At 48.8% G+C, this 283072-nt stretch overlaps 7 protein-coding genes across 13 annotated transcripts; 5 read left to right on the top strand and 2 right to left on the bottom strand.

Annotated features, from left to right (window-relative positions):
• Positions 1–296: 296 nt before the first annotated feature.
• Positions 297–10160, bottom strand: CA4 (carbonic anhydrase 4). Its single transcript, XM_030922581.1, has 8 exons — positions 9911–10160; positions 4427–4480; positions 3103–3258; positions 2258–2403; positions 2042–2140; positions 1706–1772; positions 1388–1551; positions 297–613 (listed from the first exon to the last, which is right to left on the bottom strand). Exons 1-8 carry the CDS (start codon positions 9966–9968, stop codon positions 419–421), a joined length of 939 nt encoding a protein of 312 aa, XP_030778441.1. The 5' UTR covers positions 9969–10160; the 3' UTR covers positions 297–418.
• Positions 10161–70487: 60327 nt separating this feature from the next.
• On the top strand, positions 70488–79713 carry ZNHIT3 (zinc finger HIT-type containing 3). Its single transcript, XM_010376882.2, has 5 exons — positions 70488–70659; positions 70801–70832; positions 76713–76799; positions 77828–77905; positions 79115–79713. Exons 1-5 carry the CDS (start codon positions 70574–70576, stop codon positions 79294–79296), a joined length of 465 nt encoding a protein of 154 aa, XP_010375184.1. The 5' UTR covers positions 70488–70573; the 3' UTR covers positions 79297–79713.
• MYO19 (myosin XIX) lies at positions 79527–122223 on the bottom strand. Its single transcript, XM_030923064.1, is given in 27 exon segments — positions 79527–80163; positions 80166–80285; positions 82447–82743; positions 83256–83341; positions 85134–85263; positions 85373–85539; positions 87386–87489; positions 88233–88303; positions 89550–89657; positions 90709–90861; positions 91217–91393; positions 91653–91766; positions 92057–92178; positions 93304–93377; positions 94979–95150; positions 95597–95687; positions 97630–97706; positions 97846–97942; positions 99029–99131; positions 99695–99764; positions 100438–100570; positions 111210–111323; positions 113524–113672; positions 114038–114176; positions 119473–119627; positions 121206–121352; positions 122126–122223. Coding segments are annotated over 25 exon segments (3036 nt in total). The 5' UTR covers positions 119485–119627; positions 121206–121352; positions 122126–122223; the 3' UTR covers positions 79527–80007.
• PIGW (phosphatidylinositol glycan anchor biosynthesis class W) lies at positions 122112–125860 on the top strand. 4 transcript variants are annotated; one of them, XM_010376885.2, is made up of 2 exons: positions 122112–122249; positions 124240–125860. In XM_010376885.2, exon 2 carries the CDS (start codon positions 124248–124250, stop codon positions 125778–125780), a length of 1533 nt encoding a protein of 510 aa, XP_010375187.1. In that variant the 5' UTR covers positions 122112–122249; positions 124240–124247; the 3' UTR covers positions 125781–125860. The 4 variants fall into 4 exon arrangements, with proteins under 4 accessions (XP_010375187.1, XP_030778927.1, XP_030778926.1 ...); XM_030923067.1 differs by lacking the exon at positions 122112–122249 and adding an exon at positions 122577–122710; XM_030923066.1 differs by lacking the exon at positions 122112–122249 and adding an exon at positions 122583–122706.
• A 7415-nt stretch (positions 125861–133275) lies between these two features.
• On the top strand, positions 133276–185198 carry GGNBP2 (gametogenetin binding protein 2). Of its 3 annotated transcripts, none has more exons than XM_010376881.2 (14): positions 133276–133480; positions 134004–134205; positions 145023–145103; positions 147265–147518; positions 151564–151662; positions 159338–159451; positions 170989–171192; positions 172242–172416; positions 174781–174975; positions 179035–179185; positions 179894–180019; positions 180104–180252; positions 181063–181311; positions 184554–185198. In XM_010376881.2, the coding sequence occupies exons 2-14, from the start codon at positions 134113–134115 to the stop codon at positions 184755–184757; spliced, it is 2094 nt and encodes a 697-aa protein (XP_010375183.1). In that variant the 5' UTR covers positions 133276–133480; positions 134004–134112; the 3' UTR covers positions 184758–185198. The 3 variants fall into 3 exon arrangements, with proteins under 3 accessions (XP_010375183.1, XP_010375182.1, XP_030779221.1); XM_010376880.2 differs by having other exon boundaries at positions 170989–171198; XM_030923361.1 differs by lacking the exon at positions 134004–134205 and having other exon boundaries at positions 133324–133480; positions 170989–171198.
• A 2302-nt stretch (positions 185199–187500) lies between these two features.
• On the top strand, positions 187501–196564 carry DHRS11 (dehydrogenase/reductase 11). Of its 2 annotated transcripts, XM_010376876.2 has the most exons (7): positions 187501–187860; positions 190675–190884; positions 193923–194017; positions 194682–194811; positions 195431–195523; positions 195732–195797; positions 195922–196564. In XM_010376876.2, exons 1-7 carry the CDS (start codon positions 187531–187533, stop codon positions 195961–195963), a joined length of 966 nt encoding a protein of 321 aa, XP_010375178.2. In that variant the 5' UTR covers positions 187501–187530; the 3' UTR covers positions 195964–196564. The 2 variants fall into 2 exon arrangements, with proteins under 2 accessions (XP_010375178.2, XP_010375179.2); XM_010376877.2 differs by lacking the exon at positions 195431–195523.
• Positions 196565–197334: 770 nt separating this feature from the next.
• MRM1 (mitochondrial rRNA methyltransferase 1) lies at positions 197335–204694 on the top strand. The gene is given in 6 exon segments (XM_010376875.2): positions 197335–198118; positions 198319–198412; positions 203404–203536; positions 203633–203752; positions 203980–204085; positions 204087–204694. Coding segments are annotated over 6 exon segments (1059 nt in total). The 5' UTR covers positions 197335–197576; the 3' UTR covers positions 204151–204694.
• Positions 204695–283072: the final 78378 nt, after the last annotated feature.

Genomic DNA, 283072 nt, shown 5'->3' with positions numbered 1-283072 from the left:
TCTTCTTTCTCAGCCTCAGTTTCTCCCTCTATATGATGAAGAGATTAGATTGGAACTCCTCTAGCTTCCACTGTGATGAAACTCCAGGATGTCTTCAGCATCTCTCCAAGGTCCAGATCCCGGTAGAAGGGAGTGGGGTGTGGACACAGAATTCACAGAGAATGAGAGTGGGGACACCTGGTGGTACCTGCTCGGGAGAAATCTTATGGCCTTAAAGCCCCCGCCCTGGAACAGGGGTGGGTGGAGGGGGACAGGGTGGGGTAGTTGTGGGAAGCTAAAAACACACTTGAGAAAGGTTTCTCCAAAAATATGTCCATATTTTAATCATGCCTAAAGTCCCACCTGGGAAGCCTAAGGACTGGAAGCCCAGGACTTGGAGAGCTGAGGCATGGAAGAGGCTGTGTGCAGAAGTGAGCCATCATCGCAGGAAGCTGGCCAGCAGGCGGGCCAGCGTGGGGCCCAGCAGGGCAGGCAGGACCCGGGGCAGCAGCTGACCTGGGGCCCCAGACCTGAGCACCACGCGCTGCCCCAGCCGCTGCAGGGGCCTGACATTGTTCGTCATGTTCAGTTTCTGGTCCTTGTCGTAGTACAGCTTCTGAGAGAATGCCAGGATCTGCGAAAGCGACGGGCTCAGCGGATGGGGGCAGGGAGAGCTGCACTCCCTGCCGTGTGACCTCAGGCAGGCACCTCGTCCTGACCTGGGAGCCCTCATTAGGAAAGAGGGGCTCTGAACCTCTTGCTCTCAAGGTGGTCGTGACGATGATAAGAATAGGGGATGTAAATGAGGTGCGTGGCATAGGTGAGGGCTAAGCGCCCATTGGCTTCCTTTCACTCACACCCCAGGGGGCCAGCAATGCCTGTTTCTCTTGTCACTCTTACTACAGGACAGTGGCTCTCAAACTTGAGCATGCGTTAGCATCAGCTGGAAGGCGGGCTTGTTGGGCCCCAGAGGCCTGGGCTCCACCCCCAGAGCTCCTAATTCAGTAGCTCTGAGGATTAGCATTTCTAACAATTCCCCCGGTGATGATGTTGACTTCACTGGTCCAGGGGCCACACTTTGAGAACGACTGTTTTGGAATGGAAGTAGTGCAAGGGCAGACATTTGGGTCCTCTGGACTCACTGCTGTCTCCCCAGAGCCTCCTTCATTGTAGAAACCCCAGCACCATTTTCTGAATGATTCCACCTTCCCCTGCCTCCCGTCTAGCCCCCCCGTCTGGTGATGGAACGGCTCAGGCCTTTCTTGCCTGTCTTCAGTGAATGTCCATGATTAACAATGGACTTCAGTTCCCTGGGCTCCCCACCCGTATCCTTCTCAGGGCAGACAGAGGGATAATTTCTGGGGAACCAGGCAGTGGGAGTCTGTGCCCTACCCCGGGCCCTGTGCACCTGTTCTCTGTGAAGCTGAATAGGCTCCTGAAACACGGTCCAGACGACCTTCTCGTCGCAGGTCGGTGTGGTGAGAGAGCCCAGGTAGCGGAAGTAGTGCCTCAGTTTCTCCTCCTTGGGGAGGAAGTCCAGCAGGCTGCTCTCTGCCATCGTGGTGTTCATCTCTGGGGTGGGGGCAAAGGACACCGTCAGTGAGGGTGGGAGAAGGAGCCCCACTTCCCCTGCACTCTGAGAGCCCAGCTCCCCGCACACCCACTCCTTCCTTTGTGGAAGGAATCCCCTCCTCACCCCACGCTGTTCTCCCCAGTCCTGACTCACCAGGTTTGGGGATATTAGACAGTGCCTCCACCAGCGGCCGGAAGCCCTTGTTCTCCTGGGGTCCAGCCTGGAAAGGGAGGGAAGGGTCTTGAGAATCTGCAGGGAGCCAGTGGTGGTGGCCAGTTCATTCTCCTGATCTGGGGATGGAAGGCCAGGCAGCTTCTGGGATTGAGGCTCTGGGCTCCCCACCTGGCCCAGGAACATGCAACCCTAGAAACAGAGGCGGAAGTTGGAGTCTCCCCACCCCCTCCTGCTTCGCTGGAGTCCCAGGTCTCTGGATCCTGGAAGAAGCTCTCAGCCCCAGGTTCCCTGGGAGGTGAGGAATGGGAGTCCCACCTCCACCAGAAAGGCCAGCACCGCGATCTCGTCTTCAGGGTCCTGGGCCTCTTTCACGTTCCTCAATGTCCCCTTCTCTTTCTCATGTACTATGTGCACCTGGTGGGGGTGGAGGGGTGAAGAGGCAACCTATGAAGGACCTGGACTACCCTGCTTGCCCAAGGCAGGTGCACACCCAGAGCCCAGACAAGGTCCCAGTCCAGAAGGGGCCCTCACCTCCATGGCAAAGTGTTCCCCATCCAGGCTGTGCTCAGAGCCCTTATCTAGAAAGTTGGACCAGTGCAGATGCAACTGTGTGGCCTGGTACCGGGCGGGCAGTCCTCCTCCAGAAATGCTGGCCTTGTTCCCCAGCAACATCATCACTGGGGGCACAGAAGGGGCAGAGCCCTCGAACCGGCCTCCCTCAGCCTCTTCCAGGCCCTCATCCCAGCTTCACCCAGATGGGACATTCTCTCCTGCCTCCCACCCTTCATGGGCTCTGGTCCTGGCCTGCAGGGGTGGGGCGGGGTGGGACAGCCCTGGACCTTTCCCTGGCCTCCTCCTTGGCCTCCCTGCCTGTCTCCCCCCCTCCTGCACCCTCCACTGCCCCAAACTGCAGCTCTGGCCTGGTGCCTCCTCTGCGTCCACCTCCTCTGTGGTGCCCTGGCGTCCTCGGGGTAATGTCCAAACTCCTCAGGCCTGGGTGACCTGCCCCTGGGTCCCAGCCCAGCTGCCCCTGGGCCTTGCTTGGGCTCCGCCTGGGTTCACTCTCTGTTCTTCATCCACACAGAGCTCCTGGCAGTTCTCCGAACGTGCTGAGCTGTTTCATGCCTCCGCAGCTTTGCCCATGTCCTTCTTCCTGGAACGCTTCCTTCCCCCATCCCAGACTGGTCTGACGAAAGTACCGAAAACATACTAGAGTGTTCTCTCCTCTCGAAAGCTGTCCTCCCCCATAGGATTGTCAGCCCCCTCGCAGCACAGATGGGCCTGAGCCTGGCATGCCCTCCTGGGAGAAGCCCTGTCCTCTCAGTCCTCGGGGAGCTAGGGTGCCCAGGCCTGCCCAGGGCCTCCGTCCAGCCCACCTGAGTGCCCGTTATTTTGGACCGTCCACGTTTGCTTCTTATCATAGCCGGAGAAGGAGAAGCGCCCCAGGTTTTTGTCCACCTTTGCCTTTCTGGTGACGATGTTGATGGGGGACTGGCGGTCCTTCTGGCAGTTTCCACCCCACTTGCCTGGTACTGAGCAGGGAGATGGGGTGGATTGTGAGTGTGCCAGGGGTGCCTGGCACCAAAGTGTAGCCCCCACCGCCCTACTGACGTCAGGCCCACCCACTCAGTTCCCACACGGCAACGCTTTGAGGTGGCCTGAAGGCTGTGCTTCAGGGATGCTCAGCTCAGAACTCCGCCCTCACCCTTCCTGAGCCTTCCTCCTCCTCCTCCACAGACACACACATGCAAGGTTGGGGAGTCTAGCCCTGGTGTGGGACAAGGTGGGAACAGGGCTGCCAACTGTTGGCTGTGAGCCCCAGGGTAGGGACAACTTCATGAGGTGGTGCACATCACCTCTCCAAGCCCTGGGTTTCCCAAATGTAAAATGGGAACTGCGGAGATAATCTGCTTCCCTGGGATGCCAGAGAGTTTAAAGGAGATGGATGGAGAGGGCTTTGGAAGCAATGGAGTGGGACTCCCTGAGGGGTTTCTGATGAAGGGCGCTGAGTATCATCTGAGGAATGGGAGGGAGAGGAGTAGCCCTGGAAGAGCTGGTTCCCCGAACCCTGGTGACCCCAACACCAGGAGGGCTAGGGTCAGGAGCGGGCGCACTGCTCAATCACCAAAACACAGCAGACTGCAGGGTTTGCATTCGAATTGATCAGCATTCGAATAAAAGCATAAAGGACCATCGCTCAGGCCCCCTGCAAGGGGTGTCACTGGGATAGAACCAACTCCCGGTTTTGTTATGGGAAACAGCAAAATGCCTTTCCTCCTTTAATGCTGCTGCCAATTCATTCCACAAGGAATATGCCCTCTCGGTGGCAGCAGGTGCCAGTGAAGACTCAGGCTACTCTACACTCCCTGGTCCCTGAGCACCAGGACAGGAGAGAGTGAGTGTGTGTTTGTGTGTGTGAGTGTGAGAGTGTGGGTTTGTGTGTGTGTGAGTGTGTGCACGTGTGTGAGTGTGTGCTTGTGTGTGTGTGAGTGTGTGTTTGTATATCTCTGTGTGTGTGTGTGAGAGAGAGAGAGAGAGAGTGTGTGTGTGTGTGTGTGTGTGTGTGTGTGTGCTGGGAACTGATATCTGCCTGGGAGGCCACCATCACCCCTCACCTTCCCACCCTTCTGGGGTCTCCATTTCGGCCTGTGTGGTGCCCACCATGCAAAAACAGCAGTTCCCCGGACTGGCTGTACTCACCCAAGCAGGTGTCGTTGGAGGAATTGGCTTGACTTTCGTAGCACCAGTGTGACTCTGGAGCAGAGAGGAAAGGTGTGAAGTGTGCATGTGTGTGTCCTATTGCTCCCACACACAGGAGGATTAGAGGCTGGGCCTACCCCTGGGGTTGAAGCCCTCCCTTGGGCTGGGATGGAGTGTTCCTGGCAGTAGCATTGAGGACCTAGGGAAACTCAATCGAAAACTAAGCAGGGCTGATCAACAGGTCAGCTGGTGTAGGGCTCTGTTCCCCAGGTGGGGCCAGGCCAAGCAGCCACCGGCCCTCCAGGAAACCCCCGTGAGGCCACTCAGCTCTAACGTGGGGCTGGCCTGGATATTTCATTCCTTGGTCACCAGCCGCCTCCTCCCTGCTTACCTCTCCCACCCCAAACCTGGAAGGGAGACTCTGGTGAGAGGGGAAGAGGAGGACTCAGCCCAGCCTCCGCTCCTGGGACAATAGATTCAGGTTCAGCCGGGCAGCCTTCCCAGATCCTAGATGAGGGAGGAGATTAGGCGGTCCCTCCCCAGAATGCCTCCCCGCCTCCCCCCCACCCTACCCCACTGTGTGTTACTAAGATCCCTTCTTGGCTAGCGTCTCACAGCTCCCGCTGGGAGGAAAGCAGCCAGGCTTTCTCCCCTGCCCCCCAACCCCACAGTCCTGGTCTTTGGGGCCAGGCTGAGGGCTCTGCCTCAGAGCAATAGAACCCAGCATCTCTGAAAAAAAGGCTGCACCTCAAATGTCCTACATGGATGCAAGATGCTAATAAGAGGGGAAAGTGCATGCAGGGCAGAAGGGCCTATGGGAACCCTCTGTACTTCCTGCTGATTTTTTATGTGAGCCTAAAATTGCTTTAAAAATAAAGTCTATTAATTTTTTTTTAAGGTTGCACCAGCAGGGCGAACAGAACATCTCATCCAGAGCTTGGAATTCTGGCTGAGCCGCTCAGGGGCCTTAGATGGGTTTGGGGGCAAGCCCCTTAAGCTCTCTGAGCCTCAGTTGTATCATCTGTAATATGAGACAAACATACCCACCTCATAGGGCCGTGGGGAGGATTAAATGAGGTTTCAGGCAGCTTGGCACTTGGTAAAATCCCATCGACAACTCCTTCCTTCCCCCTCACCCCCACCCCCGTGCCTCCTTTTGGGAGCAGATGGCCAAAGCCAAGGAGGGGCAGAGAGAGGAGAGAAATGAAATGACTTGGAAAGAACTCAGGATGAGGAAATTCCTAAGAAAAGCACGGTTCCCACTCAGTCAAAGCTGAGGCCTCTGAGCTCATCCGCCCTCTCCCTTCTTGCCTGGGCTGCCTCCACAATCCCATCTCCTTGTAGTCTAAGCCAGGGCGGAGTCCCTGGAATGGGGACAGGATGGGGAAGGAGCCATGAGGGAGCATCCCCGGGAAAACTGGCCATGAAGAGCCGCTTTGGGCTTTGGAGTTTCCCAGCCCTGATCACTGCCTCTCCTGCTCTGCTGGCATCGCCTTTTTCAGAGTTGCAGTGTTTTCCCCTTGAAGGTCCATCCCCAGCCCCACTCGCCACCCAAGCCCCAGCAGCAGTGGGGCAGAGCTCTGAAACCTCCAGCTCCCGCTCTGCCTTTGCTCAGTCTCCACAGGAGAGTTATCGGACATTCCAAGCCCCACAATCTTCCCCTGACAGAAGGCGTGTTACAGGAAAGGGGTCCCCACCCAGATCCCGAGAGGGTTCTTGGATCTCACACAAGAAAGAATTCAGGGCGAGTCTGCGGTGCAAAGGAAAAGAAAGTTTATTAAGAAAGTACAGTGGTGACTGTCGCCTTCACACAGGTGAACTCGGAAGACAAAGGCGCTTTGGCTAAGCTGGCGGAAGCTATCAGGACCAATTACAATGACAGATACGATGAGATCTGCTGTCACTGGGGCGGCAATGTCCTGGGTCCCAAGTCTGTGGCTCATATCGCCAAGCTCCAAAAGGCAAAGGCTAAAGAACTTGCCACTAAACTGAGTTAAATGTACACTGTTGAGTTTTCGGTACATAAAAATAATTAAAATACAAATTTCCTTAAAAAAAAAAGAAAAAGTACAGTGGTGAAAGGACAGCTACTCCATAGACAGAGTAGGACATTCCCAAAAGTCACAGAAGGAACACGTCCGATGCGTTGTATACATGGGGACATGTGCTCTGCTACAGGGGTTTGTGATAAAGGATTAATTTTCTTAATTACTATATTATGCAAGAATCGATATTGTTATTATTGAGATGGAGTCTCGCTCTGTTGCCCAGCCTGGAGGGCAGTGGCGTGATCTTGGCTCACTGCAACCTCCGACTCCCAGTTTCAAGCAATTCTCCTGCCTCAGTCTCCTGAGTAGCTGGGATTACAGGCATGCACCACCACGCCCAGTTAATTTTTGTATTTTTAGTAGAGACAGGGTTTCACCATGTTGGCCAGGCTGGTCTCGAACTCCTGACCTCAAATGATCCACCCTCCTCAGCCTCCCAAAGTGCTGGGATTACAGGTGTGAGCCACCGTGCCCGGCCGATATTACTATTTTTAAAGCAAAATTAGGAATGCCTTTGGTTTCCATATATCGGGGTATCTGGACCTTCCCAAGTCTGGGTCTGTGTCGTAAACATTATTAATTTGTTCCGTTAACCATAAACATCTAGAGGCTAGAAATGTCTGACTTTCTGAGAAAGCAGCCCAGCAAATTCCGGCCTCATTTTCCTAGCCCTCACCCAAAATGGAGTCACTCTGGTTCAAACGCCTCTGACAGGCACAGCCACCAAATTCCCAGTGCTGGTGACTGAGGAGATAATACATCAGAGGGCATTTGCACCACGACAGTTCCTTGCCATAATCCTCCCATGTCCCCACCCGAAGAGGTCTTGAAGGCAGAAGGGGTTTTGAAAGCTGGGCTGGCCTCTCCTCTGACTGGAGGCCACAGGGGCAGCCGTTCCAGGAGAAGCCTTCCTCGAGCCAGTGTCCCCAAGAGCCAGCTGTGAAGGGTGGAGCCCCCTGTAACTTGCCTCACAGCCTCCCTGGGGCACATCTGGTCCAGGCTTAGCTTTTCTTAGGAATTTGGTCTTCCCTTGTTCTGGCCGCAGCTCCTAGGTTTGTAGTGGTGACCGCTGATCCACTGTCTTAATCATGGAGACTTTTGACCTGCTTGGCTGAACGTGCTTTTAACTACCTTCTTCAGGAAGCAGAAGCCAGGAAAACATAATGGTGGTGAAGTCAAGGCCAGGGGTCCGGCCCATGTCCGTGGAGTGAGGGTGGGGTGCTGGTGGCAGGAGCATCCACCACTCAGGTTCTTGTCCTCATTGAATGAGAGGGCCACCCTTGCAGATAAGTACCAGCCCACTGACTGAGGTCACTCTGAAGAGGGCCTGGGAAGGAGAGGGACTACCTACCCATAGGTCTCAGTGTCCAGTGCCACATCCTACCTAGTCCATCCACCCTGACCACAGGTTAGAGACTGAGAGCCCGTCGCCTGTCACCCAGCTACTGCCCCCCACCCTGACTGACCTGCCACCCCTCCCCCTTGTTTCAAGATGGCTGAGGAAGCGTCTCTAATGGACCTTGCTCACCCCACCTCCCCCTCTGAGGGACAGGGGATAATCCTGAAAAACAGCTCAGCACAACCCAAGTGTGTCCTGGGCAAAGTCTCAGCAGCTCCCGGCCAGGGGTCTGGGGCTCTGAAGGGGACCAAATATCCTCTCCCGTCCTCCTGTCTCAATGGACAGAGATGCTCTGGGGGTCTCCATATGCAACCTGGTCCCTTCTCAGCTTGAGTCCCCCATGGGATGAATGGAAGGCAGGTCCCGGTCAGAAAGCCTTGGCACTAAAGGAGATCACAGCTTGTGTGAGGGATGAGCTGAGACACATTCCTGACACTGTCCCCAGGCTTGGGGGAGAGCTCCATAAACGTGGTATATGGAGCACCGACCACGTGCGGCACAGGCACTGCACTAAGCACTTAAATCCATTATTTTATTCGAACCCTTAAAACCCCTGAAGTCAGAATGACTACACTTGTTTTGCAAATGGGAACGGAAGTGACTTACCCAAGGCCACACAGCTACAAAGCGCCCGAACTGCAAAGCATTTCTCTTTCTACTGTCTAGCTGCTTAGTAGGTTTCCAGTGTCTAACCCTACAAATAAAAGTTTTCACATTCTGCTTTTTCTCTTTCTTCCCCCAGGGGCCCGGAGGAGAGGCTGCAAGATGCCACTGGATCCTCTACAACAGCTCAGCCAGTCCCTGCTGCAAAGGGCACACGCTGGCTCCTCTGTGCAGAGGACACCTTCACCCCTCACTCCGCGGCTTCGAGGGTGGAGCACCTAACTTAGGAGAGGAGGTTTCAGCCTGCGTGGACCCCAAGAACCATCCGAGGGGTGGCTGGGCTGAAAACTGGCAGATGGGGTCTTCTGGTGATGGGGTCTGGGGTTGCAAAGAAGGTGCCTCCAGGATCGGATCTCTGTGCCCAGCCGCTTGAAGCGCCTTTAGCGCCTTATCAAACATTAACATGCCTTTCCTGCCACCTCCCACCTAGAGGAATAATTAAGAGCTCGACTTCACCATTAATCTTTAAACGAAAATCACCCTGTCCGGAAAGACCGGCTCCGCAGAGGCCTCGGGGCTCCGGGACCCCCGCCCCGCCCCACCAGGCTCCCAATTCAGCGCTGGGGGCTAGGGAGGCCAGGGGAGCTTGCGACCCTCAGGGGCAAGGAACCTAGGTGGGAAGGGCGACTCCCAGGACCCTGCCACACCGCCCTTGCTCTGGCCCCGGGGCAGTCGCCCAACGCTGAGTCCCAGCAGGACCGACGGAAACCCACGGACAGACGGAGGACGCTGGGTGAGAAAACAAGGCTTGCGTTGAGGCCGGTCTGAGAAGCATCCTTTTCTTCTTCTTCTTCTTCTTCTTTTTTTTAGACGGCGCAGCAGGCTGGAGTGCAGTGGCGTGATCTGATTGCAACTTTCAGCTCCTAGGTTCAAGCAATTCTCCTGTCTCAGCCTCCCGAGTTGCTGGGATTACAGGCGTGTGCCAGCACGCCTGGCTAATGTTTGTATTTTTGGTAGAGATGGGGTTTCATCATATTGGCCAGGCTGGTCTCGAACTCCTGAGCTCAGGTGATCCACCCGCCTCTGCCTCCCAAAGTGCTTGGATTACAGGTGGGAACACCCGCGCCCAGCCTGGGAAGCATCCTTATCAGGGACTCCCAACTCGTCTTGCTCCGGGACGCCGGCCACGCGCACACCCTCACCGCGTACACGCGTGCACACGCTCCCCCGGCCGCCGCGGACACGCGTGTGCACACACAAGCTCGCGCGCTGCTCGGTCCTCCCGCACCCTCGCGGCCCCCGGCGCACACGCAACCCGGGACCCACGCGCCGCCAACGCGCACAGGCAGCCCGCGGGGAGACTCTGCGGGGCGGGAGCTGGGGGCACGGAGGGGGCCGCCGAGGGGCACCTGGGGCCGGAGCCCGGGAGCTCACCTGCAGGGGCCGATGGCCGCGCCGCGGACAGGGCCAGGAGCACCAGCAGCATCCGCATGTTGCGCGACAGCAAAGAGGCCTCCGGGCCGGGGGTCGCGCACCGAGAAGGCCGCCGCGGGTGCAGCGATCCTGCCGGCCTGCGTTTTATAGCGGAGCAGCAACGGGAGGGAGCCCCGACAGCTGGACGCGGGAGGCGGCTCCTCCCACTGGCAGGGCCTGCCCTCCCCTCCCCACCTTCCCCCTGTCCCTCATCTGAAATCCTCCGCTCTCCCTGTCCCCCGCCCCGACCTGCCACCTCTTGCCCTGTGCACGAGGCCCCCTCACCCACTCCGCGTCCTCTCCACTCAGAAGCGGCGCCCTGCCCCTCCCCCATCTGACTCCTGGTCCCTGGTTTGGGAACAGGGACGCGACACCACAAAGTGCTTGACCCACACAAAGATGAGTGCCCCGATGATGACTTCAATCATTTTGGCGCCACCCCTGCGCAGTGGTCTTGAATGGGAATGGCCTTGGGATGGGGTGGCTGTGGAGATAGCCTCGAAGAGATGAGAGGCTGAGGGGCGTGTGATGCCGTTTGTTGAATCAGTGGCCGCAGAGAGCCTCTCTTTTCTCTCCCAGGCAGTGGTCATTGATTCTCTCTCTGGGTCTCATCTCTTCCATTTCCTCCCAGGCTGCTCCAAACTTAATTTCTAAGTAGACCAAAGACCTTTCTTCAAACACAGAGCAAAGCTGTCCCTAAACTGCCCTTGCTGGTGTTTATGTGATGAGCAGGGAGGGTTGAGGGGGCAGAATTAAGAAATGGATTGTAAGAGGACTCGGTGAAGGAGAAACTGATGGGGTCAAAGGGGAGGAGCTAGGTTCTTTGACCCCCCCAGGTGGAGAGATGAGATGGGAAGAGAAGAGACTGGGATCTGAATGTACCCCTAGTTCTCCCATTTGCCTAGATCTCCAGAGGAGTCCAGGGAAAGTTCCCTTAAGGGCGGCTCCAACATTTGGGGAAATGGGGTATCCCCGCAGCGCCCCCAAGCTGCCTCTTGTCTCCTCTCTTCGCTGTGCCCCCTGCTACTGCAGGTCCTCTGTGTCCCACAGAGGGTGGGGGCTTCTGTGAGAGTTTGGGAAGCTCAGGCTGGGGTGCGGGAGAGGAACAGGGAACCCGGAAGTGGACCAGGACTCTTCTGGTTTAGCCACTTCCCCACCCGCTGCCAACCTGTCAGTCTCTACCGACCTTCTAACCTGGGCTAGGGACCTCTGAAGGGGGATTGCCTCACCCAGAAGGATTCCGGCAAAAAACGCTTCCTCCTTGCTTTGAGTGGAGGCTGACTCCCCGCTCCTGGCCCAGGATCACACAACCTCAGGGAGCAGCTTTGATCCTACAGAGAGGCAGGAGGGAGGGGAGGGGGTGTCCATGCCAGGCTTAGGGCTCTATTATCAACACCACTGTATAATGTAATCACCAGCCCTGCGACCATGACAGCGGCGGGAGGATTCCACACCCAGAGCCTATTCTGGGGAGTGCATTTGTGTTCACAGGGCTATAAAAACGTCTCTTTCAGGACAGAGGAAGCCTGTTCCTGGGAATAAAGACCACCCCAAGGAGTCCCTGTGGCCTCTGGCCAGCTCCCTGATGAGCAGGGGAGAGGTTTGGGAACCTTTGGTGGAGTTAAGGGACTGTTGATCAATGACTCACTTTAAAGTTCATTGCTTTGGGCTCCCCCAGGAGAGAGGGGGACCCTGGGTGCATCTTGAGCCCATAAAGATGGGTGAGGAGAACCAGTCTCTGGTGAGGCACGCCCGCTGAAGAATGCGGGGAGGGGTATAGCTGTGCACTCTCTCACGGATGCATCTTAATTATGAGCACCACAGAGCCTGCATATTGGAATGGGGTGGTGGAGTGGCTTCTGCTCCATCTGCCATCTCTAACTTCAAGGTTACACAGGGTGAGGGCCCTCCCTTCCTGTTCCTGGTCTTAACATTCTCAGCCTTATCTCCCAGCCCTGACCCCAGTCCTGGCCTACCATAAACCAGTCACCTGTCACTATTTAGGCTACCTGGGGCCCAGCTTACCTGCAGGGTGCAAGGCCTGATTTAGGGTTATTACAGCTGGAATGGGTGCTGACGTGTCCCAGTGACTTAAGGGCCCATAAAGCTGCCAGCCCAGGCCACCTGAGTGGGAGAGCCCAGCCCAGCAGCCCCAGCCTCCTTCCTCTTATTCTGCAGAGGCTCCCGGTGTTCTGAGTTCAAGTCTTTGCTCTTCCTCTGACTCATGGATGACCTTGGGCAACTTTCCTGCACCCAGCTGATTGAAACTTCCTCATCTATAAACTGGAGATGGTAATCCCTGCCCTGCTGACCTCCACCAATAAACAGTTATTCAGAGTCTGCTGTGAACCAGGGCCTGCCCAGTCCAGACTTTCACAACTGGCCTCTCAGTGCCTGGGTGTAGCCGCTGGCCCATGGTGGATGCAAAGATGAATCACACTCTTGTCCTTTGGGGATGTTTGCACGCATGGCCCTGTCAGGAACAGAACGGAAGCCGTGGGAAAGCTAAGGGGCTTTGAGACACACAACCCTGGAGTCACTTCTGGCTCCGCCCACTTGTTCTATGATGGCAGCTGAGCCTCAGTTTTCCTCATCTGTGAAATGGAAATCATCCCCCAATCTCTCTCAAAGATTGCCGTGAGGCCTCAGTGAGCTAAAGTCTGAGGAGGTTGGGCCCATGGCTTGGCACATTGGCACATGTGGCCATGACCTCTATGCGGAGCCCCCTTAGCTGGATTAAACTGACCCTAGGCGAGTGTGGAGGCAGCATTGGGTGGGATGGGACATTGAGTTAGCACTGGAGAGGGGCCCTGGCACATTCAGGTTCTTCCTGGACTACCAGGGGCAAGGAAGGGAGCCCCAGCTGTAGACCTGGGAACATGAGGTTCAGGTGCAGCCCCCTCTGGGACTGTGAGAGGCATGGGGTGGAGGCACAAAGGGAGCTGAGACCCTGCACACCTGGGTTCACAGGTCAGGGGAAGGTCAAATACATTGCCCTAAATAGAAACCTACCATACCTTATGCTCAGCGTAGCAGGCGGGCAGAGAGAGTATAAGGCAGAGGATCAGAATAGGAGTAGGAGCCACACTGCCCGGGGTCTACATCCCAACCCCGACACTCAGCTTTTACCCCCGTCAGGCTCAGTGTCCTCATCAGGAAAATCACCAGCCTTCGACCATGATCAAAAAAAAAAAAAAAAAACAGCAGAAATAAAAACAGCAGCTGCCTGGCACAGTGGCTCATGCCTGTAATCCCAACACTTTGGGAGGCCAAGATGGGCAGGTCACTTGAGGTCAGGAGTTCGACACCAGCCTGGCCAACATGGAGAAACCCTGGCTCTACTAAAAATACAAAAATTAGCCAGGCATAGTGGCGGGTGCCTGTAATCCCAGCTACATGGGAGGCTGAGGCAGGAGAATCACTTGAACCCGGGAGGCAGAGGTTGCAGTGAGCTGAGATCACGTCACTGCACTCCAGCCTGGGCAACAGAGCGATAATGCTGGGTGAAGGGCCTGTCTGGACACTTACTGAGTGCTCAGTAAACCTCAGCTGTAATTCTTAGTTGTTAAGGCCACAGTGGCCTTATGCCCAGAACAGCACAGGAGCCCAGAGGAGCAGCACCTAACCCAGCCTGTGGGAAAGAGACTGGGGAAGCCTCCCTCAAGAGATCAGACCCGCGCTGAGTCTTCAAAGAAAAGTAGACCTTAACTTAAAAAGAGAAGGGAGATGCAGGTAAAGGAAACAGAATGAGAAAAGGCATGGAGGTGAGGCTGGAGGAGGGTTTGGGACCAGACAGGGCTTGTCTGTTAGGATTGGAAGGTTGGGCTGATCTTTCCTTTGTTGGGGGATAGATATCAAGATCCTAATTTTATAGACCAGGAAACATTCTCAGAGAGGGTCACTGGAGCCCAGAAGCAGGCAGGGATCTTCCGTGACTTCACTGAGTTACAGAAGAGGAAGCTGAGGCTCAGAGAGGCAGTGGCTGGCCCAAATTCACAGCAAGGAGAGAGGAGTAGAGGTAGGATTAGAACTTTGGTCTCCTGCCCCACTTCCCAGTGCTCTTTCTGTGCCTTCTCACCTCCTCCCAACACCACATTCTTCCCTCCCACTGGGAGCCCCAGCCTCCATCTGCCCTCGCTTTCCTCACCTACAGATTCTCCGCTGACTCGCAGATTATTCAGGGAAAGATTTGCAGGAATTCCAGCTTTTGTGTTCCTGGAGAGTGAGATTAAATCCACACAAAAGAAGGGTTAGTCAATAGCCCGGGCTCCACCTCTCCCCAGCCTGGATCTCTGCTGTATTCCAGCAAAGACGAAAAAACTCCTTTCCTGCCAGCACCTGTGGAGGCTGTGCGCCCTCTTCCCATTCTCTACGCCTGCCCTATTTCTCTGGACTGTGCAGAGAATCTGGGAGAGGGGAGAGGGGAGCCAGCAGAGAGAGCTAGAGACTGTTACTGGGGAAGGACAGGGGCCTTTTTGGTAGAGGAGTTGGCAGAAATTTCTGGTCCTGAACATTTTGAAATAACAATAGCAGTAATATGTGTGGAAAAAACCAGGGATAGAGGTGACATATGTTCTGTTCCTCCCTGCAGAAAACTCAGGAATACTCCCCCATGGTCGTCCCCTCCCCTCTCAGCATCTTGGCCACAAGAGCCCAAGCTCACACCAGCAGGAAGCTGGGATCAGAGGAGGTCGGACTTTCCAAGTGTGCTCATTTACATTCTGGTTTTGTGGTGGAGGGATCCCCTAAAGAGGGTGATGAGGAGGAGTGGGTGGGGAGAAGAAGAAGAGTCATACAAGCGACTTTGGTGGGGAAGGGAAGGTGTCTTCCTTAATTAACATGGTGACAACATTAAGAAAACAGGCTCGCGAGTGGCTTGGAGGTGACTTGCACCTGTAATCCCAGCACTTTGAGAGGCCAAGCCTGGCAGGTTTCTTGAGCCCAGAAGTTTGAGACCAGCCTGGGAAAGATGGTGAAATTGGTCTCTACAAAAAATACAAAAATGAGCTGGGCGTGGTGGCACATGCCTGTAGTCCCAGCCACTTGGGGGGTTGAGGTTGGAGAATCACTTGAGCTCAGGAGGTGGAGGCTGCAGTGAGCCAAGATCACACCACTGCACTCCAGCCTGGGTGATAGAGTGAGACCCTGCCTCAAAAAAAAAAAAGAAAAAAGAAAAAAGAAAAGAAAAGAGAGAGAGAGCGAGCAAGAGAAAGAAGAAAAAGGAAAGGAAAGAAAGAAGAGGCTTAACCAGGCGCAGTGGCTCACAACTTTAATCCCAGCCCTTTGAGAGGCTGAGGCAGGAGGGTCACTTGAGCCCAGGTGTTTGAAAACAGCCTGAGCAGCATAGCAAGACTCCTTCTCTACAAAAAATAAAAAATTAGGGGAGTATGGTGGTGTACATCTATAGTTCCAGCTACTCAAGAGGCTGAGGTAGGAGAATCCCCGGAGCCTGAGAGATCGAGATGGAGGCTGCAGTGGGCTATGAGCACGCCACTATACTCCAGCCTGGGCAACAGTGCAACAGTGTGAGACAGAAAGAAAAGAAAAGAAAAGAAAGACTAGCAGGGGTGGAGGCTCACACCTGTAATCCCAGCACTTTGGGAAGTGGAGGCAGGTGTCATCTGAGGTCAGAAGTTTGAGACTAGCCTGACCAACATGATGAAACCCTATCTCTACTAAAAATACTAAAATTAGCCAGATGTTGTGGTGGTGCGTGCTTGTAATCCCAGTTACTCAGGAGGCTGAGTCAGGAGAATTGCTTGAACCCGGAAGGGAGAAGTTGCAGTGAGTCAAGATCATGCCACTGCATTCTGGCCTGGGTGACAGAGCAAGACTCCATCTGAAAAAGAAAAGAAAAAAAAGAAAAAAAGGAAAAAAGGAAGGAAGGAAGCCAAGCAGAAAGGAAGGAAAAGAGCAAGCTCTTTCAGGGGTGTGTGTGTGTGAACTTCTTTTTCCTGATTACCCAAATAACACTTCCTCATTGTAGAATATTTGAAAAGGAGAAAAAGAAACATTATCCATAACCTTATCTCCCAGAGGCAATCATTTTACAATTTCGACGTATTTTTAAGAAAAACATGCCACCTCAATCCGCATTTAATTTTTCTGTGTCCCCTGCAGTCTTTATCTATATGCAAGCACACTACTGACATAGTGAACAATAAAGAGTCCTGCTTTTTTTTTTTTTTTTTTTTTTTTTGAGACGGAGTCTCGCTCTGCCACCCAGGCTAGAGTGCAGTGGCCGGATCTCAGCTCACTGCAAGCTCCGCCTCCCGGGTTTACGCCATTCTCCTGCCTCAGCCTCCCGAGTAGCTGGGACTACAGGCGCCCGCCTCGTCGCCCGGCTAGTTTTTTTTGTATTTTTAAGTAGAGACAGGGTTTCACCGTATTAGCCAGGATGGTCTCGATCTCCTGACCTCGTGATCCGCCCGTCTCGGCCTCCCAAAGTGCTGGGATTACAGGCTTGAGCCACCGCGCCCGGCCGAGTCCTGCTTTTTAACGTCCACATTTCAGTGTAAACATGAGTCCATGTTACAGGACAGCCTTCGCAACTTTAATTTTGTGGCACCACAATACACCCAGGCGTGTCATCAACTCACTCCCCATTATAAAGAACATTGCGGCAAACGCCTTCCTGCTCCATGGACAGGGCCACTGGATGGACAGGGAAACTGGGAGTCTCAGCTCCTCTCCCCAGCTCCCCACTGAGGGGAACTGCCCTAAGTTCATGAAAATAGTTGAGGGGTGCGGTGAGGGCTAGTGAAGGTCCCTTGGCGGCCAGTCAGAGTATCAGAGCCTGGAGTCCTAACTCTGACCTCTGATGTGCCTGTGAGATGGGGAATATGTGTAAGGTTGGGGGTGAGGTGGTTCTGAATAGATTTGTAGAGTGTGAGAAAAAAACGCGCTTGTGGGTGCCTCCTCCCTGAGTGCCTTTGCACAACATTGGCGCCCTCTGCTGTCCCTGCTCGTCTAACACTTTGGAAGTCCTTCTTTCTGTCTGACTGTAGATCAGTCTGTCCTTCCTGTCTCTTTTCCTTTTAGGGGGAGAGTATCATTTAACAGCAATGAAGCAGCATTCAGGGAATTGAAGAACAACTCTTTAGGTCCACCCTAAACCCAGTACCCAGAACTTTAGCCTCCTTTAGGAGACTTCCCTATTGGAACTACTCTCTCTCTCTTAGATATTGAGTTGGGGGTGGGGGTTGGGGACTGAGACAAGCAGCTGAGAATAAGGCAACAGGTTCCCTGAAGACCCTGTCCTAGCCACTCCCTTCTCCAGATGTGGCCCTGGGGAGGGATGGCTGTATTACAGCCGCAGAGAGAAACTGAGTGTTTCTCACCTCCAGCATCTGATAAGGGTGACACATGGGTATACGTGAGTACACGTGGGGTGGTTAGATGGGTCTTCCCTGCCTCTCCGTTAATTATGCAAATGGAGAAGTGGGGAATGGCTTTTTCCTAGTAAGTAACTCCGAGATTTCCGAAGTGTAAAGTTTAATAAGCCTTGTGCGGTGGAGGATTAGGGGCAGGGCTGGCTGCTTGCGGCTTGCCCAGTTGCAGAGGGGCTGCACTTATAAGAGCTCCACATTTTCTTTTCTTTTCTTTTCTCTTTTTTTTCTTTCTTTCTTTTTTTTTTTTTTTTTTTCTTTTTTGAGACAGAGCCTCAATCTGTTGCCCAGGGTGGAATGCAGTGACATGATTTTGGCTCACTGCAACCTCCACCTCCCGGGCTCAAGTGCTCCTCCTACCTCAGCCTCTTGAGTAGCTGGGATTACAGGCAGAGCCACCACGCCCAGCTAATTTTTGTATTTTTTTTTTTTTTTTTTTTTTTTTTGAGACTGAGTCTTGCTCTGTCGCCCAGAGCTGGAGCGACAGCTGTCTCGGCTCACCACAAGCTCTGCCTCCCAGGTTCACGCCATTCTCCTGCCTCAGTCTCCCGAGTAGCTGGCACTACAGGCGCCCGCCACAACGCCCAGCTAAATTTTTGTATTTTTGGTAGAGACAGGGTTTCACCATGTTAACCAGGATGGTCTCGATCTCCTGACCTCGTGATCCACCCGCCTTGACCTCCCAAAGTGCTGGGATTACAGGCGTGAGCCACCGCGCCCGGCCTAATTTTTGTATTTTTAGTAGAGACGGAGTTTCACCATGTTGGCCAAGCTGATCTCTAACTCCTGACCTCAGGTGATCCACTCGCCTCGGCCTCCCAAAGAGCTGGGATTAGAGGCATGAGCCACCTTACCTGGACCATATTTTTATTTTGTAGCTTATACTGGAGGCTGGCGTTTGGGGGAGTGGTGTCTGTCTTCTGGCTGCATCTCCATCCTCCCAGGGCGAGCGGCAAGGGGTGTGAGATTCTAAAAGCCCTGAGGGAAAGCTTCCCAGGGTCCAGACTCCCCTTACAATTCATGGGACAAGTCTGGAGTGAGCGAGGACTATGTCCATAAAAGGAAAGAAAAGACAAGACAATATTGCCCAATGAGTCAAACGTGATCGTAGCACAAAGAAGCAGGGCACCAGTTCAGAGAAAAGGTCGGGAGCAGCTGGGCGATAGAGAACAGTCCTCTTACCAGCAGCCCTTGCAGGGCCCTCGGCTGGCGCAGGTTCAGCTTTCTCACGGGAAACGCTCCCCTATAGATGCTCGCTCACAGCCCATCGCGCCGCGCCGCTGTGGCCTCTGTGCCACGGAAGGCCTCTCTAGCAGCCTGGCAGTGCTGGAGGTGAGGGCCCCGTTTCGGCCTCCCGAGCCTGCCTACTCCTTGCGGCGCTGTCTGACAGCTAGGTCAGCGGCGCGACGTCCATGGGGGTGCTGCGCGCTGAGCGCTATGTCTAGCCCAGGCGCGGTCCCTACGCGGGCCAGCCTCGGCCTGGGGCACTGTCTGAACTGGGCGCTGGCTGCACACTCAGGAGGCCTGGAACGCCCTGGACGGCACCTGCCTGCCTGACTTCTGCCTCTACCATCTGGCCTGGCATTTCGCCCCCGGGCTGATGATAAGAAGGTGCCAGGAGGCCCTGGGACACCGCGCAGGAGCACGGCGGGAGCCATATGGGGCATAGCCCTGGACCGCCTCTCTGAACTGGTCCCTGCTCTGGGGAACAGTGTGCTGCTTCTTTGTGCTACGATCACGCTTGACTCATTGGACAATATTGTCTTGTCTTTCCTTTCTCTTTCTTTTTATGAATATAGTAGTCTTCACTCACTCCAAACCTGTCCTTTGAATTGTATGGGGAGGCTGGGCCCTGGGAAGCTTTCCCTCGGCTTTTAGAATCTCAACCCCCTTGTGGTCATCCAAGCTTTCCAAAAAGGAAATACATTTCTTTTTCTTTTCTTTTTTACTTTTTTGTTTTTTCTTTCTTCTTCTTCTTCTTTTTTTTCTTTTTTTTTTTTTCTTTTTTTTTGACATGGTCTTGCTCTGTTGCCCAGACTGGAGTGCAGTGGTGTGATCACAGCTCACTGAAACCTCCTGGGCTCAGGTGATCCTCCCACCTCAGCCTCCCAAGTAGCTGGGACGATAGGTGCAGCGCCATCACTCCCAACTAATTTTTATGTTTTCTTTCTTTCTTCTTTTTTTTTTTTTTTTTGTAGAGACGGGGTTTCACTACGTTGCCCAGGCTGGTCTCCAGCTCCTCAGCTCAAGCGATCCGCCCGCCCCCGCCTTCCAAAGTGCTGGGATTACAGGCGTGAGCCACTGCGCCTGCCCAAGCATGTGATTTTTACACGCTCAGGAGCAAAAATCTGGTCCCGAAGTTGCTGTACCCAGTGTCAAAGAAGGGCGTATTCACCTTGTGAAAGATGTGCGGGAGGAATTCCAGGGGTTTTTCTCTCCTGCTTCGCAGGTAGCAGTGTTGACACAGCTCGGATGGCCACACCCGGGTTGAGATTCTAAAAACAGAGGGAAACCTTCCCGGGGCCCATATAGGACAGGTCTGGAGTGAGCGCAGACTATCTCCATAATAAGTGAATTCCTGCCAGTGCCGGGACAGAGCATGGGGTTCCAGCTTCGCCCACCTCTCCCGCACTGCCTGGAACTGGACAAGGCAAAGACCTTCCCCTAGCCTTCTCAGGCAAACTCCGACCTCCTCGGTGCTTCCGGGTGAAACCCGCGGTGGTTTGAACAGTAGAGGCAGGCGATGATCCATGAGGGCTGTTGGACCAGTATGGACGCGTCCTGGAGTTCGGGTCGAATCTTGAGTGGAGGCTGCAGCGCGGACGCGGCTTCCCTTAGATGGCGGAGAGGAGTGGGGCGCTTCAGCACCACGGGGTGGACAGCACCCTGGAAGCAGCCGAGTAAGCCTGCAGCCGAGTAAGCCTGCAGCCGAGTAAGCCTGCAGCCGAGGTCGCAGCCATGCTCCCCAGACCCCCGCCTGTTCCGCGGTCTTTACCCTGGAAATAGAGGAGAAGGGACAGCCCTACTGGGGCCGAGCTTCGGGACCCGGACGTCACGGCCCACAGGCTGTGCGGAGCTTGGGCCTGCGCTTGGGGATCTTGCCGAGCTTGGGGTCAGGGATGAGGAGGAAAGAGCCGCGGGGGAAGGCTGGAGATCCATCCAGCAGCGCGCAGCCGGAGGCAGAAGATAGAACCTTGGTCGCGCCCCTGGAGCCCTCCTTCGGTTGGCTTGGAATTCCAGTGTAGACACCGTCGCGGATGCTTGTTGCAACACACCCTCAGGCCCCCGCCGGCCCAGACTTGCAGCCTCATCTGCAACCTCCCGCCCCAGGTTAAAAGGCACAATAACGGCACCTGGAGGGGCAATGAAGCGAGGACGGGCTGTTCGAGGGTAGCGGGGCAGAGCGGTCCCGCTGCGCAGCGCTATGACAGGGACGGAAGCCGCGGGCCGTTTCTAGGAAGCAGATAAATGGAATTAAGTAGAATTAAGATTCCAAGGCGTTTTACAAGCGGTCCCTTCTGAGCCTCTCAGCAGCCCAGGAAGGTAGGCCCAAGCATCAGCTGTCATCCAGGAAGGCTCTCAGAGGACGGCCGACGCCTTCACGTCACACGGCCGAGGGGCTCTGAAGCCGGGACTCGAATCCAGGGTTCTGCACACCAGATCTGCTGCTAATCCTTGGCACCTGCTGCCTCGCGGGAGCCCAGTCGCCTGTAGGACAGGGTGTCCCTGCAGCTGCGCCGTTCGCTGTGTCTCCGGGATCAGTCGTGGGAGCCCCAGTCCAAGCGCGGCCTCGGAACTGAACGGGCAAAGACGGGGGCTGGAGATGCTTAGGGATGGCAGCGGCAATTACGGCCCTGGGAGGGGGAGCGCACCTGGCACGGGGACCGTGGGCAGGCGGGGCCCCCTGATCCAGTCGGAATGAGGCGCGGGGCTCCCGGTTAGCAACTTGTGTATACACAACGCCCCATCTCCTGAGCTCGCTTTCAAGGCCCATCTACAGTTCCACTCATTCAGGGCCGGTCCATTCCACAGGCAGTTCCCCCCAGCCGGCCAGCTTCCACCTCCTGGCTCTTTCAGCTTCCTGAATTCATGATCTCACCTACCCATAACAACCTTCTGGACTAGCCTGATGGGACAAAGGAGAGTCTATGGTACTTAGGAATGTCCACTAGTCAGGGTCTGCACAGTTGCTGCAGTCAGCCAAACACCTTGTTGGGGAGGAAGGAGAGGGATCTCTGGTGACTGCGGAGAGCCCAGGTCCAACTTTTTGGGGCTAGGGAGCTACACTGTGTAGGGAGCCACACCCTGTCCAATGGGTGACCAGTGAGGACTATAGTCACTGTGCACCAACAATGACAGGTATTTCTTTCCTGGACTCCCAGGAAGTTCTCCTCAGACCAGAACTTAGTCCACACCTCCCAGCAGCTGCTCAAAATATATAGTCTTTTGGCCAGGTGCGGTGGCTTATGTCTGTAATACCAGCATTTTGGGAGGCCAGGAGTTCAAGATGACTTGAGCCCAGGAGTTCCAGACCAGCCTGAGCAAGATGGTGAGACCTTATCGCTACAGAAAAAAAAAAAAAAAGCCAGGCCTGATGGTGCGTGCCTGTAGTCCCAGCTACCCAAGGAGACTCTGAGGTAGGAGGATCACTTGAGCCCAGGAGTTTGCAGTTGTAGTGAGCTATGTTCATGCCACTGTACTCCAGCCTAGGTGACAGAGGAAGACCCTGTCTCTATAAAAAAATTATATATAATATTGTATATTACATATAATCTCAGCAGGAGGGATGGCTGAAAGCAGGCCTGGGTAGGTTTTGTAAAGCATGAGTTCACTGGATTCCCCTGCAAAACTCTACCTGTGGAACCCAGAGCCAAGGCCTTGCCATTTCCTCCCCACTGGGTAAGGCACAAGTGGCAAGTGGGCCAAGGATAAGTGCTAGGGGGACACGAGGGTGTCCAGCCTATTAAAATGGTCACTGCAGATATCATGCTGGCCTGGGAGCAGCAGGGCTTGGAAAACATCTGCTGCTGCCTGCCTGCCCTGATGGTCCCAGAGATAGGGTGAGGAGTAAATGATTCAGGGCAGGACCCGAGAGCTGATGGCTTGGTTGGGCACAGCAGATTCAACTTTTTCCTTTTTTTTTTTTTTTTTTTTTTTTATACAGAGTCTTGCTCTGTTGCTCAGGATAGACTGCAGGGGTGTGATCTCAGTTCACTGCAACCTCCACCTCCCAGGTTCAAGTAATTCTCTGCCTCAGCCTCCTGAGTAGCTGGGACTACAGGCTCACACCACACGCCTGGCTAATTTTTTGTATTTTTAGTACAGACGGGGTTTCGCCATGTTGGCCAGGCTGGTCTTGAACTCCTGGCTTCAAGTGATCTGCCTCCCTCGGCCTCCCAAAGTGCTAGGATTACAGGTGTGAGCCACCATGCCTGGCCTAGCAGATTCAGTTTTTAACAATCTTCCTTCTCTGTCCCACCTTGGAGTCCTCCTGATTTTGTCTGTTTATCTGGCAGGCACCTGGCCTTGCCGCTGCATGGGCGCTGGTGCGTGCGAGTCGCGCTGGAAGAAACCCAAACACGTCGTGGGGCTGCCATGTGCCGCAGAGAGCACTGGAGGCAGGTAGGGGCTAAGGCTCCCCGCAGCCTTCCGCGTGTTGTCGAGTACGCAGTTGAAATAGTTCTCCAACCTGGCCCGTCCTCCGAGACCCTTCCCAGGCGCCCAGATTCTGTCAACAGAGTCCATTGCTAAAACTCCTCGTTATTATTTACCACCCCTCCAGTCTCTGTTTTGAAGCAGTGGTTTTCAACCACTGCACGTTTTCAAAAGAAATCATCTCAAGCGGCCCTGTGCTGCTAAAAGCAGGGCCGGGAGGTCTCGGTGCCGGACTCCACCCTGCAGCCCTTCCCTTTCGCCATCGCCCTGTGCTGTCCCTCCTTGGGGAAACCTTAGGGTGGAGCGATGAGTCGCCCTTGACTAACTCTTCGGGGTCAACCTCTCCTTCCACGCCAAGGAAAGGATTCCAGGGCGATGTTTCTGGAAATGGAAATCTGACCAAGCCACTGCCCTGGTGAAAATTCAGCGGGTCCCTAGCACCTAGTGCAGCGGCTCCTAGCCTGAGTATTGCCCTCTTTCGGTGGGGAGGGGTTGGGTTTTTTTGTAGCATCTGTTGATCTGATCTCCAACATCCTCCACGTCAGTTCCCACTCCACCCACATCCCTTACCCTATACATAAGTTTTCCAGTCACGGTGCTGGCTTGAGTGGGGGTGCGTGCAGTGCTGACACCAAAATGGAGGTCCCGTATTTCTGAGAGTGTCTTTCAGAGAAATGCAAACCTGAAACGCCTCCTGCCAAGAGACAGTTTCTGGAAAAATTAAGGCCTTTGAGAAACAAAGCTGAGGTGAGTAACTTAATTTAAAAAAAACAAACAAACAGAGAGGAGTTTCAAGAACACTAAGTGGGAAGAAAAGGAAGGAGTCTGGGGTGGGGCAGGGATTGCAGCACCAGCTTCCTTATCGCTGAGCATGGGGGCGGGGGAGGGGGGCATGTATTGTCACCGGAGGCACTGATAGAGCAACCTCCTTCAGGGAAAGAAAAATGGAGGTAGGAAGCAGAGTGAGGAAAGACCACGGTAGAGTCTGGGGGCTGCGGGGTGGACTTCTGGCAGGAGCCTTCTCCAGCCATGGCTTTGAGGCTGATATGGTTAGGCACTCTGTGTCCCCACCCAAGTCTCATCTTAAATTGTAATCCCCATAATCCCCACGTGTGAAGGGAGAGACCTGGTGGAGGTAATTGAATCATACAGGTGGTTTCCCCCATGCCGTTCTCATGGTAGTGAGTGAGTTCTCAGGAAATCGGATGGTTTTATAAGGGGCTCTTCCCCCATCACTCCACATTTCTTTCTGCTGCCTTCTGAAGGAGGTGCCTTGCTTCCCCTTCTGCCATGATTGTAAGTTTCCTGAGACCTTCCTAGCCATGCAGACTTGTGAGTCAATTAAACCTCTTTCCTTTCTAAATTACTCAGTCTTGGGCAGTTTTTTCGTTTTTTGTTTTGTTTTGAGATGGAATCTCACTCTGTCACCTAGGCTGGAGTGCAGTGGCATGATATCGGCTCACTGCAACCCCCACCTCCCAGGTTCAAGCGATTCTCCTGACTCAGCCTCCTGTGTAGCTGGGATTACAGGCACACATCACCATGCCCAGCCAAGTTTTGTATTTTTAGTAGAGACGGAGTTTCACCATGTTGGCCAGGCTGGTCTCGAACTCCTGACCTCAAGTGATCTGCCCACCTCGGCCTCCCAAAGTGCTGGGATTACAGATGTGAGCCACCGTGCCCGGCCTTTTTGTTTGTTTTTGAGGCAGAGTCTCACTGTGTCACCCAGGCTGGAGTGCAGTGATGTGATCTGGCTTACTGTAACCCCCACCTCCTGGGTTCATTCAAGTGATTCTCCTGCCTCAGGCACCCACCACCACGCCCGGCCATGGGCAGCTCTTTATGGCAGTATGAAAACAGATGAATACTGGGTCCCTCTCGGTTGTCCTGTCTGGGGCTGTCAGTTCACCTGAGCTAGACTCAGGAAGGGGGCTTCCTTTGGCTTTGCTCACCTTGCTGCTGCGGGTCCACTTCAAAAAGATGACAATGAAGCAGAGCTCACCTGAGGACATGCAAGAGCCCTCGTTTATGGAGCTTGCAGACTTCACAAGACTCCTAAGAATTGTTGAACCATCCCTTGTTGCAGCTTCTTGAGATGGATTACTTACTTGTTGAAGCACCTGCTTGCTTGACTCTTGCTGCCTGAATTCCTCTTTTTCCCAGGAGACCAGCTAGGGTGGGGACAGCCTTGCTGGAGCCCTAAGCAAGGAAGGCTGATTTCCAGGGGTGTAGACTGGCTGACACAGGTGTCACTTTGTTATGGATTAAGATATTCCACATAAACAGTATGGCAAAGTTTTTTGTTTGTTTGTTTTTTGAGACGGAGTTTCACTCTTGTTGCCCAGTCAGGAGTGCAGTGGCACAATCTGGGCTTACTGCAACCTCTGCCTCCCAGGTTCAAGCAATTCGCCTGCCTCAGCCTCCCGAGTAGCTGGGATTACAGGCATGCGCCACTATGCCTGGCTAATTTTGTATTTTTAGTAGAGGCAGGGTTTCTCCATGTTGGTCAGGCTGGACTTGAACTCCCGACCTCAGGTGATCCGCCTGCCTCGGCCTCTCAAAGTGCTGAGATTACAGGCGTGAGCCACCGCGCCCAGCCTATATGGCAAAGTTTTAACACCATTTTTACTAAGATAAATATCATAAAGGACTTTGTAAAGAATATGTTACAACCGATTAGGCCAGTGGCTTTTTGTTTGTTTGTTTGTTTGTTTAGCGGGATTTGGTTGAACCTCATCATGCTATAGATCTTCCATTCAGGGATGATGATGTGGGCATAGTTCAGTGGAGGCTGCCTGCAATGAAATTGGGCAGAGGCAAGAATAGAGAGGTCAGCCTTAGCCCAGCTTCCAGGAGCACCAGAGCCTAAGAAGGATATCTCCCAGAGGGAAAGCCAGAGACCAGGCAAGGGAACGTATATGAACACCCAGCCTGTGCTCTGGTGTGAGGTTGCAACAGGAGTAGGATTGGTTCAATCAGCATATTTTCTTTCATGTACTAGGTTGAAAGTATTAGCCCATGTCATAGATGAAGAAACAGAGGCTCAGAGAGATGACATGACTTAGCCAAGTCCACCAAGTGAGTAGACAGAGATGACCTGAACTCTGGAGTTCTGCCTCTAACATACCCTAGTTCTTTCTTGATTGTCCATAATATACAAACACAGTGGCCTAAGAATATTTACTCCCCTGGTCACTGTTTCCTCAGCTGGAAAGGGAAACAAATTAATAATATTTGAAAAAACAAAAACCCAACAACTAAAAAAGCATTACTAAATGCAATGCCGTTTGAGAGCACAAACTGTCAACAAAAATAATACTTAATTCTCTGGAAGGGAAATCAATTAAAAATTCAGAGGAGATACCAGAACACTAGCTGGTAGGCTTAAATAAGTGAAGGACTAGCTGGGGCAACATAGCAAGACTTCATCTCCTCAAAAACAAAAAAAGAAAAGAAAATTAGGCATGGTGGCATGCACCTGTAGTCACACCTACTTGGGAGGCTGAGTGGGAGGATCACTGGAGCCTGGGAGGCCAAGGATACAGGGAGCCATGATTGTGCCACTGTACTCCAGCCAGGACAATAGAGTAAGACACTGTTTCAAAAAAAAAAAGGAATGTGGGAAATTCCTCTCACTGTATCAATGCAAATAATTCACACCTACAGCTATGGTGAAGTGCAGGCCTCTGCTTTACCTGGCAGGGTTAGGGATACCTGTCATCCCAGCTTCCATCCTGTGCCCTCTGTGGACAACTAGACTATGTTGCCTGCCCTCTGCTATGGGATAACTGTGGCCTGGAGCTGTGCTGGGGCAGGACAGCCACCCCATGACATACGACCACCCTGAGGCAGTGCTCTTATGGAGATGACCACAGCTCCATTGTGGTGTTCCTTCTGGACAGTGTCATCACTGAGGCTGCCTGAGGAATGTTGGCAGCAGGCCTGGAGCACCAGGGGCTCTGCAAGCCCCTCATTTCATAGGCACCTTGGCCAGGACCAGTCCCAGGGACCAGAGGCAGGTCACTGCCCCCAGGAGCCAAGTCTGTACTGGGTGCAGCGGGAAGGAGCTCAGGGAACCCTGGGAGCAGAGATATTTCCTCCATACCCTTCTAGTTCTTTGAGCTTAAAAAGCAAACATTCTTTGTAACTAGCTTTCTCTGGTGCTTTTAACAGACACTGGGTGGGAACCAAAACTTTGTTTTAATACATTTTGTCAGTACCTGTCTGCAAGCAGCTAGAGTCCTCTATCTGGGCGGCTCTGTGTGGCAGCCCTGGCCCTGCTTTGCCAGGGTCACTTTTTTATCCCGACTTTTATCCGAGAGGAACACCTGGTCACTGAGGTTCAGTGACTTGCCAGAAACCACCCAGCTATCGGGGCAGAGCCGGCATTCCTCCTTGGGTCTGTCTGGTGCCAAGTCTCTCCAGTGCTCTCCCAGCCTCACTCTCTCTCCACTGTGTGTGCTGTGTGTCCTTGGTGATGGCTGCAGCCTCTGGGTATGTTTCCAAGTTCACCACCAACAATGGCTAATAGTTTCCTCCTGAAACTGAACAAGGAGAAAAAAGTGCCATTAGAGCTATCAGCCACCATTAGAGCTATAAGCAATGCCAGCTTTGCTTCAGTTTGAAATGTATTTTTCTTTTCTATGAAGACTATGTTATGCTTCTTCATAAAGTTCAGTTCTACACTCAGCACAAGCAGCGATTATTTCAAAAAGTACCTCACACTGCCCTCAAGGCTGGAAAAATGCCTCCATTTGTAAGAGGCATGTAGGAGCTGAGACTGCTGAGGGCTCGGCAGGGTGTCAACTTCCATCACAGGTTCAGTCCAGGACACATGCCCAGGAAAGGGAAAGAGTGAACTGCCTACAGCTTTTGAAATGATTTCTATTTCTCTTTTATGCTTTTGTTTGCAAATCCTCAGTGGAGTTTGTCCATGATATGAAATGCTAATAAAAATGATGACCTGTGGATGGTGGGCAGCTCACATGAGGATTTTTTAAAAACAGCTTCATTCAGGTATAATTCCGGTATACAACAAACCGCACCTTTAAAATGTATGGTTTGATGCCCTTTATATATTTATTTTTTTGTTTTGTTTTGGTTTTTTTTGAGACAGAGTCTTGCTCTGTCACCCAGGCTGGAGTACAGTGGCCGGATCTTAGCTCACTGCAAGCTCCGCCTCCCGGGTTCACGCCATTCTCCTGCCTCAGCCTCCGGAGTAGCTGGGACTACAGGCGCCCGCCACCTCGCCCGGCTAGTTTTTTGTATTTTTTAATAGAGACAGGGTTTCACCGTGTTAGCCAGGATGGTCTCGATCTCCTGACCTCGTGATCCACCCGTCTCGGCCTCCCAAAGTGCTGGGATTACAGGCTTGAGCCACCGAGCCCGGCCTATTTTTTTTTTTTGAGACAGGATCTCTCTCTGTCACCCAGACTGAAGTGCAGTGGCACGATTTTGGCTCACTGCAACCTCCAGCTCCTGGGTTCAAGAGATTCTCGTGCCTCAGCCTCCCAAGTAGTTGGGACTACAGGTGCGCACCACTGCACTCGGTTTATTTTTTTGTTGTGTTTTGCTTTGTTTTGGTAGAGATGGGGTTTTGCCATGTTGGCCAGGCTGATCTTGAACTCCTTGCCTCAAGTGATCCACCCACCTCGGCCTCCCAAAGTGCTGGTATTAACAGGCGTGAGCCACTGTGTCTGTCCTTTTTTTCTTTTTTTTTTTTTGATAAATAGAGACATGGCCTCACTCTGTCACCCAGGCTGGGGTGCAGTGGTATGATCATAGCTCACTGCAGCCTCACATTCCTGGGCTCAGGCAATCCTCCCACCTCACCCTCTGAGTAGCTGGGACTACAGGCCAGTGCCACCACTCCTGGCTAATTAAAACAAATTGTTTTTTGTAGAGATGGGGTCTCACTTTTGCCAGTGCTGGTCTTCAGTTCCTAACCTCAAATGATCCTTCTGCCTTGGCCTTTGAAAATGCTGGGGTTGCAAATGTGAGCGGCCAAACCTCACCAGGAGTTTTGACGTATGTGTACATTCTCGAAACCATCTCCATCATTATGATGACAGCATGTGTATAGCCATCACCCCACACTTTCCTTGTGGCCCTTTGTAATTGCCCTAGGTCCCTCTTCCCACTCTGCATTCCCAAGGGACCAATGATATGCTTCTGTCATTGTTGATTAGTTTGCATTTTCTAGAGTTTTATATAGATGGCATCACAAAGCACTCACCACCAAACCCCTTATAATCCTGTGGGTTTTCGTGTTTTTGTTTTTGTTTTTGTTTGAGACGGAGTCTTGCTCTGTAGCCCAGGCAGGAGTACAGTGGCACCATCTCGGCTCACTGCAAGCTCTGCCTCCCGGGTTCACGCCATTCTCCTGCCTTAGCCTCCCTGAGTAACTGGGACTACAGGCACCCGCCACCACGCCTGGCTTGTTTTTTGTATTTTTAGTAGAGATGGGGTTTCACTATGTTAGTCAGGATGGTCTCGATCTCCTGATTTCGTGATCCGCCTGCCTTGGCCTCCCAAAGTGCTGGGATTACAGGCATGAGCCACCATGCCCGGCCAATCCTGTGCGTTTTCCTGTGTCAAAGTCCCTCAGCCAGAGACTACCAGGGTCACTTGCAGTTGGGCAGGTTGGGTTTACTACTCATTGCAGGGAGGGAGAACATGCACCATGGGAAAATATTTTCGTAAATGATGTTGAAAAGAACCTGTTATAGGATTTGGGTGATTTGAAAGAGCAATTTAGGGAAGTGAGGGTTCACTCTAGAATTGAAGCTGTCAGAAAGCAGGGGCAATTCTATAATTGGATACTGTCTTAGTCTGTTTGTATTGCTATAAAGCAATAACTGAAGCTGGGTGATTTATAAAGAAAAAGGGTGTCTTTGGCTTACAGTTCTGTAGGCTGTACAAGAAGCACGGTGCCAGCATCTGTTTCTGGTGAGGCCTCAGAAAGTTTCCACTCATGACGGAAGGTGAAGGGAGCCAATGTGTGCAGAGATGAGATGGTGGGAGAGGAAGCAAGAGACAGGGAAGTGCTGGGCTCTTCTGTAACAATCAGCTATCATGGGAACCAATAAAGGAAGAACTCACCTTCCCCTCACAGTGCATTAGTCTACTCATGAGAGATCCACCCCCATGACCAAAACACCTTGCACTATGCCCCCACCTCCAACCTTGGGATCAAATTTCAACATGAGGTTTGCTGGGGCAAACATCCACACTGTAGCACATACCTTAACAAATCTTATCTATAGAGAGGGCAGACTAGAGTAAGGGTAAAGCTGTATTGGGGGAGAAAAAGGAGCTGTCACCTTGGATTAGGCAATGGTTTCTCAGACACAATTCCTGAAGCACAAGCAACAAAAAATAGATAAACTGGATATAATTAAAATGTTAAAACTTCCATGCTTCAAAGGAGGACATCAAGAAAGAGAAAAGAGGTCTGGTGCGGTGGCTCATGCCTTTAATCCCGGCACTTTGGGAGGCTGAAGCAGGAGGATCTCTTCAGTCCAGGAGTTAGAGACCAGTCTGAGCAACATAGTGAAACACTTTCTCTAAAAAAAATTTTTAAAAAAGTTAGCCAGGTGTGGTGGCACATACCTGTAGTTCCAGTTATTTGGGGGCCCAAGGTGAGAGGATTGCTTAAGCCTGGAGGTCGAGGCTGCTATGAGCCAGGATCACACTACTGCACTGTAGCATGGGTAACCAAGCAAAACTCTGTCCCAAAAAAGAAAAGAAAGGGAAGTGAAAAGACAACCCATAGAATGGGGGAACATTTTTGCAAATTATGTATCTGATAAAAGACTTGTATTGGCCGAGTGCAGTGGCTCACACCTCTAATCCCAGCACTTTGGGAGGCCGAGGTGGGTGGATCACGAGGTCAGAAGATTGAGACCACTCTGGCTAATATGGTGAAACCCCATCTTAAAAAAAAAAAAAAAATTAGCTGGGCATGGTGGCAGGTGCCTGTAGACCTAGCTACTCGGGAGGCTGAGGCAGGAGAATAGTGTGAACCCGGGAGGCAGAGCTTGCAGTGAGCCGAGATCATGCCACTGCATTCCAGCCTGGAGGACACAGCGAGACTCTATCTCAAAAAAACAAAAACAAAAACAAAAAAACTTGTATCTACAATATATAAAGAATTATTACAACTAATAACAAAAAAAAAACCCAATTTTAAAATGAGCAAAGGATCTGAATAGACACTTCTTTTTTTGTTGTTTTATTTTATTTTTTATTTTTTGAGATGGAGTCTTACTCTGTCACTCAGGCTGGAGTGCAGTGGTGCGATCTCAGCTCACTGCAACCTCTGCTTCCCAGGTTCAAGTGATTCTCTTGCCTCAGCCACCTGTGTAGCTGGGATTACAGGCACTCGCCACCTCACCCAGCTAATATTTTTATTTTTAGTAGAGACAGGGTTTCACCATGTTGGTCAGGCTCATCACTGGTCTCAAACTCCTGACCTCAAGTGATCCACCCCCTTCGGCCTCCCAAAGTGCTGGGTTTAGAGGAGTGAGCCACTGTGCCTGGCCTGAATAGATCCTTCTTTAGAGAAGATAAACAAGGGGCTAATAAACGCATGAAAAAGTGTTCAGCATCACTAATCATTAGGGAAATGTGAATCAAAACCACAGTGAGATACTACTTCACACCCATTAGGATGTCTATTAAGAACAAGAAAGAAAAGAGGGAAAATAATAAGTGTGGTGAGATTGTGGAGACATTGGAAGCCTCATACACTGCTGTTGAGAATGTGAAATGGTGTTGCCACTGTGGAAAACAGCCTGGCAGTTTCTCAGCATGGAACTACCATGTAACCCAGCAATTCCACGTCTAGGTATACACCCAAGAGAAACAAAAACATGACCGGGTGCAGTGGCTCATGCCTGTAATCCCAATACTTTGGGAGGCCGAGGCAGGTGGATCACTTGAGGTCAGGAGTTTGAGACCAGCCTGGCCAACATGGTGAAACCCTGTCTCTACTAAAAAATATATCTAAATTAACCAGGTATGTTGGTGGGCTCCTGTAACCCCAGCTACTCTGGAGGCTGAGGCAGGAGAATTGCTTGAACTCAGGAGGCAGAGGTTGCAGTGAGCTGAGATTGCGCCACTGCCATCCAGCGTGGGCAACAGAGACCCTCTCTTTAAAAAAAAAAAAGTGCAAAAGAACATACAAAAAGGCTGAACATCATTAATCATCAGATAACTGCAAATCAGAACTATAATGAGATGTCGTCTCACCCCAGTTAAAATGTTTTCTGTCCAAAAGACAGGCAATAACACATGCTGGCAAGGTTGTGGAGAAAAAGGAACCCTCATACACCAAGGATGGAATGTAAATTAATACAGTCACTATGGAGAACAGTTTGGAAGTTCTTCAAAAGACTGAAAATAGAGTTACCATATGACCAAGCTATCCCACCGCTACGTATGTACCCAAAAGAAAGGAAATCAGTATGTCTAAGAGATACCTGCACTCCTGTGTTTATTGCAGCACTATTCACAATAGCCCAGATTTAGAAACAACCTAAGTGTCCATCAACAAATGAATGGGTAGAGAAAATGTGGTACTTACACAATGGAGTACTATTTAGCCGTAAAAAAGAATGAGATCCTGTCACTTGAAACAACATAGATGGAAATGGAGGTCATTATGTCAAGTGAAATAAGCCAGAAAGACAAACATCGCTTGTTCTCACTTATCTTTGGGAGGTAAAAATTAAAGCAATTCAACTCATGGACATAAAGAGTAGAAGGATGATTATCAAAGGCTGGGAAAGGTAGTGGCAGGGCAGGGATGGGGAGAGGGGATGATTAATGGGTACAAAAAAGATTAGAAAGAACAAATAAGACCTAGTATTTGCTAGCACAACAGAGTGGCTGTAGTAAAAAATAATTTAACTTCATTTAAAATTAACTAAAAGAATATAATTGGATTATTTGAAACACAAAGGATAAATGCATGAGGTAATAGATACCCTTTTGACCCTGATATGATTATTATGCATTGTAAGCCTGTATCAAAACATCTCATATACCCCATAAATAAATACACCTACTATGTACCCACAAAAATTAAAAATTAAATAAATATAACATGATGATGGTTGCATGCTTCCGTGAATACAATTTTTTCAATGCTTTTAGCTTTTATTTTAGGTTCGGGGTGCATGTGCATGTTTGTTATATAGATAAATTGTGTGTTATGGGGGTTTGGTGTATAGATTATTTCGTCACTCCAGTAAAAAGCATAGTATCTGGTAGGTAGATTTTCTTTTTTTTTTTTTTTTTTTTTGTGAGACGCAGTCTTGTTCTGTCGCCCAGGCTGGAGTGCAGCAGCATGATCACGGCTCACTGCAACCTCTGCCTCCTGGGTTCAAGTGATTCTCCTGCCTCAGACTCCCAAGTAGCTGGGATTTACAAGTGCATGCCACAACGCCTGGCTAATTTTTGTATTTTTAGTAGAGACAGGGTTTCATGTTGGCCAGGCTGGTCTCGAATTCCTGACCTCAAGTGATTCATCCACTTCGGCTTCCCAAAGTGCTGGGATTACAGGTGTGAGTGTGCCTGGCCAGTTTTTCTATCTTCACTCTCCTTCCTCCCTCCACCCTCAATTAGGCCCTAGTCCCTGTTACTCACTTCTTTGTGTCTATGTGTACTCAATGTTTAGCTCCCACTTATAAGTGAGAACACGTGGTATTTTGTTTTTTGTTCCTTCGTTAGTTCACTTACGATCATGGCCTCCAGCTCCACCTACGTTGCCACAAAGGACAAGATCTCATTTTTTTAATGGCTGCATAATATTCCATGGTGTATACATACCACATTTTCTTTATCCAGTCTACCATTGGTGAGCATTTAGCTTGATTCCATATCTTGCTATTGTGAATAGCACTGGGATGAACATACATGCGCACGTGTCTTTATGGTACAAAAACATAATTCTGTGAATATAGTTAAAGCCATTGAATTATATACTTTTTTTGAGACAACATCTTGCTCTGTTGCCCAGGGTAGAGTACAGTGGGACAATCATAGCTCACTGCAGCCTCGACCTCCCACCTCAGCCTCCCAAATAGCTAGGACTATAGTTGTGCACAATCATGCTCAGCTAATTTTTTTTTTTTTTTTTTTTTTTTTTTTTTTTTGAGATGGTGTCTCACTCTGTAGCTGAGGCTGGAGTACAGTGGCGCAATCTCGGCTCACTACAATCTCTGCTTCCTGGGTTCAAGCACTTCTTCTGCCTCAGCCTCCCAAGTAGCTGGGACTAGAGGGGCATGCTGCCACGCCTGGCTAATTTTTTGTATTTTAGTAGAGATGGAGTTTCACCATGTTGTCCAGGCTGGTCTTGAACTCCCAATGCTCAGCTAATTTTTAAAATTTATTATATTATTTTGTAGAGACAGGGTCTCGCTATGTTGCCCAGGCTGCTCTCAAACTCCTGGGCTCAAGCAATTCTCCCACCTTGGCCTCCCAAAGTGCTGGGATTACAGGCGTGAGCCACTGAATTGTACACTTTGAATGGATGAATTAAATGGTATGTGAATTAGATCTTTATAAATCTGTTCAAAGAATAGCAGTCACTCATTTTAGCCGGGAGAATTTATTTGGTATTTTATGGGTGACAGCATAGTGACCTTGTTTTTGTCAGTGCTTAGATAAAATTATGACATGGCCTTGCCTTGCCTTATTTTATCATGGTCTCAGAGTAACCTTATTGGAATTCTGTGAGTCTGTTTATGTTCCCCATGAGAGTCAGATGAGTTTGTGACAACATTGAGGTCTAACCATGAATGTCAAATCAGCTCCGGATGTCAGGAACTGCTTTTTTTCTTTCTAAGCTAATATTGGGAAGCTCATCAGGGCCTTGGGGGCCCACAGGAATGTGAATAAACACACTTGGAAAGTCCGCAGAATCTCCGGTCCCAGCCTCCTGCTGGTGTGAACCTGGGCTTCTGTGCCTGGGACCCTGGGAGGCTGAGGGACACCAGGCCAGAGGAAATAATGTACCATCTGGGATTTTTTGTGCTTTCTTATGTCTGTTGCTATTTCAAAATATTTAAAGGCAGAAAGTTTACCACCTGCTCTGTCAAGGAGGCCCCGTCATACCCCAATGACTGCCTCCAGCTCTCATCCCTCTCTGTTGACCCCCTAAGAATCCCTCGACAGTTCAGGGAGGACTTGTACAGTGGGGTGAAGGGCAGGGACAGGAGCTACAGCCTTTTCTGGCCCAGGCAAGAAGGAAACCTCCTGTCTTTCCATTGCAGATTTGGGATTAAACCTTATTTTGCATTGGGTTTAATCTCAACAGACACCGAGGGGCACCTGGAGTCCTTGCAAAACCTTGTCTGGTATCAGCTACCTATCAGAGGATGCAGAGGACAAGGTCAGGTAGAGGCTGTGTTTCCAGTGAGAGGAAGGCATGCGAGGGCAGGGAAGGAGCACTGGGAATGGGGTGGAAAGACTAAGGTTCGAATCCCAGCCCCGCTCCCTCCATGCAGGGCTACTTGGGTGAGTCTCTGCCGTGTCTGGGCTCCCTCCCTCACTTCCTTCCTTCCTTCCTTCCTTCCTTCCTTCCTTCCTTCCTTCCTTCCTTCCTTCCTTCCTTCCTTCCTTCTTTCCTTCCTTCTTTTTTCCTCCCTCCCTCCCTTCCTCCCCTCCTTCTTGCTTCCCTCTCTCTCTTGCCCAGGCTGGAGTGCAGTAGCATGACCTCAGCTCACTGGAGCCTCGACCTCCTGGACTCAAGCCATCCTTCCACCTCAGCCTCCTGAGTATCTGGAGCCATAGGCATGTGCCACTACACCCGGCTAACTTTTGTATTTTTTGTAGAGATGGGATTTCACCATCTTGTCCAAGCTGATCTTGAACTCCTGGGCTCAAGTGATCTGCCCACCTCGGCCTCCCAAAGTGCTGGGATTACAGGCTTGAGCCACCGTGCCTGGCCTGTGCCTCAGCATTCTATCCTGTGACTCAGAGAGATAGCTGAGCTCCATCTTCCAAAATCAAGTGACCATCACTGAGACTGTCTCCTCCCCTATAAAATCAGGATTGTGTTACTAATTGTAGTAAAACCAGTAACCCCAACAAACAAGTTCACCCCCCTGGTTCCACAGACCTCCCCAGTCTCATCTCTTAAGACTCCTGCCCTTCACAAGATGCTCTGGCGCACCCCAGCCCTGTGCCTCCTCTATTTGGTTCCCTCTGCTTAGATTGCCCTTCTCACCTTTTGTTGGTGTCTACGCACCTTCTAAGACTCAGCCCAGTCCTCATCTCCTCCAGGAAGCCTTCCCCAATCTCCCTTCCTCTGGCTGGGTTAGGTACTGTCTCTTGGGCTCCTATCACGTCTGGGTCATTGCTGTCCTAATAATATTGATGATAATTCATAGCTAGTCATTATAGTTGTAATTTACTGAGCCCTTACTCACAGCCTGCCCCTGAACCAGACCCTTTATACAGCATCATCTCATTGAATCTGACAAAGTAAAACTCAGCTCCAAGTTCAAAGTGAACATCTGCCCTGCAGGTGATCCTGCTGAGATAACAGGAATAAAGCCAGCTGCGAAGTTAACATGAAACAGTAGTTCTCCCAAGCATAAGGTACAGCTAGAAAGTGCCATAACCACCCCCTTCTTTGGGTTACTAGTGCTTTCTTTCTGATTGATATTTTTTTTCCTTAAAATCACAGAGTATCAGAAATGTTACTGTTCAGAAGTACATCAGGATGAATGACGTATCCCACTCTTGTCTGGAGGACAGAAATCACTTTGACACAGAGTCGGTTGAGCAGCCTTGATTCCCAATCAGGTGTGGAGCTTCAGATAAGGTTTTCTAGGCCAGGCACAGTGGCTTGTGCCTGTAATCCCAGCAAGAGATGGGTGGATCACTTGAGGTCAGGAGTTCGAGACCAGCCTGGCCAACATGGTGAAATCCCGTCTCTACTAAAAATACAAAAATTAGCAGGGCATGGTGTCACGCATCTGTAATCCCAGCTACTCAGGAGGCTGAGGCAGGCGAATCACTTGGACTTGGGAGGAGGAGGTTGCAGTGAACTGAGGTTGTACCACGACACTCCAGCCTGGGCAACAGACTGAGATTCCATCTCAAAAAAAAAAAAAAAAAAAAAATTTCTGGGCACCACATTGTTGCAGGAAGTCAGGGACCCCGAATGGAGGGACTGGCTGAAGCCGTGGTGGAAGAACATAAATTGTGAAGATTTCATGGACATTTATTAATTCCCCAAATTAATACTTTTATAATTTCTTACGCCTGTCTTTACTGCAATTTCTGAACATAAATTGTGAAGATTTCATGGATGCTTATCACTTCCCCTATCAATACCCTTGTGATTTCCTATGCCTGTCTTTAATCTCTTAATCCCGTCATCTTTATAAGATGAAGAGGATGAATGTCACCTCAGGACCCTGTGATGATTGTGTTAACTGCACAAATTGTTTGTAGAGCATGTGTGTTTGAACAATATGAAATATGGGCAACTTGAAAAAAGAACAGGATAACAGCAATCTTCAGGGAACAAGGGAGATAAGACTTGGAGCCTGACTGCCAGTGAGCTAGGCAGAACAGAGCCATATTTCTTTTCTTTCAAAAGCAAATAGGACAACTATCACTGAATTCTTTTTCTCAGCAAGGAATATCCCTGAGAAAGAGAATGTGTCCTGAGAGTAGGTCTAAAGATGGCCCCCTTAAGGTTGACCGCCATTTATGGTCGAAGCCGAAGGGATGAAATAAGCCCGGGTCTCCTGTAGCGCTCCCAGGCTTATTAGGACAAGGAAATTCCCACCTAATAAATTTTGGTCAGACAGGTTGTCGGCTCTCAAACCCTGTCTCCTGATAAGATGTTATCAATGACAATGCACCGAAACTTCATTAGCAATTTTAATTTTGCCCCATCCAGTGGTCCTGTCACCTCACCCTGCCTCCATTTGCTTGGTGACATTTTTACCTTGTGGAGTATGTGAGCTCTGGGACCCACACCCTATTCATTCACTCCCTCCCCTTTTGAAAATCGCTAATAAAAACTTGCTGGTTTTATGGCTCGGGGAGCATCACGGAACCTGCCGACAAGTGATGTCTCCTCCGGACGCCCAGCTTTAAATTTCTCTCTCTTGTACTCTTTCCCTTTATTTCTCAAACCAGCTGAGACGCTTAGGGAAATAGAAAAGAACCCACGATAAATATCGGGGGTGGGTTTTTTTCAACTGATACCACATTTCATGTTTGTGTAGTTTTCAAGGAAAACAGAACACTGCGTGCCCTTCACAGTCCAGGCCTTGGCATTCATCCCTATTTTGCTTTGAGTCTATAAAAAATAGTGCATTAGCCAAGTACTGTGGCTCCCTACTGTAAGAAGTCCCAGCTATCCCGGAAGCTGAGGTGGGAGGATTACTTGAGCCCAAGGGTTTGAGTCCATCCTGGACAATACAATAAGATCCTGTCTCTTTTTTTAAAAAAGTTTATTTATTTATTTATTTAAAAGTAGAAATGAGGTCTTGCTGTATTGCCCATGCAGTCTAGAACTCTGCCTTCAAGTGATCTTCTTGCCTCGGCCTCTAAAATTGCTGGGATTACAGGTGCAAGCTACTGCACCCAGCCAAAAAGCTTTATTTAAATTCCATCTACACTCTACCTTTTCCCCCGATACTACAGTATAATAACTATATTTTCCTTTGTTTGGTGAGGCAATCCCCGGGTCATCCTGTGTGTGGTCTCCTCTATTACTAAGAGAGTCAATAATCTTTACTTAGTCGAAGTACAGGTCTGTCTCTTGTGGTCTGAGGCCAATTGACCCAAGACAGTCCTAACCACAACCCTGAAGGAGGGGCTGTCTTGACCCCCTTTTTCTAGCTGGGGTCACCGAGGCTGAGGAAGGTGAAGGGATTCATTCCTGTGTTGTACTTGACATGTGAGCTCAGGACAGTGTTGGTTGCTCCAAAGCCCACTGCAATCTTCTGCCTGGTCCTCTTCTTCCCAGTGCCCCTGGCCTTAAGCCGTGGTGGATTTCTGTTTGAGGCATGCGTCAGACCCTTCCTTGGGCTACAGACATCGGAGTACAGGGCCCCGGCTCCCTCGTTTCTGCTCCACATCCAGAATAGGTCCGGTAGCACTGAACCCAAATCTGGCATTATCTGGTCTACAAATACTCTCCCTCTCACTGCCCTGCCACCCCAGGCCTTGGAGGTACCAGAATACCCTGTCATCTACCAGAGATCCCATGTGACTGGACTCATGATGTAGACTACACAAACCCAACCAAAGACCCCTTTCCGGCCATGCTGGGTCCCTGCCCACAAGGGGCACGTTTCTGACTTGAGGTTGCAGGTCATCAGCCACAGTCGGCACAGGGCATGAGGCATGAGCATGGAGCCTGGTGCCCCTACCTCAGACCCCAAGCCTCAGCTCCCTCTCTATAAAATGGCCTCCGAGTGGATTAAAAAGTACACATATAAAGCACTTGGTGCCAAGCATGGCAGATGCTCAGGGCACCTCAGAAGTTAACTGGGCTACTTATGGAAAAGGGTTTGTTGGAGCAGCCTGCTTGCCACTTACTGGCACCCCTCTCATATCTGTTCCCATGGAGGCAGGGACAGTGCTGAGGACTGGCTGGGGGAGGACAGAGGCTCCCGGCGTGGTGTGGGCCTCTGGTGGCAGCACCATGGCTGCTGCAGGAGCATGCAGTGTGTGCCAAGTGGCAGTGGCACAGCTGCTCAGAGGGGACTGCCTGCCTGGGCCTCACTCATGCCCTGGCACTTCACTCTCATCATGACCTCGTTAGTGCCCATGAACTCGATCTGCCATCATCCATGCATGAGTTGAACTCCCTTCTTGTGTCAGCCCCGGGCAAGGCACCAGAGGTAGGAGGGTGGGGCAGGGCGATGACCAGTGCATCTTCCAGGCTTTCTGAAGCTCTCAGACCTCCCGCTCCTGTTTGGGCTGGCTGCTTCGTGTTCCTGCTATGACATTGTCATGCATGAGTGTTTCTGCCCCTTCATTTGTGGGGTCCCCAGGCACTCCACTCCCACCCTATGACATCCCATTTTTCTGAGTCCCACAACTTCTTCATTTTAGTTCACTTCTTTATGTTTGTGAAGCACATTCTCTGGAAGTTTCCTGGTAGAGGTACATGGAAGGTAAAGTTTCCAGACCCTGAACATCTAATGATATCTTTTCTCTACTCTTGCATTTGATCAATATTTTGACTAGATATGTACTTCTATATGGAGATAATTTTCCCTCCAACGTTGGAAGTTTACTTCTGTATTCTTCCAGTGTTGCTATGACAATTTCTAGTCCCTAGGGGGTGGACTTCTTTTTTTTTCCCCCAGAAGTTTTAGGATCTTCTGTTTATCCCATAGGCATTTTTCAGAATTGCCAGTGCTGTGCCTTGTATGGTATTTTTTCATGCATTATGTGGATCTGTGGTATCAGTTCCTTCAGCCAGTAAGCATACGCTCTTCCATTCTGGGGATTTACAAAAGTTAGTTCTAATATTTTCCTCCCTATTGTTTTCTCTTCCTAGAACTTCTACTAATATGAAGTTAATCAACTAACTCTTTTTGTCTCTCTCCCTTCCTTCTTTCCTTCCTTCCTTCCTTCTTTCCTTCCTTCCTTCCTTCTTTCCTTCCTTCCTTCCTTCCTTCCTTCCTTCCTTCCTTCCTTCCTTCCTTTTCTTTTACTCCAGTTCTCCTTCCCCCACTCCCCACTAACTTCCTGGGAGATTTTTATGAACCTTATCCTCCAATCTTATTGAATTTTTATTCAACAGCGTAAATTCTTTATAACATTTTTCTTAAGAGATGGGGTCTCACTTGTTGCCCAGGCTGGTCTCAAGAGATCCTCGTACCTCAGCCTTCAGAAGCTCTGGGATTATAGGTGTGAGCCACCACACCTGGCTAAACAGTTTAAATTCTAAAAGCTCTTTCTTTTTCTTAGAATAGTTCTTTCTGGCCAGGCGCAGTGGCTCACGCCTGTAATCCCAGCACTTTGAGAGGCCAAGGTGGGCAGATCACCTGAGGTCAGGAGTTCAAGATCAGCTTCAACATGGAGAAACCCCGTCTCTACTAAAAATACAAAATTAGCCAGGCGTCATGGTGTATGCCTGTAATCCCGCTACTTGGGAGGCTGAGGCAGGAGAATTGCTTGAACCTGGGAGGCGGAAGTTACGGTGAGCCAAGATCGTGCCATTGCACTCTAGCCTGGGCAACAAGAGCGAAACTCCGTCTAGAAAAAAAAAAAAAAGAATAGTTATTTCTTTACATCACATTGGTTTTGTTTTTGTTTTTGTTTTTTTGAGACAGTCTTGCTGTGTTGCCCAGGCTGAAGTGCAGTGGTACGATCTCAGTTCATTGCAATTTCTGCCTCCTGGGTTCAAGTGATACTTGTGCCTCAGCCTCTTGAGTAGCCAGGATTACAGGCTGTGCCACCATGCCTGGCTAATATTTTTATTTTTGGTAGAGATGGGGTTTCACTATGTTGGCCAGTCTGGTCTCGAACTCTTGGCCTCAAGTGATCCTCCAGCCTTGGCCTCCCAAAGTACTGGGATTATAGGCGTGAGCCACCACACCTAGCCTCAAAAAGATTAGCAATCTTTGACTGTCTCTTCCTGTTTGGGAATGAGGCATTAAAAAACTTCTCAGAAGTTCCAGCAGAAGGGGCTACTCCTAAGAGACACAGGACCAGAAAATACAGACTCAAAAGTAAGCCTTGGTGCCCTGGGGCTTCCCCTCGTCCTCCAATGGGCCTTTGCATCTGTTCTAGGCTCACAGAGAGAGCAGAAGGGGAAATGGGGACCACTCTGGGTGGTGTACGGAGGATTGCATTCACTCTGTGCACTGCCCAGTATGATGTTCCTCAGCCTTACTGCAGGTCGTCCAGATGGTAGAATTCTTCTGGTTTATACAGATGCCAAATTATTCTATTTGGCAGGAGCCTTGCACCCTGGACTTCAGGGAGACCCTCTCCCAGGGCCCCCTGGGTTTTTCCCATTCTACCAGGCTTGCTGAATGAGTTTGGATTCACATTCTTCCCCAACAATTACTATCACAGCTGTAGATTGGCTACTGCTATGAGAAGTTGAAGCAGCACTTTATTGCTCACTGCCTGAGGGCCCAACAGGTGTGACCAGCAACCAAATCCCAACATCTGCACTTCCTCCTGGCTCCTGCCCCTCCCCAGTGTGTGCCCAGCAGCCTGCTTTCCTCGTTGGATGCTGTTCATGTCCTTGCCATGGCTGCCAAGCCAAGGGGTAACATGTTGGTCTTCAGGCCACAAAAGCCCTCTTCTGTCTCTCCAGGAGGATTACTTTGTTAAGATCCTGGAGTGGCTGTTTGTTAACTACTATAATAACCACAGCAGTCTGGCTCTGAACAAGGGAGCCCCATTAGCATCAGCTCCTTGATGGATGAGGTGGAGGGCAGGAGACAGGGAAGAGGATGTTGCTGAGAAGTTTGAAGAAGTTAGTCATTAGGAGCCTTGGTGACTGTCCCGTGCCCTCTCTGCCCCTCTGTCTCCTCTAATGTGTTCACTAAGACTCACCTTGTCTGTTTCTTGGGGTCACTGTGATGTCCATGGTGACACTTGTTATTATCTATTGCCATGGGTCCCACAATGTGAGGACCATGAGGGAGGGGAGTTAGGTCTTCCTGCCCCATGGTTGACAGTCCACCCAACTCCCACACAGGAATGTTCCCTCAAGGGGCCGAGCAGCACCATCTGTCTCAGACATCATCCAGGGTGTACCAGCAGGCACCCGAGATAAAGAAGGGGACTGGCTACAAGAGTCAAAAGCAACATGATTCAGTACGCAGCACAATCATTTTAAGAATCCTGATTCTGGGCGGGAGCGGTGGCTCATGCCTATAATCCCAGCACTTTGGGAGGCTGAGGCGGGTGGATCACCTGATGTTAGGAGTTGGAGACCAGCTTGGCTAACATGGCAAAACCCCATCTCTACTAAAAATATAAAAATTAGCTGGGCATGGTGGTGGGCACCTGTAATCCCAGTTGCTTGGGAAACTGAGGCAGGAGAATCACTTGAACTCTTAGGGTGGAGGTTGCAGTGAGCCAAGATCATGCCACTGCACTCCAGTCTGGGCGACAGAGCGAGACTCCATCTCAAAAAAAAGAAAGAAAGAAAAAAAGAATCCTGATTCTGGGACATCTCAACAGCCCTGAGGCCACCACCTGCTCTTTGCCATAGTGTGAACTCATCCCTGACACAGAGCCTGGTCCCTTGGGGCCCTGCTCACAGGCTTTAGCCAGAATGCTCTCCACAGCTCGAATTGGAGCCGCCTAGTAGTTGGAGGGGCCAGACCTGAGTCCTTGAACACATCTACTGAGACCGGAGACCAGGACGTGACATTTGTATCTACCAAATGAGTGCTGGCCACTTGCTTTGCTCCCCTGGAACATCCTCTGAAAACCATTTTGCCTTGACTATTACCTCATCTCTCTCCTGGCCTGCACTGATCCTTGGCCGACTCTAAGGAGTCACCCATGGGGGCCTGGGGCGAGCCAGGTCATGGTTCTGGGCACCAGCATTGTCATCTGGCTGCTCCTTCTGGGTCCTTCCGGCCTCCTTGCTGGACTAGTGCCTGGCCCAATATCACTGCCATCATGATCACGCTCAACTCGAAGGATATCATTTACTCCTTAAAGGGCAAGATTCTAGACCCCTCACTGCAGAGGCCTTCACTGGGGACACCCGGTCTTCCTTGCCTGCTTGGACATTGAGGGTGGAGGGAGGAAGGGGTTGTGGGCATCCATGGAAGCTGTGTGGGGGGGGGGCATCCAGAAAGAAGCGAGAGAGGCATCTTCACTGCTGGCCCTGTGCGGGACCAATTCCAGGGATTGTCTCCCTGCTTGCGCCCCTGCCCCCCATAGGTAGCAGAGTCTGCTGGGCTTGGATGCCAATGGGAAGAATGCGTTCTTGGAGAGTGAGTGGACCCTCCCCTGGGCTCACTGGAGGAGACGGGTCTGGATCAGGCAGTGGAGCTCACTGGAGGGGACAGGTCTGGAGCAGGCAGTGGAGCTCACTGGTGGGGACGGGTCTGGAGTAGGCAGAGTGAGCAGGTGCCTGAGGAATCCGGGATGGAGCGCAGGAATGGAGTTCCACACTCTCCCACTTGCCTGGCCCGGGACAAGCATTGGCCCTCTGTGGGCCTCCTCAGGAATTTCGAACCTCCGAGGCTTAAACTGGCTTAAGCAGACGTGCATTCGGGAGGATGATTAGCCGGTGTGGGTGCGGCCTGGAGTCGGCCGGCTCGGGAGTGACGGCTGCACGCGGTGACGGCTGTGTTCAATGAGTCAGGGCCCGGAGCGCTTCAGCACCGCGGCCTGGACAGCGTCCCGGGGCAGGCGGTGGGAGCCCACCCTGCAGGGACAAATGCCCCCAGGGCCGGCATTTCTCACCTAGAGAACGGGACTAGATTACACGGGCTAGATTACACGGGGCTAGATTAGCCTGGGGTTGGGGGCGGGTTGGGAGAGGACGAAGTGGGGGCGGCCTTTGGAGACGACTGCAATTTACCGCCTTAGGCGGGCAAGAGCACGAGGCCCAGGAACCCTGAACAGGTTGGAGTGCCCCTTGGGGTCAGGATGAGGCCCGGGCTTGCGATAAAGTGTGGCGGCGTCTAGACATAACCTCCCATCTCCTGAACCCGTCAAGGCCGGTGGCACCCAGCCTGGGGGACTCATCTCGGACCAGTCCACACCCAAGGCCCCAGGACCCAAAACCTCCTGGGCTGGGTCTACCTGGCTAGGGCCCCTCATCCCGGGTTCTACTCTTTTGGCGCAGAGGTCACGTGGCAGTCCCCTGGTCTGCACCCTGCTCAGCCTCCCCTCCCCACCCCGAAAAGTGGAGGGCCCCACCGCTTCCCCAGAAAAACAGTCTGCTCCCTGCGGCCCAGCGCAGCTCCATTTACTATCGGTCAGGAGACGAGCTTCGCCTTCTTTTTTTTTTTTTTTTTTTTTTTTTTTTTTTTTTTGAGACGGAGTCTCGCTCTGTCGCCTGGGCGGGAGTACAGTGGCTGGATCTCAGCTCACTGCAAGCTCTGCCTCCCGGGTTTACGCCATTCTCCTGCCTCAGCCTCCCGAGTAGCTGGGACTACAGGCGCCCACCACCTCGCCCGGCTAGATTTTTGTATTTTTTAGTAGAGACGGGGTTTCACTGTGTTAGCCAGGATGGTCTCGATCTCCTGACCTCGTGATCCACCCGTCTCGGCCTCCCAAAGTGCTGGGATTACAGGCTTGAGCCACCGCGCCCGGCCGAGCTTCGCCTTTTTTCCGCAGCGAGGATGGCCCGGGCTCCCGCGCGAAGCGAGGCTCAGTTACCCGGAGGTGGCGCGGATCTAGGTTAGCCAGGGCCGCTCCGGGATCTGCGGAGCCGCGTGATGCAAACGGGAAGACAGGAGCAATCCAGCTCTGTCCCAGTGCTGCCTGGCTGCTGCATAAGCTGCCCTTTCTTCCCTGACAAACACTGTCCAGATGGGCAACAGGTCCGTGTCTCCTTTGGCAGCCACTGTCTCTAGAGAGGGCAGTTAAGGTGGTCAGAGCCCTCAGGTAAATCCTCCCTCTCCAGGACTCAGCCTTTCGAGCTGTGGGGAGGACAGTTAGTGGGATATGGGACCTTTGCAGGGCTGGGAGGTGTCATCTACTTTTACCCTTACATAGGAAGAGTGGGGGGGCTGGGCCTGGCGGTCCTCTTAGGTCCTTACTGTGCAACTTGGGATTCTAGGTTGGAAGGAGTCCCCCTATTGCTCAGTCAGCTCTGTTTGTCACATACCCAAGAAGACTCATGGGAATGGAGGCTGCAAGACACTCTAGGGCACAGTGACAAGGAGGGATTGATTCCAAGACTCCTTGGAAGAACCAGACCCCTGAACTGCTCAATAAAACCGGGGGCCACCTCTGGCCTTTGTCCCTCCAAAGGGGAAGGCAGGAAAATGGTTAGAGGCAGTTTGGCAGGAGGGGCCTATGGAGCGTGCAGGGGACCAGAGCCAGTTCCTAGAAGTTGAGCAAGGGGATGTGGGCGCCAATGCACATGACTGTGCACTAGGGGCCTCCATCTCCTATCCCCTGGTCCCAAGGATGTCATGATGGTTCGACTTCTTTTCTAGGACATTCTCTAACTAAGGCAGCAGCCACGCCTGTTGACCTGGTGAAACCACTCCAGCCCTGGTACCCTGTGACATGACCCAGGAGGTGGTGAGTATATGTGGTAAGTGAGTCCGGAAGCAGAGTAGAGGATGAAAAGGACCACTGCAGGTGCCAAACCAGCACTCTCAGCACAGTGGACCGGGCTCACAGAAGCAAGGGGCTGTGGTCCTCAGTGATGCTTCTCGGCTCCCAGCTAGAGTGGCAGGAAGTTGTGGACAAATTCAACCCAGGACTCTGAAACTCAGGTGAAATAAATAAAGAGAGAGAGAGACAGAGAGAGAGGAAGGGAGGAAGACAGAGAGAGGCAGAGACAGAAAGAAAGAATTTCAAAAGATGCAGGCAAATCAGCTCTCCTTCTGCCCATGAGCCTGTGTCCTGGACTGAGTCTGAGATGGGAAGTGAGACCCTGCTGGACCTCCTGCCAATCTTAGTTTCTGTAGGTATTTCTCCAAAGTATGGCTTGTTTGAGAGTTGGTTTAAAACATAGTTTCTGGCTGGGCATGGTGGCTCAGGCCTGTAATCCCAGCGTTTTGGGAGCCTGAGGCAGGCAGATCACTTGAGCCCAGGAGTTGGAGGCCAGCTTGGGCAACATGGTGAAATCCCATCTCTACAAAAATTATAAAAAATTAGCCAGGCGTGGTGGTGCACGCCTGTAGTCCCAGCTACTCAGGAGGCTGAGGTGGGAGGATCGCTTGAGCCCAGAGGGTGGAGGCTGCAGTGAGCCTAGTCTGGGTGACACAGTGAGACTCTGTTTCAAAAAAACAACAAAACAAAAAACTCACAAGGTAGTTTCTGACTTTCATGCTGACTGTAGAACTTAACTTTTATGAAAAAACATATTTCAAAACTTTATAGCAACTCTGGCAGCACTGCAGAGTCAGGTCATTCTTCCTGGACTTCCGTCCACTTCCATTATGGTATTTCTCCACTGAGCTTTGCCTACATCATCTCTGAATTTGAGGCCTAAAGTGTGACCAGATTTAATCAAATCCTGCTTGGAAAATATAGGACCATTCAATGGTGATCCATTCTAGCTAAAGACTTTTTATGGGGACATTTCAATTAGAATGTATTTATTTTTTGTTTGTTTGTTTGTTTTTGAAACAGGGTTTCATTCTGTCACCCAGGCTGGAGTGTAGTGGCACAATCACGGCTCACTGCACATGATCCTCCTCTGCCTCCCAGGCTCAAGCGATCCTCCCACCTCAGCCTCCCAAGTAACTGGGACTACAGGTGCACACCACCACACCCAGCTAATTTTTATATATTTTTTGTAAAGATGGGCTTTTGCCATGTTGCCCAGGCCAGTCTCCAACTCCTGGGCTCAAGTGATCCTCCTGCTTCGGCCTCCCAAAGTTCTAGGATTACAGGTATGAGCCACTGCATCAAGACTAGAATCTCTTTGACTGTTTAAATGAATTACAAGATAATTGGCATTTTTAGTACATGGGACTAGCATTCCATCATTTATATACTCTTTAAAGTTTTTCAAATTTGTGTATAATTTCCCCCACAAAGTTTTCGGATAGCAATCTTACAGATTCCCCTGGAGAACTTTGGAAGACAATGGTGGTACTACCCAGGCAAAGCCAGAATAAAATAAGGTTTACAATTCTGGCTGAGGAAGGAAGTAGGATTAGGCATGTAGTTACTTTTAAAAGGGAACCAAATGTTCATATTTAATAAATAAAAGTTTGCCAAATGATGTAATCTTTGATTATGTCTACCTTAACTATTCGAAAAACCAAAACAACCATTTGACAGTTGATGAGTGTCAAGTTTTCTTTCCACAAGGAGTTTGACACTTGGACTATTCCATGTGTCTGAAACATTATCTACACAGATAAAGGTGAAGGCCTGAATTGCCTGTGTTAGCCTGTCTACACTCCTGGAAATCAATCTTCCTTTCTTAGGGCTTCAGCAAGCCTCTCCCCACCCAAGCCTGAGTCTCCTGGGAAAAAGAGGAATTCAGGCAAGAGGAGGCAAGCAGGTGACTTAACATGCAGCAAAGAGAGGTGCAATGGCAAAGAAAAAAGGCAGTGGAGAGGCAGTGCCAGGCCTGGCATTGGTGAAGGAGAGGTGCCTTGCAGAAAGAGAGGCTGGAGCCACACTGTGAAGGGCCTTTACTGCCATACTGAGCCATGGGTGACACAATCAGACCTATGTTTTAAAAATATATATCTACAACGTCATGTGAAGGTGGAGATTGACTAGACTGACAATACCCAGGTTAGGAACCTCTGCATGAGGTGCTAGGGAACCCTGGAGAAATCCACCAGGGGAGTGAACTTGTCAGATCCACATGTTCAGAAACATCGCTACTGGCAGCAATAGGGTGGCAAAAACGACTTTCTCAACACCCTAAGGGATCCTGGTGGAGCTTCGCAGGGCTCCCGTGAATGACGGGTCCAGGGAGGTGTTTGGGACTCCATATCCCATCCCTGATGGAATGGGAGCTGCAAAGTGGACAGGGGAGTGTGTAGGTGATCTTCCCCTGAAGTCTGACCATCTCCAGCTGATTCTTCTCCAAAGTTAGGCTGTCAAACTGTCCCTCTGAAGTCAAGCCATTTCTCTCTGACATTCAGCCATAGTGCCTGATGTCCAGCTCCTTCTCCTTTCTGACAGCTGAGTCTGGGGTCTTTATAGGGACAGGATGGGGTGGAGCAGTACCATGTGTAGTTTAGGAAAAGGCAACATTTGAGCAGGAAAGCATCAATAGAAGTTCTCACTTTGGGTCTCAGGCTTTTTGGCTTGAGTCAGGAGGGCTTCACCAGGAACCCTCCCCCACCGTGTCAGCCTAGAATTTCTCGGCCTTCTGTAACTATCATTTCCCCGCTCTGAGGCACATCTAACTGCTGTTAGGAAACAGACAATGACCAATCTAAGCTGCTTCCTACTGACAGGGTGCATTGTTTTGGGGAGAACGGTAGTCAGATTCTTCCCAGAGGTCTACCTAAGGGTTCCCAGCAAAAGGGAGCCGTCATCCAGCGCTCTGCTTGCCTTGACCATTTGGAGTTTGATGGTCTCTAGGTGAGAAGAAACAAGTTCTACAAGTTTAAGTATGCATGAATCAAATATGTGTATTATACAAAAAGGGGTTAAAAGGAAATAATCTAGTAGCAAAGATTACAGAAATAAGAAGTAAAATATACAAATTATTCTGAAAACAACATTATATCCTGTGGTATAGAGCAGAACGAAGGTAAGAACAGAAAGCGTAGCCAAGACTTTCATGGAAGATATCCATGGAAGGTTAATTATTAACACTTATCTTTTGTGATTTTTAGCTTGAGGTCCCTGATCTCTTCACATTGGTACTTTGAGTGCTCTTCTGGGTTAATGGAGGTAACTCCATTAGCTTCCTAGGCCTTTACTCGGGTATAATGAATCTAAGAATCTATTCCAGTGACCTTCACTGCCATAGGAGTAGAAAGAAGTACACTGTAAGGTCCCTCCCAATCTGGGCTTAGAGAGGGAGAAAGGGAAGGAAGTACCTTTACTGGTACTAGGTCCCCAGGGCTAAATAGAGGTGGTCCCGGTTCATGGGATTGGGCCTTTCTGAAGTTGTTTCAGGTCCTGGTGGAAATGGGCCAAAGAAGTGATATGTTTAACCAAATCAAAGGTTTATTGGTTTAGCAAGAAATCATTGATGAGAAAAGGTCATCCATACATCATTTCAAAGGGATTCAAACCTAGCCTTGAAGGGATGTTTCTAATACATAGTAGAGATATGGGCAGAAGGGTAGTCCAGGGGAGGTGAGTCTCCTGAGGTGTCTTTTGATAACATCATTTGTCTTTTCTACCTTTCCTAAGGATTGTGGTCTCCAAGCACAATGAAGAACCATCTTCACTGTACTGTATGCCTAATGCCTTTGAGATCCCCTGGGTGACAGCCGCATTGAACAAGGGGCCATTATCACTCTGGAGGTACTTAGGGAGTCCAAAGGGAGGAATTATCTCATTAATTAATAAATCTTATATCCTCTGTTAGCCAGAAAATTAAGAAGAGTCTTACTGCCCTCCTGAGAGATTTTTTTAGTTGGAGTACAGAGGAGAATGTCATCTACATATTGTAAAACTTTAACCTGAGGATAAAGGAACTTGGAGAGGTCTCTTGATAACGCCTGCCCAAAACAATGGGGGCTGTTTCAGAATGCCTGAGGTAACACCACCCAGATTAACTGGCTGGTCTGGTTAGAGGGAACCTCGAATGCAGATAAATACTGGGGGTTGGTATAATGGTATGCAGAAGAAGGCACACCATTGTATCTTTAGGTCCAGGACTGTGAACCATTTAGTTCCCACAGGTATGTGAGCTAGCAGGGTATAGGGATTGGGAGTCACTGGGTGAGTTGGAACCACAGCCTCATTAATCAGATGAAGGTCCTGAACTAGTCTCCATTCCCCCTTGGGTTTTTGTACCCCCAATATTGGGGTATTACAAGGGCTGTTGCAGAGTTTGAGGAGGTACTGCAACCTTAAGTTATCAATGATGGCTTCTGGTCCTTTCTTAACTTCTGGTTTCAGGGGATATTGTGTCTGGTTAGGAAAGGCAGTGGGATCCTTAAGGTGGGTCCAGACTGGTATGGCACTTGTGGCTCGGCCCATTTTCCCTTGAATTACCCAAACTTCTGGGTTAATATCAGTCTCCACTAGGGGAGACAAAGAGTTTGTCCTGGGGCCATCAGGATGGTGGTCCCCACAAGGGCCAGAATACCTCTACCCAACAGAGCAGTTGGCCTTTCAGGCATAATTAGAAAGGCACAGATGAACAAGAGGTCTCCCCAACTACAACTAAGGGGTTGGAAAAAATACTGGGTTTAAGGCCTTCCTGGGATGCCCCTCACAGTCATGCTAAGAGAGGAGAGGGGGCTTGGATTGGAGATGAAAACCGACAGACCAGCCTTGGTGTCCAGAAGGAGGTCCACTTTCCTCCCTTGGATAACCAGAATTGTAAATTCTGGGGCTCCTGGATGGTAATGGTGATCTGGACCACCACAGTCAGGGAGAGGAGCCCCCAGGACTTGTCAGTCTTGCTGGATCATTTGGGAGATTGACTCTGGGCCTGGTGACTAGTGCCCCTGGGGACAGTCCACCTTCTAATGGTCCCCACTGCACTTTGGACAGGGCCAGGGTGGCTTCCTCATGTTGCCTGGGCAATCCTTCCTAAAATGCCCTGGCTTACCACATCTGTAGCAGTTAACAGGTGTAGCTTTGGGATTCTGGGGTTTGTGGGCTTGCACGGTGGCCCTTAAAGCCTCTGCCTCTTGCCTGTGTCTCCTCTTTGTCTCTTCTGGCCCTCCCTACCTTGTTATAAAAGACTGAGGTGGCCACTTTCAGGAGATTCTCAAAGGTACTATCTGGTCCCAGGGCCTGTTTTTGCAGCTTTCTCCTGATACCAGGGGCTGCCTGAGTAATAAATGTATCCTTTAGAACTAGTTGTCCCTTGATGGAATCAGGAGCTAGAGAGGTGTGCTTTACCAAGGACTCTCTTAGCCTCTCCAGGAAGGAAGAGGGATGTTCATCAAATCCCTGGTCTATCCTTAGTATAGTTGAGAGGCTTAGTTCTAGTCCTACGTAAGCCCCCTATTATGCACACCTGAAACTGTCTCCTCTTCCATTGTCCCCTCTTGTCAATGGGATCCCATTTAGGGTCATTCATTGGTACTGCTTCTCCTCCAGTTGGATAAAGTTTGACCCCTTCCCTGACACTATATGTAATACAAACCTCATCCCCAGATCTCTCTGTCACTTGCAGAGCAGGCTGCTTCTCAGTGTTAGTCAGGCTTTGATTCAAAAGTAACATAATGTCTTTCCAGGAGAGTTCAAATACTTGGGTTAAATTCTGGAAAGACTTTATATATCTGTCAGGGTCCTCTGAAAACTTGCCAAGATCCCCCTTAATTTGCCTTAAGTCCTGTAGAGAGAAGGGGACCTGGACCAGGGGGCCAAATTCACCAAGCATCTGTTGGAGGGCAAGAGTGAGACTGGGGCTTGTCTAGGGTGGGGATTTCTGAGAGGGGCCAAGCTAGAGAAAGAAACTGGGTAGGGAGGATGGGGTGGACCCAGAGGAGCAGGGCCAGAGGGAGCTGGTTTCCTTGCTGGAGGTGCCTCTGGGGTTCGTTTCTTTAGTTCTCTGGGATTGTTCTCTGAGATGGCAAACAGGAGGGCTGGAGCAATTCTACACTGTCAGCAAAGGTTTGGATTGTTCTGCAAGGTAAAGAAGGCCTGCACCTATGGGGCCTCAGACCATGTGCCCTCCCGTTTACAGAAAAGGTCCACCTGCATGATCATTATCGAAATGAATGGTTCCTTCCTGAGGCCAAGCCAGTCCTTCCTACAGATCATAATTTGGCCAAACCTTTGTGCAAAGGGCTATGAGGCATTTTCCCTCTAGAGTCTGAGGGTCAAAGCAGTCCCAGTGATTCAGGTTACACTTCAGAGGAGTATAGACTGAGGATGGTGAAGGTAGTTGGTGCCCATTCTGAAAGAGAGGGAAATAGGCATGTCTCATTTTCTTTCCCTCTTTCCCCAGGAGAAAACAGGGATCCTTCTTTTCTCTTCTATATGTTTATCCCCGAGTCCTGGTGACCTTAGATGGACACCACCCATAGGTGCCATTACGGACTGCACCCGTGAAGCAGGGAGGGCCTAAAGAATAGGAATTATCGGCCGGGCGCGGTGGCTCAAGCCTGTAATCCCAGCACTTTGGGAGGCCGAGACGGGCGGATCACGAGGTCAGGAGATCGAGACCATCCTGACTAACACAGTGAAACCCCGTCTCTACTAAAAATACAAAAAAAAAACTAGCCGGGCGAGGTGGCGGGCGCCTGTAGTCCCAGCTACTCGGGAGGCTGAGGCGGGAGAATGGCGCAAACCCGGGAGGCGGAGCTTGCAGTGAGCTGAGATCCGGCCACTGCACTCCAGTCCGGGCGACAGAGCGAGACTTCGCCTCAAAAAAAAAAAAAAAAAAAAAAAAAGAATAGGAATTATCTGCACTCACCTATGCCTCCATGCCCCCTACTGTCGGCAACCTTTGGGTTCCTTGGGCCTTATCTATGCCATGGAGTGTGGCCTCCTTCCATGAAGCAGGGGCTTAATTGGCAGGAACTCGTCCTCCCCATTTATACTGTGCCTGCTGCTTGGCTTCCAATCCCTCAGATCTGATTTTCCTTTCTAGGGCTTCAACCTGAAGTTTAGAATTGGGTTTGGGATTGGGCCAGGCACAGTGGCTCACGCCTGTAATCCCAACACTTTGGGAGGCCAAGGAGAGCGGATCATGAGGTCAGAAGTTCAAGACCAGCCTGGCCAACATAGTGAAACCCCATCTCTACTAAAAATGCGAAAATTGGCCGGGCGCGGTGGCTCACGCCTGTAATCCCAGCACTTTGGGAGGCCGAGGCGGGCGGATCACGAGGTCAGGAAATTGAGACCATCCTGGAGAACACGGTGAAACCCCATCTCTACTAAAAATACAAAAAAATTAGCAGGGCATGGTGGCGGGCACCTGTAGTCCCACCTTCTCGGGAAGCTGAGGCAGGAGAATGGTGTGGACCCAGGAGGCGACAGAGCTTGCAGTGAGCAGAGATCGCGCCACTGCACTCCAGCCTGGGCGACAGAGCGAGACTCCGTCTCAAAAAAAAAAAAATTAGCTGGGCGTGGTGGCGGGTGCCTGTGGTCCTAGCTACTTGGGAGGCTGAGGCAGGAGAATCGCTTGAACCAGGAGGCGGAAGTTGCAATGAGTGGAGATAGCCCACTGCACTCCAGGCTGGGAAACAGAACAAGACTCCATCTCAAAAAAAAAAAAAAAGAAAAAAAAAGAAAAATTGAGTTTGGGACGAAAAGGTGTCTCAGGGGGTGCATGGATTCATTTAGATTAAGTCCCAGGTGGGCCTTGCCAAATTTGCAGTTATTAGCCAGTGGGCTTACCCCTCCACTGCTTTTCTATCATAAGCAGAGTGCTGAGGTAGGAAAAGAATCCCCTCTTTAGAGGAAAGAGGGAAAAAAAAGGAAATGGGGAAAAAAAAACAGCTTAAGAGGGGGAAGAACCTCTTGCTGTATGTAAATGGGCTCCTTTAATCACTGTATCCTTCCTCAGATTTGGACAGAGTTGGACCCCTCTGCTGGCTGGGGGAGGAAAGACTCTGTGGACATGTGGCAGGAGGCGACAGTGAGTGTGAAATGCTGGGCTACTGGCTGCGTGAGGCCCCTGGCCCCCAAGACTGCCCTGGGGCCTGGGCAGCAGCCACAGTTCTGTCCCACCCCGCCGTTGGGCACTTCATGTGCATGCTCCGGACACACTCAGGCGCCCAAGCTGGGAGGGGAGGGTGAGGAGGGGAACTGCCATGTGCTGCGCACACCTGTGGCTGTTGGGGTTGGGGTTGGGGGTTGCACCTCTAAGAACAAATGGAAGTCACATTGTTCTGAATTGAGTATCTGGTGACTGGGCCAAATGTTCATTCTACCTAGTAACATTTCTGCAGTTTGCAGCAAAACCCTTATCATTATAAGGAGAGAGAGGAGCCATTTTTAATCGTGAAAGAAGGGAAAGATACCATAGAAAAGTCTGGGGGTCTTGGTCAATGCCTTAAGGTGGCTTCGGGGATGGGGTCCAGTTTAGGGGCCTTCTGGCAACACCAAGGAGTGGCCTCCTCCAGATGCCTTCAGTTGCCCCAGGACTTTATTCCGGTCCCACATGATGGCTAGACCTCTTTGAAGGGAAACAGAGCTAACATTCCTTTCACCTGAAAGAAAGAGAGAGGTGGCAGGGTTGCATCCTGTCCTCTGCAAATGGCATAGCTCAGAGGGAAAGTCTGAGGACAAGAAGTCTTAGGAAAAAAAGTGAAGAGACAGATCTACTTGCCCTTCTGAGGAATCCTGGATAGGTCCCCCAATGAAGCAGGATATTTCCCTGACCCCTTCGAGGGACTTGCAACAAGGGTGCCTCATTTACTCAGCCTGCAGCTCTCAACTCCTCACAGGCGGGAGTATGTGAGTGAATGAGACAGGAACTGGAGTGCATGAGTGCTAGAACCAGCTGGCCACCTTGGCACTGGCAGGAGTGAACTCCACTCACCGGCTGTGTTGCACCACTCACAGGAGGTAGCGTGCAGGTGAGCAGGTGCAGGAGCCAGGACAAGCACTTTTGGGCACTGGCAGATCCCATGGCAGCATCTAGGATGGAGGTGTCTGGGACCCCTGAGGCCCCAGAGCACATGTTACATTGCTCCTTTAGCTCTGCCATCCGTGGACAGCTTAAGTGTTAACAGCTCAGTGGGCCCTCTGCCTTTTCATGTGAGGTGGCTGCCTTCCACCAGTGATGGCAAAGGGCCAGTGTGACAGCCTTTTGTATTCATACTTGTGGCCCCCAAGCTCTTGTCCAGCATCCAGGAAAAATAAGATTGCACAAATGAATTGAAGGATGGTGAATGTGGGGGATTCTATTGCTGATAAAAGTGGCTGTCAGAGGGAAGGGGAGTTGAAAAGGGGCCAGGGGACGTAGATAATCTTCCCTTGAGGTCCAGCAGTCTCTGGTCGGATTCTTCTTTGAAGTTACACGGTCAGGCTGTCCCTCTGAAGTCAAGCCGGTTCTCTCTGACTTCGGCCATAGTCCCCAACATGCAGCTGCCTCTCCTCTCTACCGACTGAGTCTGGGGTCTTTATAGGCACAGGATGGGGCAGGGCCGGACCATGGTGGTTTAGGAACAGGCAACATTCAAGCAGGAAAACAGGGATATAAGTTCTCACTTTGGGCTGTGGTCTCAGGCTTTTTGGTTTGAGGGTGGGGCTTCACCAGGGACCCACCCCTGTCTGCCTAGAAGTTCTCTGCCTCTTGTCACTATCACTAGGACTGGAGCTATGGACCTGAGAGGCATCATAAAAAGATAAAAGCCATGCAGCCTTGGATAATCATTAAATTAAAAAGGAATTTGCTTAGGGGACCAAGGGAAGGGAACACTACAGAGAGTCCATCCCCTGCATCCCCACCCTTACCCCAGGTATCATTGCCCTTAACTTTCACAACTACACTCAACTTCAGTCAAATTTTTTTTTTTTTTTTTTTTTGGTAATTGTCTTTATCTGCCATGTTCAACTGTAATCTGCAAAAGAATAGAAACAATTGTCTTTGGCTGGTAAGTGACTAGTTTAAAACTTTGATTTGAAGGTGTCATCAGATATCACCTTTGTTTCTGTCTCAAGGCAGGAAAGTTTTGCTTCCATTCAATGCAAACATAGCTGCCTGGATCTGGCTAGTGTTAACTCATCAGATGCTTTATGTGAGGGACCCCTAAGTTCTTTATTTTAGGCAGTGAAAGGGCCAAGGGGTTATCATTGTTGAGCTGTATTTAAGGCATCAGTTGACCTTTATCCAGCCTTGAAGTCATGATATAGAAATTTTCCAGCATCCTGAAAAATTTCCTCATACCACTTGGCCATCAACTCCCCCATCCGCCTTGGCCTCTGTCACCATCCTTTTGCCTTTGCTACACTTTTTTTTTTTTTTTTTTTTGAGATGGAGTCTCACTCTGTTGCCAGGCTGGAGTGCAGTGGCACGATCTTGGCTCACTGCAACCTCTGCTTCCCAGGTTCAAGTATTCTCCTGCCTCAGCCTCCTGAGCATCTAGGACTATAGGCACCCGCCACCATGCTCAGCTAATTTTTGTATTTTTAGTAGAGACGGGATTTCACCATGTTGACCAGGATGATCTCGATCTCTTGATTTCATGATCCGCCTGCCTTGGCCTCCCAAAGTGCTGGGATTACAGGCATGAGCCACTGTGCCCGGCTGCTATACCTTCATATAAATATTAGACAGTATGTAGTCTTTTGTGTCTAGCTTCTTTCACTTAACATAATGCTTTGGATTAAACCACAATTTTGCTTATATCAGTGGTTTGTTTCTTTAGGTTGCTAAGAGGTATTCTGTTCTATAAATCTGCCATAAATTGTTTTTCCACTTATTGGTTGACAGACAAATGGGTTATTTCTATTTTTTTGCTTTTATGAATAAAGCTGATATAATCTTTTGCAGAGAAGACTTCGTGTGAACATACATTTTCATTCCTCTTAGCTAAAAATCTAGGACTGTGTTTGCTGGGCTGGATGATAAGTATATGTTTAACTTTATTTTAAAAAAAACCAGCCAAGATCTTTTCCAAAGTGATTGAATCATTTTGCATTCCCAGTAGCAATATATGAGATATCCAGTTGCTCTGCCTCTTTGTCAGCACTTACTATTGTCAGTCTTTTTAATTTTTGTCATTCTAGTAGATGTGTGGTGGTGCTGTATTGTGAGTTTAACTTGCTTTTCCTTAATGGCTGTTTATGCTGAGTATCTACTGATGTGTTGATTTGCCATCTGTATTTATTCTTTGCTGGTAAAAGATAAAAGTTATTTAAGATGTCTTTTGCAAATATTTTTTCTTGTCTGTGGTTTGTTTTTTTCCTGTTCTTAACAGTGTCTTTGGAGAACAGAAGTTTGGGGTTTGGGGTTTTTTTTAAATGAAGTTCAACGTATTAGTTTTTTTGTGATTTGTGGGTTTTATGTCTAACCTAAGAAATATTTGCCTGACCCAAGGTCACAAAGATGTTCCCTCATTTTTTCTAGAAGTTTTAGTTTCAGTTTTAGTTTTAGTTTTTATATTTAGGTCTATGAGCCATTTCAAGTTATTATTATTTGCATATGGAAGTTCTTTTTTTTGTGGGAGGGACTTGGTCTTGCTCTGTTGCCCAAGTTGGAGTGCCATGGTGTGATTATAGGTCATCATAAACTTAAACTCCTGGGATCAAGCAATCCTCCTGCCTCAGCCTCCCAAGTATCTGGGACTACAGATGTGCACCACCATGCCTGGCTATGAAGTCTAATTTTTCAGTCATTTTTTTGTTGAAGTAAGTATTGGATCACCTTGGCTTCCTTGTTGAAAACAATTGACCATACTGGTGTGGCTCTACTTCTGGACTTCACTCTGTCCCTTTATGTTATGTCTATTCACACATCAATACCATGCTGTCCATGCCTGTAGTCTAGCTACTCCGGAGACTGAGGCCTGAGGAAAACTTGATCCCAGGAGTTCAAATCTAGTCTGGGCAACATAGTGAGACCCTCTCTCTTATTATTTTTATTTTTTTATTTTTTATTATTATACTTTAAGTTCTAGGGTACATGTGCATAACGTGCAGGTTTGTTACATATGTATATTTGTGCCATGTTGGTGTGCGGCACCCATCAACTTGTCAGCATCCATCAATTCGTCATTTATATCAGGTATAACTCCCAATGCAATCCCTCCCCCCTCCCCCCTCCCCATGATAGGCCCCGGTTTGTGATGTTCCCCTTCCCGAGTCCAAGTGATCTCATTGTTCAGTTCCCACCTATGAGTGAGAACATGCGGTGTTTGGTTTTCTGTTCTTGTGATAGTTTGCTAAGAATAATGGTTTCCAGCTGCATCCATGTCCCTACAAAGGATGCAAACTCATCTTTTTTTATGGCTGCATAGTATTCCATGGTGTATATGTGCCACATTTTCTTAATCCAGTCTGTCACTGATGGACATTTGGGTTGATTCCAAGTCTTTGCTATTGTGAATAGTGCCACAATAAACATACGTGTGCATGTGTCTTTATAGCAGCATGATTTATAATCCTTTGGGTATATACCCAGTAGTGGCTGGGTCATATGGTACATCTAGTTCTAGATCCTTGAGGAATTGCCATACTGTTTTCCATAATGGTTGAACTAGTTTACAATCCCACCAACAGTGTAAAAGTGTTCCTATTTCTCCACATCCTCTCCAGCACCTGTTGTTTCCTGACTTTTTAATGATTGCCATTCTAACTGGTGTGAGATGGTATCTCATTGTGGTTTTTTTTTTTTTTTTTTTTTTTTTGAGACGGAGTCTTGCTCTGTCACCCAGGCTGGAGTGCAGTGGCCGGATCTCAGCTCACTGCAAGCTCCGCCTCCTGGGTTTACACCATTCTCCTGCCTCAGCCTCCCGAGTAGCTGGGACTACAGGCGCCCACCACCTCGCCTGGCTAGTTTTTTGTATTTTTTAGTAGAGACGGGGTTTCACGGTGTTAGCCAGGATGGTCTCGATCTCCTGACCTCGTGATCCGCCCGTCTCGGCCTCCCAAAGTGCTGGGATTACAGGCTTGAGCCACCGCGCCTGGCCCTCATTGTGGTTTTGATTTGCATTTCTCTGATGGCGAGTGATGATGAGCATTTTTTCATGTGTCTGTTGGCTGTATGAATGTCTTCTTTTGAGAAATGTCTGTTCATATCCTTTGCCCACTTTTTGATGGGGTTGTTTGTTTTTTTCTTGTAAATTTGTTTGAGTTCTTTGTAGGTTCTGGATATCAGCCCTTTGTCAGATGAGTAGGTTGCAAAAATTTTCTCCCATTCTGTAGGTTGCCTGTTCACTCTGATGGTAGTTTCTTTTGCTGTGCAGAAGCTCTTTAGTTTAATGAGATCCCATTTGTCAATTTTGGCTTTTGTTGCTGTTGCTTTTGGTGTTTTAGACATGAAGTCCTTGCCCATGCCTATGTCCTGAATGGTACTACCTAGGTTTTCTTCTAGGGTTTTTATGGTATTAGGTCTAACATTTAAGTCTCTAATCCATCTTGAATTAATTTTCGTATAAGGAGTAAGGAAAGGATCCAGTTTCAGCTTTCTACTTATGGCTAGCCAATTTTCCCAGCACCATTTATTAAATAGGGAATCCTTTCCCCATTTCTTGTTTCTCTCAGGTTTGTCAAAGATCAGATGGCTGTAGATGTGTGGTATTATTTCTGAGGACTCTGTTCTGTTCCATTGGTCTATATCTCTGTTTTGGTACCAGTACCATGCTGTTTTGGTTACTGTAGCCTTGTAGTATAGGTTGAAGTCAGGTAGCGTGATGCCTCCAGCTTTGTTCTTTTGACTTAGGATTGTCTTGGCAATGCAGGCTCTTTTTTGGTTCCATATGAACTTTAAAGCAGTTTTTTCCAATTCAGTGAAGAAACTCATTGGTAGCTTGATGGGGATGGCATTGAATCTATAAATAACCTTGGGCAGTATGGCCATTTTCACGATATTGATTCTTCCTATCCATGAGCATGGTATGTTCTTCCATTTGTTTGTGTCCTCTTTTATTTCACTGAGCAGTGGTTTGTAGTTCTCCTTGAAGAGGTCCTTTACATCCCTTGTAAGTTGGATTCCTAGGTATTTTATTCTCTTTGAAGCAATTGTGAATGGAAGTTCATTCCTGATTTGGCTCTCTGTTTGTCTGTTACTGGTGTATAAGAATGCTTGTGATTTTTGCACATTAATTTTGTATCCTGAGACTTTGCTGAAGTTGCTTATCAGCTTAAGGAGATTTTGGGCTGAGACAATGCGGTTTTCTAAATATACAATCATGTCATCTGCAAACAGGGACAATTTGACTTCTTCTTTTCCTAACTGAATACCCTTTACTTCTTTCTCTTGCCTGATTGCCCTAGCCAGAACTTCCAACACTATGTTGAATAGGAGTGGTGAGAGAGGGCATCCCTGTCTTGTGCCAGTTTTCAAAGGGAATTTTTCCAGTTTTTGCCCATTCAGTATGATATTGGCTGTGGGTTTGTCATAAATAGCTCTTATTATTTTGAGGTACGTTCCATCAATACCGAATTTATTGAGCGTTTTTAGCATGAAGGGCTGTTGAATTTTGTCAAAAGCCTTTTCTGCATCTATTGAGATAATCATGTGGTTCTTGTCTTTGGTTCTGTTTATATGCTGGATTACGTTTATTGATTTGCGAAGGTTGAACCAGCCTTGCATCCCAGGGATGAAGCCCACTTGATCATGGTGGATAAGCTTTTTGATGTGCTGCTGAATCCGTTTTGCCAGTATTTTATTGAGGATTTTTGCATCGATGTTCATCAGGGATATTGGTCTAAAATTCTCTTTTTTTTGTTGTGTCTCTGCCAGGCTTTGGTATCAGGATGATGTTGGCCTCATAAAAAGAGTTAGGGAGGATTCCCTCTTTTTCTATTGATTGAAATAGTTTCAGAAGGAATGGTACCAGCTCCTCCTTGAACCTCTGGTAGAATTCAGCTGTGAATCCATCTGGTCCTGGACTTTTTTTGGTTGGTAGGCTATTAATTATTGCCTCAATTTCAGAGCCTGCTATTGGTCTATTTAGGGATTCAACTTCTTCCTGGCTTAGTCTTGGAAGAGTGTAAGTGTCCAGGAAATTATCCATTTCTTCTAGATTTTCTAGTTTATTTGCGTAGAGGTGTTTATAGTATTCTCTGATGGTAGTTTGTATTTCTGTGGGGTCGGTGGTGATATCCCCTTTATCATTTTTTATTGCGTCTATTTGATTCTTCTCTCTTTTCTTCATTAGTCTTGCTAGCGGTCTGTCAATTTTGTTGATCTTTTCAAAAAACCAACTCCTGGATTCATTGATTTTTTGGAGGGTTTTTTGTGTCTCTCTCTCCTTCAGTTCGGCTCTGATCTTAGTTATTTCTTGCCTTCTGCTAGCTTTTGAATGTGTTTGCTCTTGCCTCTCTAGTTCTTTTAATTGTGATGTTAGAGTGTCAATTTTAGATCTTTCCAGCTTTCTCTTGTGGGCATTTAGTGCTATAAACTTCCCTCTACACACTGCTTTAAATGTGTCCCAGAGATTCTGGTATGTTGTATCTTTGTTCTCACTGGTTTCAAAGAACATCTTTATTTCTGCCTTCATTTCGTTATGTACCCAGTAGTCATTCAGGAGCAGGTTGTTCAGTTTCCATGTAGTTGAGCGGTTTTGATTGAGTTTCTTAGTCCTGAGTTCTAGTTTGATTGCACTGTGGTCTGAGAGACAGTTTGTTATAATTTCTGTTCTTTTACATTTGCTGAGGAGTGCTTTACTTCCAATTATGTGGTCAATTTTGGAATAAGTGCGATGTGGTGCTGAGAAGAATGTATATTCTGTTGATTTGGGGTGGAGAGTTCTATAGATGTCTATTAGGTCCGCTTGGTGCAGAGATGAGTTCAATTCCTGGATATCCTTGTTAAGTTTCTGTCTCGTTGATCTGTCTAATGTTGACAGTGGAGTGTTGAAGTCTCCCATTATTATTGTATGGGAGTCTAAGTCTCTTTGTAAGTCTCTAAGGACTTGCTTTATGAATCTGGGTGCTCCTGTATTGGGTGCATATATATTTAGGAGAGTTAGCTCTTCCTGTTGAATTGATCCCTTTACCATTATGTAATGGCCTTCTTTGTCTCTTTTGATCTTTGATGGTTTAAAGTCTGTTTTATCAGAGACTAGGATTGCAACCCCTGCTTTTTTTTGTTCTCCATTTGCTTGGTAGATCTTCCTCTATCCCTTTATTTTGAGCCTATGTATGTCTCTGCATGTGAGATGGGTCTCCTGAATACAGCAGACTGATGGGTCTTGACTCTTTATCCAGTTTGCCAGTCTGTGTCTTTTAATTGGACCATTTAGTCCATTTACATTTAACGTTAATATTGTTATGTGTGAACTTGATCCTGCCATTATGATATTAACTGGTTATTTTGCTCGTTATTTGATGCAGTTTCTTCCTAGCCTCGATGGTCTTTACATTTTGGCATGTCTTTGCAATGGCTGGTACCGGTTGTTCCTTTCCATGTTTAGGGCTTCCTTCAGGGTCTCTTGTAAGGCAGGCCTGGTGGTGACGAAATCTCTAAGCATTTGCTTATCTGTAAAGGATTTTATTTCTCCTTCACTTATGAAACTTAGTTTGGCTGGATATGAAATTCTGGGTTTAAAATTCTTTTCTTTAAGAATGTTGAATATTGGCCCCCACTCTCTTCTGGCTTGTAGAGTTTCTGCCGAGAGATCTGCTGTTAGTCTGATGGGCTTCCCTTTGTGGGTAACCCGACCTTTCTCTCTGTCTGCCCTTAAGATTTTTTCCTTCATTTCAACTTTGGTGAATCTGGCAATTATGTGTCTTGGAGTTGCTCTTCTCGAGGAGTATCTTTGTGGCGTTCTCTGTATTTCCTGAATTTGAATGTTGGCCTGCCCTACTAGGTTGGGGAAGTTCTCCTGGATGATATCCTGAAGAGTGTTTTCCAACTTGGTTCCATTTTCCCCCTCACTTTCAGGCACCCCAATCAGACGTAGATTTGGTCTTTTTACATAATCCCATACTTCTTGCAGGCTTTGTTCATTTCTTTTTCTTCTTTTTTCTTTTGGTTTCTCTTCTCGCTTCATTTCATTCATTTGATCCTCAATCACTGATACTCTTTCTTCCAGTTGATCGAGTCGGTTACTGAAGCTTGTGCATTTGTCACGTATTTCTCGTGTCATGGTTTTTATCTCTGTCATTTCGTTTATGACCTTCTCTGCATTAATTATTTTAGCTGTCAATTCTTCCACTTTTTTTCAAGATTTTTAGTTTCTTTGCGCTGGGTACGTAATTCCTCCTTTAGCTCTGAGAAATTTGATGGACTGAAGCCTTCTTCTCTCATCTCGTCAAAGTCATTCTCTGACCAGCTTCGATCCGTTGCTGGCGATGAGCTGCGCCCCTTTGCAGGGGGAGATGCGCTCTTATTTTTTGAATTTCCAGCTTTTCTGCCCTGCTTTTTCCCCATCTTTGTGGTTTTATCTGCCTCTGGTCTTTGATGATGGTGACGTACTGATGGGGTTTTGGTATAGGTGTCCTTCCTGTTTGATAGTTTTCCTTCTATCAGTCAGGACCCTCAGCTGCAGGTCTGTTGGAGATTGCTTGAGGTCCACTCCAGACCCTGTTTGCCTGGGTATCAGCAGCAGAGGTTGCAGAAGATAGAATATTGCTGAACAGCAAGTGTACCTGTCTGATTCTTACTTTGGAAGCTTCCTCTCAGGGGTGTACTCCACCCTGTGAGGTGTGGGGTGTCAGACTGCCCCTAGTGGGGGATGTCTCCCATTTAGGCTACTCAGGGGTCAGGGACCCACTTGAGCAGGCAGTCTGTCCCTTCTCAGATCTCAGCCTCCGTGTGGGGAGATCCACTGCTCTCTTCAAAGCTGTCAGACAGAGTCGTTTGCATCTGTAGAGGTTCTTGCTGCTTTTTTTGTTGTTGTTGTTTAGCTGTGCCCTGTCCCCAGAGGTGGAGTCTACAGAGACAGGCAGGTTTCCTTGAGCTGCTGTGAGCTCCACCCAGTTCGAGCTTCCCAGCGGCTTTGTTTACCTACTTAAGCCTCAGCAATGGCAGGCGCCCCTCCCCCAGCCTCGCTGCTGCCTTGCGGTTAGATCGCAGACTGCTGTGCTAGCAATGAGGGAGGCTCCGTGGGCGTGGGACCCTCCTGGCCAAGTGTGGGATACAATCTCCTGGTGTGCCCGTTTGCTCAAAGCGCAGTATTGGGGTGGGAGTCACCCGATTTTCTGGGTGTTGTGTGTCTCAGTTCCCCTGGCTAGGAAAAGGGACTCCCTTCCCCCTTGCGCTTCCCAGGTGAGGCGATGCCTCGCCCTGCTTCAGCTCTCGCTGGTCGGGCTGCAGCAGCTGACTAGCACCGATTGTCCGGCACTCCCTAGTGAGATGACCCCAGTACCTCAGTTGAAAATGCAGAAATCACCGGTGTTCTGTGTCGCTTGCGCTGGGAGTTGGAGACTGGAGCTGTTCCTATTCGGCCATCTTGCTCCGCCCCACCCCCTCTCTTATTATTATTATTATTATTAGTTTTTTAGATGGAGTCTCATGTTGTCACCCAGGCTGGAGTTAATGCGTGATCTTGGCTCACTGCAACCTCTGCCTCCTGGATTCAAGTGATTCTCCCGCCTCAATCTCTAGAGTAGCTGGGATTACAGATACCCACCATCATGCCTGGCTAATTTTTGTATTTTTGTAGAGATGGGGTTTCACCATGTTGGATAGCCTGGTCTTGAACTCCTGACCTCAGGTGATTCCCCCGCCTCAGCCTCCCAAACTGCTGGGATTATAGACGTGAGCCACTGCACCTGGCTGAGACCCTCTCTCTTAGAACAACAACAACAATTAAAAACAAACAAACAAACAACAAATCATGATGCTGTCTTCTTCACTGTATTCTTTTCAGAGTGTTGAAATCAGGTAATATGCATTCTCAAACTTTTTCTTTCATTTACAAAAAAGATTTGGCTAATCTATATCATTTGCATTTCCTTTAATTTTTTTTATTGAGACAGACTCTCACTTTGTCGCTCAGGCTGGAATGCAGTGGTGCAATCTTGCTCACTGCAACCTGTGCCTCCCGGGTTCAGGCGATTCTTCTGTCTCAGCTTCCTGAGTAGCTGGGATTATAGGCGCCTGTCACCACACCCAGTTTTGTTTTTGTATTTTTGGTAGAGACGGGGTTTATACCCTGTTAGCTGGGATGGTCTTAATCTCCTGATCTCGTGATCAGCCCGCCTTGGCCTCCCAAAGTGCTGGGATTACAGGCGTGAGCCACTGCGCCCGGCCTTCCTTTAAATTTTACAGTCATCTTGCCAGTTTCAACAGAAAAGTCTTCTAGGATTTTGATAAGGATTGCATTGTTCTACAGATCAATTTAGGGAGAACTGACCTCTCTCTTAGATACTAGAGGGGAAACGGAGGCAAGCAGGTGAGAACGTGGCAGCAGTCTCTAAAGAGCCCATCATAGTCACTTCTGGTGCTGGCCCTGACTCACCCGTGCCCTGGGGGAGGAATGCAAGTGTCAGAGCTGCGGAAAGGAGCTGAGATCTAGCAGGGCTCGCCCTTATCAACCTCCGCCTCTAACAAGGGCCACACAGCACGTGGGGGAGATTAGGCCGATCTGCCCGCCCCATCACAGGAGGCCAGGAGGGTGGAAGGCAGTGGATCGCGACCTAGCGAGCAACCCACACGCTCTGGAAGTGCGGTTCAACTTTAATTAGGCTACTGCGGGCGGCCAGCTGTCAGCGGGCACTCCGCCCCCCGGGGCTGTCCGCAAGCGCTGGGCGGTGGACACCGAGGGGAACCGCCCCCGGACAGCCAGTAGCACGCGGAGCCCTCGGTGAGCGCAGGCCCTGCTTTCCCGTAGGAACACTCGTGGGCATCGGGTCGCCCGCTTCGCCCCCGCGCTCTCGACGCACTATCCTGCCGCCTGGCGATGTCCGAGGTATGTATCAGAGGCTGGACTTGCTCTTTCCGGCGCTGCCAGACCGCTAAGCCTCCCGTAAGGGGTGGGGCGCAGGCAGGGCGCGAGCTGCGCGGAAATCCGGGCGATCGCGCTCCACCCGGGCAGTGCGGGCCTAGGGCGCCCTCTGGCGGGACCGGGCGCGGCGTTGCGCGTCTCCAGCCTGTGATTGGCCCGGACTCGCCTCGAACGCGCCGGACAGCGCTGCCAGGAGGCAGAGCTCTGAAAACCTCGACAGCGACGCCTCTCTCTCCAGTCCCCGCACTGCGCCCCAGGCTGACGCCCAGGAGGCCTGAGACAGCCCTGGGCGGCCATTAAGATGGGTCTGGAGGGGACATCAGTGTGGACATCTAGTTGCTGGGCCTGGGGTCACACAGCCCTTTCTTGTCTGAACTGGCCACTGCCCGGAAGAGATGCACTATTCGTCTTAGTGTGCCATCACCTAACCGCCATCGCGGCTGAGCCCACCTCCTTTCCTGGACATTAGAGGACTAGGGGTGCGAAGGTCGGGGAAAGCTGGGGGCATCCAGATGTCCAGAGTGGAGGAGGGGCCTCTTCCCTGCGTGGATGTGCATGGGAGGGATTTCAGAAATTTTCTTTTCTTTTCTTTTCTTTCTTTTTTTTTATTTTTTGAGGCAGAGTCTCGCTCTGTCGCCCGGACTGGAGTGCAGTGGCCGGATCTCAGCTCACTGCAAGCTCCGCCTTCCGGGTTTACGCCATTCTCCTGCCTCAGCCTCCCGAGGAGCTGGGACTACAGGCGCCCGCCACCTCGCCCGGCTAGATTTTTGTATTTTTTTTTTTAGTAGAGACGGGGTTTCACCGTGTTAGCCAGGATGGTTTCGATCTCCTGACCTCGTGATCCGCCCGTCTCGGCCTCCCAAAGTGCTGGGATTACAGGCTTGAGCCACCGCGCCCGGTCTTCTTTTCTTTTTGAGATGGAATCTTGCTCTGTCACCAGGCTGGAATGCAGTGGCACGATCTGGGATCACTGCAACCTCCGCCTCCTGGGTTCAGGCGATTCCCCTGTCTCAGTCTCCTGAGTAGCTGGGACTGCAGGCGCCCCCCACCACGCCTGGCTAATTTTTTGTACTTTAGTAGAGACGGGGTTCACCATGTTGGCCAGGATGGTCTCGATCTCCTGACCTGGTGATCTGTCCGCCTTGGCCTCCCAAAGTGCTGGGATTACAGGCCTGAGCCATCCCGCCCGGCCGAATTTTCTTTTCTTTTCTTTTCTTTTTTTTTTTTTTTTTTCTGGAGTCATCTCTCCACTCCCAGGTCAGTGTGGTTTGGATGCGGGTGGGAGGGATTGAGCCCCTGAAAATGGTTAGGATTGTCTCTGGCCTCAGCCTCGGTATACACATCACAGGACAAATCAAGCAGCAGTGGTGATGTCCTCTACAGTGGGCAAACTTCTACCCATGTTAGACAGTGCACAGGATCTTTTTTTTTTTCTCTCTCTCTCTCTTCCTTTTGAGACAAGATCCTGCTCTGTTGCCCAGGCTGGAGTGCATTGGCATGATCTCCACTCACTGCAACCTCTGCCTCCTGGGCTCAAGCGATTCTCCCACCTCAGCCTCCCCAGTAGCTGGGATTACAGACTCATGCCACTGCCCCCCGCTAATTTTTGTATCTTTTTGGGTAGAGACAGGTTTTCGCCATGTTGCCCAGGCTGGTCCTGAACTTCTGGGCTCAGGCCATGTGCCTGCCTCGGCCTCCCAAAGTGCTAGGATTGCTGGCATGAGCCACCTTACCTGGCTAGGCACAGGATTTTAAGTTTAATTTAATTAAATAAAAAAAATTTTTTTTGAGACACAGTCTTGCTCTCTCGCCCAGGCTGGAGTGCAGTGGCATGATCTCCACTCACTGCAACCTCTGCCTCCTGGGCTCAAGCGATTCTCCCACCTCAGCCTCCCCAGTAGCTGGGATTACAGACTCATGCCACTGCCCCCCACTAATTTTTGTATCTTTTTGGGTAGAGACAGGTTTTCACCATGTTGCCCAGGCTGGTCTTGAACTCCTGGGCTCAAGTCATGTGCCCACCTTCACCTCCCAAAGTGCTAGGATTACTGGCATGAGCCACCTTACTTGGCTGGGCACAGGATTTTAAATTAAATTAAATTAAAAAAAAAAATTTAGAGACAGAGTCTTGCTGTCTTGCTCTGTCACCCAGGCTGGAGTGCAGTGGCGTGATCTTGGCTCACTACAATCTCTGCCTCTCAAGTTCCGGCGATCCTTGTGCCTCAGCCTTCCTCGTAGTTGGGATTACAGGCATGCACCACCACACCCAGTTAATTTTTTCTATTTTTAGTAGAGACAGAGTTTTGCTATGTTGGCCACGCTGGTCTTGAACTCCTGGCCTCAAGTGATCTGCCTGCCTTGACCACCCAAAGTGCTGGGATCACAGGTGTGAGCCACTGCGCCTGGCATAAATTTTTCTTCTTTAAGACAGGGTCTCTTTCTCTGTCACCCAGGCTGGAACGCAGTGGCACAATCATAGCTTACTGCAGTCTTGAACTCCTGCCTCAACCTTCCAAGTAGCTGGGACTACAGGCTGGTGCGACCATGCCCGGCTTGGCACAGGATTTACATATGGCCCTGGACAAGTCACTGGCCTTCTCTGGCCTTCCCAGGACTTCTCTGGACTTTCTGGGATGCTTCAAGTTCAAATCATCAGTGGTACAACTGTTGAACAATATGAGAGTGCTGCGAGTTACTAGGTCTGTGTGGACCGGTTTTGGATTCTAGGCTGGGTCCCAGGCAGAGGTTGCAGGCTGGGGGAGCTGCAAGTAGGACATGCAGGTGGATAGAGGGCCCAACAGCTTCAGCACTGAGGACTGGACTGGGTTGCCACACCCAAAGGAAGGATCATTACTCACTTCCCACTCAAGAAGCAGTTGGCAGAACTGTTTTGGAGGGGCGTGGCTTGGGGCCTGAGACCTTCGTTCATGCGTTCATGCGGTCCAGATGGAGATCCATGAGAGTTAAGACTCTTTCTAGATATCATGTAGCACTTCAGATTACAAAACTTTTTGCACATGGTCTCCTCTCTGCTTTACAACAGCTCAGGAAAGTAGGCCCAAACATCCACTTTAATAGATAAGGGAGCTCAGAGCAGGTAACCAACCATGCCAGGTCACACAGCCAGGGAGGGGGTTGAGCCAAGGTTCAAACCACTGCCTTGGATTTTGCAGATACATCCCTGCAGACAACTTTATTGAAGAGGGACCCTGAAGGCTGAACAGCCAACACAGAAGAGGAGGCACTTGGGGATGAGGGCAATTTATGGCCCTGAGAGAGCCCAGTGCAGGTAGGATGGGAGCCAAGGTAAGGCTGGGCCATGCCTAGCTGCAAGCAAATTTCCTTAAAAAAAAAAAAAAAAAAATGACTTTGTCTAAACCTAAAGTTTGTGGTGGCATTCAAGTCCCATCATAGCCCATCTGTCCAGACTCATCTGTCTGGGGTCCCCGTCTTGGGGCCAGTGGTCACTGGCCTGCTTCCTGGTCAATTAGCTTCCGGGACTAGGGGGAGGTGTGAGGAGCCTAGAGTGCAAAATTTAAGAAGCACTCACTCTCAGGGGCGTGCAGGTGCAGGGTAGCGAGGGCAGGACTCTAAGAGTGAGTCTCTTTCCTCCCCGTTTACCTGTCCTACTTTCGCTCTAAGCATTAAGTTCCCAGAGGACAGAGACTACTTCTTCATTAGAAGATCCCGGGGGGTCCCCAGCACTGAAGGGCTCACAGTTGGAGCTCAAACATTTGCCAGTGGTCAGGCTCATCTTTCTTTCCCTAGTGAAAAATGGCCTAGGTTGGGAAGGGCAGGTTCCTGTCTACTGCGTGATCCAACCGATTCTGGTTCGCCCAGTGTCTGGACTTGTCCTTTGCCAAGAATAAGCAGGTGAGATGGGCGGACGAACTCCAATGTCCCTGCAAGATTCAGGAAGTCCAAGCCAGAAAGTAAAGGACCTTTAGTTCCACGCATTGTTTTCTTTTTTACATGCGGGGCAACACACCTGGACAGTGTCGATGACTTGGTCCAAGCCACACGGCCGCACAGGGACAGCGACAGGGCTACACAACAAGTTCTTCCATGCTATGATCTATCTAATCAAGGAAAACCTGGGAAGCAGCTACTTGATGCACATCGAGTATATCGACGCTCTACTTACGAGGACTGGAACAGTGAGCAGGATCAGTCCATTGCTTTTGTCTGTCTGCTGAGTGCTGATTGGTCCCCGTTTAGGAAACGGAAAAAGGGGCGTGCACGCGGGCGCGGCTGCGTGAGAGACGCGCGCGGCGGCGCGGGAAGCAGTCTCCTTCCCCACGACCATGGCGTCGCTCAGATGTAGCACCGTCGTCTGCGTGATCTGCTTGGAGAAGCCGAAATACCGCTGTCCGGCCTGCCGCGTGCCCTAGTGAGCGAGGAGGTCGCGGGGTCTGGGGGTGCGGGTGTCCGGCCACGGCGGGAGGGCGGGAGGCCGGGCGGCAGCCGGCGGGCTGCTGGAGGGGCCGCGGGCCCTCGGGGCTGACGCGGCCTGTGGCCTCTGTTGTTACAGCTGCTCTGTAGCCTGCTTCCGGAAGCACAAAGGTGAGTGCCCGTCCCCGCCAGCCCTCGGCCCCCTCCTCGCGCGGGGTAGCCCCCACGTCCAGCCTCCGTCTTGGGGGCGTGGACCCTTGGGCTGCGCTTCTTTCTCCGCCTCGGGTCTCCGTGGGTTCTGCAGGAACCTCGCTTTCTCTTACTTGGTCCTTGGTGTCATAGGCCTCTCCCTGTGTGTCGGACAGTTCCCTCTGTTGTCCCTCTCTTTAATCGCTCTCACGGTTTTGAACAGTCAGTAGCCTTTCTTCTACCCCGCCCCTCCTTCTGCGTACTACTCTTCTTACTTAGAAATAGTTACCGATTGCTTTTCCCACCGAGGTCTACCCTAGCAGTTTCTTTCTCAGTATTCTGGTGTAGCCCCTTACCATTTTGGCTGAAACTGCACAAGTTTAACAATATTTTCACTCGTGTAAATAATGTCTTGTTAGAAACAAAGAGGTAAGTCCATGTACAACACAAGGAGAAGTCCTTGACTTGTTAAGAGAAAAAAGAACCAAGTAAGTTCTGTGTATGTGAACACACTTTTGTACCGTTAAAAAGAAGTGACCTGGCTGGGCGCGGTGGCTCACGCCTGTGATCCCAGCACTTTGAGAGGCCAAGGCGGGTGGATCACCTGAGCCCAGGAGTTCGAGACCAGCCTGGCCAACATGGTGAAACCCCGTCTCTACCAAAAATACAAAAATTAGCCGGCGTGGTGGCGCGCGCCAGCTACTCAGGAGGCTGAGGCAGGAGAATCGCTTGAACCTGGGAGGTGGAGGTTGCAGTGAGCCGAGATTGCACCACTGCACTCCAGCCTGGGCAACAGAGCGAGACTCAGTCTGAAAAAAAAAAAAAAAAATGTTTGATGTAGGCGGGGCGCGGTGGGTCATGCGCGGTGGGTCATCCCAGCACTTTGGGAGGCTGAGGTGTGCGGATCACTTGAACTCAGGAGTTTGAGACCAGCCTGGGCAACATGGTGAAACCCTGTCTGTATAAACAAAAAAAGCCAGGCGTGGCGGTCTGCGCCAGTGGTCCTAGCTACTCAGGAGGCAGAGGTGGGAAGATCGCTTGAGCCGGCAAGGAGGAGGTTGCAGTGAGCCAAGATCGCACCACTGCATTCCAGACTGGGAGACAGCAAGACTCTGTCTCAAAAAAAAAAAAAAAAAAGTTTGACGTAGATTCTTTCAGCTTATTTCCACTCTTGTACCAATATATCGAACTTTTTTTTTAGCTTTTAGAATCTCAGCAGTGAGACTGTACTCAACATCCTCATTTGATTTTATATGTTGTGCACTTTTCAAAACATAGTGCATACAGGCCAGGCGCAATGGCTCACGCCTGTAATCCCAGCACTTTGGGAGGCCAAGGTGGGTGGATCACCTGAGGTCAGGAGTTTGACACCAGCCTGGCCAACATGATGAAACCACATCTCTACTAAAAATACAAAAATGAACTGGGTGTGGAGGCGCGCGCCTGTGATCCCAGCTACTCAAGAGACTGAGGCAGGAGAATTGCTTAAACCATGGAGGCGAAGGTTGCAGTGAGCCGAGACTGCACCACTGCACTCCATCCTGGGCAACAGAGTGAGACTGTGTCTCAAAAAAAGTAAAAATTAAAAAAGTTAAAAATAACTAGTGCATACAAGTTCTTGCTCACTGATTTAAAGGACTGTATGTTATTTCATTATATAGTTGATACGACCATTATTTATATAAAGCTTCCTATTGGTGGATTTTTCTTTTTAATATTTGTTTTTAATTGACACGTAATTGCACACAATTTGAGTTACAGTGTGATATTTCAATACCTGTATACAATGTGTAAGGATCAAATAGGGTAGTTAGCATGTTCATCACCCCAAATAATCATTATTTCTTCATGTTGGGAACATTCACAATCCTCTCTTCCAGCTATTTGAAAGTATAAATTGCTGCCAACATGGTCACACTAAGGTGCTGTGTAACACTAGAACTTACTCCTCCTATCTGGCTGTAATTTTGTATCAATTAGCCAACTTCTCCCTAGCCCCCTACCCTCTACTCTTTCCAGCCTCTAGTTACCACTTTCTACTCTCTACTTCTGTGAAATCAACTTGCTTAGCATCCACATGTTAACAAGAACATCTTTCTGTGCCTGGCTTATTTCACTTAACACGATGTCATCTGGTCTTATCCACGTTGCTGCAAGTGACAGGATTTCGTGGTTTTTTATGGCTAATATCCAGTGTGTATATGTACCACATTTCTTTATCCCTGTTGGTGGATCCTTAGGTTGATTCCATATCTTGACTGTTGGGACTAGCAGTAAACGCGGGAGTGCAGGTATCTCTTTGGCAGACTGATTTAATTTCCTTTGGATATATACGCAGTAGTGGGATTTCTGGATCATATGGTAGTTCTATTCGTAGTTTTTTTAGGAACCTCCATGCTGTTTTCCATAATGACTCTACCAATTTACATTCCCAATAACAGTGCAGTGTATAAGAGTTCCCTTTTCTCCACATCTTTGCCAACATGTTATTTATTTTCTTTTTGATAATAGCCATTCTTACTTTGGTGAGATGATATCTCATTGTGGTCTTGACTTGCATGTCCCTAATGATTAGTGACGTTGAACATTTTTTCATGTACTTGTTGGCCATTTGTATGTCGTCTTTTGAGAAGTGTCTGTTCGGGCCATTTGTCCATTTTTATTTTTTTTGAGACGGAGTCTCGCTCTTGTCGCCCAGGCTGGAGTACAGTGGCACAATTTCTGCTTACTGCAACCTCCGCTTCCGGGGTTCAGGTGATTCTCCTGTCTCAGCCCCCAGAGTAGCTGGGATTACAGGTGCCTGCCACTATTCCTGGCTGATTTTTTTGTTTTTAGTAGAGACGAGGTTTCACCATGTTGGCCAGGCTGGTCTTGAACGCTTGACCTCAGGTGATCGACCTGCCTTGGCCTCCCAAAGGGCTGGAATTACAGCTGTGAGCCACCACGCCCAGCCCATTTGTCCACTTAAATTTTTTTTTTTTTTTTTTTTTTTTTTTTGGCTGTTGAGCTCCTTTTGTATTCTAGATATTAACCTTTTGTCAAGTGAATATTTTGCAAATATTTTCTCCCATCTTATAGTCTCTTCACTCTGTTGTTTCCTTTGTTGTACAGAAGCTTTTTTGTGTAATAGAATTCCATTTGCCTAGTTTTGCTTTTGTTGCCTTTTGAGATTTTATTCATAAAATCTTTGACTAGACCAAAGTCCTGAAGCATTTCCCCTGTGTTTTCTTGTAGTAGTTTCATAGTTTCAGGTCTTATATTTAGGTCTTTAATCCATTTTGATGTTTATATATGGTGACAGATAAGGATCTAGTTTCATTCTTCTGCATATGATTATCCTTACAGTTATCCTATTTTTCCAGTACCATTTATTGAAGAATGCTTTTTTCCCAGTATATGCTGTTGGTGCCTTTGTGAAAAGTCAGTTGGCTGTAAATGTGTGAATTTATATCTGGGTTCTCTATTCTGTTCCATTGATCTATGTGTCTATTTTTATGCTAGTACCATGCTGTTTTAGATATTATAGCTTTGTAGTATATTTCGAGGCCAAGTAGTGGTGATGCCTCCAGCCTTGTTCTATTTGCTCAGGATTGCTTTGGCTGTTGAGGATCTTCTGTGGTTCCATATTAATTTTAGAATTTTTTTTTTTTAATTTCTGTGAACAGTGTCATTGGTATTTTGATAGGGATTGTATTGACTCTGTAGATTACTTTGGGTAGTATGGTCATTTTAATATTTATTTTTCTTATTGGTGGATATTTACATTAATTTTGCCTTTGTTGCTGCTATAGGCAGTGTTAAAGTAGTATTTAATAAAGAATAATTTTTTATCAGAAATTTCTAATAGCCACATCTGTTGTACACTTTTCATTTGTCTTTTTATTTTTATTTTTTTGCAACAGTCTTGCTGTGTCACCCAGGCTGGAGTGCAGTGGTACTCACTATAGCTGTGACTTCCTGGGCACAGGCAATCCTCCTACCTCCGCCTCCCAAGTAGTTGGGACTACAGGCATGCGCCACCATGCCTGGCCTATTTATTTTTAATTTTAATTTTTGTGGGATGAAGTCTCACTGTATTGCCTGGGCTGGTCTTGAATTCCTGGGCTCAAGTGATCCTTCCACCTTGGCCTCCCAAAGCGTTGGGATTACAGACGTGAGCTACCCATGTCTAGCCTGTCATCTTTCTTGATTCCTATGAATATCTGCTGTGTTTGGCTTTTTCTTTCTTGATACTCTCCTTTGGAGGCTGGGAAGATACTGCTCTGTGGTATTCTTTCCTCCCTTTCTCCCTTTGAAGTCCTAACCAGGCCTGACCCTGTTCTAGCCTCTGAGGTCAGATGAGATAGGGTGCATTCAGGGTGGCATAGCTGTAGGTTCTCCTTGTTTCTTCTTTTTGAGACAGAGTCTTGCTCTTTTGCCCAGGATGGAGTGCAGTGGCGTGATCACAGCTCATTGCACCCTTGGCCTCTTGGGCCCAAGTGGCCTTCCCACCTTAGCCTCCTGAGTAACGGAGACAAACTTTATCTATTTTTCTTAGAGACAGGATCTCACTGTGTTGCCCAGGCTGGTCTTTGACTCCTGGGCTTAAGCAGTCCTCCTGTCTCGACCTCCCAAATTGCTGGGATTACAGGCAGGAACCACTGTGCCCAGTCCTCCCTTTTGCTAGATCTCTCCCTTGAAATTTGGTCCTTGACTTTTATTCCTAGGTAGGTGGTCTCTCTTTTACTTTAAACTTTTTTTTTTTTTTTTTTCTTGCTGACATCCAGATCTTTAGCTCCAGCCTCTTTTTGAGCCCCTTAGACACAAATGTATTTTGGGGTCAGGTACAACTCAGAAAATTCACCTCTTCTCCAGTCCCTCCTGCTGTGTTCCTTACACGTATAGCACAGCTGTAAAGTTAGATCTGGATTCTAAAATCTGCCTCTGCTACTTACTAGCTGTGGACACCAATGGACAAGTTTATTACAAGAAAAATTAATCCTTTCGTCTGTAAGTGGAATTAATAGTGTCCATGTCATGGGGGCTTTCTAAAGGTTCATTGAGCCACTATGTATCTCACTGTGTACCTGGCACAGTGCTTGGCACTCAGTCACTGGAAGCTGTTGTAACTGCCACCTATCTGACCAGAACCTTTCCGTAGCATATTGTCAAATCTACATTTTAAGTCTCTACAATCTGGTCCTGCCTTTATGTCCTCAGAATCCTTTCCTGTGACTTCATGCTCTGTTGATTCTCTGTCACCCAGGCTGGAGTGCAGTGGCACAATCATAGCTCACTGCAGCCTTGACATACTGGGCTTAAGTGATCTTCCTGCCTCAGCCTCCCAGGTAGCTGAGACCACATGCATGCACTACCATGCCTGGATGATTTTTTTTATTTTTTGTAGAGGCATAGTCTTGCTAGGTTGCCCAGGCTGGTTTCAAACTCCTGGGCTCAAGTGATCCTCCCACCTTGGCCTCCAAGTGTTAGGATTACAGACGTGAGCCAGCACAGCTGGCCTTCTGTTGACTTTGTAAGTTCTTTGGTTGTTTTTTCTCTAGTTTTATCCCATCTGGTATCTGGTTTACAGCAGCTATTTCAAACACCCCAGTTAATTGTGGTGAGAATCTTGTAAGATTCAGCAGGGTGGGGAGGATGGGGACAGGTTCTTGGGGTGCATGAATGAGCCCTGCTTTCTCAGCCTGCTGGCGGTTTTCCTTAACCTCCCTCTTGCTTTGATCTCTCACTTCCACATTCCTGGGCACCCACCCACATCCCTTACCTCAGACACTTGCTTCCTACCTAGATGCTAGCTTGGTGGGGAGGTGCAGCCTTGTTGCTGAAATGGAGGTAATGTGGGCCTGGGATTTGTGTCTTTTTCAGAACAGTGCAACCCTGAAGCTCGTCCTGCTGAGAAAAAAATAAGATCAGCTCTTCCTACCAAAACCATAAAGCCTGTGGAAAACAAAGGTGGGTTGGTTGACTTCAAACAAATCTACAAGGGACTTCACATAGAATAAGTTGAAAGGAAGGAAAAGGGGAGACTGGGGCTGGTCAGGGAATCCAGAACAAGAGCTTCATTGGGAAACAACAGCTTTCTTAGCCCTGAGCATCAGGAGTGGGGCCATGTCATCATGAGTGATGTTGAAGCAACAGCCTGAAAGCAGTATTCAGAAGAAAAATGGGCAGAAGACAGAGATGAGAAAGGCCATGGCTGTGGTTTGGGGCTCTGTGGTGGGCCCTGCTGGCAGGAGCCTTCTCTAGCCCACAGCTGCTGGTCTCCCTCCATGAATCTGGCTGGGGCTGTCAGTTCACCTGAGCTCAGCCCAGGCAGGAGGCTTTCTTTGTCCTAGATCATCTTGCTGCTGCTGGGGGTTCAGAGCTCATAGCAGTAGTGGGCTGTCGACCCATCCGTCCAGCCATCTGAATGTTCTTTAATACCTCCTGGGTGTCATGCACCATGCCAGGCTCTGAAAGCAGCCCCTCTGGTGCCACCAAAGAGGTATTGAACATTCACTCCAAAGGCATGGCCCATTTTTGCCCTTTGAGAAATTTCCAGGTTGGGTTCAGGCAATGCCAGCAGTTTCTGCCCATGCTGAAAGCACAGGAGATTCTGCTTGACTCTTTTTTACAGAGCATCCAGTTAATTGGCCCATCACAGGGTTGGAGCCATGTAGAGGTGGGGATGGGTAATAAGTTATTAGACAGCCAGGGTCTAAGCCTAAAGACCAGAGGACCACATACACAAGTAAGGATGTGAACACTAGGGTGCATTTGTTAAAATCACCAATTCTTTCACTTAGCCTCCCTCTTCTAAAAAAGGAGTGTTAGTATAGTCACAAACTCCAGAGAAGAGGATTTTTGTCTGTACCTGCTTGAATACCCCTATCACTATTACATGTGTGTGCATACATTTTTATCCTGTTGAAGTAGTTTTAAAATCTGGTGCCCAGGCCTCCTTTTTAGTCATGAGCCGTTGACTGTTTTGTATTCCTTAGATGATGACTCTATAGCTGATTTTCTCAATAGTGATGAGGAAGAAGACAGAGTTTCTTTGCAGAATTTAAAGAATTTAGGTAAGTCTGTGCTGTGCTTGTTTATTTGTCAGTGGTTGAGATACATTTACTGTGTTGTAAGGATTGTGATTTTTTTTAAAGTTATTAAATCCTTGAATAAGTATGGCATGCAGGGCCCTTACTATCTAGCAACATAATTCTGTAAACATAAGGGTGTCACACCTCCCAGCCTGCCCACACCATTCCTTCTGCCTGGAATCCTGCTGGTCTTGCAGGTTGGCAAAATTTTGCTCCTCCTTCAAGGCTTGGTAGAAGTTTGCTTTGCTCAGCTAAGCTTTTCTTGACTTTTTGTGTCTCTTTCAGGATTAGGCACTTTTTTGGTTTCCCTTAGCAACTTGGACTTACTAGTAATAAATCACTGTTACATTTTATGGTAATTTATCTCTCACATACCGATTTGTACAGCAGGGACCTGTATTCCCAGATCCCCAGTGCTCAGTTCACAGTCCAGCCTTTAACGCAAACGGGTTATCACATGATTTGGTTTAAGGGGAAACAGGTGTTGCCATTTTTGTAGCACTGCTTATTCAGTCCTTAAAACATTGTTACATGTGTATAGTGTGTTAATTTCATTCTTCTCATGTCACAGAATCATGTTAAAAGGTTATGCTTTGCACTTAGTCTCATGGTTATGATTAGACTGAGTTTGGAGCTGAGCTGGTAATAGGTGTGAAAAATTTTATAGACTGTAAAGTACCATGCAGGTATTATTGTTGGTTCCCTGCTACTGGTCCTGCTGCACGCCAAATCACATGCTCAGACATCAGAGTATTTCATATAGCTGTCTTCACCACTGGCAACTTGTATGGCTAGAAGGAAATCATGCGAGCAGCTTAATGCTATTATTAGCTTTTTGATTGTGCTGATAAAGCATTTTTTTCTTAGCTGAAGTGGCACGAAGTTACAATATTTACAAAGATACCAAGAACTAGTATCTGTTACTGCATTTAATGTGGAAATAGTTTGATATGCTGATCTCACCTTTCATTTTATAGAGGTGGTATCTCGCCACGTTGCCCAGGCTGGTCTTGAACTTCTGAGTTCAAGCGATCTTGCCCACCTTGACCTCCCTAATTGCTGGTATTACAGACAGGAGCCACCACGCCTGGCTGATAGTTTTATTACACTTGAAATATTTCTTCACTTTTCAGCCATCTCCATGTTTTCCCACTTGAACTCAGATTGGCTTTTTTTCTTGTTAATTTTTAGGGGAATCTGCAACATTAAGAAGCTTATTGCTCAATCCACACCTCAGGCAGTTGATGGTCAACCTCGATCAGGGGGAAGACAAAGCAAAGCTCATGAGAGCCTACATGCAAGAGCCCTTGTTTGTGGAGTTTGCAGACTGTTGTTTAGGAATTGTGGAGCCATCCCAGAATGAGGATTCTTAAGATGGATTATTGTGCTGCTTGCTCAAACGTGTGCTTGACTCCCAGAACCTGCCTGCTCCCTCTCCCAGGAGACCAGCTAGTGTGGGGGGGCCCCAGACAGAAGAGGTTTCCAGGATGCAGACTAGGTTATACAGGCCTTTACCGGCATTGATGTGGCTCATGTTTCAGGCAGACGTGGGGCCCTTAAGGTGGCAAGTCCTTTGTGGAGAAAAAACTTGACATTCAGATGGTTGTTTTTAAATGTTTTACTTTTGGTACAGTTGATAGACATCATAAATGATATCAAGCTTTACACTTCATATGGAGTTAAACTTGGTCAGTGTTACTAAATAAAATCAGGATGTGATTCTACTGTACATTGCATTATTCATAATTGTTTGAAATTACATTAAATAAATCAACTTATTAAATACTAAAGTTTTGTTCCTTTTTAAAGGAAATAACCACAAAATTTTCCCCAGCCCAAATTTTAGGCCAACTTTGGTTGTTTTCTTCCAAAAGTGCTTATGTGGAATTGGGTCCCCACTGTAGTGACAGTCAGTCATGACTGCTGCTGAGTTTGATCTGTGAAGGTAGTGAAATGTGGCCCTGATGTTTCTTAACCCTGGTTTGCTAACTACCAGCCCTGACACCATCAGTGCTTGATGTAGCCTGGAGCCCCAGGCCCACTGATGCACTGGGCATGGGGCCCTGGCTTGAAGGCTGGAGCCGTTACTGTTGTTCATGTGCATTTGGAGCACTGTGGGAATCGTCTGGCAGCTGTGTGCTGATTAAATGTCTTTGGCAAGGCAGCTGGCAGGAAAAGGCCTTGTGGAAACAAAGGCACCAAGGATCACCCAGCCCAGTAAAGGCAGAAGCGGTCACATGTGGATCAGCCTGTGTCTTTCCAGCAGAATCTGATTAAAGCCTGTAATGCTGTAGGGCGAAGGTTCAGGGCAGATGTCAGCATAGCGCAGTGGAGACTTTCTGCAGTGAAACTTGATCGATCCCTAGAGGGGAGAGAGAGCTGCAGCTTTAGCCCCAGTTCCTGGGGCGAACAGAGCGTAACAGAACCCCACACAGCAGATGCTAGAAATGCAAGGAGGTATGGACAAGTACTAGTACTGGGGGCCACAGCAGGATTAAAATAGCGTTACATCCACTCAGTGTGAGACAGATGAGGAAACCCTAGGAGGAGGCGCTCCCTAAGAGGAATGTCTGTCACACTCCTATGACTGCTTAAAGCCGGAAGAACAAAACATTTACCCTTCTGTTTAGCAGGCCTGTGTGTTTTCATGGGAGATTTCATTCAGATTAAGGCCTACAGTAATTCCTCTGAATGGAAATTCAGCGTTTCCTTCTGCCTTGTCATTTCACTTACTCCTTGCTGTGACTCCATGCAGTAGGTTGAGTATTAGCCCATTTTCTAGACAGACTCCGAGAAAATGTGTCTTAGCCAAGATCATCCAGTGAATGGGGCAGAACCAGGACCCAGACCCTGGAGTTCTACCTCCCAGTGCAACACACTTTCACCTTTCCTCGGCCACTTTATTTCTATGAGGCCTGGCTTACTGGGGTGACTCACAAAGCCCTGAGTGACACTGACTTCCCGAGTGTGCTGGCTGACTTTTCCCTGGATGCAAACAGCTGGGCACGGTGGCTCACACCTGCAATTCCAGCACTTTGGGAGGGCAAGGCAGGTGGACCGCTTGAAGTCAGGAGTTCGAGACCAGCCTGGCCAATATGGCGAAACCCTGTCTCTATTAAAAATACAAACAAAATGCAGCCAGGTGTGGTGGCACATGCCCTGTAGTCCCAGCTATTCGGGAGGCTGAGGCAGGAGAATCACTTAAACCCACTGCACTCCATCCTGGGCAACAGAGTGAGACACCATCTCAAAAAATTAACATGAAAAAAGACCCACAGAGAACTTGGACCACGGACCCTGCTTGTCATTTCCTCAGCTAGAAAAGGAGAAAAACCCAGAAATACAGTTAGAGGAAAACATGGTGCCAAATCCAGTGCCTTTTGAGGTAACCAACTGATCACAACCGAAGTTGTGATGTGGGACTAACTAGATTATTTGCTCTCAAGTCTTGGGTAGTTTCTTTTTTGCTACGTCTCATGAATTTTTCCTCTTTTCTGTAACTGACCTATTATTACCCTAAGCCAAACTTTTTTTTTTTTTTTTTTTTTTTTTTTTACACGGACTCTTGTCCGACAGGCCTGGGTTGCAGTGGCACAATCTTGGCTCACTGCAATCTCCACCTGCCAGGTTCAAGCAATTCTCATGCCTCAGCTTCCCGAATAGCTGGGACTACAGGCACCTGCCACTACACCCAACTAATTTTCGTATTTTTAGTAGAGACAGGGTTTCGCCATGTTGGCCAGGCTGGTCTTGAACTCCTGACCTCAGGTGATCCACCTGCCTCGGCTTCCCAAAATGCTGGGATTACAGGTGTGAGCCACCACTCCAGGCCCTAAGCCGAACTTTAACCACCTCCTGCTCCTGACTCATCTAGAGCCTTGGTTCTCACAGTGTGGTTCATGGAGCATCAGCATCAGCTGGGAGCTTGCTAGAAACACAGCATTGCATTTGGAAATGGGACTAAAAGAAGATTTAGAGATGCTGAAATAATTAGAAGCACTTTTTAGAAAGATAAAGGGCCCTGGAAGATTCCCAGTTATAACAAAGTAAATAATCCAAACCTGCAGTTGGTTGGGACGTGCAGGCCTCTGGTTTACCCAGTAGGGTTAGGGAGGGATCTTTTTTTTTTTTTGAGACGGAGTCTCGCTCTGTCGCCCAGGCTGGAGTGCAGTGGCTGGATCTCAGCTCACTGTAAGCTCCACCTCCTGGGTTTACGCCATTCTCCTTCCTCAGCTTCCCAAGTAGCTGGGACTACAGGCGCCCGCCACCTCGCCCAGCTAGGTTTTTTGTATTTTTTAGTAGAGACGGGGTTTCACCGTATTAGCCAGGATGGTCTCAATCTCCTGACCTTGTGATCCACCCGTCTCGGCCTCCCAAAGTGCTGGGATCACAGGCGTGAGCCACCGCGCCCGGCCAGGGACGGATCTTGTCCCAGCCTCAGTCCCACTCCCACTGTGAACTTGTAGGCTTTGCTCCTGCTGTTCTCAGGATCAAAGCTGTCATGGCCATCACATACAACGTACCTGAGGCAGTGCTCGGATGGATGTGACACCAGCCTGGTCTTGTTGTGCTGTCTGGACAGTGTAGCTCCTGGGGCTGCTCCTGGGGAGCTGGAGGCAGGCCCAGACCACTAATTTCCTCTGAAAGCTGCCTACACCCATTGCTGTATTGGCCAGGACCAGTCCCAGGGGCCAGAGGCGGATTATTGCCTCCAGGAACCTGGTCTGCAGCGGCGAGGTGCTCAAGGAACAGGGAGCTTGAGAAAAGTGTTTTTCTTCCACACCATCCAGTTCTTTAGCAGCAAGGTAGGCCATTCTGATCTTAAAAAGCAAACATCCTTTTATAGCTTTAGATTTATCTAGACCTCTTCGCAGAAAATGGAAATCAAAACTATCTTTAACAAATCATGTTAACAAGGTGAACTGAAGGCACCTGGTTGTGAACAGCTGGCTGCCCTGAACCGAACTGGTTCCATATGGCACAAGTCTATACACCCCAGGCAACTGTGCTTAGGCCTTACATATGCTACTTGAAAACAAAAAAACAGCCCATTGAGATATAACTGATACGCCATAAAACCCAGTCTTCTAAAGTGTACATCTCAGAGTTTGGTATATTCCCAGAGTTGCTTACACCACTCTTTACCTTCATAACCACCCTGCAGGGTAGGTGTTACTGTGCCCACCGCATACACGAGGAATATGAGGCTCACATGTGAACAACCTGCCCAAGGCCACCTGCATTACAGTGGCAGAGCCAGCATTCCCACTCAGGTCCATCTGATCCCCAAAACTGATCCACTGCCCACCCCGACTTCTTGGGTCTTACTTACTCTCCACTTCTGCCACGCATGCTTGATGACTGTGGCAGCTGCATGGAGCCTCTGGATGTGTTTCCGAGTTAACCAGGAACGAATGGCTAAGAGGTTCGCCCAGAAACAGGAGAGATAATAAAGGAGCCGTTAGAGCTGTCAGTGACCTGGCTGCAGCAGCACCACAGTTGCTGTCAAACTTTCAAATATGTATTTTTTTTTCAATAAATAAATGACTACCTTGTGCTACAGATAACATTCTGAAGTCAATACATAAGGCAAAATTGGCTTTTAAATATTCCTTACACTGCCCACACACTTGGATACACCTACACAATACAGTGAAGGGGCACTGGGGAGCCTGGACTGGCTGAGGGCCCAGCAGTCACTTCTCGTCTCAGACTCGGTCCAGGTCAGCACCCAGGGAATGGGAGTAGTCTGGACTGTCTATGCCTTTAAAAATTGGCTTTTTTTTTTTAACTCCTCAGTTGAATTTGGTTGCTTTATGCATCCCTGATCTCACATCACCATATACCCAAACACTGATACAATTAATAGATGGTGGTAATTTTTATTCTCTTCTCTACAATTTCAGCATATTCTTTTTGTTTTTTCTTTTTTTTTTTTTTTTTTGAGACAGGGTCTTGCCCAGGCTGGAGTGCAGTGGCATGAACAGCTTGTTGTAGCCTCAGTAAGGCCGTAGCTTCAATCTTCCAGGCTCAAGCGATCCTCTTGCCTCAGCCTCTGGAGTAATTGGGACCAGGGCACGTGCTACCAGGCACGGTTAATTGTTATTTTATTTTTTTTGAGACAGAGTCTTGCTCTGTCACCCAGGCTGGAGTGCAATGGTGCAATCTCAGCTCACTGCAACCTCTGCCTCCTGGGGTGAGGTGATTCTCCTGCTTCAGCCTCCTGAGTAGCTAGGATTACAGGTGCGTACTACCACACTTGGCTAATTTTTGTGTTTTTAGTAGATACAGAGTTTTGCCATGTTGGCCAGGCTGGTCTCGAACTCCTGACCTCAAATGATCTGCCTGCCTTGGCCTGCCAAAGTGCTGGGATTACAGGTGTGAGCCTCCACATCCAGCCATTTTTTTTTTTTTTTTTGTAGCGATGAGGCCTCCCCATGTTGCCCAGGCTGGTCTCAAATTCCTGGGCTCAAGTGATACTCCCACCTCAGCCTCCCAAAGTGCTGGGATTATAAGAGCAAACTATTGTGCCCAGCTTCCTTATACAACTTTTTAATGCCTACACGCACAGAAACACACCTTACAAGGATGGCATCACCCTAAATATGTAGTTTGGCATCTAGGTATGAATATCATTTTGGAAGTGGTTCTCCATTAAATTTATAATAGTCTTCAAAAACACTTAGCTGCATCATAGGGACAGTCTGGTCCCTCATTTGGCTATGACGTCACCACTGTTAGATATTTGGATTCTTTCTAACACTTTTCCTTTTCAAAATAAGACCACTATGAACATGGTGGTTAATACATCTTTTCATTTGATGAACTCCTTTTGGTTTTTACCTTCTCCTTAAATTCATTCCAGCCCCAGAGCCCAGCAGGTAATGGTTTGAGTTGTCATAAAGGAAAAAAAAAGTTGGCCTAAACAGCTGTCAGGGTCTGAGAAAGAGGAATTAAAGACAACGTTTAGCCTCCACTTCTTACAGAGTACCTTTGTTTATGGAGTGACTTGGTTTCCACTGAACTGGAGAGACATTATGGGTGAGAGGGATAGGGAATCTGAATCCCAGCACACCACAGGGACGAGGCATCCATCTCTTCAGGCTGGGACACAGCTTCAGGAGATGGGGACTCGACGAGCCATGTTTCAAAGGAAACCAACATCCTGTGGAGTCTGTGTGCAGTGCTGACAGGTGACCTGCCCACCTACCTGCCTGGATGAGCATGGCGGCCCGCCGCTGCCGCTCCTGCTCTCGGTGCCGGTGTCGCCTCCAGCCACCCTGGATGCAGCGGGCACACTGCTCCAGCACCTGGGTACGCCCGCATTCCAGAAGCTCCAGCTGGGAGAAAAGGCATCCACTGAGGGCAGCCTCTTCTCCCCCTGCCCCATCCTGCTGAGGAGAGCACACAGCTGGCCTCTGTAACCTCCTCATGCCCAAACCAGCTCACCATGGAATCAGTAATGAACACCTTGGTCCTGCCACAGTGCATGGGGGCTGGCATGGCCTCAGCCGAGTCACCAGGTGTGGCTGCTGCCTGAGTTAGGACCGGCAGAGTGTGGAGAATGTCCTGGATGAGAGGTTCAAGCGTGGCTTCCTCACTGTGTGGACACCATTCTGGGGGAGGGAGATGGCCCTATCAGTGCCTGGTCGTCTCTGCACGCCTCTGTGGCCTGAAGAAACTGGCTTTGGCCTCCCTAGCACTCTACAGGTCTCTTTCCTGCTGTTCTTGGCTCTAGCCATTTTTTCCTTGTTCTTTTGGAGGAAGCCACCAACAGTCCCTCTATTGTCCCTCAGGGCACTGGCTGTTCCGTGGAGCCTTGGAATACCCACTTGTGCCTGTGTGTCCTGGGGTGTCCTACAACCTCTACTGCCGTGAGTCCCTTTGGGCAGGCTGGCAAAGGGTACCTGACACCTGGAAGGGTGACTCCTTCCAAGCTTGGATTCCCAGGCTGCTCAGCCAGCATTTGTTTCCAAGGCCACAAATGCACATCCTGAGGGCCAAACAGGGCAGCTAGGCCACTCCCTCAGCCCCAACCCCTCACTCCCCACCATGTATGGGAAAAGGGAGATGCAGTCCCAGCCCTTAGTTTGGGAATCTTCTATTGCAAATAAAAAGAATAAATTAAAAAATAAAAATAAAAAAAAATCCCAGCCCTGCAAAGGTCCCGCGTCCCACTGCCTGCCCTCCCGCAGCTCGCAGGGCTTACTCCTGGAGAGGGAGGATTTACCTGAAGACTCTGACCACCTTAGCTGCCCAGTGCCTCTCTGGAGACAGAGGCTGCCAAAGGAGACACCACAGATGAGAAACAGCAGCAAAATCAACCAGGGGCCAGAAGGGCTTTGGGCAAGAGACATGGAACAGGACAGCATGGAGAGGGAGAAGAAAGGAGAAAGGGTGAAAGGAAAGTGAAAACTGCCCAGGAGGGGAGGAAACAAAGCAGGATTGCCCTAGTGGCTGTGAGGGGCCCAGGGTAAGGCTGGGTGGGAGGGGCAGTGGTGCTGGGCTGGGGTCCTGCCGAGGTGGGACCCCCCCCCGCCCCGGCAGCCTGTCCTTGGCCTGTTCTCCCTCTGCCTGTGTCTGGGTCCCGTGGCTCCCACAGCCTCAGTTTTATCTGCATGCTAACAACCCCCACATGAGGGCCTCCAGATCTTTCCCTCGAGACTAAAGCCTGCCCAAGTGCCTTGCAGACTTCTGCACTGGACAAGTCACCCACCCCCAGGTTCTTGAGCCTCCCTGAACCTCTCTTCCTCTTGCTTTTCCCTACTGCCCAGGCTAATTTACTCTTTTCCTCTCCCTCTACATCTAGTCAAGCCCCTACCAAGACTGACCAGTTTCTTCCAACAAACATTTCCCGACTGTGCCCGCATTTCTTGTTTCTCTCTACTGGGGCAACTTTGCAGCCTCACTCCCACGGCCCTCCATGGCATCCCCAGAGTGGGCTCCAGAAAGTGTGAGGCCGAGAGAGTCATTTGCTCCCTCCCCTGCAGTGCCTGCTCATGTGCCCAGAGAATAAAGTCCAGATTCCTTGATGGAGCCCTACCTGCCACTCCAGCCTCACCTGCCCCAGTTCTCTGCCTCAATGAACCAGCAACACAGATCGGGCGGAATTCCTCATACCCACACCGCTGCCTCAAGCCTCCGGGCTTTTGTTCAGATTACATCTGTCATATGGACCACCCATCACCTGGCTAATCCAATTTATTCTCAGATACTACCTCCTCCAGGAAGCCTTCCCCAATTCACAACTCCCCAGCACCACCCAAAGCATCCTGCTCATAGCTCTGCCTTTCCACTTTCCATACTATGTGTCTTTTTTGAATCTGTTTCCCCCACTGAACCAAAACCAGTGCTGTGTTTTATTCACCAGTAAGCCCCAGCCCCTAGCCCTGAGACAGGGCACAGGGTAGATGCTCAGTAAACTGTGGTTGCACAAATGACTAACACATGGGTCCCACTCACCAGGGAGCCCTTTGGCAGGATATGGGCTGTGGGGGCCAGAGGATGTGTGAGGACGAAGCCTTCTCAGCAACTTGTATCGTTCTAGAAAGTTTTGGTGAGAGATCCTGGAAGCCAAAGCAGGCAGGAGAGAATTACTTCATCTGTGAGCCAGGTACATGGCTCAGGGCTAAACGGAAGGTATTCTATTTAATCCGTTCAACAACACAGCACGGTGCTGCCCTCCCTGAGTATCCCCGCTGAATGTGAATGTGGTTTTGGAGCAATTTCTAGGATCACTTGGTCGGAAGCCCATAAAGACCATTTAAAATGGGTCTGTTCTCCCTGCTGCCTTGGTCTACCAACACAAAGCATCTCTTGTGTTAGTAGGGGATCTGTGGGCTGCCTCCCTCCAAAGGGGCTGACAGGCCTCTCCCCAAACAACTGGACCACTGCTATGATGCAGACATGCTTGGCCACATCTCCCCTCTGACCTCTCCGACCCCACAGTCTCCTCTGCTTCCCCCAGATCTCCCTGCTCCCCATCAAGGCAACACTTCTCAAACAGCTGATGGCACCTGATATCTGCACTTCCTCCCAATTGCTTGTCAACCCTCCTGAGTCTGGCTTCTGTCCCCAACATTGTACCAATGTGGCTTTCGTCAGTCATCAGCGGGTACAAAATAGTGCACAATAAGTGAATGGATAAACGAATGGATGCTGCTCCCTAGTTCCCAGTTGACTTCTACAGACCAGCCTCTTTCTCTTCATCTCCACATCTCACTTTGGGTTGTGCAGGCTCTTGCCCCATGAGAGTCCCGAGCGCCACTCTGCACTGGCCCTGCACTGTGCCGAGATCGAGCCCACTCACCGGATGGGGAAGCCAGCAGCACTGATATGGATGGTCTCCACGAGGCCACAGGCCTCCAGCTGGCTCAGGACCTGCAAGGGTGGGGAGACAGGGTAGGCACCTGCAGCACGGGGCCAGCAGGCCAGAAATGCCATTCCTCTTAGCCCTTCTTAGGCCCTGGCCAGTGCCGAGCTGTAGGCTCTCGCAAGGCTTGGCTAATTGAGGGACCTTGAAAACAAATCTCCTGCAAGAAAGGGTCCCGGTGGTCCCAAGTCCCCCTCATCCAATGTGTGGCTTCTGATACAACTGAGGCAAGTGCTGTCCTGGCTCTGTCTCACTCACCCTGCCCTCAGTGTAGTCTCACTACCACACAGCCCCGCCCAGGCAAATTTCCAGTTTGGATTGTTTTCATTGTTTGCAGGCATTAGAGGGTGGTTCACAGCTGAGAGGCAGGGAAGATTATACTATAAAGATTCTTCTGTGACCTGAACCCAGGTCTTTACCACAGAACTAAGTTGTCCTGGCTACAAACCCAAAGGCCACATCTACCAGGCCACACCTTCAGCAGTGTCCAGCATTCACCCCTTATCCACATCCCTCAGAACCTGGAACCCCAAGAAAAGGGCAGTTGCTGGCTAGAATGCTTTTGTTAGATTAGAAAAAAATGATACTGGCTGAGTGCAGTGGCTCATGCCTGTAATCCTAGCACTCTGGGAGGCTGAGGCGGGCAGATGACCTGAGGTCAGGAGTTCGAGACCAGCCTGGCTAACATGGCGAAACCCCATCTCTACTAAAAAGACAAAATTTAGCTGGGTGTGGTGGTGTGCACCTGTAATCCCAGCTATTTGGGAGACTGAGGCAGGAGAATCACTTGAACTCGGGAGGTGGAAGTTGCAGTGAGCTGAGATTGTACCACTGCACTCCAGCCTGGGTGACAGAGTGAGGCTCCGTCTCAAAAAAAAAAAAAAAAAAAAAAAAAACAATACCTCCAGTGAGAAACAGCTGCACTGTAAGGGGACTGCATGGTGATGCAGACTTTCAGCTTATCACAAGAGACACCCATTCCTCTGCGCAGCTTCAGTCTCTCATCAGGGTACAAGGCTCAAAGAACAAGATGCACTGGAACTTACCTCCTGGCTAGGCTACCATGCACAGACTACACAACCATACATGCTTGCCCTGCCACAGCAAGGGAGATGGGTCCTCTCTCATGTCAGGCCTGGCTGGAGAGACCACCTTTGTTCACTCCATTTGGAGCAGATGTCCTGCCCTTCATCTCTCCAGGGCCTTGGCCAGATGGGGCTTGGTGCAAAGCAGCTTTGGTCCGGTGTTAATTACCTCCTCTTGGAGGAAGGTCTGTGCCTGACCCTGGCTGTTGGGCTTGATGCAGCGAATGTAGTGGGGCGTGGTGCTGTGTAGGACCTGCAGAAGCTGCTCCAGTGAGGCCTGCAGATGAGAGACCATGGGGTTAGGCAAGGAGAGGGGCTGCCCAGGGCCATCAGCTGGGCTCTGGTTAGTAACTACATCAAATGCCTCCAGCGGGCCTGGAACTTCCAGGATCCTGAGACCAGGAATCTCCTGTGCAGGGATGACTGTTGCAGGCTCTCAATGAGCCGGCTCAGAGCACATTCCTCTCCCGACTTCCCATGCTCCTCACCTCTGTCTTCAGGGACCCTTCTAAACCTGTGACCCTCCCTGACTGGTCTCCCTGAATCCAATCTCCTCCTCCTTCCCTGCCCCGCTTCTCCCCAGAGCAATCTTCTTAGGAAAGAATGATCTCAAAACTCCCTGCCATTCATTCAGCAACAACTGTTATCATTCAGCTCATCCTGTGTGCTGCAGGCTGTGCCACAGGCTGCCTGCTGCCATGTCAGAGCTCAGTCCAATGGGCCACACATGTTGGATGAACACCCTTGGGGGTGTGTCTGAGGCTGGGTAGGAAGGTGCTAATCAAACCTGGTTTTCTGTGTGCCTCCTCAAGGAGGTGGTGATAGAGCTAAAGTCTGAAGGATGAGAAGGACTAAACTAGGAAAAGGAGCATGGAGGATGGGAGTGAGGTGGAGCTGATGGGGCAGTGGTCAAGAGTATCCCAGGAAGGTGGGGTGGTACATGCAAGGGCTGAGGAGCGGTAGAAAGTAGACAATGTGAGAGAAGTGAGCGAGGGTAGGGTTAGAGCAGGAAGCTAGATAGCTGGGGATGAGCCAGGTCAAAGAAGTTCATGTAGCTGATCCTCTGCCCATGAGCACCCCACTGGCAGTGGGTGAGAGGCTGCATAGTGCCCCCATAGGCCCCTAGGCTTCCCATCATATACCTGATAGCCTATTTGTCTACTGTTTCTGTTTTCCACACTGAAGTATAAACTCCAGGGGACTGGGACCACATCTACTTGACTTGCCACTGCTCCCCAGCAAACAGTACCGATCCTGGCAGGTGCTCAATAAATATTCGTGAGACTGCAGAGTGAAGCAAGCACCTCCCATCAGCACATTAGACCCACCTTGAACTTGGATACCACGGTCAACACAGGGGCCCTGCTCTGGCCAGAGGGTTCCTCCTGGGTCTTCTCTTTGGGGTTAGTAGGAAATAGCCCCATGAGCAGGGAGTCCTGGGATTGCTGCAGGAGACTGGTCAGCTCAGGTGGGACAGGGTCCTGTTGAGAAATGGCAAGAGCAGCAGGTGAGGACAGGTGGAGCTTCTGCCCAGAACCATCCACTGCCCACCCAAGCCGCAGATGACAGGGCTTCCAGGTAAGACAGGGCCCAAGTCCAAGAGAAGGTCCCCGGGACGACCAGAGACCTGGAGACCCAGTCTAACAAGGGTGATCTCCAGGCAGGTCATGCTTGATTAGTGGAGACCTCAGGCAGGTGGGCCCAAGATGGTGATTCTGGATTCTGGGAGGAGGTTCAGGAGAGAAAGGACTCATGACGGGAAACTACTACGTCTGCATAGCAAAGACCCAGCATCTCGTTTCTCGCAGGCCCCACAGGGCACGGCCCAGCCCGTACCTTGTTTTTCTCCACCAGGCCTGCTGTGTGGTACCGCACAGGCCCCGCGTAATGCACCACAATGAAGCTGGGCTCCCGGCTGAGCTTATTGTGGCCCAGGCAGGGGCTACCTGCCAGGGCAGTCTCAATGCGTGTCTGGAGCTGGGCTGCGCTGCTTGGTCGATTGAGGCGGCATTCCTGTGGGATGGGAACAGGGGGTCAGCCACCAAAACGACAGTGTCTCACCACAACCCTCAGTCCCCACCCTGTGGCCCCCATGACAGCAGACATCACACAGGCATCATAGTGTCCCTAACAGGGAGGAAATATAGCAGTTAGCAAATCTATTTGGCAAACTGGGAGGAGAGAGGCACAGAGAGGAAACAGGATAATCACGAAGGCTTCAGAAAACCCAAAGGCCAACTCTGGTGCTTGGCTCATTAGCTGACCTCCCCACCTCATTTATGAGGGAGCAGATGCTGATGGGGCTCCCCTCAATGAGATCCAAACAGGCCTGGTTGTCCTGGTAGTTGACGAATGACCACTCCAGGCCCTCAACTGCATATTCCTCCTAAAGAACAAGGTGGGATGGGGTGGGAGAAGGCAGCTGTGGTCTGATGTCCTGACGAGCCACCCACGGCTGGCCTCGGTACCACAGCATATTCCAGAACAGCATCAAATAAACAAAAGTATATCAAAACATTACATTGTACTCCATATGTGCAATTATTATTTATCAGTTAAAAATAAAATAAGGAGGAACAAAAGGCTTCTAATCAGAACCTGGACTGGGACTGGAAGGTCAGGAAGGGATTGAGGATCCAAAATAAGGACCTGCCCCCTGCTCACCCCATCCCTCACCTGCTGGGCCCTTAGATAGTGAGCCACAAAGTGCTGCTGCAGCTTCTCATTGGCGTAGTTGATGCACAGCTGTTCTAGACTGTTGTCAGGAAATGACTCAAATCCATACACATCCAGCAGGCCTGGGAGGATGGCAGAGAACCCATGGGGCTACTGCAAGGAGCAGATGGGGGATAGGGGACCAAGGAATCCAGGGTGCCTGGGTCCCTGCCAATGCCTTATACTTGGCAGCCTGGGCATGAGGCTGAGTGAGCATGACACCCGTGGTGGGCAGAACATACCTTCCCCACGCTCTACCCAAGGTGGCTCCCATCTCCACCCCATTCCCCTGTAGAACTCAGAGCAGGCAGGAAACCCAAATGAAGTGTGAAGACAGCCCAGAGCATTGGGCCCATTTTTGAGTATGAATTCTCTGGTTCTGATAGGCACCTCCTGTGAGGAAACCAGGTTCCAGGCAACATTTTGTGTTAAATCTAGTTTGGAAGGCATTGATCTCACCAGCCAATTTGGTGCCTAGAATTCCACCATTCCATGAGCAAACTGCACTGGTACCTTTAAGCTTTATTTCCTCCTATAACTGACTGTCCCACCTAGAGTTATAACCGTGTTGACCTCCCTCAGTCATGTCCTCCAAGTCCCTTCTTTTTTTTTCCCCCTGAGATAGGGTCTTGCTCTGTTGCCCAGGCTGGAGTGTAGTGGTGTCATCATAGCTCACAGAAGCCTTAAACTCTTAGGCTAAAGTGATCCTCCCACCTCGGTCTCCCGAGTAGCTGGGACTACAGGCATGTAGCACCATGCCTGGCTAACTTTTCTGAGATGGGGTCTTGCTATATTGCCCAGGCTGGTCTCCCTTCTGGCCTCCAGTGATCCTCCTATTTTAGCCTCCCAAAATGTTGGGATTACAGATATGAGCCACTGTGCCAGCCTCCAAAGTCCCTCTAATTCAGCTCTTTCCTCCATCCCCCACTACTCTCCTGCAATTAGAACTGGGTCTCTGGGGAGAAAAAGGGCTCTTTCAGACAAGGCACTGTTGAGCCTGTCTGGAGAGTTATGAACTGCTCAGATGCAGGTGCAGGAGAGCAGAGATCTTGCCCTATGCTGGCAGGCAGATGCAAGAGGAGACACGGGTACAAAAAAGGGAAAGGAGCTGCCCAGAGTCACACAGTGGATCCAGCGCTCCTGCCTCTCCATCCAGAGCTTTATTGCTCTTTTTCTGGAGTGCTCCCAGCACAGTGAGCCCTTGCTACCTATGAAAGTGGTCCATGAGTCGGTGTCTGCACAGATGCTGCTGTTGATCACTGATACCAGCCAGTCAAACAGCCTGTTGGGGGAAGAGAGTGGACTCTGGTGAGAGAGGGTCTGGCTGAGTCAAAGGGGTGGTAAAATTGCTCCCCCAGTCAGGGTGCTACAACCTGGAGGGCCCTTGTATTCTGAGCCTGATAGGTCAGAGGCCAAATCTTCTCCTCTTGCTTCCAGCCCATCACGTCTTGACCTACTACAGATGAAGGCTATGGGCATGCATGTTCCCAGGTACACACAAACCTGGCATGTCCTTCCGGGAAGATTGAGCACAGGACAAGCTCAACTCCTAGGCTGGGCAGGGAATGGGTCTACGTCAGTCACATGGTTCGAGACCCAGTTAGTGTCTTGGGAAGGGGCAGATGGGCCTGGGTGTGGTTTGTAAATAACTGAGTTCATTGAACACCCCTGCAAAACTCTACCTGTGGAGCCCAGAGCTCAAGGCCCCGCCATAGCCCCCAACGCAGTTCTGCACAAGTGGGCCCCCAGTCCTGAGGTCAACAATGGCATCCTCCACTCTAGAACCGGCCCCAGCCCAGAGAAGACGAGGCTACCACACAAGATACTCACACGTACAACACTATACAGGGGTTTCTTCCTCACAATTTTACTTAAAGTAATTGCTCTGCAACTTTTTTCACTTCAGTAAATAAAATGGCTCTTTTTGCAACAGGGGCTGTGCAAACGTCCTGTGGTCAGAAGCTCACTCTGTGTTCATCACACTTTATCTGCTCATCTTGTAGTGACTTGTAGGCAAAGGCTTTAAAAGTCTTTGACCTCAAATTGTGACGTGAAATTGGCTTTCAGGCAGTGGTAACTAGTCTCTTGCTGAAATGGATTTAATCTGGCCCCAGGTGCCCTGGGCCATTTTCAACTCAGACGATCTTGTTCCCCCAGCAGAGCTTCTCAGGCTCTTGGCTCTTTGTGGCATTTATGAAAGCAGGGGACCCTCTCCTCAGAAAGGTGCCCAAGGTCTCATGTGTATATGCACACACATATACCCATTTTGGCTCATCTCAGAGGATTATAGGCCCCTGAAGCCCTTAGAAGGCCTGCTGAAGAATCTCAGAACTCAAAGTGAGAAATCATCCTTAACCACATGGACAGAGGGTGGAGGTACCCATGTAACCTACCAGAAAAGGACAGGACCCCACCTCCACCACTGTGCTACATGCTGTGGGATGAGCTTCTGGCTTTACCACAATCTATCAAACTCCTAGGTGATGTACAAGGGCACAGGGAGAGACAGAGAGGCCCATTCATCCAAGGATCTGAAGCTGGAACTGCGAAAGTTCTAAATCACCTTTGGGGCCTGCTTTGCCAGCAGAGAGCTGAGGCTTTCTTCACCTTGCTGAGGCTAAAGCAGGCTCCTGAACTTTAATAATGAGCTGAATCCTGGTCAGGAATGTAGCAACTTCCCCACTCAGAAAGAGGCCACAGGTGCTGCTTGGGGAATACCTGGGAGCCGTGCCCTGCTGTGTCCAGGGGTTTGAGGAGCAGGGAGAGGAACCAGTCTGTCTTATCCCCTACCCTGGGCCTGTGCCTATTGCCTGATGTTGTCTGGCCCAACTCCGGACAGGAAAAGCACCTGTTGGGAGGGCAGGGGCCAGAGTAACTGCTCACCGTGAGTAGATCAGTTTGGCCAGGCAGTCTCTGCGGGTGTCACACTCGGTTTGGGGGCAGGGCTTCCGGAACACCTGCTGCTGCCTTCCTGCCCTGATGGTTCTAATCTGCACCGTCTCCAGCAGCACGTCCTCTGGGAGCCCCAGCAGCAATGCTGCCGTCCTGACAGAGCCTGGAAGGGGCGAATCCTCTTTAGGCAAATCACTCTCCATCCAGTCCTCTTCATGAGGCACTGTGAAGTCATCACAGCGGGATCATGACTTGCCCAACTGGACAGAAGAAACCTAAGTTCTGATCAGTGAAGTGACTCACCAAAGGACTCCATAAGCGGCAGTCAGAACTCAAACCCAGCACTTCCATGTACCAGTCATGCTGCCGCGTACGGGACAAATCACTTTACAAACCTCTGACCCATTTTCTTATCTTTAAGATGGGGACGATACTGTCTGCCTCACCAGACAGGGTGAGGAATAAATGATTCAGGGCCAGGCCCTACAGTGGGTGGCTTAAGCAAGGGCATCAGATTCCAATTTTTACCATCCGGCCTTGCACCCAACCCCAGCAATGCTGGCGACCTTCCAGAAAGGGCCTGCCCTATCCCACACCCCTGCCCCTCACACTTGGCATCATCCATTGGCTGGCAGGGCTGGGCTTCATCCTCGGAGGCAGCAAACTGGATATTGCCAAGGTGCAGCAGTCCAGCTAGGACCTAGGGGGAAGAAAAGGATGGATGGGAGCAGGAGAGGGCGTGAGCTGGGCCTACTCTGGGAAGAGCCATTCTGCTGAGTACAATCACAGCAGAAGGGCAGCACCCGATCATGGCCCGTGTGCCCATCTCTGCCAGGCACAATTGTATGCAAGTTACATGCATTGCCTCATTGCATCTTTTCAACAACCTGTAAGGTATGTGCTATGCCACTGCCTGTGATAGAGATGAGACTGAGGACACATGCTTCCTGAGGGGAAAGGCGGGATGAGAATCCAGGCTGACTTCAGATGTCTCCTGGGGCAGCCCGTGGGCCCCCATGCCTGCCCACCCTCTACCTCTCTGCCCCCTGCTTTCTAGGAATAGACTGGTGGCTGGGGGCAGGGCTGCTTCTGTGTGCCTGCTGGAGGCTTGTTTCTGCTTCCTTGAGCCCTTTCCCACTGCCAGGCTTCTGAGAGCCCAGCCTGCTGGAATAATTGTGACCTCAGTCTGTGTGTGATGGGTGCCCCTTTGCCTTTGCACTCAGCGTTCCAGACAGACAAGACCCCAGGGGCTATAGACAGAAGCTCCCCTCACCCCGCCAATGCCCAGCAACTTCAAAACCCTCAGACCCAGCTGGGCATTGTGGCTCATGCTTGTAATCCCAGCACTTTGGGAGGCTGAAGCAGGTGGATCACTTGAAGTCAGAAGTTTAAGACCAGCCTGGCCAATATGGTGAACCCCCATCTCTACTAAAAATACACACACACACACACACACAAGATTAGCTGGGTGTGGTGGCACATGCCTGTAATCCCAGCTACTTTGGAGGCTGAGGTAGGAGAATCACTCGAACCTGGGAGGAGGAGGTTGCAATGAGCTGAGATTGTGCCACTGCACTCCAGCCTGGGCAACAAGAGCGAAACTCCATCTCAAAACAACAACAACAAAAAACCAACCTCAGACCTGACACAGGGACCCTACCCACCATTCCTGTATGGTCCCAGGCAGGTCTCCTCCGTGTGCTACTGGTCTTCCAGCCACAACTTGCTCCAGAAGACTGCCATGTCCACCAGGCAGAAGGGCTATAGCAGAGGGTCATGCCACCCCCAAAGCACTCCTGCTCCGACTGCCAGTGTTGTCCACTTATCCTGGGCTTGTCCCCAGGTGCTGTCCTTCTGTGAAGCTCTTACCTTGCAGTGTCTGAGCAGCCCCCATCTGCAGGTAAGGGTCACTTTCCACTGCATTGCTACCTCCCTGCAGTAGCATCCCTGTCTCGACTGCCAGCCCATGCTATCTATTCCCTCCTGCTGCTCTAGAGGGTGAGGAAGATCAGAGGAAGCAGTCAGCTCTGTCAGCAAAGACAGAAGGGAGGCCCCCTTAGTGCGGCTGAGAGGAGCCCAGCTCACCTGGGTCAGTCTCATGTACCAGAGGACGATGGGGCACAGGTAGGGGGAAGACAGAGAGAGTGGGAATTTGGAATTACTATGTCTGGTACTCTGTATCACCACTTAGTGGTATCTGACCTTGGGCACATCACTTTACCTCTCTGGTTTTCTCAGGCATAAAGGGAAATAAACACACACAGAGGACTGTTGAAAAAACTAAGTGAGCAGAGAGGTGTGAACATGACTTGTAAGTTTTAATGTACTAGACAAGTGAGCGGTAGCACTAGTTCTCTCTTCTGATGATCCAGGACCTTGCTCTCTGCCCCCATGGATCACTTACTGCATTCTGTACTCTTAGCACTGTGTACGCATCACTGTTCCTTATTACCCGGCCACCCGACCACCTGGTCTCCAGCCTCAGCAGAACAGAGAGGTGGCTGATTCCTTGGAGGTAGCACAGAGGGGCCCAAAGTCCTAGATGCTCAGGGAAAGACCAACTCCAAGTCCAGGGAACGGCTCTATGAAAGGGGCTGCCCATCATCTCTCCCAAACATAAATGGCACGGCTTTTCTTCTGACCTTAAAGATGTTGTTCTGGGTAGGGGTGTCAATGCCCAAATGGAGCATAGCCTCTCTGGTCACCTCAAAACAATCCTCTGAAAAAGAATCCAAGTCACAGCCCACTGTCAGGGCCAGAGGTCAGCAGCAGCAGCAAGATGTGAGGGAGGCAGGCTCTGTAGAGAGTGGGTGGGTGATGCTGGGCCAGCGCAAGGTGCTGGATGGGGCTCCTCTTACCTTCTAAGCTCCTCTCTGGGTTGGGCAGCCAGGAGAAGGCAGCTCCCTCAGGGAGGTGCCACTGGAGTCTCTCGTCCTCACTGGCTCCTTTGCAAATCTGTGGAGAAGGGTAGGTGGGAGGCTGGGTAGAGGGTCTGAGAAAAGCCCAGACCTGCATAAGCATGGGATTGGGATGAGAGGAGTGAGAGATGGTAGCAACATCACAAGGCTCAGAGGTCCCTGCAGAGAGCCCAGGGCAGGTACGGGGGCAAAAGATGCTGTCAACATAGTCCTAGATGTCTCCAACCTGATGCAAAAAAACCCTGCTCTGGGGAAACCTGCAGTCTGATGAAGAAAGGACACTTCCTGCCCAGGGAGCCCCTTGTCTTGACTCGGGAGGCATACTTATCACCTAAGCATGCTCCGATTCTGAGAGTAAGGGAGACATCTTATCCATGCCTTGCAGGACTCCCAGTCTGATGGAAAAGGCACAACTCTAGGGAAGCCCTTATTCTGTTAGAGACAGATGCCATTGTAGGAGAGCCCTTAGAATGATAAGGGTGACACAGCTTCCACCCTAGAGATGCAGTCCCGGCCTCAAGGACCTTCTGGTCTGATGGAGAGGTAAAACATGCCCCCAGGCCACAACTGTGCTGGGAGTCAAGGCACAGTGTGAGGCAGAAATGTTGCACATAAAGTCTGCAGAAGAAAGTGGTGGCTCCAGGCCGGGCGCGGTGGCTCAAGCCTGTAATCCCAGCACGTTGGGAGGCCGAGACAGGCGGATCATGAGGTCAGGAGATCGAGACCATCCTGGCTAACACGGTGAAACCCCGTCTCTACTAAAAAAAAATACAAAAAAAAAAAAAAAAACTAGCCGGGCGAGGTGGCGGACGCCTGTAGTCCCAGCTACTTGGGAGGCTGAGGCAGGAGAATGGCGTAAACCCGGGAGGCGGAGCTTGCAGTGAGCTGAGATCCGGCCACTGCACTCCAGCCTGGGCGACAGAGCGAGACTCCGTCTCAACAACAACAACAACAACAACAACAAAAAAAAAAAAAAAAAAAAAAAAAAAAAAGAAAGTGGTGGCTCCATCAAAAGCTAGGTGAAGGAGCTAGGCATGGAGAACTCTGGGGGGTGGGGGGTTGAAAGACACAGACCCATCCCTGCCCTGCATCTGGGGGGCTGTGGGCTCCACTTTGCACAAACCTGATAGAAGATGTGGAAGTTCCTCTCACTGGAAGCCTGGCAGGCCACTCGAGTTTTCTCTAGGAGGTAGGTCTGGACTGCAGCTCCAGTCATCTGCTGAGCCCTGGGGCACACACAGGCCAGAGCTCATTAGCTGCCCATTTATTCCATAGCCATGTCTGGCAATTTGGGTGTGCCAGATTGCCTGCCACCTGGCAACTCCCCTCCAAGCTCTTCACTTAGCCAATGGGCATTGAGGGGTGGGGACCACTCAGAATATCCTTGGGTGTCCTGGAATATTCCCCTGCATCGAGCTCAGGTGGGCAGGGCCAAGGTCTCTGCACATCACTTTGCTCTACCCCAAGACAGGAGTCGAAGTCCCAGCTTCAAGCTCAGGCATATGGTCCAAAGAGGTGGCAATTTAGCTAGAAGTCTCTGAGCAAGAGTAGAAGCCAGGAGGAACCCAGGCCTGAATAAGCACACTGCCCCAGGGTACCCTAGAGGGAAAGGAGCTATAGTTCTCCAGGTACAAAGATCACCCTCAGAGCTCACACCTGAGGTAAAGGGCAATCACCTGGAGGAGCAGGGTTTTTGCCCATAGGGGTGGCCCAGGCCAGATACCACCCCAGCCACTTTCAACCTCCTCAATCCCATCCTCCCACTAGCCAGGGCGACAGCAGCTATTACCTGTTCAGCTGGAGCTGGATGAACTTTCCAAAGCGACTGCTGTTGTTATTCCTCAGCGTACATGCATTCCCTACAGATCACACCAATGTTTATTTCACTCCTCTGGGTTTGCAGAGTCCTCATAAGCCAAAGTGGCTGCAGGTCTCTGGAGGTCACGTTCCTGTGCTCAAGTCACCTAAAGGCCCCTTTGTTGGTTTTCATGTCATAGGGGACAGCACTAGAAAATGGGCCCTCATGCTTTAGCAAGTGGGATTCAGGGGAGTCAGAAGAACTTCCTGGCAAGAAATTGGAATGAGCACGCCTAGGCAGTCAGGGACTGTCTTCGTTAAAGGGAAAGGTCAAAAACAATCAGCTGTCACTATTGACTTTACATAGGAAGGCAATCTGGGTTCCAGTGCCAACACAAACACTAATCGCCTTGTATCCCACGACAAGTGCCCTTCTTTGAACCATGAGGAAACTGGATAGATGGAATTTGCACGAGCTAAGCCACCAGGTCTTCTCCAGTACGACTGTTATGTGTGCCTAGGCTGGAGCGAGGAAGAGGACTGAACGACATCACCTCTGTTAGAATGATGCCGAGGAGTACCAGGGAGTAGGCTGGGGATCTGAGGCAGTGAAGGATACACTCATCCTCCAACCCCACCCAAGAGAGGGTCTCAAAGCACTGCCCCTCTTCCCGGAAGGTGGAAAACCCCAGAGGAAATGGGACTGAGATACTGTGCAAAGGAGCCCGAGCTCACCAAAAGCCTCCATGACAGGGTTGGAGTTCAGGATCCTCTGTTCTATCCTCTCTGCAATCTTGTGGGTCTCCCAAGATGCGGGTGAGGGGGCCACCACAGCATAGAACTTCATTAGGCAGCGAGACGTCCATGTCTGTGGCAGAAACAGCCCTGTGGGAGCTGTATCTAGGTTCCTGCCCACTTCTGAGCCTGCCTGAAAACAGTGCCCACCAGAGCTTTCTTCTCCACCAGTGTGTTGCTGACTAAATGGGTGAAGGCAGAATTCAACCCTGGCCTCAGGCAAAGCACTTCCTCTACCTGTGTTTGTAAAATGGGGGTATACATCTGTTTCTCCCAGCTCTGTGACAGACACTGAGCTATCGAGGCTTTCTGTGTATGTGTTTTTGCAAACTCTGCAAAGGTGTGATTATACAATTGTTTATAAAATGATGAAACCAAAGCACAGAAATTTAAAAATTTATTAAAGATCATGTATCTACTCAATGACAGGGCTCCAATTTATACTCAAGCAGTCTAATTTTTTTTTTTTTTTTGAGACAGAGTCTCGGCCTGTCTCCCAGGCTGGAGTGCAATGGCACAATCTCGGCTTACTGTAACCTCTGCCTCCTGAGTTCAAGTGATTCTCCTGCCTCAGGCTCCTGAGCAGCTGGGATTATAGGTATGCGCCACCACACCTGGCTAATTTTTTGTATCTTTAGTAGAGACGGGGTTTCACCATGTTGGCCAGGCTGGTCTCGAGCTCCTGACCTCATAATCCGCCCACCTCAGCCTCCCAAAGTGTTGGGATTACAGGCGTGAGCCACTGCACCTGGCCCCAGGTATTCTAATTTTAAAATTCATACTCTCGGCCGGGCACAGTGGCTCACGCCTGTAATCCCAGCACTTTGGGAGGCCGAGGCGGGTGGATCACAAGATCAGGAGATCGAGACCATCTTGGTTAATACGGTGAGACCCCGTCTCTACTAAAAATACAAAAAAATTAGCCGGGCGTGGTGGCAGGTGCCTGTAGGCTGAGGCAGGAGAATGGCGTGAGCCCAGGAGGCGGAGCCTGCAGTGAGCCGAGATCACACCACTGCACTCCAGCCTGGGCCACAGAGCGAGACTCCGTCTCAAAAAAAAAAAAAAAAAATTCATACTCTTTTATTCTTAATCAGCTGAAGTGAGGTATACTTTCATTTTAACTTCTAATTGTTTGTGGCTAAGACATAGAAATACACTTAATCTTTACATATTGAGACCTTGTATCCTATCACCTCACTAAATGCTCTACAACTTTTTAGTTGTAGTAAGGTGGCAACTTACTGTGCAGATTCTTTAGATTTTTCTTTGGGATCAGGGATGTTTCTATCTTCTGAAAGAATTTATGTAGAACTGCTAACACTTCTTCCTTAAATGTTTGGTAGAATTCACAAGTGAAGCCACCAGGGCCAAGAGTTTTCTCTGTGGGAAGGCTTTTAACTATGACTTCAATTTCTTTCAGAAATAGGGGCTATTCAGGTTCTTTTTCTTCTTATGTGATCTTCAGCATTTTGTTTTTCAAACTATTTCTCCATTTCATCTAAATCGTGTAATTTCTTGACATAAAGTTATTAAAAATATTACTGTAAGATCTGTAGTGATGTCTACTCTTTCATTCCTGATATAGCTGATTTACATCTTTTTTCTCTTTTTATAAGTCTGACTGGAGAGTTACCATTTTTTTTTTTCTTTTTGAGACAAAGTCTTGCTCTGTTGCCCAGGCTGGAGTGCAGTGGCATGATCTCAGCTCACTGCAACCTCTCCTTCCTGGGTTCAAGTGATTCTCCTGCCTCAGCCTCCTGAGGAGCTGGGATTACAAGTGCTCATGACCACACCCAGCTAATTTTTGTATTTTTAGTAGAGACAGGCTTTCACCATGTTGGTCAGGCTGGTCTCTAACTTCTGACTTCAGGTGATCCACCCGCCTTGGCCTCCTAAAGTGTTGGGATTACAGGTGTGAGCCACCGCACCCAGGGAAAGTTATCATTTTATTTATCTTTTCAGAGAAAAGTCTTTTATTTCATTACATTTTTTTCTATTTTATTCACCTTCACTTTTTCCCTTCTTATGCATACTTTATTTTGTTTTCCTCTAGCTTCTTAAGGTGTGCCACAGACTGAATTGTGTTCCCCTCAAATTCATATTTTGAAGCCCTCACTCCTAATGTGACTGCATTTGGAGATGGGATCTTTGGGAGGTAATTAAGGTTAAATAAGGTAATGAGGCCAGGTGCAATGGCTCACGCCTGTAATCCCAGCACTTTGGGAGGCTGAGGCGGGTGGATTGCCTGAGGTCAGGAGTTCAAAACCAGCCTTGACCAACATGGTGAAAACCCTGCCTCTACTAAAAATACAAAAATTAGCTGGGTGTCATGGCATCACCTGTAATTCCAGCTACTAGGGAGACTGATGCAGGAGAATAGCTTGAACCTGGGAGACGGAGGTTGCAGTGAGCTGAGCTCGCACCGTTGCACTCCGGCCTAGGCAACAACAGCGAAACTGTCTCAAAAAAAGAAAAAAAAAAAAAGGTAATGAAGATGTTGTGCTTTATTAGTTCAAAATATTTTCTAATATCAACTTGGTAATGAAATTACAGAAAAGGCTGGACGCAGTGGCTCACGCCTGCAATTCCAGCAATTTGGGAGGCCGAGGTGGCAGATCACTTGAGGCCAGGAGTTTGAGACCAGCCTGGCCACCACAGTGAAACTATAACGTCTCTACTAAAAATACATAGTCTCCCTACTAAAAATACAAAAATTAGCTAGGTGTGGTAGCAGGCATTTGTAATCCCAGATACTCGGAAGACTGAGGCAGGAGAATCACTTGAACCCAGGAGGCGGAGGTTGCAGTGAGCCGAGATCACACCACCACACTCCAGCCTGGGCCAGAGTGAGATTCCATCTCAGGAAAAAAAAAAAAAAAAAAAAAAAGAGAGAGATATATATGTATCTGTCTCTGTCTCTTTAGAAGATAATCACTGTAAGGCAAAAATGGTAACAATGTTTATATGATAGCATGGCATCATTTAAACGCTGAATCTAATCAAAGGCAATAAATAAAAAGGAACTAAGATCACATGGAACAATTTAAAAAATAACAAGATGGGCCGGGCGCGGTGGCTCACGCCTGTAATCCCAGCACTTTGGGAGGCCGAGGCAGGCGGATCACGAGGTCAGGAGATAGAGACCATCCTGGCTAACACGATGAAACCCCGTTTCTACTAAAAATACAAAAATTAGCTGGGCGTGGTGGCGGGCACGAGTAGGTAGCAGTCCCAGCTATTTGGGAGGCTGAGGCAGGAGAATAGCATGAACCTGGGAGGTGGAGCTTGCGGTGAGCCGAGATCACGCCACTGCACTCTGGCCTGGGGGACAGAGCGAGACTCTTGTCTCAAAAAAATAAAAAATAAAAAATAAAAAAAATTTTTTAAAAATAAAAATAAAAAATAACAAGATGGTAGATTTAAACCCAGGCATAGTGATATATCGATATATAGATATATATATATATACACCTTTTTTTTCTTTATAGTATCATTGTGATTTTATCTTTGACCCATAGGATATTTAGAAGTGTGTTGTTTAATTTCCCAATGTTTTAGGACTTTCTAGGTGTCTTTGTTATTTATTTCTAGTTCAATTCTATTCAGGTCAAGGAACGTAGTTTGTGTCATTTTAATCTTTTTTTTTTTTTTTTTTTTTTTTTTGAGGGAGTCTCACTTGCCCTGTGTGAGTAAACTGGGACTACAGGCACAAGCCACCATGCTTGGCTAATTTTTGTATTTTTTTTGTAAAGATGGGTTTTCCCCACATTTACCAGGCTGGTCTAAAACTTAAGCAATCCACCAGCCTTGGCCTCCCAAAGTGCTGGGATTACAGGCGTGAACCATTGTGCCTGGCCTCAAAATGTAGTTTTGATTTTACGTATTTTTCCTTTCAATGATAGCAGATTTTACTTCATGTATTTTGAAACTGTAATTAGGTACACACCTGTTTAGAACTGTTTTCTTGATGAATTTATCATTATGAAATGTCTCATCTTATCCTTAGTAATATTGCTTGTTCTAAAATCGTTGTTCCATATTAATGTAACCACTTCAGCTTTCCTTTATGTGTGTTAGGATGTTATATTTTTTTCCATCCATTTAGTTTGAACTTATCCACGAGTAGACCACTTATATTTATCGTAATTGTCACTATGCCTGGGTTTAAATCTACCATCTTGTTCTTTAAATTGTTCCATGTGATCTTAGTTCCCTTTTTTCTTTCACTGCCTTTGATTAAATTCAGCATTTTAATGATTCCATTTTATCATATAAGCATTGTTACCATTTTTGCCTTAGAGTGATTATCTTCTAAAAAGACAAAAATAAAAATAAAAGATTTTACATCTGTGATGCTAAAACGTACCCCTTTGTGTAGATCCAAATATTTATCTGGTTTTCATATTATTTTGGACTAAAGAATTTCCTTTATCATTTCTTGCAGTGCAGTCTGCACACAATGAATTCCCTCAACTTCTATTTGTCTGAAAAGTCTTTATTTCAGTTTCATTGTTGAAAAATACTTTTGCAACAGAATTCTAGGTTGACAGATTTTTCTTTTTCTTTTAGCACTTTAAAGGTGTCACTATTATCTGCGGGCTTTGCAGTTTTTGTCAAGATTCCTATTGTCATTCTTATCTTTGTTCCTTTTTATGTAATATTTATTTTCCTGGCTTCCTTTAAGATTTTTTTTTTCCTTTTTTTTGTGACAGAGTTTCACTCTGTCACCCAAGCTGGAGTACAGCGGCACGATCTTGGCTCACTACAACTTCCTCCTCCTGGGTTCAAGCAATTCTCCTGCTTCAGCTCCCAAGTAGCTGGGATTACAGGCACCTACCACCATGCCTGGCTAATTTTTTGTATTTTTAATAGAGACGGGATTTCACCATGTTGCCCAGACTGGTCTCAAACTCCTGACCTCAAATGATCCACCTGCCTCAGCCTCCCAAAGTACTCAGATTACAGGCGTGAGCCACTGCACCCAGTCCTTAAGATTTTTTTCTTATATTTAGTTTTCAGCACTTTGACCATAATGTGCCTAAATGTGTTTTCTTTGTATTCATTCTACTTAATATTTTTTGAGCTTCTTGGATCTGTGCTTGCATTTTTGGTTAATTTTGTAAAAATATTACTTTTGACCTATGTCCTCTCTCTACTCCTAGGACACCAATTACAAGTACAGTTGACCCAGGCCGGGTGCGGTGGCTCAAGCCTGTAATCCCAGCACTTTGGGAGGCCGAGATGGGCGGATCACGAGGTCAGGAGATCGAGACCATCCTGGCTAACATGGTGAAACCCCGTCTCTACTAAAAATACAAAAAACTAGCCGGGCGAGATGGCGGGCGCCTGTAGTCCCAGCTGCTCCAGAGGCTGAGGCGGAGCTTGCAGTGAGCTGAGATCTGGCCACTGCACTCCAGCCCCGTCTCAAAAAAAAAAAAAAAAACAAAAAACAAAAAACTAGCCGGGCGTGGTGGCGGGCGACTGTAGTCCCAGCTACTTGGGAGGCTGAGGCAGGAGAATGGCGTAAACCCAGGAGGCGGAGCTTGCAGGGAGCTGAGATCCGGCCACTGCACTCCAGCCTGGGTGACAGAGCGAGACTCCGTCTTAAAAAACAAACAAACAAACAAACAAAAAAAAACACAAGTACAGTTGACCCTTGAACAGCACGTGTTTGAACTGCATGGGTCCATTTATACGTGGGCTTTTTTCAATAAATCTCTCCTGCCTCCCCTTCTATTATACTTCCACTACCTCTGCCACCTCTGAGACAGCAAGACCAAGCAAGACTGTCCTCTTCCTCCTCAGCCTACTCAAAGTGAAGATGACGGTGATGAAGACCTTTATGAGGATCCACTTTAATTTACGTGGTAAATGTATTTCTTCCTTATGACTTTCTTAATTTCACTTCTCTAGCTTATTTCTTTGTAAGAATGCAGTATATAAGACATATAACATACAAAATACGTACTGACTGTAATGTTACTTGTAAGGTTTCCAGTCAACAGTAGTTAATCAGCAGTTAAACTATATGCAGATTTTTCAACTGCGTGGTGAGTTGGTGCCCCTAACCTCTGCATTGTTCAAGGGTCAATTATATGGCAGACCATTTGATATTGTACTACAGTTCTTGGATGCAATTTTGTCTTTGTTTTTCAATTTGGATAATTTCTATTTACCAACTGTCAAGTTCACTAATGCATTCTTTTGCATGTCTAGTTTGTTGATAAGCCCAAAGAATTATTTATCATGTTTTAAATTTTTATCATCTCCATTTGATTCTTTATAGTTTCCACCTCTCTGCTGCAGAGATTGGAGGAAAATTTTCTGGACACACCAATAAGCTCATGGGAAAAGTTACGGCTGTTCAGGGTCCCACAAGTTTAAAAAGCTACCTACAGTGAGACCCCACTGGTTGACAATCTTGTCCATAAACAAAGATTCTAATCAGTTGCTTAATGCCTTATTTTCAAATATGAACAGATACTCAATGATCATTAACTATTTCATAAGCCTCTTTTATGTGAAATGACAAATATCATAAATGTTAGAAAAAAACTAGAACTCAGAATTACAATTTTTAACAAATATTCAAAGTTACGAAGAATTGGAAGGTAAAGAAGCAAATATCTCCCACAAGATCAAAATAATAAAGAGAAAGGAAGATAGGTGAGAAAAATATGAATATTAGACAACTAACGAAATTTCCTAACAGAAGTTCCAGAAGGAGAAAACAGGGGAGGAAATTATTAGATATAATACAAAAATACTGAGTTTCCAAGTTAAAAAAGACCCACACAAAGTACCCAGCTTAATAAATGAAGAAAGGCCATATCACAACACAGCACTGTGAATTTTAATACCTAAAAGCTTTTGGGAAAAAAAAAAAATCACCATTACGGACTGGGACTCTCAACAGCAATATATGAAAATAAAACTTCAGCCAGGCACAGTGGCTCACGCCTGTAATCCCAGCACTTTGGGAGGCCAGGGTGGGCGCATCACAAGGTCAAGAGATTGCGATCATCCTGGTCAACATGGTGAAACCCCATCTCTACTAAAAATACAAAAATTAGCTGGGCGTGGTGGTGCACGCCTGTAGTCCTGGGTACTCGGGAGGCTGAGGCAGGAGAATTGCTCCAACCTGGGAGGCGGAGGTTGCAGTGAGCCGAGACTGTGCCACTGCACTCCAGCATGACAACAGAGCAAGACACTATCTCAAAAAAAAAAAAAAAAAAAAAGAAAAGAAAAAGAAAAAGGAAAAAAAGAAAAGAAAATCTCTATATTCAGAAAAGAAAATTATTTCTAACCTGGAATTATAAAACCCAGTCAAAATATCAATCAGATCTGAGGCAGAAGAGACATTTTCAGATGTGCAACAATTTGTCCTCCATGTACCTTGTTCAGGAAACTACTAAAGAATATGGTTTGGCCGGGCACAATAGCTCACGCCTGTAATCCCAGCACTTTGGGAGGCCGAGGCGGGTAGATCACGAGGTCAGGAGTTCAAGACCAGCCTGGCCAAGATAGTGAAACCCTGTCTCTACTAAAAATACAAAAATTAGCCAGGCATGGTGGCAGGCACCTATAATCCCAGTTACTCGGGAGGAGGCTGAGGCAGAGAACTGCTTGAAACCAGGAGGCGGAGGCTGCATTGAGCCGAGATCACACCACTGCACTCCAGCCTAGGCGACAGTGCGAGACTCGGTCTCAAAAAAAAAAAAAAAGAATATGGTTCATAAAAACAAAACAAGGCAGTAAATGAAGAAAAAGAAAGCCATGGTGACTAGGTGTGGTGGCTCATGCCTGTAAACCCAGCACTTTAGGAAGCCGAAGCGGGAAGATCACTTGAGGCCAGGAGTTCAAGACCAGCCTGGCCAACATGGCGAAACTCCGTCTGTACTAAAAATATAAAAATTAGCAGACTGGGCGTGGTGGCTCACGCCTGTAATCCTAGCACTTTGGGAGGCCAAGGCGAGCGGATCACGAGGTCAGGAGATCGAGACCATCCTGGCTACTACGGTGAAACCCTGTTTCTACTAAAAATACAAAAAATTTGCCAGGTGTGATGGCGGGCACCTGTAGTCCCAGCTACTCAGAAGGCTGAGGCAGGAGAATGGCATGAACCTGGGAGGCGGAGCTTATAGTGAGCCAAGATCACACCACTGCACTCCAGCCTGGGCGACAGAGCGAGACTCTGTCTCAAAAAAAAAAAAAAAAAAAATTTGCTGGCTGTGGTGCTATGCAACTATAATCCTAGCTACTTGGGAGACTGAGGCATGAGAATCATTGGAACTGGGAAGGCGAAGGTTGCAGTGGGCTGAGATTGTGCCGCCGCACTCCAGCCTGGGTGACAGAGACCCTGTCTCAAAAAAAAAAAAAAAAAAACAAAAACAAAATAAAAGGCCGGGCGCAGTGGCTCAAGCCTGTAATCCCAGCACTTTGGGAGGCCGAGACGGGTGGATCACGAGGTCAGGAGATCGAAACCATCCTGGCTAATACGGTGAAACCCCGTCTCTACTAAAAAAAATACAAAAAACTAGCCGGGCAAGGTGGCGGGCGCCTGTAGTCCCAGCTACTCGGGAGGCTGAGGCAAGAAAATGGCGGGAACCCGGGAGGCGGAGCTTGCAGTGAGCTGAGACCCAGCCACTGCACTCCAGCCTGGGTGACAGAGCCAGACTCCGCCTCAAAAAAAAATAAAATAAAATAAATAAAAATAAAAAGAAAGCCATGAGCTCCTGCCATGGGAGATTTATCCTAGGACAGATGGGAATCTGGGGATGTGCAGAGGCAAAGACGCTTCCATGCAACAGCTGTGTGGCGGCAGCCCTCAGTAGCCACCAATCCAGAGAGAAGAAAAGATGTGGTCTGAGAACTCTAGGAAGGGCATCTCCAGTGAAAGAACCTGATTTGCTTGCCAGTTTGACAGGTGTTTTCCAGATTTGGTGACAAGTCTGGTAATGAGTTAATAATGGTATATAAAAACTAAACAAGTGAAAAAACAGGGCAATTATTTATTATTTATTTCACTTGCCCCACTTTTTCACTGGTTTAGTTTTTGTACACCGTTAAACTAAAGAGGGAAAACAAAAATTATACAAAATATATAGTATATTATATGGCTCTGCTGTGAATATACACATGACCATAACCATGTAAATACTGCTTATTAACTTAATTAAAAATTATGAAATAATTATATACAGAATATGTATTTTGAGGGCAGGGAAATAAGGGTTAAATCCTCATCAAAGTAGGAAGTGAACAGATAAGGTCCAAAACCAAAAAGTCAGTAACAATATAAGCAATAGTTTAAAAATATAGAGGGAAACACCCAAATAAACTGATAAAAGATGTGCAAGTAACTGCATCTGGAGAGACGGAACAAGGTTGAGATATAAGGAGCAGGTTTGCTGTTTTTCTTTATCAGCCTTGCAGTATTGCTTGATTTTTTGAACTATGTAACTACATTACTATTTATTAAAAATAAATTTTTGAAAATAAACCAGGGCCAGCCCAGGGCTGCTCAATAAAGGGTTACCAAGCTCTCTGGTTGGATGAGTCTTGGGCCAGGTTCAGCTTCAGTTCCCCAGAGCAATTCTAGGGGAAGAAGGCTTTGTTGAGAAGGCATCAGCCACTTCACTAGCAACCTTGATACAGCTCCTAGAGATCCCCTCCTAACCCAAGTCCAAGACCTCATCCCTGCAACTTACTGTCTGTTTCCTTGTCTGTCTCTCTCAGGGGACTAAGTGCCCCCTGAAAACTACATGTTGCATTTTTCATCTCTGTTCCTCCCCCTGCCACCCCTCAGTGCCCAGCCAGAAGCCTAGAACCTCGCAAGTTCTCAGTGTTCAGCAATTCTCATATATGAGTGAAGACAGAAGGAATTTATGGTCCAAAGAGTTCCTCATGAAGGTAAAAGTGTTGTGGAAAGGGCGAGGCAGCTGGGTGAGGCTTGTCAAGAAGGTGGCAAGGCCTTGGCCAATAGTCTCCTTTGACCAGCTGTGTAACTCCTTATTCATCTGTGTGCAACATCCTGTCTCACCTGTTGTGATTCTGCTACCCAGGAGGCCACGTGGCCATACCAGGAGCTTCTGTCCCCTCCAACACCTGGCCCAATGCACTGCCCTTGCCACCATGGGCAACCCAGAGGGTTCAGGTGGTCTACTCCAATAAACCCTTTCCCACAAGAACCCCAGCTACTTTGGAGGAGCATTGCCACATGCCAAGCATGCCACCAGGTGCCATATGTACAGTGACTCATTTAACTCTCACAGAAGTCCTATGAGTTAGGTGTTGGTCCTCCCTTCCCTTCCATTTTACAAGTGGAAGAACTGAGAGCTTTGCAGAAGCTAAGTACTTTTCTGATGTGCTCTTAACCACTATGTTGGAATCCCCAGCAGCTGACTTTTGTTTCCAGTGGTATCAGAGCTGGGAGAGACTTTCGATGAGAAAGTAAGGCTTACAAAGGAAGCTTCATTCCTATTTCACCCAGGGTGATGGCAGAGCTAGCAGTAGAGCCTGGATCAGAATCCTGTCTCTTAACTTCCAGCCCAGTGCTAGTCCACCATTGTGCACCAACCCCAGCTTCAGCTAGCCTATCTGGAAATGATTAGGCAGCAAACAACTCCACAAGGGAGGACAAGAAATGACCCCTGCCTCCCTGCCCACCCAGCCCATCATGAGTTGACAGGACAGGAAAGACGTCTTCCTACCTTTCCAGCGCCACTCTCTCCACTGACAACAATGGACTGGTTGACTGGTTCAATCAGGCTCTTGACATTCCTGTAGGTCTGTTCACCCACAGTGAACACATGGGGCTTCAGTTTCTGGAACATCAAGGAGTGAAAGGTCATGTGAGGTAATGCCTGCTTTTCAATGATGACTGAGCCAGTGATGACTGAGAAGGGGAGGCTGCCAATAGCAGTTGTTGGATGCTTCCTTCAGAAAAATTTTCTGGATGTCACAGTGTTAGGCCCAACTTTAGGACCCCTATGTTGGCTTTACCTACTCATCTTCTCTCAGCCTAGAAGCAGTGCTAGCCTTGACCAGTTTATGACATTAACACTTTATACTCCCATTTTATTTTGCTTTAATTGTCTTATCCTTCTTCCTGTTACTTCATATTATTATAATTTGCAATTTGCAAAGTTCTTACAAACTACTGCCTAAGAAGTCTGTCCACTAATTGGAAATATAACCCTATTTTATAGATGAGGAATGTGAGGTTCACAGGAGTTAAATAACCTTTCAAGGCCACTCAGCAAGTAAATATATCCATGTGATTTAAATTCCAAAGCCACTGTTCTTCTTTTCGTCAACAACTATTAGCTGTCTTCAATGTACTAGGCATCAATCAAGCTAGATGCTGAGGAAACAGAGGGGACTACGAGTTGGCTTTTACCTTTGAGGAGGCAGGGCAGACAACAGACAGGGCTCACAGGACAGACTTCCCCTGGATTCCAACTGGATACTTCACCATGAATGAATGTCTGGAGGGACAGGCCATCTACACAATGCCTAGCTAGCCCAGCCAGCAGTGATCACTTACCCACAGCTTGCTGAGGGAGAAGGCAACAGTTCCATATGGTGTCAGAGCCATTCCTCTCTACACCTGCCCTTGCCCCAGCCATCTATCACCTGGAGGGATACAAAGCCTCCAACTGTTGTCTCTGCCTCCTGTCTCACCTTCTTGAACCCAACTCCCAGAGTAATTATTCATCTAGTGGGTTCTGTTCCCAGACCCACCTCTACATGGATGAAGACGCTCTGCAGATTCTCTCTGCCTGCTATAGTGCTTCAGACTCTTCACAAACAGCCCTGGCTTTCTCATCTTCCTGCTCTCATCTACTCCCTCTTGCCCCCAAGACCTCCCTCCTGCCAGCAAGTTTTCTCTCACCTCTCCCTGAATGCATCATGCACTTTTACACCAACAAGGTCATTATCTGTCTGTACCTCCACCAGCCCACCCCAAATAATTTATCCTTTTCTCAGTAGAAGAATAAATTACTTTCCTCAGTAGAGATAAACATATGCTGAATTTTCCAGGGCAATCCCTATCGTGTATAATTTCATTCTTTTCTAAAAAAGGTAGTTTTGCTGGACTTGGTGGTTCATGCCTATAATCTCAGCACTTTGGGAGGCTACGGCAGGTCAGGAGTTCGAGACCAGCCTGGCCAACATGGTGAAATCCCATCTCTACTAAAAATACAAAAATTAGCTGGGCATGGTGGTGGGTGCCTGCAGTCCCAGCTACTTGGGAGGCTGAGGCACAAGAATCGCTTGAACCCTGGAGGCGGAGGTTGTGGTGAGTCGAGATCACACTACTGCACTCCAGCCTGGGTGACAGGGAGAGACTCAGTCTCAAAATAAACAGGGCTCGGCGTGGTGGCTCACACCCGTAATTCCAGCACTTCAGGAGGCCGAGGTGGGCGGATCACCTGAGGTCAGGAGTTGGAGACCAGCCTGACCAATATGGAGAAACCCTATCTCTACTAAAAATCCAAAATTAGCTGGGCGTGGTGGCATATGCCTGTAATCCCAGCTACTCAGGAGACCGAAGCAGGAGAATTGCTTGAACTCAGGAGGCAGAGGTTGCGGTGAGCCCAGATCACGCCACTGCACTCCAGCCTGGGCAACAAGAGTGAAACTCCATCTCAAAATAAATAAAGAAATAATTAAAAAAAGGCAGTTGGTTAAATACACAAATACATAATACCTTTATCAATCCTTTCCTATCAATAAAACCGCAAATAAGAGAAAAAAATCCTTTCTCTTAAATCTCTATTTTAGAGACATAAGAAACTCAGTTAAACAAATATTTATTTATTCTCCACTTTGTACCGTCTGTCCTGTAGTCAGTTCTTTACGGTTCAAAATTCTGCCAGCTCCTGTTGGGCAGGCCATGGCACTAGCAGACTCTGAATGACCACACGGCTGGTGAACAGATGAATAAGGACAAGGAAACTGAAAAGAGGTTTAGGGGGAGGCAGAGGAGCCCTAAGGCCACAGGAAGCGGCAGAGCCTTACCTGGGGCTGAGGCGCAGCATGGTACTCTCTCATTAGCTCGGACGAGTAGAGCTGAGGAATGGGCTTGAAGGGGTTCAGAGCTACCAGGGTGCAGCCAGCATTGGTGTAGAATCTGTCTGCCATGTACCGGGCCTGAAGGCACCTGAGGACTGAGGCAGAGATGCCTTTAGCAAACTCTGGCTCAAATATAGACAAACCACACACACAGACACACATCTGCTTAACTAACAGCCCTCTTTCTGCAATTAGCCAAGAATCATTAAATCCCAGCAGCTCCCTGAAGAACAGATAAAAGATCTAATTAAGATAAGCTCCAAATCTGAAGCAAAGCATGCCCTGGTGAGCCCAGGTGTAGCTGCCCATGCTCCCTCAGGCAGAGGTCTGGAGCAGCCCGCCTGGCTCCAGATCAGGAGTCCTGCCGATCTCCGTCTGACCTGGAGAAACTGTGCTGACTACTCTCATTGCACCTCCAACCTCCTGGAGATGGTACTCTTGAGGAACGGGAGGCCCATACCTGTCTCTAGCGTCACAGGATTCACCCTGGTGAGGTCATCCAGCTGGTACAGCAGGACCTCCCCATCCAGGAACTCCTGCAGGTCTTCTCCGAGGTATTCCCTGGCTTGGCCATCAGACCCCGGATTGTGGCCATTGACCTGGAAGAGATAACATAAAGGTGAGGCCAGGCGAGATGGCTCATGCCTATAATCCCAGCACTTTAGGCCACAGTGGGTGGGTCATGAGGTCAGGAGATCGAGACCATCCTGGCTAACATGGTGAAACCCCGTCTCTACTAAAAAAAATACAAAAAATTAGCCGGCCATGGTGGCGGGCACCTGTAGTCCCAGCTACTCGGGAGGCTGATGCAGAATGGCATGAACCCAGGAGACGGAGCTTGCAATGAGCTGAGATTGTGCTACTGCACTCCAGCCTGGGCGATAGAGCAAGACTCCATCTCAAAAAAAAAAAAAAAAAAAGAACAAACCATGAAGGCCATGAGAGCTGGTATTCAGAACAGCTGGCAGCTACAGAAGGGTGGGAACCTGTATAGTAGAAGGAGACTCTGGTATCATAGTCTGGTTGGGTTCAAATTTCAGTTCTGCCTCTTACTAGCCCTGTAAGCCTGGGTCTAAGTTACTCTCTTTGAGTGATAGCTTCTTTATTTGTAAATAAAGGAAAATAAACTCAACTGACAGGGTTATTGGGAAGAAAAGAAGAGATATACAAAGCCTTTAGTCAGTACCTGACATACAGCATGTACTCAACAAATGCTATCTCTTCTGCCAAGAGCTCCGGCCAAATCCACTTCCAGGCTACTAGCCTTACTGGGCCTGGCAGGGGTGGGGCCCAAAAGGCTGCTATAGGAATGTTGCAAAGGAAAAGAACCATGGGTTAGGCCTTTTTGGAAAGAGACAGTTCAGCTTTTGATGTAAAACAGCTGTACCTTCCCAGAGAGGTAGCCCCATGTCTTCATCACCTGCCTTTTGTGGCTTAAATTTAGGCTGGCTAATGAATTGGTTCCCTTGGCCTGGGTCTGCTGGAGAGAAAGCCTGGCTCAGAAGGCTGTCTGAGGTCAAGAACAGGCACCAAGGGAACAGGTCCCTTCTCCCTCGCCTATCTTTTTTTTTTTCTTTCTTTCTTTATTTTTTAAGAGACAGAGTCTCGCTCTGCTACCCAGGCTGGAGTGCAGTGGGGTGATAATAGCTAACTGCACCTCCAACTCCTGAGCTCAAGTGATCCTTCTGCCTCAGTTTCCTGAGTAGCTGGGACTAGAGGCATGAGTCACCCTATCTTCCTTTGCCCATCCTTGATGCCAACCCTTTCCACATGTATCATCCCTCCACTTCCTCCCATGGTCCCATTTCTCCTACTGTCTCCTTTGGGGATGCAAGAAAGATAGAGTGGGGGTTGAAGACAGGAATCTTGCTGAAATGTGCTTTTGAAGGAAGAGGTCTGTGATACAGCAGGTGGATTTCCAATGAGAATGATGAACCTAAAATTTCAAACCTCTCAGGGAAATAAGCCATGGTGGTAAGTTTCCTCCAAGAGGCCCAGTAATGCATTTCTTCCAAAACCACTGCCTGTTCTCTGAACTTTGGGCCCACTATAATGTACAAGGTAGGCTCTTGACCTCCAGGGTAACTGCTGAGGTCAGAGCACAGTTAGATCTATGCATATCCCTCTGCTTTAATGAAGGAAAAAAAAAAACCACCACCACACAAACCACTCACAAACACAGACACAATTTATGAAGAGTTCTGATCCAACCAGAGAGGCATCTGAGTATAGTGATCAGGTACCCGGACTTGAAAGCTAGTTGTCTGAGTTTGAATCCTGATTCTACCTCTTACAGTTATATACTCTTATGTTAATTTCTTAATCTCTTTGTGCCTCAATTCTCCTTGTCTGGTCCCTGTAATCCCAGCTACTTGGGAGGCTGAGGCAGAAGAACCATTTGGGCCTAAAAGTTCGAGGCTGCCATGAGTTATGATCGTACCACTGCACTCCAGCCTGGGCAACAGAGCAAGACCTTGTCTCTAAAGTAAAAAATAAAAATGGCTGGGAGCGGTGGCTCACGCCTGTAATCCCAGCACTTTGGGAGGCCAAGGCAGGCGGATCACAAGGTCAGGAGATCGAGACTATCCTGGCTAACACGGTGAAACCCTGTCTCTACTAAAAAATAGAAAAAAGTTAGCCGAGTGTGGTGACAGGCGCCTGTAGTCCCAGTTACTTGGGAGGCTGAGGCAGGAGAATGGCGTGAACCCGGGAGGCAGAGCTTGCAGTGAGTCGAGATCGCGCCACTGCACTCCAGCCTGGGCAACAGAGTGAGACTCCATCTCAAAAAAATAATAAATAAATAAATAAAAATAGAAAAATTTCCAGCTGGCCATAGTGGCTCAAGCCTGTAATCCCAGCACTTAGGGAAGCCAAGGTGACCCTGTCTCTATAAAAAATATTTAAAAATTAGCTGGGCGTGGTGGTATGTGCCTGTAACCCCAGCTACTCTAGAGGCAGAGACAGGAGGGTTGCTTCAGCCCAGGAGGTTGAGGCTGCAGTGAGCCACGGTGATGCCACCGCACTGGGAGACAAAGTGAGACCCTGTCTCTAAATAATTTTTTAAAGTTCTTATCTGTAAAATGGGATAATGGTACCTACCTCATAGATACTCATAAGCACATAAACACATGAAGGATTTAGAAAGGCCAACTGGAATCTACCAAAAAGGGTTAGCTATTCTTCTTCTAAAAGCGGCTTTTGTATTTTTTTTTTTTCTTGACACAGAATCTCACTCTATTGCCCAGGCTGGAGTGCGAGTGGCACAATCTCGGCTCACTGCAACCTTTGCTTCCCAGGTTCAAGTGATTCTCATGCCTCAGCCACTCAAGTAGCTGGCATTACAGGCATGCACCACCATACCTGGCTGAGTAGAAATGAGGTTTCGCCATGTTGGCAAGACTGGTCTCGAACTCCTGGCCTCTGGTGATCTGCCCGCCTCAGCCTCCCAAAGTATTGGGATTACAGGTATGAGCCACCGTGCCCGGCCTTATTATTTATTTATTTATTTATTTAAGAGACACGGTCTCATGACTGGATGCGGTGGCTCACTCCTGTAAAAGCACTTTGGGAGGCTGAGGCGGGCAGATCACCTGAGGTCAGGAGTTTGAGACCAGCCTTGTCAACAGAGTGAGATCCCATCTCTAAAATTAAAAAAAGAAAAAAATTGTTAAAAAAAATTTGGAGGCCAGGCGCGGTGGCTCATGCCTGTAATCCTAAGACTTTGGGAGACCGAGGTGGGCGGATCACAAGGTCAGGAGATCGAGACCATCCTGGCTAACATGGTGAAACCGTGTCTCTACTAAAAAATACAAAAAATTCGCCAGGCGAGGTGGCTGACTCCTGTAGTCCCAGCTACTCGGGAGGCTGAGGCAGGAGAATGGCATGGCACGAACCTGGGAGGTGGAGCTCCCAGTGAGCCGAGATTACGCCACTACACTCCAGCCTGGGAGACAGAGCGAGATTCCATTTCAAAAAAGAAAAAAAAAAAGGAAAATAGAGAAAAGCAAAAGGAGCATAAAAACCCATAATCATACTACCCAGAAATAACCAATATTTTAGAGAATATCATACGTTTTCTTCCCTAAATACATATTTTAAAAACATTGAAAAGTATTATATTTTTGTGTAACTTGCTTTATTCCATTGTACTGATATACTTTAAGCAGTCTACTGTTTAGATATTGTAGTCTTTTTTCAATTCTTTTACAATTATAAATGGCTTTATATACACTGATGTTCTTATGTCCTTTATGCAGATCATTTTTGAGAAGCAGGATTGCAAGCTTAAGTTTAAATCTTAAACTATGCATGCATAGTTTTAAGGTCCTTCACGTATTATTGCCTAATTAGAAGAGCCACTTTTAGGCTGGGTGTGGTGGCCGGGCATATTTTCCAAATTTCTGATAATCAATGTGACCCTGAATAAGCCACTTAACCTCTTGGAGCCTTATCTCCAAAATGTGGAAATAACAGCACTATATATGTATATATAGTACTGTATCTTTCTCATGGAGAGGTTGTGAGGATTACACAAAATCACACATACAAATGCTTAGCATAATGCCTATTACATAATAAGGGCTCAACACAGAGAAGCAGCCAGTATGGTTATGGTGAACATTACTGCTTTTTTAATGAGAGGAAAAAAAAGTTAAAAATAAGCAATAAAGATGCCCAGAGCAGTCAATTGTTTTGCCCGCTTCTTACCTTCAAACCTGTTTCAGAAGCCATATGGCTGGAAGGTCAAGTGGCAGTGTCTACTATAGCTCCCTCGAGGCTGGCAGGCCCCACACCTAGCTGCTATCTTGCTGAGTTCAGACACTTACCTACCAAACTCCACTAGACTCTGAGCTCCTTGAGGGCAAGCACCACCCTCAACATCTGCCTCAGCCCAGTGCCTGGCAACACTTGGTAAAATAAAAATTCAGCAAATATGTATGGGCACTCTCTCGGGACCAGGAGCTACACATGAAGGATGATATGGGTATGAGATAGAGCTCCACTGTAAAGGGTGATTTGGAATCCTACAGGCCTGGGGCAACAGTAGCCTTTTCAGAGAGGCAGAGACATGGGGATCATGCACCCATGATCCACTCATCAGAATCCTTCTATATTTTCTCATAGATAGTTTCCTACATTTCTGCACAGGCTGACCTCTTTGCCTGGAGTGCTTATTTTCCTTCTCCACGTGGCTAATTCTTTCATGTTCTTTAAGGCTCAGCTTCAAGGAACACATCCTCAGCCGGGCGCAGTGGCTCAAGCCTGTAATCCCTGCACTTTGGGAGGCCGAGACGGGTGGATCACAAGGTCAGGAGATCGAGACCATCCTGGCTAACGCGGTGAAACCCCATCTCTACTAAAAAAAATACAAAAAACTAGCCGGGCGAGGTGGCGGGTGCCTGTAGTCCCAGCTACTTGGGAGGCTGAGGCAGGAGAATGGCGTGAACCCGGGAGCCCGGGAGGTGGAGTTTGCAGTGAGCTGAGATCTGGCCACTGCACTCCAGCCTGGGCGACAGAGCGAGACTCTGTCTCAAAAAAAAAAAAAAAAAAAAGGAACACATCCTCTTGGAAGCCCCAAGCTTCTACTATGCCTCAACAATTCAGGGTGGCAGGGACATCTCTCAGGACTTCCTCTGTAGAATCCCCAAAGTGCCCTAAGGATTCCCTTACCCATCCCACCTTACCTATCCCAAAGAAAGGAGCTAAAAACCACAAGACAGATTCAAATTAGGTATCAGGAAGAGTTTCTTGATGATGAGTAAAAGGCACTGGAGAGACAATTTGAGGAAAGAAAAGAAAGACCTTTAAGGGGGCTTTCCCTTCCTTCTAGGTTAGGGCTAGCAAAAGATGCTGCAGGTGCTTGAGGGCCTGGGTTATCTAAGGTTGAGGTTTTACCTGCTGGAGCATCCTCCTTCGAAGTGGTCAGCCAGGGTTCTGGGTTGCAGGAGGTACAAGGAGTACTATCCACCAAGTCATGGGACCATGGGCTGGGGTATGGTTCCAACAAAGGGCTCAGTTCTGGAGGAATCTCACACCAGTCACTCCAGAGCCTGTGGCATGACAGAGAAGACAACGACCACACACAGGTGAGGGCTTTTCTGGGGTGACTCACTCACTCCTATTCTTCCAAACTAGTAGCAACAACCAAAATGAGATGCAAGGCAGGCCCGGGCAGAGAGTGAGTCTGTCCTTTCCCTTGCCAATTAGGAGACAGGGGAAACTTTTATGAGAGCCTAAGAGGCTCCCTGAGCCAGTTTTATTACAGGGTTAGGGTTTGGGTTTGGGTGGGGCTGCAAATCCTCTGGGTCAGCATGCCGTGGAGGAGGAATAAGACACTGGGGAAACAGAGAAACCTTGTGCCCTATCTTCTACACTAGACAGAAATATCCTAGTTCTGTGTAGCCAGTTGTTGGTGGGGAGGGGAGGCTGGAGTCATCTCTTGCTGCTCCAGGAAAGGTGTCGTGTGGTAGGGAAATCACAGTTCAACCACTCACTGGGTGTGTGATCCTGGGTCAGCCATATCACCTGCCTTCATTTCTTACCTTGAAAATGGGGAGTTAAATCTGCCTCACAGGAGTGGTTGTGAAGGTCAATGAGGTCATGGTTTGACAGCACCACACAAAGTACGAATCTGAGTATTCACTCAGAAGATAAACACTGTTAGCACTACCACTAAGGGTTGATGATCCATTTGGGAGCACTAATCAGGTGAACAGTCCAGTGTCAACCTCGAGAAGGTGAGGATTTCAGGGAGTTGAATCCATCTGGGAGGTGGGGTATTGTGAGGCTGGGCCTAAGCCAATCTTTGAAGAATGGTTAAGGGACCCTCAGACTTGGAATTTTCTAGGCCTTGGCGCCACCCCTAGCAAGGAGAGATGAGGCTGAGGGTGAGGCGTGCCTGCAATGGATTAACGCTGGTGGAGACTTTCTTGAGGCTCTGAACACATCAAGTCTTTAAAAAACCCAGGGATAGGGACTTCCATAGAAGCTGGAAAAAGGACAATTCAGGTGGAAACAGGCATCAGGACTGTGCTGGACACACTGACCCTGGACACTGACTGTACCCCATCCAAGGGACAGCCATGCAGAGGGCTCCAGAGAACAAAGCTCTTTCAACTGGGAATTCATCTGAAGCAATAGGTCCAGAGGCGCAGCACAACAGGTTTGGGGTTTGAATCCAAAGCCCAAGGCCCCTGGCACAGAACCCAAGAACTGTCTAAGCCTTACTCTGTTTCCTCGTTTATAAAACGGAGTGATAATATCCAAATCTCGGCCGGGCACGGTGGCTCAAGCCTGTAATCCCAGCACTTTGGGAGGCCGAGACGGGCGGATCACGAGGTCAGGAGATCGAGACCATCCTGGCTAACATGGTGAAACCCCGTCTCTACTAAAAAATACAAAAAAAAAAACTAGCCGGGCGAGGTGGCGGGCGCCTGTAGTCCCAGCTACTCCGGAGGCTGAGGCAGGAGAATAGCGTGAACCCGGGAGGCGGAGCTTGCAGTGAGCTGAGATCCGGCCACTGCACTCCAGCCTGGGTGACAGAGCAAGACTCCGTCTCAAAAAAAAAAAAAAAAAAAAAAAAAATCCAAATCTCACAGGGCTAAATGAAGGATCAAAGGGGCTAATACCTGTGAGAGAGCTTTGCAAATGTTATCACGATGCAGTATCAGCTCCCAGCTGGAGTCAAGTGAGATTTAGAGCAGTTTTCTGCAGTTCTCCCAGCTCCAGTCGGTTTCGCCGTTACCAGTCAAAAATTTCTGGAAAAGGTGTGACCACTGTGGGCAGAAGGGAGAAGGTAATGAGTAAATGGAACACCGAATCAAGGCAAGTGGCAACCTGATCACCAGTCCCTCCTTCTCAGCGTGTTTCTTTCTAGGCATGGAGGACAGCGGGTGGGCAGACGCTGAGAGTCTGGGTAAGGGTCTCGTGAGACCAGCTGGCTCCGCTCCCAGGTTCCCGGGGAGGAACCGGGGACTCCTGGTCCGGGCGACGTGCCGCCAAACCCAGGGCTGGGATGCCGTTCCGGAAGCACCTGGCACGGGGAGCGTATGTCCTTCCCAGGAAGGTGGACGTGACCCCAGCCAAGGGCGCAGCTGCCCTGACGCCTCCCGGGACCAGCCGCGCCCTCCCGGGGTCCTGAGCTGCGCGAAGAGTGGAGCAAGTACCCTCTCCCCACCCAGGCCGCCCCCTGCCGGCCAGGTGGAAAGGTGGAGGGTGATCAAGAAAGGCTGTTTCAAGCAAGAGCCAAGAGCTGGGCTACCCCCTCGTGAAGCACAAGACGGTCAAAAGGAAAAGGGAGGAAAGAAGGGAAACGGCGCTTTGGAAGGAGAGGTGGAGATGCCCAGTCGCGAAGGGCTTCAGATCTGGGCTCGGGGTGACACTCACCGGTCCCACGGCCCGAGCCGCCGTGCTTATTAAGGCCCCCGCCCGGCCAGACTGGAAAGGCGGGCGGGCTAGGTCAGGCGGCGGGAAGAACACGGGGAGGGGAGAAAAGAGGAGGAGCATGAGCAAGCAGTAAGGAGAGGCAGCTGGGACCGCCGCACCGCACCCCGTAGCCTGCGGCTCCAGCTAAGTGGCCGGGGGTCGGCCGGCTCCTCCCCAGGGGCGGGGCGCGCACTCGCCGCGCGGGTCTTGGCCAGGACGCCGGGTCCGGCTTGCGGGTTCTATCGACGGTGAGATGTTTTGCGACCCAGGGGTAAAATGAGGGTACAGCGGCAGCTTCCCACGTTCTGGGGGAGAAGCGCGGAAGCACAGTTTCCTGGGACTTCGGGCGCCCCCAGGGCTGGGGGTCTTTCAGTAGAGGTCGCCGCGGCAGTCTTGTGCGGGTGCCGCGGGGCCCATTACCCCGGTAGGGCCTCGCCGTGAGGTCTGAGGGGCCGCGTGAGGTGCATGGCTCGCCGTTTCCTCTCCAGGCGCTCCTCTCAGGGCTACAGCCCTAGAAGATCTGGCCTGCACCAGCCCAAAGGACATAAGGACAGAAGCGGGTAGCCCACGGGACACTGGGACTAGCGCCATCATGGGCGGAGGCGCGCGGAACCGGCTGGCCCGGAAGTGCAAGCTGCCCGCGTCGGCGGAAGCGGCTGGTGCCCGCGTGGTTTGGCGGTTGCCGCGCGAGTCCGGCGGCCCTAGGCAGGTAGACCCTTTGCTGGGGGCGCCGGCACCAATTGGAGCACGTGAGGTATACGGGCAGGGAGCGGCCAGGTCGGGCGTCTGTCAGGAAAAAGACTTTATGTTTATTGTTTAAGAGACGGAGTCTCGCTCTGTCGCCCAGGTAGGAGTGCAGTGGCGCGATCCCGGCTCACTGCAGCCTTCAACCTCTGAGCTCAAGCGATCTTCCCGCCTCAGCCTGGTGAGTGGCTGGGATTACGGGCGCGCACCACCACGCTCAGCTAATTTTTAATTTTTCTTTTTCTTCACTCCTGGCCTCAAGCGATCCTCTCTCCTCCCAAAGCGCTAGGATTACAGGCATGAGCCACTGCTCTCGGCTAGGACTTTTATTTTTAATGGTCCACTGATTTGACCATAATTTTTAATGGTCAACTGTGAGGTATTGTCGCAGGTTGCAGACAGGCCATAATGCATGCATGCATTCACTTATTCAGTTCATGTTACACTGAGAAGCTCTAGGTTCATGTTTGACCAACACTTGTGTTCTTCCAGTATACCGTTTTTCAGACAATTATGTGTGGCATTCAGAGGTGTTTTGCAGCCCTTAATAAAAAAGCAGCTAACACTAGTATGTCCTATATATCCATTTTTAATTGCACCCATCGTACCTACTTCCATCCTAACCTGAAAACGTAGCTGTCTGTAAATGAGGGAGGGAGCAGCCTGGGGATCCAGAAATTACTGCAGGGGTCACGTTTTATACCGAGGCAGTAGGTTTAGAGAGGCTCTGAACTGGAACCAAAGCCCCCAACTTCAAAATGTACTTGGCCCCTAGCCTTTGAATTTGCTTTAAAGTCATTAGTAAAGTCTATTCAATTTTCATCAAAGAATCTTCATGGTATGTACTGTGCTCCATAATAGAAATTCCCATCTGCCTATGATGCCATTATCAGAGTTTATATCCCAAATTCGCTTTCTTTTCTTTTCCTTTTTTTTTTTTTTGAGACGGAGTCTCACTCTGTGGCCTAGCCTGGAGTGCGATGGCACAATCTTGGCTCACTCCAATCTCCACATCCCCGGTTCAAGCGATTCTCCTGCCTCAGCCTCCCAAGTAGCTGGGATCACAGGCGGGTGCCATCATGCCTGGCTAATTTTTGTATTTTTAGTGGAGACGGGGTTTTGCCATGTTGACCAGGCTAGTCTTGAACTCCTGACCTCAGGTGATCCTCCCACCTCGGCCTCCCAAAGTGCTAGGATTGCAGGTGTGAGCCACTGCGCCAGGCCCCAAATTCACTTTCTTTGTGAATCTGTCTTGTACAGGGAATAGCTGAAGCTTTGTAACCAATAATTTCATACTATTAGTATGACATTTCTATCCGAATGCATTAGTGTTAAGCTTCTTCCCACAATCCTTGGAAGGGGAATCACAAATCCTAGGTGAACTCATTAGGGCCCAAAGTTCTTCTCTGAAATCTAGTAAAATTAAGCCAGGTATGCTAATTCCACAAGAATGTTGCTTTTCACAAATCCATTCCTTTGCTCTTGTTTTCACAGGAAGAAAAATGTCTCAAAAGCAGATGAAGGAAGCTTTTGTTAGTAACCTCAATGGAACCACCGTGCTGGAAATCACCCAGGGATTGTGCTTTCCTGCATTCTGTATCCTGTGCAGAGGGTTCCTGATCATTTTCTCACAGTACTTGTGCTCTTTCTCACATACCTGGAAAACTAGATTCTTCATTGACTTTGTTGTCCTAATAGTTCCCATGGTAGCCACTTTGACCATTTGGGCTTCATTTATCCTCCTTGAGCTTCTTGCCGTAATTATCTTTGGGGCAGGGCTGTTCTATCAAATATACCGAAGGAGGACCTGCTATGCCAGACTGCCTTTCCAAAAAATCCTTGAAAAATTCTTGAACATCAGTCTAGAATCAGAATACATTCCAGCCATCTCCTGTTTCCGTGTAATTACCAGTGCATTTACTGCTATTGCTATTTTGGCTGTGGACTTCCCATTTTTTCCCAGAAGATTTGCCAAAACTGAGCTCTATGGGACAGGAGCAATGGATTTTGGAGTAGGTGGCTTTGTTTTTGGGACTGCAATGGTTTGTCTAGAGGTCAGGAGGAGAAAATGTATGGAAGGGTCCAAATTGCATTACTTTATAAACTCATTGTACTCTGTTTGGCCATTAGTCTTCCTAGGAATTGGACGATTAGCCATTATAAAATCAATAGGTTATCAGGAACATTTAACTGAGTATGGAGTTCACTGGAACTTTTTCTTTACCATAATAGTTGTGAAATTGATAACACCACTGCTTTTGATTATTTTTCCCCTAAATAAGTCCTGGATTATTGCCCTCAGCGTTACTGTATTATACCAGCTAGCCCTTGACTTTACCTCACTGAAGGGGTTAATATTGTATGGCACTGATGGTAGTGGCACACGGGTTGGTCTATTAAATGCCAACCGCGAAGGAATAATCTCTACCCTGGGGTATGTGGCAATACACATGGCTGGTGTGCAAACAGGGTTATATGTGCATAAGAACCGATCACATATCAAAGACTTGATAAAAGTAGCCTGTTTTCTTTTACTGGCAGCTATTAGCCTCTTCATATCTCTTTATGTAGTTCAAGTAAATGTAGAAGCAGTATCTCGAAGAATGGCAAATTTAGCCTTTTGTATTTGGATAGTTGCTTCTAGCCTGATCCTTCTTAGTAGTTTATTACTGGGTGATATAATTTTGAGTTTTGCCAAATTTCTAATTAAAGGAGCTCTGGTACCATGTTCTTGGAAACTTATCCAGTCACCTGTTACAAATAAAAAGCATTCAGAATATCTAATCCCTGAAGCTGAAAGAATGGAACCCAGGCTTTGTTTAATCACAGCTCTCAACAGAAAACAGTTAATATTTTTCTTGCTGTCAAATATAACAACTGGCCTGATCAACCTAATGGTAGATACATTACACAGCAGTACCTTGTGGGCCTTATTTGTGGTCAATCTCTATATGTTTTCCAACTGTTTAATTGTATATGTCCTATATTTGCAAGATAAGACTATACAGGCCGGGCGCGGTGGCTCAAGCCTGTAATCCCAGCACTTTGGGAGGCCGAGACGGGCGGATCACGAGGTCAGGAGATCGAGACCATCCTGGCTAACACTGTGAAACCCCATCTCTACTAAAAAATACAAAAAAAAACTAGCCGGGCGAGGTGGCGGGCGCCTGTAGTCCCAGCTACTCGGGAGGCTGAGGCAGGAGAATGGCGTGAACCCGGGAGGCGGAGCTTGCAGTGAGCTGAGATCTGGCCACTGCACTCCAGCCTGGGTGACAGAGTGAGACTCTGTCTCAAAAAAAAAAAAAAAAAAAAGACTATACAATTTTGGTGATCAGCAGGGGTAGGATATATAAGTACTTGGGCAATATTTAATGAGGAATATTAAATGTAAAGAAATTGTGCTTTTTGGCCGGGTGCGGTGGCTCACACCTATGATCCCAGCACTTTGGGAGGCCGAGGCAGGCGGATCACCAGGTCAGGAGACCGAGACCATCCTGGCTAACACGGTGAAACCTTGTCTTTACTAAAAAAATACAAAAAATTAGCCAGGTGTGGTGGCAGGCACCTGTAGTCCCAGCTACTCAGGAGGCTGAGGCAGGAGAATGGCGTGAACCCAGGAGGCGGCGCTTGCAGTGAGCTGAGATCACGCCACTGCACTCCAGCCTGGGTGACAAAGCGAGACTCCGTCTCAAAAAAACAAACAAACAAACAAACATGCTTTTCGCAACAGTGTTAACCATATTTTATTACAAAATAGAGTTTCAGTCCTCTAAACAGTAGGGATGCTTATTTTTATTTATTTATTTTTTTTGAGACACAGTCTTGCTCTGTTGCCCAGGCTAGATTGTAGTGGTGCCATAGTAGTGCCATCTCAGCTCACTGCAACCTCCACCTCCCTGGTTCAAGCAATTCTCCTGCCTCAGCCTCCTGAGTAGCTGGGACTGTAGGCGTGCACCACCATGCCCAGCTAATTTTTGTATTTTTAGTAGAGATGGGGTTTTGCTGTGTTGGCCAGGCTGGTCTCAAAACTCCTGAACTCAAGTGATACGCCCACCTTGGCCTCCCAAAGTGCTGAGATTACAGGTGTGAGCCACCACACTGGGCCATGCTTAATATTTTAATGTATCTCAACAATAAAACCAAGAAGAAACAAAGCCTTGTGACTTGTTAGAATGTATTAAGTAGTATTTTAAAGAAACTTTATAGTTGTGACATTGAAACACTGTTGGGGGGGAGATTTTTACTTTCCACCTTAATGTAACCTTTTGCTATTCTGTATTTTTATTGTATATTGCTTTTACAATAAATATAAAATGAAATGTTTATGTTGACATTTCAGTGTGAACTGTGGATTGTCAATACTTCTTTATTGCTCAATTTAAATTTGAATAAAACCTAGGACTAAGAAGCAAGTGTTTAAAATCAAATACTCCAGTGTGCAGATGGGTGGATAAAAAAAGAAAAGTTTTAAAAATAAAATAAATAAGATACTTATATACTATGAAGTCAGACAAATGCTCCAAAGAATAGACAGAAGGCTGGGCATGGTGACTCACGCCTGTAATCCTAGCACTTTTGGAGGCTGAGGTGGGAGGATTGCTTGGGCCCAAGTGTTCAAGACCATCCTGGGAAGCATAGTGAGACCCTGTCTACAAAAAAATAGACTGAATTGTATGTTGTATTATAGTTTATACACATAGTAATTACGAGGCAATAAAAGTTTTGCTTTGGGATTAATTCATCTTTTAGCCTACCCTATGCTAGGGATTTAAGAAGCACAGCACAAATTTCCTGACACCTCAGAGCTTGCAATCTAGTGGAGGAAACACATTATGTTTCCTCCGTATGTACATACATTATGTACTGTATAAACATTACATAATAAACATTATGTACTGTATAAACATAAAAAAAGACAAAAAATTAGCCAGGTGTGGTGGCAGGCACCTGTAGTCCCAGCTACTCAGGAGGCTGAGGCAGTATATGTTTATACTGTAAAATGCTAAGTTATGAAAAAAAGTATAGGTTGTCAAGGGTGTCAAATCAAGAACTGACCTAGTAAGGAGTCAAGTTTTCCCCACAGATGTTTTTGAGCTACAGCTGATTAGTGGGATGAGGAGTTATAAAGTCTTACGTGTCTGGGGGTTGGAGGGCAAACGGCAGAGAACATTTTAGATGGATGACTCCCTCAGCAAAAGTCCTAAGTTGGGAGGGTACCAAACACGTTATGGAATTGAAAGAAGGCTGAACACAGAAAAAGGAACAGCATGGGTTGAGAGCTGGAGACACAGGCAGGGGCCACATCAGGCATCCTCATCTACCATTCTAAGGGGAAGAAGAACCAATAAGAAAGATGAGAGTCATCAAGTACCCAGTGTAATTTAAAAAAACTATAGCTAAATTAAGGTTTAATTTAGTTTAAATCTTTAAAAAAAAAAGAGATGAGGTTGGGGTTGCCCAGGCTGCTCTCAAATTCTTGGCCTCAAGTGATCCTCCCATTATAGCCTCCCAAAGTGCTGGGATTACAGGAGTCATGATGCTGGCCTATAATAACGTTTAATATTCTTTTTTTTTTTTTTTGAGATGGAATCTTGCTCTGTCTCCCAGGCTGGAGTGCAGTGGCAGTCTTCACTCACTGCAACCTCCACCTCCTGGGTTCAAGCGATTCTCCTGCCTCAGCCTCCTGAGTAGCTGGGATTACAGGCACGCACCCCTTCGCCAGGCTAATTTTTGTATTTTTAGTAGAGATGAGGTTTCACCATGTTGGCCAGGCTAGTCTCGAACTCCTGACCTCAAGTGATCCGCCCACCTTGGTCTCCCAAAGTGCTGGGATTATAGGCATGAGCCATCGCACCTGGCCAGGTGTGTATTTTTTTTTTTTTTTTTCTTTTGAGGCGGAGTCTCGCTCTGTCGCCCGGACTGGAGTGCAATGGCCGGATCTCAGCTCACTGCAAGCTCCGCCTCCCGGGTTTACGCCATTCTCCTGCCTCAGCCTCCCGAGGAGCTGGGACTACAGGCGCCCGCCACCTCGCCCGGCTAGTTTTTGTATTTTTTTAGTAGAGACGGGGTTTCACCGTGTTAGCCAGGATGGTCTCGATCTCCTGACCTCGTGATCCGCCCGTCTTGGCCTCCCAAAGTGCTGGGATTACAGGCTTGAGCCACCGCGCCCGGCCGGTGTGTGTATTTTTGATAGATACAACAGAACTTCCCAGTGTCAGCTCATGAAAAAGAAAACCCAATCCACAGATCCTCTGATTTAGGCCACTATGGTAATTTATTTATTTATTTTTTTTTTTTTTTGAGGTGGAGTCTCGCTCTGTCGCCCGGACTGGAGTGCAGTGGCCAGATCTCAGCTCACTGCAAGCTCCGCCTCCCGGGTTTACGCCATTCTCCTGCCTCAGCCTCCCGAGTAGCTGGGACTACAGGCGCCCGCCACCTCGCCCGGCTAGTTTTTTTTGTATTTTTAGTAGAGACGGGGTTTCACCATGTTAGCCAGGATGGTCTCGATCTCCTGACCTCGTGATCCGCCCGTCTCGGCCTCCCAAAGTGCTGGGATTACAGGCTTGAGCCACCGCGCCCGGCCCACTATGGTAATTTAAATAACATTCTGTGGCCATAGATTGTCTTACCACATAAAACAATGTGGTTATTATAATGAAACAACAAAAGGTCTTCTAATTAACTATCATTTTCCTTGCAACTATCAATTTTTGAGGGCAGAGAAGGCAGAGGGAAAGATAACAAAGTGAGGAGTAAGAAGAAAATAATCTGGTCTAGGACCTCAGCCTATCTACGCCCTTCAGAAAGTGACTCCCATAATTTTAATTTTTTTTTTTTTTTGAGACAGAGTCTGGTTCTATTGCCCAGGCTGGAGTGCAGGGGCATGATCTCGGCTCACTGGAAGCTCTGCCTCCCAGGTTCACGCCATTCTCCTGCCTCAGTCTCCAAAGTAGCTGGGACTGCAGGCACCCGCCACCACGCCCGGCTAATTTTTTGTATTTTTATTAGAGATGGGGTTTCGATCTCCTGACCTCGTGATCCGCCCACCTCGGCCTCCCAAAGTGCTGGGATTACAGGCATGAGCCACCGACCCAGCCAATTTTAATTTTACACAATTATAAACTGGGGATGTTTACCACACATGCCCCAATAGCTCTTCGGTTCCAAAGATGACAACCAGTTTTATTTTTATTGAGCATCAATGTCCAATATATTTATATAAACCATATAAGAACCATATGTTGCTCTCTAGGAGATTAAATGTAGTCTATGAAGCAAAAAAAAAAAAAAAAAAAAAAAAAAAGGAATACCTTGGTACTTTTTGTTTTTTTTAAATCTAGGTAACCTGGAGAACAGATAGATCTCATTTATGCCTGCATTTTGTGGCTAGATTCTCACACATTTGGACCTAAGAAAAAGAATGGTATTTTGCTGATAATTTATTACAGCTCCATGCCTCCAACTGTTCTTTATTAGGTACCAGCAAAATGTGTTCTGCTGTTGATTGCCTTTGCTTTCCTGGCCTTTCAAATCCTTCAACCTTGCATATTACAATGCCAATATCAAAATGAAATAATAGGCAACAAACAACTGTCTTTTAATGTAGCAATGATATATTTTGTCAATTAGAGGTATGCTCTCTAAAAGCAGATAGTTTTCATTTTAAAGTACATAGGATAATACTCAAGAAATATTTGCTGCAATACTAGTGGTTATGGCTAAAAATAGAGCAATAGTGAAAATAAAAACAAGTGCCTACTCTAAAACCAGGAAGATGCATAGTGAAAACTTCAAAAAATCATTTTGCCATGAAATAATTTTCTAAGCTTTTTCCTTGGGATATTAATTTTATTGTATTGATTGTATCGTATTGTATTTGTATTGTATTGGATTGGATTGGATTGGATTTATAGCACCCAGGCTACCTCCTTGAGAAACAGCAACTTACCTAGCAAATCCACCTTTTTCACTTTTAAGAATATGTTTTCATTGAATTCCCATTTGTCCAAAGATACTAAGTCTGCTCAGTGGACCTAACAGACAAACCTAAATTAGGGAAAGTAAGCTCAGATAGAAAGAGACTGTTGTGATCTCATTTTATTATGTTTTATATATGTGTTTTAACACCTTTTCATAGATTTAAATCCCCAGGTGAATACTCCATTCTTTGTTAGTACCTGGTGTGTGTTCAGTAGTCAAAGTAATTAAAATTAGCACCTATATAATGAGCTTGTCATTTTTAATGTTCTTTACCAACCAGAATCCTAATAAGTTTACGAGGTTTAAAGTGGGTACATTAATTGATGTAGCCATTATTGGAGCACCTCTAGATACTGAAAGCCACAGGATTTTTTTTTTTTTTTTTTTTGAGATGGAGTCTCACGCTGTTATCCAGGCTGGAGTGCAATGGCACAATCTTGGCTCACTGCAACCTCCACCTTCTTGGTTCAAGTGATTCTCCTGCCTCAGCCTTCCGAGTAGCTGGGATTAAAGGTAGTCGCCACCACGCCCAGCTGATTTTTGTATTTTTAGTAGAGACTGGGTTTCTCCATGTTGCCCAGGCTGGTCTTGAACTCCTGACCTCAAGTGATCCGCTCGCCTTGGCCTCCCCAAGTCTTGGAATCACAGGTGTGAGCCACCGCACCCGGCCTGGTTTGTTTGTTTTCTTACATAAAAAGCATGATTCTCTAAAAAATGTCCAAATTTTGGCTATGTATATGAACATCGTACAGATGTATTAGATTCAAGTTAATACTCACATTCTTCTACTCTGCTAACATGGCCAGAAGACATACTTTTTTTTTTTTTTTTTAGGCATAGTTTCGCTCTTGTCACCCAGGCTCGAGTGCAATGGCGTGATCTCAGATCATTGCAACCTCTTGCCTCCTGGGTTCAAGCGATTCTCTTGCCTCGGCCTCCCGAGTAACTGGGATAACAGGTGTGTGCCACCATGCTCGGCTAATTTTGTATTTTTAGTACAGACTGGGTTTCACCATGTTGGTCAGGCCAGTCTCGAACTCCTGACCTCAAATAATCCACCCACCTTGCCTCCCAAAGTGCTGGGATTACAGGTGTTAGCCACTGCTCCTGGCCCAGAAGACATAAATATTTACCGGGAAATCACACCTTTGGGAATGAACAATGGTTCTTCATTTATTATGTCACCGACCCTAACAATGACCACACAATGTACTAAGTCAACATGGCTAAGGGTGCCCTATGGGCTTTTTGTTGTGAATCTCTAAGACTCCATGTGATAACCAAAATACTTTCTTGTTTGTTGGTTTTAAGACAGAGTTTCGCTCTTGTTGCCCAGGCTGCAGTGCAATGGTGCCATCTCGGCTCACTGCAACCTCCGCCTCCTGGGTTCAAGTGATTCTCCTGTCTCAGCCTCCCTAGTAGATGGGATTACAGGTGCATACCACTACGCCCGGCTAATTTTTGTATTTTTAGTAGAGACGGGGGTTTCATCATATTGGTCAGGCTGGTCTCAAACTCCTGACCTCAGGTGATCCAACCGCCTCGGCCAAAGTGCTGGGATTACAGGCGTGAGCCACTGTGCCCGACCCAAAATACTTTTAAAGGTATCACAGCTCCAGCCTATTCTAGCAGGAAATAGAGCAGTAAATGGATCTATCCTTCAGATCATCAGGACTTTCATAGGCTAAATATCTTCACAATAGACCTCCAAAACCTTCAAGGTCAGAACTGAACACACGGTGGCCAGAGCAACTGTCTTCACAGCAGTTCTGCTTCATAGGAGACGGCCACAGGGAAAGGCCTTTGGCCAGTGCCAGTACTTCGCCCAAGGGAGTACCTGCTCACATTAACCAGCCCAAGAAGTTCCTTTGGCCAAGACGCACACACACACCACTGTCCAGTTTTCTATTTCCCTCCAGTGTAACGACAACCACAAGCTGTCAGCACTTCACTATTTGCGGTCCCCTCAGCGGGATCCGGATGCCGCGCCCCTGGCGAGCCGCGGTGTCAGGGCCCTTTCCTTCTCTTCCCGCCGTGGGACACGAATTCAGTGGCGTCAAGGGCCAAGATACAGAGGCCAGAGTTTGTCTCTCACCCCTCGATGCTCGTCTCCTTTTCCTCACTGCCTTCCGCCCCCTCTGATCTTGGCTCCTCGCAACCTACCCGGGTCCTCTCCGGACCTCTGCCCTGAGTCAGCCCGAATCAGGCGGGCTTGCCTCGCTGAAGCAGTTTCCTTTCGAGAAGAGGCAGATTCCCCCCTACATAGACGACACCCTGACGTGGAGGGGCCTGCCCCTCGGCTCTGGGGAAGCCTTCACGGTCCGCGGGCTGGGGCCTGAGGTTGAGCCGATCACCCCTCCTATCAGTCCTACTTCGGGTCTAGCGGCATGGTTGGGCTCGGAGGGCGCCGGGCCCGCCAGCGGGACGGCCAGGGATGCCCCCTAACCTCTGGACGCAGATTTTTCCAGCGGGGACCCCAGCCCGGCTGTCCCCAGTCTCGCGAGAGGACGCGGGCCCCGCCCGGCGCCCGGCCCCGCCCGTCCCCACCTTCCCCTTGTCCCCCGCCCGCCCTCCTCCACTCCCCGCGGCGCGAGCGGCTGACTGCCCGGAGAGGAAACGGCATTCGGAGCTGCGCTGCCGCCCAGGCTGGCCCTGACGCGGGCCTCGTCAGCCGGTAACGGGGAGCAGAGGTGGGAGTTAGGGAGGCGACCACGAAAACAGTGAAGGTCGGAACCCACAGCCTCCGCCGAAAAGGGTGAGGAAAGGTGCTGAGCCTCCCCCTTCTCTAGACTCCGCAGAGCCGCGCGGGGTCGACCCCTCCCAGGGGCGGGGTCGCGCTGGGCAACTGCAGTCCTGGGGCTGACTGGGCGGGGTGCGCCCAGAAACGGGGAGAAGGGGTCAGCTGGGGGCAGAGGACACCCGGGCGGCGGGCGACGGGGAGCAGGCTGTGGGGCCGAGGCCAGGGGTGGGGTCGTGGGGCCGGGACTCCTGCTGCGGGCGGGGAAGCCCCCGGGCAGGCCGGTCCCTTCCGCCTCTCCTTTGGACCCTGACTGGAGGCCGGCGGGCGGGCGGGGGCCGGGCGGGAGAGAGGGAGGGAGCGCGGCGCGAGGGGGCGGGTCCCGGCGGCGCTGGGCGCTGATTGGCTGAGTGCGTGTGGAATCGGGTGATGGGAAACGCAGCCCGGCTCTCCCGTCCCCTCCCGCTCCGCTCCCTGCCCCCCGTGGCGAATGTGCTGCGCGGTGGCGGGTGCTTACGCTCGCGGGGTTTGGCTGTTGCAGGCAGGAGCTGGGAGGAGGCGGCAGCGGCGGCGGCAGGAGGAGCAGCGGCGGCGGCGGCGGCGGCAGCTGGGAGGAGGTGGTGACGGTGGCAACGGCAGCGTCGGGGACGATGGCGCGACTGGTGGCAGTGTGCAGGGACGGGGAGGAGGAGTTCCCCTTCGAGAGGAGGCAGATTCCCCTCTACATAGACGACACCCTGACGGTGAGCGGGCCGGGCCGGGCTGGGCCCGCCGCTCCCCTGGCAGCTGTTTCCCCTCCTCCCCCTCCCCCAGGCCGAGCGCTGCGCACTGGAGAAAGAGTGTGTTGCAACGCCTAGGCGAGGCCTTCTCTCCAGCAGGCCCCACAAACTCGCCTTTGCAGTGGGTGGCTCGGTAACCTCTGTCGGCCCCAAGCTCAGAGCTCCGTACGCACTCCTTCTTTCCAGATGTTCCTTTTTTTGGAACCTTCTTCCTTGACCCTTTCCTTTTAGGAGGCGCTGCTTTTGCCGAAGCACACGTCTCAGAGAGGGGTTGAAGGATCTTGGGCGTTTGGGGCCTACCCCTTACAGAAACCACCTACCCTCGGGGAGACTTAATTACCTGGAAATGTCGCAGCTGCACTGCTACCTGTGTATTTTCTGTTTTAATACTGGTAGCGCTCACCACATAAGCTTAATTACTGGGGGCAGAGTGACATGCTCGTGCACAGTCAAGATTCCACTAAAATGGTTTGATTTCGTTGTAATTAGTCTCGTATTGCCTCATGCATTAAAACTCTTGAAATGATTGTACTGCTAGGCCCTGCCTCTTCAAAACGGGCTTTCTTGGCATTATTTAGTTTACAGGTGGACTTTTTTTTTTTTTTTCCCAAAGGAAGCCTAATTATTGAATGTGTAAGAGTACTATAAAAAGCTGATTGCTCATCTTGAGTGTCAAGACCCACTTCCGGGTACTTTCTTCTTTAGATTTGGTAGTGTAGCATTACCGACCCTCTCTGCCCTATGTTGCTGTACTATTTCCTTTAAAAGGAAATGGCTGAAATTTGAATTGAATCTGAACAGGAAATGAGTGCAGTTGCTTGCCACTATTTCTTAAGAAATGAAATTAACCTTTTCCGAATATCTTTTGAAATCTGCGTTTTGATGATGCTGAAGCTTTGGATTATACATTTGCTTATTTCGATAAGGTGCACCTAAGTCTCTTCATCTTATCAGTATTCTTTTGCTATCAAAGGCAGTTGATCAGTTTTGTTCCTCAATATTTTCTTTTTTGCAAATATTTACCGTTTTTTTCAAATTTTATGTAAAATGCAAGTCATTGTAGAGATCCCAGTCTCTGCCTTTATGCTTGCCAGTTTCAATTAAGACTTGATTGAGCTGCAGTACTTTAAAAAGGATTAGAAGAGCTGTTGAATGACTTAATTTATTAGAACTTTTTAAGTGACAGCATCTACAATTATTCAAGTGCATTTATTTTTCATGAAAAAAGGTAGAATGATTTGTTCTGACATAAATAATGTTGATGCATTAGAAATTACTTGTGTGTCTTGATTATGATTTCTGTACTTTTTGCATTAGAAGTATAATGGACTTGTATTTTTAAATAGTGGAAACTAGCACTGTGATCAAATTAAATAATGCATTTCTTACTTTGGACTCCAGATAGGGATTCATTTGTTGATATTTTCTCTCTTCTCGCCCTCCCCCAGTGTAAACACTTTTCTGAAGCATATAGTTATGATAACAGCTTTTAAGGTTTATTGTCCCAGAATGGCTTTGGAGTTTAAAAAAAAAAAAAATTCTGTGAGTTTGGATGTAAGATTATTATTGAATGAATAATCATAACATAGGGAAACATATCAAAACATAGGGAAACCAACATAAATAGGCTTTAAAAGACACTAGTTCTTGGTATATTCACAAAACTACCTTTGTGAATACAGCACATTAATACATCTATCATATAGCACTTTAAAATGACCAACTTTTTAGGTGCTTTTATACTGTATTCTCTTCACAATGATGTGACTTTCCAAAATTTTCCACTGAAAAAGATGTAACCTTGCAATGTGGTTTAGTATGGAACTTACTTTGCACTGTATCTGGTGGTTGAATTTTGCTTTTATTGTACTGTGGACTTGTGACTAAGGCAAATAAAACTTAAGCTCACTTAATTTAAATATCTGAAAATAACATTTAGGAAAAGGTGCAGTTTTTCTTTGCTTCAGAATGGGTTTTTATCACAAAGGAATGAGTGAGACATTTATTTGTGTTGGAACTTCTGCACAGTCATTGAATGCTGGGAGTGAATGTTAGTGAAAATTTTTGTCAAGAGGAACAAGTTTCTTTCAGGATACCCTACCAAATACTACTGAAAGGGAAATCCTGAGCGAAACACCTGTTGGGAGAGAAGGGGAAAAGGGAAGAGGGAAGATACCTGTATCAAGAGTTTTATGCTCTGCACTGTTCCTTTGATGGATGGCAGCGGTGGCCTGAAGTTAACCTTAGGTTTTGTCTGTGTCCTTAGGGTCTGTAGGTAATGCACTGAGGAAACATTGTTTGAACTTACTTCAAATAGTAGTCTTAGGATTTTGATAGTAGCTGAATGTTACAATATAGTAACAATGTTTACAGTCAGTTGCAGACTTTATCATTTTAGTAGGGATGCTGAAACTCTACCCTTAGTTAAACTGGCAATTGTAACTTGGACTTGTTGTTAAATGAAATTAACAACCTTGTATGTAAAGAAGTAGCCTTAGGCCGGGTGCGGTGGCTCACGCCTGTAATCCTGGCACTTTGGGAGGCTGAGGCGGGTGGATTACTAGAGGTCAGGAATTCAAGACCAGCCTGACCAACATGGCGAAACCCCGTCTCTACTAAAAATAAAAAAATTAGCCAGGCATAGTGGTGGGCGCCTGTAATCCTAGCTACTCAGGAGGCTGAAGCAGGAGAATCCCTTGAACCCAGGAGGCGGAGGTTGCGGGTGAGCCAAGATCGCGCCACTGCATTCCAGCCTGGGCAACAAGAGCAGGACTCTGTCTCGAGAAAAAAAAAAAGAAAAAAAAGTAGCCTTAGGCCCAGAGCTGTGACTCAAGCCTGTAATTCTAGCACTTTGAGAGGCCGAGGTGGGCAGATTGCCTGAGCTCAGGAGTTTGAGACCAGCCTGGGAAACACGGTGAAAACGCGTATCTACTAAAATAGAAAAAAATCAGCGGGTGTGGTGGAGTGCACCTGTAGACCCAGCTACTGATGAGGCTGAGGCAAGAGAATTGATTGAACCCCCAGAGGCAGAGGTTGCAGTGAGCCGAGATTGTGCCACTGCACTCCAGCCTGAGAGACAAAGCGAAACTCTTTCAAAAAACAACAAAAAAAAGCCTCTTCTTTTATGTGATATGTTGTATCCACATTTAGAAGATTCCCATAGTAGTTCTGTGAGTTTGAACACGAGTATAGGATAGGGCTGATGTAGGTGTATTTGAGAAAATCCCGAGTAAGTTGGTGGAAAGGTGAAATATTTAAGAAAGTTTTATACTCTGTGGCTAAAATGTTGTTCAGTGTTACTACAATTATAAAATAACAGATAGAATACAGATTTGATTTTAGAGAAATCTTTGAAGAATTAATTTTTTTTTTTTTTTTTTTATTGAGACGGAGTCTCACACTTTCCTGGGCTGGAGTGCAGTGGCGCGATCTCGGCTCACTGCAAGCTCCGCCTCCCGGGTTCATGCCATTCTCCTGCCTCAGCCTCCCGAGTTGCTGGGACTACAGGCGCCCGCCACCACGCCCAGCTAATTTTTTGTGTTTTTTTTAGTAGAGACAGGGTTTTACCGTGTTAGCCAGGATGGTCTCGATCTCTTGACCTCATGATCCACCCACCTCAGCCTCCCAAAGTGCAGGGATTACAGGTATGAGCCACCGCGCCCGGCCTTTTTTTTTTTTTTTTTGAGACAATCTCGCTCTGTCGCCCAGGCTGGAGTACAGTGGCATGATCTTGGCTTACTGCAACCTCTGCCTCTTGGGTTCAAGTGATTCTCCTGCCTCAGTCTCCTGAGTAGCTGGGATTACAGGTGCGTGCCACCACGCCTGTCTGATTTTTTTGTATTTTTAGAAGAGATGGGGTTTCCCTATGTTGGCCAGGCCGGTCTCGAACTCCTGACCTCAGGTGATCTGTCCATCTCGGCCTCTCATAGTGCTGGGATTACAGGCATGAGCCACCACACCCGGCCAAAATATATATTCCTTCTAAAATCTTGAAAAATAATTATAAAACGAATTACCCTTAGTCATACTTCTCAGGGATAAGCAGCATTTGGTGTAATTTCAGTCCTAGACACACACATAGATACAGAGTTAATATATTGTTTTCTGTAACATTTTTTGTCCTGATTTATTTCACTAAATGTAATTTTGAAAACACTTTTCCTTGTCATTTTTTTGTTTTTTTTTTTTTTTGAGACGGAGTCCCGCTGTGTCGCCCAGGCTGGAGTGTAGTGGCTGGATCTCAGCTCACTGCAAGCTCCGCCTCCCAGGTTTACGCCATTCTCCTGCCTCAGCCTCCCGAACAGCTGGGACCACAGGCGCCCGCCCCCTCGCCCGGCTAGTTTTTTGTATTTTTTAGTAGAGACAGGGTTTCACCGTGTTAGCCAGGATGGTCTCGATCTCCTGACCTCGTGATCCGCCCGTCTCGGCCTCCCAAAGTGCTGGGATTACAGGCTTGAGCCACTGCGCCCGGCCTCCTTGTCATTTTTAAACATTTTTAATGGCCGTGTAATATTCTGTTGTATGACATTCCATAATTATTTTTCCACTGTTGGGCATGGAGGGTGTTCTAGTTTTTCCTATGAATAAACTGTAAGAACATAAATAATGCAAAAATCTTTGCATTAAAATGTTTTCTCAGGCTTTTGGAAGTGGAATTACTGGATCAAAGGATAAGAGGCTTTTGTAAAGTTCCAGGTACATATTGTCAGATTGCTATGATATTTCTTTTTTTTTTTTTTTTTTTTTTTTTTTTTGAGATGGAGTCTTACTCTGTCACCTAGGCTGGAGTGCAGTGGCATGATCTTGGCTCACTACAACCTCCGCCTTCCAGGTTCAGGCGATTCTTGTGCCTTAGCAGGGATTACAGGTACCCGCCACCTTGCCTGGCTAATTTTTGTATTTTTAGTAGAGACGAGGCTTCACCATTTTGGCCAGGCTGGTCTGCTCTTGAACTCCTGACCTCAAGTGATCCACCTGCTTCAGCCTCCCAAAGTGCTGGGATTACAGGCATGAACCACTGCTCCCGGCCAGATTGTTACCATTATTTCTGCATCACAGTTTACTCTCCTGATTTAAACCAATCTAAATAGACTACTCTGATAAGAGTTTGGGTTTTTTTTTCTTTTTTGTTCTTGTTTCCATGTACAACGTTAATCTGATAAGAGTTCTTGATGTCTTACACTTTAAAAGATAATAAATGGTAGCATATCCACTTGGGAATTAAATGTTTATAATTGTTGAAAGGTTTAGCATTTAATGTTTTCTTTCAACTTTAACAGTTAATTTTACTGAGGGTGATAGATGTTACAAATAGCTGTGTGGATGAAGAAGTAAAAGAGTAAAACCAAAATGACAGTGATTTTAATAAACGCAAACTTAGTATATTGTTGGTTAGAACTTGTGAGAATGCGCTAAAAACATTTTTTTTGTGGTCAGGAGAAACCAGGACAGATACTTAAGAGTGAAGTGGGTAATGGATTCAATAAACTTTATAAAGCAGTAATTGCAGCACAATGACTTGTTCTATTTGTGGCTAGCTATGGGTAGGGAACCTCTTCGTGAAGCTGAATGCTAATGATGCCTCTATAAAACCACACCTGAAATACTTTACAGGACTGTCTTCCTTTAGGTAACCTAGAATCTCAAGATTAAGTTAAGGAAGTGGTTTTAAAGAATGAAGAACAAATTGTGCTACTAGCCTCTTTGCCTTCCCCTTTTTATTTTCATCTCTTAAAACATTGAACAGCATATAGTGATTGGCCAGAAAACAGTAAGGTAAAAAGCCATTGTCCTAAGTGTTTGCAAGGCAAGGACAGAGTCATTATTTAGTATGAGTGCATTGTCTCTAGCCAGAGTGGTGAGTAAATACAAGAGCAAATTTAGGAGTATGTAAGCTGATGAAACCGGGAAAGATAGAAATAAATTAGATCTTAGTATTTTCAGTACTAATTAGGTTAAAATGAAATGATTTGAAATGAGTTTTGTTTTTAAAAATACTTAACTGAAGGCGGGGCACGGTGGCTCATGCCTGTAATCCCAGCACTTTGGGAGGCCGAGGCGGGCGGATCACAAGGTCAGGAGTTCTGGACCATGGTGAAACCCAGTCTCTACTAAAAATACAAAAAATTAGCTGGGCACGGTGGCGGGCGCCTGTAGTTCCAGCTACTCAGGAGGCTGAGGCAGGAGAATGGCGTGAACCCCGGAGGCGGAGCTTACAGTGAGCCGAGATCGCGCCACTGCACTCCAGCCTGGGCAACAGAGCCAGACTCCATCTCAAAAAAAAAAAAAAAAATACTTAACTGTTCTTTACTGACTTTTTTTTTTTTCGAGATGGAGTTTTGCTCTTGCTGCCCAAGCTAGTATACAATGGCATGATCTTGGCTCACCACAACCTCCGCCTCCCAGTTCAAGTAATTCTCCTGTCTCAGCCTCCTGAGTAGCTGGGATTACAGGCATGTGCCACCACAGCTAATTTTTTGTACTTTTAGTAGAGGGAGGTTTCTCCATGTTGGTCAGGCTGGTCTCCAACTCACGACCTCAGGTGATCCACCCGCTTTGGCCTCCCAAAGTGTTGGGGTTATGGGTGTGAGCCATCAGCTTCTTTATTGACTTTTTAAAAAGAATTCCTAAATCAGGTATTATCCATATAATTAAAATATTTTAGACTGGGCACGGTGGCTTAGCCTGTCATCCCAGCACTTTTGGAGGCCTCGGAGGGTGGATCACCTGGGGTCAGGAGTTCGGGACCAGCCTAGCCAACATGGTAAAACCCCATCTGTACTAAAAATACAAAATTAGCTGGGCATGGTGGTACGCCTGTAATCCTAGCTACTTGGGAGGCTGAGGTGGGAGAATTGCTTGAACTTGGGAGGCAGAGGCTGCAGTGAGTCGAGATTGAGCTGTTGCACTCCAGCCTAGACAACAGAGTGAGACCCTGTCTCAAAAAAAAAATTTTACAAATCCGCTCGCAGGTCTCAGTATTATTAGATGTGTTCTTTGACCTCCATTTCAATTTTTAAAACAGTTGATCAGAATAAAAATACATACTGAGTCAGAATTTAGGATTTTGCCTAAGAACCAGACTGGAGAGACTTTGATTTAGTTAAATAAGGAATATTTGTTTCTTAAATTGATAGCTTTGATCTTTTTTTTTTTTTTTTGAGATGGAGTCTCGCTCTGTCACCCAGGCTGGAGTGCAGTGGCTGGATCTCAGCTCACTGCAAGCTCCGCCTCCCGGGTTTACGCCATTCTCCTGCCTCAGCCTCCCGGGTAGCTGGGACTACAGGCGCCCGCCACCTCGCCCAGCTAATTTTTTTAAATTTATTTTTATTTTTATTTTTTTTTGAGGCGAAGTCTCGCTCTGTCGCCCGGACTGGAATGCAGTGGCCCCATCTCAGCTCACTGCAAGCTCTGCCTCCCGGGTTTACGCCATTCTCCTGCCTCAGCCTCCCGAGTAGCTGGGACTACAGGCGCTCGCCACCTCGCCCGGCTAGTTTTTGTATTTTTAGTAGAGACGGGGTTTCACCGTGTTAGCCAGGATGGTCTCGATCTCCTGACCTCATGATCCGCCCGTCTCGGCCTCCCAAAGTGCTGGGATTACAGGCTTGAGCCACCGCGCCTGGCCTTTTTTAAAATTTTTTAGTAGAGACAGGGTTTCACCAGGTTAGCCAGGATGGTCTCGGTCTCCTGACCTCGTGATCCGCCCGTCTCGGCCTCCCAAAGTGCTGGGATTACAGGCTTGAGCCACCGCACCCAGCCGTGATAGCTTTGATCTTTAAACAGTATAGATGATTGTCATTTTTTTTTTTTTTATTATGGCTGTTGGTATGTGGCGAAATGGTGTATATTTTTATCAAGCAAGTGAAAATATAAATCAAGGTATTAGTTGCTTAAATGGTAGGTTTGGAGTGACCTGCAATATTCTGTTGAATTACATGGTTTCAAAAGTTTATACATTTTTAATGACTTGACAGTTAAATTTCTTTGTGTTTTAAACCTTTTGATGATTCCAGAAAATATGAGTTAATTGAATTATTAACTATTTTATTGCTTTTATTATAATAGTTTTCTGGACCAGGATTTCCAATACCAGGATTATTATTGTTATTTTTTAAAATTGGAGTAGACCATGTTAAATAGAATAAATACAATAGGCAGTATGGATCATTAGATATTTTGCTCATTTCAGTCATCCTCACCAGATCATTTATTGCTACAGCATTAAAATAGACCATTGACTTCAATTTTGCTTTGTACTGTTGATAGAGATAATGTATTAAAGTGCTTATAACGATGTCTAGTACATATGAAGTATCTTTATTATTACTTATTGCTACCCGCTTTTGGGGAGGTGTTAATAAGAAGACTAAGAAGGAAAACTAGAAACAAGATGTCAGGGTTGATAAACCTGAAAATTGGATAATTGACGTTTGGACATTTCATCTGTATGTATGGAAGAAAAAACTTCCAGAATGGTAAAAGCTATTGAAATGGGCCGGGCGAGGTGACTCACGCTTGTAATCCCAGCACTTTGGGAGACCGAGGCGGGCAGATTGCCTGAGCTCGGGAGTTTGAAACCAGCCTGGGCAACATGGCAAAACCCTGTTTCTACTAAAAATACAAAAAATTAGCCATGCTTGGTGGCAGGTGCCTGTAATCTCAGCTACTCAGGAAGCTGAGGCAGGAGAATTGCTTGAACCTGGGAGGCGGAGGTTGCAGCGAGCCAAGATTGCGCCACTGCACTCCAGCCTGGGTGACAGAGCAAGACTCTGTCTCAAAAAAAAAAAAAAAAAAAAAAAATGGAAGCATGTCTCTGAACATGATATAGTGAATATAGAATTGGAAGCAAGGAGCATTAACTCTTCCCCCCCGTAATATATAGTATATATGCATTGTAATATATTTGGGAAATACAGGAACACATGTAGAAAAAGTAGCCACATAAAATGTGTTCTTTTTTTTGAAAGATAAAGTATACACACTAAAAATTTGAATTGTGTTGTACATGCAGTCTGAATTTTGTATTTGTGTCATAGTCCATCTTCTTAGTATCTGTTTCCTTACTTCATATATCTCATATTCCTTATCAAATCAAGAAAAACTTTATTGCTTACATTTGACTTCGCTGTTAATGAGGCCTCATTTTGTTGTTAGAACAAGCATATTTTACATTTCTCTAATATGGGAAGAAAGGAATGGTCACATACATTAAAGAAGCAGGTCTTTGGTTCTGGTTGGGGAAGGGAGTGATGTTTTTAAGACCGCATTCAACTGAGGAATATTTTGTTTTTGCCTTAAGTGGGTCTTTGTCTTGACTTCACTCTGGTTTTGTGGGAGTTTGTGGTCCTTGTTATGTGGAAATTGTTTGTCCTAGTACAATATGTTTGATCTTTAACAGAGTTTTAGTTAAGATATACATGTGTTACTTAACATTATTTTGAAGGCATATCTTTTTCCCCCACATTTTAATACCTGAAATCAGGATGCTGCTTTAATTTGATGACATAGTAAAAATGGCTTGTAGTGATACATAACTGTGGTACTACTTAAAATCTGTGGTATGACAGCAGATCAGTAAAATGTACTAATAACAGATTCCCATTATGTGACATGCTGAAGCCTTCTTAAGCTTCATACGCCTTCCTATGGTAGTGAATTTTGATAATTGAATAAGTATATCAATGTGTCCTTTTTATTCATAATTAGAGCAAACATTTACTATGTGCCAGGCACTGTTCTGGCCGGGCACTGTTCTGGCCGGGCACAGTGGCTCACACTTGTAATCCCGGTACTTTGGGAGGCTGAGGTCAGGAGTTTGAGACCAACCTGGCCAACATGATGAAACCCTGTCTCTACTAAAAATACAAAAATTAGCCGGGCATGGTGTTGGGTGCCTGTAATCCTAGCTACTCAGGAGGCTGAGGCAGGAGAATTGCTTGAACCCAGGAGGTGGAGGTTGTGATGAGTTGAAATGATGCCACTGCACTCCAGCCTGGGTGATGGAGCAAGACTCCGTCTCAAAAAAAAGGATCGGATTTTTTTTTTTTTTTTTTGAGACGGAGTCTTGCTCTGTCACCCAGGCTGGAGTGCAGTGGCCGGATCTCAGCTCACTGCAAGCTCCGCCTCCTGGGTTTACGCCATTCTCCTGCCTCAGCCTCCCGAGTAGCTGGGACTACAGGCGCCCGCCACCTCACCCGGCTAGTTTTTTGTATTTTTTAGTACAGACGGGGTTTCACTGTATTAGCCAGGATGGTCTTGATCTCCTGACCTCGTGATCCGCCCATCTCGGCCTCCCAAAGTGCTGGGATTACAGGCTTGAGCCACTGCGCCCGGCCTTTTTTTTTGTTTTTTGACAGAGTTTCACTGTTGTCCAGGCTGGAGTGCAGTGGCGCGATTTTGGCTCACTGCAACCTCTGCCTCCCGGGTTCAAGCAATTCTCCTGGCTCAGCTTCCCAGGTAGCTGGGATTACAGGCATGCACCACCAAACCCGGCTAATTTTGTATATTTAGTAGAGACGGAGTTTCTCCATGTTGGTCAGGCTGGTCTTGAACTCCCGACTTCAGGTGATCCGCTTGCCCCCTCCCCACCCTGGCCTCCCAGAGTGCTGGGATTACAGGCTTGAGCTACTGCGCTGGGCCATGTGCTCGGATTTTAAAAAAAATTTTGAGGGGCAGGGATGGGTGCAAATCTGGCTTTCAGGGATCTGTTTCTGGAGTTTATAGGCTGTATCCTGTTTTCAGAGGGGTAAAATAATTGATTTCTGTTCTGTTTGCGTTTTAAGATGGTGATGGAATTTCCTGACAATGTGTTAAATCTCGATGGACATCAGAATAATGGTGCACAGCTAAAGCAGTTCATTCAGGTAATAGTTTTTTCAATCAGTGTTTTTAATGGTGTATGTGTATTTTAAAGACTCATTTAAAATTTAGCTGTATTAGTTTTATATAGGGTTCTCTAGGTCTTAATATTGCACTGAAATTGCTCCTTTACCATTGCTATAGTAAGCATACATAGTTATTTACCTGATTTATGTAACTGCCATGTGAAAAAGAATTGGTCGTGGTGTGTTAATATTTTACATGTCCATAAGACTTTAATTTTAAAACCAGGCCATCTTTCCTAGTTTTTAAAAGATAAGGTATGTAATTTTTCATTAAAAACTTGTTGGTTTTCTGCTGTAGTAATTGTTTTTTTGAGACAAAATAATCCTATATTATGAACTTTCTGATGTTTGTTTAATTCCTGAGAAATATAGTACTTTATAAATACACTTAAATGCAATATACAGTTGTCCCTCAGTATCCGTGGGGGATAGTTCAAGGATCCCTGTGCAAACCAAAATCCACAATGCTCAAGTCTCTTATAGAAAATGGTGTAGTAAGGGATGGGGATGGTGGCTCATGCCTGTAATCCCAGCACTTTGGGAGGCCAAGGCAGGTGGATTACTTGAGTTCAGTAGTTGGGCAACGTGGCAAAACCCTGTCTCTACAGAAAATGCAAAAATGTTGGGTGGACATGGTGGCATGTGCTTGGGTTCCCAGCTAGTCAGTAGGCTCAAGTGGGAGGATCTCTTGAGCCCAGGAGGCAGAGGTTATAGTCAGCTGAGATCGCATCACTGCACTCCAGCCTGGGCAATAGAGTGAGACCTTGTCTCAGAAAAAATAAGATGTATATTTGCATATAACCTCTGCACATCTTCTTATATACTTTAAAGCTTATTTAGATTACCTATGGTACCTAATACAATGTAAATGCTGTGTAAATAGTAGTTATACTGCATCATTTAGGGAATAATGACAAGGAAGAAAAGTCTGTACGTGTTTAGTACAGATGCCACCATCCTTTTTTTCCCCTCAAATATTTTCAATCCATGGTTGGTTAAATTCACAGATGTAGAACCCATGGATACGGAGGGCTGACTATAATTAAGATATTGGAAGATGACTTGTTAGTTTACTTCAGAACTCTTATTTCTACTTTTAGAGAAAACTTTGAATGGAAGGGTAATGGTAAATGTGAGAAAATACTTCTTGGGAATTATCCTACTTTCCTATCTGTTTTTAGTAAATCTGGAAGTGTTAACTACAGTTAACTATAACTCTGTCAGGTAGAAGTTACTTACTGGAGTTTGCTCATTTATCTGCAACAGTAGCTCTCAGTTATTTTTCTACCTTGTCATAACCAGCAGATACCATTCATAAGCAGCAGCATGCTAGTTCCTCACTTCCCTACATAGGGAAGATAGGCCATGTTTTCTCTCACTAATCCATAATGCACCTGGTCATACCTCCGGATTGGGAATTGCTGCTCCACATGATTACCATCCTAACCTGACTCCTGTAGCTAAACATAGTAATAGTAAGTGTGTTGTTAAAAAGAAAAAAGGCCAGGCTTGGTGGCTCACGCCTGTAATCCCAGCACTTTGGGAGGCTGAGGCAGATGGATCACAAGGTCAAGAAATCAAGACCATCCTGGCCAACATGGTGAAACCCCATCTCTACTAAAAATACTAAAATTAGCTGGGCGTGGTGGTACATGCCTGTAGTCCCAGCTATTCTGGAGTCTGAGGCGGGAGAATCGCTTGAACCCAGGAGGCAGAGGTTGCAGTGAGCTGAGATTGTGCCACTGCACTCCAGCCTGGCGACAGAGCGAGACTCAGTCTCAAAAAACAAAAACAAACCAACCAAAAAAAAAGGTACAGCTGTATTGTCCTTTTTTTTTTGCAAGAGGACTGGCCTAATACTCACTGAACCAGCCCTACATTTCCAGATGCAGGACTGCTTTTTGGCATACTAAGCAGAATCGTTTATATACCCTAGATTCTAGAGCAAGGGGGTTTGTGGTGCAAACTCCGTACAGCATGGATAAGGCTGACTACGTTGCCTTTCTGACTCAGTTGCAGGTAGAGCTGGTAAACCCTTTCCAGGTTGTACTTACTGCACAAGGATAGGAACCAGTAGCAGTGAAAGTGTAATTTTATGTATTTTTAAAGGACACTCCTTCATTTTCTTTCCCTCTTTCAGCGACATGGTATGCTTAAGCAACAGGATCTAAGTATTGCCATGGTGGTAACATCACGCGAAGTCCTGAGTGCACTTTCTCAGCTTGTCCCATGTGTTGGTTGTCGTCGCAGTGTGGAGCGCCTCTTTTCCCAGCTTGTAGAGTCTGGAAATCCTGCTCTTGAACCCCTAACAGTAGGGCCCAAGGGAGTCCTGTCTGTAACTAGAAGCTGCATGACTGATGCAAAGAAGCTTTATACATTATTTTATGTACATGGGTAAGTATAATCAATTAGGAGAAAATGGGTTTGTTAAAATTTGAAATAGCTTGTTGACAGTGGCAGCTTATTTTCTTGATGGAAAGATTGAGTCTAATTTAATGATTTTATTACTGTGCACCAGTGAATGTAAAGTTTCCGCTCTCCACATGAGGAGAAGCAGACAGTAAGCAAATACGCACTTTGTCAGGGATGATAAATTAGAAAAACCAGTAAGGGAGGTAGAGAATGGAGCAGGGGTAGAATTATTGTGGAGGGTGGTCAGGAAAGGCCTCCCTGATAAAATGACATTGAATATAGACTTGAATGAAGTGAGCAAGCAAATCTTGTAGAAAACTGGGGGAAGGCAGAGAAGGAACAGCTAGCGTAAAGGTTCTGAGGTTGGGGTTTTATTGGCATGTTTGAGGAATAGTAAGGAAGTCATTGTGGCTGGAGCCAGATGAATGAAGGGAACAGTAATATACAGGTGGGGTCAGCAGAGTAATAAGGCCAGGCGCGGTGGCTCACGCCTATAATCCCAGCACTTTGGGAGGCTGAGGCGGGCAGTTCAAGACCAGCCTGACCAACGTGGTGAAACCCCGTCTGTACTAAAAATACAAAAATTAGCCAGGCATGGTGGCGTGTGGCTGTAATCCAAGTTACTCAGGAGGCTGAGGCAGAAGGATCACTTGAACCCAGGAGGCAGAGGTTGCAGTGAGCTGAGATGGCGCCATTGTACTGCAGCCTGGGCAACAAGAGCGAAACTCCATCTCAGAAAAAAAAAAGAGTGGCTGGGCGCGGTGGCTCATGCCTATAATCCCAACACTTTGGGAAGCCTAGGCGATTGGATTGCCTGAGCTCAGGAGTTCAAGACCAGCCTGGGCAACACGGTGAAACCGAGTCTCTACTAAAAATACAAAAAATTAGCCAGGCGTGGTGGTGGGTGCCTGTAATCCCAGCTACTCGGGAGGCTGAGGCAGGAGAATCGCTGAAACCCGGGAGGCGGCAGTTGCAGTGAGCCGAGATCGCGCATTGCCCTCCAGCCTGGGCAACAAGAGTGAAACTCTATCTCAAAAAAAGAAAAAAAAAGGAGTAATAAAAGGCCCAGTCATATTTTTATTTTTTTCAGGTGGAGTTTCGCTGTTGTTGCCAAGGCTGGAGTGCAGTGGCGTGATCTCAGCTCACTGCAACCACTGCCTCCTGGGTTCAAGTGATTCTCCTGCCTCAGCCTCCCAAGTAGCTAGGATTACAGGTGGCTACCACCATGCTCGGATTTTTTTTGGTATTTTTTAGTAGAGACAGGGTTTCGCCATGTTGGCCAGGTTGGTCTTGAACTCCTGACCTCAGGCAATCTGCCCACCTCAGCCTCCCAAAGTGCTAGGATTACATGCGTGAGCCACTGTGCCTGACTGAGGTCTTTTGTTTTTACTCTGAGTGAGGTGAGAAGCTTTGGGAAAGTTTTGAGCAGAAGAGCGGCATAGTCTGATGAAATTTGGCTTACTTTGACCTCTGTATTAAGAATGAATAATGGCCGTGGGGGTAGTGAAAAATGGTTATAAAGGATCCTGGATATATTTTGAAGAATGAGCCAATGGGATTTTTTGAATGGATTGGTTGTGAGGGAGGGCATCAAAGATGATTCTCAGATTTGTGATATGAAGAATGGACAAAAGGCCTTGCGTGGTGGCTCACACCTGTAATCCCAGCACTTTGGGAGGCCGATGCAGGCAGATCACCAGAGGTTAGGAGTTTGAGACCAGCCTGGCCAACATGGTGAAACCCCATCTCTACTAAAAATACCAAAATTAGCCGGGAGTGGTGGCAGGTGTCTGTAATCCCAGCTACTTGGGAGGCTGAGACAGAATTGCTTGAACCCAGGAGGCAGAGGTTGCAGTGAGCCAAGATCGCGCCACTGCACTCCAGCGTGGGCAACAGAGTGAGACTGTCTCAAAAAAAAAAAAAAAAAGAATGGACAAATGGTTTCCATTTACTGCGATGGACAAGACTGGAGAGAAATGTAATAGAGCTCATCTTTGGGCGTGCTAAGTTTGAGATAGCGATTAGACATCCAAGTGGAATTCAGAGAGGTCTGGGTTAGAGCTGTAAATTTGTCTCATTTAGTGAATATAAATAGGAAAAGAAGGAGAGGTCTGAAAAGTAAACCCTGAGGCTTTCCTATTTAGAGATGGTGGTAGGGACTTTTGATATTTGCTGTGCCTGGACTTGGGAAAACAAGCCTTGGAGTGTTTTTGAACAGAGGAATGATATAACCTGGTTCATGTTTTAAAAGGATCACTCTGGCTGCTGAGTGAGGCCTGGAATGTAAAGGGCAGAAGGTGACAGCAAGGAGACGATTTAGGAGGCCAGCTATTGGCAGTTAACTAAGCTAGAGATTGGTGGGTTGCACAGGGATGATAATGGTAGAGGTGATAAGTGATCTGATTCTAGGCTCGGCGCGGTGACTCACGCCTGTAATCCCAGCACTTTGGGAGGCCAAGGCGGGCGGATCATAAGGTCAGGAGATCGAGACCATCCTGGCTAACAGTGAAACCCTGTCTCTAATAAAAAAATACAAAAAATTAGCCAGGCGCGGTGACGGGTGCCTGTAGTCCCAGCTACTCGGGAGGCTGAGGCAGGAGAATGGCGTGAACCCGGGAGGTGGAGCTTGCAGTGAGCTGATATTGCGCCACCGCACAGCCTGGGGGACAGAGCAAGACTCCGTCTCAAAAAAAAAAAAAAAAAAAAAAGAAGTGATCTGATTCTAGATTGGTTAAATTTTATTCAGCTTTTATTCTTTTTTTTTTGAGACGGAGTCTCACTCTGTCTCAAGCTGGAGTGCAGTGGTGCAATCTTGGCTCATTGCTACCTCCACCTCCCTGGTTCAAGTGATTCTTGTGCCTCAGCCTCCTGAGTAGCTGAGATTACAGGTGTGCACCACCACATCTGTCTAATTTTTGTATTTTTTTTTTTAGTAGAAATAGGGTTTCTCCATGTTGGCCATGCTGATCTTTAACTTCTGGCCTCAAGTGATCCACTGGCCTCAGCCTCCCAAAGTGCTGGGATTACAGGTGTGAGCTATGCCTGGCTTCATTTTAAAATTTTCTGTAGAGATGGAAATTTTGCTGTTACCCAGGCTGGCTTTGAACTCCTGGCCTGAAATGATCCTCCTACCTCAGCCTTCCAAAGTGCTGGGATTATAGGCATGAGCTACTGTACCAGGCCTGATTCTAGATATATTTAAAAGGTAGGATTGACAAAGTTTGCTCATTGGTTGGATGGAGGGTGAGGATAGTAGTAGTGTGTGTTCTATATTTGCATAAAATTTCTGTTGATGATTCCTCTTCAAGGATGTATTGTGTTTACATATTGTGTTTTGTTTTTGTTTTTGTTTTTGTTTTGTTTTGTTTTGTTTTGAGGCGGAGTCTCGCTCTGTCGCCCGGGCTGGAGTGCAGTGGCCGGTTCTCAGCTCACTGCAAGCTCCGCCTCCCGGGTTTAGGCCATTCTTCTGCCTCAGCCTCCGAGTAGCTGGGACTACAGGTGCCCGCCACCTCGCCCGGCTAGTTTTTTGTATTTTTTAGTAGAGACGGGGTTTCACAGTGTTAGCCAGGATGGTCTCGATCTCCTGACCTCGCGATCCGCCTGTCTCGGCCTCCCAAAGCGCTGGGATTACAGGCTTGAGTCACCGCGCCCGGCCTACATATTGTTTTGTGGGGTTTTTATATATTTTTTACAGACATGGGGTCTCACTGTGTTGCCCAGGCTGGCCTCAAACCCTTGGGCTTAAGTGATCCTTTCACCTCGACTTCCCAGATAGCTGGGACTGGAGGTGTGTGCTTCTGCAACTGGTGTATTTACATAATGGCTGGGCAAGGGAAGATGGCTGAGAGTCAGTTAGCAGTCAGTGTTGAAATACTTGAGTGCCAGGCACACTGCTAGATACAGTGGGGATAGAGAAAAGTGGTGTTTTGTTTTGTTTTGAGACTTCTCTCTAAAAGACAGTAAATAGAGATTTTAAAATTTGAAAGAAAAATGAATTAAACCCTTAATACGTTTTATTTTTAATTAGGTCCAAACTAAATGATATGATAGATGCTATTCCAAAAAGTAAGAAGAATAAGAGATGTCAATTGCACTCCTTAGATACGCACAAGCCAAAACCTTTGGGGTAAGTAGAATTGAATACCAAGAGGCTTTGTCATTGTGAAGATTATATATTTGATCATATTTAGTAAAAGAAACGCACTGTTTGCTTTAATTCATTAATTGATTTATACTCTATGACATAGGTCAAAATAAATAGATCCTCTTGTTGTGTTGGCCATTTTGCATTGATATATGTAAAGTCTCAATGTAGATCTGATTAAAAAAACTTTTTTATGTTAAATATGTTTTAGAGGAGGGAGGTTGAAGTCTTTTTATTTATGAGACAGGGTCTCCCTGTGTTGCCCAGGCTGGAGTGCAGTGGCGCAATCTTGGGTTACTGCAACCTCTGTCTACCTGGTTCAAACGATTCTCCTGCCCCAGCTTTCTGAGTAGCTGGGACTACAGGTGCGTGCCACCACGCCTGGCTAATTTTTGTATTTTTAGTAGAGATGGGGTTTCACCCTATTGGCCAGGCTGGTCTTGAACTCCTGACCTCAGGTGATCCGCCCGCCTCAGTCTCCCAAAGTACTGGGATTACAGGTGTGAGGCACCACGCTCAGCTGGCTGAAGTCTTTATGGAAATGTATGCAGCTAATATTAACGTTTTCAAAGTAGTGGTAATCATTCTTTGATCTACAGAATAGTTATAGTGTATAAATTATTTTTTTTTCTTGTCTCTAACTAATTTACCAAGGTTTAAAAAAAAGCCGTTATGACAATATGTATTTATGTAACTAATTTGTAGTTTTCTATATTTATTTATTATTATTTTTTGAGATGGAGTCTCCTCTGTCGCCCAGGCTGGAGTGCAGTGGCATGATCTCAGCTCACTGCAAGCTCCGCCTCCTGGGTTCAAGCTATTCTCCTGCCTCAGCCTCCCGAGTAGCTGGGACCATAGGTGTGTGCCACCAAGCCCGGCTAATTTTTTGTATTTTTGGTGGAGACAGGGTTTCACTGTGTTAGCCAGGATGGTCTTGATCTCCTGACCTTGTGATCCGTCCACCTCGGCTCCCCAAAGTGCTGGGATTACAGGCATGAGCCACTGCGCCTGGCCTATTTTTTAAGCAAATATTACCTTACAATAATTTGTAGTTTTCTTCTTGGTTAAGTGCTATAGTGTCCAAGGCTGCTTTTGCACCTTCTGCTAGCACAGTGCCACAGTTGTCCCCTGCAAAATTGCCTGGGGTTGGGGATGGTGAGGTGAAACCATGGAGCATGAAGGGACTTTCGAAGACATGACTTTACTTTTGGAGAGAATGGGATGTTAAAAAAAACTATGCTGCTTTATTAATTTTATTTTTTAATTATTTTTTTGAGGCACAATCTTGCTCTGTCACTCAGGCTGGAGTGCAGTGGTGTGATCTTGGCTCACCGCAACCTCCGCCTCTTGGGTTCAAGCAATTCTCGTGCCTCAGCCTCCTGAATAGCTGGGATTACAGGTGTTTGCCACCACTCCTGGCTAATTTTTTTGGATTTTTAATAGAGACGGGTTTTGCCATGTTGCCCAGGCTGGTCTCAAACTCCTGGACTCAAGTAATCTGCCTGCCTTGGTCTCTCAAAGTGCTGGGATTACAGGCGTGAGCCACTGCACCTGGCCTCTGTATTAATTTTAAAAGTTAATTTTTAAATATTTCATTTGTGTCATTGTCACCTTTTTGTTTTTTTTTGATCTGAACTTCCGAGTGACACCATTATCGTATAGACATTTTTCTCCCTGACACAAAGACTTGGATGACCAGGCAGTGGTGTGTTAAAAATCTAAGTTTTTTTCCCCTATACTGAGCAACAAAAAATATTTAAAACATTTTATCGGCTGGGTGCGGTGGCTCACGCATGTAATCCCAGCACTTTTGGAGGCTGAGACAGGCGGATCACAAGGTCAGGAGTGTGAGATCAGCCTGACCAACATGGGGAAACCTCGTCCCTACTAAAAATACAAAAATTAGCCAGGCATGGTGGCACGCACCTGTGATCCCAGCTACTCAGGAGGCTGAGGCAGGAGAATCACTTGAACCCAGGAGGTGGAGGTTGCAGTGAGCTGAGATCGTGTTGCCTGGGTTGCAGAGCGAGACTCTGTCTCAAAAAAAAAAAAGGCTGGGCATGCTGGCTCATGCCTGTAATCCCAGCAATTTGGGAGTCCGAGTTGGGTGAATTCCCTGAGGTCAGGAGTTCAAGACCAGCCTGGCCAACATGGTGAAATCCTGTCTCTACTAAAAATATAAAAATTAGGCCGGGCGCGGTGGCTCACTCCTGTAATCCCAGCACTTTGGGAGGCCGAGACGGGCAGATCATGAGGTCAGGAGATCGAGACCATCCTGGCTAACACTGTGAAACCCAGTCTCTACTAAAAATACAGAAAATTAGCCGGGCGCAGTGGCGGGTGCCTGTAGTCCCACCTACACGGGAGGCTGAGGCAGGAGAATGACGTTAACCCCAGGGGGTGGAGCTTGCAGTGAGTGGAGATCGCACCACTGCACTCCAGCCTGGGTGACAGAGCGAGACTCCGTCTCAAAAAAAAAAAAATTTGTATATATATATATAAATTAGCGGGGCGTGGTGGCAGGTGCTTGTAATCTTAGCTACTTGGGAGGCTGAGGCAGGATAATCACTTGAACCCAGGAGGCAGAGGTTGCACTGAGCCAAGATCTCACCATTGCACTCCAGACTGGGCAACCAGAGCGAGACTTTGTCTCAAAATAAATAAATAAATAAAATAGATAAATAAATTTTATTAGTAAAATTGTCAAACATAGAAAAGTAAAAAATACAATGAATGAATCTCCCATGTACTTTTACGAAGGTTCAGTAGTTATCAACCTTTTTCTTCATTTATCCACCTTTTTCTTTGTATTTTAAAGCAAGTCCCAGGCTTCGTGTTACTCTATTGCTGCATCCTTCCACATGCGTCTCTAAATATATGGACGTTTTCTTTCATAACCACATTGCCATCATAACACCTGACAAAATTTTTTTTTTTTTTTTTTTTTTGAGATGGAGTTGCGCTCTTTTTGCCCAGGCTGGAGTACAGTGGCGCGATCTTGGCTAACCGTAACCTCCGCCTCCCGGGTTCAAGTGATTCTCCTGCCTCAGCCTCCTAAGTAGCTGGGATTACAGGCACGTGCCACCGCGCCTGGCTAATTTTGTATTTTTAGTAGAGATGGGGTTTCTTCATGTTGGTCAGGCTGGTCTTGAACTCCCGACCTCAGGTAATCCACCTGCCTCGGCCTCCCAAAGTGCTGGGGTTACAGACGTGAGCCACCGCGCCCGGCCATGCCTGACAAAATTAAGTGTAACACTTGAATACCCAGTTCATACTCAGATATTCCCTGTTTCTGTTTTTTTTTTTTTTGGAACATTAGTTTGTATGAATTAGGCTGTGAACAAGAGCCACACATTATGTTCTTGTGGCCTTAAGAAAAGAAGTTTTCTTAAGGACAGTTGTTATTTTGCTACTTGATTTGTCAGTATCTTTTTTCTTTCTTTCTTTCTTTTCTTTTTTTTTTTTTTTTGAGGTGGAGTTTCCGTTTGTCGCCCAGGCTGGAGTGCAATGGCTTGATCTTGGCTCACTGCAATCTCCACCTCCTGGGTTCAAGTGATTCTCCTGCCTCAGCCTCCTGAGTAGCTGGGATTACAGGTGCCCGCCACCACGCCCAGCTAATTTTTGTATTTTTAGTAGACACGAGGTTTAACCAGGTTGACCAGGCTCGTCTTGAATTCCTGACCTCAGGTGATCAACCCATCTTGGCCTCCCAAAGTGTTGGGATTATAGGCGTGAGCCACCGTGCCCGGCCAGATTTGTCAGTATCTTTTAAAAATGTTTTATTTTTTGTTTTTTCATCAGCTCATTCTTCCTTCTCAGATCTGTCAGTAGCTTCAGATAATTTCTGACTCTAAATGCAGAGTACAGGCTAATTTTTCACATTACAGAAGGACCTGTTGGCTGAAGGCATAGAGTGGTATGATATAGTAAAGAGCTTGCCTTCTGGTACTTTTTTTCTGTTAAGCATATTCTTTGTTGATGAACTGAAAAGCAAGTAGCCCAGCATCTTATGCATCTGCGCTCATTGCTGCCTTTCTTCAAAGACCAGTCCTTCCACTCTTGCTCTGCATTCCATCTCCTTTGTTTTCAATCACTTTGCTTATTCAGTTACCTACTTTAGTTAAATTTACATACAGCTCTGTTTTTCTATCTTTCAGCTTAAGAAACAAAACAAACCACAGATTTTACATCCCCTTCTAGCTACAGTTCCACTACATGGGAAGTCATATGTTTTAGAAGGCTGTTTGCTGAGTATGGAATCAGTGTGAATGGACTTAATTCATCTTAAGCAGTGTCTGTCTCTTTACTAAGGTAGCTTCAGTTATTCCCACAGGCCACATGGATAGCAGGCTAAGCAGTACAGTATGCTTATCCAAGGCTCCCTCTCCCTTGGATGGTCACCACTATTAAATGCTACTACTATTCTCCATTTTATGTATTTCCACTCCCCCTCCTACCGCTACATCCCCACCCCCCATAGCTTTTTAAATTTGTTTAGTCCATTTCCAGAGAAAGTATAATACAGTTGATAAGGCGTTAGCCTAATAAATAGCAACCTAGGTCAGCCTTTCTGAGAGTGTTCTCTCATCTGTGCAAGTAAACCCAGGTTATTGTCCGTCTGGGAGTAAGAAGGATCTAGGCTGGAGTTGTAGGCCTGGAGTATCTTAGAGAATGTTATGTAAGATCACCTAAAGGGAAAGAGAGTACAAGAATTCCGAGGAATTTAATGGTAGAAAAGAAATTAGTAAAGAAACCTGAGAAAGTAGCCAGATAGGTAAAGGAAGCCAAGGTGTAAAAGTGTTCCAAGGAAGTCTGATCAGCTGTGTTAAATGCTGCCAAGTCATCAAGGACCCAGAAGTGGACATTGGATTTAGTAACACTGAGATAATTGGTGATCTTGATGAGCTGAGCTAGTGATTGAGTGGAAGCAGAATCCAGGTTGCAGTGATGCAAAAGTGAATGCGATGTAAGGTTGTTATGGATTAAGTTGTACTTAGGAGCAGGACCAGAAAGTGGAAAGGTTATTTTTTTAGAAAGCTTGATCTTAAAAGAATAATAAACAGCATAAGGTCTAGAATGTTTTGAGATACAGATTTTTTTATAGAGCTTTTTTCTTAAAAAAAAAAAAAAAGCTTTCGCATTCTAATGATATAATAATCTTTCTTCAACTCTGATTTCTCTTTATGAACCTTTCCCTCAATTATGAGAACTTGAGTTTGAGAGTTTTTCAGTTCTGGGAAATTATGCATTATACTAATCAAGTATAGTTAGTAAAAGAGGGGCTGGGTGCGGTGGCTCACATGGGTAATCCCAGCACTTTGGGAGGCCGATGTGGGCAGATCACGAGGTCAGGAGTTCGAGACCAGCCTGGCCAATATGATGAAACCCCGTCTCTACTAAAAATACAAAAATTAGCCAGGTGTGGTAGCACACACCTGTAGTCCCAGCTACTTGGGAGGCTGAAGCAGGAGAATCGCTTGAACCCGGGAGGCAGAGGTTGCAGTGAGCTGAGATCACACCACTGCACGCCAGCCTGGGCGACAGAGTGAGACTCTTGTCTCAAAAAGGAAATATCAGAGTTGAGAATAGAAGGATGCAGCATGGAAAGTGGAACAGATGTTTTTGTTGTCACAAATAAGGGGAGCTAAATCTTTTTTTTTTTTTTTTTTTTTTTGAGATGGAGTCTGGTTCTGTCTCCCAGGCTGTAGTACAGTGGCCGGATCTCAGCTCACTGCAAGCTCCGCCTCCCGGGTTTACACCATTCTCCTGGCTCAGCCTCCCGAGTAGCTGGGACTACAGGTGCCCGCCACCTCGCCCGGCTAGTTTTTTGTATTTTTTTAGTAGAGATAGGGTTTCACCGTGTTCGCCAGGATGGTCTCGATCTCCTGACCTCGTGATCCGCCCGTCTCGGCCTCCCAAAGTGCTGGGATTGCAGGCTTGAGCCACCGCGCCTGGCCTAGGGGAGCTAAACCTTAACTTGAGCCATTGTGAGAGAGAGTACAGAGCTGAATTGTGTGGATTACTTATATTTTGGGCAGAGGGTTGAGAAATACCCAGTTAGCTACACAGAGTAAGTTAAAAGTTCAGAGGTTTTTCCGTCTCTAGCATCCAAGGTGTAATGAATTCCTAAGACTGTACTGAGACCTACAGAAGAACAGACAGGAGGCAGTTGTTCAGAGTCATGAAAGATCAAGAAGGCTGTCATTGAAAAGAATATAAACCCACATTTCCCTTGGAGTGCAGGTCCAAGATAAATGTGCCGCAACAAAGCAAAATATGTGGCAATTTTCATACCGAAGTCGAACCCTGCTGGGGAGGGAGAGTGGGAAGTTTTTAGTAAGTTTGTTAAAAAAAAAATTGTATAGGGCTGGGCGTGGTGGCTTATGCCTTTAATCCCAGCCCTTTAGAATGCCGAGTTGGGTGGATTGCTTGAGCTCAGGAGTTGGAGACCAGCCTGGGCAACATGACAAGACCCTGCTGTCTCTACTTAAAAAATACAATAAATAAATAAATAACCAGGTGTGATACACACCTATGGTCCTAGCTATTCGGGAGGCTGAGGTGGGAGGATCACTTGAGCCCTGCAGGGGTGGGGTTGCACTGAGCCAAGATCATGCCACTGCGTTCCAGCCTGAGTGACAGAGCAAGGGTCTGTCTCAAAAAAAAAAAAAATTACCACATAGTTCTTACTAATTTAGGCTGTATAAAGAGTTCATCTTAGTGTGCTATCTTTATTTTAGTACACGTAAAACTCACTGTAATTAATCTATGACTTTCCCAGCTACTTGTACATGTGAGGGTAGATAATAGTTTTGTTACCGTGGATTAGCTTTAAAATGGAGTGATTACAAAAAGAAAATTGAGCTGGGTGTGGTGGCTCACACCTGTAATCCCAGTGCTTTGGGAGGCTGAGGTGGGAGAATGGCTTGAGGTCAGGGGTTTGAGACCAGCCTGGGCAACACAGCAGAGACCTCGTCTCTACAAAATAAAAGTTAAAAAAAAAAAAAAAAAATTACTTGATGACGATCTCATTAAGTAGATCAAAACTTTTTAGAATTTTCTATTTGTGGAAGATTGGTCTGTGTTTATAAGGGAAAATACTTGATAATTTTTTCAGTCATTTTAACTTGAGAACATTCCAACAATATTTGCTCATAGAATACTTAGTTTATTAACCAGTTGCTGTCTTGGTAACTACAAATGTTGTTAAATTGTATCAGATAAACTTGATAGTCAAGCAGACGTTTTTATATAAAGATATGAGCACACATTTAAATGAACATTATATTAATATAATGAGTATGTAATCATATATAATTTGTAAACATGTTCTAATATCTTAATCATTAAAGTGTTCATGATTTTAATTTAGACTATAGAAATTATTTCTTCAGATTATCTCGGTGTCACTAAGCTTTGTACTATACTATACTACAGTGAAGGGAGCAGTAGCAGTGTCAGTTCAGAGAAGTTAAGTACAGATAAGAGAAGTAGTGAAGACCACAGGAAGGACAGCAAGTGTAGGATCATTTTCCATTATGGACCTTTCCAGGGAACAGCCAGGTAAAATCAAGTAATACTTTACTCTGTTTTTTGTTTTTTTAATGTTTTACCCTTCTATATTCTCCTTTTTCATTAATATTTGTTCTTTCTACAGAGGTTGTTGGATGGATGTATGGGAACTAATGTCCCAGGAATGCAGGGATGAAGTAGTTTTAATTGACTCAAGTTGTCTTTTAGAAACGCTAGAAACATATCTACGAAAACACAGGTAAGTCTGATGGTTGTTCCAGTTTAATGTGGAAGGTACCTTATCTGTCAGTCACCTAGAGTGGCCTGTCACTGACCTCCTTCCCTTTAATACTTGGCTCTAGGCGGAGCTTAATGTTAGAGTAGGCAGCTCCTTTTTTTTTTTTTTTTGAGATGGAGTCTAGCTCTGTTGCCAGGCTGGAGTACAGTGGTGTGATCTCGGCTCACTGCAACCTCTGCCTCCCAGGTTCAAGAGATTCTCCTGCCTCAGCCTCTCAAATAGCTGGGATTACAGGCAAATGCCGCCATGCCCAGCTAATTTTTGTATTTTTAGTAGAGATGGAATTTCACCATGTTGGCCAGGATGTTCTTGGTCTCCTGACCTTGTGATCCGCCAACCTCAGCCTCCCAGAGTGCTGGAATTACAGGCGTGAGCCACTGCGCCTGGCCAAGACAGTTGCTTTATGGGATGACTCTCAGGGTTAGCCTTCTTGTGTTGAGCCAGCATCTCCTATTTTGTAATTTTTTTTTTTCTTTTTCTTTTTGAGATGGTGTCTCGCTCTGTCACCCAGGCTGGAATGCAGTGGCAAGACCTCAGATCACTGCGGCCACAGCCTCCTGGGTTCCAACAATTCTTCTGCCTCAGCCTCCTGAGTATCTGGGACTACATGCTCATGCCACCACGCCCGGCTAAGTTTTGTATTTTTAGTAGAGACCAGGTTTTGCCATGTTGGTTAGGCTGGTCTCGAACTCCTGACCTCAGGTGATCTACCTGCCTCGACCTCCCAAAGTGCTGAGATTACAGGCATGAGCTGCGCCCAGCCTATGATAGCATTTTCAATATTAAATTAGTAGCTTTTTACTTAATATTTGAAGTATTTCTTCTGTCATTGTCAGGACCCCAAAAGAGAGTTGGTATTCATGTGTTTCGTTACTATAAAAGTAAGTTCAGATTTTTCTTTATAGAACACTACTTTTACAAAGGAATTTTCTTTTTTTTTTTTTTTTTTTCTTTTTTTTTTTAGACAGAGTCTTGCTCTGTCAACAGGCTGGAATGCAGTGGCTCGATCTCGGCTCGCTGTAACTGCCGACTCCCTGGTTCAAGAGATTCTCCTGCCTCAGCCTCCTGAATAGCTGGGATTACAGGCAAACGCCACCATGCCCGGCTAATTTTTTTTCTTTTTTTTGTATTTTTAGTAGAGATGGGGTTTCACCATGTTGGCCAGGATGGTCTCAGTCTCCTCACTTGTGATCCGCCCTCCTCAGCCTCCCAAAGTGCTGGGATTACAGGCGTGAGCCACCGCGCCTGGCGTACAAAGGAATTTTCTAAGTGTCATTAACATTTGGAAATTAATGAGGAGGAGAGTGCAGTAGAAAAGGAAACTGGTGGGCCGGGCTCGGTGGCTCACGTCTGTAATCCCGGCACTTTGGGAGTCTGAGGCAGGTGGATCACCTGAGGTCAGGAGTTCAATACCAGCCTGGCCAACGTGGCAAAACTCCGTGTCTACTAAAAATATAAAAGTTAGCCAGGCGTGGTGGCACGCACCTGTAGTCCCAGCTACTCGGGAGGCTGAGGCAGGTGAATTGCTTGAAACCAGGAGGCAGAGGTTGCAGTGAGCCAAGATTGTGCCACTGCCCTCTGACAGAGCAAGATTCCGTCTCAAAAAAAAAGAAAAAGAAACTAGTAAGAAAAAGAAACTAGTAAGAACATCTAGAGATGGTGTTCTTGGGGCGGTTCTACTGTTTAAATTTGTTACATGTTGTGTTTGTGGTTGTATGTCCTTTGACTTTGAGATACATATACACAGTTATTTTGGGAGTGCCTCTAAAAATCAAGTGAAAGATAAAAACTGGTGTCATTACTTTATGTGGCAGTAGGCTAATGACTTCACCCGCATACCAAGTTTATTGGTGTTTTTCTTTTCTCAATTAAAAGCTTTCTTTCTTTGCCTTTTTGGTGGATTATGCCTAAGACAGTAGAGAATGTGTCACTTATTTGGAGTTTTGCAGGGACTATATAGACATAAAACATATATCCTTCCTCTTTAAATATGAGTTGATTCTCCCAAAAGGTAGTTTTTGTGGGTGATAAATGACAAGTTATTAGAGCGCATGTTTTGGAGTTTCCTATAATGGTTTTGTAGATTTTCCTATGTTTATGGTTAATGTTTTAGCATTTTTAGATGGATTTTAGTCCATTTTATAAATATCTTAATGGTAGTGAGAAAGTACGGTTGAGAGTGATTAATTAAAGCAGTGAGTGATGAATTTAGGGAGATTGTATTGCATCTGGATTCTACTAATTGTAGCTGTACAAGTTAGTTGACTTTTCTGTGCCTCAATTTTTTTCTTCTTTAAAACAAACAGGCTGGGCATGGTAGCTCACACCTGTAGTTCCAGCACTTTGGGAGGCCAAGTCAGGTAGATGGTTTGAGCCCAGGAGTTTTAGACCAGCCTAGACAACATGGTAAAACCCCGTCTCTACAACAAAGCAGAAAAATTAGCTGCCATGGTGGCACAAACCTGTGGTCCTATCTACTGGGGAGGCTGAGGTTAGAGTGTATCACTTGAGCCCAAGAGGTTGAAGGTGCACCATGATCACAGTGGCCATGACTGTACCACTGCACTCCAGCTTGGGCAACAGAGTGAAACCTCATCTCAAAAATAATAAAAATTAAAATAAGATTAGCAGCTTGGCACAGTGGCTTGTGCCTCTAATCCCAGCACTTTGGGAGGCCGAGGTGGGTGGATCACCTGAGGTCAGGAGTTCCAGACCAGCCTGGCGAAGATGGTGAAACCCCGACTCTATAAAAATTAGAAAAATTAGCTGGGCGTAGTGGCGGGTGCCTGTAATCCTAGCTACTCGGGAGGCTGAGGCAGGAGAATTGCTTGAACCTGAGAGGCGGAGGTTGCAGTGAGCCGAGATCGCACCATTGCACTCCAGCCTGGGTGGCAGAGCGAGACTCTGTGTCAAAAATAAATAAATAATCAAATTCGCAGAGTAGGGTGGGGGGTGTGGTTGGGGGGTGGTGTGCCTGTAGCCTGAGTTAATTGGAAGGCTAAGACAGGAGGATCTCTTGAGCCTAAGAGTTTGAGGTTATCGTGAGCTATGATTGTGCCACTGAACTCCCCCCTGGGCAACAGAGTGAGACCCTTGTCTCAAAAAAAAAAAAAAGACAAAAATAATGAGAGTACTGATCTTACAGGATTTATTGTAGGATTAAATTAAATTTGTTGTGGGAATGATACATTGTAATGCTTGTTTAGAGCAGTACATGGCACATAGTTAAGCACGTCAGAGAATGTTTGCATGACAGATCTGCAAGTCCTTATTCCTGTGTTTCCATTTCTTACTGTAGGTACAATTTGAGTTTGGGGGGGGTATAATCAGTTTAAAATGATTTGTAAATACCTAAATAATTTACCTTTTTGGTGGTATCTACTTTTTTTTTAAAAAAAATTTATAATAAAGATTTGATAACACTATTCAGCCGGTTAAGAATTATGGTAGAGGCCGGGCATGGTGGCTCATGCCTGTAATCCTAGCACTTTGGGAGGCCGAGATGGGCAGATCCCATGAGGCCAGGAGTTTGAGACCAGCCTGGCCAACATCGTGAAACCCCATCTCTACCGAAAATACATAAATTAGCCAGGCATGGTGTACTTCTGTAATCCCAGCTACTCAGGAGGCTAAGACATGAGAATTGCTAGAATCTGGGAGACAGAGGTTGCAGTGAGCCAAGATTGTGCCACTGCACTCCAGCCTAGGCGACAGAGTGAGATTACAGGTGTGTCACCACACCCAGCTAATTTTGTTATTTTTTATTTTTTGTTTATTTATTTTTATTTATTTTTTTTGAGACAGAGTCTTGCTCTGTCACCCAGGCTGGAGTGCAGTGGCGTGAACTCGGTTCATTGCAAGCTCCACCTCCTGGGTTCACGCCATTCTCCTGTCTCAGCCTCCCAAGTAGCTGGGACTACAGGCGCCTACCATCACGCCTGGCTAATTTGACTAAAAAAGTATTATGGTAGAACATTGTCAGATACTACACTTGATCTTAGTCAAAAGGCTGAGAAGTGATAGAACATCATTAGAAATGAGGTGTTAATAAGCTGAAACCTCTGCCTGAAAGATTTTTTAAGGCTGGGCATTGTGGCTCACACCTATAATTCCAACACTTTGGGAAGCCAAGGCAGGAGGATCACTTGAGTTCAGGAGTTCGATACCAGCTTGGGCAGCATAGGGAGACCCATTTATAAAGGCCGGGTGCAGTGGCTCACTCCTGTAATCCCAGCACTTTGGGAGGCAGAGGTGGGTGGATCACGAGGTCAGGAGTTCGAGACCAGCTTGGCCAACATGGTGAAACCCTGTCTCTACTAAAAATACAAAAAATTAGCTGGGTGTGGTGGCAAGCGCCTGTAGTCCCAGCTACTTGGGAGGCTGAGGTAGGAGAATGGCGTGAACCCAAGAGGCGGAGCTTGCAGTGAGCCGAGGTCGCGCCACTGCACTCCAGCCTGGGTGACAGAGCGAGACTCTGTCTCAAAAAAATAAATAAATAAACAAAATAAAAAAATTAGCTGGGTGTGGTGACACGCCTGTAGTTTCACCTACTCGGGAGAATGAGGTAGGAGGATCACTTGAGCCCAGGAAGGCTGTGGCTGCAGTAAGCCATGATCATGCAACTGCACTTCAGACTGGGTGGCAGAGTGAGACTCTGTCTCAAAAAAAAAAGTTTTTAAAAATTCCTATGCAATGCTACTTTTGCAAATGGGAAAAAATCTCTTTTACAGCTTTTATATCCTATTTTTAATTTGCTATTTACTTATGCTTATGGTTGTACAATCAAACATATATTAAACTACTCAGAATATGAAGCAGTAAAATAGGGGGAAAATATTTCAGGTTTTTTTATTGTTCTCTTTGACATTTGACCATTTAATTACCTGAAAATGTGAACTTGCTGTTCATAACCTGAAAATGTGAAAGTATTTGTTATTTCTGTGTCTGTTTTTTCTCTCCTAAGGGAGAGACTTTCTGTTCCACGTAGGTGTGTGTGTGTGTTTTAAAGGAATACAAAATAAGGCTAGGCATGTGTCTCACAGTTCAGCATTTTGGGAGACTGAGGCGGGCGGATTGTTTGAGCCTAGGAGTTCAAGACTCGCCTGGGCAACATGGCAAAACCCTGTCTCTACACTGAATACAAAAATTAGCCATGCGTGGTGGCACACACCTGTAGTCCCAGGTACTCAGGTGGATGAGGCAGGGAGGATCACTTGAGCCTACTAGGTAGGTTGAGGCTACAGTCAGCCAAGAGTATGCCACTGCACTCCAGCTTGGGCAACAGAGTGAGACACTGTCTCAAAAAACGTGAAACAGGCCGGGCGCGGTGACTCACACCTGTAATCCCAGCCCTTTGGGAGACTGAGGCGGGCGGACCACAAGGTCAGGAGATTGAGACCATCCTGGCTAACACAGTGAAACCCCGTCTCTTCTAAAAATAATTTTTAAAAAATTATCTGGGCGTGATGGCAGGCGCCTATAGTCCCAGCTACTTGCGAGGCTGAGGCAGGAGAATGGCGTGAACCCAGGAGGCGGAGCTTGCAGTGAGCCAAGATCGCACCACTGCACTCAAGCCTTGGCAACAGAGTGAGACTCCGTCTCAAAAGAAAAAACAAAACAAAAACCATGAAACATAAATTTACCTTTTAAACAGTTTTTAAGTGTACATTGCAATATTGTTAACTATATGCACATTGTTGTACAACAAATCTCTAGAACTTTTTCATCTTAACTAAAACTGTGCCCATTGAACGACACCTTTTTCTCCCCTTACCCCTTAGCAACCACAATTCTTCTTTCTGAGTTTAATTATTTTAGATAGCTCATGTAATTGGAATAACGTAGCACTTGAATTTTTGTGATGGGCTTATTTTACTTAGCCATTATCTAAGAAAGTACTTAGATAATCTCTAAGATTCATCTGTGTTGTAACCTATGACAGGATTCCCCCTTAAAAGCTGAATAATGTCACAATACTGTGACATTTAAAAATGGGCAGTGTCACAGTATATGTGACATTATTCACATTTATTTTTTCTTTTTCTTTTTTTTTTTTTTTTGAGACGGAGTCTTGCTCTGTTGTCTAGGCAGGAGTACAGTGGCTTGATCTCGGCTCACTGCAACCTCCGCCTCCCGGGTTCAAGCGATTCTCCTGCCTCAGCCTTCTGAGTAGCTGGGATTATAGGCACGCACCACCACACCCGGCTAATTTTTGTATTTTTAGTAGAAACAGGGTTTCACCATGTTGGTCAAGCTGATCTTGAACTGCTGACCTCAAGTGATCCACTCGCCTGGGCCTCTCAAAGTGCTGGTATTACAGGTGTGAGCCACCACACCTGGCTATTTGCATTTCTTTATCCATTCGTACATTGATGGACATTTAAGGTTGCTCTCACATTTTGCCTATTGTCAGTAATGCTGCAGTGAACATGAGTGTGTAAATATCTTTTCAAGATCCTGGTATCAGTTCTTTTGGATATATACCTAAAAGTGGGATTCCTGGATTGTGTGGTAGTTTTATTTTGAAGAACTTCCATACTGGTTTTCATAGCAGCTGTACTGTCTTACATTCCTGCCAACAGTGCATAAGGGTTCCAATTTCTTCACATCCTCGATAACACTTGTTATTTGTTGTTGTTTTGATAGCGGTCATTCTAATTGGTTTAAGGTGATATCTCATTGTGTTTTTGATTTGCATTTTCCTAATGATAAGTGATGTTGAGCATCTTTTCATATGCTTGCTGGCCATTTGTATATCATCTTTGGAGAAATGTCTATTCATGCTTTGCCCATTTATTTATTTACTTTTAAATTATTTTATTTTTTTGAGACAGGGTCTTGCTCTGTTGTCCAGGCTGGAGTGCAGTGGCATGATCACAGCTGTGCCCATTTTTAAATTAGGCTATTTTTTTTGTGATTGTGTTATAGTGGTTCTTTATATTCTGGCTATTAACCTCTTATTCAATATATGGTTTGCAAATATTTTTTTCCATTCTTTGGGTTGCCTTTTTACTCTGTTGATCATCTTTGCTGTGCTGAAGTTTTTAAGTTTAATGTACAGTCATGTGCTACATGATGACATTTTGGTCAGTGATGGACCACATATATGACAGTGGGCCCATAAGATTATAATGGAGCATACTGCGTATAGAAACCTGCTGTATGGCATTTCAGATCAAATTGAGGAAATGATTAATATTCAGTAATAGTGCTGGGACATTTGGTTTTCCATGTGAAAAAAATATATATACCACCTAGGTTTGTGTAAGTACACTCTGATGTTCACACAGCAATAAAATAGCTAACAATGCATTTCTCAGAATGTGTCCCATTGTTAAATGACACGACTGTAGTATTTTTTTTTTCAGGCTTAATTCACTTTGTTTTTCTTGTATAAAAACCCTATCTTGTAACCACAACTGGAGCCTGGGTCCTCTGCATGGAGACTCTGGTGTGGGTCTTGACGAGGTGGTTAGTGAATCCCTGACAGGAAGACTTGATGAATACATTCTCCTTCCAGAGGTCGGGGGTCAGATAGCTGTAGGTCTTAGAGATGGCATCAAAGGTGTGCTTGGTGTAGTTACCCAGGGTGGCAGTGCAGCCCCTGGCCGAGGTGTAGTAGTCATCAATACCAGCCATCATGAGCAGCTTCTTGGGTACAGGCACTGAGACGATGCCAGTGCCCTGGGCATAGGGATGAGGCGCACCAGCACAGAGCCGCAGTGTCCTGTCACCTTTCAAGGGACGGTGTGGGGCTTGCTGATCTTGTTCCCCCAGTAACCTCTGCGCACAGGGACAATGGAGAGCTTGGCCAGGATGATGGCCCCGCGGATGGCCGTGGCCACCTCCTTGGAGCACTTAACACCCAGACCAGTGTGGCCATTGTAGTCCACGATGGCAACAAACATCTTGAACCTGGTGCACTGGCCAGCGTGGGTCTCCTTGCACTGGCATAATTTTCAAAACCTTGTCCTTGAGAGAGGCCCCCAGGAAAAAGTTAGTGATCTCAGATTCCTTGATGGGCAGGAAGAAGAGATAGATATCCTCCAGGGACTTGATCTTCATGTGCTTGACCAGGCGGCCCAGCTTGGTGATAGGCATCCACTCCTTATCCTCGGCCTTGCCTCCATGAGTTCCACGACCTCAGCCCCGGCCCCGGCCCTGGATGCCACTGCTGAAACCTCCACGGAAGCCACCACGTTTCCCCTTCCCAGGCTCCACCCTCGCCGGCTGCCACCAGCGTCATCCACCATTTGGTGTTTTCTCAGAGAAGCGTCTGTTTTTGTTGTGCATGTGTGCTTATGGTGTCATAGCCAATAAATCATCACTTAGTCCAATGTCATGAAGATTTTCCCCTATGTTTTCTTCTGGGAGTTTTATGGTTTTCAGATGTTAACGTTTAGGTTTTTAATCCATTTTGTGTTAATTTTTGTGTATTTTTTGCCCATATTTAAAACTTCAGTGAAATAAAATAATTTAACATTATTTGTCAGTATTATTGCCTCTGTTTACCAAGTGGACTTAGAGCCTCTAATTTAACATATATTCATTTTTTTTATTTTTGAGATGGAGGTTTGCTTTCGTCACCCTGGCTGGAGTGCAATAGCATGATCTTGGCTCACTGCAACCTCTGCCTCCTGGGTTCAAGCAATTCTCATGCCTCAGCCTCCTGAGTAGCTAGGATTACAGGAGTGTGCCACCACACCCAGCTAATTTTTGTATTTTTAGTAGAAACGGGGTTTCACCATGTTGGCCGGGCTGGTCTCGAACTCCTGATGATCCACCCTCCTTGGCCTCCCAAAGTGCTGGGATTACAGACGTGAGCCACTGTGTCCAGTCCATATCTTCATTTTAAGAAATCGTTATCTGGCCGGGCTCGGTGGCTCACGCCTGTAATCCCAGCTCTCAGGGAGGCAGAGGCGGGAGGATAGCTTGAGCCCAGGAGTTCGAGACCAGCCTGGGTAATATAGCGAGACCCTGTTCTCCACAAAAAGGGAAAAAAAAAAAGACAAAAAAAAAAATCGTTATCTACTATTGGTCCAGCAAAATGTGTGTGCATGAAATAAAGACATGGCTACAGAAGGGTAAATACTATATAGTAAGAAGTCTAGGCCGGGCGTGGTAGCTGACGCCTGTAATCCCAACACTTTGGGAGGCCGAGGCAGACGAGTCACTTTGAGGTCAGAAGTTGAAGACGGGCCCGGCCAACATGGTGAAACGCCGTCTGCACTGAAAACACACAAAAATCAGCTGGATATGGTGGTGGGCACCTGTAATCCCAGCTACTCAGGAGTCTGAGGCAGGAGAATCGCTTGAACCTGGGGAGCGGGGGTTGCAGTGAGCCGATATTGCCCCACTGCACTCCAGCCTGGGTGACAGAGTGAAACTCCGTCTAAAAAACAAAACACGAAGAAGAGCATAAATCAGAAGTATTAATAATAGGGACAACTGAAAAGTTTTTATTTTGTTTTTTGAGACAGAGTTTTGCTTTTGTTGCGCAGGCTGGAGTACAGTGGTGTGATCTCGGCTTGCTGCAACCTCCGCCTACTAGGTTCAAGCAATTCTCCTTCCTCTGCCTCCAGAGTAGTGGGGATTACAGGCATGCGCCACCACGCCTGGCTAATTTTTGTATTTTACTAGAGACGGAGTTTCTCCATGTTGGTCAGGCTGGTCTCAAACTCCCGACCTCGGGTGATCTGCCTGCCTTGGCCTCCCGAAGAGCTGGGATTACAGGCGTGAGCCACTGCGCCTGGCCAGGTGAAAGATTTTTAAGCTGAGACACAGATAATCAGATTTGTGCTAGAAAAATTGTTTTGGTGTAAGAGATAGATGCATCAATGCTAGGAAGAGTGGAAACAGGAAAGTCAGTTAAGAAGCTTTAAAAAAAAAAAAAAAAAAATGTGGGCCGGGTGCGGTAGCTCAATCCCAGCACTTTGGGAGGCCAAGGTGAGTGGATTACCTGAGGTCAAGAGTTCAAGACCAGTCTGGCCAATGTGGCGAAACCCTATCTCTACTGAAAAATACAAAAAAATTGCCGGGCATAGTGGTGGGTGCCTGTAATCTGAGTGACTCGGGGGACTGAGGCAGGAGAATCGCTTGAACCCAGGAGGCAGAGGTTGCAGTGAGCCAAGACGGCGCCACTGCATTCCAGCCTGGGCAACAGAGAGAGACTCTGTCTCAAAAAAAAAAAACCAAAAACCATATATATATATAGTAGGCAACTTAAACCATGCCAGAGGGAATTGAAAATAGGGACCTACAGGAGAAATAAGAAAGAATGAATACTAGTTGGCCCTATCCTTAATAGGAAAACCTAGGGAGAAGTTGGAATTAACTCAGATTTCCAGCCTGGGTGACTTTGAATGGCTGTGAATGGCAATGTTCTTAACAGGGATTGAGAAGGAACATAGGAATAGAACAGCGTTACCCTTGGACAGTGAGTTTAAGGTGTTACCTGTTGGACATCTGTCATGTCTCATCACTTTTCAATATGAGTCTGGCCCTTGGGCAATAGCAGAGATTTGAATGGAGCTGTAGAGTCACAGATTATCTTTATAGACTTGTTACTTGAAGCCATACGCATAGATGAGCTCATTTGGGAGATGAATTTAAATCAAAGAGATCAAAATTTCCTTGTTTCACCTAACTAATCTTCTTAGCCAGTTACTATTATTGTGAGCTTGGCTTTTTCACCTGACCAAGTTCTTCTTCTTCCAGGAATTAAAAGATTAAGAAAACAGACTCTATTCTTTCTTTCTGATTGATTGATATTTGGTTTCTAAAATAAATTTTCTTCCTTCTCTACATTCACAAACCCATCTATACTTTTGTCACAGTATATACACTTAAGTTTAAATCAGTTTCCATGTATGTTTTGTCTATATTATGTCTGTTATTGAGAAATAGGCATTTTTTGGAAGAATTTGGCATTTTGGAAATAATCAGAAAATTTAAAAATACATGTTCCACTTTCCCATTCTTCTCCCCACCCCTACTCCTACCCCATCCTCAAATGCTTAGCTAGTGAAATATTAAAATGTTGTAATAGAAATTGGAGTCAAGGTCTACTGGCTGAAGAGACCATCTATTTTCAGAGGCTGGAAGGAGAGAGAAAAAAACAATCAAGAGTCATTGGTTTGTTGCCTCTATTGTTTTATTTCTGACCTGTGCAAATAGCTTTTGAAGTGGAGACATGCTAGTTCTTGGCAACTAATACTTTCTGGGCATGCATTTTATGAAATCATAGGTATGTATCTGCCTCATTTTTTTAGGCTATGTGTTTCTCTAGTTTAAAAATCATTTGCCAGTGAAGATCTGTCTTTATTCATGCAATCCCTAAATTTGTATTTACCTTACATGCATGTGTTTTAAATGTGTGTATGGAGGCTTTTTTTGGATGCTGTAGATGGGAGAGAGTGCCATCATCTAGTACACTGTTACATGCCACATGAGATAATTGCACAGCCGGTTCTTAATTTTGAGGGTTTTCTTTTCAACAGGTTTTGCACTGATTGCAAAAATAAAGTCCTCCGAGCATACAATATCCTTATTGGTGAACTTGACTGCAGCAAAGAAAAGGGCTACTGTGCTGCACTTTATGAAGGCTTGCGGTGCTGTCCACATGAGCGACACATTCATGTTTGCTGTGAAACAGACTTCATTGCACATCTTTTGGGTCGTGCTGAGCCAGAGTTCGCAGGAGGGTATGAGTATGTAATTTGCTAGAATGGGCTATCTAGCGCTTTGCTTCATTTTATTACTGAAAGTTTATTTTCATCACCTTCTGCCTCAGTACATATGATGTATGTATAAATTAAAGTATGCCTGTAAAGATTTTGCTTCTCTTTAAAGTATGCATTTCTTAATTGACTGAAAATAGGGAAAAACTGTTCTCTGGTGTTTGGTTCAGTCCTCTGCTAGTTCTTGCTTGAAGGCAGGCAGGCTTTTTTGGCTTTCATTGTTACAGACTATCATTTTCATTTGAAACTGATTAGAAGGGATTTTTCTCCCTCTATTCATGCATTATCGTGTGTAAATTTTATTCACAATAATGGTTTTTGCGTGAGATCTTTGCAGTAGAGGATTAAGAAATGCCTTATTGAATGTAATTCATGAACTGTATTATTATCATTACTACATAGAAACCTAAAGTATTATCTCTTTGTTGTAAAAATAAAATCAGATGATGATGTTCATAGAATAAATCAAATTCATTTCCTTTTGTGTTTAGGGTATCAACCCTCATTTGAGTGCCTACTTTCTGCTAGAATACAAAGGCCTTTTTTATCGCTAAAGTTCTGTGAACACTTGTAAAGACTAGCCTGGAGGACTCCTGCCCATTATTGAATCACTTTGTCATTGCCTTTCTCCATTCCCCCTCAAAACAAAAAAACAAATGCAGGAAAAAATGTTTTGCTATAATTGGAAAGAAAAAGGAATTGTTGTGTCTACTATGAGCTGGACACTTTCATGTGATTGCTTTGTGCCCTAATACCCATCTCTTTAGAGCCAGTTCCTGAATTACTTTATTTTTAGCAATACGAGGATTAAGTTCTACTTGCATGTGTATTTCTCATTGGTTGTAGACATGCGTGCTTGTATATCTACATATACATTGAGTGTAAATGTATAACTGTCTTGTTACTAGGTAAGCAAATTGTGTTTAAAACCTGAACTTGCAGCTGTGTTACCCGTCTTTCACTGTTTCAGTTAAAGGTATTAGGAATTAATGTGTGATTATTCCCTTGTATAGGCGAAGAGAAAGGCATGCAAAGACAATAGATATAGCTCAAGAAGAAGTTCTGACCTGCTTGGGAATTCATCTTTATGAAAGACTGCATCGAATCTGGCAAAAACTACGGGCAGAAGAGCAGACGTGGCAGATGCTTTTCTATCTTGGTGTTGATGCTTTACGCAAGAGTTTTGAGGTAAGAACAGTGGGCTGTTCCAGTGTCTAAGATTGCTTAGTCATGTGACTGGACTGAATCTTAATGTAAGCCACCAGTGCCTCAAAGGACTGTCCATCACTGATAGAGCTTCATGGCTTTAGCTGGATATCGTTACATGGCTTTGGGTTGGAGTAGTGGTGGTCTGGGGAACTGGGATTTAGAAGAAGTTGATGGATTTAAAAAAATGTTTTTAATCCTGTTACTTTGCCAGCCTTGGTTTTTAGACTTTCTCAGAGTAGAAAACTGAAGATGTTTAACAGGATGCTGCTATGAAACATAACTAGTGAGGCTGGGTGTGGTGGCTCACGCCTGTAATTCCAGCACTTTGGGAGGACAAGGCAGGCAGATCACCTGAGGTCAGAAGTTTGAGACCAGCCTGACTAATATGATGAAACCCCGTCTCTACTAAAAATACAAAAATTAGCCAGGCGTGGTGGCATGTGCCTGTAATCCCAGCTACTTGAGAGGCTGAGACAGGAGAATTGCTCGAACCTGAGAGGTGGAGGTTGCAGTGAGCCAAGATCACACCATTGCACTACAGCCTGGGCAACAAGAGTAAAACTCCGTCTCAAAAACAAAAAATGAATAAATAACTAGTGAAGAGTTAAATGCAGCCAAGGATTAAGCAGGAAATGTTAAAACCTTTAGTGAGTTTCGTTTTGCCTACTAATGTCCAATAGTATGAAGTAAATGCTGTGTGAATGCCATGGTATAAGAACTACTTTTTAGAAGCACACTGAAGGTGCTTTGTAATGCAAGTATTGGGTTCAATGCTTGTAAATTGCTAACTTTTTAAAAAATTTATTATGTATAGAGCATACGTTAAGCTGTTAAGTATTTTATATATACTAGAGCACAGTTGTAACCCTTTAAAAACTGAGTCATTGGTCCCTAATGAGAATAGGATGAAAAGTATAAATTCCAGAAGCCCATCCATGAACTTTTAAGTACCTGGTTCTGAGGAGTCTGAGGAGGTTTGTAGTAGTTGGTGAACATATTTCACATTTCTTATTCTTTTCTTTTTCTTTCTTTTTTTTTTTTTTTTATTTTAAGACAGAGTCTCGCTCTATTGCTGAGTCTGGAGTGCAGTGGTGTAGTGGTGTGATTTCAGCTCAGTGCAACCTCTGCCTCCCGGGTTCAAGCTATTCTCCTGCCTCAGCCTCCCAATTAGCTGTGATTATAGGCGTGCACCACCACGCCTGGCTAATTTTTTGTATTTTTAATAGAGACAGTGTTTCACCGAGTTAGCCAGGATGGTCTCTATCTCCTGACCCCGTAATTCACCCACCTCGGCCTCCCAGAGTGCAGGGATTACAGGCATGAGCCACTGTGCCCGGCCTTGTGGCTAATTGTATTTTTAGTAGAGACAGGGCTTTCACCATGTTGGTCAGGCTGGTCTCAAACTCCTGACCTCGTGATCCACCTGCTTTGGCCTCCCAAAGTGCTGGGTTACAGACGTGAGCCACCGTGCCCGGCCCTTATTCTTTTTCTCTTTGCTTTTTTGTGCTTTCAGAGACTAGATCATCTAATCAGGTTAAATAGTTTTTTCATTATGTGAGGAAATGGTATGTTTACTTTTGCTGTGTTGAAATTCTGAAATTTACACCAGGTATGGTGGCTCTCAAAAATCCCAGCACTTTGGGAGGCCAAGGTGGGCGGATCACTTAAGGCCAGGAGTTCGAGACCAGCCTGGCCGTCATGGCGAAACTCTGTCTCTACTAAAAATATAAAAATCAGCCAGCGTGGTGGTGCACACCTGTGGTCTTAGCTACTTGGAAGGCTGAGGCAGGAGAATCACTTGAACCTGAGTGGTAGAGGTTGCGGTGAGCCGAGATGGGTGCCATGGCACTCCAGTCTGGGTGACAGAGTGAAACTCTTTGTCTTAACAACAACAACAACAACAACAACAAAACAAAAAAATCTGAAATTTAAAACTAGAATCTTGCTGGTTTGGAATAGGAGTGTGTATATTACCATAGAAAACACGGGCCGGGCGCGGTGGCTCACGCCTGTAATCCCAGCACTTTGGGAGGCCGAGGTGGGCGGATCATGAGGTCAGCAGATCAAGACCATCCTGGCTAACACCGTGAAACCCCATGTATACAAAAAATCAGCCAGGCATGGTGGCGGGCGCCTGTAATCCCAGCTACTTGGGAGGCTGAGGCAGGAGAATGTCATGAACCCAGGAGGCGGAGCTTGCAGTGAGCCGAGATCATGCCGCTGCACTCCAGCCTGGGCAACAGTGCGAGACTCTGTCTCAAAAACAAAAAAACAAAACAAAACAAAACAAACAAAAAACGAAGTTCTGACCAATATTCACCCTCAACCTTACTTTTATAATAGATGACCGTGGAAAAAGTACAGGGTATTAGCAGATTGGAACAACTTTGTGAGGAATTTTCGGAAGAAGAAAGAGTGAGAGAACTCAAGCAAGAAAAGAAACGCCAAAAACGGAAGAATAGACGAAAAAATAAGTGTGTGTGTGATATTCCTACTCCCTTACAAACAGCAGATGAAAAGGAAGTAAGCCAAGAGAAGGTAATACTTCTTAGTATCAGCTCTTAAGTGTGTATGTATTGCTTTTAGATAGTAGTACAGGCCAAGTGTGGTGGCTCATGCTTGTAATCCCAGCACTTTGGGAGGCCCAGGCTGGAGGATCACTTGAGCCTAGGAGTTCAAGACCAGCCTGGGCAACATAGTGGGATCCCTATCTCTCTCTCTATTTTTTTTAAATAAAAAAAAGTACAGTCATACCTTGGTATCTGTGGGGTTTGATTCCAGGACTTCCTGTAGATACCAAAATCTGCAGATGTGCAAGTTCCTGATGTAAAATGGTGTAATGTTTGCATATAGTCTATGCATGTCCTCCTTATACTTTTATTTCTGAGACAGGGTCTCACTCTGTCACCTAGACTGGAATGCAGTGGCACAGTCATGGCTTACTGCAGTGTTCTTCTCACAGGCTCATGTCATCTTCCCATCTCAGCTTCCCAAGTAGCTGGAACTTACAGGCGCACCCCACCAGGCCCAGCTAATTTTTTGTGTTTTTTGTAGAGATGGAGTTTCACCATGTTGTTCAGGCTGGTCTCGAGCTTGTGGGCTCAAGCAATTCTCCCACCTCAGCCTCCCAAAGTGCTAGAATTACAGGCATGAACCACCATGCCCGGCCTCTTGTATTCTTAAATTATAATACCTAATGCAATGTAAAATCTATGTAGGGCTGGGCATGGTGGCTCACGCCTGTAATCCCAGCTACTTGGGAGGCTGAGGCATGAGAATTTCTTGAACCCAGGAGGCAGAGGTTGCAGTGAGCCGAGATCGTGCGACTGCATTCCAGCCTGGGCAACAGAGGGAGACTCTCTCAAAGTAAATAAATTAAAAGCTGTTTAAATAGTTGTTATACTGTATTGTTTAGGAAATAAGGACAAGAAAAAAGTCTGTACATGTTCAGTACAGATGCAGGTTGATTTTTTTTCCCCCCAAATATTTTCGATTCTTGGTTGAATTTATGGATGCAGAACCCATAGATACGGAGGATTAACTGTATTGCTTTTTGCTAGATTTGGGCATTTTTACTATGCTTTTCCAGTTGTGAGCTCCTGCAGTTTTTATATCAGCTTTTTTCCTACTGTAGTCTGTATAAGCCAGAATTTTAATGTCAAGACAATGTTGGGTAATTATCTCTTTACCTGACTTTAGTGTACTATTAGATCAAAGTCAAAATGTAGAAAGCCACCTCTGTGCATGACCTAGAGCAGTTCTCAACTTTTTGGTCTTAGGATCCCTTTACATTCTTAAAAATTAAAGTACTCAATGAGCTTTTGTTTATGTGGGTTATACTTAACAGTATTTACTATATTAGAAATTAAAAGATAAATTTTAAACTCCTTCAAAAATAATGTTAACTAAATATTTTTTCAAAAATAACTATTTTCTAAAATGAGAGTGAGAAAAATGGTATTATATTTTTTTTGCAGACATCTTTAATGTTAGTCTTAAAAGGAATAAGCTAGGTTCTTTTTTTTTTTTTTTTTTTTTTTTGGTGAGACAGAGTCTCGCTCTGTTGCCAGGCCGGAGGGCAGTGGCACGATCTCGGCTAACTGCAACCTCCACCTCCCAGGTTCAAGCGATTCTCCTGTCTCAGCCACCCGAGTAGCTGGGACTACAGTCGTGCACCACCATGGCCAGCTAATTTCTGTATTTTTAGTGGAGATGGGATTCACCATGTTGGCCAGGATGGCCTCGATCTCTTGACCTCATCATCCGCCCGCCTTAGCCTCCCAAAGTGATGGTATTACAGGCGTGAGCCACTGAGCCCAACCGAATAAGCTAGATTCTTGTATCTGCTTCTGCATTCAGTCTGTTTCCATTTATTGGCTTGGTTGAAGCATATGAAGAAAGTCTAGTCTCACACAGATATATATGGTAGGAAAAGTATTTTATTTTGGAGACAGGGTCTCGCTCTGTCACCCATGCTGGATTGCAGTGGCAGATCTTGGTTCACTGCAACCTCCTCCTCCTGGGTTCAAGCAATTTTCGTGCCTCAGCATCCCAAGTAGCTGGGACTACAGGTGTCTACCACCATGCCTGGCTAATTTTCTTTTGTATTTTTAGTAGAGACGGGGTTTTGCCATGTTGCCCAGGCTGATCTTGAACTCCTGAGCTTAGGCAGTCTGCCCACTTCTGCCTCCCAAAGTGCTGGGATTACAGGAGTGAGCCACTATGCCTGGCTGGGAGCAGCATTTTAATGTAAACCTTTTCAGATAGTTGTGGATATTCTTCGATACTACACTTTGACCAGTGGTAGTTTCTAAAAGATTCATTGCAATATGGAATCTGATGCCTTATCAATGACCCTTTTATACTCTGTTAAATTAGAATCCATTGGACTACATTAGACTTTGAATAGATCTTTTACTCATTTATTGTTTCATAACATCATGCATTGGAATTTATTTCAAAGTTCACTGAGTTATGCAGGTCAGAAAAGTCTAAGTATTAGGAAGCTTCAAGTTCATAGTACTGCTGGTTGCAAGGCCAAAATTCTGATTGTTGTTTCAGTGTTTGAATTTTATCATTGACAACAGTTGTTCATTGTTTCTCTTGAAGTAGCAGACTGACTTCATTCATTTTTGAGAAAATGCCTACTAAATATCTAAGTCTGAATAACCATAGTTTGTCTTTCAGTTATTCTTTCAAGTGAACTTGATGTTCCAGGAAAAAAGTTCAGCTTGCACCTCAAAAAGTTGCACAAGTACGTTTCCTTGAGACAGCTGCAACAGAAGTGCTTTAAGCATACTTCTCGAAGTTTGTCACATAGACTTTTTTTTGAGACAAAGTCTCACTCTCTCGTCCACATTGGAATGCAGTGGTGTGATCTTGGCTCACTGCACCCTCTGCTGTCCCGGTTCAAGCAATTCTCTTGCCTCAGCCTCCTGAGTAGCTGGGATTACAGGCACCTGCCACCTTGCCTGGCTAATTTTTGTATTTTTAGTAGAGACAGGGTTTCACCATCTTGGCTAGGCTGATCTTGAACTTCTGACCTCAAGTGATCCACCTGCCTCGGCCTCCCATAGTGCTGGGATTACAGGCATGAACCACTGCACCTGGCCCCACATAGACTATTAAAAAGATTTCTGTTGTCAGGGCGTGGAGGCTCATGCCTGTAATCCTAGCACTTTGGGAAGCCGTGGCAGAAGGATTGCTTAAGGCCAGGAATTCAAGAGTAGCCTGGGCAACATAATGAAACCCTATTTCTACAGGTGAATAAAAAAAGTAGGCCTGGTGGTGTGCTTCTGTAGTCCTAGCTACTTCAGAGACTGAGGCAGGAGGATTGCTTGAGCCCAAGAGTTTGAGACTGCAGTAAGCCATGATTGTATGACTGTACTCTAGCCTAGGTGACAGAGGGAGACCCTACCCCCCCCCCCCAAAAAAAAAAAAAGGAAAAAGCGTATGTATTTGTGGTTGATATTTAATACAATTAATATTTTTACAGCTTCCTCAAAGACATTCATAAGTGAAATATCTATTTTTGTGAGAGCGCTTGACAATTGAAGAATATAGTGATTTGGCTGGGCATGGTGGCTCACGCCTGTAATCCCAGCACTTTGGGAGGCCGAGGTGGGTGGATCACCTGAGGTCAGGAGTTTGAGACCAGTCTGACCCACACGGAGAAACCTCATCTCTACTAAAAATACAAAATTAGCTGGGCTTGGTGGCACATGCCTATAATCCCAGCTACTTGGGAAGGCTGAGGCTGGAGAATCGCTTGAAGCTGGGAGGTGGAGGTTGCAGTGAGCCGAGATCGCGCCATTGCACTCCAGCCTGGGCAACAAGAGCAAAACTCCCTCTCAAAAAAAAAAAAAAAAAAAAAAAAAGAATACAGTGATTCTAAGTACACCTTGGTTGGCACTGTCTTGATTTATGCTAAGGACGAATATCTTTACCCACCATTACTTTTGTACTGTCAGTGTAAGTGTCAGTATAATGAAAACGCCACATCTTAGTGTTATGATGAAAATAGTTTTGATCTAGGGAATAAAGTGTAGCTGTTACGGAGTAAAGCTCTTGACTGTCTCTTAATGTTGATCCTGAAAGGAAACAGACTTCATAGAAAATAGCAGCTGCAAAGCCTGTGGCAGTACTGAAGATGGTAATACTTGTGTAGAAGTAATTGTTACCAATGAAAATACGTCATGTACCTGTCCTAGCAGTGGCAATCTTTTGGGGTCCCCTAAAATAAAGAAAGGTAAGTAAATAGTTTCTTTTTAAAATCAACTCTTAATGCTATTCTTTCTTAATGTTAAATGTAAGAGCTTTTAGAGATTCTGTGAGCTGGAATTTTAAAACTGCTTTATAGTCCCAAGAATATCATATAATTAGGCCGGGCGTGGTGGCTCAAGCCTGTAATCCCAGCACTTTGGGAGGCCGAGTCGGGCGGATCACGAGGTCAGGAGATCGAGACCATCCTGGCTAACACGGTGAAACCCCGTCTCTACTAAAAACTACAAAAAACTAGCCGGGCGATGTGGCGGCGCCTGTAGTCCCAGCTACTCGGGAGGCTGAGACAGGAGAATGGCGTGGACCCGGGAGGCGGAGCTTGCAGTGAGCTGAGATCCGGCCACAGCACTCCAGCCTGGGTGACAGAGCGAGACTCCGTCTCAAAAAAAAAAAAAAAAAAAGAATATCATATAATTTAGTCAGATACTTAATATTTCCTTTTTCTTTATGTTCTTTGACGTATTTTTTGACAAAAACAAAAAAATGGTAAATTCCTAATCATATTTTCATTATTTAATTTACTTTCTACTTAAAAAAAAAAATCCTTCATTGGAAATGTTCTACTTTTAATAAGCCGTTAATTATGAGATTTTTCTGTGGTCCCCAGTGGGTTCACTCTTTGTCCTAATATACTTATTGGTATGTTAATTGTAACTCTCACTTGATTTATTCTCAGGCTTATCTCCACACTGTAATGGTAGTGATTGTGGATATTCATCTAGCATGGAAGGGAGTGAAACAGGTTCTCGGGAGGGTTCGGATGTTGCCTGCACTGAAGGCATTTGTAATCATGATGAACACGGTAGGTTCACATTAAGTTTCTCAGTTATTTCTACTACATGGCTGAGTTAAGAACATAACTAAAAAGGATTATTGATTTCTCCAGGTGATGACTCCTGTGTTCATCACTGTGAAGACAAAGAGGATGATGGTGATAGTTGTGTTGAATGTTGGGCAAATTCCGAAGAGAACAACATAAAAGGAAAAAATAAAAAGAAGAAAAAGAAAAGCAAGATATTGAAATGTGATGAACATGTAAGTGTCATAACTTATAATTCTTAAACCTTTGCTGTTGAGAGAACACTTGTTTTCCTTGGAGTGGCATATGTGCAGCTTAGCTGCTAGGATTTACTTTTTTAAGAATGAGTTCTTTATGCAGTTCCATTTGTTGCTCATCGTGTGAGAGCGTGTGTCGGGGGCACAGAGAGATGTGGTCATTTGTCCAACAGTCCTTGTGAGTTAGAAATTCAATTCTTCTTTTTATACTTTTAAATTTATAAGCTATGTAATCTTAAATTGTTTAGTCCCTATTATATTAGGTTCTAATAAGGTGAAGTGAATGTATATTGGCAGGTGTGGCATAGTGTCTAGTACATAGTAAGTGCCTGGTAAATTAATGCCAGCTGTTGCTATTACTTAGTATTCCTTCTAAAGGTTTAATACTATGTCAGGATTTTTTTTTTTTTTTAATTGAAATGGAGTCTCACTCTGTCGCCCATACTAGAGTGCAGTGGCACAATCTTGGCTCACTGCAACCTCTGTCTCCCAGGTTCAAGCAGTTCTCCTGCCTCAGCTTCCCAAATAGCTGGGATTACAGGCACATGCCACCATGGCTGGCTAATTTTTGTGTTTTCAATAGAGATGGTGTTTTGCCATGTTGGCCAGGCTGGTCTTGAACGCTTGACCTCAAGTGATCCACCTGCCTTGGCCTCCCAAAGTGCTGAGATTGTAGGTGTGAGCCACCGTGCCTGGCTTTTTTTTTTTTTTTTTTTTTTTTTTTCTTTAAAGAATAATTGCTATTATTTCATGCCTTTTTACCTGTGAAATCCTTTGCTGTGGTATCAGATCCAGAAGCTTGGAAGCTGTATTACAGATCCAGGTAATCGAGAGACCTCAGGAAATACCGTGCACACAGTGTTTCACCGTGACAAGACCAAAGATACACATCCTGAAAGCTGTTGCAGCTCTGAAAAGGGTGGGCAGCCACTACCTTGGTTTGAGCATAGGAAAAATGTACCACAGTTTGCAGAACCTACAGAAACATTGTTTGGTCCCGATTCTGGAAAAGGTGCCAAGAGCTTAGTTGAACTCCTTGTAAGTATTCCATGTGGTCTTACTGTATATAATGGTTTGGGAACAGGGTGGATGTGGGAGGGGTTAGTATTTGAGGGCTTAAGGTAGGTAGTGGAAGCAAGCTTATAAGAAATTAAGGGTAGCCGGGCGCGGTGGCTCAAGCCTGTAATCTCAGCACTTTGGGAGGCTGAGGCGGGTGGATCATGAGGTCAGGAGATCGAGACCGTCCTGGCTAACACGGTGAAACCCCATCTCTACTAAAAATACAAAAAACTAGCCGGGCGCGGTGGCGGGCGCCTGTAGTCCCAGCTACTCGGAGGCTGAGGCGGGAGAATGGCGGGAACCCAGGAGGCGGAGCTTGCAGTGAGCCGAGATCGCGCCACTGCACTCCAGCCTGGGCGACAGAGCGAGACTCCGTCTCAAAAAAAAAAAAAAGAAATTAAGGGTAGTATTTCATTATTCTTTGGGGGCTTCATTTCTGTCCTTCCACTCATGGTTTATGCATCTGCTCTGGAGCACGTTTCCATGGCTGCCTCTGTCTCAGTAGAAGACATTATAGGTACTCCTTGAGTTACAGTGGGGTTACATTCCAATAAACCCATTATAACTCAAAAATACTGCTGCGTCGAAAATACATTCAACACCCAATAAACCCTTTGTAAAGTTTAAAAAAAAAAAAAAATCCCACGTAAGGCTGGGTGAGGTGGCTCATGCCTGTAATCACAGCACTTTGCACTTTGGGAGACAGAGGTGAGCGGATCATGAGGTCAGGAGATCAACACCATCTTGGCCAACATGATGAAACACCGTCTCTACTAAAAATACAAAAATTAGCTGGACATGGTGGTGCACGCTAGTAGTCCCAGCTACTCGGGAGGCTGAGGCAGGAGAATCACTTGAGGCCGGGAGGCGGAGGTTTCAGTGAGCTGCGATCGTGCCACTGTAATCCAGCCTGGTGACAGAGTGAGACTTCCTCTCAAAAAAAAAAACCTGGCCGGGCGTGGTGGCTCACGCCTGTAAGCCCAGCACTTTGAGAGGCCGAGGTGGGCGGATCACGAGGTCAGGAGATCGAGACCCTCCTGGCTAACATGGTGAAACCCCGTCTCTACTAAAAATACAAAAAATTAGCCAGGCATGGTGGTGGGCACCTGTAGTCCCAGCTACTTGGGAGGCTGAGGCAGGAGAATGGCGTGAATCCGGGAGGCGGAGCTTGTAGTGAGCTGAGATGGCGCCACTGCACTCCAGCCTGGGCTACAGAGCACCCAATTAAAAAAAAAAAAAAACCTGAGTGTAAGTCAGGACCATCTGTAGTTGGGAGAAAGGATAGAGGTAGCATTATATTCAGGAGTCTGCCTCCTTGAAGCGGGTTACTATAAGCAAACTTTGCCTTTCTGATTGGCAAGTTATAGTAGCCACCCTTCCATACCAGGAAGAATGTACAGTTTGAACTAGAGGCTGCTTTCTTCTTTTACGTGTCATGTAGGATAAGACTCCAGTTCCTGAGACTTTTTACCTGATTCCAACTGACCCAATGCATAGTATAGGTAGCCCTTGGAGGAGGGGAGGAAGGAGAAGAGTGGTATCTTTTCCATTAGAGTCCTGATGAAACCAAATCCTTTGGAATATTAGCTTTTTTCTTTTTTTTTTTTTGAGAGGGAGTTTTGCTCTTGTTGCCCAGGCTGGAGTGCAATGGTGTGATCTCGGCTCACCACAACCTCTGCCTTCCGGGTTCAAGTGATTCTCCTGCCTCAGCCTCCCGAGTAGCTGGGATTGCAGGCTTGTGCCACCACGCCTGGCTAATTTTGTATTTTTCGTAGAGATTGGGTTTCTCCATGTTGGTCAGGCTGGTCTCAAACTCCCGACCTCAGGTGATCTGTCCACCTCAGCCTCCCAAAGTGCTGGGATTACAGGCGTGAGCCACCATGCCTGGCTAGTTTTTTTCTTTTTTATGGTTGTAAAGTTTAGTTTCAATATTTATTTATTTATTTATTTTTTGAGGAGTCTCCCTCTGTTGCCCAGGCTAGATAGAGTGCAGTGGCATGATCTTGGCTCACTCTAGCCTCTGCCTCCCAGGTTCAAGTGATTCTCCTGCCTCAGCCTCCCAAAATGCTGAGATTACAGGTGTGAGCCACCACCTGTATAAGTTCAATGTTTAAAAGTTTAAAAGTTTTAATGGGCCGGGCGCGGTGGCTCAAGCCTGTAATCCCAGCACTTTGGGAGGCCGAGACGGGTGGATCACGAGGTCAGGAGATCGAGACCATCCTGGTCTACACGGTGAAACCCCGTCTCTACTAAAAAATACAAAAAACTAGCCGGGTGAGGTGGCAGGCGCTTGTAGTCCCAGCTACTCGGGAGGCTGAGGCAGGAGAATGGCGTAAACCCGGGAGGCGGAGCTTGCAGTGAGCCGAGATCGCGCCACTGCACTCCAGCCTGGGCGACAGAGCTAGACTCCGTCTCAAAAAAAATAAATAAATTAAAAAAAAAAAAAAAAAAAGTTTTAATGGTTGTAAAAGTTTAATGGTGATGCTGTGTAACTTACTTCTTAAGTAAGAAATGGTTATCTTTTACTTAGTTTGTGGAGATGAATGTTTCAAGATAGGACTAGCTAGAGATAAGTCTGGCTACTTAAAATGTGGTAACTAGTTGTAACATCTTCAATTAGTTTTGTTGTTGTTGTTGGGTTTTTTTTTTTTTTTTTGAGAAGGAGTCTCGCTCTGTCACCAAGTGTGGAGTGCAGTGGCGCGATCTCCGCTCCCTGCAAGCTCCGTCTCCTGGGTTCACGCCATTCTCCTGCCTCAGCTTCCCGAGTAGCTGGGACTACAGGCGCCTGCCACCACACCCAGCTAATTTCTTTGTATTTTTAGTAGAGACGGGGTTTAACTGTGTTAGCCAGGATGGTCTCGATCTCCTCATCTCGTGATCTGCCTGCCTCGGCCTCCCAAAGTGCTGGGATTACAGGCGTGAGCCACCGTGCCCGGCCCAATTAGTTATTTTTTAAGACCAAGGTATGGTGGTAGTTTGCTAGGCTCATAGGCTTCTAGGAGAAATTATAGATTCAAGGTTTCAACTTAAGGGGTTAGATTTTATTCTCACTAATTTGTTAGGCAGAATGACATGATGCTTACTCTGCAAACACTCCAATTAAGGCTTTATGTGACCAAACTGAAACTAAAAAGTTAGACTGGTTTAATGTTTAGCTGTCCTCCATTACATATCTTTTTGCATTCTTAAGTCATAGTCTTAACTACTGCTTTGATTTGCAGGATGAGTCTGAATGTACTTCAGATGAGGAAATCTTTATCTCACAAGATGAAATACAGTCATTTATGGCTAATAACCAGTCTTTCTACAGCAATAGAGAACAATACCGACAGCATCTGAAGGAGAAATTTAATAAATACTGCCGCTTAAATGATCACAAGAGGCCCATTTGTAGTGGCTGGTTGACAACAGCTGGAGCAAATTAAATAAATAAAATAGCTCTGTCTTTCAATGAAACACTCACGATGACTACTGCGCCTTCTCTTTCGAAAAACTCTTAATTTAGTGACTTACGGCAAAATTTTATCTTAAATCAATGTGATTCTTTCTTGTTTTGGGAGACGGTGGAGGTATCCTCATTAGTTTGTTCTTTCTTCAGGCTTGTGTCTTTAGTTGCGTGGCTGCTCAGGCCTGCCATATGATTTAAGCCATCTCTTTTCATTAAATGTTTCTCTTCCTGTGAGACTTACTAAAGCAACTTAGTGGCAAAAAGTAATGTTGTACTTATAATTCTGTACAGAAATGACAATGAGCTGAATATATGGTTTTACAAAGTAGACATCCACCTGCAAAATGTTTGGATGTAATGTTAAAGCGCAATGTGCAAAATTTAAAATAAAGAATATTTATTAATATGCACAGTAAAATTTGGTGTACATGTTTCTACTTAATGTGTGGCAGTACTTTAGTATTTGCCACTTGTGGACTTAGTGCTTGTCCAGTGTTGATGTTAGAAAGGGTGAAGGGGCCGGGCGCGGTGGCTCAAGCCTGTAATCCCAGCACTTTGGGAGGCCGAGACGGGCGGATCACGAGGTCAGGAGATCGAGACCATCCTGGCTAACACAGTTAAACCCTGTCTCTACTAAAAATACAAAAAAATTAGCCAGGCGTGGTGGCGGGCGCCTGTAGTCCCAGCTACTCGGGAGGCTGAGGCAGGAGAATGGCGTGAACCTGGGAGGCGGGGCTTGCAGTGAGCTGAGATCCAGCCACTGCACTCCAGCCTGGGTGACAGAGCGAGACTCCATCTCAAAACTAAATAAAAAAAAAAAAGAAAGGGTGAAGGACAGATACAGACTGTTGAAGACAAAAATCTTCCTGTGATGAGAATTGACAACTGAGAAAAGCAGTTTTCCAGTCTTTTTCTTTTGAGGAGATACTTTAAATACTCGTTAACATCTTACTTTCCCATGAGACTTTAACTGTTTTATTAAAGGTTCCCTAATTCATAACACAAAGTACCTCCTAAATTCAGAGGTTCATATTGACCTAGAAGAATAAAAACAAAACTTGGCAGAATTTCAACCAAGGGTTGCTGGATAAGTAATTGCTCAACATGTAAGACTGGGCTCAGAAGGCTGCACTGAGAGCTAACCACATTGTGGGCTGTGCATGTGAGGTTCAGCCTTATCTGGTGTCCAGTAACAAAGTCACTGTAGTCTTACAGTTTACTGCTGTCACAGCTGTGAGTACCAAAGGAGAGAGTTTCCCCCAGGAATAGCATTTTGCTGACATTTAAAAGATCGAGTCAAATAGCTTGGTAGACACATGATGCTTAAGAGATTTGTGTCTACATGTTTATAATACTTGGTGGCAGCATACAAATTGTGGGACAGTCAGTACTTCTGTGCAATGGAGGTGGAGTGAATTTTATGTGCTTTTAAGCAGATTTTGAGTTAGATTTCAAGTGGGCAGCAGCAGAAATTTAGATTGAATTTTCATAGTGTCATTTCTTGGATCCACCTCCCGAGTTGTCTTTCAAATCTAAATGTTGTATAGGAATGAGGCAGAGGTAAAATGACTCCTGTTGGACCCTTTTTGATTTCATCCCAGAATCTAAAATATGACTGGGTCTCCCACAGCCCTTGGCTCAGAGGCGAATCCCCTCTTCACCACTGTTAGAGTCAAATGTTCTTTTGAGATCCCTAAAAGCAAAGGCTGATTTAATTCAGTTTTAATCTTTGCCATTGGGGCCAAACACAGGATAGGCAAATGAGTGTTTTTGAATGAATAAACAAGTCACATTCACTGCTTACTCCATTGCTTGCTGGAAGGGAGTCAGGTGGTTATTCAAAGATGCTTTTTCTTTAAGAGAATGGCTATATTAAGTACGCAGTTTTCAGCACTTTTAGCAAAGCGAGCTCTGCTCTGAACAAAACCAACAACCCAAGAAGCGATAATGATGTGAAGACAGTTTAGGAGCACATCCCTGGCCTAAGACTGGACTGCCTGTGGCCCAAAGCATGCTTCACCACTTCAGTATACTCATCTTTAAAATTAAGATACCAATATGTGCTATCTCAGAGCGTTTGTGCAGATTAGTTACTATATTTAAAATGCCTGCTGCACCATAAGCAACAAATGTTAGGTACTGTTTTATTCTTTGGCATATATCATGATACATTTGCTACAGTAGGGTAGGGGTAAGCGTGGGGGTCTAGGGCAGTTGGACACAGTGGGCCATTTAGGGTCAGAATTCCCCAGTACACGTGTACTTGGGAGTGTTTCAGTTTTCCGTGGCTAATACAGCCAAGGGATCAGGTAGGGTGAATGAGTCCTTCCCAAGGTCACCCAGCGTTGATGGCGGAGACACTCGGCGTTTTCTGGGCTGAATCCCTTCCGATCAGCCACCGGCGGGTTTGGGAGTGTGTGGAAGAGTGTTGGAGTCACCTTAAGTGCCCTTAATTCCTCATCCTGGCATTAGGGTTCAGGAGTAGAGAAGGGAGACTAAGCGGGACGCTTCAGTATGCGCGCTTGGGGCTGGAGGAATCCCCGCGCTAAACCTCGGTTTCCCTGACCCCAAAGGGAAGCGTTCACTGGGGAAACTGCGCCGCCAGCTGCCAGCACGCTCCCGCGCAGCCTGGTTTCCCTACGCCGGGGCGGGGCGGAGGGGCGGAGAGGCGGAAGGGGCGGGGCGGGGCGGGGCGGGGCGGGGCTTCCCTCAGAGGGCGGGGCGGCCGGGCCGCGGCGGCCTCCGACTGGATGCGGCGGATCGCCGGGGGCCTGAGGGTGGAGTCCCGGTCGGAGGCAGGCCGGGACTCTGGTGGGTCCAGGCGCGGCTCGGACGCCAGCAGGTCGGCGGCGGCGGCAGAAGAGCGGCCGGGCGTCAGCTCCTCGACCCCGGTGCCGCCCTCGTCCAGCGAGGTGGGCGGGCGGCGTGGGCCCATGGCCAGGCCCGGCATGGAGCGGTGGCGCGACCGGCTGGCGCTGGTGACGGGGGCCTCGGGGGGCATCGGCGCGGCCGTGGCTCGGGCCCTGGTCCAGCAGGGACTGAAGGTGGTGGGCTGCGCCCGCACCGTGAGCAACATCGAGGTGAGACCGGGCCGGGGGCGGGGACTTCGCGGGCGGGTCGTTTGCCCGGAGTCGGATTCACTTGCCCGCCACGCCGGGGCCCTTTGCTGTAGTGGGGGCGGCCTCTCGGATCCCTTAAGGCAGGTTTCTTCTTTCCCCTTAAGTCTCGTCTTTGAAGGAGCCGTTTCCCCTGACAGCCCCTGCTCGAGTTACCGAATCTCCGACCCCGGCATCTCGCTGCCCGCCCCTCGCTTCTGCCTAGGGTATTGGCCCGAGGAAAGGGGAAACCGGAGGTCGGGAATGGTGGTCTCACCCCTGTGGCCTTCTCACCCCGGGTGGCCAAGTGCCTCTAATCCCCAGAAGTCACCCACCACGCAGGGCAAGGTGGCTGGCCAACCAGATGGGCAGGAGCCAGAACTGAGGGTGGGGTTGGGGGTGGGAGCTTTACTGAAGAGCCTCAGCCCCGCCCCCTCACCTCGTGGGTAACTCATGCCCAGTGGCATGAGGAATGAATGGAATATTCATTAGTGGGCCTTCCTCCACTCTCCTGGGGCGAACAGAGTGGGTGAAATAGGGCGGAAACCTTGAGAGTATAAAGCAGCCTGGAACTCCTTACGCTTCTCTTGACGTGGGGTTGGGAGCCCTCAGAATTAAGAGAAAAATCAAGATGGCCATTTTGGAGCAGGGAGGAATTTCTGTCCTAGGCTCTCTCTGGATGTGCCCTGCAAACTCACTCTCAGTGTTGAGCTAGTGCTTAGCTGCAGGGCTTTATCTCCACCGTGCTCAAAGTCCTCAGGCAGGGAAAGGGTAAGGAGGCCTTGGGTGGGGGCAGAGGAAGAAGGTATACAGGAAGGAGGACTGTCCCCTCCCCTGCTGCTGACCAAAGGTACACTTTATAACCCAGATAATCCCAAGGTCACCTGGCTCCATCACTGCCCCACTCTGCCCTCCCTTTATTCTATTCTGAGGAGCTCAGGACCCAGCCCAGCCTTGGAGCCCAGAGGATCAAGCCAGGGATTAAACAACTGGATTCCCTAGTTCCGAAGTGACTCTTGCCTTCTCACCTACTCCCCTACCGCAAACTAGCCAGGAAGTGGGGTCTGAGCCCCAAGGGGATCCCCAGGCCGATCACTCAGTCCCAGGGTGACTCCATGTCTGAGAGGAGAATGCCCCTGTTGTGAGAGGGTGATGACATGATGTAGATCATTACTGAGGGGAGGTAGGGAGATCAGGTGGCACAGGTGGGGCAACAGAAAGGCAGTGACAGGGAGAAATACATTCTGAGCGCATCCCTTCTGGTTTTCTTGTGGCAGGAATTTTGGGTCTAGAGGAGGAAGTGGGAAGATGTGTGCCAGGGGAGGGGAGAGCTGCAGGCTTCCTTGCCCACAGTCTGCTTTGATTGATTGATTCGTTGATGTTAAAGCAGAATTTGGGTCCTAGCTTCCTACAGAGAAAACTCCTGTTTCCTGAAGTGATCAAATGTGGGTAAAATCTGGTGAAAGGGGGGTATCTGATTCTCAGAGGACTATACCTTTTGAACTCACAGAAAGTTAAAGCAGAAAAGAATGTCCCAAGACACCCGATCCAGTCCTTTATTCCTGGCTCGTCTTGGGAGGAGGAAGGGGCTCCAGGCCAGGGCAGCTGGCCAAGCTGCCCTTCCTCTAGGGCACCGCATGCTTCCTCCCCCTCGCCCATGTCTACACAGTCACCTTCACAAGGCTCAAGTGCCCAGTCACTGGCTTCCAAAGAAGGCCACAGAGCATGTTTTCTTCTTGCCTCTGAATGTCAGCTTCCCCCTGGGCTGCCTCTCAGTGGCTCTGCCTTCTGAGGTCTTTCTCGGCATGCTGAGGGCCTGGAGATGCACAGGGCATGCCCGATGGCACCTGCCACCTGACTTGCCTCATAGTCTCCTGAGAAACCTCAGAGGGGAGGGTGGTGCACCAGGGCTCAGAGAGAAATAATCTGTCCTGACTTTCTGACCCCTCCTTTAGGTAGGGAGAGAAGATTGGCAGCTGGGCTTGGTTGAAAGGCATGTCTGAGAACTCTGAGCCAGCTGGCTGCAGTTTGCAAGGGGAGGGGAATAGTTCAGAGATGAGGGACTGGCTGACACAATGCAGGAGAAGAAGCTGGGTTAACCAGACCAGTGACTCTTGGCGCTGGTGGAGAAGCATGAAGTGGTGGAGAGGCGCATATTACCTATGGGCAAAAGAGGTATTCCTGTTGGGGAAGAGGCAGAAAAGAGAGAGCTCTCCATTCCCTAGATCCCTGGCCCCTGCTCCACCCAGGACTTGAGTTTATTTATTTACTTATTTATTTGAGACAGAGTCTTGATCTGTCACTCAGGCTGGAGTGCAGTGGCATGACCTCAGCTCACTATAACCTCTGCCTCCTGGGTTCAAGTGATTCTTGTGCCTCAGCCTCCCAAGTAGCCACACACCCAGCTCATTTTTGTGTTTTTGGTAGAGATGGGGTTTCACCAAGTTAGCCAAAGCTGGTCTCAAATTCCTGACCTCAAGTGGTCCACCCGCCTTGGCCTCCCAAAGTGTTGGGATTACAGGCGTGAGCCACCACGCCCAGCCAAGACTTGAGTTTATAGTGAGGTTTCTCCATTGATCACAACCTTTTCCCTCCGTCACTCAGGGAGCACTGTCATCCCTTGGACTTTGACCAAAGAGGACAAACTTAGGGGATGCGCAGTTCAACATCTACGTGGCTGAAAGTCAGCTGCCAAAGGAGCGTGTTTTATGAGTGTGACAGGGATGGGGGTCTGAGGCTGGCTGGGGAGCCGTGGGAGTGAGCTGCTCACCCCAGTCAGACCCCTGTTGGGTTTCATAGGAGCTGGCTGCTGAATGTAAGAGTGCAGGCTACCCCGGGACTTTGGTCCCCTACAGATGTGACCTATCAAATGAAGAGGACATCCTCTCCATGTTCTCGGCTATCCGTTCTCAGCACAGCGGTGTAGACATCTGCATCAACAATGCCGGCTTAGCCCGGCCTGACACCCTGCTCTCAGGCAGCACCAGCGGTTGGAAGGACATGTTCAATGTAAGAGCTCCAAGCCTCCATCTTCCAGGTGGAGGGTGGGGAGGAGAGAGGGGAGCCAGGGGTTTGTGAACCAGAGTGCAGCTGGAGATGGAACATCTAGGAAGAGGGAGCTTCAGGTTCCCACCTGGGGCATCTTGACTCTCTCCTGGCTTCTTGCCCTACCAGAGGGATAGGGAGTAGATGAATGGCCATATCAGCTCTTCTCTTCTTTGAGCCCCTGGAGGTAGGTTTTTTTTTTTTTTTTTTTTTTTTTTTTTTTTTTTTTTTTTTTTTTTGAGGTGGAACCTTGCTTTGTCACACAGGCTGGAGTGCAGTGGCATGATCTTTGCTCACTGCAACTTCCGCCTCCCGGGTTCAAATGATTCTCCCTCCCGGGTTCAAACGATGAAGGAGAGGGGCTTCAGCCTCCTGAGTAGCTGAAATTACAGGCGCCCACCATCACTACCCGGCTAATTTTTTTGTATTTTTAGTAGGGACGAGGTTTCACCATGTTGGCCAGGCTGGTCTCAAACTCCTGATCTCAGGTGACCTGCCCACCTCAGCCTCCCAAAGTGCTGGGATTACAGGCGTGAGCCACCACGCCCAACCTGGAGGTAGTTCTTAAAGTCTAGAGTGATTTCCTTGTGTTAGAAGAAAGATTGTTAGGGGAGAGAACTGCTGCCTGGTGGATGTTTCCCACTTGTCATCCCTGTGCCTGGGTGCTTGGGAACGTGATGTTATGGGAAGAAAAGGAAGAAAGAGACAAGAGATGATATTCTTACCTAGCCTCACTAGTAACTATGTGACTTTAGGCAGGTTGGTTACCTTCTTTGAGCTTCAGTCTTGTCACATTTAATTGGGATGAACATACCTCTGTCATCAATATCTGGGGTCACAACTCCAATGTCCCCTGGGGCCAGGTAGGTACATAAAGGAGTAAGGGAGGTTAGGAGGGGTCCACAGTGTGGGGAAGGACACAGCCACTACTCAAATCCTACATAGTTCCTCTATGGTGGTGTGGTCCCTGTGTGGCCTGGTTTTTTTTTGTTTGTGTGTTTTTTTGAGACGGAGTCTTGCTCTGTCACCAGGCTGGAGTGCAGTGGCATGATCTTGGCTCACTGCAACCTCCACCTTCCAGGTTCAAGCTATTCTCCTGCCTCAGCCTCCTGAGTAGCTGGGACTAGAGGCACGCACCACCACGCCCAGCTAATTGTTTTGTATTTAGTAGAGATGAGGTTTCACCATGTCGGCCAGGATGGTCTCTATTGCCTGATCTCATCATCCGCCCACCTCGGTCTCCCAAAGTGCCAAAGTGCTGGGATTACAGGCGTGAGCCACCGCGCCTGGCTGATCTTATGATTTCTTTGAGAGAAGTGGGGAGTCTGATATTATGTGATACCCCCCACTCCCATTCACTAAAATGTCAGCTCCATGAGGGCAAGGATTTTTATCTGTTTTGTTCTCTGGTATAGCTTGATCCCATAAGCACTCAAAAGATAGTTATTGAATAAATGAAACTTTCCAGTACATGTTGGAAGGGTATTTAAAATGTTTTGAAACCAGGCACAGGCCAAACCCAACTTTCAGGACATGGGTTTTCAACTTGTGGATGGTATGATGGGGTGATAGTAGGGTATGAAAGTATCCTGAGAAGTTGAAAGCAGTGTGTGAATGGGATGTTCTTCTCTCCTCACAATCCTTTCCCATCTGCTGACAGTAGACTTAGCACCTCATCTTAGCACCTCATAGATGCTTGGGCCTAGAAATGAAACCATGAAAATTAAGCCCTCAGCCTTCTTGGAGATCAGAGCCATGGTCCTCACTCACAGCACATGGGTCTCTAAACCTGGACCTTAACTCGCCCATCTGTAAAGTGAGGGACTTACATTAAATTCCTACAGCTCCTTTCAGTTTGAACATTATCTAAATCTATTAGGATCATCCTATAAGGCATCTTCTCTTTCCCTGCCCCTGATCCCCTAGACCTGGGAGATTTACTCACCTGGTCCCAGGGGATCTCTTTCTCCTACTCTACCTGCCAGGAGCTGAGTTCTCTGCCTCACAAGCCCACATTGCCAAGAAGATGAGAAACAGGGCTGGAAACCTCCCTGTCCTGGGACGCATCTCTTCCTACTGCCATGAACACCAAGGCAGGTTCACACCAAAGGTGTTCCGTTTCTCATGGCAGGCTCTGACACCTGATTAAGAGAAACATCTGATCTCCTGCTGGTTCCCTCTCTTCCTAAGAGGAGAGGCCTGAGGGCCTGCTAAAAGCTTTATCTCTGCTTGTCCTCTGGGTGAGGCTAATGAGTGGGGCCAATGGGTGGGGCAGCGTAGGTGCTTTGCAGCAGACACGCCTTCAGACCTCTGTTCCCTGAAGGGTGGGGATGTGGGGGTCGCCTCTGCCAGAGGGAGTAGGAGTGAGAAGTTACCTGACCCTCTAGAGTCTCCAGTGCCTAGTCTTGTAGCTGTAACCCAGGTTAAACGAAGGCACAGAAAGGAGGGTCAGGCCTTCTCCACTCATCTCAAGGGAGGGGATGGGGAAGGAGCAGAGAGTAGCTGAGGAAGGCAGGGAAAGGCTAGGCTCTGTGCCAGAGGAGAGAGATTTGTAAGCCATTTTGGTAAGGATTTTGAGCAGTTTAGGAGGGAGCAGGGCCAGACTCCCATAGTGAAGAGAAGAGTAGGGTATTTGGGGGAAGAAATGGAAATGATTCCCTATGGAATAAGAGGGTCTGTGCTACTGTTCATAGAGGAGATGGCCAAGACAGAGTCTCCTGAGTCAGGAGTGGGTTTGAAGGGTTTCCATTCTTGTTTGCAGGAACTTGGGGGGTCAGCCAGGTGAGGAGCTACCTCTGCTATCAACTGGGGGTTGCAGCTTTAAGGAGAGGGGCAACTTGTGTAGAAAACAAGGTGCCCTGTGCCTGTGGCTGGTCTCTGGGAGGACCTGGACACTGTTTTGGAATGCCACACTGCCCCCTTCCCCCCTAGCATTCTGTGGCTCCATCATTTGCTCAGTTGGGCTGGAGTGGAGACACCTCATTGCCCTCCCTGGCCTGCAGGTGAACGTGCTGGCCCTCAGCATCTGCACACGGGAAGCCTACCAGTCCATGAAGGAGCGGAATGTGGACGATGGGCACATCATTAACATCAATAGGTGAGGGCAGGTGGCCAAGGGGTACCACTCACCCACCAGGCTGGGTAATGTGCTGCAGCTCACCTGACCTCTTTGGACCTCAGTTTCCTTGGTGGGAAAGTACGGATTTAATACCCGAATGGCACAAGTATGGTGAGGGAAAGAATAATGTTGTCAAGTACCATCCCCTGGTTGGTTGGAATGGGCAGCTCAGTTCCTTCCCTCTACAGCTGAAGCCTGAGGCCTCTCCTGGGACTGAGTGCCTCTATTCCTCAGGCCTGGGGATGAACCCCACCTCATGGCACAAAGAAAGACTATGTACAGTATCTGCCACTGGGGAGCTCCAGTCTGAGGGGGAACATGGCCTCCACTTGCCCTGAGATGTCCCAATAGAACCATATCAGTGAACATACAGATTAGATGGAAAGAGTTTTGACATTCTGCACCACCAGGCGAGTGCATTCTGTGGTCAGCTTAGGGATAACTTCCAGGAAAAGGAGGGTTTTCCGAAGCTGTTTGAATAACCAAAATTAGATTAGTGAGCTGTGAGATGGCCACTAGAGGTCCCCTTTAGAAGGCTTTCCGGTGCACATCTGGGTGGTGGGGCTGACCAGGTATGGCAGGGGCACTGCTGGTCTCCCTGGAGCTTCATTCTCTCCTCTTTCCCCTTCCTCTCCCCACCCAGCATGTCTGGCCACCGAGTGTTACCCCTGTCTGTGACCCACTTCTATAGTGCCACCAAGTACGCCGTCACTGCGCTGACAGAGGGACTGAGGCAAGAGCTTCGGGAGGCCCAGACCCACATCCGAGCCACGGTGAGGCTGTGGCCTAGCCCTGGTGGGGACGGGGTGGCGCAGGCCCTCCCTACCCACACACACCGTTCAGGAAGCCCATGTTCAGAATGTGCCGCTTAGAGCTCCCGGGAGTGGACTGGCACAGAAGTGGGTGCTGCTGCTCCCGGCATGGTCCTGTGCAGCCCTTCATTTCCTCATTTCACTGATCCAGGAGCCAAGGACCAGACTTAGACTTTGAGCTGGGAGGGGGCTGACCTGAGGGAAAGCAAGGGACTGTGGGAAACCAGGTGCACAGTGGCTGGAAACCAGGACTCCGGGCTCTTCTCTTGAAGGCCGCGTGATCGTGAGTGAGTCACTGAACCTCCCCAAGCCTCGGCCTTCTCACTTGTGAAAAGGAGATGATGAGCTTTTTAGGGACACTTTTTTGTGAAACGTTTACCTGACATATAGGAAAGGCTCTGTAGATGGTAGGTATCACTGTGGTCACTGCCAGCGGCAGCTTCGGAGGGAGGAAGCGGCTGCTGGATGTTGGGCAGCCATCACTGTGAAGCTGGGGTTCTGTGGCCTCCATCTTCTCCCCTCAACCTCCCCAAGGCCTGACAAAGCTCAGCCCCTGAGCAGGCCCTCTCTGTTGGCCCAGTGCATCTCTCCAGGTGTGGTGGAGACACAGTTCGCCTTCAAACTCCACGACAAGGACCCTGAGAAGGCAGCTGCCACCTATGAGCAAATGAAGGTGGGGCCTCCCTCTGGGCCTGGTGAAGCCACTGACTCCCTAAATGAAGGCAGAGGGAACCTTAGCCTTCAGACTCCACCCTTCCAGCTTTTGTAGCTCCTCCTGGAGGGCTGGGGTGGACATGTGGATGCTGCAGAGGAGCTCAGTGGTGGGAGGGAATTTGAGTCCCTTCTGTCCTTGTCTCAACCCGTTCCCCTGGTGCTCTCAGTGTCTCAAACCCGAGGATGTGGCCGAGGCTGTTATCTACGTCCTCAGCACCCCCCCACACATCCAGGTGAGTCTGGCCCTGACTGTCCACTTGCTGGAGGAACCCAACCAGCCCCAGAGGAGGGGAGCAGGGAGCCCTGCAGGGCTAGGGGAGAGTGTCGCAGCTGTCTCATGCCTTGTGCCTTCCACAGATCGGAGACATCCAGATGAGGCCCACGGAGCAGGTGACCTAGCGACTGTGGGAGCTCCTCCTTCCCTCCCCATCCTTCATGGCTTGCCTCCTGCCTCTGGATTTTAGGTGTTGATTTCTGGATCACTGGATACCACTTCCTGTCCACACCCTGACCAGGGGCTAGACAATTTGTTTGAGATTTTTATTATCATCTTGTCAAATTGCTTCGGTTGTAAATGTGGAAAATGGGCTGGGGAAAGGAGGTGGTGTCCCTAATTGATTTACTTGTTAACTTGTTCTTGGTCCCCCTGGGCTCCTTGGCCTTTGTCTGCTCTCAGTCTCTTCCCTTTGATATGGGAAAGGAGTTGTGGCCAAAATTCCCCCCATCTTCTTGCACCTCACCCTCTGTGGCTCAGGGCTGGGGTGGCAGAGGGAGGCCTTCACCTTATATCTGCGTGGTTATCCAGGGCTCCAGACTTCCTCCTCTGCCTGCCCCACTGCTCCCTCTCCCCCTTCTCGTTCTCCTTCTGGGGTCTCCAGCCCAATCTTGGCTTCTTGTCCCCTCGTGGGGTCATCCCTCCACTCTGACTATGGCAGCAGAATACCAGGGCCTGGTCCAGAGGATTTCATGGTGATCATTAAAAAAGAAAAATTGCAACCAATCTGCCTTGGCTTCAGGAGTGTCTTTCCATTCTTTCCCCTTCTCTGTGATCAGGGGTGCTTGTGTCTCAGAATTTCTTCCAGGTCGGTCCCACCTGGGACCTACCCGGTGGGTGGATTGGGGGCCTCACTCATGGGAGTATGGATTACCTTAGGTAGCAGGAATGGGTTTGTTTGGGCCTTGAAAACGTGTAGGAGTTTGACGAAGCGAAGAAGACAGGTGTGCAAGGTTGAGAGGCCTGGAAGAGCATGCAGTGCTGTGCGAACAGCACAGAACTTAAGTGCAGGAGCAAGATGGGGCTGAAGAGGCAGCTCCTTCCTGCCTTCCTGGATCGCTGGGGGGCTGAGTGCTGCGCAAAAGTCTCGCCATTACCTGTGGGACGGGGGCGTTAGTGGGCTTATCAGCAGGGACAGGACAGGCTCAGAGTCACTTAGGAAGAGAATCAGCGGCCAGGGATAGGAAGTGACTGTTGGGGTCCTCCTGCTGGCTGGTGATGAGCTAGTGAGTAGTAGTTCTGGGGAAAATCACCAGCGCCGGGATCGGGGGAGGGAGGCAACAAGACTGAATTGGTTGACCAGGAAGGCCAACCCATTTCCTTAAAGTGCCCTTCGCTGGTGCGTGGATGAATGCGGTCTCGGGCCTCCTGGACCTCGAGGAACACAGGACGCAGCCGGTAGTACGGCCAGCTCAACTCGCTGCTCCTCTAGCCCTGTAGGAGGTGCTGTGGGGACAGCCTGGCGGCCGCGCATGCACAAAACACCGTCAGGAAGGGGCGGGTGCTCCCGAACCCGGAAGCGAGGGAACCCACGTGGGAGCTTGGGAGGGGGCGGTCGTAGCTCTCTAGTCCAGTTGTGGCTAGTGCGGTCTGTTTCTTCCTGTCCGAGAGAGCTCGGCGGAGGCAGCTGTCGAGTACCCTTCACCCCTGTGTTGGGAGCCTGGGAGCGAAGTGCGGCGTGGGTTACCGCTCCCGGGGACGCAGCAGGGGGCATCGAGTCCCTGGCGGGAGCTGCGCCATGGCACTGCTCTCGACCATCTGGGGTGCGACCTGGGGTCGCCTCGTCACCCGTCATTTCTCCCATGCAGCGCGGCGTGGGGAGCGGCCTGGTGGGGAGGAGCTAAGCCGCTTGCTGCTGGATGACCTGGTGCCGACCTCGCGGCTGGAGCTTCTGTTTGGCCTGTCCCCGTGTCTCCTGGCTCTGCGGGCCGCCCGCCGCTCCGTGGCCCGACTCCTGCTCCAGGCGGGTAAAGCCGGGCTGCAGGGGGAGCGGGCCGAGCTGCTCCGGATGGCCGAGGCGCGGGACATTCCAGTTCTGCGGCCCAGACGGCAGAAACTGGACACAATGTGCCGCTACCAGGTCCACCAGGGTGTCTGCATGGAGGTGAGCCCGCTGCGGCCCCGGCCTTGGAGTGCGGCCGGGGAGGCGAGCCCAGGCGACGACCCCCAGCAGTTGTGGCTCGTCCTCGAAGGGATCCAGGATCCCCGGAATTTTGGGGCTGTGCTGCGTTCCGCACACTTCCTCGGAGTGGATAAGATCATCACCAGCCGGAGAAACAGGCACGGACGTCCCTCATTCTCCATGTGCCCCAACTTGGAGATGCAGCCAAGTTCCTAAGCACCTTGGCCCTTGGGTGATCCCTTAGCCAGACTTACCTGTCCCAGAACTCTCACGCCTCTAGCCCTTGGGAACCCGGGGAGGGTAGGGAGCCGGGCTTGAGATGGCCCAGCCTAATGCGGGGAATGGGGAAACCTTGCAGCTGCCCGCTCACTCCAGTAGTCAGCAAGGCCAGCGCGGGGGCTATGGAGGTGATGGACGTGTTCTCCACCGATGACCTCACTGGATTTTTACAGGTAATGAGGGGCAAGAGGGGAAGGAACAGATATGAGCCCAGTTCAGCCTCTTCAAGGGGACGAAGCTAACCCCTGGCGAGGGAGAGAAAGGGGCATGTTGGCATCGCTTCCTTCGGCCTTCCAAATCCCTCTGGGGATGGGAGGGTCCTGGAGTATTTAAAACGGCAAATGGAGCATTATCTAAATTCTTCCTATCGTCGTACCCTTTCCTGCACCCCTTCCCAGGTATGCACCACTTTGCCTCTTCTGTAAGTCAGCCTCAGTGTCTCCTTGCCTACTAGGTCGGGCTTCAGTAAATGCATTTTGTTGTTGGTGGACAGGAAGCCTGAGTTCCTCGAATAGGGCACAGCTTGAAAGGATGTTTGAACAAGGAGATCAGTATGCCATTAATATCTAGCAAGGGACGAACCTTGGAAACACCCCTCTCCCATCCGTCTTCAGCTGTGCTTCCCTCGCTGGACACAAGGGGGCAGTATTGCTCCGCATTTGGAATCTCCTCTGACCATACCCACTGCCCCTAACCCCCACCCCATCTGCAGGGTGAGAAATTTCCCTCTCAAGAAGTGGGAGAGCTCTGGGGCGTGTCTAGAGAGCAATGCTGTCCGGTGAAAATGTAGTGCGAGAAACATAGGTAGTTTTAGCTTTTCTAGTAGCCACATTGAAAAGTAAAGAGATGACATTTTAAATAAATTGTACCCAGTATATCCAAAATAATATCAATTTAACATGTAATCATTTTAATTATTATTAATATTATTAATTTTTTGAGAGCGTTTCGCTCTTGTTGCCCAGGCTGGAGTGCAATGGCGCAATCTTGGCTCACTGCAACCTCTGCCTCCTGGGTTCAAGCGATTCTCCTGCTTCAGCCTTCCAAGTAGCTGGGATTACAGGCACACGCCACCATGCCGGGCTAATTTTTTTGTGTATGTTTAGATGGGGTTTCACCCTGTTGGTCGGGCTGGTCTTGAACTCGTGACCTCAAGCGATCCACTCACCTCGGCTTCCCAAAGTGCTGGGATTACAGGTGTGAGCCACCGCACCTGACCTTTTAAAAATATTATTAACGAAATATTTTACATTCCTTTAAAAAATGTTTTACATACAACACACCTCAATTTGAATTAACCACCTTTCAATTGCTTTATAGTCACATGTAGCTAATGGCTACTATATTGAACAACACATATCTAGAAGCAATTTTTTGGCGTCACCTTTTTGTAGGGAGCCCCTTTCTCCAAGCCTGATAGGAGATGAGGTTCCCACTCATCACTTCCAGCCCCTGAACAGGTAGCTTCTGAAAACACAGAAACACTGCAGAACATCCACTTAAGCTCCCGTCATCACATCTCCCTACTGTGTCTTCAGCATCTGGCCTGGAGAGTGTCGTCCGCCTGCTGCTGTGGAAGAGCTGGAGTTGCCCCAAGCAGGCGCTTGTGCTGGGGCTCTATCCCTTCCTGGGTACTCAGAGACACTGCTCTAGCAGTTTTCCTCCTCTCTCCTGCATCATCCACTTTTCTCTTACACTCTCTTCAGCATGCAAACAAACATTCCCTTCTCATGCTCTTGATCTCACACCAGTCAGCCCCTCCTCTCACACTGAATCAAAGGCCTCCTCAAGGTCACGGGTGGCCTCCATGTTGCTGCATTCCAGGGTCTGTTCTCAATTCTTTTCTGACTTGGCCCATCTGCAGCAGCTGGCACAGCTGACCACTCCTTCCTCCTTGAAACACTCTGCACCTGCTTTCCTTCTGCCTCACCATGTCCTGAGAGGCATTTTTAGTGGTTCTTCCTCAACCGCCTGACATCCAAGCATTAGCATTTCCCAGATTTTAGTGCTCGGGTCTCTTTTGTTGTTAAGAGATGGGGTCAGCTGGGCGCAGTGGCTCATGCCTGTAATCCCAGCACTTTGGGAGGCTGAGGGGCAGATCACGAGGTCAGGAGATTGAGACCATCCTGGCTAACATGGTGAAACCCTGTCTCTACTAAAAATACAAAAAATTAGCTGGATGTGGTGGTGGGTGCCTGTAGTCCCAGCTACTCCAGAGGCCGAGGCAGGAGAATTGCTTGAATCCGGGAGATGGAGGTTGCAGTGAGCTGAGATCGTGCCATTGCACTCCAGCCTGGGTGACAGAGTAAGCCTCCATGTCCAAAAAAAAAAAAAGAGATGGGGTCTTGGCCGGGCGTGGTTGTTGTTAAGAGATGCGGTTTGGCCAGGCATGGTTGCTCACGCCTGTAATCCTAGAACTTTGGGAGGTTGAGGCAGGTGGGTCACCTGAGGTCAGGAGTTCGAGACCAGCCTGGCCAAAATGATGAAATCCTGTCTCTACTAAAAATACAAAAATTACTTGGGCATGGTGGCGGGCACTTGTAATCCCAGCTACTCAGGAGGCTGAGGCAGGAGAATTGCTTGAACCCAGGAGGCGAGGTTGCAGTGAGCCGAGATTGCACTATTGTACTCCAACCTGGGCAATAAGAGCGAAACTATCTCAAAAAAAAAAAAAGAGAGAGAGATGGTGTCTTGCTGTGGGTCTTGCCACAGCCTGAAGTGGCAATGGCACAATCACAGCTCAGTACAGCCTCCGAATTCCTGGGCTCAACCCATCCTCTCACCTCAGCCTCCTGAGTAGTTGGAGATACCGGTGCACACCATTGCACCTAATTTCTTTCTCTCTCTTTTTTTTTTTTTTTGGTAGAGATGAAGTTTCACTTTGTTGCCCAGGCTGTTCTCAAACTTCTGGCTTCAAGAAGTCCTCCTGCCTTAGCCTCCCAAAGTGCTGGGATTACAGGCATGAGCCACCTCACCTGGTCCTGGATCTCTTTTCTGTATATGTTCATTTCTTTTTGGTCTCATCTAGTCTCATGGCTTTAAATACTATCTGAATTCAAATTTCCCCCCAAGTGTATACTCTAGCCTGGACCTTTGTTCTGAGTTCCAGATTCACACATCTAGTCGCCTACTCCACAGTTGTTGTTGTTTTGCTATCAGGTGGGCATTTCAAACGTAACATTTCTAAAGCTGAGCACCTGTTCCTTCTGGAGCAACCCCATCCCTTTGATTGTTTAGGTCAAAAACTTTGGCATCATCCTTAACTGAAGTTATTTCCGTATTATCACCCTTTCTCCCTATTTCCACTGCTACCACTCTGACCCAAGCAAGTCACCATCATCTATTGACCGTTATTGCAGAAACTTCCCACCTGGCCTCTTTGCTTCTGCTCTTGGCGCTCAGCACAGCAGGCAGAGTGATTCTGTTGAAGTCAGACCATGTTACTTCTCTGCTCAAAACCTTTCAAAGCCTCTGTACCGCTCAGATTCAAAGTCAAAGTCCTTCCAGTAGCCCTGGAGAGCGCCTACCTCGTGTGGCTGTTGTTCCCTCTTCTGTCTTGACGCCTCTCTTCCCACTGGTCACCTTACTGTTCTCAAACATGCCAGGGAGGCACCCGCCTCTGAGCTTGCTGGTCTTTCTGCCTAGAGTGCTCTTGCCCCAGATGCCTGCGTGGTGCTCCTCCTCCTCCTTCAGGTCTGCACTGAAATGTCACCTCAGTGAGTCCGTCCCCACCTGCCCTTCCACAAGGCTGGGATTTTGGTCCGTTTTGTTTTGTTCACTGCCCTGTCCCCAGTGCTTAGAACAGAGCCCATGCTAGATGCTTAATAACTATTGACTAATTGACTGGATCAGCAAATAAATGAATGTATGGGCAAGGCTGGGCCCCTCCTTGGCCAGAGCTCTGATGAAGAATTTTTTTTTTTTCTTTTTTTGATATGGGGTCTCACTCTGTCACCTAAGCAGGAGTGCCGTGGCACAATCTCGGCTCACTGCAACCTCCACCTCCTAGTCTCAGGAGATTCTCACGTCCTAGTCTCAAGAGAATCCCTCCTGAGTAGCAGGGATTACAGGTGCCCGCCACCAGGCCAGACTGATGTTTGTATTTTTAGTAGAGACAGAGTTTCACCATGTTGCCCAGGCTGGAGGTGATGGCGTGATCTCAGCTCGCTGCAACCTCCGCCTCATAGGTTCAAGCGATTCTCCTTCCTCGGGCTCCCAGGTAGCTGGGATTACAGACATGTGCCACCACACCCAGCTAGTTTTTCTGTGTTTTTAGTAGAGACGGGATTTCACCATGTTAGCCAGGGTGGTCTCAAACTCCTGACCTCAGGTGATCCTCCCACCTCAGCCTCCCAAACTGCTGGGATTACAGGCGTGAACTACTGCACCTGGCTTTTTTTTTTTTTTTTTTTTTTTTTTCTGAGCTTGAGTTTCACTCTTGTTGCCCAGGCTTGAGTGCAGTGGTGCAATCTCAGTTCACTGCAGCCTCTGCCTCCCAAGTTCAAGCGATTCTCCTGCCTCAGCCTCCCGAGTAGCTGGGATTACAGGCATGCGCCACCACGCCTGGCTAATTTTGTATTTTTAGTAGAGACGGGGTTTCTCCATGTTGGTTAGGCTGGTCTTGAACTCCTAACCTCAGGTGATCCTCCTGCTTGGTCTCCCAAAGTGCTGGGATTACAGGCATGAGCCACTGTACCTGGGCCAGGCTAGTCTTGAACTCCTGACCTCAGGTAATCTGCCTGCTTCAGCCTCCCAAAGTGCTAGAATTACAGGCTTGAGCCACCACGCCCGGCCTCTGATGAAGATTTGCTGAAGTAGAATATGAGAGCCAGGCGTGGTGGCTGATGCCTGTAATCCTAGCACTCTGGGAGGCCAAGGCGGGAGGATCGCTTGAAGCCAGGAGTTCCAGACCAACCTGGGCAACGTGGTGAAACGCCATCTCGAAAAAAAATTGCAAAAATTTTTTTTCTAACCGGGTGGTGTGGCAAGTGCCTATAGTCCCAGCTACTTGGGAGGCTGAGGTGGGAGGATCACCAGAGTCCCAGAGGTTGAGGCTGCAGTGAGCTGTGATCGTGCCACTGCACTCCAGCCTAAGCAGGAGTAAGACCCTATCTCAAAATTAAAATAAAAAAAGAATGAGAACATGTCTTCTTCCCCCTTTCAGACCAAAGCCCAGCAGGGCTGGCTCGTGGCCGGCACAGTGGGCTGCTCAAGGGCAGAGGATCCCCAGTCCTCCGAGATCCCCATCACGAGTTGCTTGGAGTTCCTCTGGGATCGGCCTACTCTCCTTGTGCTGGGTAGGTGGATGTCCCTGCTTTTGTGCCCAGATTACATTTCCCAAGCAATTGGATGTCCAGCTGGGCAACCCTAACCCTCGGCCCCATGCCCTGCAGGGAATGAGGGGTCAGGTCTGTCCCAGGAGGTGCAGGCCTCCTGCCAGCTTCTCCTCACCATCCTGCCCCGGCGCCAGCTGCCTCCTGGACTTGAGTCCTTGAACGTCTCTGTGGCTGCAGGTGAGTCTACTCCCCCTTCCCTTTCCTCTCTCCCTCTAATCATGCAGGTGGGATTTGATGCCCTCTAATCCCATTTGCTGGCTGTTTCTGTGCCTCAGTTGCTTTATATGCAAAGTGGGGAAATTATATCCTGTTGATGAAATGAGTGACTGCCTGACACATGTCTCGGTCTCTAAATATCATCCCTCTCCTCCGTCCTCTCTTCCCTTGTCCTTGTGTCTGTGCAGGAATTCTTCTTCACTCCATTTGCAGCCAGTGGAAGGGTTTCCCCACAGAAGGGGAGAGAAGGCAACTTCTCCAAGACCTGCAAGAACCCTCAGCCAGGTCTGAAAGACAGCGTGGCTCAGCACCCAGGGCTGTCTTCAGGATCAGAGAAAGAGAGGCAAAATGAGAGCTGACGTGGACTGTGCACAGTGTTCACATGCTGGAGTCAGGGACGGCCGCACCTGCCTCCGCCTGCTCCAGTGTGCAGGGGCCTCTGCCTGAGTGTGCACCAGGCCCATGTTTATTGACCACGGTCTCGTGGGGAAGGGGACTGCGGTGGAGACCAGAGGAAGCTGTTTCCTGTTGTGATGTTGGACCTGTAGTAGGACATGGTAGTTTGTTAATTTCCTTGGGAAGCCATGATGGCCTAGCATGGAGGGAATCTCCTCCCAGGCCCTGTCTGGAAGTTGAGGGGAAGTCTAGACATCTGCAGGGAGGCAGGCAGCCCAGCCCAGGGGACCCATTCCTCTTGAACCAGTCATTGCCTGTGGCAAATGTGTGTGTGAGAATGTGGGGGGTGGAGGGCAGGGCCCTGATGTGGGGTAGACAGTGCACACGTCAGGCCCACACACGGCCCCACCCTGGGGCCTTGAGCGCAGGTCTCATCTTTCTGTGCCTCGGGACTCTGCACCTACCTCACAGGGTTGTTGTGAGGCTCAAATAAAACATCCCTCAGCACCTGGGAGATTCTGGCCAATTCCTCCTTTAGGTGGCAGCCTCGCTCTTCAGTCCAGTCTTCAGTCAGCTTCCACAACCTCCTTGTGGGGAGACTCCTGGCTGCAGCCCCGTGAGAGGCAAGGGGAAATTAGCAAACACCTCTCACCCGACAGGGTCCCCCATGGGTGACTGAGTCGGTTCCCCTCAAGGGGAGGAACTGGGAGCAGGCTTGCCGTTGATTGTACAACCGAGACAGATTTGGCACTCCTCCCCTCGGGTCTCATGAAAGCAGCAGGAGCCAGTAGTGTGAGGAACATAGAAGTGTTTCTGTCCTGGTGGCACATTGGAACCACCTGGCATGCTTTACAAAAACCCAACACTGACACCAGAGAGTCTGACATGATGGGCGTGGCGCCACCTGACATCGGCTTTCGAAAGCGCCACCATTGGTCTAACGTGCAGCCAAGGCTGAGAACCACTAGGGCAGGTGGTCTCAACTTGCATACCCTTGGCATTTTGGGCCAGGTAAGTTTTTGTTGTGAGAGCCATCCTGTGCACTGTAGGATGTTTAGCAGAATCCCCCACCTATACTCACTAGATGCCTGTAGCATGACCCCCCATTGTGAAACCAGAAATGTCTCCAGACATTGCCAAATGGCTTCTGAGAGACAAAAATCTCCCCTCCTGGAGCGTGGCTTTGGAGGATAGCAACCCCGAAATTGCAGTCCTGACTGCTATATGACCTTGGGCGGGCTCCTTACCCGTCTGAGCCTCAGTGCCCTTCTGGGCGAAAGGGGAATAATCCTCCCTTCCTGGATTGTTGGGAGAATATGGAGGGCAATAGGAACTCAGTGCCTCATATGTATGAGGTGCTCAATAAATCGTACTCCCCTTTTCTCTGGAATCCATCTGCAATGGATTTTTCTCAGAATTCTAATGGCAATGCCAGTTTAGAGCAACACTTGAAATTGTTTAAAAAGGGTCTAAGCTCCTTGTTTTTTGAGACAGGGTCTCAGTCGGTTGCTCAGGCTGGAGTGCAGTGGCGCAATCTCGGCTCACTGCATCGTCTGCCTCCCAGGTTCAAGCGATTCTCCTGCCTCACCCTCCTGAGTGGCTGGGACTACAGACGTGCACCATGCCCAGCTAATTTTTATATTTTTTTGGTAGAGATACGGTTTCACTGTGTTGGCCAAGCTGGTCCCAAACTCCTGACGTCCCGTGATCTGCCCGCCTCAGCTTCCCAAAGTGCTGGTGTTACGGGTGAGACACCGTGCCTGGCCTAAAAAGGGCCTAAGATCTTTTCAAAGTCAAAGTTACGCCTCTCAAGAAAGAGGACAGAATTCCTTCATAAACTGCACTGATCAGCATCTGTCCCGCTTGAGCTCCCTGTCCCTGACTGCCACACAGGCTCTGACCCATCCCTGCTTCGTTCTTGGCCAAGCGCCTAGTGTAGTGATGTTTCACTTTGGCTTGTCATTGGGGTCAAGGAGGAGGATATTTTTAATATTTCAGAAGCCCAGAGGCACCTGACTGATTAAATCAGAATCTCTGGAGAAGGAGCCATGTGTTGGTTTTTTTCTTTTTTTGAGATGGAGTCTTGCTCTGTTGCCCAGACTGGCGTGCAGTGGCACAATCCTGGCTCACTGCAGCCTCCGTCTCCCGGGTTCAAGCGGTTCTCCTGCCTCATCCTTCCGAGTAGCTGGGATTACAGGCGTGAGCCACCACGCCCAGCTAATTTTTTGTATTTTTAGTAGAAATGGGGTTTCACTATGTTGGCCAGGCTGGTCTCGAACTCCTGACCTCAGGTGATCCTCCCACCTCGGCCTCCCAAAGTGCTGGGATTACAGGCATGAGCCACCACGCCCAGCCTACTGGCCAATATTTCTTAAAGCTACTTAGTTGATCTCATTGTGTGGCCAGGTTCAAGAATCAGTGGACTTTGAGCCACCCACTCATGTCCACGAAACTGCCTCTCATGCACACCTGTGCTTTTGAGCTCATGCCTGAAAGTTTAGGTGAGGGTGAGATTTCATCTGTCCCTCGGGTTCCAGAAGGTGCTCATGGGAGTCCTGGCTCTGTGGCTTTCCACTTAGATGGCTTCTCAGCCTCCTCATCTTGTGGATAGTACCATTATTACCAGCCCTATCTATACCCTTCCTTTTCAGCAGAAGTTTTAAAGATAAAATGAGAGAGTATCAGTAAAAGATGTTCTGTAAACGAGGACACTGCACCCCAGGACTAGCACACAATAATACAGACTTTGATGTGATGGTTAATTTTATGTATCACCTTGACTGGGCCATGGGTTGCCCAGATGTTTGGTCAAACATTCTGGATGTTTCTATGAGGCTGTTTTTGGAAGAGGTGAACGTTTACATTGGTAGACTAAGTCAAGCAGACCCCTAATGTGAGTGGGTCTCATCCATTCAGTTGAGGGCCTGAATAGAACAAAAAGTCTGACCTCTCCCAAGTCAGAGAAGCCTTCCTACCTTCAGACTAGACCTGAAATATCAGCTCTTCCTGGATTTCAAGCATTCTGGCCTTTGAATGGAGATGATACCATTGTTTTTCCTGGTTCTCAGGCCTTCAGACTCAGGCTGGAATGAAACCATCAGCTCTCGTGGGCGTCCAGCTTGCTGACTCACCCTACACATCTTGAGACTTGCCCGCCTCCATCAGTGCCTGAGCCAATTCCTTATAATCTCTTGAACACACACACAGTTGGTTCTGTTTCTCTGGAGAAACCTAATACACTTGATGAAAATGAATGTAGGTGTCCCAGTGCTCCCCGCCTATGGGGTGCAGAGTTGAGCTTGCTCTCTAGAACCAAGCCCAACATGGAACTTAGAAGTTGGAGTAGGGGCCACTCAGGTACCCCACCCCTCACAGACTCCTCCATGGTGGCTGGAACCCGATCTAACCTGCTCTGGGCATGCTGTTCATCAGCTTTCCCTGTCTGGGCCATCCAGAAGACTCTCCTGGGCTTAGTCAGGTACAGGGGGCTTCTCCCTGCTTCACTCCCTGGGCAGCAGGCTGGCTGGCCTCTGGGAAGACAGGTTCACTTAAACCAAAGGGGATTGAGGCTATAAATTACAGACCATGCACACATAGATGTGTGCTTATTTCCGGTATACAGGCAGTCCCCCCAACAAAGAGGGAGGGTCTGAGGTCCTAAGGATGAGGAGAGAGAGGTCTGATTCTCCTTTGAGCAGCCTCTGGTGCCTGGCACGGTGCCTGTACACTGAGTGGACACTGCTCAGCAAGCGTGGGTTAAGTACACAGGAGCTGGGGAGGCTGTGGCTGTGGTACGTAGAGGGGCTGAGTGGGGGTCCATCCCCTGCAGGGCAGAGTTGGAATGAAGTCAGAGGAGAGAGCAGTGGTGGTTAAAAGCAGGAGCCTGGCTGCTAGACAATGCTTGCTTTGAGTTCCAACTCTGTGGCTTGCTAGAAGTATAAATGTGGACATGTCCCTTAAATTCCAAGCCTCAGTTTTCATCGTCTATAAAATGGGGATGACAATGGTGTCCACTTCAAAAGATGGTGGTATGGATTAAAAGAGATCATCCACGTAAAACTCTCAGCCCTATGCCTGGGGGAGCACAGTAGCTGCTCCTCGAAGCCTCTAGGGCTAGATCTAGAGGTCAGGGCGCTGGGTTGTGCTTCTCAACCAACCTGGCCTCAATTTTCCCATAGGCTCTGGCTCCCTTCAGCTGCAGTGCACAATGATTTACCCCTGGGAACTGCTGGAAGGAGTTGAGGGAGGAGAGGGGTTGGAATGACATTTGTAGGAGCCCCCTTTGTCAGGACTCCAGGACCCTGAGATGCCAAGACGGAAAGGGTCTAAGAAGGATTGGCACTGACTTGGTATTCTCAGAGCAGCTAAATCAAGGCTGGCACCTCAGATCCCTGCTGCAGGCCTGGAATATTTTTTTGGCAGAAGGCTAAATTGTCAATCCCCCTCCCCCTAGGTTGGGGTCCTGAATTAGACAGCACCCCCCCCCCACACACACACACATACGCACACACCACCACCACCACCACCAACTCCTGCAGGGCCAGGTGCCAGGCATCCCCACAGTCTGTAAATGTAATCAACCTTGAGCTTTCTCACTTCCACAGGTGCAATGAGCAGGCCCATCTGCTAATCCCTGATTAATGGTGTTTACAAACATGGGGCTCTACTGCAGAGCCGCTCAGCCACTCCCTCCTGGGGTTGTGAGGCAGGGGTCTTCTTCCCAGCAACCTCTCCCCACTTCTTCAGTCCTCATTCCCAGTCAGAACCCCTCTGCCTCCCCTTCCCCAGGCAGTGAACAGTGCTGGAGGTCTCTCCTTCTCCTCCTCCACCGAGCTTCCTGGCCCCTTCTCAGTGTGTACACATGTGGAAGCGGAGAGCAGGGAAAGCAGACAGGGAGGCTTGGCGGCAAGGCCAGGAGCCTACTCGTTCCTGTCCCACCGACTTAGTCTACCAGTGTCTTTCTTCCCAATTCTGAACTTCAAGGATGCGTACTGGGTGCACTGCCTTTTTTCGCCACTCAGCTCCAGCCCTGAGGCCTCACATACATCCCTCCCTGAAGGAGTTCTCGGTGGGGCAGAAGTCCGGTACCAAAAGCATGGTGTCAGACAGTGCCGGGTCCACATGTGGGCCCTACCTTAGGCAAGTCACTTACTCTGATTGAGCCTCAGTTTCTTAATCTGTAAAATGGAGGTAAGAATACTACTTCCCATGTAGGCTTAAGGTTTGTAGGTGAGGATTAATGATGGGATACATGAAAAAGACTTAGCACAGTGCCTGGGACACAGTAGGTGTTCAATAAATGTGATCTTTTAATTGCGATGATGATGATGATGACAATGATAATGAAAGGAGGCTTTTGAAGCTAAAAAAAATACCCAAGAAAGCCTCCTCCGCCCCTCACCCCGCTCTCTCGGGGTAAGGGCAGGTCCCAGCTCATTACTGGTGGGGGCTGGGTAGGGGGAGGTGTCAGATTGGAATCACTCCTGGGTCTGTTTGCAGCTTCCCTGTTTCATTAACACCTCCCTAGTGGTCTTCAGCTCATCCTGCTGGGGGAGGTGCTCCAGAAAGTTCTAATGGCCTCCTACCCAGCCCAGAGCTCAGTGCCTCTTACTTCTGGGCCTGTGTGCCAGGTGACATAAAGGCGGTTTTATGCTGGCCGCTGACCAGAGGTTGTCATTGTCCCCCTCTCCTGAGGGTCCTGGAAACCTGGTCAGGGGACAAAGCACCTGGAGCGGCTCCTTCCTTTCATCCGCTTCCCTCAACCTCTGATCCATAGGTTTTAATCCCCCGTCTCCTGGGCATCCCAATATGGCCACTTTCCCTTCCTTCAGAATCCCCGTGTGAACAGGGCGCAGTCTCAGCTGGATGCCCAAGGCAAGATGCTTATCCTCTAGGACATTCAATTGTCTCTTCTGTAAAATGAGGATGTCATACCTCACTGGGGGTTAGCACAGTGCCCAGTAAATTGTAAACTCTCAGTAATTGGAAAAATATTGTAGTTATTTTGCAGGCAAAACAACTGCTCTCAAAACTATCTTTTTAAATCGCAGAACTGTGTGTAGCTCGTTGGGGGCTGGTGGAAGGGGAGCAGGGCCAGAGCCCTAAGGACCATTAGCACCTTCAGAGAAGTGGGAAAGGGCACGAGCTCTGTCCCCCAGTTAATTGGCCCAGCTCCTTCCCCAGATTGGGAAAGGGAGAGGGGCTGCTCTTTGAATTAGGACCAGGAGATTTCTACCTTAGGCTCTGCAAAGGCTGCTTTGAAACAGGACTCCTCCTGATTGCACTCCAAGAAGGATTTTTATGGAAATGCCTGTCCTTCGCCCCTGCCACATGCCCTCTCGGTCACAATATTCCATTTCAGAGGACACCCTTCACCAGCTGGGCTGGGGAGGAGGGGTTGGGCCTTTCTCCTGCCCTCTTGGCAGCTGGGCCCTTTTCCCCCTCGGGCTCCAGCTTTCTTGCTAAGGTTTGTAGGCATCAGAAGGGAGATTCCATGAGAAGCAGTACCTTTGTGGTTTATCTGCAATCTGAGAAAAAAATCCATGGGCTGGCCTGGTGCAGTGGCTCACGCGTGTAATTGCAGCACTTTTGGAGGCCGAGGTGGGCGGATCATGAGGTCAGGAGTTTGAGATCAGCCTGGCCAACATGGTGAAACCCCATCTCTACTATAAATACAAAAATTAGCTGGGCGTGATGGTGGCACCTATAATCCCAGCTACTCGGGAGGCTGAGGCAGGAGAATCGCTTGAACCCAGTAGGCGGAGGTTGTGGTGAACTGAGATTGCGCCATTGCACTCCAGCCTGGGTAACAAGAGCAAAATTCTGTCTCAAAAAAAAAAAAAAAAAAAAAAAAAAAAATCCATGGGCTAAACAGTTCCCTTTAGAAAGAGGAAACTAAGCCAGGTGTGGTGGCTCATGCCTGTAATCCCAGCACTTTGGGAGGCTGAGGTAGGTGGATTACCTGAGGTCAGGAGCTCAGGACCAGCCTGGTCAACATGGTGAAACCCCATCTCTACTAAAAATACAAAAATTAGCTGGTCGTGGTACATGCCTGTAGTCCCATCTACTTGGGAGGCTGAGGCAGGAGAATTGCTTGAACCCGGGAGGCAGAGGTTGCAGTGAGCTGAGATCACGCCACTGCACTCCAGCCTGGGCGACAGAGCGACACTGTCTCAAAAAAACAAAACAACAACAAAAAAACTTTCTTGCAGGCCCCCTGCTCCCTACAACCGCAGACACATAAGCCCCTCCCACCCTCTAGGAATATCCCTGCCCCACTTAGACGTCCAAGGCAGGAATCAGCCTTACCCATTTTGTATTCCCAGGTCCCAGTACAGGGCCAGGCACATGCTGGGTGTGTCACAGCAATGCATGAACAAGCGAATAAGTCCTGAGGTTGGAGGCTGGTTGCCTCCCCTTCCTCTTCTCTGCAGTGGGCTGGAGGGGCAGATCCCTGAGCATGCCTCCAGCCAGCCTTGACCTTCCACTCTCAAGCAGTGTCAGAGGAGGCAAGTCAGAAATCATCTCCAGCCACAGCTGCTCTTGCTTTTCTGAAACAAGGGAGCTAATTGAGTCTGAGGAGATGCTTCATAGCCTCCCTCAGCCCCTCAGCTCTGCAGAGACCCACCTGAGCCAGACTTTCAGCCGACAGTCCCTCGCACAGATGGGGGCACCAGCCTGGGTCAGGCACTGTGCATGAGGCTGGATCTTGTCTGAATCAGAGCCCTGAGGCCGACACACACTCTAACAACAGTCTTGCTTCAGTGAGTATGCGACCTGGAAGCCGTGTGCTTGCAGCAGGAGGAGGAGTGATGTGGTGATGATGATGGTACTAACATTTGTTATGCACTTACCATGGGCTTACATGCCTCATCTTGTTTCCCTTACTATACATTTTGTTTGTTTGTTTGTTTTCTTTTACAGACAGGGTCTCGCTCTGTTGCCCAGGCTGGAGTACAAGGATGCAATCATAGCTCACTGCAGCCTCCAACTCTGGGCTCAAGTGATCCTCGCACCTCAGCCTCCTGAGTAGCCTCCTTAGCCACTATGCCCAGCTAATTAAAAACATTTTTGTTGTTGTTGAGACGGGATCTCGCTATGTTGCCCAGGCTGGCCTTGAACTCCTGAGCTCAAATGATCCTTCTGCCTCAGCCTCCTGAGTAGCTGGGATTATAGGCATGAACCACTGCCCAGGCTTCCCAAGCCACCTTGACAAGCTCTAAGTGGGGCATTCCAGTGGAGGTGCTGGGAGGCACCTCCGTCCAGTTTCCCACTGGCTCTCGGTGGTGTTCCAGGCTGGGAGCCCAGAAGTGACAGCTCAGGGCTACTGTGGGGTGCTGCAAAGAGCCTTGACCCCACAGAGACTCCAGACATGGGTTCAAATCCTGGCTCTGCTCCCAAATTTGAAGGCTCAGGCCTTGGGTGAGTTTCTTAACCTCTGAGCTTAGTTTCCTTCCTGTAAGATAGAGCCAATAACTGCTTTCACCCAGGGTTGTGCTGGGAGGCTTCAGAGATGATGCCCTTGACATACAGTAGACCGTCAATAACCCTTCCTTCCTTCCTGTCTTTTTTTTTTTTTTCTTTAGACAGACTCTCGCTCTGTCACCTAGGCTGGAATGCAGTGGCCTGATCTCTGCTCACTGCAATCTCCACCTCCTGGGTTCAAGTGATTCTCCTGCCTCAGCCTCCTGAGTAGCTGGGATTACAGGCACCCACCACCACCACACTTGTCTAATTTTTGTATTTTGAGTAGAGGTGGGGTTTCACCATGTTGGCCAGATTGGTCTCGAACTCCTGACTTCAAGTGATCCAGCCACTTTGGCCTCCCAAAGTGCTGGGATTACAGGCATGAGCCACTGCGTCCAGCCAACCCTTCCTATCTTGCCTCTTCCTTCTTCTCAGCAGCCTCCCTTTGTGTCTACCCCTTTGCCCTTCCTAGCCTGGGGTCTGGCATCTCCTCCCCCGTCACCTCTGCCTGTGGTTTCTGATGAGCTGTGTCCTGTCTGCCTTCCCTGGCCAGGTCACTGGGGCTCTGCTGTTGCTCCCTCTCTGAGGCTGTGTCTGCACACCCTGCCTGGTCCTCTCCTTCCCTCTCCCCACCGGCTTCCTGTGCCCTCAGGGCTGATCGATAGCAGCCGCTGGTTATCGATTGGGGTGGGTGTTCAAGTGTGACTGCCGCGGGCTGGTATTGATGGGCAGAATTGGTGCTAAGGTCCCGGTGGAGCAGCAGCTGAGGAGCCTGGGGCTTTAGGGGGAAGCGGGGTTCTCCCCCAACACTTGAGGGGACCTGAGAGTGGGAGTCCTTAAAGGGGCAGACACCACAAAGATGAGATTTGGGACTGGGGGCAGAGGGCCTCTAAGGACAGAATGCCAAGGCTTAGCTTAGACTGTCATCCAACAAGTATTTATTGAGCACCTACTATGTGCCAGCTGGGGATATAGCAGTGAGCAAGTCAGCAACAACCAATAAGTAAAATTATATGGTATAACAACAGTAGAGCAGGGAAAGGGGACATAGAGCCCCATGGTTGGGGGAGGGCACAATTTTAAACAGAGGGGCTGTAAACAAAGACCTGGAGAAAGGGCAGGAGTGAGACCCCAAGAGCATTCCAAGCAGTGGAAACTCTAAGTGCAAAGGCTTCTGGGTGGGAGTGTGCCTGGTGAGCTCTAGGCCAGTGTGGCTGGAGGGAGGTAAGGAGTGAGGACAGTGAGAGGAAATGGGGCAGACAGGGAGATCACGGAAATAGAGGCTGGGTTCGACTAGGAGCCGACAGCCCAGGGCTGGAAGCTGCCCACCTCCAACTTGCGCAGCCTCCGTACAAGGGTAGCTTCCAGAACATGGTTCCAGAGCCAACTGACCAGGTCTCAGATACTTCACCTGCTTTGTCACTGAGATCATGTGAGTCAGGTTCTATCATTACCCTGTTGTAAAGCTGGGGAGACTGAGGCTCAGAGACATTTGACAACTTGCCCCAGGCCATGTGACAGAGCCGGGACTCAAACCCAAGTCTGACTCCAAAACTGTTGCTTTTGTTGTTATTATCTTAGCTGTTTTTAAGTGTATCAGTCAATAGTGTTAAGTATATTCACACTGCTGTGCAACAGACCTGCAGAGCTCTTTTGCCTTACAAAATGGAAACTAAGCTTTAAAGCACAGCTACCCATCCACCACCACCCAGCCCTTGGCAAACACCATTCTCTGTTCTGTTTCTATAATTGGACAACTTTAGATACCTCATAGAGTGGAATCATACAGCATTTGTCTTTTCGTGACTGGCTTATTTTAGCATCATGTCTTCAAGGTTTGTCCATACTGTGGCATGTGACAGAATTCCCTTCCTTTTTAAGACTGAATAATATTTCGTTGTCTGTATACACCACATTTTGTTTATCCATTCATCCATCGATGGACACCTGGATTGCTTCTGCCTTTTGGCTTTTTTGAATAATGCTGCTAGGAACATGGGTGTGCAAATATTGCTTCAAGACCCTGCCTTAGGCCAGGTTCGATGGCTCACACCTATAATCCTAACACTTTGAAAGGCCAAGGTGGACGGATCACTTGAGGTCAGGGGTTCGAGACCAGCCTGGCTAACATGGCAAAACCCCGTCTCTAGTAAAAATACAAAAATTAGCCAGGTGTGGTAGCACATGCCTGTAATCCCAGCTACTTGGGAGGCTGAGGCAGAAGAATTGCTTGAACCCAGGAGGCGGAGGTTGCAGTGAGCCAAGATCGCACCACTGCACTCCAGCCTGGGTGACAGAGTGAGTCTCAAAAAGAAAAAAGAAAAAAGAAAAAAAAAAAGACTTTGCCTTCAGTTCTTTCAAATATATACCCAAAAGTGGGATTGCTGTTCTGATAGTAATTCTATTTTTAATTCTGTGGGGAATTGCGTACTGTTTTCCATAGTAGCTGCACCATTTTACACTGCCCCCAACAGTGTTCAAGGGTTCCAATTTCTCCACATCCTCAATAACATTGGTTATTTTCTGTCTTTTTGATGGTGGCCATCATAATGGGTGTGAGGTGGCATCTCCTTGTGGCTTTGATTTACATTTCCCTGGTCATTCATGATGTCGGGCATCTTTTCACATGCTTGCTGGCCACTCGTATGTCGTCTTTGGAGAAATGTCTATTCATGCTCTTTGTTCATTTTTATTTTTATTTTATTATTATTTTTTTTGAGACGGAGTCTCGCTCTGTGGACCAGGCTGGAGTGCAGTGGCCGGATCTCAGCTCACTACAAGCTCCGCCTCCCGGGTTTACGCCATTCTCCTGTCTCAGCCTTCCGAGTAGCTGGGACTACAGGCGCCCGCCACTTCGCCCGGCTAGTTTTTTGTATTTTTTAGTAGAGACGGGGTTTCACCGTGTTAGCCAGGATGGTCTCGATCTCCTGACCTTGTGATCCGCCCGTCTCGGCCTCCCAAAGTGCTGGGATTACAGGCTTGAGCCACCGCGCCCGGCCTCTTTGTTCATTTTTAAATCAGGTTGTTTACTTTTTTGCTGTTGAGTTGTAGGAGTTCCTTATATATTCTGGATATTAACCTCATATCAGATATAAGATTTGCTAATATTCTCTCCCATTCTGCAGGTGGCCTTTTCACTCTGTGGGTTGTATTCCTGGATGCACAGTTTACATTTTGATGTAATCCTATTTTTCTTTTCTCCAGACGGAGTCTCGCTCTGTCGCCCAGGCTGGAGTGCAATGGCGCGATCTTGGCGCACTGCAAGCTCCGCCTCCCGGGTTCACGCCATTCTCCTGCCTCAGCCTCCCGAGTAGGTGGACTACAGGCGCCCGCCACCACGCCCGGCTCATTTTTTGTTTTGTATGTTTAGTAGAGACGGGGTTTCACCGTGTTAGCCAGGATGGTCTCTATCTCCTGACCTCATGATCCGCCCACCTTGGCCTCCTAAAGTGCTGGGATTACAGGCGTGAGCCACCGCGCCCGGCCATAATCCTATTTTTCTACTTCTGCTTTTGTTACCTGTGCTTTTGATGTCATAAGAAATCATTGCCAAACCCACTTCTCTGTGCTGTCAGTAAGTCTGCCTTTGGGTGGGTGGGAGGGAATGACCACGGACTATTCCAGCAGTTGAGGGAATGAGGAGGTGTTTAGCCAGGAGCATGGAAGCCCCCAGGTGGTGGGAGGGCAGTGATTATGGTATTCCAGTTACAGAGGGGCTTTCATGGGGCAGAGTGATGACCCAGAAGGCAGAAATGGGACCAGTAGGATGCCCAGGGAGGCAAATAGCAGCTCAGTCTAGCAAGATTCCAGAAGTGGAAGAACATCCTTGGAGGTAGTGAGCTCCCTGTCACTAGAGTTGTGCAAGACCTCAATTGATCATTCAGAATATTTCACAGGGGCTTCAGACAGAGGATGTGTTTGAGTTGATGGCCTCTGATCCCTTCTGTGATTCCATAAGGAAGGAGGGAGCTCAAAGGTTCAGCCAGCAGGGTGGGGTGGGCAGGATTGCAGTGGACAGGTATCCCCTCCTCTGTGCCTGGGGAAGTCTTGTGCTTTGAAGCCTAGCTGTGCAGGAGATTCCCTTAAGTTGCCATCATCCTAGCGCCTGAACCCAAGCCCTGGCCCAACCCATCCATGGGTCTTGGATACCTGGACTGGAAGAGAGGAAGAGAGACCTTAGATGTGCCTCCATCACCTGTCAGCTGCTGCTTGCAGGCAGAATGGAAGAAACAGACTTTAGAATCTGGTGGACCTTTGTTCAGGTGCTGCCTCAGCCATTGGCTAAGTGGCTTTGGGCAATTTATTTATGTCTCTGATCCTAATTTTCTTCATCTGGGTGCAAGGGGTTGTCACTTCTCTTGTGGGGTTTACTACAGAATAACAGTAACACGGGCCTGGAGCCTGGCAGGTGCTCAGTTAACTGCACTGATCAGAATTAAGCCCCTTACAATTTCCTTTTAGCACCCTTGGAAGCCAAGGACCCGAGCCAGCTGCACCCCCAACATACCCCATCCTGTGACTGCTTCCCATGGCTTGGCCCCTGCCAGCCTCATAACCTGGGTGGACCTCAGCCTTTTATCTCCTACTGAGGGCTGGGAGTGCAGACTCTGGATCCAGAATCCAACAGGGCCACAGTAGACACCCAAGCCAGCTCAGGGCCCCTCTCTTGGTCTGACGGGTGGGGCTGAGAGGCGGCTTGACACTGACATCCTGTCTGTCTGTCTATCCTCGGCCTCTGCCTGTCCCTGTAGCTGCTGACCCTGGTGTTTCCTCACTCTCGGCTTCCCAGTCCCTCTGGGCCCTGCACCTTGTGTCCCTGCTCACTTCCTTGCACATTGCACCCAGAGCTCCCCCGACAACCATCAGCCCAGCCCATTGTGGAGAAAAAAATCAAATCTCATTAAAGGTCATCGATTTTCTTCCAAATTTGCTGTGAGTACACTTTGAGGCTCTTCCGTATTCCTGCCTGCTCCCACCTCAGCCCCTCAACTACCCCTGCAGCTGCGCCAGGGAAACAGGGTTGGCAGGGTTGGCAGGTGGTATGGAGGGCAAGGGGGCCCCCAGCCTCCTTTGGCCTTTCAGTGTGGCCAGACCCTGGATATGTCATGGATTTCTGGGAAGTATTTCCCCATCTGTCTGTCCCCATCTTCCTACAGGACTTGGGCTGTGTGTTGCATTATGTATCTGTCTATGTGTCAGTTTGTGTTTTGTGTGTATCTCTGTGGTGTGTCTCTGTGCATCTGTGTCTTTTCTTCTCTGCCTCTGTGTGTACAGGTGTGTTTGTGTGACTGCAGGGGGTGTGGGGCTGGGCTTGTAGCTGAACTCTGGATGCTCTGCTGTCCATGAGATAGCCAGCCTGGGGAAGGGGCTTGACTTGGGATAAACCCAATATATTATTCTCCCCCACCAGGGGCCAGCGGCTGGGCTGGGATCTGAAAAGGGCACAGGCTTCCCTGCTGCCTCTTGCCCCCTCCTGTCCGTATGGAAATGGGATGCCCTGCTGATATCCTTGTGATGTTAGATTTGGGGTTTTGGGGGCTGGTGGAAGAGACTTCAGACTGGGTGTGGTGGCTCACACCTGTAATCCCAGAACTTTGGGAAGCCGAGGTGTGTGGATCACCTGAGGTGAGGAATTCGAGACCAGCCTGGGCAACATGGTGAAACCCCGTGTCTACTAAAAATACAAAAATTAGATGGGCATGGTGGTGCATACCTGTAATCCCAGCTACTTAGGAGGCTGAGACAGGACAATCACTTGAACCCAGGAGGCAGAGGTTGCAGTGAGCTGAGATCAAGCCACTGAACTCCAGCCTGGGTGACAAAGTAAGACTCTGTCTCAAAAAAAAAAAAAAAAAAAAAAAAAAAAAAAAAAAAAAAAAAATTCAAACCTGTTGTGGGGGCATCATTTCAAACTTGATGTGGGGTTCCTTCATCCCCTAATCTGAACTAAAGGGTCCCAGGTGGGAGACATTTAGAGTTGGATGGACATATACTGACCTGATGAGTCTGGAGAGAGCGGACTAAGAGAGAAGGCTGGGCAGTGGCAGTGCCCTGCAGGGGTATGGCATGAGGGCATTCATGTCTGCCTGGGTCATGTTCCTGGGGTAATGTCAAACATCAAGTTCAGCCTTGACAGGGACAAAAAAAAAATCACAGAAGGGGCCCTTTGGCCTTTGTTGGGTGGGGAGGCTTGTGACCTGGCTGTAGGCAGAGCCTCTTCCCTCTAGCCCATTCGCCAGGCCCAGAGGTCACCTGCGGTACTGAATTGGCCCTCTAAGCCCTGGGACACTGCCCCACGCCCCAGGGTGGGCATCTTGATGGGGTCCCTACTGATATGGGGCATGGGGTATGTTCCCAGGTGTGTGCCTTCAATGAAGTATCACTGCCGCCTCTTGCCCCAGACCTACACAGGTGTGTCATGTGAGTTCATGGCTATGCATGCGTGTTCTCCCTGCAGCCTCTGCCGGGGAGCTGGAAGCAGCCCTTCGGATTCCAGGGACAGGCCAGATTTATGACACTGGGAGAAATATTTAGGCCTGAGACAGTTTGGTTGTGTTAATTATGGAAATCTAAAGATAATCTATATTTAATGCTGAATTTTGTCAAATTTGCTAAAGAATTAGGGGAGCGTGTGCAAACAGTGACACTTCAATGAAGAACAAGGTGCAATTAAACTCTGAAATTTACAGTGGAATAATTGGAGAGCATGACAAATATAGTTATCAGCAGCAACTAATTAGGGGTCTGCTCGAGGTTTCTGGGCTTGATTAATCTCGCCTGGATGCTAATAAGTTATGTAGGGCAGATGATAACCGGTTTGTCTCCTCCTTCCTTCTACTCTCTCTCCAAAGCACTTGAGGGGTAAGAATGTGACCCATTCAGTTCATCTCTCTGTGCAGCCTGGCCTGAAGGGGAGGGTGAGGGCACTCCAGCTCCTGTCCTGGGACCCCTGCCCAGGTAGGGATGATGTGAATACCTTGCCCTGCCCCTGCTCAGGCATCCTGGGGGCTCCTTGGTCGGTAAGTTCTTCTTGGTGTCTCACTTGAGTCTTGTTGGGATTGGGGGAGAGTGGCTTGGAGCCTGTGCTGGGGTCTCGCTGAGCCTTAGCGGGCCGGATTCGTCCCTTGCTATTGATGTAGCCGTCTGACTCCCACCTCTGCTTCCACTTCATGCCCGGTGGGAAGGGGCGCTGGAAGACCCCGCTCGGACCTGCAATAGATCTCATGCACCATCTTCTTTGGCTGGACACTTCCCTCCCTCTCCCCTCCCAGGCTTCTGCTAATCTTCCTCACTGCTGACTGTGGCCAAGCCTTGGATCCATTGATTAAAGTTTAGGCTGGAGCTGACGCTATTACCCCGCTGGAGTGTGGCCAGCACCCTGGGCACCACTGCCAAGCCCAGCTGTGAAACTAGCACCACCGCCTCCCTTTCTCTGTCTGTCACCCTGTCTCTGATTCTCTCTGTGTCCAGTCTCTCTCCTGTCCTGGAGCCTCCCTCAGACCTGCTGCCCTTGTCACCCTTCAGGGGCCTACCCGGTATGACCAGCTGGCGGGGGAAAGGTGATTACCTTCCCAAGAACTCTACCTTCTGCCACCCATCCCTTTCTCAGAAGTCCTCCTGACTGTCAGCTGCCCCACCTGGGGTCCCCCAAGGCAGCTCTGTGCATGGACCCCACCCTGAGCACCCCTTGCCATTTCCAGCCTTTGCTCAGTGTCATCGGCCACAGGATGGAGACTCTGATTGACAGTCTCAGATGAGGCTGATGAATCCAAAATGGGACGTTAGATAAACTACTTCTTTGTGAATGTCATCAATACAACTGGGTCTCTCAAAGCACGATCATCCGTGAACACACATGTCATAGGAGGCCAGGGCCCTGCTGTGGCTGGTGGAGGGGATGCTGGCTAGGACAGGAGCCTCCAGCATCTCCTTCAGAGAGGAGGGGCGAGGCTTCTTTGAGGCCTGCTTCTTCTCTTCTTGCTTTTGGGATGAGGAGTTTGGGATCAGACACACCCAGACTTGTGTCCCGGCCCTGGGGGTCCTGGGCTCTTCTTTCCCTAGGGCTTGTTTTCCTTCTTGTAGCACAGAGATAATTCCTTCACAGTGAGGAGCGCAGGAAACGGGCTAGGAGCTGAGCAGGCCCTGAATGCATGGGTACCCTCCCCTCCCCATTCCTGCTCTTTCCAGCTCCCCAGCCCTCCACCCTTCAGGTGGACTTGCACACTGTTTTAGTCAATGCTAGGATGCTGACATGAGGGAAGCTGGGGTGGGAACCAGGCCCAGAGCTTCACCTCACCCCAAATCTGCTTGAGTCAGGGAACCCACCTAGCTTGAGGTCTGGTGTGTAAAGGTAAGAAAAAGGCTTTGTAAATTCTCCAGCAAGGTCAGAAGCGCTGCTCTTGTTAGTGAGTAACAATGTGCTAGAAGAGTGGGCTCCAGTAGCCCCCTCACCTCTGCTCTCTCTCCACATGATATGCCTAAAAGGTAAATCCTGTCATGGCCTGCCCCTGCTCAGAAACCTTCAGTAACTCCCTGTTGCCTCCAGGATAAAGTACAGAGCATAATGGTCAACGCTGTTGGCCCCACTCTGGTTCCCACTTCCTTTTGGGCTTCTTCTACTTCCTTCCTTCCTTCCTCCCTCCCTCCTCCCTTCCTCCCTTCCCTTCCCTTCCCTTCCCTTCCCTTCCCTTCCCTTCCCTTCCTTCTCTCTCTCTCTCTTTCTTTTTGAAAGAGTCTTACTCTGTCCAGGCTAGAGTGCAGTGGCAAGATCTCGGATCACTGCAACCTCTGCCTCCTGGGTTCAAATGATTCTCCTGCCTCAGCCTCCCAAGTAGCTGGGATTACACGCGCCCACCACCACACATGCCTAATTTTTGTATATTTAGTAGAGATGGGGTTTTGTCATGTTGGCCAGGCTGGTCTTGAACTCCTGACCTCAAATGATCTGCCTGCCTCGGCCTCCCAGAGTGCTGGGATTATAGGCCTGAGCCACCACACCCAGCCCCTTTTGGGCTTCTTGAAGTCCCTTTGCTCTACCCACCCAAACGATGCCCTGTTCCCCAAACTCCCACAACACCTGACAATCTATAGGCTTTTATTGGATCAATTTCCATTTTCTGACATGCTTTCCCTCCCACTCCCTCCCCACGGCCACTTTCTGGGAGGCCAAGCTCAAGTCTCATCACCCTCCAAAGCCTCCTCTGATGCTCCTAGTTCCTCCAGCCATGCCCCACGACCCCCCAACCTGAATTCCCTCTGGTTGCGCAGCTGTTCCTTGTGTCTGTGTCAGGTGTGTCCACCAGAGGGCGACAGACACTGCGGGCAAAAGCAAAATGGCCCCAGGATAGGCTGCGTTCCCCTCCCCCCACCCCACCCCCTCCACACCCGTCCTGCCTTTGCTATGCTGTCCCCTGGACTTCCAGCCTGGCATCCTCACCGCTGGACTTCAGGGCTGGAGGACTTGGGGACAGGGCATGTTGTGTCCCTTTTCTGCAGAGCTGCCATCCCTGGAGATTTGGGTGAAATGACAGAACCAGCTGCTCTTGTTTGTGTAGTGTGTCAGTTTCCCAGTCAGTGTTGACATTCTGGGTCCCCAGGGCAGGGTTGAGTGGTTTTTTTGTTTGTTTTGAGATGGAGTCTAGCTCTGTTGCCAGGCTGGAGTGCAGTGGCGTGATCTCGGCTCACTGCAAACTCTACCTCCCGAGTTCAAGTGATTCTCCTGCCTCAGCCTCCTGAGTAGCTGGGATTACAGGCGCCCACCACCACACCCGGCTAATTTTTGAATTTTCAGTAGAGACGGGTTTCACCATGTTGACAGGCTGATCTCGAACTCCTGACCTCAAGTGATCCACCTGCCTCGGCCTCCCAAAGTGCTGGGATTACAGGTGTGAGTCACTGTACCCAACCGAGTTGGCTCATTTTACAGATGGGGAAGCACACCTTGATCATGGCTGTGTCTTTCAGAGACTGGAAAGTCACGGGTGCAGAATGCTCTGGACAGACTGAGGCTTATGGCAAATTTGCTGAGGGTGACGTGGCCTGTAAGGGGAAGGGTTGGCACTCAAACCCAGGGCTCTCTGACTGCCGGGTGAATGTGTTTTTCTCCACATCAGTTTTTCTGATTATTCAAGATGTAGGTTTCATTCTGTCATCGTCACAGCCCCGACTCTGAGGCAACTGTAAATGGTGCCCCAGGCCTCAGACCCCAGCCCCCAAATCCCCATAGGCTCCGCATCTGGGGACAGGTCACCCGCCCCTCTGAGCCACAGCTTTGTGTGAAATGGTCAGGTGATGTGCAGCCTCTTCCTCACAGGGTTATTGTGGGACAGAATGAGATGATGCCCGCAGAGGCCCCTGTGCTCCAGGATGGATCCCCTGCGAACCTGGGCTGGGACATTTCCCCAGGGGCTCTTCGTCTGTCTCTTGGGGGCTAGGACGGGGAATGCAGACACCCGCAGGTCTCCTTCGGCCCCTCTTGGCGGAAGGAAAAGAGACCTGGGGTCTCCTTCCTCAGGATCCTCCAGCCCTTGCAGCTGCTGGAAGTGAACGGGCTCCGTCGCCATGGCAACGTGGGCCAGCCGCCTGCAGGGCCGGTCCTGTGCCAGGCGCCGTTGACCTCACTTAGGATGATTACCTTTCGGCAAATAAAATAATTGTGTTAATAAAGAGGCCGTTCGCCCCTCATTCCCCATCCCGCTTTGCCTGTTTCCCATCCCCATCCAGTGGAAAGAGAAGATTCTCTCCACCTGGTTACCCCCGGCCTGTGGGATGCCTTACTCTTAAATTGTTGATGAGACCCTCACTGGGTTTTAATCTTGGCCAATATTAAACGTGTCCCACCATTCCCATCTTGCCTTCTGCCTCCTTGACTTGGTGTCTCTTTTGAAGTTGTGCAATTGAGATTCTACTACTCATCCTGTCTTCTTTGGACAATTTTTTTTTTTTTTTTTGAGACCAGCTTAGTCACCCAAGCTGGAGTGCAGTGGTGCAATCTCAGCCTACGCAACCTCCGCCTCCCAGATTCAAGCAATTCTCCTGCCTGAGCCTCCCGAGTAGCTGGGATTACAGGCGCACGCCACCACACCCAGCTAATTTTTATTCTTTTTTTGTATTTTTGGTAGAGATAGGGTTTTGCCATGTTGTCCAGGCTGGTCTTGAACTCCTGACCTCAAGTGATCTGCCCACCTTGGCCTCTCTAAGTGTTGGGATTACAGGCGTGAGCCACTGCACCCAGCCGGGACATATTTTTGAACATCAACAGGGCTTCCCAAGCTATTATAGTAATCAATTCTATTTTTTGAGGGTCTACTGTGTGATATACTCTTTATGAATGCCTTTGCAAATGCTCTCTCTCTAATCCCTTTAACAATTGTGCAAGTCAGGAGCTTCAATACCATTTTACTGAGAGAGAAAATACGTATGTATATATTTTGAGTCTGGTTCCCCCTGTGTTGCTCAGGCTGGTCTCAAACTCCTGGCCTCAAGCAATCCTCTGGCCTTGGCCTCTCAAAATGCTAGCATTATAGGCATGAGCGACTGCACCTGGCCAAAATGTATGTTTTGACAGGGCTAGAAACATGTTGGTTTAGCTCCTGGATTGCAGAACAGGCTTCTCTAATAGAGTGCCTGGGAACATTCAGTTCAGCTGCAGGCAGATACACACTTGCCATGGGCTCAAAACTGGGCTGGGCTTCCAGAGGAGAAGAAGAGAGAAACGGAGACCCTAGGAAGCTCTGAGTCAAGGATCAGGTGGGTGGGAGTAGGCGGATATAACCATGGAAAATGGAGATGCAGGATGCAGTATGAGATGCGAGGTGCAGTGTGGCCAGTGCTCCGAGACCAAGAGAACGATGGAGACCCCATGCCAGGTGCTGCAGAAGCAGACCCCCAGAGAGAGACTGACGCAGCGATGGAGGCCCTGAGGGGGATGAGGAGGATGAGACTGGCAGTTACTGGGCCTCTGATAAGCAGCTGACACTTTGCTGAGTGCTTCAAATTTGTTATTTCACACAATGCTCATCACAGCCCCATTTTACAGATGGGGAAAGCAAGGCTTAGAAATTTTAAGTGAATTTCTCAAGGTTACACAGCTTGTGTAGAGCCACGATTCAAACCCAGATCAGCCTGACCTCCCTGCCTGGACTCAGTGGTCTTTTGACTTCATCAGGCTGATCGAGAGAGACAGAGAGAGAGAGAGAGAGAGAGAGAGAGAGAGAGAGAGAGCCATGAAACAGATTGAGCAAGGCACGGAGTGCAGGCTTCGTGCATAGGGTGGGGCCCCTTCTGGATCTGACAATGGCTTAACCCCTGTTCTTTGAGGCTCTTGTTTAAGATCTGTCAAAAAGAGGTCACCCAAATTATGGCCGATTTAGAAAGTTTACTTTTCACCAGTGCACATAAAATAGTGCAAAGAGATTAGGCTCTTCGAAAGGTCATTTTAAGTCTTTCAAAGAGTGATTAAGTCAGGGCCCTGCAGGCAGTGTCATCCTAAGTTCTCATACTGCAAGGGGACTGCCCTCGCTGGATTCCAAGGTCTTTCCATGACTAGAGGAAAAGTGTCATCCGGACACTGTGTCAGAAGTCTAGATTTGGCGCCCTCTGTGAGTCTGAGAGCGTCTCCCCTTCTGCACTCCGCCACCCCGGTGAGAGGTCCTGCCAAGTGAGTGAGCCTGCAGTGGCAGGCAGGGGCTGCGGTGCCCATTATGCACACTAGGTGGCGCTCTAACATTGGACAATCCTCTGAGCATGTGGCTGCATAGTGGCCAGAGGGCAGGGTGGCATGGCTTTGAGGGGAGGCTGGTCTCACCGGCCCTGACACTCCGACCTAGGTTAGGCCGAGGGGCGCTGGAGATGTCAGAAGCCAGGCTGGAGACCAGGAACTCTGCTCCTCCACCTGTGACTCCTGGTCATTCTTGGGTCAGGGCTGAAAGCAGAGCAGTGGGAGGAGCAGAGGGACCAGAGGGCAGCTGGAAGGGTGGGGTTGTGGGGCGGGCACACCAGCAGGCCCTGGCAGGGCAGCCCGGCACCCCTCAACCGGGTAAGGGCCTGGGGAAGGCTGTCCTCTCACGGACCACTAAAGCCTAGGATTGTAGGCTTTAGTGTAGGGTCTCCCAGCAGTGGTTTGGTCATCTCCCTTGCCCTTGGACACAGGGCCAGGAAAGAAGCATGGGGGTTTGTTTATAATGCCTGCAGCTGGTAGGAAAGGAAGCCTTGGCAGATGTGACTGAAGGATCAGCTTTGCTCAGCGGGCAAGACCCAGGCACAGGACCCAAAGGCCTCAGGTTTGTGTCCCTGTTTAGGCATGTGACCTTGGGCAAGTCACTAAGACCTCTGCTTCCTTCTTCCTGAAAGCGGCTAATCACGTCTGCTTTCAGAGTTGGGAACCTTGAATGAGATCATGCACACAAAGGCACTCAGCACACCAAACACGGGGGGCGCCCGTCCTGTCCTGCCAGTTTGCAGAAGTGGCAGCTTGCATAATTTCCCTGCCTGTAGGCCCAGTAAACAGTGCTGTTGAGTGATTGGTGCCTGGGGGTGGAGGCAGCTGGAGTTGGCAATGTTCCAAAAGGGGCCTCCAAACCTTGTACTCGGGGGCCTATCCTTGAGAGACCCCGTCCTCAGATGTCCACATTTTCCCTGTTCGGAAATGCATGCCTTGGAGCTGGGCCTGACTGCTCCGCTTGCCCGCTCTTTGTCTCGTCCCTTGTCTGAGGCTCTGTGGGATCTAGAGAGAAAGAGAGAAAGGAAATTCCCAGCACTCGCTTGCAGGAGAAGAAAGCGGAGGGGTGGACTTGTCTGGGGATCTCTTCTCCAGCAGTCTGCTTGCTTATTTTCCTCACATCTGGTACGGGGGGAAACTGAGGCAAGGGAGAACCGTAAGAACAAACTACAAATCCCTGAATGCTAGTAGGGATAGGAGAGTGAGATGGTGAATTGAATTCCCAGCCCCATTTCAGGGACTGAGGGGGTCTGTTGCCCTTGACTCTTGGGGAAGAGGTCTCGAACAGTTCACTAGAGACATTCGAGGAGTTAGGAGATGGGCAGGGAAAGGTCTGGGAGGAGGAAGTTGAGGGCAAGGGCATTGGGGGCAGATTTATTTGGTTAACAAATGTTCCACAAACGCTCAGTGAGAACCTCATGTGGGCTAGGCAACTGGTCTAGGTGCTGGGACTCGGGGGCCCAGGTGAATAAGATTCCCACCCTGGGCAAGTTTCCTGGAGTAAACATCAGGCTGGCTGGGGCTTGACTCTATGTGGCTGCCCGATATCATCTAACACCTCTAAGTCCCAGTTTCATCAGCTGTAAAATGGGGATAATGACAATGTCTCCCCCATGGGATGACTGTGAATGTTAGATGCATGGAAGGTGCTTAGCACCCAGCTCCTGCATTTAATAAACGTGAACAGAGGTGGAGTTTGTCAGTATTATTGTGATTGAAGCTCTGGAGAATGTGACCTTGAGCAGATTGCTCACCCTCTTTGACCCTTGGGTTCCTTATCTGAGAAATGGGTTCATGACATCTGCCCTGCCTGCTACCATAGGACCCTGTTGTTAAACCAACTGAGATAATGTGTGGGAGCACAGGGGCTTTGTAAACTACATCACACACAGAGGGGAATGGTCCATTTAAATGGTTTGGGGTACATGCGTGTGCATGCATTTGTGCACATGTGTGCGTGTGTGCACCAGTATCAGAGACCCCAGCATTTGTGCTCCATCTTTGCTGCAGGCCGTCTGAGCTCAGGTCAGCCGTCAGATGGATGGATATATGGTGTCCTGGCAGTTCATGTCAGGAGTCTGTCCCTGCAGCCCTGGGGCTGGAACTGAGGTGCTGGCGGACGTGTGGAGATGAGGGCCAGGCCGAGAGTTGCAGCATTTCTCCAAAGACCTTAGGGAAGTGAAGAAATAAATCTTTCTCAGAGCTGGAGATGGGATCAACCTTTCCCCCCACCTCAACTCTGGGCTGGGCCAGGTTGTCTGCAGCGGTTGGGGGTCCTTGCTCCCCTCTCCCAACAACTTCTTCTCCATGCACCTCTCCACAACTGATCCCTTTCCTGGCAGTTCTAATTCCTGCTGCCAAGCTACAGAACAACCCAGGGAAAAATAACCACGCCCGGGTAATTTTTGTGTTTTTAGTAGAAAAGGGGTTTTGCCATCTTGGCCAGGATGGTCTCGAACTCTTGACCTCAGGTGATCCACCAGCCTTGGCCTCCCAAAGTGCTGGGATTACAGCACCACACCTGGCCTGTCCTAGAGGTTTGTGATGTGCCCCCCCTGGCTCCTGGTACCCGCTCACCTGCATGAATACTTGTTAGTGCCCAGGGCTCTCCAGCCCCATCTGCCCAACCAGTTGACTGAGGGGTGGAGCCGGATAGGGTGCAGCTTAGGCAGGAGGATGAAGAAGCAAAGAGCCAGGAGAGCCAGCTCCTGGCCACATACCCATTTCTAACCTCTCTTCCCCAGGAAAGGTGTGGTGGGAAGCAGTGTGGTGGAGTGGAAAGAGAGTGGGTGTTGGACTTGGCCAGGCTGAGTTCAAATCCTCACTAGCTGGGGGTATCTGGGGCAAGATGGGATGGTAAGAGGACCTAGCCTGTGGGGTGGACATGCAACCTTCATGGGATAACCTGTGTCAGGTGCCCCCAACTGTGAGTCCAAACCTGTCCAAGTCTCAGTTAACGAGGATTTGGGCAATTGAGTGCTCCCCGCAACGGCCGTCTCCCCACCTCAATTGCTTTCTCAGCTCATTGATTGGTTGATTGGGTGAAAGGATGATGGGGAGGATGCCATCCAGTTGGGGAGATGGTGTGAGCCGAAAATCCCAGAGTATATGTCCTTTCCAGGGCAGCAGAGACAAAAAGAGCTTTTCTGGCTGCGAGATTCCAAGAAGGCTTTGTGAAGAAGGAACGGCATTAACCCGGGTTTCTCAGTGGGCTCAGACTTACAGGTGGAGAAAGGAAGGGGGTGCGGTGGGAGGAGTGGCATGGGCAGAGGCCTTCGGTGAGAAAGCTGGGCACACAGCAGCGAAGTGGCTGTGAATAGGCTGCTTTCCTAGAGCAAAGGGTAAAACGGAAAGGGCGTTGTTTGCAATTCCTGGCTTGTTAAAACAAAAGTGGGATAGATTGGGAAAAGAGTAGGAGGCTGAATTATTTGGATAATTACAAAAACGTTCCTTTAAATCCCGATTTGTGTCGCTCACTGTGGGTGGCTTGCCGCCTTTCTCCTTCACCACAAGGATCACAGGCTTCAGAAACACTGAGGGGAATGTCCCCGGAGAAGAGCCCCTCCTGTCTTCCTCTCTCCCTTGGGTCATCGCTTTGCCTCCTTAACCCCACTCTCACTCCTCAAAGAAAGAAGGTGGTGTTGGAGGAAGGCTGGAGGGGGAGCCCCCTATCTGAGGTCCCCAGACTGTCTTCAGAGAAAGGGAGGAGCAGCCTCAGCTTGGCATCTGGGGCCCTGTTTCATCCTTGGGTCCATCAGGGAGGAGGATTCTGCTCCCTGCCAGAAACACTCCTGTGGAGTGATTTGCATTACATCCGGCTCACACCCTCTTCCTTCGAAGAACAGATACCAGGAGATGGTGTTTGCGCAGGGGGTTGGAGAAGGAGGGGGAGAGGAGAGGGAGGAGGAGGAAGAGGAAGAGGAAGAAGACGACAAAGAGGAGAAGAAAAGGAGGAAGAGGAAGAAGAGAAGGGAGGAGGAAGAGGAGGGGAGAGCAGAAAAAGGAGGAGGAGGAGGAAGGGGAGAAGGAGGAGGGGAGGAGAGGGAGGAGGCGTAGGCGGCCAGCTGTCAGAGCTGCTTATTTTATTTTTCTTGCTCCTGGAGCGGGCTGGCAGAGCAGTCCCCGACAGTGGGAGGACTTGAGAACATGGGCCAAAGGAGGAGATAATTTGGGCCTGTTTCCCTGGCTGATTCCGCTCTGTCTCCCTCTATCTCTCTGCCTCTGCTTCTCTCCCTCTCTGTCTCTCTCGTGGTCTCTGTCTGAAGGAGACGAATCCTAGGTGACTCCTTGGGCTCCATCATGCTTCCGCGGAGCTGCACTGTGGGGGTGATGTTCGTTCCTTCTCATTGTAGACTGAGCTTGGGATTTCTCACCTCCCAGTTATGTAGATGTGGCTTTGGTCCTCTTTGGGGCCCTAGGGTGGGTGGGGAGCCCACATTTTCTCTCCTCACCATTCTTTTAGAGCCCAGCCAGCCTCCATGGGCCGCCAACTACATACTCCATGGAGAGTCCCTATTTCCAAACCATTTCCTATCTTTTTTGTTACATGGATTTACTCCAAAAAGTAGCGAAAGAACTTGTGTTTCTACACGTTTCCATTCTAATCAGTTCTTTCTGGATTTTCTGGGCATTTTTGTTACCAGGTGTCTGAAAGGTCCTGAGTGCTATGAACTGGCTTTCACATCTGCGACGTGCTGTAGCCCTCCCACCACACTGGGCCCAGGGGTGTTGATTTTCTTTTACAAATGAGGCAACTAAGGCATGTTAACAGCTGAGCCTAGGTTTGAACCTGGCTCCTCCTGTGCTGGTGCAGAGCTGTTTCCCCTGGGATGTATGTCTCCAGTGTCACTGCCCTTCCACTGGGTTTCCTGCTTTTACCTAACATCGACTCACACCGTCATTTTCAGGGTGGCAGGGCCTCCTGTCTTGTCGTTTTAATGGCCACATGGCATTCCATCATGTTGATGGATCATTTTGTTTGGTGACTCCCTCATTGTTGGATATGTGCAAGGTGTCTAATTTCTTGCTATAATAAATGCAACTGCTGTATTTGTTCAAATTATTGTCATTATCTTCATCCCCAGTATGTTCCACGAGTAGGTTCAGGAATGGAAACCAGGGCTCTTTGTCTCAACAGGGTCTGGGGTGGTGGTCAGTACCTGGTGTTTTGACCCAGAACATGACCAAAGCAGGGATGGGTGGCAGCCACCTCTTGGGCCTGCTTTGCATTCACCTCCAGCCAGAAGAAGCTACAATGCCCCCTTTAGGGGCTGGCATATTGATGCACTGTAAATTCTCCATGTGCACATGTGGCAAAGTCTGGACCCACTTTACTGATACATAACATGGTTTATGTTATGTACTCAGAGCCGCCACCACCACCAAATCTGGGGGGCGAAAAGATCCATAGTATAAATCTGCACCAAACATTAGCCAGGGAATTTAACATTAGACAAATGGCCAATGTTACCGTTAACTGGCTTAAAACAGAGCTGCTAATGGATTTCTCAAAACAAGTAATAAGGCTCAGAGAATAAACTAGTTAAATGTTATAACCATAAAGTGCAGTCTTTAGCCATAGCATCTCTGTTTGGTGGAAAGCGTACATTTTATGAACAAAGTGAGTAATTTGGGAAAAAGGATCAAAGACAGGAGGAGACCCTTGTTTCAGTTCCAGTGTAAAGGGAGGTTGGTGGCGCAGATGGCTAGTGGAGTTAGGAATTCAGATAGCCTTCCGGGGATGTCGGCCTCTACGAGCTGGCAGAGGAGGGAAGTAGAGGGGAGGGAAGTAGAGGGGAGGGAAGTAGAGGGTCCTGGTCACTGAAGGGATGAAGAAGGAGCAGATCCTCCTGATTCAGGGGGAGGTGAAAGCACAGAGCAGGAAGGGACGCGCCTGGGGTCAGGATTGGATTCCTGTGGAGTTCCAAGCATCTGAGCCAAGCTGCCTCCTGGTTTTGCAAAGCATGGATATTAATAAGGGTGATTAGCAATCATGACGTGTGAATAATAAGGGGATGGTTAATTGTCCTGGTTATGATGAACAGCAGTCACTGCAAGAGGGTGGGGGAGCTGGGACCCCCAACACACACTTACACTGTATGAATCGTTCCTGGCTGCTGCTTATGAGGCAGCAGAACCAGCAAACTAGAAGGGGATCCGTATTTTTACATATATATATATAACCTAATAAGGCAGAATTTAAAAATTCAGGTATAATTTCCTGGCTGGGTGCAGTGGCTCACACCTGTAATTCTGGTGCTTTCGGTGGGTGAGGTTGGGGATTGCTTGAGCCCAGGAGGTAGAAGCTGCAGTAAGCTATGATCACGCCACTGCACTCCAGCCTAGGCGACAGAGCCAGATCCCATCTCTAAAAACAGATAATAATAATAATTTCCTTTTATACCATTGTGAAAAGACATATTCACAGCAGAAACTCTGGAATATACCCAAATATATAAGGAAGAAAACAGAAATCACTGTAAAACATTTTGTAAACACTATAAACAATGTATATTGTAAACAGATATACATTGGAGGTGTATATCCTCCAGCCTTTTCTTCTATACATACATAAATATAGGCATAAATGGTATTTATTTATTTATTTATTTTCGACAGAGTCTCATTCTGTCACCCAGGCTGGAGTGCAGTGGCAAGATCATGGCTGATTGCAGCCTCAACCTCCCAGGCTCAAGCAATCTTCCCACCTCAGCCTCCTGAGTATCTGGGACCACAGACACACACCACCACACCCGGCTGATTCTTTGATTTTTTGTAGAGATGGTTCTTCCCATGTTGCCCAGGCTGGTCTCAAACTCCTAGGCTCAAGAAATCCTCCCGTCCTGGCCTCCCCAGGTGCTGGGATTACAGGCGTGAGCTACTGTGTCCGGCCTATGAACTGTATTTGAAACAAAACATAATTAGGATGGTATTCTGCATGGCATTTGGTAACTTGTGGTTTTTTTTTTTTTTTCTAACTTATAGATACTTCGTGTGCTCTTCTCCATGGCATTAAATGGTCTTTGAGAACATGGCTTTTTAATGAGGGGAACATTATTTGGGGCAATGGGGACTCTGTTAAGAAAGAAGTCCATCCTTTCTTGCCGCCCCCAGTTAGGAATGCTGTAGGGTCTTCGGGAAGGTGATGCTGGGGTGGGGCGGGGTAGCTCATGGGCCCCTGTGGTCAGGAAGTGGTGCAGAGAAGGAATCAGGACTGCTTCAGAACCTGAGCTTGATGGAGGAAAATGTCTATTGAAAACAGTTTTTCCTCATACTCAGTTGAGGGTGGAAAGCAGCCAGAATCCTTCGCTGGGCATGGTTAGAGCCTGATACCGGTGTTAGTACCTGGTCCTAGAAACATCTTTGAGAACTTCTCAGCCTCAGTTTCCCCATCTGTATGCAGAGGAAGCAGCACCTATCTCTTGCTCACCTCCTGGTGGGCTGTCATCAAGGACTGAGATACAAGCCCACTTATGAAGTCAAAAAATACTGAAGATGGAGCTCCCATCAGGTAGAAAGAAATGGGACAGACCTCAGGGTTACGGAAGAGAGGCCAAGAGACTTAGTTTTCCCGCTGGCCACCTGTGAGACCCAACGAAAATCCTGTCCTCTTGCCCGAGACTTGCATGTAAACTGCAGGGCTGCACTCGGCAATCCCTAAGTATCCTTAGAGCTTCCAGATCTGCACTTCTCTGATAGGCCAAGCTGGGTCTGGCTATGGACGTTCAGGACACCCGGCTGGTGCCGGGGTGAAGGAGGGTCAGTGCTGCTGCTGCCTCAGCACCCTGTTCTTGGGGAATAGGTCACAGCTGGAGCCACAGACCCTCTGTGTCATGGTTGAGCCACTCTGGAGAGAACATCTTCTGGTTTTGGTGGTGGAGATGGGGGAGTGTGTGTGATTTCATCTTTCCTAAAAATGGGAAAGAAATCACATGACAGGAAAGGATGGTCTAACTTCAAGGGCTTTCCCACCAATACCAGGAAGATTCTGACTGCCTCCTACTAAGCCCACTTCCCCCTATCTCAGCATTGCTCAGCATCCCTCTGTATTCATGCACTGATGGCAGAGGGGGCACCATAGCATCAGTGGCACTTACATAGCTGTCACTTTGTCAGCATTCTTATGCAAGTTTTTTTCTTCCACCCCACCCCTCTTATGCAATTTTTATCCATTCGTTTATTAATCCACTGGATACGTGAGAAGCATCTACTGTCTATTTCACGAATGGCAGTCCCCGGACCTACTGGCTCTGTGACCATGGGCAAAGTGCTTCAGCTTCCTATCTTCAATGTCCTCGTCTGTAAAATGGGTCTATTGTCATGGTCCCTATCTCATAGCGTTAATGTAACAAGTAAAATGAAATAGTAGGCTGGACACGGTGGCTCACGTCTATAATCCCAGCACTTTGGGAGGCCGAGGCAGGTGGATCACGATGTCAGAAGTTCGAGACCAGCCTGGTTAAGATGGTGAAACCCCGTCTCTACTAAAAATACAAAAATTAGCTAGATGTGGTGGCGAGCACCTATAATCCCAGCTACTCAGGAGGCTGAGGCAGGAGAATCGCTTGAACCTGGGAGGTGGAGGTTGCAGTGAGCTGAGGTCGTGCTGCTGCACTCTAGCCTGGGCAACAGAGCAAGACTCTGTCTCAAAAGAAAAAGAAAAAGAAAAAGAAATAGTAAATGTAGGGTGCTTTGAACAATGCTGGAACATAGTAAGTGCTTGGTATCTATTAGCTCTCATCACCGCCATCATCATCATTACTGCTACTACTCCTGTTGTATGCCAGGCGCTGTGCGTAAAGTGATGGCTGAGACACAGTTCCTGCTCTCAGTGAGTGCACAATCAGGTGCTATCTCTGGGAGCTCCAAAGAAGGGAGTGCAGTAGAATTTTGACAGGCGGACCCTCCACTTCACGCTGGCTCCCAGCTGTGGCTCCCCCAAGACGTGGCCCCTGCCACCAAGACCCAGGCCAGTGTGTGGCTTCATCCAGTCTTTAAAAAGAACCAGGCCAGGCCCTCCCCCCAGCTCCCTCTCTACTGCAGCAGCACGCAGGCTGCTTGGAGAGGTGACAAAAAATTTAAAATTAAAGCTAAATTAAAAAGAAGATTCCCATTTCCTCTCCCCATCGCACTTTCCACCTTAATTTTATCGCATCTTCCTTCTCATTTTATTGACTTTTAGAAGCATTGCCACAAGATTTAGTGTGGAGCAGGAGGGGAGGTAATAAACGTGGTGCTCCTCTTGCCTCCAATTAATTCTTCCAGGGGGCGGGGGTAGGTAGAGAAGAAGGGGGCTGCCCCTGGATGTGAAGCCCCAGGAAGAAGGATGCTTTAAGACCACCGAGGTGGGGGAGATACCCCATGGTGGAAGTGATACTGGCTTTGGTTTTTGTCCCCTTTCCTGGTGGATGAGAGAAAGAGAATCAGTCCCAACCATGCTAATCAGGACAGAAAACAGAAATCAGAATTAACACTCTCCCTGATCTAGCTTTAAAAATAACTCCAGAAATCTCCTCTCCTCCCAAACTCCACTCATATTTCTTGGGATGAAGATTCCCCACCCACCAAACAGATCTTTACTTAATTTTATCTTATTTCATGCACTGTTGGTACAAGGCATTTTTTCTTTCCCCCATCCTCCCTTCCTCCTTCCTCTATTTTTTTGCTTCTCCCCCGCTCACCCCCATCTCTAATATCATTTTCACCCACCCACAGAGACGCTATGTGTTTGTAATTTTCTTCTGACCCTAATGGCTCCGGTTTCCCCTCAGTATTTAAGCGGAACAAGACAGAGGTAAGTGGCAAATAAACAGCGGTTCCTATTTACACTGCCAATTTCGGTTGACGCTGGAAAGGCTGCCTTGAAATGAACTCTGCTGCTGTCTGATGCAGAGGAATGTCTGCCAGGCACGGAGAGCAGCCGGCTCCCCGCTGCCCAGTGCAGCCCCTCACCCTATTACCTGCCTGGGTTAGTTGGAAGATTGGGTGGTGTGTGGGTGTGAAGAGTTGGTGCCCAAAGTGGTTTATTTTTTTTTTAAACAGGCCTTTCCTCTCTTCCTGGCTTTGGTCTTTCACCGCTATAGGCCAGAGGTTCTCCAAGTATGGTTCCCTGGCCAGCAGCATCAGGGACATGTTAAACACGCAAATTCTCTAGCCACCCCAGACCTACTGAATCAGAAACTCTGGGGGTGGAATTCACCCATGGTGTTTTTTAAAAACAACTTTATTGAGGTATAATTTATATATCATAAAATTCCCCCGTTTTAAGCATACTAGTCAATGGTTTTTAGTAAAGGTATTGAGTTGTGCAACCATCGCCACAACCCGGTTCTAGAACATTTCTGTCATCCCAATAAGATCCCAGGGGTCAGTTTACAGTCAATCCCCTCCCTGCTCCCTAGCCCTAGGCAACCACCAATCTACTTTCTGTCTGTATAGATTTGCCTTTTCTGGATGATCTTTTGGGTCTGGCTTCTTTCACTTAGAATTAAGTTTTGTTAACAGCTTTATTGAGATGTAATTCATATACCACAGGATTCATCCATTTAACATGTACAATTCAATGGCTTTTACATTTACAGAGTTGTGTGGCCTTCATCACAACCAATTTTAGAACACTTTCAAAAGAAACGCTGCACCTCTTAGCTGTTTTTTCCAAACTCCCCTAACCCCCTCAATTCTAGGCAATCATGAATCTATTCTGTTTCTAGAGATTCTGGGCATTTCATATAAATGAGAAATCATATAACATATGGTCTTTGGTGACTGACTCCTTTCACTTAGCAACATTTCAAGGTTCATCCATGTTGTAACAATACATCATCAGTTCAGTCCTTTTTGCTGCTGAATAGTATTCCACTGTATGGATGTGCCACATTTTGCTTATCTATTCACCCCAAAGTTGTGGACTTTTGGGTTGCTCCCACTTTTTGACTATTATGAATAATACTGCTCTGAAAATTCTGTACAAGTCTTAGCAGGAACATAAGAAATCTGTATTTCTTTTTCTTTTTCTTTTTTTTGAGACAGAGTTTTGCTTTGTCCCCCAGGCTGGAGTGCAGTGGCTCGATCTTGGCTCACTGCAACCTCCTTCTCCTGGGTTCAAGCAGTTCTACCTCAGCCTCTAGAGTAGCTGCGATTACAGGCGCTGGACACCACACCCGGCTATTTTGCATTTTTTTTTTTTTTTTTTTTTTGAGACGGAGTCTCGCTCTGTCACCCAGGCTGGAGTGCTTGGAGTGCAGTGGCCAGATCTCAGCTCACTGCCAGCTCCGCCTCCCGGGTTTACGCCATTCTCCTGCCTCAGCCTCCCGAGTAGCTGGGACTACAGGTGCCCACCACCTCGCCCGGCTAGTTTTTTGTATTTTTTAGTAGAGACGGGGTTTCACCGTGTTCGTCAGGATGGTCTCGATCTCCTGACCTCGTGATCCACCCGTCTTGGCCTCCCAAAGTGCTGGGATTACAGGCTTGAGCCACCGCGCCCGGCCTATTTTGCATTTTTTGTAGAGACAGGGTTTCACCACGTTGACCAGGCTGGTCTTGAACTTCTGACCTCAGGTCTGGTGCTTCCCGGCGTCATTCCCATCTTCCTGAAGAGCCTCCCTGGCCTCACCACCTCAGTCAGTCAAATCACTCGTGCAAAGGCTCCTTCCCCTGGGCTCTGGACTCTGTAGGAATGTATCCTATTAACAGCTCCCCAGATAAACCCATTTTGAGACAGTTCCTTAAGCTCTGGGTACTCAGTTTTCCAGGCTGGTGAAGGCTGTGAGAATGCTGACCCTCAAGGACGCGCGGGGGCGGGGGCGTCCCTGGCTGGTGCTCTCATTCCAGGCAGGCAGAGGTTAGGGAAGCTACCCCAGTAGGTCGCTGGGTGGACTTTAACCTCCTACTTCGACATCCCGCCCTGTCAGCCGGCTCTTCTCCTTGGCCAGGCCTGACTTCCCCGCTGGAAACGGCCGCCTCCACAGCGCGTCTCCAATACCGCTGTCTCTGGCCTCCGACCCAGAGCGCTCCCGGCTTTCTTTCTCACCTTTCACATGAGCGGAGCCGGGCCTGGGGCGCCTTAGGCCATGACGATCAGCAGAAGTCTTTGAAAATGCAAGATCTTTAGGAGCCCCCGGTCTGCCAGGGACGAGTCCATCCAGGACGACCGGCTCAGAACCCTTCCCAGCCTGGGGTGGGAGCCCGACTGCCCCCGCTCGGAGCCCAGACACCCTGCCCGAAGGTGAGAGTGCCGGTTTTCTCCGTCAGGTGAGAAGCCAGCCCACGTCCCGCTGGCCAGGCACGGTGTCTCTCGGGGCGTCCCACGGGACCCCCTGTTCCTCCATCGGTGCCCTCGGCGGCGGGGCAGTCTTGGCCCCCTCCCCTCGCCTCTAGCCCCGGCCCGGCTCGCGGGTGTAGCTCTTCCTCGGGCCCCCTCCCCTTTCCGGGCCGCGTGCCCGCCCCGCATCGCGGCAGCTCCTCGGCCGTGTTTGTTTTTATTGGACACACAGTGACCGTGACGGGCGCGGGGCGCGCGCTCTCATCACCACGATGGGTGTGCACTGCGCGGGGCGGGGGGCGCTGCCGGCCTCGAGCGAGGGAGGGGAGAGGAAGGGGTGCGCCCGTGCCCTGCCCGCCCAGGGTTCCAGAGCCCGCGTGCCAGCACTGCCGCGAGCCTCCCTTCTGGGCCGCTCCTCTGTTTTCCTATCCCGTCGGTTCCCTTTGCCTCGACTGCTCGGAGACGTGTCTGGTGGCGATCGGGGACCCAGAGCCCCGCGGCCGCTCCTGTCCCCGTCCCCGCGATCCCTGTCCCTTCCCTTTGTCTCCCTGCGCAGCTCTCTCCGCCGCGGAAACTTCGCGTGACACAAACTCATGGCGGGGACAGAGGAAAGGGGAGCGTGTACCTTGTGAATTAAGAGATTTAGTCACTTGTGGAATGACTTTATTTTATAGCGACTTCCTCCCCGACTGAGTGATGTTGCATGCATTGGTTGTATTTATAACTTAATAGCTTTTCTCAATTTTATTATACTTTTTATGATACTTGTGGCTTTATGGGACTTCATAATTTTTCTCAGATTCATTAAATTCAGCTGAGGGTGGAGCTCATGACGGGAGCAGGTACTCGACTCCAGGATGGCAGGGGGAGCAGGCGGGGTGCCACCCTCCCCACCCTCTGCCCCTCCTCAGGCCTTTTACTGACTGCTAGTGGCCGTGGTGGTGGTGGTGGTGATGGAGGCAGTGGTGGCGGTGGTGGGGGCGGAGGCACGGTGTCTCTGGGGTGATCTTGGCTAGTTTTCTCATCTGGGATGTGGGATTTGCAGGGAAACCTGCCTCAGAGATTCTTGGTTGTTTCTCAGGCAGCAGCCCACTTTTGGTGATGGACTGTGTCTGATCTAGGCTTGTCCCCAGTTCCCTCCCTGCCTTCCTCTCTGGTTCTTTCCAGCACTAACTCCTAGAATCAGAAACGCTTCCAGATGTCTCAGTCCAGCCTTCTCACTCCACAGATGGGAAGACCGAGGCTCAGAGAGGTGCCACTCCACTCCAGAATCGGGGGCAGGCAGACCCACTTCTTTTCACTCCCACTCCACTGCTCTCTGCTGTCTCCAGGCAATGGCTACAGACTCTAGCTTTGCCTTCAGCTTCTTTCCTGCCTCCAAATTTAATGTCCTGTTATGGTCTCAGAGGGAAGAGTATCATCATCATAATAGTTAATATTGATAGAACACACACAATTGTGTTCTTTAATCTTCACAACAGCCCTGCCAGAGTAGCTACTAGTGTTTACCATTCTACAGATGAGGCAGCAGAGGCACAAAGAGATGAAACCATTTGCAGAGTAAGTGGCAGTGCTGGGGTGGAGAGACTCAAGACTACTGTACTCTGTGGTGACCTCATCAATATAGTCACAGCTAAGTGGATTATTTGCACATTTTCCTGATGACTTCTCTCTCTCAGAATTCTTTTTTTGTTGGAAGGAGGTGGGTGGGAAGAGCAAATAGTCCAGAGGATAAATTAACAGAGCAGGGGCTCTTAATTCCAGAGCTGTGATCTTGGTTAACAGGGTGGGAGAAGGCAGAAGGGGATGTGGGTCAACTGTGGGTGGAGAGGATGGTGAGGGCACTGGCACGAGTGTCTGCTGCCCTCAGGCTTTCTGGCACCCAGGATGGTAGTGATTACTGATAGATGGCAACTTTTTTTTTTTTTTTTTTTTTTTTTTGAGGCGGAGTCTCGCTCTGTCGCCCGGACTGGAGTGTAGTGGCCGGATCTCAGCTCACTACAAGCTCCGCCTTCCGGGTTCACGCCATTCTCCTGCCTCAGCCTCCCGAGTAGCTGGGACTACAGGCACCCGCCACCTCGCCCGGCTAGTTTTTGTATTTTTTAGTAGAGACGGGGTTTCACCATGTTAGCCAGGATGGTCTCGATCTCCTGACCTCGTGATCCGCCCGTCTCGGCCTCCCAAAGTGCTGGGATTACAGGCTTGAGCCACCGCGCCCGGCTAGATGGCAACTTTAATCAAGTGCCAGCCCCTGCCCTGCTCAGAGCCTTCTAGGGGCTTGTAGACTTCTTTTATTTCTGAGGCTCCAATACATTTAAAAATGAAGAGATACCACACAGGGTTGCAAAAGTGTCATCTGACTTACATTCCACAAGTTAACACTTTTAACTCACAATAGACAATGCATGTAGTTGTGCCGCTCACAGGATCATTTCAAGGCTTCGAAGATGGCAAATGTGAAGGTAAGTTCCATGGCAGCAGGTGTTCTCATCCCCTGTCTTGGTCCCTGCTGTAGCTCCCGCATCTAGAGCAGTGCTTGGCATGCAGGAGGCACCCCACCATCTTGGCTGCTCCTCTGATGAGTGAATGGGTGCACTCCAGCACGGGTTGAGAGACTCCAGCTTAAACCTATAGGAGAAACACCTTCTTTCAAATCCGTTGGGGTAATCCCAGTGGCTGTCAACAGACCCCATTTGGAGATTATGGTAAAAGGATAAATTGGGGCCTTTGGTGGCTTTGAGGCCAGAGTGCTGTGGCCAGCCTGCCCCCTCCCTCCTAGCCTTTGCCCCACACAGGCCTTGGTGCTCCCCTTGCCAGCCTTTCTCAGGGTTTGCCTCTCTAAGGGAGTCTTCCTGGGCCAACCTTGCCAACTCCATAACCCCCTGATCCTGTTACTTACAGGATCAGTCTCAATCAGAGGTTCCTCCACCCTTGCACTGCGGACCCTCATGCGGGAGGGGGCCCTGGAATTCTTGCGTGGAGGTCTTCCTACCGATAGGTCTGCCTAACTATATTTGGAGACCGACAGAAGCCCTGTCGTGTTTATGTCTGTGTTTTTAATCTTTTGTCCAAGACTATTGTGAAGAGTAAATTAAAATTCTTTAGAAGTGTTCCTGGATTTGTAGTAGCTTTGGGTCATCAGGCATTTCCTCAATCAACAGATGTTAGAAGTACAACCACTAGTGTGCAGGTGAGTGCATGTGGCTGGTGGGGTGGTGAATAACTTTTGGATGCTAAAAAGGATCTTTGGAATCTGGAGAGTTGGACACTCCTGCTCAGAGGATGCTATCTTGGCGTGTTCACAACTGCCAGGTCAACCACTCACATGGTGTGGTAATGGTGTGTTGTATATGTGACCAGAAAGTATATTCGGTCTCTCAGATGAGACTGCAGGAAGGCAGTGGTGGGAAGGGTGTGGAGTTGGGGGCCTAGGTTCGAACCCTTGCTCTACTTGTGAACTAGAGAGACATCTTGGGCCAAACCATGACCTCTTTTAAGTCTTATTTTCCTCACCTGTAAAAACCATCTCTGTCAAGGGGTGATGATGACCAGGAAAAAGCTTGTAAATCATCAAATGCCAAACCAGTTGTCACGATGGTAAGCATCAGCCATCCAATTCTTTATATACATGCAGTAAACTCTCTGCAAGTCAACTGGCCCATCCCATCAGAAAATGTAACAGCCCCTGCTGGCTCCTACTTGGCCTGGCTCCCCAGCCTGGATGGGAACTGTGCCCCTTGCTTACTCTGCTCCGAGCCTCCATTATGGGCCTTGAGTGCAGGACCCTCAAGATGCATTTGTAATTTTTATTGTTATATCTTTTAATTTTATTTTGCTCTCTCTGCTGTCTTGAGCAGGGGAGATAGGGAGCTGGTATTTATTGCTGTTCCTGTGACCTACCTCTTGGAATGTATGTATCAGTTAATTTAATCTCTGGTTTTATTTAAACTGTTTTTCCTGATTCACTCTCTTCACTTCTCCATCCAGAGCCCCTCCTCCCCCATTTCCCCCCACCTTTGCCCCCTCCCCTCTGGTCCCACCCTCCTTTCTGTGTCTGCTTTGGGCTCTGTCCCTTTCCTGCTCCTTCTCCCTCTTCCTCCCTGTCTTTCCTCTTAGTCCTCCTCCTCCCTCCTCCCTCCCTCCTCCCAATCTCTCCTCCCTCCTCCCTGGCCTCTGGCCTGGGCCTTTCCATTCCTGGGTTAAGGGAAGATGAAGGGGCCTCTTGCACTGAGGTCGCTACAGTATTTTCCTGGCTTCCACTCCTCCCTCTTCTCTCTCTCCCTCTCTCTCTCTGCCCCGTTGCCTGATTGACATTTACAAATTACCCAGCTGAAAGTGTTCAATCCCTGACCCGCCTATTTCTGTTCAGCAATGAGTGAGATTTGCAAGCATTTTGTCACATAATTACTGCAAATCCCTTGAAAATTTCCACAACAAGGCCAGATGAATGGTAATTTGGGGGCCTCCAGCCCCCAATCACCTCGACAGAAGAAATCTGAGGCCAGAAATGCAAACCAGCCCCCGATCCTTGGTATTTATTTATTTATTTATTTATTTGGAGGGTCAGGAGGGGCTCATTGGTCGTTTTGTTTATTTCCTCTAGAGATTTCTGGGGAAAACTTGAACGGTGCAGACATACACTTCTCCACCTCCTCCTTGTATGCATGCTGTAAAATATTTGGATTGGGAGATTTATTTGCCTTACACGAGTGTATTTGTGCTGATTTTATTGTATTGACTGGGTGCATTTTTTCTGCGTTCTACTACAGTTTTATTGTGTGCCAGTCGTGTGCATACATCACCCACATTGTTTTCCGCAAAAATTACGCCCCGTTTCACTGTGTCTTGATAGGACTTACTGCATTAGTACCTGAGTGCGGAGATTTGCTGCTGCTATAGCTACGCTGCCGCCTAGGGCTGCCCCATCTGGGCAGTACCAGGCACACTGGGCCACAGACATGGACACCTGGGTTTCTGTGGCCACCTCTGTGGCCCCTAATGTCTGGTAGTCTTGGCATGTAGACCTGGGGAAGGGTATGGACATGGTGGAGGGGACTGCAGTTGGTCATAGGGTCAGTGGTCCTGGGGAAGAGGGTGGAAGAGGCCACAGCTGAGCAGTAGGTTGAGGAGGACACGGGGATCTGTTAATTTGTCTGCTTCCTGCCAGCATGTGAGGACATCTCTACCCACAGGGATTCATCCCTGAGAAGCAGACACAGGCCTTTCACAGTCTCTCCTGGGGACTTGTAAGTATGATGGGAACCACGAATTTCACACTTACCACGGGCAGGGGGTGTGGCGGATAGCACAGTTGTTCTCTCAGTTTTACAGATGGGGAAACGGCGGCATGGAGAGACTTGGCCACTTGCCCTGGGTCACATCATTAGTGGGTGGCGACTGGAGTCCATGCTCCTCCGACCCCAGAACCTGCTTTTTTACTCTCTCAGGAAGAATAGGAGAAAGGAGGCAGGTAGTGAGGACGGTGATTTAAAGCAGAAGAGTTTAAAGCTGGAAAGGGTCTTAGAAACCATCTCACTCATCTCCCTGAAAGATGGGGAAACTGAGGCCCTGGGGAGGTCAGCAATTTGCCCAAAGCCAAGCAGACTATGGGTGGTCAACTGAGCGAGCCTTATTTTGCTTCTTCTCCTGGGGCCATTTATAGGGTTGGGGTCTGGCTTTTGGGTGTCTGTCTGGCTTATGTGGCTACTTCTTGGTGTAAGTTTCTGTGAATGTGTGTGTGAGGTTGTGTGTGTATGTGTACATGTCAGGCAGAGGGTAGCACCATGAGTGTGCCATGGCTGATTTGGTGGATGAGATGGATCATCCGATGCAGGCCTGGGCTCCTGCTGCCCCTGAAGGTGGCAGTGAACTTTGCCTGTGGTCAGCCCTCCAGGTTCTCTTGTCTTGTGGTTCCTGAAGTCACCTTTCCTGTGACCACATTTTATGGGGGACTGGAAGATAGGTTTGGGACTGACCTGTTCCCAGGACTTCCCGAGTTGCCCTCCCATGTATAGCCATTTGTCCCGGGTGATCAGTGAGTACACAGGAAATGCAGTGGATTGATTTAAACATCTCAGCCCTTCCCCCTCTCCATATACTTTTTTTTTTTTAAGTCAAAGCTTATATAATTAAATTAAAAGAAAATGTGTCTAATAATAAACTGTATTTCCTCATGGTAAAGTCCCATTTTTGAAGCGAGGTTGTAATATCATATCATAGAAATGTTTTCCCTTGGGTATTAGCTGTCTCTTCCAGTTAATTGTTTCTATCATCACCTCAGGAGCTTGTAAGGGGTGGGGAGGTGGGGGGTGAAGTCCTGCCTCCTGCCTCAGCAGCGCCACCTCCAGGAGGATCCTCCAGAAGGCAGCTGCTCAGCATCAAAGGCTGGGCGTGTTTGAGGGTGTGGGGTCAACCTCAGGCCCACGTGGCTCAGCTGCCTCCTGAGGGCAGCTCTGGACACAGAGACCCCTGCAGGTGTGGCCAGGGAGGCATCTGCTCCTCAATCAGCCCCAAAGGCAGTAGCATGTGCCTGGCCTTTGGCACACATGTGCCTATGTGTGCGACCCACCCCCATGTGCACAGATGTGCTTGCACACACAGACATCACAAACCTGGAGGTGGACAAACTGCCACATGCAGACACCAACTCACTTGTGTGTAGAAATGCATGCAGACTTGTGCACGTTGTATGCACACTGCAGAACATGGGGTGTCGCAAGCTGATTTTTTTTTTTTTTTTTGAGACAGAGTCTTGCTCTGTTGCCCAGGCTGGAGTGTAGTGGCATGATCTCAGCTCACCACAACCTCCCAGGATCAAGCCATCCTCCCACCTCAGCCCCCTGAGTAGCACAGAATACAGGGGCATGCCACCACACCAGGCTAATTTTTGTATTTTTTGCAGAGATGGGGGTTTACCACGTTGCCCAGGCTGGTCTTGAACTCTTGGGCTCAAGCAATCTTCCCTTAGCCTCCCAAAGTGCTGGGATTAGAGGCGTGAGCCACTGAGCCCAGCCACAAACTGATTTTATACTTGTATAAATACCACTCTTTCCCTCAAATTGAAGTCAGCCTGTGGCTTCAGAGTCAAGAGATCAGGTCCCAGCCTTCTCCCAGTGTGAATCTGTGTGACCTGAGGCAACTCCATGCCCTCTCTAGGCTTCGGGTCTCTCTCGGTAGAAGCTCTGATGGCCCCAAGTCTCTCTGAGTTCTACCTTCCCTTCTCGTGGTTATGGGCTTGTTTCTCACTCAGGGTTTCTTAGAAGGAGACATGAAGGGGATCTCTCCTTCTTCCTGACCTCTAGCCCCTGCTTTGTCTCCTGGCACTCAAGGTCCCCATGCTTCCTCTAACCACTTTCAGTCCAGAGGCCTTTCTTCACAATGGTAAGGTCCTGCAGTGTCCAGAGGCCAATGAAGTTCAGGCCACAAATATGGGAAGTAGGCAGCGGTGAGCCGGTCATGGCTCTGCCCTCTTCTCAGCAAGCCTGGAATTTGGGTTTGCATGGGAAGCTTTAAGGGGTCTCCTGGGTAACCCCTTCAAATCCTAGACATCCTCTCCCTGCAGATCTCCATACACAATGGCAAAGATGGCTCATCCCAGTCAAACTGGAGCCATAAAGGTATGAGATCAGTAAAGTCCCAAGGGGCTGGCAGAAGGAGAGAAGCAGGAAGGAGGAGAAGGGCAGTGCCAAGGTGGCAGGGCCAGTAGGAATGCTGGCATTCTTTTTCTTTTTTTTAGATGGAGTCTCACTCTGTTGCACAGGGTGGAGTGCAGTGGCAAGATCTCGGCTCACTGTAACCTCCGCCTTCTGGGTTCAAGCGATTCTCCTGCCTCAGCCTCTCAAGTAGCTGGGATTTCAGGCGTGCGCCACCAGGCCCAGCTAATTTTTGTATTTTTAGTAGAGATAGGGTTTCACCATGTTGCCCAGGCTGGTCTCGAACTCCTGACCTCAGGAGATCCACCCACCTTGGCCTCCCAAAGTCCTGGGATTACAGGCATGGGCCACTGCACCCAGCCAGAATGCTGGCATTCTTAACCCCAAGATCATCTATCCCCCAGGACAAGGCTCCTGACTCAGTTTCCCCTGACAAAGCCAGAAATGGAAATAAAAAGTTTTGAGACAGGTGTTTGTATTTGTGTCCTAGATGGATTTCCACAACATCTCATTCTTCATTCCCCCTAAATGAACACCCTCAATGGTGGGGGTGGGGGTGGGGAAGAAGGGGGAGCAGGGTGGTAACCAGGGGCAACCCTCCTTTCTCTCCCTCATCCCGAGTTAATGCCACTGAAGAGCTCTCCAGGGCCAGCGAATCACCCACGTAATTATCCCTGGAGGTAATGGGCTTGGAGAGGTGGTTGGGGGGTGGGCGCTGAGGGGCAGAGGGGAGCTCAGGCCGAGGGATTTGTTGAGGAGGAGGAACAGAGGGATCTCCCCCACTGTGGGAGGTGGGCTGGGACAGAATGTGGGCGCTGGGCAGGTGTGGGTCTCAGCTGTCAATCCCGCATCCCAGGTCTACTTTTCCTGCAGTGACATTGGAAGTCTGACCTGGGGGCTGGAGGAGGGGAAGGAAGGGATTCTGTGTGGCAGTTTTTCCTGGCTTGGAGTCTGATTTCTCTCAAGAATCCAACCTGAAGGCCAGTTTGTCTTCTATTGTCTGGTTTGAAACTTGCGTGTGTGTGTCTGTGTGTGTGTGTGTGTGTGTGTGTGTGGTGTGAGTGTATGTTTCTCACAGGTTTTCTAGTTTGGGGAGAGGTAGGTCAAAACCAGGTACCTGACTTCAGGTTCTTCTCCCTCTTCTAACTTGAGTTCTCTCGTTGGAGGAGGGTATGTGGAGGAAGGGTGTGGTGTCAGACACCCCCACTTCCTAGACACAGGAGGGAAACTGCTATCGTGGCTATCATGGCTTACAGCTGCCAGCTCACCCCACAACACATTTCTACACAGAGGCTGGAGAGAGTGTGAGTGTGTGTGTGAGACAGACACATGCAGACAGAGAGAGGTGGTGAGGGCTTAAACTGGAGGGGGCTTTGGAGAGAGTCGGGAGGGGGCGATCTTTGAGGATGAAGCTAACTTCTGGGAGCAGAATCCCAGCTTACAAGGCAAGTTGGGGAGCGGGGTCCAATGGCTGGTGTACATCATCAGTGTCTAGATGCTTTTCTGCCTCCTCCTGCCAACCCACCGCAGCTCCAGCACAAATTTGCATTTAAATAGAGATTTTTTTTTTTTTTTTTTTTAATGAGAAGGACCCAAGGGAGCCCCCAGACTATTAAGTTTCCTTCTAGGGGCTGTGCAGAGCCTTCTTCATTTGCCCCTCCACTCCAGCCTCCACCCCTCCTCCCCCAACCGTCATATTATTCTGCAGCCATATATTCTGAGGGCCAGATGAGGCCCTGGCTCTGACAATCTGGGGGCACTTGTGGGGACAATGGGGCCAGTGCTCCTGGGAAGACTGAGAATGTGCAGCCCTCGACCCTCTTTGTCTGCTGCGCCCAAGCACCCCAGCTTCAGCTCCTTTAGACCTGGACTGGCGGTCTTGTTGCTGGCTCCGGGCTGCAGGCGATAGTGGCAGAATCTGTGTTATCTCATCACATTGGGCAGTGTGTTAATTAAGAGGCAGGAGACCCTATTTGAGTCTTAGCTCTGCTATCTCAAGGCTGTGTAACCTTGGGCAAGTCGCTCAACCTCCCTGAGCCACAATTGTCCCATCTGTGGAATGGGGGTAATGAGAGAATCTTCCCCATAGGCGGGTGTGAGGTGGAATGAGATAATGTGGCATGGTGCTTAGCAGAGTGCCGGCACACTGTATGCCTTCTCAACCAAACTGAGAAGATTGGATAGAGCGAGATTTCAAGAAAAGCGTCTGATGCTGTAGTGGAAAGAGCAGGATCTGTAGTCTAGAGCCCAGGTTTCTTTTCCTGCAGCCTTAGTTACGAGTCATGAGGCTTTCTCATCTATGGCCTGAACTTTCCTCCTCTGTCAATTGGAGATTCTGAGTTAAAACTCACCTCAAAGGGTTTTTGTGAGCATCAAATGATACGGCCAGGGCTCAGGGTCCCTAGCGTGCAATTGGTGTTCAGAAAATGTTAGTTCTTCTCTCCTTTTTCTCCCACAGGGTGGGCAGGGCAGAAAAATGACCCAGACATTGGACACTCCAAAAACATTGGAGAATGTTTGGGAGGACTAGGGCCAGGGAAGGTGTGCAGGGATTTGCAGCTCAATGGGAGAGGGTATGGGTTGGTCCTAGGACCCCAAACCCTGGATGAGTTGGGACATGACATTGTGTGTGTTCGGGAGGTCATGGGAGATGAGGGTGTCAGCACACCCATGGCTGATGGCCAAGGAGCCTGGGAGGGAAACTGAAGGAGAAAAGGTCAGCTCAGGTGGTCCCCCCACCTGCCTCTCCCCCAGCTCCTCACCACTGGTTCTGGGAGAAGAAAATGAGACGTGACAGGTCCCTGGCCACCTGGAATAGACTGAGAATGGAGACAGGATGGGCATAGGAGGTGTGTGTGTGTGTGTGTGTATGTGTGTGAGAGAGAGAGAGAGAGAGAGAGAGAGAGGAAAGTAGAGAGGAAAGGAGAGACCTGTTATTCCTGATTCACCTGTGCCACCACCCCCTGCCTTGGGACCCAGATTAGTCCTGGCATCTCAACTAGCAGAGTGACAGTGACAAGTTCTTTCTATGGTTTAATTTCCCTCTCCCTCCTCTTTCAAATCTTTTTCTCCTTTCCCTTTCTCTTTTTCTCTCTCCCTCTTTTTTCTCTTTTTCCTTCTCTTGTGTTTTAGTTTCTACTTCCGTTCATCTGTTTCTTTTACCTTTTTTTTTTTTTTTTGTAGCTGGGACTACAGGCGCATGCCACTATGCCTGGCTAATTTTTAAATTTGTTGTAGAGACAGTGTTTTGCTACATTGCCCAAGATGCTCTTGAATTTCTGGGCTCAAGCGATCCTCCCACTTTGACCTCCCAAAGTACTGAGATTACAGGTATGAGCCACTGCACTGGGCCTCATTTATGTATTTATTTTATCTTATTTTTTTCTGAGACAGAATCTCGCTGTGTCGCCCAGGCTGGAGTGCAGTGGTACCATCTCAGCTCACTGCAACCTCCACCTCCTGGGTTCAAGCAGTTCTCCTGCCTCAGCCTCCTGGGTAGCTAGGATTACGGGGGTTTGCCATCACGCCCGGCTAATATTTGTATTTTTAGTAGAGATGGGGTTTCACCATATTGGCCAGACTGGTCTCTACCTCCTGACCTTGTGATCTGCCTGCCTCGGCCTCCCAAAGTGCTGAGACTGCAGGCATGAGCCACCGCGCCCTGCCCTCTTTTTTTATTTTTAAGGAAATAATGTCTTACAGACAGACTTCAAAGGCCTCCCCACACTGGCCTCCAGGGCCTAGCTAGCTCCTAAGGCACGTGTGTGAGAATTAGGACCCCACTGGAAGGACCTTGCCCTGTGGGTACAGGGTGTGGCTGGTTGATGGTGCTTTCTACGAACAATTAAAGGCATCTTTCCTTCTGATGGGGAAGCCTCATACCAGGGCATGAGTTAGCTGGTGGAGCAAAGGGTGGACTTTAGCCCTTGCTTTCCTCCTTGTGCAGTGAGCAACCTGCACACCCATATAGGGCAGTCCTCCACCCCTTTTCCCTCTTCTTCCTCCCACTGAGGGGCCATTCTATACTGATGCAGTTGTGTATCCTTCACATCCACGTGTGTATATTTCCCCCCTTTTCAATTCCTTTTACTTCTTTCTCCTCCTGTTCCCAGCACGCACTGTGACAAGTCTTACACACCAGTCTCTTTGCATGCCTTTGTATGTCTTTGTGTAGCAGCCTTAGTATGTGTGTACATTATTATTGCTACATGGGATGGGTGTTCTCGTGGCATTCTTTCAGGGATTGGCACATAGTAGGTGCTCAAGATGGTGTGACTGGGTTGTGTGTCTATGTGTGTCTCTCTGTGCATCTTGGCTCTCTGGTACTCCCCAGCCATTCCCTCCCCAGAGCTTAGAAGGGAGAGGGAATTAGAAGGGAATCCCACAGGGCTGATGGCTTATCTCCTCCAGTCTCCTCTTGGCCTTTTCCTGGTCCATGGCTCTTTCACCATGATACTCAATCTTCCATGGAGACCCTGAAAAGGGCAAACTGAGGGCCAGCCTTGCCCTGCCCTACCCCACTGAGGTAGGGCCCCCTCTGCTTCCCTTCCTAGGCCTCCTAAGGCCTCCAAGCCAGAGCTGGTAGGGGAGTGGCAGGGGAGAGGGGAGTGGGAGGAGGAGAGGGAGCCCAAGGAAACTGGGCAGGGGCTGGCGGCCCCTGGGACCCCTTTCTACAAGGACAGAGGCGGCACCAGCTGCTCCACAGAAGAAATATTCCCCAAAGTCAGAGTGGTCGTCTCGTATTTTAAGTGGCCCTTATTTATCACCATCCTCCTGGGCTCCCTATCGCTGCAAATGATGATAAAAGACAGCGGTGAGGGGGGCGCGGGGGCTGCTCCCGGCTGGCCCTGCCGCACCAGGGGAATGCATGCACAGCGACATGCATGCAGACACACCAACACACATGCACACATACACACACAGACGCAGACACAGACATGCAGTACCATCCGTGCCAACAGCTACACACACACACACACAATGACATGCACACACAGACTTAGCGGCAACAGTGACATGCCCACAAATGCTACCCACAAACATACATGCTGGGTGACACCCAAAGCTGTGAACATACACATAGCCTGATACAGGCGCAGGGCCACATTCACTGCACACACATATACCAATATGCATGTACAGTGATAGACACACACCAGCACACACATGTGACAAATGTGTCACTCACCAAAACAAGCACGCACTCACATGCTCACCCCAGGCACTCACACCTCAGTGTATGACACCCACTCCTCGAGCCCACTGTTGTATCCACCATCTTCAGCGCGACTTTATGTGTGTCTGCCTCAGATGACCTCTGCATAGAGGCCACTGTCTCTATGTGACAGCCAGCTCATAAGTGTGTAGTCTACTCCATCCACACCTAGCCAAACATGTGGATGTGCAAATGCATTCATAGTCCAACCAAAAAAATGAACACCAAACCTCACCTCTCACCATACACAGAAATTAATTCAAGATGTAAAAAATAGGACTTCTGGAAGAAAACGTGGGGGAAGATTTTTGGGATCTTGAGGTAGGCAGAGATTTCTTGGGTAGAACATAGTCATAGGCTGGAATTGCATATCATTGAGCACAAACTCTGAAATCAGAAAACCTCTCTTTGATTCCTGTCTTATTATATAACTGGCTGCATTGACTTTAGGTAAGTTACTTGTTTTCTCTGAGCTCATATGCCTTCTTGTACAATGAAGGTATAATACTACCTCTCTGGATGCCTGTAAAGTCCAGAGAACTAATGCATGTGAAATAGTCTTTATTTTTTATTTTTATTGTTTTTGAGACAGAGTCTCGCTCTGTCGCCCAGGCTGGAGTTCAGTGGTGCAATCTCCTTGCAACCTCCACTTCCCAGGCTCAAGCAATTCTCCCACCTCAGCCTCCTAAGTAGCTGGGACTACAGGCATGTGCCACCATGCTCAGCTAATGTTTGAATTTTATTTATTTATTTACTTTTTTGTAGAGATGAGATCTTGTTATATTGCTCAGGCTGGTCTCCATCTTCTGGGCTCATATGATCCTCCTGCCTTGGCCTCTCAAAGTGCTGGTATTACAGGTGTGAGTAATGGTGACTGGCCTGAAATATCCTTTGAAAGTTGTGATGCACTATATGAAGTTTGGCTAAAAAGAAAAAAAAAGTTTTGTGTATTGTAATTACTCACACACATACCTAGGCATATCTCTTAAACAAGCAGTCCATAACCCACACACCTGCTTGCCTGCTTACTCATAGGAGCTGGGGTTGGGGCTGTCACATTGACCTTCCCCTTATTCAGGGAAGTCTCCCTCCACCCTAATCCCACACCCATTTCCACACCCAGTTGCCAATCAGCCTCCCTCCCCAGCCTCAGCCCATTAGTACAGCTCCCTGGGGGAATCTATTTTTTAAAGGTTATTAGCAGATTATTGGTTCTTTATCAACCTCAGGCCCCAATCTCCAATCTCCCAACGAAGCTATTGTCACCTAATAAGATGCACTTGATAATCTTGGCATGAAGGCGGTGGAGGACCCGGCAGGGTGGGGGCAGCTGGGAGGAGGGAAGGGTTAACAGCACCACCCCAGCCCCCACCCTCTCAGTCCTCAAATAGCTGAACTACTGTATGTTGTAGTTTTCAACTGCAAATCATCTTTAATAGCAGACATCACGGGATGGCTCATTACATTAAGCTATTTTTCATGCTATCTCCTGTAATATCCTCTAATCCAATGCGTTTCAAATCACCTCGGGCTAAAATAAGAGACATAGCGATGTAATAGCCTAGTGTATTAGTGGGTTAATTGCCCTGTTGTACTCTTTCTAGTAGCTATCTCTGGAATGACTTCTATATTAATTGTAAATTGCTTAATACATTTAACTCCTTGCCACCGCCCTATCCCCTAACGAAGGAGGCCACTACCCAGTTGCTTGTGTGTGTGTGTGTGTGTGTTTTGTGGGCACTCCTTTCCAACTCTGGTTCCCCTCTGTCTCCTTGGCCCAAGCTGGAAGAGCAGGTTTGGAATATACTTCTCTGTCTAATAAGGGAAAGGTAATGAGACATGCATTTATTGAACACCTACTATATGCCAGGCCCCGGGCTAGGCCTTTTCACCAAATGCTGTCTCGTTGGAGCCTTGAAGACCCTGAGTAGTGGCAGCATTCAACCCAGAGGTCATGCAACTTGTTCAAGGTCACAGAGCTATGATATGATGAAGCTGTGGTCACACCCAGACCCGAGGGCTCCTAAACCACAGTGGCTGAGCGTGGGGCAGGACCCTGGGGTTTTGGACGTTAGGTCAGATGCAGTCAGCACGGTCCTGGGGCAGCTCCTGGTCTGCAGGGGAGAGACACAGCCCTTGAGACACACAGCCTTGACCTGTGGGAGTCCCCAGTCTGTTGGGAGAGACACGAGCCCTGCACCAGGGGAGTTCCCAGTCTGATGAGGGAGCTCTAACCTCTAATCTGGGAAGTCCCTAGTCTGATGGGAAGACAGATCCTCTGCCAACGGAACCTCAGCAAGTGGGGGACACAGTTCCTGTTTTGGGAGCACCCACTCTGACGGGAGGGATACATCTTTGCTCTAGAGGGTCTCTGGTCTGATGAAGAAAACGTCACTTCTGTCCTGGAGGAACCCTCAGTCAGATGAGGGAGACACCGATTCACACAGGGAAAACAGAAATAAGGTGCAAATGAATGAGAGGCAGGCAGAGCAAGTGCACATGGCAGACAGTGAGCTCAGAGCATGAGGGCAGAATCAGCCCTGGCCTGCGTGGGCCTCAGGGCCAGACAGGGGGTACTCCCTGTTCATTGCCTCTCTCTCCCTTCCTAGATGTGTGGTCTCTGCACTTCCCGGGGCTGCCCCTCTCCCAGCCTGCGGAGGGAAGCACCCTGGCGGGGGGCAGAGGTCGAGACCTCCTCCTCTTGGTGCTGACAGCCCCAGCCGGCTCCCCCTTTTGCACAGAAGCCTCCAGCGGCCTGTGGGACTGGGGCCTTGGGACTCTCTTTCCTCCTCTCTGGACAGGTGACAAGTGGGGGTCCCTGGGGGAGAGAAAGGAGAAAGACCAGGGAGGGAGAAGGAGCTGAAGGATGAGCATAGGGCCTGATGAAAGGGTGCCATAGTAACAAGTCATAGGGACAGGCGAGTGTGTTTACCTTCTACAGAGTAATACTCTCCGCACACACACAGGCACACACATACATACTTGTGCACACACACGCATGCACACACATAGGTGCACACACACACTCGCGCACACACATAGGTGCGCACACACCCGCTCACTGCACACACACGCAGGCACACACACAGGTACACCCGCATGCACACACACACACACACACGGTGCATTCTGCGTACCAGTCATACGGAAGTCACAGGATTGAAATAGTCTTGTCCCGCTTTCTCGGGGCACACAGCTGGGCAGAGGGACCCAAGTTCAAAGTTGCCTCACGGAGCCTTCTTTCCTCAGGGGCGGTCCTAACGACCTCAGTCTGGGACAGAAGCGGGCCTTTGAGGCTCTCGGTGAGTTTGAGCCCGGGACTGTGGTCTCCTTGCTCCCTGGGCTAAGTCCTTGGGCCCAGAAAAGAGAAAGAAGGAAGAAGAAGGAAAGGGAGGGGAGGGAAGGGACGCGGGGGCGGAGGGTGCAGCGGGGCGTCCTGCGGAGCCGGCCAGGCTCGGGGTGGGGGCTCGGCCGAAGTCCCCGCGGCTGCTCTGCGGCGGCCGGCTCGGGAGCAACCTTGAGCGCGGCCGCGGAGACAGTGATTTAGGTGCCGGCACCGGAGCGTGAAGGTAAATGGCCACATTTCACCGTCGGGAGGTGAGCCGGAGGCGCTCGCCCTGGCCCTTCCCCCAAGGTCCCGGGCTGGTGGGGGCGGGAGTTTTGCTGCCCCTTTCTGACCCGCTCCGAAGCCCGTCTGGGAGGGCGGCGCCCCCAGGGTGCAGGACAGGAGGGCTGCGCCCAGCTGCGGGGGTAAGCAAGATCCCCAGAGCTACCTTTCCTGACCCCTTCCTATCTAGGGGGCTGTTTCCCTCACCTCCCCGTCGCCCCGGCCTCTTCCCAAAGCTGCTTCCAGAGGGAAGCTGAGAAGCAAGGGCTTAAAGCCACTGGCACTTGGGGGCGCCACCTTCTCTCAGGAGTGGGTGGGCGGCGGCACCTCCTGGGTGCTAGTCCACGCACAGGGAGCTTCCCCAGGTCACCTCCTTCACTCCTCACGAGGGTCCAGTGAGGTGGGGCCTGCCTTGTCCCCACGGTGCAGATCAGGAGCTAAGGCCCAGGAGCTCAAGGGACCTGCAGAAGGCCTCGCGGCTGGAAGGGGTGGAGGAGGCTGGGGACGCAGGCCCCTGAGCCTCCTATGCTCTACTGCCTCTAAGAGGTTTGGAGTGGGATGAGGTGGGGGGTGCTTGTGGGTGTGGAAAATGTTGGCATCTGGCCGACCTCACTACTTTTGTGTGTGGAAGTCCTGGTTATAAAAATAATACAATGGCCAGGCATGGTGGCTTATGCCTGTAATTCCAGCACTTAGGGAGGCTGAGGCAGGAGGATCATCTGAGCCCAGGAGGTGGAGGCTGCAGTGAGCCGTGATCATGCCACTGCATTCTAGCCTGGGCAACAGAGTGAGGCCCTGTCTCAAAAAAATAACAATAATACATATGCTCTTCACATTAAAAAAAATACAGAAATATGGTGTGTTTTGAGAACCCTTCCTCTTTGGGGACAAAGCTTCCTTCCTGAGGCCCTGCCCTCCTACCAGGTGCTGAGCCCCTTGACCCCTCCCGTTCTAGTAAAGTAGATGTGAGTGGAATGCTGAGATGAATCGTCAATTCATTTCGCTGTGTTGCTGATGAAGAGAGGAAAAAAGAAAGAGAGCCATGCCAGGGCACACAAAGATGGCCTGCGCAGAGGCATAGCATGGCACGATAGCCCCCAGCCCATCCTTTTCCAGGCTCCAGCAGGGTGGCAGAGCAAGGCAGGGTAGAGGGGCTCAGGGCACAAGGTCCTGGCCAGGGAAGCCTCCAGCCAGTGCCAGTCTACACGGAGGCCTGCAACAGGTGGAAGGGAAATCGTTCCCTGGCTCCATTGGGGCATCTTCGGTCACTGTTATTCACAATGGCTACTTTTTATTGGAAGCCTACCATGTGGGTGGCATACCTCTAATCATGCCAGCAGCCCTATGAAGTATGTATTGTTGTCCTGTTTTATGGATAGGAACACTGAGGCCAGGCCCCTGGCCTAAGAGCCCATTGCTGAGAGGTAGTGGAGCTGGGATTGGACCCTGGTTCCACTGACCCTAAAGAGATTCTTCTTCCTGCAGCCACTGTCTCTCTACTCCACTGTCTGTGTCCTGGGGGACAAAAGGGGTCTGCTGAGGCCTGGGGGAGCCAGCTTGGAGTTGGATGGTGAAGGGGACTGGCCTTTACCACCCCAATGTGGTTTTCCTGGGACTGTTCTCCTGAGGAGTGGCGGCGGGACCCTGCTTGGAGAAGGGGGTGGTGGGTGAGGTAAGTGGAGGTCTAAGTTCTCAGTTGGCCTTCTAGTTTCAGGGGCTCTGTGGGCCCTTGGCTCAGTGTTACCCCCAAACATGGGCAGAGAGGAGTTAAAGGCAGATGGAAGAGGGTCACTTTGTGGGCGATGACCTGAAGATTCCTGGGTTCTGAGGGTCCCAGAGGAGGGTGTCTGGGGTGGGAGAGAGGTCATCCTTCATGACCTGAAGAAACCTCGGCTGGGCCAGAGAAACTAAGTAGGGGTTGGAGGCAGGTATAGAGTCTCCCTTCCCCAGGACAGGGCCCCTGCATGGGAGCCAAACAGGCCACAGGGCCCAGTTGCCTAACAGGCTGAGTGGTGCAGCAAGCCTGAGTTCCTCACTTCTCAAAGCTGACATTTATGGAATACCTACTATATGCCCCAGCTGTGCTAAGCCTTCTCTTAATGCTGACAGCTACCGTATCCAGTAGGAACTCTTATTAACCCCGTTTGACAGATGAATAAACAGAGGTGCAGGCTCCCATCAGCTGAGACTCTCCGAGGCCTGCTTCTGCCCGCCTGGGTCAGGAGAGCACAGCATTTGGGAAGGGGGCTCCACCCCTTTTAATCTCAGCTTGGGCCCGGCACCTGGAAGTCTTCAGCAGGTGGAAGCTCTTGTCATTATTCTTGGCTTTCAGTGGGTAGAGCTTCAGGCTGGGGCCACCTTGCCTTTCAACCCGTTGTCTCCTTGCTTGGCTCTGAGAGCCAGGGGTCCCATCTCCTTACTTGGGGGCCTCAGGGTACACCTCCCTCACAGCTTCTTCCGAATCTGCCTTTCTGCCTCCATCTTGGCCCTTGATCTTGGAAAGCTGCCTGTAGCGGCACATGTGTGTATGTGAACATGATCGAGGTGGAGTGGGTGACTTCAGAGATGTCTCGTTCTGTGACGAAGGCCCTGCAGAGAGCAGGGAAGGGTGTCCTAGGAAACCCCTCCCAGGACAGGCTCCCATCCCAGGTCAGGGATCTCTCCAGCCTTCACAGGAGTCGGGAGCTTCAGGTTCCTCACTCCCACCCTTTCTGAACTGGGACTGTCACATGGATAGAGGTGGGATGCGAACCTCTTTCCCTTTATCTGTCTTCACAGTGGTGACAACACCAGGGTAATATCCTCTTTCTGGGTCCTCAGCCGTCTGCTGCCCCTTTTCTTAGAATCATTGGTTCACCCAGTGCCATACTTGGCAGGGATCTCAGATTCTAGCTGTTCTGACCCCATCTTCTGATAGATAAGGAAAGGGAGGCACAGAGAAGGGGAGTGACTTGCACAAGTTCACACAGTCAGTTGGTGGCCGGCCTGCCATCTCCTGGTGATGCTGGGGAAGGCAGCTAGAGGAGCATCACATAGAGCTCCCACGAGACTGGGGGGCCCTGAGAAGTGAGGGCTCCCTCCTCCCTTCTTTTTCCTGGGGTGTTGTCAGCTGAAGCATGGGCCACCCCCTCCCCATCCCCATGCACCTGGCAGAATTGTCTTAATGCAGCAAATTGTTCATACACATGTAAGCAAATATCTTCTCAAATTATCTCTTATCACCAAACAGGCTGCGATGCTCACCGGCTGGAGGGCTGAGGTTGTCTTTCAATCCACTGATGATGGGGAGGGGGCAGGGAAGTGGGGGCCGGCTGACACCAAAAATAAACCGGCGGAGCGGGGATGGTTGTCGCAAGGGGCAGAGCGAAGTTGTCAGGCGGCGAGAGCTTGTGAGGCGGCAGGACGATAATGTGGCATGACACTTCTGAAATGAGCGGCCCGTTGCCATGGTGAGCAGCCAGGAGGGACCGGCTCTCCCGAGGCTGAAATAAAACAGGCTTTAAATGATGTTTGATTAGAATTTAGATCATGTAACCGAATACCTCAGTCCTCCTCTTCCCTGTGCTTTTCTTCTTTTCTTCTCTATTCTCCTTTTCTTCCCTCTGTCCCCACCTCTCCCCACCCTAGGGCAGACATAGATACACTCACACAGGCACACACCCACATACACACACATTCAAATGTGCACCCAGACACACACATGCACATGCATAAGCATAGGCACACACATGCAGATGTGCACCCAGACACACACATGTGCATTCATAGGCACACACACATGCACACACATGCAGACGGGCACACACACATGTGCATGCATAGGCACACACATGTGCACACACATGCAAATGGGCACCCCCACACATGCACACACATGTAAATGTGGACCCCCACACACATGTGCATGCAGAGGCACACACATGTACACACACATGCAAATGTGCACCCAGATACACACATGCACATGCAGAGGCACACACACGTGCAAGTGCACACCTGCACGGACACATACACATATACTCACCTACCTTTCTCCACTCCTCACCCCAGTTGTTCCATGCCTCAGTTGGACTTTGAATAAAAAATTCCAGCTCAGACCCCTTAGAGGGCCACGGCACTGATCCAGGATCAAGGCCTTGAGTTTCTGTTCTTTCGCTCTAATAACAATAATATTAAAAAATACAAGGCCGGGTGCAGTGGCTCACGCCTCTAATCCCAGTACTTTGGGAGGCTGAGGCAGGTGAATCATGAGGTCAGGAGATCAAGAACATCCTGGCTAACATGGTGAAACTCCGTCTCTACTAAAAATACAAAAAAAATTAGCAGGGCATGGTGGCATGCACCTGTAGTCCCAGCTACTTGGGAGGCTGAGGCAGGAGATCACTTGAACCCGGGAGGCGGAGGTTGCAGTGAGCTGAGATCGTGCCACTGCACTCCAGCCTGGATGGCAGAGCGAAACTCTGTCTCAAAACAAAACAAAACAAAATAAAAAAAAATGCAAATACTCCAAGTCCCTTGTTTGTGCAGCCCTTTATTCTTCATAAAGCTCTTCCAAATGTAAGTTCATATTTTGTTCTTACGCCCAACGCTTCCATAGTCTGCTCTTTGGGCTCTTAGGGGAAGCCTCTGAAGGAGGAAGGGAGCACAGCCAGTTCTCTGTGCCCTGGATGCTCAGATATTTACTTCTCCAACATGTTTTGAACACTCACTTGCCATTGGCTTTGACCTGAGTAAACCAACCAAGGAATGGGCAGAGAGACCCCAGCTTGCATCTAGAGGGCTTTGGGACACACATTGTGATGTTCTGGCTATATGTTCCCATTTTTTGGTGTAGTAACAGATTTGTGTTATGTTTGTGGTGTTTATCCAGGGCATACTGCCCAGGTGGGAAAGACAGCCAGTCCCAGTGATGGAGGGTGGTCCCATGATTCTTTGTTTTCCTTCCTTCCTTCCTTCCTTCCTTCCTTCCTTCCTTCCTTCCTTCCTTCCTTCCTTCCTTCCTTCCTTCTTTTTTTTTGATAGATGGGGTCTCACTATGTTGCCCAGGCTGGTCTCGAACTCCTGGGCTCAGATGATCCTCCTGCCTTGGCCTCCTAAAATATTGGGAGTACGGGTATAAGCCACCGTGCCTGGCTTCTGCTGTGATCATTGAGAGTGGGTAACAGAGGGCAGGCTGGCGCTGTGCAGGTTGGGAAGCAGGGGTGCTCCCTGGAATCCCCATTGTTCATGCCCCCCCGAGCTTCTCTGAGGCCCTAGAGAGGTTGTCATCATCGTGTTCTGTGACGAAGAGACATAGCCTGTCCCAGTGTCCGTCTTCCCTAACAGACCAGTGTCTCCAGATTATCTCTCTGTTTACCAGCCAGTCCATCCATTCATTCATCACTTCACCAGCACACTTGTTCTGCACGTGCTGTGCACCTGGCTCTCACCAGAGTCAGACCTGGTCTCCACCTGCACAAATGTGGGGTTTGTGGGTAGGTAGCCTGGAGACATGCACATGCAGACACACACAGTCTCCAGTGCAGACTGAGAAGCACTCTGATGGAGGAGGGAGCAAAGTGCTCTCGGAGTGTCAAGGATGGGAGACTCCCTGTGTCTGGTCGGGATCAAGGAAGTCTTCTTGGAGAAGGTGACATTTGAAGAAAGAGTAGGAAGTTTCCAGGTAGTCAAATAGGAAGAGGCAGCCTGGGAGGAGACACCTTGATGTGTGAGTTCACCCTTATACCCAACAGGCTGGAAGCTCCCTGGGTCAGGGAGGAGGGTGTGTCTCTCCCATCAGACTAAGCTTTGAAAGGCAGAAGCAGAGGCCCTGTGCACACCCACCTCCCAAGACTGGGGGTTCCTTGAGGGTGAGTTGATATCTCCTATTTCTCTCATCCTTTGTTCCAAGTTACAAGGCATTTGTTTCTTTGCATGTCCTGTTAGTTCTGTGATAGCAGGGAACCTGGTTTATACGTTGTTATCCCTAGTGTCTGGCACGGGACTTGTTTTTATACAAAGGAGTCAGTATTTATTGAGTACTTGCTGTGTGCCTGGAACTGTGCTAAAGGCTTCACATGTTATTAACTCCTTCAGTGCTTACAACAGCCCTTTGAGTGAGGAACTGCCATTGCCCCCGTTGTACAGATGGAGAAACTGAGTCTGGGAGGTTAGTTTGTCTAAGGTCACACAATTAGCAGGTGGCAGAGTCAGGACCCAGTTATAGACGGTCTGGCTTTGAAGCCCGTGCTCTCACCCCTGAACTCTCATACATGGACCTTAATTACCTGTGAGTTGGGTGGGCTCAGCTTCCCCACATGACTTGGAGGGGCAGCAGCTTGTGGCCAACTCCGACAGCCTGGGCACCACTGACTTTGGAGAAACTCCTTGGAGCTTTCAAGGCAGGAAAGAGTGAGTGTGGGGTGTGGTGAGGTGTGAGGCCACCGACAAGTACCCGGGGTCCCCAAGGGAGAGATGGAGGGTGGGAGGAGCACACAGGTCTGGAGGGTTTAGCCAGAGTTGGGAAAGGACTGAGGAAGTGGGGCCACAGAGGTTGACAGAGGCAGGTGGGCAGGGACAGTCATTGCCTAGAACCAGGTCTCCCCCTTCCCTTCCCCTCCTCTGTCCCTGTCTGGTCATGGTCAACACTTGAATCCAGCCCTTCACTTCCAGCCCCTCAGCCCTGCCCTCAGCTGGCATTCAGTCCCCTCGCCCGGCCTCCCACCTTCCTCCTCTGGCCACCAGTTAGCTTTCTACAGCAGATTCGATTGGTTTATTGCTGTGCTCCACGACCTTCCACGGCTCCACATGACCCCCCGGGCAGCAGCCCAGATCTCAAGCCTGCTCTCCAGCCCCGATGTGATCTGATCCCAGCGATCCTTTCTGGCCTTGCCTCTCAGGTCAGTTCCTGGCGTTCTTTCTTATTTGCGTGTGCCCTCTCCATGAATCCCTTGCTCAACCCCCAGTCAAATGCCTACTGTGTGTGTGTGTGTGTGTGTGTGTGTGTGTGTGTGTGTGTGTGACTCAGCTCAAGTCTTTCCCAGCCTGGAGCACTTTCCCTGACCACTCCTTCCAGAGGCATGTCTGTTATGTGCAGTTCAGAGTTCCAAGTTGTCAAATTGTTTCAAGTTCTTTCCTCAACTTGACTGTAAGCTCCCGGAGGAGCAGATTGTGGACGGCGGCGATAAGTGTGTGTCTGTACCTGCTAATAACAACCACCTCTTCAGTACCAAAACAATTCACATCCAACGATTCCCAGCCTTTGTGCTGCGTCTGCCTCCGAGGAAGTTTCTGTGCGTTTGGTCCTCTTTAGGCCCCAGTTGCTGGGGAGGGAGGAAAATTGAAAGAAGCTCCCAAATCTCAGATTAGTTTCCATCAGGCAAAGCAGAGTATTTCTCCCAGGTGAAAAGGATAGAAGTGGATAAAGGCAGAAGGGAGCGCAGGGAGAACCAGGCCGCTGTTGGGGCTGAAGCTGGTGAGGGTTGTGGGGAGACTGAGGCACCGTGGCCATGCTGCCGGAGGGAGTAGGAGATGGAAAAAGAGGACTCTAAGAAGTTGGGATTTGTCTTAAGAATTTAAATGGCCATTTACAGATGCTTTGGTCAGAACTGGAGCTGCATTTCAGTGTGCTGTGGTGACGGACTGATGTCTTCTCTGAATGTGGCACCGTATGGAGACTGGTCACAGGGTGACCCAGAACTACACTGGTTATGCTGTCACTTGAGGAATGGCTGCCCTGGGCCAGGAGCTACATTTACATATAGGAAGGTAGATGCTATGGATGCCACCTGAACCGATGAGAAAACTAAGCCTCAGAGATTTTAGGAACACCAAAGGGAGAGAGTGAGGAGGAGGAAGAGAGGGAAGAAGGTAGATCTGGCCCTGACTCAGAACTTTAACCCTTGACCTCTAATCTGAGAGCTACATCTTAGCGTGGGCCACCATGGTCATTGAGCACTGTGCTGTGGGAGATGTAGCAGGCTCATTGGGCTAGAAAATGATTGTATCAGCTTAGCTCTGTCCTTGGGGTCAGAGGTGACCCAGGCCAAGGTCTCTGTAGCCATTAGGAGCCAGATGACGGTTGGATTCGTTAGCTTGGGGAAGCCCTCTTGTGAAGCCTGAGATGGGAGGGAATGGGAGGGTCTGGGAGACGTGCAGCAGAGTGGGCCGGGGCCACTGGATTGCTGACCATGAGACCTTGTCACCATGGACAACCTCCTTTGCACAGCTCGCCATATCAGTGAGCCTCCTCCCGCTGGCATGGGTAGCCTCATTGGGAAGTGGGCACCTTTATAACTAAGAATCACTTTATTTAGTGGGTGAGGGGTGAGGCTTGGCTCAGCACAATACGGCGGGAAGCAACCCAGGCTTGCAGGACAGGAAACCTGGGTTCTAGGCCCCATTTGGCTGCAGAGGAGTCCCTGAACGTCACTGTGTGCCTCAGTTTCTCCACTCATAAGTTGTGGATGCAAATGCCCATTCTGCTCCTCTCAGAGGATGCTGCAGACGTGACAGTGATTCGAGGGGTCAAGTTCACTGTTCAGACGCAAGCTGGAGGTGAGAATGGGGTCAGAAGCTCTTTAGTGAGATGAAGCCTGTGAGGACGGGCCAGTCACAGGCTCACTGACATAGTTTGGATATTTGTCCCTGCTGAAATCTCATGTTGAAGTGCAATCCCCAGTATTGAAGATGGGGCCTGGTAGAAAGTATTTGGATTATGGGGGTGGATACCTCATGAATGGCTTGGGCCATCCCCTTGGTGATAAGTGAACTCTGGATCGGTTAGTCCACGTGCAGTCTGGTCATTTATAAGTGTGTGGTGCCTCCCCCACCCCACTCTCACTCGCTCCTGCTTTCGCGTGTGACGTGCCTGCTCCCCCTTCACCTTCCGCCACGGTTGTAAGTGTCCTGAGGCCTCCCTAGAAGCCGAGCAGATGCCAGCACCGTGCTTCCTGTACAGCCTGCAGATCTCTGAGCCAATTACATGTCTTTTCTTTATAAATTACCCCATCTCAGGTATTTTTAAAATAGCAATTTGAGAATGGCTTAATATGCTCGCGCTTGGTGTGGGCAGCCCCATCAGGGTAGATGTCATTAGTGAGATCCCCATAGCTGAAGATGGGGGCTCAGGCAGGGCTGAAATCTGTGGAAGGACGGAGCCAGGAGCCAGGATCCTGGCAGACAGGGACTGTCATGCCTGCTTTCCAGAACTCCTTGGGGAAAAGACTTTTTTGCTTCCCTATCTCCCATCAATTGACTTGGGGCTCCGCACAGAATAGTAACAGAACTAATAACAACAGCTCACACGTATTGAGGATTTACCACGTGTCAGTCTCTATTCTAAGCATTTTACCTGCATTGACTCATTTCTGCCTCACAGTAACTCCATGTAAAGGTACTATTTTTATCCCCACTTTACTGATGCAGAAACCCAAGGAGTTAAGTGACTTTTCTGAAGCAGTTAAGTGACTTGTAAGTGGCAGAGTCATGCCTTGGTCCCCAGTGGCCCAGGGCTTGTGCTGTGTTATGCTCTCAGGAAGTAATCCTGAATCCTTTATGCTTCAGAGGGTGACTCCTTGGCTAAAGAGATTTCATTAGTCCCACATCCAGCAGCAGGCAGGGGTCCACACCTCCCCCATCAAACAGCAAAACCTAGACTTGAATCCCAGCCCTGGCTGTTATACGCTGCTTATGCATTCCTGCCAAGTGAGTTCATCTGTAAAACAGGTGAACAAATATTGGTTGAATACCTGTTATGTGCCATGTGTATATATTTGAGACAGAGTTTTGCTTTGTCCCGCCTAGGCTGGAGTGCAGTGGCGTGATCTCGGCTCACTGCAACCTCTACCTCCTGGGTTCAAGTGATTCTCCTGCCTCGGCCTCCAGAATAGCTGGGATTACAGGCGCCTGCCACCATGCCCGGCTAATTTTTGTATTTTTGGTAGAGACGGGGTTTCACCATGTTGACCAGGCTGGTCTCAAACTCCTGACCTCAAGTGAGCCGCCCACCTCAGCCTTCCAAAGTGGTGGGATTACAGGCACGAGTCACTGCACCTGGCCAATGTGCCAAATTTAATTGAAGCCTCACCGCAACCTTATGAGAGAGGCATTATTTCCTCCATTTTACAGCCAGGGAAGTTGAGGCACAGAGGGGTTAAACAAATTACCTAAGGCCACAGTGAAACAGGCTGAAACAGAACCCAGTCTGTCTGATTCGGGAGCTCATGCTGTCCTCCTCCTTCCTCAGAGTATGAGCCACAAAGTCTTAATTCCTGGGGTGATAATAAGTGTGAGAAAGGAAGTTTCTGTGATCAACTCTGCTTAGGGAAGGCTGCTTGCAACAAAGTTAAAAGATTCTTTGCTGCAGAACTTCTCAGAGCCGTTGTTGTACTTGTGTACACTAGGTAGTCCCAAGAGAAGAGCAGAGTTAGTATAAACCAAATTTTTGCTGTGAATAAGTTAGTTGAGGAGAGAATCTTGGGGGAGAAGTGTTCCTTGGAGCTCACTTTAGGAAATGTACTTCATCCTGCTGCTTTTCTGACAACAACAATCATAAAGACAGCAGCAACGTCACTAACGTCATAAATGGGATCATCCACTGGTCGCAGTTTCTCATCCCTGTAATCCCAGCACTTTGGGAGGCCAAGGTGGGAGGATCGCCTAAGCCCAGGAGTTCAAGACCAGCCTGGGCAACATACGGAGACCCTGTCTGTACAAAAAATTTAAAAATTAGCCAGGCATAGTGGCACACACTTGTGGTCCCAACATCTCAGGATGCTGAGGTGGGAGGACTGATTGAGCCCAGGAGGTGGAGGCTGCAGTGAGCCAAGATCGCACCACTGCTCTCCAGCCTGGGTGACAGAGTGAGATCCTGTCTTGAAAAAAAAAAAGAGTTGGGGGGCCAGGCGCAGTGGCTCATGCCTGTAATCCCAGCACTCTGGGAGGCCAAGGCAGGCAGATCACTTGAGGTCAGGAGTTTGAGACCAGGCTGGCCAACATGGCAAAACCCTGTCTCTACTAAAAATACAAAAAATAGCTGGGCATGGTGGTGGGCACCTGTAATCCCAGCTACTCAGGAGGCCAAGGCGGGAGAATCACTTGAACCCAGGAGGTGGAGGTTGCAGAGAGCTGAGATGGCGCCACTGCACTCCAGCCTAGGCGACAGAGTGAAACTTCATCTCAAAAATAAGTAAGTAAATAAATAAATAAATAAATAAATAAAATAAATAAATAAGGGATCATCACTATCATTATAAGCTTTGTCTCAATTGCGATGTTACTTTCTGTCTATGTTATTTGGGAATTTTTTCAGGACATTGCAGTCCTCATTCTCCCCCGATGTTAAGTGCCCTAATTCCTTTCTTGTGATCAGGGCAGTTTAAGCCTCTAGGGTTCACGTTACTCGTGCCCGGAGCACCTGTGTTCTCTCCTCCAAGCCTTTGCCTGGGCTGTCCTCCTCCGGTTGTCCTCCCTTTCTCTCCTTCTCAGCCTTGTTCTTGGAGGAAAGTGAGAGAGGATTGGAGGGGAAATGATTTGGCCAGAGGCATGTGGTGTGCCCCGCCCCAGCCTCTCCTGCCTCCTCTCCCTCAGGGCTTGGCTCCACAGACCTCCCTTCTGAGAAGCTCTCTCTGATGACCTCATCCCAGGGCAACCACTTAGCTACTCGGGGCCTCTCTTGGTCTTTTGATACCTAGTCTATATTATATACTGTGCAAAGCGTTGTTTTTATTTTTATTTTTTTTTGGTGTACTATATTTATTTTTTAAAACACAGCTTTATTGGGGTATAATTTGTGTACCATAAAATTCACCCATTATATTTATTTGAAAACTGTTTATTATAATTAATATTTTACATAAAGAGCACGAGTGAGTACACACAGAAGGATGGATTTTTACAAAGTAAAAACATCTGTGTTATTAGCACCTGTCTCAGAAACAGGACACCTTCAGAGAGATTTATTAAAAACATACACACCAACCCACAAGACTTTCCCTTTCCTTCCTCCGTCCTGCCCTGCTCTTTCTTTCTCATTCCTTCCTCCTTCCCTCCCTTCCTTCCTCTTTCCTTCCCTCTTCTTTTTTTCTTTTTTGAGACAGAGTCTTACTCTGTCGCCCATACTGGAGTGCAGTGGTGTGATCTCGGCTCACTGCAACCTCCATCTCCAAGGTTCAAGCAATTCTCCTGCCTCAGCCTCCTGAGTAGCTGGGATTTCAGGTGCACCACCAAGCTTGGCTACCTCTTTCCTTCCCTCTCTCGCTTCCTCTTTTCTCTGACGATGTGCCCAGGCAGAGCCTTGAGCTGTAAAGGGTCAGATGTTGAGTGTGGGCAGTGCCCGGGCCTCCTGAAGGACAGATCATTTCTTCTCCCTCCCTCCTTTCCTTCCTTCCTTCCTTCCTTCCTTCCTTCCTTCCTTCCTTCCTTCCTTCCTTCCTTCCTCTAACCCCTTTATGTCTTCCTTCTTTCCTATTGGTTCTCATTCCAAATACCATTTGAGGTTTATAGTGAGAGGCACAGCCGGAGTAAATGTAAACACCTGTCAAACAGTGCCCCGGGAGGCAAGGAGCGATGGGGTCAGGAGCTGAAAGACCCAAGTCCTGGCTTAGCTGCTGCCAGTTTCGAGCCTGCGGCTTGTGACCACACCTCCCTGTGCCTCAGTTTTTTTCTTCTGTGAATGAGAATTATGACACGACTGACTTCAAAGGGTGCTGAGAAGATGAAATAAGGATTTTCCCCTTATGCCTGCCATGTGGTTACCATGTGCTTGCGTGCAGGAAGCTCTCAGTGGCACCTGGCAGACAATTGCATTTTTTACTAAGATGAGACACAGATGGTGAGAATCATTGCCATGTATTGAGCACATACTACCTGTGAGGGCTTTACCTTTCATCTGCACAACCATCCTGCAAGGAGAGGGTATTATCTCCAGTTTACAGAAGAAGAACTGCAAGTCCTGAAGACATAGGTTGCTAAGGGTTGGAGCTGGAGCTTGAACCCAAGGAATCTGGCTCAAGTGCCCATGCCCTAATCACCAGACAAAGCTTACATTAATTTCTCCGGGACCCCTTGAGGTCTGGCTGTAGCTGTAAGCCAAATATAGTTCTCTCCCAACTGCTGGGACAGGACCAGGCCAAACACAGGGCGGCCCCTTGGCATGCTGAAAAATCGCCTAGGGGCAGAGATGGGGTTTTGGGAAGGGGATGAGGCACCCAGGCAGAGTCTTGACCTGTAAAAGGTCAGATGTCGAGTGTGGGCAGTGCCCGCCTCCTGAAGCACAGACCTGCAGCTCCAGGGAGGATCTGGGGCTCTGCTGCAGGGCGCCCTGGAGGCAGGGGTGTGGCCCTCTGGGGTGGTCATAGCCCACACCCCTGGAGCATCAGTGAAGAGCAACCTGCCCCCTGCAGACCCTCCTCATCCTGCCAGGCCGGTGTCACCGGAATGGAGGGTGTAGAGCAGGCCCGGCAGGACATGGCTGGGCATGGGGGTGCTGGTGACACCCCTTCAGCTGGGGCAGGACTGAGGCAGAGTGACCTGTCCACCGCCCCTGCCAAGTGCTCAGGAAATCCTGGGGCATGGACTGGAGACTCCCACTGGTGGGGTCTGGTGGGGAATGTTGGGAGCATCCCCACTCTGGTGCCTCAGCCAGCCCCTCACTTCTTGGTGGGGTTCTGCAGGAGCATGGATGTTACCTGCCCTTTTGCTGGCCTCGACCGTCCCTGCCCTGACCTCCAGGCTCGCTGGGGCCAGTCCAGACATCTGTATCCATCTTGCCCCAAACTCTGGAGATTCTGACAAATTTCCTTTCATTGCTTCCAGCCATGTTATTTAAAGTAATTAACCTTAATTTATAAATTTTTATATCAAACTGCCTTTTAACTTTTAGAACTGGCAGGAACAGCCCTATCCCTGGGCTCCTAATAGTTCTCCATTTAATCAAAATTCATCCATCAGGTTCCAGTGTTAAATCATCTTTTAATTGGGAGTTACATTCTGGTTAATAGTTTTATAATTCGCCTCCTCTAATAGTTTTTACCACAGGGATCTCGACTCCATTTTTCCTCACTCTGTTATTGCTGGCGTGCGATTCTGCGGGGATGGCTTAACGCGGCCCCGCCTCTCTGGCCTCTGCTGGTCGCCTCTTTTGTTCTTGGTGGTCTCATTAATTCCTGAGAAGAGTTCTCCTTCCTCCTCATTACTAGGGCAGAGCTGCTGTCCTCGTGAGGGGCAGCCTTCTCATTTCTGCAGCCTTAGAGCTCTGGCCGGGAGATCTCCAAAAGAAAGCCGGAGCCAAAGAAAGGGACAGATAGAGACAGAGACAGAAAGACAGAGAGAGGAAATATGGAGAGGAAGGAGCACATGGGAAGCCAGCAGGCCGGGCCTGAAGAGAGAGCGATAGAGGCATCTGGAAGTGGACTGGCTCCTCTCCCAGCTCCTGCCACTGCCCCTCAGCTCCTGCCTTCCTGGGAGTGGAGGCCTGGGGCAAGGCAGGTAATATAGGAGGAAGGTGACCCCACCTGAGACCCCAGGTGGCCTGGAGGCGTGGCTGGGGCTGGAGGACAAGCAGAGTGGGCCTGGAAAGTCCTTGGAGGTCAGCGGGCAGGGAGGTCCCAGTCCACTCCCTGGTCACTCTGAGTTGCTCCTGTGCCTGTTACAGCAACAGAATCATCACAGATGAGCTGAGGAGCCTCCTGGTGGCCAAGAGGATGAGGGTGTAAAGATCCCAAGATCAGAAAGGAGAGATCTGCGGGAGACAGAAAGAAAGGGAAAAGTCAAGAGTGAGAAAAGAAAGGAGAGGGAAGAGAAGGAGAGGGAGAGAAAGGTAAAGAAAGGAAGAGGCCAGGTGTAGTTGCTCACACCTGCAATCCCAGCATTTTGGGAGGCTGAGGCAGGTAGATGACTTGAGGTCAGGAGTTCAAGACCAGCCTGGCTAACATGGTAAAACCTTGTCTCTACTAAAAATACAAAAATTAGCTGGGTAGGGTGGCGAATGCTTGTAATCTCAGCTACTTGGGAGGCTGAGGCAGGAGGTGGACTTGAACCTGGGAGGTGGAGTTTGCAGTGAGCTGAGATCGCACCACTAAACTCCAGCCTGGATGACAGAGTGAGACTCCATCTCAAACAAAAAAAAAAAGGAAGAAGACAGAGGAGGGGTGAGGAGAAGAGAGGAGGATGTGGTCACCTTGTCAGGGAGCCCTGGCCTGTGAGGAGATGGTCCTGTGAGAGTACGTGCACATACACGTGTGCATACATGGGCACTCACACAAACCCACACATGTGCACAGGCCTGAAACCGGTCCTAGGAACAGCTAGTGCAGGGGTGACGCTGGGCTGGGACCTGGCCTGGAGCCTGGGGGTGAGGGTCTCTAAGAAGGCCTCCAGGAGACGTGAGCTGCGAGGGGTCAGGGAAGGGCCAGGGAATCATGGAAGCTGGGCTGAGGCCACTGAAGTGAGCTTCCCTGGGGATGGAGGGCCTGGGTGGCTGGCGTACCCTGAAGTCATCATGGCTTGCTGAATCTCTATTCTCCACCTCTGAGTGGTGACTTTGCATGACAGTAGGTCTCAGCCCTGGGTGCACGGTGGAGTCACCTGGGGGTGTTTAAAAATCCCAGTGCCCTGGCCTCACCTCACATCCTGTGATGGTTTTAAAGTAGATCCACAAATCATTTGAGACTTCTCCCTTCTGAAGATGGAGTCTAATTCCCTTCCCCTAGAATGTGGGCTCCTTCTAAAACACAAACGCCGCGCAAGTGGTGTGACTTAGGAGGTTAGGGCAGGGAAGGCACTGAGGCTTCCTCTCTGCACTGCTTTGGGTCACTTGCTCAGAAGATAGCCAACTGCCAGGTCACGAAAACACTCAAGTAGCCCTGTGCAGAGGCCATGTGGCCAAGAAATGAAGCCTTCTTCTGGTGGCACTGAGTCATCTCGAAGTAGGTGCTCCAGCCTGGGCTAACATCTGAACTCCAACCTCAGGAGAGATCCTGAGTCAGGACCACCTGGCCCAGCTGCTCCCGGATTTCTGACCTTAGAAACCATGTGAGCTCCTAAATGCCCATCAACCAACGAGTGGATAAAGAAAATGTGATATCTATATATCTGTATCTATATGTATATACCATGGAACACTACTCAGCCATAAATACCATGGAATACTACTCAGCCATAAAAAGGAAAGAAATAATGGCATCCGCAGCAACCTGGATGGAATTGGAGACCACTCTTCTAAGTGAAGTAACTCAGGAGTGGAAAAACCTAACATCATATGTCCTCACTTATAAGTGGGAGCTAAGTTATGGGGACACAAAGGCATAAGAATGATCCAGTGGACTCTGGGGACTTGGAAAAGGGTGGGAGTAATGAGGGAGAAAAGACTACACACTGGGTGCGGTGTACACTGCTCAGGGGATGGGTGCACCAAAATCTCTGAAATCACCACTAAAGAAATTATCCGTGGAACCAAACACTACCTGTTCTGCCAAAACTATTGAAATAATTAAAAAAAAAAAAAAAAAGAAAGAAAAAAGAAAAAAAAAAGAAACCATGTAAGCTAATGTTTGTTGTTTTTTTAAGGTGCTAAATTTTGGGGGATTATTTGGTATGCAGCAATAGGTAACTGACACACATTCAATCCATCAGCATCCCAGGGGGTGGGGCTGGACACAGGTGTGTTTTAAAGCTCCACAGTAGTCTAGTGTGCATCCAGGTTGAGAACTGCTGCCCTAGTGCTTGTGTGTGCATGAGAGTGTGTGCCTGTGTACAGGCCACATGTGTGTGTATTGATGGATGCACCATGTTACACTTTTGTGTAACATTTGCCAGGGTGCATAAGTATAAGCCCCGCCCACCAAGCCCCGCCCACCTTGTGTGTGTTCCTCTCAGAGTGCATCAGTCCCTCTGTCCCAGGTACTTGTGTCAGGGTGTGACTCAAGAAGGACTGGGGCATGGAAAGAGTCTTGGAAGTTTTATGGCCAGACCCACATAGGCTGTTCACCACTTCCTCTCTGTGCCCTCTCTGAGCCATAAAGCTCCCATACGGGGACCTGCAGATCAGCACTCTTCCCGAGACTTCAAGGAGGCAGTATTGGAGCTGGTGGATGCCTCCTGGGCTGGTTTTGGCAACATTTTCGTAGCCCTGTCACTTTTGTTATAATGGCTCTTGCAGTTTGCAGTTTGACCTGCAGCTGTGCATGCAGGAGAGCAATCAAATGTGTGGTTTCCTCTGCAGGACCTGACCTGAAGGAGGGTGTGCACTGGGTGGAGGGTAATTTTAGTCATGGCTGGATTAGGGTTTAGGATTTAAGGTCAATTGTCTTGGCTTCTGAAATGCCAGCTGGCTCAGATTGGCAGGATGAGGAGTTAGTCTTCCACACTGGAGAGTAAAGATGTTGATTCTGAAGCAGGAAGCACAAGAACTTACTTCTTTAGCTGAGGCAGGCTGGTGGCTCCAGCTGAGCCCAGACTCCCCCCAGCTGTGTGTCCTGGGCTGAGCCTCTTATTTTTGCTAGGTCTCAGCTTTCTCATCTATAAAGTGGAGGAGCAACTGATCTACCACCTCTGGCACGTGACATACTGTGTCTCCCCACCACAGCCTCTGGCAGGCTGCTGGGTAGCCTGGGAGAGGTACCCTCTGACCTTCAGACACAGCCCAATCCTCAAGACCGTGCCTTCCATTCCACTGGAACCAACTTCACCCTCAATGACCCCCACCTAGGCCTCCAGGGAAAGTGGGAAGAAGAGGAAGGGTCACCACACACCTGCCTTTGCTCTCCCTAGCAGGGAGAAATCAGGGAGGATGTAGGGTGGAGGAGGAGCTTGATGCCCAAAGGTGCTTGGGTTTGGAGTTTCTTGGTGGGTGAAATAAAATGGGAAGAGAAGGAGAAGGAGGTGGAGGAAGAGGAGGAGGAGGGAGAGGAAAGCAGAGGAAAAGGAGAAGGAGGAGAGCAGCATTGGTTGCGATCCTGCCATGTGCTCCAGGAGCACTCTTCTCAGACCTTCCAGGGCATTGTGATGTCTAAGTTTCATGACAATAAGGATGATTGGTGCCATTTTACAGAGCAGGAAACCGAAGCTCAGGAAGGTGAAGGAATCTCCTTGCTCCGTGTCACATGGGCTAAGGAATGCAGATGGAACCAGGGTGGGAGCTCCCACCCAGTAACTACAAAGCTTGGGCATTACTGTGGAGACCCGAGCGCAGGGAGTGGATAAAGAAAATGTGAGATATATATATATAAAATTTACCATGGAGTACTACCAGGCCTTGGACCAGGCACCTTCTCCCATTGGGGCCACTGGCCCCGTTTCTTAATCCTGTCAGAGGCTGTACTATTTTTGGGGTGGAAGACTAGAATGATGGTGGAAGTGAGAGGTCCCCAGGACTGCCCTGGAAGCGAAAGGATTTAGGTTAGACTGTGGGAAACATGTGGGTTCTGAAAGCCCAGGGTGGCAGGACTCAGGGATCCCATGCTGCCTTCTTCCCCGGGACACTCAGGAGCTGGTCAGGAGCTGAGGCTCCCTTCACACACGGTCAGCCCAAGCCTGAGAAGGGTTGAGGGTTGGCCCTTCAGCAAGGCAGGGGGATTGGCAGGTTGACCTCTACAGGGACCCACCAGCCTGTGTTTGGATGGACGGACTACCTCTGATTCTGCTGGTGCAGTTAGAAATCAAGTTCACAGGCTTCAGATATCAGAGCTTATAGTTCAGCCCCCATCACTTGTGAGCAGAGTGACTTTGGACAAGCCCCTTAATGCCCCGTGCCTCAGTTTCCTTATCTGTAAAATGAGAGTGAGAGAAAAGCTGTTTCATAGGCAGTGAGCACGCTAAATGAGATAAGCGCTTCATAGCATTTAGCCAAGTGCTGGGCACAGAGACTCACCCAGTAAGCGGAGATTGCTATCATGAACTGTCTGGGAAGGCAGGAGGTAGCAGCTCGCTACAGAGCCTGGAGTCCCACCTGGGTGGCACTGAGTGGTCTGGGATTAGTTCTGTTACCAGAAAGGGGTCTCAATCCAGACCCCGAGAGGGTTCTTGGATCTCATGCAAGAAAGAATTTAGGGGGAGTCCATAAAGTCAAAGCAAGTTTATTAAGGAAGTAAAGGAATAAAAGAATGGCTACTCCAGGTTGGGCACGGTGGCTCACGCCTGTAATTCCAGCACTTTGGGAGGCCAGGGCGGGCGGATCACTGGAGATCAGGAGTTCAAGACCAGCCTGACCAACATGGAGAAACCCTGTCTCTACTAAAAATATAAAATTACTCAGGCATGGTGGCACATGCCTGTAATCCCATCTACTCAGGAGGTTGAGGCAGGAGAATAGCTTGAACCTGGGAGGCGGAGGTTGCAGTGAGCTGAGATCGTGCCATTGCACTCCAGCCTGGGCAACAAGAGCAAAACTCCATCTCAAAAAAAAAAAAAAAAAAGAATGGCTACTCCATAGACAGGGAAGCCCCAAGGACTGCTGGTTGTCCATTTTTATGGTTATTTCTTGATGATATGCTAAACAAGGGGTGGATTATTCATGCCTCCCCCTTTAGACCATATAGGGTAACTTCCTGATGTTACCATGGCATTTGTAAACTGTCATGGCGCTGGTAGGAATGTAGGAGTGAGGACGACCAGAGATCACTCTTGTCGCCATCTTGGATTTGGTTGATTTGGGCCGGCTCCTTTACTGCAACCTGTTTTATCAGCAAGGTCTTTATGACCTGTATCTTTTGTCAACCTCCTGTCTTATCCTGTGACTTAGAATGCCTTAACCATCTGGGAATGCAGCCCAGTAGGTCTCAGCCTCCTTTTACCCAGCTCCTATTCAAGATGAAATCGCTCTGGTTCGCATGCCTCTGACATTTCTGACTCACCCTTTCTGGGACACCTTGAAAATAATTCACCAAACCTCTCTAGGCATCAGTTTCTTTAATTGCCAGATGGGGACCCAAGTCCCTGCTCTTCTCTGGGGACCTAGAAATGATCAGTGTCTACAAATGTGTTTGCAGATGTTCTCGGCCTGAGCAGATAGAGTCCACCCTTCACTATTCAGTTGGGTTTCCTCATGGGTCCCCCATGATAAACCTGTTCCCCATCCACCCCCATAATAAACTGAAAAAACATTTTATTTATTTATTTATTTATTTATTTATTTATTTATTTATTTATGTCTTTGAGACAGAGTCTCGCTCTGTTGCCCTGGCTGGAGTGCAGTGGCGCTATCTCGACTCACTGCAACCTCTGCCTCCTGGGTTCAAGCAATTCTCCTGTGTCAGCCCCCTGAGTAGTTGGGATTACAGGCATGTACCAACACGCCTGGCTGATTTTTGTATTTTTAGTAGAGACAGGGTTTCACCATATTGGTCAGGCTGGTCTCGAACTCCTGACCTCAGGAGATCCACCTGCCTTGGCCTCCCAAAGTGTTGGGATTACAGGTGTGAGCCACCACACCTGACCTGAGAAAACATTTATTGAACCCTTCTCTTGTGCCAGGCACTGTGCCCAGGCCATGGAAGTTACAAGGAACACTTGTTGGGTGCCACCTCTATATTCTAAAGGATGCACAACCATCTGTAACCTGCACAAACCACCCTGTGAGAGAGACGTGACAATCACTCCCATGTTACAGATGGAGAAGACGCAGCTTTGAGCCATGAGGTAACTTGCTGAAGGTCATGGGGGAAGACAGCCAACCAGCTGCAGTGTGAACGCACCTTCTTCTGCCTCCAAAGACCTTCCTGTGCCTTCCATGCTGTCACTTGCTGGTGGCTCCACAGTGCACTCCTGAGAGCTCAGGTGTATTGTCATTTCTGCAAATGGGCAGCTGAGATCCCCAGAGGTTAAACTCCTGGTCCAGTGCCCTTCCACTGGCAGGCGGCCACATCCCCTCCAAACTCAGGCTCCTCTGACCCCAGAACCCTGGCTCCCTCCTGCCTCAGTGACCCCCTCCCACCATGGGACACAGATGCCTTTGGGTCCTACTCTCTGTTTTCCTGTTTCCTTTGTGACTCTCTGTGTCCCCTGAATGAGGTCCTGATTGTCAGGGACTCTGCTAGCTGGGAGCTTTGTAAGGTGTAGTCACCCTAGGAGGGTACTTGCTTGGGCCCACAATCTTGGGGACTGAGGTCTGTGCAGTGACAATAGAGGATTGTTAAATAAGTCACAATCCTCCCGCACATTGTCTGGTCGTGGCCTTTTCCTCTGACACGTAAACGCTTACGGAACCCATTTCACAGGTGAAACAGCTGATGCCTGAGTTGGGCCCTTTCTCTTTCATCAAGGGCGGGAGCAGCTGAGACCAAGTCCCTGACATGGCCCCCTGGGCCTGGTTTGCTCTGTCTCTGGTAGAATAAGAGGTGAGATCAGGGACAGAGAAAGAGGGAGCAGGAAGCAGAGCTCAAAGGCAGAGCTGGCCTCAGGGTTGCGGAGCCTGTGTGTGTTTGCAGGGTCTGGCACAGGGAACAGAGAGATGGATTGGTGCTTCTGGTCCCCATCCCTCGGCTCCCAGAGCCAGTCTGGGGTTCACCCCGAAGTGCTGGACCCTAGTGGATGTCCTGCTGTGGGCCTGAGCCGGCCGCTGATCAGCTTCCTTCCCCACTTTACTACCTTCCCAGTAGGACTGTCAGTCACCCCAGGGGTGATGGAACAGCTGAGGGACAAAGCGGGGACCTGGCAGCAGAAAGGGGAGTAGCAGGGAGAGGTTGTTCCCTTGGAATCTCAGGACTTTCAGCGCTGCCAGTTGGTGGAACTGTGTTAGAACCCCTCTGGCCTTAGACAAGCAAGTGCTTGTTTTCCCCAGAGGGAAGCGGGTGGTGGGGAAGGAATAGAGGGGAAGAGGCAGAAGGACAGGAAACTCACTGAAGACAGACAGAGCAGGGAGTAGAGGAAGGAGCCCAGGGAGACAGGTTGAGCCTGAAGCTGCAGATCCTGACCGGGCTGCTCTGGAGTGGCAGCCAGCCTCAAGGGCCTCTGTTTCCGTCGGGGAAGAATTTGGACTCTGCTTCATGGAGAGCAAGCCTCTATGTCTCTTTTGGGGATGGAAAGGGGGCAATTGGAGCTTCCCCAGGCCAGGGGCCCTCCCCTTCTCCCACCCCATGTCCAGGGAGTCTCACGCTTCACCCCAGCCCCTCCACCCTCTGACTCCTGACCTGGGAGAAGCTGCTGGTTCCTGGAACATGATTCCCAGGTCAGTGAACTGCCAGGCTTCAGCCTTAGAGGGAATCATGCCTCTGTCTCACAGATGGGGAAACCGAGGTGCTGGCAGGGGCTTTGGCTCAGATTCGTATAGATGAGGCTTGGCTCCTCTCCTGCTGCCACAGTGCAATGAACAGTGGCACAGCCCCAGCCCGCTGATGCCAAATCCTGGCTGGTTTTTGGTTTTCTGATTAATCCTGGGAGGAGGGGGGACAGGCCCAGGCCCCCTTTTCACTCCCAGCACCAGATAGATGATTCTCTGGGGAGAAGTGAGGCTTAGAGGCAAAGAGGGAGCCGGGGGAGGGCAGGAAGCATCTATCAGGGGCCTCCTGGGAGTGGGTATTTTATATCTGCTGTTCTTTTGACTCATTACCATCTGTGGGGCAGAAATTATGACTCTGATTTTACACGTGAGGAAAGCCAGACTCAGAAAGGTTAATTGAATTGTCTAGGGTCACTCAGCTGGTGAGTGGAGGAAACCAGGATTCGAATCCAGGTCTGGCCCCAAAGTCTGGGCTCTTTCCAAACTGCTGTGTGCATGGGGTGAGAGATGGACATGGGGTGAGAGATGGAAGGAGAGCGGCTGTCATGTCCTGTTCCCCCAACCCCTCAAAGTAACCTGGAGAGAGGAGCACAGGCAGCCGGTGAGGGGATTGTGGGGCTCAGTGGGGCAGGATGGGCAGACACTGCTTGTTGTCAGACCTGGTGAATCTGGGCTGGAATCCTGGCTTTGCCAATCCGCATCTGCGTGATGTCGGGCAAGTCCCTTCTCTTCTCTTCACATAATAAAGCAAGTGGCTTCAAGGTGTCTCCCTGATGTTTGATGAGTGAATGAATGAAAAACAAAATGAAGGTGTCAGGAGGAAACCCACCTACTCTTTTTTTTTTTTTTTCTGAGACAGTCTCGCTCTGTTGCCCAGTGGCGCGATCTTGGCTCACTGCAAGCTCCGCTTCCCGAGTTCACGCCATTCTCCTGCCTCAACCTCCTGAGTAGCTAAGACTACAGGCGCCTGCCACCACGCCTGGCTAGTTTTTTGTATTTTTAGTAGAGATGGGGTTTCACCGTGTTAGCCAGGATGGTCTCGGTCTCCTGACCTTGTGATCTGCCCGCCTCGGCCTCCCGAAGTGCTGGGATTACAGGCGTGAGCCACTGTGCCTGGCCAGAAGCCCACCTATTCTAACTAGAGTCAAAGGCTGGAGTGCCAACGGTGCCTCAGGACAGGTCCTGCAGAGATGAGCCCCTGAACCTCTGCTTCTCTCAACCCACTTAAATGAAGCCCCGGTCTTCCCCGGATACCACGTGGAGGCCGAGAAACCCACTGATAGATGGTGGGTGCGTGTGGACATACCGGTGGCCCCAATTGACTTCCTGTCACACCAAGGCATCTCCTCCCCTATGAAGTCACCCTGAGATCTCTCTATCCCAGCTAGGTTACTTGCTGTTAATTAAACCAATTGTTGGACTTAATACCCATCCCATTAACATGTCTCCTAGATCTATTAATTATGACCAGTGGAGGAAGGGCATGGGGAACTTTGGGTGGGGATGCAGGGGTTTGAAAACCAAGCCAATCTGCCTCACGGAGAAGAGAAGGGGCAAGTTCATTCCTGGATATGAGTGCAATCTGATGGCAGCATTTGTCACCCCGTTGATCGCCAGGGTTGATCTGGGCTATCTGGCTGGCTAGGCGGGTGTCCCCTTCCTCCTTCACTGCTCCATGTGTGTCCCTGCACACTTGGTTGGGGAGGACGACCTTCCCTGATAGAGGAGGATCGTTCTTTGGTCAAGGGTATACCAGGAGCTGTACTCACCTGCTGGAACCTCTGAACAAGCTCTCAGGTTCATTCCTTGTTTCCTCCTGAGAATCTTGGAAACATTCATTACAGTCTCCGAATTCCTGGAAGCCTGTTGTGTCTGCACCCTGTGGGGTCTAACTGAGGCCCTCTGGCCACCATGACCCTTGGGACCCCTTTCCCATTCAGCTTTCTCAGAGCCACTGGGGCAAGGACAGGGGAGGTGGAGGTGACTGTCATTGGCGCAAGGTAGGGGCCAAGAACTCATCCGTGGGGTCAGAACGGAGGCTGAGTGGGAATGAGGATTACAGTTGGAGAGCTGGAGTTACCCCAACTCCACCCACACACACCTGTCCCAGGGATGTTCCCTCTGTAGCTCTTCGGGACCAGGTAGGGCTCCCTAAATCCCTCTGTTCTCTGATTAGGCCTTCCTGGAGGGTGGGTGGACTTAGAGGCAGCTGCTGGACCCACGCAGGGATGCTCAGACGATTAGTAGGCCCTCCCCTTGTGCCTTCTCCTTCCTCCTTCCCTCCCAACTGGGCCCTCCCCGCTGCCCCCAGTGTCAGGGGGCCAGCCAGGGCAGGAAGGGAACCAGGGTGGGGTCCTCAGAGGTGCATAAATCATTATTGGCGAAGACCTCAGCCCTGAGCCGCCGGGTGGAGGCTGCTGCTCATGGTTCAGGCCAGGGCATAAATCATAATTCCCCTACAATAGATCCTTTTGCAGCCACTATCAGGAAAACTGTGTTGGTTTTATCGATTTTTTGACACGGGGGCCTAGGCAGCGGGCGGCTCCTGAATCATTATGAAATGAAACTGATTAGGAATTCATGGAATACTAAATAAACTTTACGAGCCCGTTGTAAGTTTTTTGATGCATGGGGAGCGGAAAATGAAAACTAATGATATAAAAATTACACAGCGTGCTGAGTATTATTATACCGCTATTGATTTGTTTCAAACTGTACATCAAAATCGAAGAGGGCTGGGGCAGCGCCTGCAGCGAGGCTGGGGATATTTGGGCTCACCAGGGCTGGAGGGTTTTTTTTTTTTTCCCCTTTTCTATTTTTATTTATATATTTATTTTCTTTCTCTTTCTTCCAGCCTCCTGCTCTGTAATCGGACACCCTTTTCCCCACCTCTTCCAGGGAAGGCCCCAGGGAGCCGTCTCTTCATCCACTCACAGGGCACTCCCTCCTCAGCTGGAACCTGGACCCTGCCTCAACCTGAATTCCTTGGCCTCCACTGGTTTCTCTCTGGAGCTGCATTTTCAACCTGTGAGTCTCTCTTTTCCCTTCCACCCCCGCACTGTTTCTCTGGGGAAGGACAGCGTGCTTCAGGGAAATGAGGTGGAGATTTGTTTCTTGTGTAGCACCTTGCTGTGTGACCTTTGGCATGTTGCTGTGCCTCTTTGGACATTGTTCTGGATAGCAAAAACATTGGACTCATCAGATCAGGGCCTCTTAAAGCATGATCTGTGGACAGGCCACTGTCGTCTTCAGAGCTTGTCAAAAATACCATTTCCTGGGCCTCATCCTTAGATGAACTGACTTCAATCTCAGAAGGGCGAATCTGGGGCCAGGTGCGATGGCTCACGCCTGTAATCCCAGCATTTTGGGAGGCTGAGGTGGGTGGGTCACCTGAGGTCAGGAGTTCAAGACTAGCCTGGCTAACAGGTGAAACCCTGTCTCTATTAAAAATACAAAAATTAGCCAGTCATGGTGCCTCATGCCTGTAGTCTGAGCTACTGGGGAGGCTGAGACAGGAGAATTGCTTGAACCCAGGAGGCAGAGGTTGCAGTGAGCTGAGATCGTGCCACTGCACTCCAGCCTAGGTGACAGAGTGAGACTCCATCTCAAGAAAAAAAGGAAAAAAAAGATGGGGGGTCTGTTTTATAAGTTCCCATGGGACTCCCGTGCAATGGCTTATAGCAACAGAAGTTTTTTTTTTGTTCATCATACATATCTGCTGCAGGTTGTTTGTGACTCTGTTCTGTGTGTCTTCATTCTGGGGTTCGGGCTGAAAAAGCAGCCCCAGTCTGGTGGCAGAGGGAAAGAGCAAGAAAGATGGTGGAAACGTGAGGTCCAAAGGCTTTAGCTAGGGCATGGCCTATGTCCCTCCTGTTCCTATTCCATTTGCCGACAGGAGTCTTATCGCGAAGTCCAACATCAGTGGGATGGGAAGTACGATTCTCCCACAAGGATGAGTACCAGGGAGAGGCCCTGCAGGGACAGGTTGGGAGAGAGGGGAGTGGGTTTTGTGACACATCATGCCACACCCTTCTGGGCTTGGTCTTGGGTCCAAGCTGCCCCGGGATTTGGAGTTTGGGGTCTTGTACTTCCACTTGACACATCCCTGTGTCTCCATGGTAACTGTTTACTGACCCTTCCTCTACTCCCTCTGAGACCCTGGCCATCCTCCTGGGATCTTCAGTGGGCAAAGCTTCGGTCCTCTGGCTCGAAGTGTCTCTGTTTCCTGCATTTCTGCCTCCATGCTGGGGAGGCCTGGAAATACTCACCCTGGCTGCTCAATGGAACTGCTGTGACAATTAGAATTCTTTTGTCAAACTGTTCTTTATCCTCTAAATTCAGAGAGTAAATTTAGCTTTTGCGCATTGGATTGTCTTAAAGTGGAATGCATTCAGTAGCGTTCCTTTTAGCATTCCTCTTGTGAAAAAGTAAAACACAGTAGTGGTTTACTTTTTCACAAGAGATGGTTCACACCAGTTATCTCTTTTTTTCTGGTATTCTTTTTCATCAGGTTCAACTTCACATCAGCCTGAGTCCCAGAAAGGTTGAAGTCTTCCCCTGGACACACAGCATGGCATTCCCAGAGCCACGTTGCTGCCCAGATCTGGACATGCCAGGTTTGGCCTCCTCTGGAAGCCCATTTATGCTTGAAGTCCAGGGACCACTTGTGGGGGACCCACTGCTCTTACTTGGATTTGGGAGATGTCAGGGACGTCGGTGGCACAAGCCTGACCCAAGGGGACTTCAGTATCTCTCTGAGGACATAGAAACACACTCACACTGATGCTCACATACTCTGCATACAAATCTTTTCAGAATCAGACAAAGTGGATAACACAATGATCCAGAAGGGATGCAGAGTGCAGGTCTTAAGGTTTGAATTCAAATTTCAGTCCTGCCCCTAACTGGCTGTGTGGTCTTGCATAAGTTACTTCTTTTATCTGGGACTCAATTTTCTTCCACCGTCAAAGATGAATTTAAACTCAAGCTATCTGGGATTGGAGTGGGCAGGGGTGAACACACTGGCACAATTCCCACCAGATGTTGAGGCCTATACAGTCCTAACTCTTCAGTTTGGAGAAAGATGCTGATGGAAACCCAAACTCAAACTGGCTTAAGCCAAAAGGAGAAGTTATTGAAGGGGCTCTAAGTCACATCTGGAACTTTGGATACAGCTGAGATAAAGCCCAAAGCTGGCGATGAGGGGCCCTTCACATGTCAGGGAAGCTTGGAGACAGCCGTGTAGCCTCGAAGCTGCCCCAGGCGAAGGGAAAGAGTGTCCACTCCACTGTCAGCATCCCATTTCTACAAGAGCCTGGCTGGTGAAGTTTCAACTAGGTGAGCCATGAGTAAAGCTGGTTTCTGAAGGTACAGACATGGGTTCACAGCCAGTTCCACCCTTTCCCAGCTGTGTGGCCATGAGCCAGTCCCCCACTGTTTCTGAGCAGAGTTTCTGAGGATCGAGTGTGATAATGTAAGTGCTGGCTCTACCCTGGCTTCCAGAGAGCGCTCAGGCAAGACTCACATGCCCTGAGGCTAGAACCTACCCTGGCATGCAAAGCTTATCCCCTGAACCAATATGTCAGCTGTGTCTTCCCCTCTAGTCTTTGATCAAGGACAGGGCCACGTCGTATTTGCAGTTGTTCCCAGTCTTGGCACTGTGCCTACTGCGTGTCTGTGTAATCCACGAATGGCTGTGGAATGGAGGTACAGGGAGCAGCTGATGGGATCCTCCACACAGCGTGGCTGCTCACGTGGGACCTGAACACAGCTGGTCCCCTTCAGACTCTGTGCTAGCCCTGCACCCACTCTATAGCCATGCAGCACACACATGGCCAGTTCCCAACATGTGGGTGAACAGTGCGGGTTTCACTGAAGTTTTTCTGGGAAACCAAGGGAGCAGATGGCATCACACAGCACACTCCAGCCTAATCACAGCAGCCCTGGGTTTCTCCCTTCTCTCCTTCCTCATCTCTCTTCCAGGCAGTGCTCTTCCCCTCCTCTCCAATCCCAGTTTCTTTAACAAAACAAAACCCTCATTTTACATCCCTAATGAAGCAAACAAAGCAGGATAGGACACAGACCACCGGGCTCCTGTTCCACCAGTATCTCATTCAACCTCCTTCATCCCCATCTTTTAATTACGACCAACCATTTTATCCCTGTGCAGGCCTCTGTGCCCTGCACACACAACAGCTTCCTCAAGCTGCCCTCCACGTGGGTGCCCTGAGGCTCTGAGAGGAGACAGGACTTGCCCCATGCCACCCAGCCCCTGGGCAGGGCTCCTCCCTGCTGTGCCCCCAGAGGCCTAGGTTAGGTCCCCTCCCCAAGCCCATTTGGCCCTGTGGTTGGGCATGGGGCATGACGGCACCTGGCTGGCTGAGTCTCCTCGTAGAGCTTAGGGTGCTACACACACTGAATTCAGATGTGGCTCTGAGCAGGCCGTTCATTCATTCCTGACCGTATTGACTACAGAATTGAGTGCTACAAGCAAGGAGTTTAGCTCTTATTCTCCTACTGATTTGATTTAATGTTTGGTTTATTCCTGTCCCTCTCTCTCCTCCTCTCCTCATCAGTTTGACATTTGCATAGTGTTTCCCTGCAGTTTTGTCGAACACACATGGGGGTTTTGCTGGTAACTCCCTGCTTTGGCTTGAATGGTTTTCTTTGGGGGAGTTTTGAACCCACTGAGGCATCTTCTTCCTCCCTCAGGAAGAACACAAACTTCCTCACACTGGAGTTTGTGTTCTTCCCCCAACTGGGGAGAGGACCACATA

This window comes from Rhinopithecus roxellana, chromosome 19 (genome assembly GCF_007565055.1).
Source record: "Rhinopithecus roxellana isolate Shanxi Qingling chromosome 19, ASM756505v1, whole genome shotgun sequence".
NCBI classification, from domain to species: Eukaryota; Metazoa; Chordata; class Mammalia; order Primates; family Cercopithecidae; genus Rhinopithecus; species Rhinopithecus roxellana.
The sequence above is the reverse complement of the archived record's forward strand: the minus strand, read 5'-3'. Positions and strand labels throughout refer to the sequence as shown.

What these genes read in the sequence shown, in the direction of transcription:
- ZNHIT3 (XM_010376882.2), top strand. Translation starts at nt 70,574, where the DNA reads ATGGCGTCGCTCAGATGTAGCACCGTCGTCTGCGTGATCTGCTTGGAG. An exon ending in CCGGCCTGCCGCGTGCCCTA is followed by an intron (nt 70,660 to 70,800) that starts GTGAGCGAGGAG and finishes CTGTTGTTACAG; the next exon opens with CTGCTCTGTAGCCTGCTTCC. An exon ending in AAAGCCTGTGGAAAACAAAG is followed by an intron (nt 76,800 to 77,827) that starts GTGGGTTGGTTG and finishes TGTATTCCTTAG; the next exon opens with ATGATGACTCTATAGCTGAT.
- DHRS11 (XM_010376876.2), top strand. Translation starts at nt 187,531, where the DNA reads ATGCGGCGGATCGCCGGGGGCCTGAGGGTGGAGTCCCGGTCGGAGGCA. An exon ending in AGACCCACATCCGAGCCACG is followed by an intron (nt 194,812 to 195,430) that starts GTGAGGCTGTGG and finishes CTGTTGGCCCAG; the next exon opens with TGCATCTCTCCAGGTGTGGT. An exon ending in GCACCCCCCCACACATCCAG is followed by an intron (nt 195,798 to 195,921) that starts GTGAGTCTGGCC and finishes TGCCTTCCACAG; the next exon opens with ATCGGAGACATCCAGATGAG.
- PIGW (XM_010376885.2), top strand. Translation starts at nt 124,248, where the DNA reads ATGTCTCAAAAGCAGATGAAGGAAGCTTTTGTTAGTAACCTCAATGGA.
- GGNBP2 (XM_010376880.2), top strand. Translation starts at nt 134,113, where the DNA reads ATGGCGCGACTGGTGGCAGTGTGCAGGGACGGGGAGGAGGAGTTCCCC. An exon ending in CTTTACGCAAGAGTTTTGAG is followed by an intron (nt 172,417 to 174,780) that starts GTAAGAACAGTG and finishes CTTTTATAATAG; the next exon opens with ATGACCGTGGAAAAAGTACA. An exon ending in TTGTAATCATGATGAACACG is followed by an intron (nt 180,020 to 180,103) that starts GTAGGTTCACAT and finishes TGATTTCTCCAG; the next exon opens with GTGATGACTCCTGTGTTCAT.
- CA4 (XM_030922581.1), bottom strand. Translation starts at nt 9,968, where the DNA reads ATGCGGATGCTGCTGGTGCTCCTGGCCCTGTCCGCGGCGCGGCCATCG. An exon ending in CTCCAACGACACCTGCTTGG is followed by an intron (nt 3,259 to 4,426) that starts GTGAGTACAGCC and finishes CTCCCTGCTCAG; the next exon opens with TACCAGGCAAGTGGGGTGGA. An exon ending in CCAAAATAACGGGCACTCAG is followed by an intron (nt 2,404 to 3,102) that starts GTGGGCTGGACG and finishes CTGTGCCCCCAG; the next exon opens with TGATGATGTTGCTGGGGAAC.